General features: G+C 42.8%; 1 protein-coding gene and 1 long non-coding RNA gene across 4 annotated transcripts; one reads left to right on the top strand and one right to left on the bottom strand.

The window, feature by feature from the left end:
• Positions 1-63799: 63799 nt before the first annotated feature.
• On the bottom strand, positions 63800-192332 carry HRH2 (histamine receptor H2). 3 transcript variants are annotated; one of them, XR_008892814.1, is made up of 4 exons: positions 192120-192332; positions 102291-103845; positions 80331-80491; positions 65953-66091 (listed from the first exon to the last, which is right to left on the bottom strand). XR_008892814.1 is itself a non-coding variant. In XM_056574970.1 (3 exons), the coding sequence occupies exons 2-3, from the start codon at positions 103406-103408 to the stop codon at positions 65890-65892; spliced, it is 1320 nt and encodes a 439-aa protein (XP_056430945.1). In that variant the 5' UTR covers positions 103409-103845; positions 192120-192332; the 3' UTR covers positions 63800-65889. The 3 variants fall into 3 exon arrangements, 2 of the variants coding, with proteins under 2 accessions (XP_056430945.1, XP_056430946.1); XM_056574970.1 differs by lacking the exon at positions 80331-80491 and having other exon boundaries at positions 63800-66091; XM_056574971.1 differs by lacking the exons at positions 80331-80491; positions 192120-192332 and adding an exon at positions 149875-149961 and having other exon boundaries at positions 63800-66091.
• Positions 75045-80230, top strand: LOC130369569 (uncharacterized). Its single transcript, XR_008892815.1, has 3 exons — positions 75045-75196; positions 77394-77722; positions 79945-80230. It is a non-coding gene; the product is annotated as an uncharacterized LOC130369569 (long non-coding RNA).
• Positions 192333-288358: the final 96026 nt, after the last annotated feature.

Raw genomic sequence — 288358 nt, 5'->3', positions numbered from 1 at the left:
CCAGTCCCCCCTATACACTTTCCCCAGGGGGTGTACTGTCTTTAATGGGGTCACATGTGGGTGTTCCTTTCTTTTATTTTCCGCTGAATGCAGGGCCGGATTGTCATTGGAGCTCAACTCCGCCACTTCTTCTCCCGGTTTTTGCCTATTGCGGGGCAGTGCTTCTAATGCAGGCCGCACGGGATGAGATGACGTCCGGATTGTTATTGGAGGGCCGGATTGTCATTGGAGCTCAACTCCGCCACTTCTTCTCCCGGTTTTTGCCTATTGCGGGGCAGTGCTTCTAATGCAGGCCGCACGGGATGAGATGACGTCACCACACGCAGTCTGCATTAGAAGCACTGCGCCGCAATAGACACAGGAGAGGGAGAAGAAGTGGCAGCAAGAAAATTATTGCAGCCCCTCCCGCTACTGTCAGCATGCCCGGGAGCCATGAAGGGGAGCAAGGAAATAGGAAGTCTGTGCCTCCGATGCTGGTACCCGGGACCTGATCAGCAATAGGCCTCAGCGGTGATCTCCATTCATGGCGGCCACAGGTAAGGAGGAAGAAGGGGGGGATTATGATTGTGTGTGTGTATATGTATGATGTGTGTGGATGTATGATTGTGTGGATGTATAATGTGTGTGCACTCACCGCGGCCCCATGCACAGTGAGCCAGGGCAGGGACATGCTGACATCACCGGCGTATATCTGCCCCAGCTGTGCTCCGTGTAGGAGGGGATCCTCACCACTGCCCATCATAATGAAGTGTTCCGTCTTCCAGGCAGCCTTAATCTGGCCCTGGCTGAATGTATGTAACCGTCAGCTACTGATATGCCATAGGCCTCAAATGCAAACATAGCTCTATGACTCTTCAGCCCTGTAGTGCGCCCGCACAGCATGTTATGTCCACATATGAGTATTTCCATATTCAAGAGCAATGGGGTTGCAACATTTGGGGTGCATTTTCTCCTATTACTCCTTGTGCAAATAAAAAATTTGGGGAGCACCGGCATTTTTGTGAAAAAAAACTATTTTGTCATATTACGGCCCACTGTTCAAAACACCAGTGAAGTGTAAATACTCACTGTACCCCTTCTAATGTTTCTTGAGGGGTGTAGTTCCCAAAATAGTATGCCATGTGTTTTTTTTTTTTTTTTTTTGCTATTCTGGCACCATAGGGTCTTCCTAAATGCGACATGCCCCCCCCCAAAACCATTTCAGCAAAGTTTGCTTTCCAAAAGGCAAATGTGACTCCTTCTCTTCTGAGCATTGTAGTGCGCCCGCAGTGCACCTGATGTCCACACATGGGGTATTTCCATACTCAGAAGAGATGGGGTTATACATTTTTAGGGAGGGGAGGGACATTTTTTTCCTATTACCCCTTGTATAAATGTAAATTTTGGGGAAAAACTGAATTTTTGTGAAAAAAATATTCATTTACACATCCGACTTTAACAAAAAGTCGTCAAACACCTGTGGGATGTTAAGGCTCACTGTACCCCTTGTTACATTCCTTAAGTATTGTGTAGTTTTCAAAATAGTATGCCATGTGTCTTTTTTTTTGTTTTTTGTTTTTTTTTGCTGTTCTGGCACCATAAGGGCTTCCTAAATGTGACATGCCCCCCAAAAACCATTTCAGCAACATTCACTCTCCAAAATCTCGATGTTGTTAATTCCCTTCTGAGCCCTCTACTGAGCCCGCAGAACACTTTACATCCACATATGAGGTATTTCTTTACTCGAGAGAAATTGGGTTACAAATTTTGGGAGAATTTTACCCTTTGTAAAAATTCAAGAGCTGGGTCTACAAGAACATGCGAGTGTAAAGAATTTTCTCCTTCACTTTGCTGCTATACCTGTGAAACACCTAAAGGTTTAGCAAATTTTCTGAATGCCATTTTTAATACTTTGAGTGGTGCAATTTTTATAATGGGGAAATTTAGGGGGTATTTCAAATATGAAGGCCCTTCAAATCCACTTCAAAACTGAACTGGTCCTTGAAAAATTCAGATTTTAAAAATGTGGTGAAAAATTGGAAGCCCTCTGATGTCTTCCAAAAAAAATTTAAAATGATGCAAACGTAAAGTTGACATATTGTTTATGCGAATCAATATATAATTTATTTGTGATGTCCATTTTCCTTATAAGCAGAGAGTTTTAAAGTAAAAAAAAATGCAAAAATGTCAAATTTTTCATCAAATTTTGGAATTTTTCACCAACAAATGATGCAAGTATAGACAAAAATTTACCACTAACTTAAAGTAGAATATGTCACGAAAAAACATTCTAGGAATCAGAATGAATAGTCAAACCATCCCAGAGTTATTAATGAAAACTGACAGTGGTCAGATGTGCAAAAAATGCTCTGGTCTTTAAGGTGAAAATGGGCTTAGTCCTTAAGGGGTTAAAGTCCAGCACACTTGTACCATGAAAGGGTTAAACAATTTTGGAAAAAGTGTCATACAGTAGCCTGTTCCATTATGCATAATGTTGCTGTTGACAGCTGTTGCCTGATTAGCTTTGATTTCTTGCTTAGATGAAAAGCCAAGTAAACATCTCAGAAGAACCTTCTTTATGAAGATGATGTTTAGACCACTCAAATATTAAAGGACAATGCTAATAAAGGATGCAAGTCAGAAAGAAAGCCAGCTGATAAAACAGCATAAGAAATGTTCCATTCACTTCAGTTGGATTCACATTAATCTAATTGATGTAAATGTGAAGCTGTTTGGTAGAGTACACTCTGAAAAATAGTGGAGTTTACTAAGACCAGTAATGTTTTTAAAATCCTACGGCCATGACATTCGGCTGATTCCAGCCATAGGATCAGGCATTGCAGCAGCTTATTCATGCACCATTTATTCAAATCTATGCTATCTCTAAACTAACATAGATTTCAGCTAGAATATATGCTAGATCTCTAACGCCAAAAATAGCTTGTATGTGATATATGCCAGTCTATGTCAATGATAGATTTATATGCTATATAGTGTTTATAATAGGTGTACATGTTCTTTGATGATACACATTAAGGGTAGGTTCACACTGCGGAATCTCCGGGCAGAAAGTTTCCGCCCGTAGATTCCGAGTGCGGCCATGCGGACACTGCAGTCTCTAATAGACTGCAATGTGTTCGGCCAGTATTTCCACCTGAAGAATGAGCAACGCCATTCTTCAGGCGGAAATTTCCAAGTGGATTTTCCATTCACAAATTCTGCTTCACAAATTCCAAGGTGTGAATTTGTGAACGGAAACCCATTCACTACACTATACATTTTAGTAAGCTGAATTTCTGCCTGCAATTTCAAAGCGGAATTGCAGGCAGAAATTCCGCAGTGTGAACCTAGCCTAAAACCTCTCTAAAAAAAACATCTGTGGTATGGGGTGTGAGATGCAGGGCAGATGGAATTACCCTAGGGGCCAATGACATTAACCCCTTGTATTCATGACGCCAGGGCTTGGTTTATCCTCAATACCACCCAAAGGTATACCGCTGGATCCTGGGCTAGGCACGGGGGCAATAATGACTCTGATGCCAAGTTATGGACAATGGTAGCTTTACTGAGTGACAGATGGTAGAGTCTATGCAGTGTAGCCAGGCCCACGGAGGTGACCAGTGACTTCAGAGACCTTAAGGGCTTGCTGGGACTTGCAGTAGATATGGACAATTTAGTTCAGGCCACGTTGACTTGACTATAGATGGCAGTGACAGACTTGACTTGAGGTAGCCTAAGCTGTGACTTTAGCTTACTTGCAGATGTGTAGACTTGTGGCTGCAGACTTGACTTGAGGCCTCCTATGACTCCAGACAGACTCCTAGACTCAAAAGCACTGGACCTCAGCAACAAGAGCAGAGCTCAAAGAGAGTGAAGAAACCCCTCCCAGGCCTTTTATGGGGGAGACTCTGATGGAGTCCCATTGGTCAACCTTAAGTCACCTGGTCACTGATACCTCCTGGGTAACAGTCACATGATAACTCACATGACAACTGAAGATCACATGGGAACACTTATTAAAGGTAAAACACTTCTTTACACACTTTACAGCATAATAAATGGCAAAACATATGTACATGAGGGGACAGGTGTAAGGGGTGCCCAGGGGCCACTGCAGGGCAGCAAGGGTACGGGGTAACAACTCCTGTACTGGGCTACCACACACCTCCTTGAGATGACCATCCCCTTATATAGACCAGATTTCATGTGATAAAGTTTCATTCCACTATACGTTCTACATAGTGTCTATTTTCTTTGAGAATATCTGCTCATGTTTGTGCACAACCTGCATAACAGTGTTTAATGTTGTGTCCCCTTAAAATAACTCAACACACAACCATTAATGTCTAATCCTTTACAACAAAAGTGAGTACAAGTGGAAAAGATCAAATTGGGCCCAATGTGCCCCTTTTCTCCTCTGTGTATGGAAGCAAGGTCGTACATTTGGTGTTATCGCTCTCACTCTCTCTCATATAGGTCACTGGAAGTTCACCATGGCACCTCATGGCAAATAACTCAATGAGGATCTAAAATAAAGAATTGTTGCTCTGCATAAAGATGTCCTAGGCCAGTGATGTCCAAACTGTGGCCCTCCAGATGTTGAAAAACTACAAACCCCAGCATGCCCAGACATTAATCGGCTGTCTAGGCATGCTGGGAGTTATAGTTTTGCAACATCTGGCGGGCAACAGTTTGGACATCACTGGCCTAGGCTATAAGAAATTGCGAAGACCCTGAAACTGAGCTGCAGCATGGTGGCTAAGACCATACAGTGGTTTCACTCCGCACAGACCTCACCATGGTCCATCAAAGAAGTTGAGGGCACATGCTTAGCATCCTTAGCATCATATCCAGAGGTTGACTTTGGGAAACAGACATATTATTGGTGCCAGCATTCCTGCAGAGGTTGAAGAGATTGGGGGTCAACCTGTAAGTGCTCAGACCATATGCCGTACATTGCATCAAATTGATCTGCATGGCTGTCAGCCCAGAAGGAAGCCCCTTCTAAAGTTGATGCACAAAAAAGTCCACAAATAGTTTGCTCAATACAAGCAGACTAATAATATGAATTACTGAAATCATGTCCTGTGGTCTGGTGAGACCAAGATTAACTTATTTGGTTCAGATGGTGTCAAATGAGTGTGGTAGCAACCAAGTTAAGAGTACAAAGACAAGTGTGTTTTGCCTACAGTCAACATTGGTAGTGGGAGTTTCATGGTCTGGGGCTCCATGAGTGCTGCTGGCACTGGGGATCTCTAGTACATTGGGGGAACCATGAATGCCAAAACTGAAATACTGAAGCAGAGCTTGATCCACTCTCTTCAGAGACTGAGCCACAGGGCAGTATTCCAATATAAGAATTCCAAACACATCTTCAAGATGACCATTGCCTTGCTAAAGAAGCTTAGGGTAAAGGTGATGGACTGGTCTAGCATGTCTTTAACCTTAAACCTTATTTAGTATTTGTGGGCCATTCACAAACAGAAGGTGTAGGAGCGCAAGGTCTCTAATATTCACCAGCTCTGTGATGTCATCATGGAGGAGTGGAAGAGGACTCTAGTGACAACCTGTGAAGCTCTGGTGAACTCCATGCCCAAGAGGCTTAAGGCAGTGTTCGGAAATAATGGTATACACACAAAATATTGACACTTTTGGACAAATTTGGACGTTTTCACTTGGGGGTGTACTCACACTTTTTTGCCAAGGTTTAGATATTACCCCTTAACTACTTAGGGACAACGGGCATACAGGTACGCCCTCGTTCCTTGGTACTTAAGGACCAAGGGCGTACCTGTACTCCCATGGGAATTTTGGTCCCCGCCGCGTGGAGACCAGACCGGGATGACTGCTGAAATCTATCAGCAGGCATCCCGTGCCAATGCCCAGGGGAGTCCTGAGACCCCCCCCATGTCAGCGATTGCCGCAAATCGCCGGTGAATTCACAACGGCTATTTGCGGCGATTGCGGGTCATAAGGGGGATCGGGGTTGTCCAAGACACCCAAGATCACCCTGAAGGGAAAGGAGTGAGGTGGCAGGGGTGCCAACCCTCCTATCTCTGTTATTGGTCGGGCAGAAGCGAATGGCCAACAGCAGATCGGGGTGGGGGGGGGGGTTAAAGTTCTGTTCCCCCATACTGCCCACCCACAGTAGTCTGGACAGAACAGGGGAACCAACAATGACCTGCGCTGGAGGACCCCTTACCATCAGCGGCGGGTGGCAGAGGACGGCGATGCGGCTCCCTGGTGCTGCGATCCTACGGAAGCCGATGAGTAGTTGCCTAGCAACATCTGGAAGGCTACAGTTTTGAGACCAATATATAGAGGTCTCTAAACTGTAGCCATCCAGATGTTGCAAAACTACATCTCCCAGCATGCCCAGAGAGCTGTTTGCTGTTTGGGCATGCCGGGATTTGTAGTTTTGCAACAGCTGAAGGGCTACAGTTTGGAGATCACTGTGCAGTGGTCTCTAATCTGAGGCCCTCCAGATCTTGCAAATCTGCAAATCCCAGCATGCCCAAACAGCTGTCTTGGCATGCTGGGAGTTGTAGTTGCATACCTCTAACTGTTGCATAACTACATCTCCCAGCATGCCCTTTGGCGATCAGTACATTCTGGGAGTTGTAGCTTTGCAACAGCTGGAGGCACACTGGTTGGAAAATACTGAGTTAGGTAACAGAACCTAACTGAAGGTTTTCCAACCATTGTGCCTCCAGCTGTTGCAAAACTACAACTTCCAGCATGCACAGTCAGTGCATGTTGGGAGTTGTAGTTTTGCAACAGCTGGAGGTCCCCCCCCCCATGTGAATGTACAGGGTACATTCACACGGGCAGGTTTATAGTGAGTTTCCTGCTTCAAGTTTGAGCTGTGGCAAAAAACTCCAAGCGGGAAACTCACAATAAATCCCCGCCAGTGCGACCGTACCCTAAAAACACTACACTACATTACACTAACACACAATAAAGGGTAAAACATTACATATACACCCCCTTACACTGTCCCCTCCAATAAAAATGAAAACATATCGTACGGCAGTGTTTTCAAAACGAAGCCTCCAGCTGTTGGAAAACAACAACTCCCAGTAAAACACTACTTATACACCCCTTACACTGTGCCCCCCCCCCAATAAAAATGAAAAATGTATTGTTCAGCAGTGTTTCCAAAACGGAGCCTCCATCTGTTGCAAAACAACAACTCTCAGCATTTTCGGACGGCCACTGACTGTTCAGGCATGCTGGGAGTTTAGCAACAGCGGAAGGCACCATGTTTGGAAAACACTGGCGTAGAATACCCCTATGTCCACCCCTATGTAATCCCAAATGTAGTCATCAAATGCGCATGGTGCTCTCTCACTTTGGAGCCCTGTCGTATTCAAAGGAAACAGTTTAGGGCCACAAATGGGGTATTTCTGTACTCGGGAGCAATTGCACCTACATTTTGGGGGGGCTTTTTCCCCTTCTACCCCTTATGAAAAGGAAAAGTTGGGGTCTACACCAGCCTGTTAGTGTAAAAAAATAAACATTTTTACACTAACATGCTAGTGTTGTCTCATAATTTTTATTTTCACAAGAGGTAAAAGGAAAAAAAGACCCCAAAATTTGTAACACAATTTCTCCTGAGTATGGAAATGCCCCATATGTGGGTGTAAAATGCTCTGCGGACGCACAACAAGGCTCAGGGGTAAGAGCACACTATGTACATTTGAGGCCTAAATTGGTGATTTCCAGAGGGGTGGCTGATTTTACAGCGATTCTGACATAAACGCCAAAAAAATTATATCCCAGATTTTTGGAATAGTGGTCCGTGAAAATGAAAAATTTAATTTTTCATTTGCACAGCCCACTGTTCCAAAGATCTGTCAAACGCCAGTGGGGTGTGAATGCTCACTGCACCACTTATTAAATTCTGCGAGGGGTGTAATTTCCAAAATGGGGCCACATGTGGGGGGTCCACTGTTCTGGCACCATGGGGGGCTTTGAAAAACGCACATGGCCCCTGACTTCCATTCCAAACAAATTCTCTCTCCAAAAGCTCAATGGCGCTCCTCCTCTTCTAAACATTGTAGTGCGCCAGCAGAGCACTTGACGTCCACACATGAGGTATTTCCATACTCATAAGAAATGGGGTTACAAATATGGGGGGCATTTTCTCCTATTACCCCTTGTGAAAATGTAAAATTTGGGGAAAAACATGCATTTTTTTTACACATCTGACTTTAACAAAAAGTCGCCAAATATTTGTGGGGTGTTAAGGCTCACTGTACCCCTTGTTACGTTCCTTGAGGGGTGTAGTTTCCATAATAGTATGCCATGTGTTTATTTTTCCTGCTGTTCTGGCACCATAGGGGTTTCTTAAATGTGACATGCCCGGCAAAAACCATTTCAGCAAAATTTGCTTTCCAAAAGCCAAATGTGACTCCTCTTCTGAACATTGTAGTTTGCCCGCAGAGCATTTTACATCCTAACATGGGGTATTTCCATACTTAAAAGAGAGGGGGCTACAAATGTTCTGGGGTATCTCCCATTACCCTTCGTAAAAATGGTTAATTTGGGCAAAAAAACTGCACTTTACTGAGAATTTTTTTTTTCATTTACGCATCCGACTTTAATGAAAAGTCGGCAAACACCTGTGGGGTGTTTAGGCTCACTTGACCCCTTGAAGGGTGTAGTTTCTAAAATAGTATGCCATATGCCACAATAGGGGCTTCCTAAATGCGACATGCCCCCCCCCCAAAACCATTTCAGCAAAATTCACTCTCCAAAATGTCATTGTCGCTACTTCCATTCTGAGCCCTCTACTGCGCCCGCCGAACACTTCACATAAATATATGAGGTATTTCCCTACTCGAGAGAAATTGGGTTACACATTTTGGGGGGCTTTTCCCCCCATTTCCCCTTGTAAAAACTGGGTCTACAAGAACAAGTGAGTGTAAAAAATGAAGATTTTGAATTTCTTTTTCACTTTGCTGCTATTCCAGTGAAACACCTAAAGAGTTAACAAACTTTCTGAATGTCATTTTGAATATTTTGAGGGGTGCAGTTTTTATATTGGGGTTATTTATGGGGTATTTCTAATCTAAAGGCCCTTCAAATCCACTTCAAAACTGAAATGGTCCCTGAAAAATTCTGATTTTGAAAATTTTGTGAAAAATTTGAAAATTGCTGCTGAACTTTGAAGACCTCTGATGTCTTCCAAAAATAAAAACACGTAAACTTTATGAAGCAAACATAAAGTAGACATATTGTATATGTGAATCAATATATAATTTATTTGGAATATTCACACAAGAGTAGTAGAAGTCTGGCACTGCTAATGTAAATGGATATATGAGAGCATAGACATAGTAAATAAAACACAGCTAATAAATGTATCTGTCCGGACAGTGGTTGCTGTGGGTAATGGTGGTGCTCTTATCAAAGAAAGTCCAGAGATGCAGCACATTCATAATATGTAGAAAAGAATGAAGATGAAGCACTCACCACAGCCAATATTGTGACAGTAGAATGTAGATTTATTCCAAAACTTGGATACATGTAGTGAGGTGGAGCAAAAATAGAAAATACATTGCAAAAAAGCTCACACTTTAAAACCATTGCTAATACAGCTTGTAAGTTAATGGAGAAAGGCGCCCATTTCATTTTTATCATTTAGACCTATAGGTCCGAGCGCATTTGTTCGGATAATCCAACGGCTTCCTTCTCCATTAATACTAGGTTACGATCTCCCCCATTAGGGGGTATTTCAACTTTTTCAATCCCTGCAAATTTGATTACAGATAAATTACAGATACAGATTACAGAAGAGTCATGAACATTTTTGATATGTGCAATAAAACGGGACGCTCCCGTCCCTGTTCGAATAGAGTGAAGGTGTTCTTTAATTTGTATTAACAGCTTCCTTTTGGTTTTACCTATGTAGTAATACTGGCATGAACACAGCAGACAGTATACCACATGGGTAGTTTGGCAAGTATTAATTGATCCACTGAAACCATAATTTCACCTAATCTGAAGGTTTTCTTGCTCAGGTTATGACTACAAATGTTGCACTGATGACACTTGTTGTTCCCTATTGGGCTGCTATCCAGTAACCACTTTTTTTCAGTATTTTTTGTAAATTCTTCTGTAAATTTTTTTAAAAAAGGAACCTAAAGTTTTATTTCTTTTTTGAGTAATGATTTTTTGGCAGCTTGGATTGAAGCTCATATCCTCCATTCACTGAATTTGCAAAATTTAATTCTGATACAAAATCGCAAAGAATATGAAATGGTAACTACCGAACTGTGTAAAGCAAAAATTGAACTAAGAACACGCTTGGCGGAGGCGCAGTTTAATACTTTTTTGCTAAATCTTGATTAAAAAAAATTAGCAGCAACAAACTGCCCTAAAAGATGTGAAACGTGAAAAATATATGCGTGACAAGAGAGATTTCGAATCAGGTAATATAATCAAGTGAATGCAACAAGTCAAAACGCTATGGAAAACCACAGAATGTGAACAAGGGCCAAAAATATTTCAACTCCAAAAAATGACGTGCCACCAATGACTTCCTAACTACAGAGTCAGATTCTAGTGAATCCGAATACCAAAATCAACCATCGATTTCCACTGTGCAGACCATCAATAGTAACAGCCAGAATAATTTTTTAGGAGAATGACCAGACATGGAGGACATAAGAGGAATTGGAGATCAAGGACACAAATCTGCACCATGGAGAGGCAAGTGCAAGGAAAGTGTAACATGGAATCAGCAATGAATGACTCTCTAGTGGTGAATTTAATGGACATCACCATTAGCAACCAATGTATGTCAGCCTTGGAGAAGGGTTTAAATTATGGATTAACAGAACCATTTAATTATGAGGACTTTAAAATTGATTTTTCGATCGGAAATTAAACCTTAAAAATTGTTTTGCAAGTAGTAAGAATAAAGATATGTGTGTAGCATCCTATGAATGTGAATCTCCATGTGCAATAGGAAAGTTGGGGTTTTCTATCACCAAATAATTTAGATAATATGAGGTTTATTGCACCAAAATTCTTGCTGAACTGTCCGGGGCTATTTTTCCCTCTTTTGAGGATTGTGAAAGTGGGGATTCTAACTCTCCCTTTGTAGGTGACAATAAATCTCTTTTTAACCCCCAAATCGTTCCAGGCAGCCCCTTGGACATTTTTTAGCAAGAATGTACTTAAAGAAATTAAAGCCCAAATTTACCCCATGCAATCACCCAACCTTACTAAAGATGAATACACTGCCCTTAAAGATTTGATGAGGAATAATTATATCTCCAAGGCAGATAAAAGCGGGGCTGCAGTGATTTGGAAACAAGCAGATTACACCACTGAGGCAGAAAAACAACTTCAAAATACAGTAGTATATGCCCAATTACCTTAAAATCCTACTACCAAAATTAAAGAAAAATTGCACACCCTTCTGCGCAAACGTGAGCAAGGGTGTCATTTCTGAAAAAATGGCCGAAAGGCTTATCCCCAGAATGCCTAAATTCCCTTACTGGTACATTTTGCCCAAGATCCATAAGTCGCTGAGGCAGCCCCCAGGCCGCTCCATTGTGGCCGGGGTTGGCTCAGTGACTGAGGCTATTTCCAGCTTCCTTGATTGGTTAATGTCCCCCATTCTTAAAGAAACTCCATCCTACTTGAGAGACACTGGAGATATAATCAAATGCTTGGAAGAGCTTGAATGAAGACCTGATTTCTCCCTGGCTTCCATTGATGTAGAAAGCCTGTATACTCCAATGCACAGATAAATCTGAGGACTTCATTGCTTTCTATTGTGAAGCACTTGAATTTGTACTCACTAATAATGCTTTTCGTTTTGATGGAGTTTGGTGCATCCAAAAGCAGAGGACCGCGATGGGGACCTCTGTCTCTTGTGTTTATGCAAACATTTTCTTGGTAATGTTTGAACGGAAATTAATGTTCTCCTCCCTTACCCCTTTCGTCAGTCATAGCAAGTTATTTTTAAGATTTGTCGGCAATATTTTTGTTGTTTGGAAGGGAGGAGAAGATGAATTTGCTGCCTTCGTCGATTATTTAAATGTGACTAATGATGTTAATATGTTGATCACGGACCTGTTTGGTGGCAATAAATTAGAATTTTTGGATGTCCAGATTTTGGCAGAAAATGACACCCTTTTCACCACATCTTTCAGGAAAGCCACATCACTAAATGCACTGCTCCATTTCAATAGTTCTCATCCTCCACACATATTCTTTCGGTTAAAACTAATAAATAATGACAGGGAGAAATTCTTGGAGGAAGCTAAAGATTTATCCAGTCGCCTCTTGGCTCGAGGTTATCCTAACACAGTTGCATCTCAAGCTTTTGAGAAAGTAGAGAAGAAAACTCGTAGTGAATTATTAAAGGAACCTAGAAAAGAAACTAACTGAATAACCAGGAAAGATTTATGTTTGCGTTTCAGAATTCCCCCATGAACAAAACAATTAATAATATCATCAGGAAAAAATGGTTTATTCTCAAGGAACATAATGATCTTAAACCTTTAAAGGGGTTCTCAGGTGCTTAAACATCTTATCCCCTATTATGCCCCCTCCCGTAGGCTTGCATTGAGGGGCGGAGCGTGACATCACACGCCGGCGCAGGTGTGACGCCGGGGCAGGGTCACACGCCGCCCGCCCTGTAGTTGCCGGTAATCAGTCCCGGAGCAAACACGCTCCGGGGACTGATTACAAACGGGGTGCCGCATGCATGATCCTGGGGGTCCCCAGCGGCGGGACTCCCGCGATCAGGCATCTTATCCCCTATCCTTTGGATAGGGGATAAGATGTTTAAGCACCGGAGAACCCCTTTAACTGAGAACCTATCATTACTGAAAAAAGAAATAAAACTTTAGGTTCCATTTTAAAAAAATTCACAGAAGAAGGAGAAAACAAAAAATACTGAAAAAATTGGTTATTGGCTAGCAGCCCAATAGGGAACTACAAGTGTCATCAGTGCAACATTTGTAGTCTAGTGTTGGGCGCGAATATTCGCATTTCAAATTTTTAGCGTGAATATTGCAAATTCACGAATATTGCAAATATATTCGCTATATATATTCGAAATTGGAAATATTCACTTTTTTTCTGCATATGCGCATATTTGAATATGGGAATATTGGCATATTCCTTTTCACTTGTGGGCCAACGAAAATGATGCAAATAGTAAATAGTAAAGTTACCCACCCCCTCACCGTTTTCTTCCTCAAATATGCGAATATTCGCATATGCGAATATTCGGAATAGGTGAAATTCGCGAATATAGAACGAATATTTGTCTATATATACGCGAAATATTGCAAATTCAAATATGGGCAATGCCGCTCATCACTATTGTAGTCATAACCTGAGCAAGAAAACCTTCAGGTCAGGTGAAATTATGGTTTCAGTGGATCAATTAATACTTGCCAAACTACCCATGTGGAATACTATCTGCTGTCTTCATGCCAGTATTACTAAATAGGTAAAACCAAAAGGAAGCTGTTAATACGAATTTAAGAACACCTTTGTTCTATTTGTGCGGGGACGAGAGCGTCCAGTTTTATTGCACATTTTAGAAATGTTCATGACAGTAACTTATCTGTAACCAAATTTGCAGGGATTGAGAAAGTTGAAATACCCCCTAATGGGGGAGATCGTAACCTAGTATTAATGGAGAAGGAAGCCCGTTGAATTATCCGAACAAACGCACTCGGACCTCTAGGACTAAATGAGAAAAATGAAATGGGCGCCTTTCTCCATTAACTTACTGGTTGCCACCCCTTCGTTCCTCCCCGCCTCACCTGTTCCATCCATTGCTCCCTGTGTGTCTGTCTGCCTCACTACATGTATCCAAGTTTTGGAATAAATCTACATTCTGCTGTCACAATTTTGGCTGCGGTGAGTGCTTTATCTTAATTCTTTTCTACATTTATTTGGAATGTCCATCTTCCTTACAAGCAGAGAGCTTCAAAGTTAGAAAAATGCAAAATTTTCTATTTTTTCCATAAAATTTTGTAATTTTTCACCAAGAAATGATGCAAATATCGACAAAAATGTATTTATTTTAAATTAGAATATGTCACGAAAAAAATATCTCGGAATCAGAATGAAAAGTAAAAGCATCCAAGAGTTATTAATGGCTGCGTGTTGAGTTATTTTGAGTAGACAGCTCCATTAACCCCTTCATGACCCAGCCCATTTTCACCTTCATGACCTGGGCATTTTTTGAAAATCTGACCACTGTCACTTTAAACATTAATAACTTTGGAATGCTTTTACTTATCATTCTGATTCCGAGATTGTTTTTTCGTGACATATTCTACTTTATTTTATCGGTAAAATTTCACTGATATTTGTATCCTTTCTTGGTAAAAAATCTAAAAATTTCATGAAAATTTTGAAAATTTAGCATTTTTCTAACTTTGAAAGTCTCTGCTTGAAAGGAAAATGGATATTCCAAATAAATTACATATTGATTCACATATACAATATGTCTACTTTGTGTTTGCATTAAAAAATTGACAAGTTTTTACTTTTGGAAGACATCAGAGGGCTTCAAAGTTCCGCAGCAATTTTCCAATTTTTCTCAAGATTTTCAAAATCTTAATTTTTCAGGGCCCAGTTCAGGTTGGAAGTGGATTTTAAGGATCTTCATATTAGAAATACCCCATAAATGACCCCATTATAAAAACTGCACCCCCCAAAGTATTCAAAATGACATTCAGTAAGTGTTTTAACCCTTTAGGTGTTTCACAGGAATAGCAGCAAAGTGAAGGAGAAAATTCTAAATCTTCATTTTTTACACTCGCATTTTCTTGTAGACCCAATTTTTGAATTTTTACAAGGGGTAAAAGGAGAGAAATCACCCTAAAATTTGTAACCCAATTTCTCTCGAGTAAGGAAATACCTCATATGCGTATGTAAAATGTTCGGTGGGCGCAGTAGAGGGCTCAGAAGGGAAGGAGCGACAATGGGATTTTGGAGAGTGAGTTTTTCTGAAAGGGTTTTTGGGGGGCATGTCCCATTTAGGAAGCCCCTATGGTGCCAGAACATTGGACCCCCCCACATGTGACCCCATTTTGGAAACTATACCCCTCATGGAATGTAATAAGGGGTGCAGTGAGCATTTACACCCCACTGGCGTTTGACAGATATTTGAAACGGTGGACTGTGCAAATCAAAAATTTTATTTTTCATTTTCACAGACCACTGTTCCAAAAATCTGTCATACACCAGTGGGGTGTAAATGCTCACTGCACCCCTTATTACATTCCGTGAGGGGTGTAGTTTCCAAAATGGGGTCACATATGGATATTTATTGTTTTGCGTTTGTCAGAACTGCTGTAACAATCAGCCACCCCTGTGCAAATCGCCTCAAATGTACATGGTGCACTCTCCCTTCTGGGCCTTGTTGTGCGCCCCCAGAGCACTTTGCGCCCACATATGGGGTATCTCCGTACTCAGGAGAAATTGCGTTACAAATTTAGAGGGTCTTTTTTCCCTTTTACCTCTTGTGAAAATGAAAAGTATAGGGCAACACCAGCATGTCAGTGTAAAAAATTTATTTTTTTACACTAACATGCTGGTGTAGACCCCAACTTCACCTTTTCATAAGGGGTTAAAGAAGAAAAAGCCCCCCAAAATTTGTAAGGCAATTTCTCCCGAGTACGGCGATACCCCATATGTGTCCCAAAACTGTTGCCCTGAAATACGACAGGGCTCCAAAGTGAGAGAGCGCCATGCGCATTTGAGGCCTGAATTAGGGATTTGCATAGGGGTGGACATAGGGGTATTCTACGCCAGTGATTCTCAAACAGGGTGCCTCCAGCTGTTACAAAACTCCCAGCATGCCTGGACAGTCAATGGCTGTCCGGCAATACTGGGAGTTATTATTTTGCAACAGCTGGAGGCTCCGTTTTGGAAACAGTAGCGTACCAGACGTTTTTCATTTTTTGGGGGGAGGGGGGCTGTGTAGGGGTATGTGTATATGTAGTGTTTTTTACTTTTTATTTTAGGTTAGTGTCAGTGTAGTGTAGTGTTTTTAGGGTACAGTCACATGGGCAGAGGTTCACAGCAAGTTTGCCGCTGGAAGTTTGAGCTGCAGCGCAAAATTTGCGCCATCTCAAACTTGCAGCACTCACTGTAAACCTCCGCCCATGTGAGTGTACCCTGTACATTCACATTGGGGGGAGGGGGCAAACATCCAGCTGTTGCAAACTCCGAGCATGCCCTTTGGCTGTCCGTGCATGCTGGGAGTTGTAGTTTTGCAACAGCTGGAGGAACACTGGTTTGGAAACACTAAGTTAAGTAATAAACTTTCAAGTGTTTTGCAACCAAACTTAGTGTTTCCAAACCAGTGTGCCTCCAGCTGTTGCAAAACTACAACTCCCAGCATGCATGGTCTGTCAGTGCATGCTGGGAGTTATAGTTTTGCAACAGCTGGAGGCACTGAGGTAGGAAACGGACAATGTTTCCCAACTAGTGTGCCTCCAGATGTTGCAAAACTACAACTCCCAGCATGCCCAGACTGCCAAGGCATGCTGGAAGTTGTAGTTTGGCAATATCTGAAGGATCAGATGTTGCTGAACTACAACTTCCAGCATGCCTGGGCAGTCTGGGCATGCTGGGAGTTGTAGTTTTGCAACATCTGGAGGTCCACAGTTTGGAGACCACTGTATAATGGTCTCCAATCTGTGCTCTTCCAGATGTTAGAGAACTACAACTCCCAGCATGCCTGGACAGACTGAGCATGCTGAGATTTGTAGTTTTGCAACATCTGGAAGAGCACAGATTGGAGACCATTATACAGTGGTCTCCAAACTGTGGACCTCCAGATGTTGCAAAACTACAACTCCCAGCATGCCCAGAAAGCCAAAGGCTGTCTGGGCATGCTGGGAGTTGCAGTTTTGAAACTCTCAGAGGCAGCAGTGAGATCGCTTTACGGCGATCTCACTGCTGCCAATGAAGATGCCGCCCTGCTGCCGGAAACTCACCTCCAGGACGCAGCGCAGCCGGGACCCCATGGAGGACGCCGGGACCGCCGGGACCGCTCGGGACACCGCTCCGACGGGTAAGTGACGCCGGGGGACGGGACAGGGACACTTAGCAGAGCGGTGTGTGTCCCGATCACCGTGATCGGGACTTACACACCGCGCTGCTAAGTATTTTCATAGCGAAACGCTGCTATCAGCTAGTCAGATTTGACCAGCTGATAGCAGCGATCGCTGGGGGGGGGTGGGGGACGAAACCCCCCGTGGTCGCACGGTAAGATGGCTGGCTATCAGTGATAGCCACCATCTTTCCGGGCGCTGCGGGATGCCGCGAGTAGCGGCAGTAATGTCCATGACGTACCTGTATGTCATGGGTCGGGAACACCTTGCCACCCATGACGTACAGGTATGTCATAGGTCGGGAAGGGGTTAAACACTGTTAGGCTAGGTTTTGGCAAAAAAAAAAAAAAACTTCTGAAAAATAAAGAAGTAACAATGCCAGAAAAAATGCCAATGCAAAACCCACAATGTCGTACCAGTACGTCCTGATACCTTTCCCTTTCTATAACGCGTCATAGCGGGTCGGGCCCGGCCTCTAACAACGTCCGGGACCCGTGGCTAATAGCTCACGGCAGTGATCGCTGTGCCGTGCGCTATTAACCCTTTAGACGCGGTGTTCAAAGTTGAACGCTGCGTCTAAAGTGAAAGTGAAACCATGTCGGTTAGCTCAGGGAGCTGTTCGGGATCGCCGTGGCTAAATTGCGGCATCCCGAACAGCTGTAGGACACGAGGAGGGTTTACTACCTTGCCTCCTGGTGTCCGTTCACCGAATGACTGCTCAGTGCCTTAGATCCAGGCATGAGCAGTCAAGCGGCAGAATCATCAATCACTGGTTTGCTATGGGAAACCAGTGATCAATGTTAAAGATCAGTGTGTGCAGTGTTATAGGTCCCTATGGGAGCTATAACACTGCAAAAAAAAAGTGAAAAAAAAGTGAATAAAGATCATTTAACCCCTCCCCTATTAAAAGTTGAATCACCCCCCTTTTCCCATTTAAAAAAAAACCCAGTGTAAATAAAAATAAACATATGTGGTATCACCGCATGCGGAAATGTCCGAATTATAAAAATATATCATTAATTAAACCGCACGGTCAATGGCATGCGCGCAAAAAAATTCCAAAGTCCAAAATAGTGTATTTTTGGTCACTTTTTTATCATGAAAAAAATGAATAAGTCCAATCAATACAAAAAGGTACCGCTAAAAACGTCAGATCACGGCGCAAAACATGAGCCCTCATACCGACCCATATGTGGTAAAATAAAAAAGTTATAGGGGTCAGAAGATGACAATTTTAAACGTATAAATTTTCCTGCATGTAGTTATGATTTTTTTCAGAAGTATGACAAAATCAAACCGATATAAGTAGGTATCATTTTAACCGTATGGACCTACAGAATAAAGATAAGGTGTCATTTTTACAGAAATATGCACTGCGAAGAAACAGAAGCCCCCAAAATTTACAAAATGGCATTTTTTTTTTCAATTTGGTCTCACAATGATTTTTTTTTTCCGTTTTGCCGTAGATTTTTGGGTAAAATGACTGATGTTATTACAAAGTAGAATTGGTGGTGCAAAAAATAAGCCATCATATGGATTTTTAGGTGGAAAATTGAAAGGGTTATGATTTTAAAGGTAAGGAGGAAAAAACGAAAGTGCAAAAACGGAAACCCCCCTGGTCCTTAAGGGGTTAAGGACCAAGCCCATTTTGACCTTAAACAATTGGGCCAGGCCAATTTTATTTATGTTTTTTCCTTCTTGTCTTCTAAAAATCGTAACGCTTTAATATTTTCATCCACAGATGAGTATGAGGGCTTGTTTTTTTGCGCGATCAATTGTCCTGCATAATAACATCACTCATTTTACTATAAAATGTATGGCACAAGCAAAAAATACTATTTGTGTGGGGAAATTAAAAAGGAAGCTGCAATTTTGCTAATGTTGGAAGGTTTCGTTTTCACGCCGTACAATTTACGGTAAAAATGACATGTGTTCTTTATTCTGTTGGTCAGTACGATTTAAATGATACCCATGATTATATACTTTATTATTATATACTTTTTTTATTATTGTTGTGCTTACATTTTTTTTTAAATAACTTTTTTTTACTTTCCTTTTTACACTTTAATAGTCCCCATAGAGGACTACCTATAGCAATCCTTTGGTTGCTAATACTGTTCAGTGCTATGCATAGGGCATAGCACTGATCAGTGTTATCGGTATTCTTCTACTCTGGTCTGCTCGAACCCCTGGAGATGGCCGGCGCCAGGTGAGGGGACGATGATCGGATGCAGCACTGCAGGTGATCCGATCATCCATTTAAAGTACAGCACTGCCGCAGATGCAGTGATCTTTATTGATCACGGCATCTGAGGGTTAATGGCAAACATCAGCCCGATCATTGATGTCTGCCATTACCGGCGGGTCCCTGGCTGCTGATAGCAGCTGGGACCTGCTGCGCATGACGCAAGCACCGGACCGGTGCTTGCTGTCATGGCGGAGCGTAAATGTACGCCATGGTGCGGTAAGTACCACGGCACCATGATGTACATTTATGTCCATTGTCGTGAAGGGGTTAAAGGTGTTATCCACCATAAGGTGATTTTAGTGCTTACCTGCCAGACAGTAATAGACATGCTTAGGAAGGATCTATGCTTGTCTTGAAACTAAAGGGCTGTGTTCTGAGTCAACTATAAGGTTGCTGATTTGTTTTTGTGAAATGGCTATTTTCTGTTGAAGTTCCCACGATTCCTTGATTGTAAGTGTAAAGTCACTTTTTCCCCCTCCACACATTAGCCACCCCACCCACTGAAGCACAGCTGAACTCCTATGCTATGCTGTAAACAATAGACCAGTGTTTTATAACCAGGGTGCCTCCAGCTGTTGCAAAACTGCAATTCACTGCATAATGATCTCCTTCGCCCAGTGGGCGCTCCACCCATTGAAGCAAGCAGGCTCCTTTGAACACTTGACTAGTGATGTAATATCTTGGGCTGCACTGCAATCTGGGAAAACCAGAGACAACACTCATTTTGTATTCTATTAAAAATAAACATCGGGGCAAAGATCACACAAGAATTGCGCAACCATTGGAATACAAAAAAAAAACACAAAAAAAGAGTTGTGAGACCAGCCATCAAACACACACACTATATTATGAACTTTACTAGCTTTACAGCCCCTGTAGCATAGTCAAATAAAAAAAAATTATAAAAATCATGGAATTCCCTTTTAATGGCATTTGTCCTCTCCCATAGACTTTTTTGGGAAAGAAATGCCAAGATTTCAATGAAAGAAATGTCATAGTCTCAACATACTAAGATTTAAAAAAAAAAAAAACTGCCACTGAGTTCAAAAATGCAAAAAAAAAAACAAAAAAAAAAACAAATAAAAAAAGACACTAAGTGGGTATGGCTCTTCATAAGTCACTTTGACTTGCAGCTAATATCTGACCCCGCAGTTCTTTTTTTTATTTTTATTTTTTAAAACTGTGGGCTGTTATTGTCTGCATTTTTGCTAAAAAAAAAAAAAAGACTTAGGCTTAGCCTTCTGCAGGCTGTGCACTCACTACTTTACATTGCAGCAGAGGGTCATTTCTTCAGTCTTGTCACATGAAAAGATATCATAAAATATTTGCACTTATGGAAGATGCTGTATAAGAAATGTATTGCCAATAAAAGAAAAGTTACTTACATGCTCTGTATATTAGACACTATTTCAGCCAGATAGCAGCACTTATGTGCCCATTTAATGCTTCTTTATTGATGTTAGATTATTATAGAGAATTACTATTACGGTTATTGTGTGGGCACATCTGCATGACTGTTATGGACAGTAAAGCATCACTGATTCATTACAAAATGACAGCAATGCCAAATTGGAGGGGCTAAATAGATGCTAATACCCATATTAATATGCTAGGCCGTGCCAGGTAGCTGGCCTAAACAGTTGTTTGTTTGTTTTTTTTTTTGTTTTTTTTTCGTGAGCTGTACAAAAAAGGTTCTTGATCTTGAATACAAAGATGTCCCAATAATTCCACAAGTGATGTTTTTTACACATTGCATTATTAGTTTTGTGTTAGTATAGATTGGAGTCGAAATTTTATAGCATAAAATAATAAAAAATAAATACAACTAAGTATACTTCGGATGGGTCTGCAGACAGAATATAATTTATTAGGAACAAAGAAGGAGGGAAAGATTGGTTAATATGAGGTCCTGCACACCAAAATAAGGTAAGGACAATTCTTTAATTTTCCTTCCACCAAAGTTTTTTGATTCACAATGCATCTTAAGATAAATGTCATTTAAAAGTACAATTGATCATACAACAAACAAGCCCTCCATCTACAGAAAAAAAAAACAACAAACAAGCCCTCTATCATTTTTTTTGTTTTATAATGTAAGTCAACGGGAAATAGAGTTTGCTGTATGGCATGAAGCAGTAACTGTTTTCAGAGTCTGTTAAAAATAAATAAATAAATATATATGTACACACACACACACACACACACACACAGTCATGGCCGTAAATGTTGACACCCCTGAAATGTTTCAAGAAAATGAAGGATTTCTCACAGAAAAGGATTGCAGTAACACATGTTTTGCTATACAAATGTTTATTCCCTTTGTGTGTATTGGAACTAAACCAAAAAAGGGAGGAAAAAAAGCAAATTGGACATAATGTCACACCAAACTCCAAAAATGGGCTGGACAAAATTATTGGCACCCTTTCAAAATTGTGGAAAAATAAGATTGCTTCAAGCATGTGATGCTTGATTAAACTCCCCTGGAGCAAGTAACAGGTGTGGGCAATATAAAAATCACACCTGAAAGCAGATAAAAAGGAGAGAAGTCCACTTAGTATTTGCATTGTGTGTCTGTTTGCGCCACACTAAGCATGGACAACAGAAAGAGCAGAAGATAATAGTCAGAGGACATGAGAACCAAAATTGTAGAAAAATGTCAACAATCTCAAGGTTAAAAGTCCCTCTCCAGAGATCTAGATTTGCCTTTGTCCACAGTGCACTACATTATCAAGAAGTTTGCAACCCAGTTCACTGTAGCTAATATCCCTGGGCATGGACAGAAGAGAAAAATGTATGAAATGTGTCAATGCAGGATAGTCCGGATGGTGGATAAGCAGCCCCAAACAAGTTCCAAAGATACTCAAGCTGTCCTGCAGGCTCAGCGAGCATCAGTGTCAGCGTGAACTATCCGTCGACATTTAAATGAAATGAAACGCTATGGCAGGAGACCCAGGAGGATCCCACTGCTGACACAGAGACATAAAAAAGCAAGACTACATTTTACCAAAATGAACTTGAGTAAGCCAAAATCCTACTGGGAAAACATCTTGTGGACAGATGAGACCAAGATAGAGCTTTTTGGTACTGTTAACCAAAAATGGCATGAGGCCTAAAAAAGAAAAGAAGACAGTATCTACAGTGAAATATGGGGGAGGTTCAATGATGTTTTGGGGTCTGCATCTGGAACTGGGTGCCTTTAATGTGTGCAAGGCATCATGAAATCTGAGGACTCCCTTTTTTGGTTTAGTTTCAATACACACAAAGGGAATAAACATGTGTATAGCAAAATATGTGTTACTGCAATCCTTCTCTGTGAGAAATACTTCATTTTCTTGAAAAAATTTAGGGATGCCAACATTTACGGCCATGGCACGACTGTATATTCGAAATGAGCGAACTTTTTAAAAATTCAATTCGGCCGATTCGCCAAATTTTTCGAAAAAATTTGGTTCGATCCGAATTTATTCCCAGCAAATCTATATTAAAAATGGCTATTTATGGCCTACAGAGATCCTCAATAGGGGTGTAGAACACTTTGTTGTGTTCTAACATGCATATGGAGTATGCTTGGCTAGTGAAATAATACTGTTATTCAGTGTAGCATGCAGATTACAGGCATCGCTGTCACGATTCGGCTGGGTGGAGGTGGACCTCTGTGCCAGAGAGGGATTGGCGTGGACCGTGTCGGTGGACCGGTTCTAAGTTGCTACTGGTTTTCTCCAGAGCCCGCCGCAAAGCGGGATGGTCTTGCAGCAGCGGTAGCAACCAGGTCGTATCCACCGGCAACGGCTCAACCTCTCTGACTGCTGAGATAAGCGCGGTACAAGGGAGTAGACAAGAGCAAGGTCGGACGTAGCAGAAGGTCAGGGCAGGCAGCAAGGATCGTAGTCAGGGGCAACGGCAGGAGGTCTGGAACACAGGCTAGGAACACACAAGGAAACGCTTTCACTGGCACAATGGCAACAAGATCCGGCAAGGAAGTGCAGGGGAAGTGAGGTATAAATAGGGAAGTGCACAGGTGAAGATACTGATTAAAACCCATGCGCCAATCAGTGGCGCACCGGCCCTTTAAATCGCAAAGACCCGGCGGGGAGGAGCGGGGACCCGGAGCGCTCGGCGTAACAGTACCCCCCCCTTGGGTCTCCCCCTCTTTTTAGAACCGAGAATTTGTGGATAAGGTCCTTGTCAAGGATGTTGTCCTCGGGTTCCCATGACCTCTCCTCTGGGCCGCAATTCTCCCAATCTACAAGAAATTTTTTTTTACCTCTGACCGTCTTGGATGCCAGAATTTCTTTAACCGAGAAGATGTCAGAGGACCCGGAAACAGGAGTAAGAGCAACAACCTGGGGAGAGAAGCGGTTAAGGATGAGTGGTTTAAGGAGAGAGACATGAAAAGCATTAGGAATACGGAGAGAAGGAGGAAGGAGTTTGTAGGAGATAGGGTTGATTTGGCATTTGATTTTAAAAGGACCAAGATAACGTGGTCCCAGTTTATAACTGGGGACATGAAAGCGGACATACTTGGCGGAGAGCCATACTTTGTCTCCGGGAGAAAAAAAAGGGGGAGGTCTTCTTTTTTTGTCGGCATGTTCCTTCATCCGGGATGAGGCCTGTAGGAGAGATTTTTGAGTCTCTTTCCAGATGGTGCAGAAGTCCCGAGTCACCTCATCAACAGCGGGCAAACCAGAAGGCATGGGAGTGGGAAGGGGGGGAAGAGGGTGACGGCCGTACACCACAAAAAATGGGGATTTAGCGCAAGACTCAGAGACTCTGAAATTGTACGAGAATTCGGCCCATGGTAGAAGATCGGCCCAGTCATCCTGCCGGGAGGAAACAAAATGTCACAAATAGTCATCAAGAACCAGATTAATTCTTTCCACTTGCCCATTGGATTGGGGATGATAAGAAGACGAGAAGTTTAATTTGATTTTAAGTTGATTACAGAGGGCCCTCCAGAATTTCTACACAAATTGAACACCTCTATCCGAGACGATATGCGTAGGAAGCCCGTGAAGGCGAAAAATGTGCACAAAAAATTATTTCGCCAACTGAGGCACAGAAGGAAGACCTGGAAGAGGGATAAAATGTGCCATCTTGGAGAACCGATCAACAACCACCCAAATAACTGTGTTGCCATGGGATAAAGGTAAATCAGTAATAAATCATACCAATCTGAGACCATGGTCGCTCAGGAACAGGCAGAGGATGGAGGAGACCGGCAGGCTTCTGGCGAGGGGTCTTGTCCCGGGCACAGACTGTACAAGCCCGAACAAAATCAGCAACATCAGCTTCCATGGTAGGCCACCAATAAAAACGAGAGATGAGCTGGACAGATTTTTTGATGCCAGCATGGCCTGCGAGGTGTGAGGAGTGTCCCCACCTGAGAATCCTGAGGCGCTGGCGTGGAGAGACGAAGGTCTTCCCTGGAGGAGTTTGTCTGATGGAAGCTGGAGAAGTGGAGATCAGACAGTCCGAAGGAATAATGTGTTGCGTGGAAGCTTCCATTTCAGAGGCATCCAATGAACGAGAGAGAGCGTCAGCCCTAATGTTCTTGTCAGCGGGGCGAAAATGAATTTTAAAGTTAAAATGGGCAAAGAACAAAGACCACCTAGCCTGGGGGGGGTTCAGCCGTTGGGCAGACTGAAGATAAGAGAGATTCTTGTGATCAGTGTATATAATAATTGGGTATTTGGATCCCTCCAGCAGGTGCCTCCATTCCTCAACCGCCAATTTTATGGCCAGTAGTTCTCTATCACCAATGGAGTAGTTTTTCTCCGCCGGAGAGAAGGTCCTAGAAAAGAAACCACAAGTAACAGCATGTCCGGAAGAATTTCTCTGTCGGAGTACCGCTCCAGCTCCCACCGAGGAGGCGTCTACCTCCAGTGAGAAGGGCTTAGATGGATCAGGTCTGGAGAGTACGGGAGCAGAAGAAAAGGCAGTTTTGAGATGGTTGAAGGCCTCTTCTGCTTGAGGAGGCCAGGACTTAGGGTTGGCGTTTTTCTTGGTTAGGGTCACAATTGGGACCACAATAGTGGAAAAATGTGGAATAAATTGTCTGTAATAATTGGCAATCCCCAAGAAACGTTGGATAGCACGGAGTCCGGAGGGGCGTGGCCAATCCAATACGGCTGATAGTTTGTCCAGGTCCATTTGGAGTCCCTGGCCAGAGACTAAGTATCCTAGGAAGGGAAGAGATTGACATTCAAAGAGACATTTTTTCTATTTTGGCATATAATTGATTGTCCCGAAGTCTCTGAAGAACCATGCGGACATGCCGGCGGTGTTCTTCAAGGTTAGAAGAAAAAATCAAAATATCGTCCAGGTAGACCACAACACAGGTATATAGAAGATCACAAAAAATTTAATTTACAAAGTCTTGGAAGACGGCAGGGGCGTTGCAAAGCCCAAAAGGCATAACCAGATATTCAAAGTGTCCATCCCTGGTGTTAAACGCGGTCTTCCAATCGTCCCCTTCCCTGATGCGGATGAGATTATATGCACCTCTTAAGTCCAATTTGGTAAAGACGTTGGCGCCACATAGGCGGTCAAAGGGTTCCGAGATAAGAGGTAGGAGATAGCGTTTTTTTATAGTGATTTTATTAAGGCCGCGGTAATCAATGCAAGGTCGTAAGGAGCCGTCTTTTTTGGAGACGAAGAAAAATCCAGCTCCGGCAGGGGAGGAGGACTTGCGGATAAATCCCCTTTTTAAATTCTCTTGGATGTACTCCGACATGGCTTGTGTTTCCGGAGCGGACAGAGGATAGATTCTGCCCCGGGGTGGAGTAGTACCAGGGAGGAGGTCAATAGGGCAGTCATAAGGCCTGTGAGGAGGCAAAGTCTCTGCTTGTTTTTTGCAAAAAACATCAACATAGTCCAGATAGGCCTTGGGGAGACCTGGTATCGGAGGAGCTATAGGGTTTTGACTGACAGTACTGGGAGCAGACATAAGACAGTTCTTGTGGCAAGTAGTACCCCAGGTCTTGATCTCCCCGGTGGTCCAATCGAGGGTTGGGGAATGGCGTTGAAGCCAAGGTAGTCCAAGAAGAATTTCCGAAGTGCAGTTAGAGAGGACCAGAAATTCAATCTTTTTGTGATGGGGTCCAATGCACATTAAGAGGGGTTCCTTGCGGTAACGCACAGTACAGTCCAATCTTTCATCATTAACAGAGGCGATGTAGAGGGGTCTGGCGAGACTGGTCACTGGGATGTTGAACCTGTTAACGAAAGAGGCCAAAATAACATTTCCTGCAGATCCGGAATCCAAGAAGGCCACAGCTGAGAAGGAGAAGGTAGAAGAAGAAATCCGCACAGGCACAGTAAGACGTGGAGAAGCAGAGTTCACACCTAGAGCTGTCTCACCTTTGTGCGGAGTCGGAGTGCGTCTTTCCTGAGGTGGAGGTCGGATAGGACAGTCCTTCAAGAAGTGTTCGGTACTGGCACAGTACAGGCAAAGGCTCTTAATGCGGCGGCGTGTCCTCTCTTGAGGTGTCAAGCGAGACCGGTCAACTTGCATAGCCTCCACGGCGGTAGGCACAGGAACGGATTGCAGCGGACCAGAGGAGAGAGGAGCCAGGGAGAGAAACCGCCTCGTGCAAACAAAGTCCATATCCTGGCGGAGTTTCTGACGCCTTTCGGAAAAATGCATGTCAATGCGGGTGGCCAGATGAATACGTTCATGCAGGTTAGCAGGGATTTCTCGTGCGGCCAGCACATCTTTGATGTTACTGGATAGGCCTTTTTTGAAGGTCGCGCAGAGGGCCTCGTTATTCCAGGACAATTTGGAGGCGAGAGTACGGAATTGGATGGCGTACTCGCCAACAGAAGAATTACCCTGGACCAGGTTCAGCAGGGCAGTCTCGGCAGAAGAGGCTCGGGCTGGTTCCTCGAAGACACTTCTAATCTCCGTGAAGAAAGAGTGTACAGAGGCAGTGACAGGATCATTGCGGTCCCAGAGCGGTGTGGCCCATGACAGGGCTTTCCCAGACAGAAGGCTGACCACGAAAGCCACCTTTGACCTTTCAGTAGGAAATTGGTCCGACATCATCTCCAAGTGCAGGGAACATTGTGAGAGAAAACCACGGCAAAATTTAGAATCCCCATCAAATTTGTCCGGCAATGACAAACGGACGTTGGATGCGGCCACTCGCTGCGGAGGAAGTGCAGGAGCTGGCGGAGGAGATGGTTGCTGAAGCTGTGGTAGAAGCTGCTGTAGCATCACGGTCAGTTGAGACAGCTGGTGGCCTTGTTGCGCTATCTGTTGCGACTGCTGGGCGACCACCGTGGTGAGGTCAGCGATAACTGGCAGCGGGACCTCAGCGGGATCCATGGCCGGATCTACTGTCACGATTTGGCTGGCTGGAGGTGGATCCTCTGTGCCAGAGAGGGATTGGCGTGGACCGTGTCGTGGACCGGTTCTAAGTTGCTACTGGTTTTCACCAGAGCCCGCCGCAAAGCGGGATGGTCTTGCAGCGGCGGTAGCAACCAGGTCGTATCCACCGGCAACGGCTCAACCTCTCTGACTGCTGAGATAAGCGCGGTACACGGGAGTACACAAGAGCAAGGTCGGACGTAGCAGAAGGTCAGGGCAAGCAGCAAGGATCGTAGTCAGGGGCAACGGCAGGAGGTCTGGAACACAGGCTAGGAACACACAAGGAAACGCTTTCACTGGCACAATGACAACAAGATCCGGCAAGGAAGTGCAGGGGAAGTGAGGTATAAATAGGGAAGTGCACAGGTGAAGATACTGATTAAAATCCATGCGCCAATCAGTGGCGCACCGTCCCTTTAAATCGCAAAGACCCGGCGTGCGCGGGCCCTAGGGAGCGGGGCCGCGCGCGCCGGAACAGCACACACGGGGAACGAGTCTGGTAAGCGGGTCGGGATGCGCATCGCGGGCGGGCGCATCCCGCATCGCGAATCGTATCACGGCTGGGGACATTATCGCAGCGCATCTGGTCAGCAGGTCTGACCGGGGCGCTGCGAACAGAAGAATGCTGCGAGCGCTCCGGGGAGGAGCGGGGACCCGGAGCGCTCGGCGTAACAATCGCTTTTTGAATCACTGCTGCAGAGTGGCACAATTGTCATGTCCATAACTTCGGTCCTCGACCAATTTCAGGAATATGTTGAACAAGATCTATTTCGTCTATCTCAACAGCAGCATTACCTTTGGTAATATGACACGCTCCGAGTATAATGCTCTCAAAGAGTTAGAACGCACTAATAACATCGTAATAAGATTTGCTGACAAAGGTGGGGGCATCGTTGTGTTAGATAGTGGTCTATATTGTAAATTAAATTAGGAAATTCTATTGGACAATAGACAGCTACCGAAAAATCTTTCAGACTCAATTTTAGTGTATTGTGGATTCGGGAGTGAGGGCTTCCTTATTAAAAAGGTGACGGATTATATATTTGTTAAGAATCCCATCATTCCTACTTTCCAATCACTCCCAAAAATTCACAAGAACCAATTTCCCCCCAAAATGAGACCTATAGTTGCTGGAATTGGGTCGTTAAATGAACAACTGTGTGAATGGGTTGATGCATATCTCCAACCCCTCATACCACTCAGGAGTGTTATAGAAGCTACGCAGGGGTTGCAGAAATGTATGATCTTAGCAAATTTTTACTCTTCGTGTTTAATGGGAAGTTTTTCCTGCAAGTCACTGGGGCATTGATTGGTGCAAAATATTCATGTGTTGATGGGAGAGGGAGTATCTGTTCTCCTCTAAGGACATTTTTGCAGACAAAATCTGCTGGTACGGCCGGTCCATAGATGATCTCCTATTCATTTGGGGGTCTAATGTGCCAGCCGTACTTAATTTTGGAGATTTTTCTTAACCAGAACCACTGTAATTTGGTTTTTACATTACATCAAGAATCAATTTCTATACATTTTAGCATTTGACATTAACTGGTGATCTCAGCACAGGCAATATATATACCAACACTTGCAGAAAAGAGATGGCCATTAATTCAATTCTAGAAGCCATGTCATGTCATCCACCATATGTAGTTAAAAATCACCAGGAGGCGAGACAAATTGGACTTAGACTGAAAAAACAGGGCTACCAGCAATGGTCCATAGCTAAAATAATTAGTGAAAAAAGGGATCAAAATACTCATTTATTTATGGTAAACATGACACTACACCAGATGAACAAAAAGTCAAGCCTATTACATTTTCTACCCCCTACAGTCAGGAGGTCAAACATATTTGTAACACCATACATTAATTTTTCCTATGGTTATACAGTACATGACCCTGCCTATAGAGGAGTGTTTGAAGGATGTTACAAATGTGTACCTAGAAGAGCCAGGACAATAGGACAGAGGATTTCACCAAGTTTATACGTGTGTTTCTGGAGGAACATTCGCAGTGAAATAGTTCATTAACTAACACCGCAAATGTTCTCTACTAATCACCTGCTAAGAGTGTCACATACAATATGATGGATGTACTTAAAATAATCTTGAAACAAGAATAACACTTTTGTTCCCATCATTTTGTATGGCAACAAGACATTGTGCAGCGAAGCCTGACGGGAAATAATCAACACTCCATGTTCAAGATATTGAGAACGTTTTTCCGCCTATTAGAGGAAAGGGCTTAAAACAAAAATTATTGGACTGGGAGGTTTTTGGATACTCAAATTGCAAACTAGGTTTCCCGGAAGGACATTATTTACAGGCAGGACATTATTTAGCAATATTCATATAGTATTTTTCTTTTCTGGGTGCACAGGATTACAACTTAAGAGGCTTTTATTAGGGTTATTAAGTTTAAAACAAAGAAGGCTTCGGGGAGACCTAATAACTATGTATTAATGTATCATGGGACCTTACAGAGATCTCTCCCATGATCTATTTGTACCCTGGACTGTATCTATAACAAGGGGGCATCCTCTACATTTAGAGGAAAGAAGCTTTCTACACAAGCACAGACGGGGATTCTTTACTGTAAGAGCAGTGAGACTGTGGAATTCTCTGCCTGAGGAGGTGGTCATGGTGAACTCTGTAAAATAATTTAAAAGGGGTCTGGATGCATTTTTGGAGAATAATAACATTACAGGTTATTTATTCAAGATCTATAGGGACAGAAGGTTGATCCAGGGATTTATTCTGACTGCCATATTTGGAGTCGGGAAGGAATTTTTACCTCTAGTATGAGGGTTTTTTGCCTTCCTCTGGATCAACTCAGTGGAGACTCATCAGGGTTATAGGTTCAACTTAATGGATGCTGGTCTTTTTTCAACCTTATGAACTATGTTAGTATGTTACAGATAGTAGGGCAGTGGTAGAGGTAGTCTGTCCATTTCAGGTGTGATGTGTTACTTGACTATTGACTCCTCCTCTTCCTTCCCTATTTAAGAAACTTCGGTGTGTTTTAATCTTTTTATGACTAAGGCTGTGAACTAGCAGCTGAAACATGTCACCGTGATTGTACCTGTATTTGTTAAATAAAATCCTCGCTATTTCACCGAACCTGCGCTGGACCATTTTGTTTGTTCTACGAAAACTCAAAAGTGGTATCAATAAAAACAACAGATCAGAGCAAAAAAGATGAGTCCTCATACAGCTCTGCATACAAAAAAAAAAAGAAAAAAAGAAAGTTATAGGGGCCAGAATAGGGCACTTATAAGCATATTTATTTTAAAGTTTTACCTATTTAAAAAAAAGCCATACAATAATAGAAAAGAACGTAAACATAGGTATCATTTAAACCATATGACTCTCAAATTAAAGATAACGGGAGAGATTTATCAAAACCCAAACAGAGGAAAAGTTGCTGAGTTGCCCATAGCAACCAATCAGATAGTTTCTTTCATTTTTAAAAGGCCTCTGAAAAATCCCCCCCTTAATGATATATATTTTTTGTTTGTTGTGTTGTACCTGTTACGCCGAGCGCTCCGGGTCCCCGCTCCTCCCCGGAGCGCTCGCTACACTCCTCTCACTGCAGCGCTCCGGTCGGTTCCACGGACCCGGGGCGCTGCGATACCGCCTCTGGCCGGGATGCGATTCGCGATGCGGGTAGCGCCCGCTCGCGATGCGCACCCCGGCTCCCGTACCTGACTCGCTCTCCGTCAGTTCTGTCCCGGCGCGCGCGGCCCCGCTCCCTAGGGCGCGCGCGCGCCGGGTCTTTGCGATTTAAAGGGCCACTGCGCCGCTGATTGGCGCAGTGGTTCCAATTAGTGTTTACACCTGTGCACTTCCCTATATCACCTCACTTCCCCTTCACTCCCTCGCCGGATCTTGTTGCCTTAGTGCCAGTGAAAGCGTTTCCTTGTGTGTTCCTAGCCTGTGTTCCAGACCTCCTGCCGTTGCCCCTGACTACGATCCTTGCTGCCTGCCCCGACCTTCTGCTACGTCCGACCTTGCTTCTGTCTACTCCCTTGTACCGCGCCTATCTTCAGCAGCCAGAGAGGTTGAGCCGTTGCTAGGGGATACGACCTGGTCACTACCGCCGCAGCAAGACCATCCCGCTTTGCGGCGGGCTCTGGTGAAAACCAGTAGTGACTTAGAACCGATCCTCTAGCACGGTCCACGCCAATCCCTCTCTGGCACAGAGGATCCACTACCTGCCAGCCGGCATCGTGACAGTAGATCCGGCCATGGATCCCGCTGAAGTTCCTCTGCCAGTTGTCGCTGACCTCACCACGGTGGTCGCCCAGCAGTCACAACAGATTGCGCAACAAGGCCAACAGCTGTCTCAACTGACTGTTATGCTACAACAGTTACTACCACAGCTCCAGCAACCATCTCCTCCGCCAGCTCCTGTACCTCCTCCGCAGCGAGTGGCCGCTTCTGGACTACGACTATCCTTGCCGGATAAATTTGATGGGGACTCTAAGCTTTGCCGTGGCTTCCTTTCCCAATGTTCATTACACTTGGAGATGATGTCGGACCAGTTCCCCACTGAAAGGTCTAAGGTGGCTTTCGTAGTCAGCCTGCTGTCTGGAAAAGCCCTAGCTTGGGCCACACCGCTCTGGGACCGCAATGACCCCGTCACTGCCTCTGTACACTCCTTCTTCTCGGAAATTCGAAGTGTCTTTGAGGAACCTGCCCGAGCCTCTTCTGCTGAGACTGCCCTGTTGAACCTGGTCCAGGGTAATTCTTCCGTTGGCGAGTATGCCGTACAATTCCGTACTCTTGCTTCTGAATTATCCTGGAACAATGAGGCCCTCTGCGCGACCTTTAAAAAAGGCCTATCCAGCAACATTAAAGATGTTCTGGCCGCACGAGAAATGCCTGCTAATCTTCATGAACTTATTCACCTAGCCACTCGCATTGACATGCGTTTTTCCGAAAGGCGTCAGGAGCTCCGCCAAGATATGGACTCTGTTCGCACGAGGCGTTTCTTCTCCTCGGCTCCTCTCTCCTCTGGTTCCCTGCAATCTGTTCCTGTGCCTCCCGCCGTGGAGGCTATGCAGGTCGACCGGTCTCGCCTGACATCTCAAGAGAGGACACGACGCCGCATGGAGAACCTCTGCCTGTACTGTGCTAGTACCGAACACTTCCTGAGGGATTGTCCTATCCGCCCTCCCCGCCTGGAAAGACGTACCCTGACTCCGCACAAAGGTGAGACAATCCTTGATGTCCACTCTGCTTCTCCACGTCTTACTGTGCCTGTGCGGATGTCTGCCTCTGCCTTCTCCTTCTCTTCTGTGGCCTTCTTAGACTCTGGATCTGCAGGAAATTTTATTTTGGCCTCTCTCGTCAACAGGTTCAACATCCCAGTGACCAGTCTCACCAGACCCCTTTACATCAATTGTATAAACAATGAAAGATTGGACTGTTCCATACGTTTCCGCACGGAGCCCCTTCTAATGAGCATCGGATCTCATCACGAGAGGATTGAACTTTTGGTCCTCCCCAATTGCACCTCGGAAATTCTCCTTGGACTTCCCTGGCTTCAACTTCATTCCCCAACCCTGGATTGGTCCACTGGGGAGATCAAGAGTTGGGGGCCCTCTTGTTCCAAGGACTGTCTAAAACCGGTTCCCAGTAACCCTTGCCGTAACTCTGTGCTTCCTCCAGTAACCGGTCTCCCTAAGGCCTATATGGACTTCGCGGATGTTTTCTGCAAAAAACAAGCGGAGACTCTACCTCCTCACAGGCCTTATGATTGTCCTATCGACCTCCTCCCGGGCACTACTCCACCCCGGGGCAGAATTTATCCTCTCTCTGCCCCAGAGACTCTTGCCATGTCTGAATACGTCCAGGAGAATCTAAAAAAGGGCTTTATCCGTAAATCCTCCTCTCCTGCCGGAGCCGGATTTTTCTTTGTGTCCAAAAAAGATGGCTCTCTACGTCCTTGCATTGACTACCGCGGACTTAATAAAATCACGGTTAAGAACCGCTACCCCTTACCCCTCATCTCTGAACTCTTTGATCGCCTCCAAGGTGCCCACATCTTTACTAAATTGGACTTAAGAGGCGCCTATAACCTCATCCGCATCAGAGAGGGGGATGAGTGGAAAACAGCATTTAACACCAGAGATGGACACTTTGAGTATCTGGTCATGCCCTTTGGCCTGTGCAACGCCCCTGCTGTCTTCCAAGACTTTGTTAATGAAATTTTTCGTGATCTGTTATACTCCTGTGTTGTTGTATATCTTGATGATATCCTAATTTTTTCGGCCAATCTAGAAGAACACCGCCAGCATGTCCGTATGGTTCTTCAGAGACTTCGTGACAATCAACTCTATGCTAAAATTGAGAAATGTCTGTTTGAATGCCAATCTCTTCCTTTTCTAGGATACTTGGTCTCTGGCCAGGGACTACAAATGGATCCAGATAAACTCTCTGCCGTCTTAGATTGGCCACGCCCCTCCGGACTCCGTGCCATCCAACGTTTTTTGGGGTTCGCCAATTATTACAGGCAATTTATTCCACATTTTTCTACCATTGTGGCTCCTATTGTGGCTTTAACCAAAAAAAATGCCGATCCCAAGTCTTGGCCTCCTCAAGCGGAAGACGCCTTTAAACGACTCAAGTCCGCCTTCTCTTCGGCTCCCGTGCTCTCCAGACCTGACCCATCTAAACCCTTCCTATTGGAGGTTGATGCCTCCTCAGTGGGAGCTGGAGCTGTCCTTCTACAAAAAAACTCTTCCGGGCATGCTGTTACTTGTGGGTTTTTTTCTAGGACCTTCTCTCCGGCGGAGAGGAACTACTCCATCGGGGATCGAGAGCTTCTAGCCATTAAATTAGCACTTGAGGAATGGAGGCATCTGCTGGAGGGATCAAGATTTCCAGTTATTATTTACACCGATCACAAGAACCTCTCATACCTCGAGTCTGCCCAACGGCTGAATCCTCGTCAGGCCAGGTGGTCTCTGTTCTTTGCCCGATTTAATTTTGAAATTCACTTTCGGCCTGCTGATAAGAACATTAGGGCCGATGCTCTCTCTCGTTCCTCAGATGCTTCTGAAATTGAACTCTCTCCTCAACACATCATTCCTCCTGACTGCCTGATTTCCACTTCTCCAGCCTCCATCAGGCAAACTCCACCAGGAAAGACCTTTGTTTCTCCACGCCAACGCCTCGGAATCCTCAAATGGGGTCACTCCTCCCATCTCGCAGGTCATGCGGGCATCAAGAAATCTGTGCAACTCATCTCTCGCTTCTATTGGTGGCCGACTCTAGAGACTGATGTGGTGGACTTTGTGCGAGCCTGCACTATCTGTGCCCGGGATAAGACTCCTCGCCAGAAGCCCGCTGGTTTTCTTCTTCCTCTGCCTGTTCCCGAACAACCTTGGTCTCTGATTGGTATGGATTTTATTACTGACTTACCCCCATCCCATGGCAACACTGTTATTTGGGTGGTCGTTGATCGATTCTCCAAAATGGCACATTTCATCCCTCTTCCTGGTCTTCCTTCAGCGCCTCAGTTGGCTAAACAATTTTTTGTACACATTTTTCGTCTTCACGGGTTGCCTACGCAGATCGTCTCGGATAGAGGCGTCCAATTTGTGTCTAAATTCTGGAGGGCTCTCTGTAAACAACTCAAGATTAAATTAAATTTTTCTTCTGCATACCATCCTCAATCCAATGGACAAGTAGAAAGAATTAACCAGATCTTGGGTGACTATTTACGACATTTTGTTTCCTCCCGCCAGGATGACTGGGCAGATCTTCTACCTTGGGCCGAATTCTCGTATAATTTCAGAATCTCTGAATCTTCCTCCAAATCCCCGTTTTTCGTGGTGTACGGCCGTCACCCTCTTCCCCCCCTCCCTACCCCCTTGCCCTCTGGTCTGCCCGCTGTGGATGAAATTTCTCGTGATCTCTCCATCATATGGAGAGAGACCCAAAGTTCTCTCTTACAGGCTTCTTCACGCATGAAGAGATTCGCGGATAAGAAAAGAAGAGCTCCTCCCATTTTTTCCCCTGGAGACAAGGTATGGCTCTCCGCCAAATATGTCCGCTTCCGTGTCCCTAGCTATAAGTTGGGACCACGCTATCTTGGTCCTTTCAAGATTTTGCGCCAGATTAATCCTGTCTCTTACAAACTTCTTCTTCCTCCTTCTCTTCGTATTCCTAATGCCTTTCATGTTTCTCTTCTTAAACCACTTATCATTAACCGTTTCTCTCCCAAATCTGTTCCCCCCACTCCTGTCTCCGGCTCCTCGGACATCTTCTCCGTCAAAGAAATTTTAGCATCTAAAAAGGTCAGAGGGAAAACCTTCTTTTTAGTGGATTGGGAGGGTTGTGGTCCAGAAGAGAGGTCCTGGGAACCTGAGGACAATATCCTGGACAAAAGTCTGGTCCTCAGGTTCTCAGGCTCCAAGAAGAGGGGGAGACCCAAGGGGGGGGGTACTGTTACGCCGAGCGCTCCGGGTCCCCGCTCCTCCCCGGAGCGCTCGCTACACTCCTCTCACTGCAGCGCTCCGGTCGGTTCCACGGACCCGGGGCGCTGCGATACCGCCTCTGGCCGGGATGCGATTCGCGATGCGGGTAGCGCCCGCTCGCGATGCGCACCCCGGCTCCCGTACCTGACTCGCTCTCCGTCAGTTCTGTCCCGGCGCGCGCGGCCCCGCTCCCTAGGGCGCGCGCGCGCCGGGTCTTTGCGATTTAAAGGGCCACTGCGCCGCTGATTGGCGCAGTGGTTCCAATTAGTGTTTACACCTGTGCACTTCCCTATATCACCTCACTTCCCCTTCACTCCCTCGCCGGATCTTGTTGCCTTAGTGCCAGTGAAAGCGTTTCCTTGTGTGTTCCTAGCCTGTGTTCCAGACCTCCTGCCGTTGCCCCTGACTACGATCCTTGCTGCCTGCCCCGACCTTCTGCTACGTCCGACCTTGCTTCTGTCTACTCCCTTGTACCGCGCCTATCTTCAGCAGCCAGAGAGGTTGAGCCGTTGCTAGGGGATACGACCTGGTCACTACCGCCGCAGCAAGACCATCCCGCTTTGCGGCGGGCTCTGGTGAAAACCAGTAGTGACTTAGAACCGATCCTCTAGCACGGTCCACGCCAATCCCTCTCTGGCACAGAGGATCCACTACCTGCCAGCCGGCATCGTGACAGTACCTTTTATGGAAAAGTAAAATTTGTTGCGCAAAAAATGAGCCCTCATATGTCTCTGTGAATGAAAAAACAAAAGCTCTTAAACGGCAAGGAGGGAAAAGAGAAACTGCCAAAGTTAAAGGAGTAGTGTAGCGGGAATTGTTATGATCCTATTGTGCCTGGGCTGCAAAAAGTAAAAAAACTAACTGTAACTCACCTTTTGCCGTTCTCCTGTTGTGCTGCTATCATCTTTATTCCTCCAATCCCAGTCTCCTTCTGGCTTCCATGTGCAAGGATTGTCATACTGCGATTAGCGTATTGCCAAGCAATATCCCGCCTCGGCAAGTGATAGGCTGAGCGCAGTGTCAGGTAACAGGCATGGGCAGCAGGCCAAAGGCGTGGTCCAGGCTCCTTACATGACACTGCGCTCAGCCTATCACTGGCCAAGGCAGGATATTACTGCAGCCGGCAATACCTTGATCGCAGTGTGACGATCTGTGCACACGGAAGCAGGAAGGAGACCGGAGAATTAAAGACTGATAGTGGCACAACAGGGGAATGGCGGAAGGTGAGATGCAGTTAGTTTTTTCACTTTTTGCAGCCCGGGCACAATAGAATTACAACAATTCCCACTACACCACTCCATTAAAATTGGCTGTGTCCTTGGTTGCTTCATTTTGCCAGCATCCCACTGTGCTGAACCAAAACTGATCTTCCTCTCTGCTGGCCATTTAACCACTTAAATCCCATTATCAATGGCAATTGCAGGATGTAAGTAATTAACCGAGGAAGGGGGGCCTACTGTCTCCCATTGGCACCCCATAAAGTGATCATGGTGTACCGATGGTAGCAATGGCAGCTGGAGGCCAGAGAGTGACCTCTGGTCTGCTGACAATTGAAACCAATCTGAGTTTAATTTGCATGACTGTCATGTAACGCTGATGCATATTATGCTGCAAAATGATACCACTAAAAACATGAATTCACCCCCCTTGGACTTTTTCCCATTTTGCTGCTTTCACTGATGTGCCTTACTACACAATGGCTTGCAAAAATAGATTAATGGATTCTTTGGCACATGTGTGTGTTTTTTTTGCACTAGAATGTCATGAATGGGCAGGGAAGAGTGAAGCCCTAAACTCACACGCTCCCACTTGCCCAGCCTGCTTGCTCTGCCTACCCGCCCTAGGCGATGGGTCGACGACTACGGTGACAGTCCCTGCCTGAATGCGTGAAGGGAGTCAAATGTCAACAAAAAAACTATAATACAGATGGAGGTCGGGACACTGCATGGAATGACACACACTAACAGAAATAATAACTAAACATACACACACAATAAGTCACAGTCCACAAATCGAGTCAATACCAAGAGATTACAGAAATGCCGAATCGCAGAAACAGGAGACGAGTCAGAGAGCGGAGCAAATAAGTCAAATATGCCAGAAATTTAAGATTCAATACAAACGTTAACTAGGTGTAGGAGATCTTTCGCAGGTGAGGCATGAGAGCAGACTGCCAGTTTAACCCCTTAAGGACTGAGCCCTTTTTCCCCTTAAGGACTCGGTCATTTTTTGCAATTCTGTCCACTGTCACTTTAAACATTAATAACTCTGGAATGCTTTTAGTTATCATTCTGATTCCGAGATTTTTTTTTCATGACATATTCTACTTTAACATAGTGGTAATATTTTGTGGTAACTTGCATCCTTTCTTGGTGAAAAATCCCAAAATTTGATGAAAAATTTGAAAATTTTGCATTTTTCTAACTTTGAAGCTCTCTGCTTGTAAGGAAAATGGATATTCCAAACAATTTTTTTTTATTCACATATACAATATGTCTACTTTATGTTTGCATCATAAAATTTACGTGTTTTTGCTTTTGGAAGACACCAGAGGGCTTCAAAGTTCAGCAGCAATTTTCAATTTTTCACAAAATTTTGAAACTCGCTTTTTTTCAGGGACCAGTTCAGGTTTGAAGTGGATTTGAAGGGTCTTCATATTAGAAATACCCCAAAAATTACCCCATTATAAAAACTGCACCCCCCAAAGTATTCAAAATGACATTCATTCAGCGTTTTAACCCTTTAGGGGTTTCACAGGAATAGCAGCAAAGTGAAGGAGAAAATTCACAATCTTCATTTTTTACACTCGCATGTTCTTGTAGACCCAATTTTTGAATTTTTGCAAGGGGTAAAAAGGAGAAAAATTTTCCTTGTATTTGAAACCAAATTTTTCTCGAGTAACCTTATATGTCTATGTTAATTGTTCGGCGGGTGCAGTAGAGGGCTCAGAAGGGAAGGAGCGACAAATGGTTTTTGGGGGGCATGTCACCTTTAGGAAGCCCCAAATGCTTGGTTTCCCAAAAGTTTTACATTTTTAAAAAGGGTAATAGCAGAAAATACCACCCAAAATTTGAAGCCCAATTGCTCCAGATTCAGAAAACACCCCATATGGGGGTGAAAAGTGCTCTGCTGGCGCACTACAGGTCTCAGAAGAGAGGGAGTCACATTTGGCTTTTTTGAAGGAAATTTTGCTCTGGGGGCATGCTGCATTTAGGAATCCCCTATGGTGCCAGGACAGCAAAAAAAAAAACACATGGCATACCATTTTGGAAACTAGACCCCTTGGGGAACGTAACAAGGGGTAAAGTGAACCTTAATACACCACAGGGGTTTCATAACTTTTGCATATGTAAAAAATTTTTTTTTTTACCTAAAATGCTTCTTTTCCCAAAAATTTTAAATTTTTAAAAAGGGTAAAAGCATAAAATACCCCCCAAAATTTGTAACACAATTTCTACCGAGTATGGCGATACCCCAGCTGTTGTAAAACTCCCAGCCTGCCTGGACAGTCAGTGGCTGTCTGGTAATACTGGGGGTAGTTGTTTTGCAACAGCTGGAGGCTCCGTTTTGGAAACCTTGGCGTACCAGACGTTTTTCACTTTTATTGGGGAGGGGGGCTGTGTAGGGGTATGTGTATATGTAGTGTTTTTTACTTTTTATTTTATTTTTTTTTAGTGTAGTGTAGTGTTCTTAGGGTACAGTCGCACGGGCGGGGGTTCACAGTAGTTTCTCGCTGGCAGTTTGAGCTGCGGCAGAAAATTTGCCGCAGGTCAAACTTGCAGCCGGATACTTACTGTAAACCTCCGCCCATGTGAGTGTACCCTGTACATTCACATTGGGGGGGGGGGGGACATCCAGCTGCTGCAAAACTACAACTCCCAGCATGTACGGGCTATCAGTGCATGATGGGAGTTGTAGTTTTCCAACAGCTGGAGGCACACTGGTTGTGAAACACCGAGTTTTGTAACAAACTCAGTGTTTTGCAACCAGTGTGGCTTCAGCTGTTGCAAAAGCTTCAACCGCCAGCATGTACGGACAGCGGAAGGGCATGCTGGGTCTTGTAGTGATGGAACAGCTGGAGGCATACTACTTTGGCTGGGGATGCTGGGGATTGTAGTTATGCAACAGCTGGAGACACACTGGTTTACTACTTAACTCAGTGTGCCTTCAGCTGTTGCAAAACTACAACTCTCAGCAGTCACCGACAGCCAACGGGCATGCTGGGAGTTGTAGTTATGCAACCAGCAGATGCAACACTACAACCCCCAGCATGCACTTTAGCTGTTTGTGCAAGCTGGGAGTTGTAGTTATACAACAGCTGAAGGTACACTTTTTCATAGAAAAAATGTGCCTCCAGCTGTTGCAAAACTATAAGTCCCAGCATGCCCATAAGGGCATGCTGGGAGTTGTGGTGGTCTGCCTGCTGCTGTTGCATAACTACAGCTCCCAGCATGCCCTTTTTGCATGCTGGGAGCTGTTGCTAAGCAACAGCAGGAGGCTGTCACTCACCTCCAACGATCCACGCTGCAGGTCAGTCCCTTGTCGTCGCCGCCGCCGCTCCTGGGGCCCCGATCCCAACATTGACGCCGGGGATCGGGGTCCCCAGCTCCCGGGGTGCACGTCCTGCACCCGCTCACGTCCTCCGGAAAAGGGTCGGAGCGGGTTGCGGGAGTGACACCCGCAGCAAGCGGCCTGATTGGTCACTAGTGCCGCCTCACCCCTGCTGGCTATGGCTGTTTGGGGCCATCAGAAACGGCCCCGAACAGCCTGTAATTCTGGGTCACCGGGTCACTGGAGACCCGATTGACCCGGAATCTGCCGCAGATCGCTGGACTGAATTGTCCAGCGATCTGCGGCCATCGCCGACATGGGGGGTCATCATGACCCCCCCCCCCTGGGCAATATGCCGCGATGCCTGCTGAACAATTTCAGCAGGCATCGGGCTCCGGCTCCCCTCCAGCTAGAGGCGGGGGGCCGGGATTTGACAGGACGTACTCAAACGTCCTGAGTCCTTAAGGACTCAGAAAAGGGGCCGTTTGAGTACGTCCTGCGTCCTTAAGGGGTTAAATAGGCCCAGACCAGGTGCTCTCATCAATGTCAGCTGACCAGACCAGGCAGCTGGGTGTAGCCAAAATCTTTTAACCAAGGTGGAAGCATGAATAGAAGAGGCTGGAACCCACGACCTCTCCTACGGCCCATACCCTTTCCAGTGAACCAAATATCGGACAGAATTTTGAATATTCAACACCCAACTGTTTACTAAAAGCTTGCCAAAATTAAGTAACAAATTGTACCCCTCGGCCAGATACAATATTTTCCGGAACCCCATGGTACCTAACAACATGTCTTAAAAATAAATCAGCAAGGACTTTGGCCGAAGAGAGATTTTTCAGAGGGACGAGATGACACTGTTTACTGAACCTGTCCATCCCCAGCCATAGAACGGATTTTCCATCAGATCGAGGTAGATCAGTCAAAATATCCATAGAAATATGAGTCCAGGCATCTTGGGAATAGACAATGGACACAACTCTCCTGCTGGATGTGTCTGAGGAGCTTTTGCTCTAGCACAAATTTTACAAGAAGCAACAAAAGCCTCCACATTCCTCCACTCCCTGTTGAGAGTTGGCCACCAGAATTTCTTTTGAAGCAATTTCTTTGTACCCCAAATTCCAGGATAAGCTGCAAACAGGGAACAATGACACTCTACAATGATTCGGAGGTGAAACTGACTAGGTACAAAGATCTTGCTTCTAGGAATCTCTGGAGGAAACAAGCCTTGATTGTTCAATATATCAGAAGTTAAATCTGAGGACACTGCAGAAATAACCCCACCCTCTGGGAGGATTGTCTCTGGATAAGCATCAATAAGCTGAAAAGCACTTAAACTCTGATATAAGGCATCAGCCTTGACATTCTTAGTACCAGGACGGTAAGTAATAACAAAATTAAACTGAGTAAAGATCAAGGCCCAACAGGCTTTACAAAGATTGAGACATTTGGCAAATTAAAGGAAGGTAAAATTTTTGTGGTCAGTGATTACTGTGCCTGATGAAGTGCCCCCTCAAGAAAATTTATCCACCCCTCAAAAGCCCACTCGATTACCTACATCATAGTATTGTTCAGCTGCAGAAAATTTTCAAAAGAAATAGGCACAAGGATGTAACTTAGTCGAAGAAGCAGTTCCCTGTGACAAAGCTGCTTCAGCACCAACTACAGAAGCATCAACTTCAACAAAAAAGGGCTTGGTCTGATCTGGTTGGACTAATATCGGAGCAGAGATGAAATATCCCTTGAGATGTTCAAAAGCTGCCTCCGCCTCCATAGACCAGTTACCAGATCTGCCCCTTTGCAAGTTAAAGCAGTCAATGGTTTTGTGACGATAGAAAATTTTAAAATACATTTTTTGTAGTAGTTCACAAATCCCAGAAACCGTTGTAATGCCTTCAAAGAAGTAGGCCGCACCCAGTCAGAAACAGCCTTAACCTTCTCAGGATCCATTTTGAAATATCCTGGAGTTAAGATATACCCAAAAAATGTACCTCTTTCACACCAAAGACACACTTCTCCTGTTTAACAAATAATTTGTTTTGACGAAGTGCCTGGAGGACAGAACATAGACGATTAACATGAGATGATCAATCACAAGATAAAAATAGAATGTCATCTAGATAAACCATTAGAAATTTTCCCAAAAATTCTCGAAAAATGTAATTTATCAAATGCTGAAATATTGCTGGTGCATGACTGAGACCAAAGGGCATTACCAAAGATTCAAAATTACCTTTGGGAGTGTTAAATGCAGTTTTCCATTCATCACCCTCTTTTATTCTGATTAATTTATAAGCCCCTCGAAGGTTAAGCTGTGAAAAACAACATGCTCCCTGTATTTGATTATATAAATCTGGAATAAGAGGCAATGGATAACCCCTTGGGGACGGAGCCCATTTTGACCCTAAGGATGAGAGCATTTTTTGCAAATCTCACCATGTCACTTTAAGCATTAATAATTCTGGCGTGCTTTTATTTATTTAAGTTTGATTCTGAGATTGTTTTTTTCGTGACATAATCTACTTTATGTTAGTGTAAAATTTCCATTAATACTTGCATCATTTCTTGGTGAAAAATTCAAAAATGTCATAAAAAATTTGAAAATTTTGCATTTTATTTAAATTTGTAGCTCTCTGCTGGTAAAGAAAATGAACATACCAAATAAAATATATATTGATTCATATATACAATATGTCTACATTATGTTCGCATCATAAAGTTGACATGTTTTTACTTTTTGAAGACATTAGAGGGCTTCAAAATATAGCAGCAATTTTCCAATTTTCCATGAACATTTCAATATCGAAATTTTTCAGAGACCAGCTCGGTTTTAAAGTGAGTTCTAAGATCTTTATGTTAGATTTCCCCCATAATAGACCCCATTATGAAAACTGCATCCCTTAAAGTATTCAAAATGACATTCAGGAAGTTTGGGTTTCACAGGAATTGCAGCAAAGTGGAGGAGAAAATTTTAAATCTTCATTTTTTACAGTAACATATTCTTGTAGACCCATTTTTTTCATTTTTACAAAGGGTAAAAGGAGAAAAAAAACTAAATTTGTAACCCAATTTCTCTTGAGTAAGGAAATACCTCATATGTGGACATAAAGTGCTTTGCACGCGCACTACGGGGTTCAGAAGGGAGGGAGCGCCAATGGGATTTTGGAGAGCGAATTTTGCTGAAATGGTTTTTGGGGGCATGTAACAATTAGGAAGCCCCCATGGTGTCAGAACAGCAAAGAAACCTCACATGGCCCGCTATTTGGGAAACTACCCCCCTCATGGAGCATAACAAGCGGTACAGTAAGCTTTAACACCCCACAGGTGTTTGATAACTTTTCGTTAAAGTGGGATGTGTAATAAAAAAAAAGAATAATAATTTCCACTAAAATGCAGTTTTCCCCCCAAATATTTCATTTTTACAAGGGGTAATAGGGGAAAATCCCCCCCAAAATTTGTAACACCATTTCTTCTGAGTATGGAAATATCAAATATGTGGATGTAAAGTGCTCTGTGGGTGCACTAGAGGGCTCAGAAGGGAAGGAGCGACAATGGGCTTTTGAAGAAGCGCATTAAAGAAGCCCCCATGATGCCAGAACAGAAAAAAAAAACATGGGACACTATTTGGGAAACTACACCCCTCAAGGAACGTAACAAGGGGTACAGTGAGCCTTTACACCCCACAGGTGTTTGATGAATTTTCGCTAAAGTTGTACTTGAAAATAAAAAAATAGATTTTTTTCACTGAAATGCTTGTGTTACCCCACATTTTTCATTTACAAAGGGGTAATAGGAGGAAAAGCCCCCCAAAACTTCTTAGTACCATTATGGAAATACCCCATATGTGGATGTAAAGTGCTCTGTGGGGGCAATATAGGGCCCAGAAGGAAAAGAGCACCACTGGGCTTGGAGAGAGAATTTGGTTGGAATATAAGTCGGGGGCCATGTGCCTTCACAAAGCCCCCATGCTGACATAACAGTGGCCCCCTTGGTGCTAGAACAGTGGACCCCTCACCCACGTGACCCCATTTTGGAAACCACCCCTCACAGAATGTAATAAGCGGTGCAGTGAGCATTTGCACTCCACAGGTATCTGACAGATTTTTTGAGCAGTTGTCCGTGTGAAAAATGAAAAACAGCCAGTGGGGTTAAAATGCTCACTGAACCCCTTATTACATTTTGTAAGCTGTGTAGTTTCTGAAATGGGGTCACGTGTGTGTGTGGGGAGGGGGGCTTTAACATGCTGGTGTAGACACCAATTTTTCCTTTTCATAAGGGGTAAAAGTATAAAAAGACCCCCAAAAATGTTATTCAATTTCTCGCGAGTACGGAAATACCCCATTTGAGGCCCTAAACTGTTGACTTGAAATACACAGGGCTCCACAGTGAGAAAGCGCCATGCGCATTTGAGGCCTAAATTAGGGATTTGCATAGGGGCGGACCTGGATTCCCCAAAAATTCCCTATGACAGTTTTTCCCAAACAGGGTGCCTCCAGCTGTTGCAAAGCTCCCAGTATGCCTGGACAGTGAGTGGCTGTTCAGCAATGCTGGGAGTTGTTTTGCAACAGCTGGAAGCTCAGTTTTGGAATCGTTGTCGTATGTGACATTTTCAATTTTTATGGTGGGGGGGGGGGGGGGGGAATGTGTAAGGGTGTGTATATATGTAGTGCTTTACTTTTTATTTTGTGCAGTGTAGTGTTTTTAGGTACAGTCACACGAGTCACATTGAGTTTCCCGATGGGAGTTTGAGCTATGACAGGAAATTTGCCGTAGCTCAAACTTTCAAAGGCAAACTCACTGTAAACCCTCACCCGTGTGAATCTACCCTGTAAAACTACAACTCCCAGGATGAACTGACAACCGAAGGGCATGCTGAGAGTTGTAGTTATGCAACAGCTGGAAGGGCACAGTTTGGAAAGCACACTGTAGTAGTGTCCAAACTGTGCCCCTTCGTATGTTGCAAAACTGCAATTCCCAGCAGGCCCAGGTTGTCCAAGCACGCTGGCAGTTGTAGTCCAGCAATATCTGAAGGGCCAGATGTTGCAGAACTACAACGCCGCAAATTCCTGACTGTCTGAGCATGCTGGGAATTGTAGTTTTGCAACATCTGGAGGGAACAGTTTGGAGACCACTGCATAGTGGTCTCTAAACTGTTGCCCTCCAGATGTTACAAAACTACAACTCCCAATATGCACTGACAGCTGAAGGGTATTTTGAGAGTTGTAGTTATGCAACAGCTGGAAAGGCACAGTTTGGAAACCACTGTGTAGTGGTCTCCAAACTGTGTCCCTCCATATGTTGCAATACTACATCTCCCAGCATGTTCAGACTATCCAGGCATGTCTGGACTGTCTGGCATGATTGGAATTGTAGTTTTGCAAGATCTGGAGGGCCACAGTTTGGGAATGACTGCACAGTGGCATTCAAACTGTGCACCTCCAGATGTTGCAAAACAACAACTCCTAGCATGCCCAGACTGCCCAGGCATGCTGGGAGTTGTAGTTCTGCAACATCTAAAGGAGCAGATGTTGAAGAACTACGACTTCCAACATGCCTGGGCATGCTGGGAATTGTAGTTTTGCAACATCGGAAGGGCAAAGTTTTAGAACCACTGCACAGTAGTCTCCAAACTGTGGCCCTCCAAATGTTGCAAAACTACAACTCAGAGCATGCCCAGACAGCCTTTGGTTGTAGTTTTGCATCCTCTTTGAAGATCACTTACCGATCTTCACTGCTGCATCTTTACCGGGCACTGCCTGGTCACAATGCCACAGCCTGCCTCCAGTGACATCGCGGCAGCCCACTAATGCCACCACCGGTAAGGCCGCGTGTTCCCCCGGCAGACATGTCCCCTCCCCCTCGCCGGTCAGTCCTGATTGCCCAATCACAGGGGATAGGAGGAGGTGGCACGCCTGCCCCCTCACTTCTATCCTTTATGGTGATTGGCACTGTCTCAGACACCGCCAATCACCCTGATTTTCCAGGTCATTGGGTCACCAGAGACCCGATTGGCCCAGAATTGCAGTAAATGGGGGGTTGTCTCAGGACACCCTAGGCATTGCCATGGGATGCCTGCTGATAGATATCAGTGTAACACTCACGTTTCAGAAGACAGGAACCCCGGTGGATGTGGATCCGCTGAACCTGTGTGGCAGATGACTAGGACCATACCAGGGAGCGGAGTCTAAGGTGCCGTTGGTTTTCACCAGAGCCCGCCACAAAGCGGGATGGACTGCGGCAGGCGGCACCCAGGTCGCTACCCCTGGCACGGCGCGACCACACAGGTGGCTGAGGAGATGCGAGACACATGAGGGATAAGACAGCTCATAGTCAGGATAGCAGAAGGTCAGGGCAGGCGGCACAGTAGCATAGTCAGGAATGTAGCAAATGGTCAGTAGGCAGGCAGCAAGGAGCAAGGTCAGGACATGGAGCAAAGGATCAAGACAATAACAGGAATGCTTTCTCTCAGGCTCAAGGCAACAAAGATCTGGCAGGGAAGTAAGGAGGGTGGAGGAATTTATCAAAGAGCCACAGGTGAATTACACTGATGAGCGCACTGGCCCTTTAAATCTTAAAGCTCCGGCATGTGCCCCCTAGGGGACGAGGACACGGAGCAGAGAGGCAGAGGCAGGAGAAGCGCCAGGTGAGTGACGGACTGGGGCTCGCATTCCGCCAGCAGCAGGTAACAGCCAGCATGTGCGGCAGGAGCGCATAACATAACAGCAGTCTTCCCGCTCCAATCACCGGCGGCGTACAGGTATGCCCACCGTCCTTTAGTACAGGGATGCGAGGGTATACCTGTATGCCCTACATCTCCAACAGGTTAACAATAATCTTATTCAGATTCCAATAATCAATACAAGGCCTTAACCATCTGTCCTTCTTTGCCACATTCATCCATCTGTGCTCCCATTGGAGACACAGATGGATGAATATGACCATTTTGCAAACTTGGCTGAATATAATCCTTCATAGCTCCTCTTTCATGGTCAGACAAATTATAAATTCACCCTTTAGGATACTTGGCATCAGGTACAAGTTCAATAGCACAGTAATAATGTCGGTGTGGGGGCAAAGCAGAGGAGGCCTCCTCAGAAAAAAATGTCATAAAAATCAGAAATAAATTTGGGTAAATTACTTTGGGCCACACCAAGCAATGCAACACAAATGGAAATGCATTTGTTTATACATTCAGACCCCCACTTGATGAGTTCCCTGGAAGATCAATCAAAGACAGGATTTTTTTTTCTTAACCAGGGTAACCCCAAAATCACATTTACCGACAAATTTTCCTGAACCAAATTTTTATTTTTTTCAAAATGCAGAGAACCCACCAGTAATCCCACCTCTGGAGAGAAAGAATCCGCACAACCCCCTGACAAGTGTGTGCAATCCACTACAGCAATGGGAATAGGGTTCTCCAACAATTTTAAGGGTAGATTCAAAGACTTAATAAAATTCAGATCAACAAAATTAGCAGCAGAACCTGAATCAACAAACACTTTACCAAATATAATTTTTTCAAGAAAAAATAATTGGACTGGCAACAAGAGTTTAGAAGACAATTTCAGAGATACCTGTGCGCCTAAATGATTTCACTGACGTTTGACGTTGTCATTTAGGCGCTGGCGTTTCCCGGCCGCTGGCATTTGGGGCAATTCTGTATCTGATGTCCCATCTCTCCACAAAAGAAACATGAGTTGTTTTTCTTCCGGATAGATTTTCTCTCCTGGGATGACAATTTCCCTATCTGCATGGGTTCCTCAAAAGAGACGCAACAGAAAGGTAAAGAAGACAACATGGAGGAAGGAGAGTGGAAAACAGAAGAAACGGACCGTTCACATCTTCTCTCTCTAAAATGTCTGTCAAGTCGTACTGCTAAAGTCATGGCCTGTTCTAAGGATAATCCTTAAAGGGGCTGTGCGCTTCCCTGCAGTTCGGAGCTCCGCTGACAGCATCCGGAAGTTCATTGCTCCGAACACTGTGTGCGGGCTTCCGTGTTCACAGCCGCCAGGCATGACGTCACGCCGGGCCCTTCGTGACATCTCGCCCGCCCCCTCGTGACATCTCGCCCGCCCCCTCAACGAAAGTCTATGGGAAGGGGGCGCGATTGCTGTCACGCCCCCTTCCCATAGACTTTGGTAGAGGGGGCGGGCGTGACGTCACGAGGGGGCGGGCGTGACGTCACGAGGGGGCGGGCGAGACGTCACGAAGGGGTCGGGCGTGATGTCACAAGGAAGCCCGCACACAGCGTTCGGAGTAATGAACTTCCGGACGCTGTAAGCGGAGCTCCGAACTGCAGGGCAGCGCACAACCATTTTAATAGCATCAGATAATCCTAGTCTGAACTGACATCTAAGGGCTGGATCATTCCAACCAGATACAGATATCATTTTCAAAAATCTGCACAATACTCCTCAGCCGTTCTTCGCCCCTGCTTAAGATTAACCAATTGAGACTCTGCAAAGGCTGCACTGTCAGGTTCATCATAAAGAAGACCCATAGCAGAAAATAAAGCATCTACAGAACTTAATCCAGGAGCAGAGGGAGACAAAGAGAATACCCATTCCTGGGGATCCCCTTGCAGCAAAGACATGACAATTTCTACTCTCTGAACGTCCGTGCTAGCTGACTGGGGTCTTAGATGGAAATATAGCTTACAGCTCTTCTTGAACACCACAAATTTCTTTCGTCACCAGAAAAGCGGTCAGGAAGAATTATTTTCGGTTAACCCGAAATAGCTGGAGGACTGACCAGTACCTAAACATTAGCTGTTTCCTGAGCTTTAACCCTTTCGGCAAGTGACTGAACTAAATGTGTTAAACCCTGCATTTTCTCTACTAGATTGGGGTATTTGGACCTGAGAAAATGTTACGTATGGGCAGGGAAGCGTGAAGCCCTAAACTCACCTGCTTCCACTTGCCCTGCCTACTTGCGTACCCGCCCTAGGCGACGGGTCCACAGCCAAGGTGACAGTCCCTGCCTGAATATATGCAGGGAGTCAACAAAATAAACTATAATACAGACGGAGGTCGGGACACTGTATAGAATCACACACACTAACAGAAATAATAACTAAATATGCTCACACAATAAGTTAAATCCACAAGCCAAGTCAATACCAAGAGATTACAGAAAAGGCCAAATCGCAGAAACAAGAGACGAGTCAGAGAGCAGAGCCAATATGCCAGAAATTCAAGATACAATATAAGCTAGCTAGGAGTAGGAGCTCTTTCGCAGGCGAGGCATAAGAGCAGACTGCCAGCTTAAATTGGCCCAGACCAGGTCTCTCATGAAGGTCAGCTGACCAGACCAGGCAGCTGGGTGTAGCCCAGAACCAAAACAAATGGTGAGAACTGTCAGAACCGTTTAACCCCACTGGTTCTGACATAGAAGACACATAAATGTATGGCAAAAATGTAAGAATATGTATAAAAAAAATGCTCATGTGTAAATATTATTGAAACAATAATAGAATATGTTTTAAATGGGATCCAGTATCTCACATAAGTGAATCCATCCTTGAAGATATTTGTAGATATTTTATTATATCTCTTCATGTGAAAACATTAAAGAGATGACACTCTCTGCCCCCTTAAAATAACTCAACACACAGACATTAATGTCTAAACCTTGGCAAGAAAAGTGATTACATATCCTTTTGGCCATGGAATTCACCAGAGCTTTATAGATTGTCACTGGAGTCCTCTTCTAATTCCATGACCAAACCTTAGTGCATAGTGTCCCCATACCGTAGTTAGATACATTATATACAGTAGTTTTTCCCCTCCCATAAAGCAGTTAGGCCATCCATATAGTATGTAAGTTGCCCATATAGTAGTTAGCTCCCAATGTAGTATTTATGAACCCCATGTAGTAGTTGATCCCCATATAGTAGCTCAACCATATGTTGTAAATCGCCCCCCATGTACAGTGGGGCAAAATAGTATTTAGTCAGCCACCAATTAAGCAAGTTATACAACTTAAAAAAATTAGAGAGGCCTGTAATTTTCATCATAGGTGTACCTCCACTATGAGAGACATAATGAGAAAAAAAAATCATGAAATCCCATTGTATGATTTTTAAAGAATTTATTTGCAAATTATGGAGGGAAATAAGTAGGAGTTTGGAGTGTGACTGAGGTTGTGGACAGGTGTCTTTTATACTGATAAGTGAATGATAAGTTCATACAGGTCAAGAGTGGAGGGCAGAGGAGACTCTTAACCCCTTAAGGACTGAGCCCTTTTTCACCTTAAGGACTCGGCCATTTTTTGCAAATCTGACCACTGTCACTTTAAACATTAATAACTCTGGAATGCTTTTAGTTATCATTCTGATTCCGAGACTGTTTTTTCGTGACATATTCTAATTTAACATAGTGGTAAAATTTTGTGGTAACTTGCATCCTTTCTTGGTGAAAAATCCCAAAATTTGATGAAAAATTTGAAAATTTTGCATTTTTCTAACTTTGAAGCTCTCTGCTTATAAGGAAAATGGATATTCCAAATAAAAAAAAAATTTATTCACATATACAATATGTCTACTTTATGTTTGCATCATAAAATTGGCGTGTTTTTACTTTTGGAAGACACCAGAGGGCTTCAAAGTTCAGCAGCAATTTTTCAATTTTTCACAAAATTTTGAAACTCGCTTTTTTTCAGGGACCAGTTCAGGTTTGAAGTGGATTTGAAGGGTCTTCATATTAGAAATACCCCATAAATTACCCCATTTTAAAAACTGCACCCCCCAAAGTATTCAAAATGACATTCAGTAAGCGTTTTAATCCTTTAGGGGTTTCACAGGAATAGCAGCAAAGTGAAGGAGAAAATTCACAATCTTCATTTTTTACACTCGCATGTTCTTGTAGACCCAATTTTTGAATTTTTGCAAGGGGTAAAAAGGAGAAAATTTTTACTTGTATTTGAAACCCAATTTTTCTCGAGTAAGCACATACCTCATATGTCTATGTTAATTGTTCTGCGGGCACAGTAGAGGGCTCAGAAGGGAAGAAGTGACAAATGGTTTTTGGGGGGCATGTCACCTTTAGGAAGCACCTATGGTGCCAGAACAGCAAAAAAAAACATGTGGCATACCATTTTGGAAACTAGACCCCTCGGGGAACATAACAAGGGGTAAAGTAAACCTTAATACCCCACAGGTGATTCACAACTTTTGCATATGTAAAAAAAAAAAATAATGTTTACCTAAATTGCTTGGTTTCCCAAAAGTTTTACATTTTAAAAAAGGGTAATAGCAGAAAATACCCCCCAAAATTTGAAGCCCAATTTCTCCCAATTCAGAAAACACCCCATATGGGGGTGAAAAGTGCTCTGCTGGCAGGTCTCAGAAGAGAAGGAGTCACATTTGGCTTTTTTGAAGGAAATTTTGCTCTGGGAGCATGCCGCATTTAGGAAGCCCTCATGGTGCCAGGACAGCAAAGAAAACCCACATGGAATACCATTTTGGAAACTAGACCCCTTGGGGAATGTAACAAGGGGTAACGTGAACCTTAATACCCCACAGGGGTTTCACAACTTTTGCATATGTAAAGAAAAAAAAAAATGTACCTAAAATGCTTGGTTTCCCAAAAAATTTACATTTTTACAAAATGTTAAAGCAGAAAATACCCCCCAAAATTTGAAGCCCAATTTCTTCCGATTCAGAAAACACCCCATATGGGGGTGAAAAGTGCTCTTCTGACGCACTACAGGTCTCCGAAGAGAAGGAGTCACACTTGGCTTTTTGAAAGCAAATTTTGCTCTGGGGGCATGCCGCATTTAGGAAGACCCTATGGTGCCAGAACAGCAAAAAAAAAAAAACACATGGCATACTATTTTGGAAACTAGACCCCTTGGGGAACGTAACAAGGGGTTAAGTGAACCTTAATACCCCACAGGCGTTTCACGACTTTTTTTTTACCTAAAATGCTTATTTTCCCAAAAATTTTACATTTTTAAAAAGGGTAAAAGCAGAAAATACCCCCCAAAATGTGTAACGCAATTTCTCCCGAGTATGGCGATACCCCATATGTGACCCTAAACTGTTGCCTTGAAATAAGACAGGGCTCCAAAGTGAGAGCGCCATTCGCATTTGAGGCCTAAATTAGGGATTGCATAGGGGTGGACATAGGGGTATTCTACGCCAGTGATTCCCAAAAAGGGGGCCTCCAGCTGTTGTAAAACTCCCAGCATGCTTGGACAGTCAGTGGCTGTCTGGTAATACTGGGAGTAGTTGTTTTGCAACAGCTGGAGGCTCCATTTTGGAAACCGTGGCGTACCAGACGTTTTTCATTTTTATTGGGGAGGGGAGGGGGGACTGTGTAAAGGTATGTGTATATGTAGTGTTTTTTTACTTTTTATTTTATTTTGTGTTAGTGTAGTGTAGTGTTTTTAGGGTACAGTCGCACGGACGGGGGTTCACAGTAGTTTCTCGCTGGCAGTTTGAGCTGCAGCAGAAAATTTGCCGCAGCTCAAACTTGCAGCCGGATACTTACTGTAAACCTCCGCCCATGTGAGTGTACCCTGTACATTCACATGGGGGGGGGGGGGACATCCAGCTGTTGCAAAACTACAACTCCCAGCATGCGCTGACAGACTGGACATGATGAGAGTTTTAGTTTTGCAACAGCTGTAGGCACACTGGTTATTTATCACTGAGTTTGTGACATTACTCAGTGTTTCAAAACCAGTGTGCCTCCAGCTGTTGCAAAACTACAACTCCCAGCATGTACGGTGCATGGTGTAAGGTGACTGCTGGGAGTTGTAGTTTGCAACAGCTGGAGGCACACTGGTCGTGAAACACTGAGTTAGGTAAAAAAAAAATCTGAGTTTCACAACCAGTGTGCCTTCAGCTGTTGCAAAACTACAACTCTCAGCAGTCACCGACAGCCAACGGGCATGCTGGAAGTTGTAGTTATGCAACCAGCAGATGCACCACTACAACTCCCAGCATGCACTTTAGCTGTTTGTGCAAGCTGGGAGTTGTAGTTATACAACAGCTGAAGGTACACTTTTACATAGAAAAAATGTGCCTCCAGCTGTTGCAAAACCATAAGTCCCAGCATGCCCATAAGGGAATGCTGGGAGTTGTGGTGGTCTGCCTCCTGCTGTTGCATAACTACAGCTCCCAGCATGCCCTTTTTGCATGCTGGGAGCTGTTGCTAAGCAACAGCAGGAGGCTGTCACTCACCTCCTGCTGCTGCTCCGTCGCAGGACAGTCCCTCGCCGCAGCCTTCGCTCCTGGGGCCCCGATCCCAACAGGGACGCCGGGGATCGGGGTCCCCAGCACTCGGGGTCTTCTTCCCGCACCCGCTCACGTCCTCCGGAAGAGGGGCGGAGCGGGTGCGGGAGTGACACCCGCAGCAGGCGCCCTGATTGGACGGCCGGTAAACTGGCCGACGAATCAGGGCGATCGTGAGGTGGCACCAGTGCCACCTCACCCCAGCTGGCTCTGACTGTTCGGGGCCGTCAGAGATGGGTCAGCCAGTAATTCCGAGACCCGATTGACCCGGAATCGCCGCAGATCGCTGGACTGAATTATCCAGCGATCTGCGGCCATCGCCGACATGGGGGGGCATAATGACCCCCCTGGGCGATATGCCGGGATGCCTGCTGAATGATTTCAGCAGGCATCCGGCACCGGTCCCCAACCGGCTAGCGGTGCGGACCGGAATTCCTATGGGCCTATGGATACGCCCTGCGTCCTTAACCCCTTAAGGACCAGGCCATTTTATACCTTAAGGACCGGAGCATTTTTTGCAATTCTGACCACTGTCACTTTAAAAATTAATAACTCTGGAATGCTTTTAGTTATCATTCTGATTCCGAGATTGTTTTTTCATGACATATTCTACTTTAACTTAATGGTAAAATTTTATGGTAACTTGCATCCTTTCTTGGTGAAAAATCCCCAAATTTGATGAAAAAAATGAAAATTTTGCATTTTTCTAACTTTGAAGCTCTCTGCTTGTAAGGAAAATGGATATTCAAAATATATATTTTTTGGGTTCACATATACAATATGTCTACTTTATGTTTGCATCATAAAATTTATGAGTTTTTACTTTTGGAAGACACCATAGGGCTTCAAAGTTCAGTAGCAATTTTGAAATTTTTCACAAAATTTTCAAACTCACTATTTTTCAGGGACCAGTTCAGTTTTGAAGTGGATTTGAAGGGTCTTCATATTAGAAATACCCCATAAAAGACCCCATTATAAAAACTACACCCCCTAAAGTATTCAAAAAAACATTCAGTAAGTGTATTAACCCTTTAGGTGTTTCACAGGAATAGCAGCAAAGTGAAGGAGAAAATTCAAAATCTTCATTTTTTACACTCGCATGTTCTTGTAGACCCAATTTTTGAATTTTTGCAAGGGATGAAAAGGAGAAAATTTTTACTTGTATTTGAAACCCAATTTCTCTCGAGTAAGCACATACCTCATATGTCTATGTTAATTGTTCAGCGGGCGCAGTAGAGGGCTCAGAAGGGAAGGAGCAACAAATGGTTTTTGGGGGGCATGCCGCATTTAGGAAGCCCCTATGGTGCCAGGACAGCAAAAAAAAACACATGGCATATCATTTTGGAAACTAGACCCCTCAGGAAACGTAACAAGGGGTAAAGTGAACCTTAATACCCTACAGGTGATTCACGACTTTTGCATATGTAAAAAAAATATATATATTTTTTACCTAAAATGCATGGTTTCCCAAAAATTTTACATTTTTAAAAAGGGTAATAGCAGAAAATACCCCCCAAAATTTGAAGCCCAATTTCTCCCGATACAGAAAACACCTCGCATGGGGGTGAAAAGTGCTCTGCTGGTGCACTACAGGTCTCAGAAGAGAAGGAGTCACATTTGGCTTTTTGAAAGCAAATTTTGCTCTGGGGGCATGCCGCATTTAGGAAGCCCCTATGGTGCCAGAACAGCAAAAAAAAACACATGGCATACCATTTTGGAAACTAGACCCCTCGGGGAACGTAACAAGGGGTAACGTGAACCTTAATGCCCTACAGGTGTTTCACGACTTTTGCATATGTAAAAAAAAAAAATGTTTTTTACCTAAAATGCTTGTTTTCCCAAAATGTTTACATTTTTAAAAAGGGTAATAGCGGAAAATACCCCCCAAAATTTGAAGCCCAATTTCTCCCGATTCAGAAAACACCCCATATGGGGGTGAAAAGTGCTCTGCTGGCGCACTACAGGTCTCAGAAGAGAAGGAGTACCATTTGGCTTTTTGAAAGCAAATTTTGCTCTGGGGCATGCCGCATTTAGGAAGCCCCTATGGTGCCAGAACAGCAAAAAAAAACACATGGCATACCATTTTGGAAACTAGACCCCTCGGGGAACGTAACAAGGGGTAATGTGAACCTTAATACCCTACAGGGGTTTCACGACTTTTGCATATGTAAAAAAATATATATTTTTTTTACCTAAAATGCTTGGTTTCCCAAAATTTTTACAATTTTAAAAAGGGTAATAGCAGAAAATACCCCCCAAAATTTGAAGCCCAATTTCTCCCGATTCAGAAAACACCTCGCATGGGTGTGAAAAGTGCTGTGCTGGCGCACTACAGGTCTCAGAAGAGAAGGAGTCACATTTGGCTTTTTTAAAGCGAATTTTGCTCTGGGGGCATGCCGCATTTAGGAAGCCCCTATGGTGCCAGAACAGCAAAAAAAAACACATGGCATACCATTTTGGAAACTAGACCCCTCGGGGAACGTAACAAGGGGTAATGTGAACCTTAATACCCTACAGGGGTTTCACGACTTTTGCATATGTAAAAAAATATATTTTTTTTTACCTAAAATGCTTGTTTTCCCAAAAATTTTACATTTTTTAAAAGGGTAATAGCAGAAAATACCCCCCAAAATTTGAAGCCCAATTTCTCCCGAGTACGGCGATACCCCATATGTGGCCCTAAACTGTTGCCTTGAAATACGACAGGGCTCCAAAGTGAGAGCGCCATGCGCATTTGAGGCCTAAATTAGGGACTTGCATAGGGGTGGAGATAGGGGTATTCTACGCCAGTGATTCCCAAACAGGGTGCCTCCAGCTATTGTAAAACTCCCAGCATGCCTGGACAGTCAACGGCTATCTGGCAATACTGGGAGTAGTTGTTTTGCAACAGCTGGAGGCTCCGTTTTGGAAACAGTGGCGTACCAGACGTTTTTCATTTTTATTGGGGAGGGGGGTTGTATAGGGGTATGTGTATATGTAGTGTTTTTTACTTTTTATTTTATTTTGTGTTAGTGTAGTGTAGTGTTTTTAGGGTACAGTCGCACGGGCGGAGGGTTCACAGTAGTTTCTCGCTGGCAGTTTGAGCTACGGCAGAAAATTTGACGCAGCTCAAACTTGCAGCCGGATACTTACTGTAATCCTCCGCCCATGTGAGTGTACCCTGTACGTTCACATTGGGGGGGGGGGGAAATCCAGCTGTTGCAAAACTACAACTCCCAGCATGTACGGTCTATCAGTGCATGCTGGGAGTTGTAGTTTTGCAACCGCTGGAGGCTCCGTTTTGGAAACAGTGGCGTACCAGACGTTTTTCATTTTTATTGGGGAGGGGAGGGGGGCTGTGTAGGGGTATGTGTATATGTAGTGTTTTTTACTTTTTATTTTATTGTGTGTTAGTGTAGTGTAGTGTTTTTAGGGTACAGTCACACGGGCGGGGGGTTCACAGTAGTTTCTCGCTGGCAGTTTGAGCTGCGGCAGAAATTTTGCCGCACCTCAAACTTGCAGCCGGATACTTACTGTAATCCTCCGCCCATGTGAGTGTACCCTGTACGTTCACATTGGGGGGGACATCCAGCTGTTGCAAAACTACAACTCCCAGCATGTACGGTCTATCAGTTGTCGTTTTGCAACAGCTGGAGGCACACTGGTTGTGAAACACCGAGTTTGGTAACAAACTCAGTGTTTTGCAACCAGTGTGCCTTCAGCTGTTGCAAAAGCTACAACCCCCAGCATGTACGGACAGCGGAAGGGCATGCTGGGTGTTGTAGTTATGCAACAGCTGGAGGCATACTACTTTGGCTGGGGATGCTGGGGATTGTAGTTATGCAACAGCTGGAGACACACTGGTTTGCTACTTAACTCAGTGTGCCTTCAGCTGTTGCAAAACTACAACTCTCAGCAGTCACCGACAGCCAACGGGCATGCTGGGAGTTGTAGTTATGCAACCACCAGATGCACCACTACAACTCCCAGCATGCACTTTAGCTGATTGTGCAAGCTGGGAGTTGTAGTTACACAACAGCTGAAGGTACACTTTTCCATAGAAAGAATGTGCCTCCAGCTGTTGCAAAACTACAAGTCCCAGCATGCCCATAAGGGCATGCTGGGAGTTGTGGTGGTCTGCCTCCTGCTGTTGCATAACTACAGCTCCCAGCATGCTCTTTTTGCATGCTGGGAGCTGTTGCTAAGCAACAGCAGGAGGCTGTCACTCACCTCCAACGATCCTCGCCGCACAGGTCAGTCCCTCGTCGTCTCCGCCGCCGCCGCTGCTCCTGGGGCCCCGATCCCAACAGGGGCGCCGGGGATCGGGTCCCCAGCACCCGGGGTGCACGTCCCGCACCCGCTCACGTCCTCCGGAAGAGGGGCGGAGCGGGTTGCGGGAGTGCTGGCTCTGGCTGTTCGGGGCCGTGTCTGAAGGCCCCGATCAGCCAATAATTCCGGGTCACCGGGTCACTGGAGACCCGATTGACCCGGAATCCGACGCAGATCGCTGGACTGAATTGTCCAGCGATCTGCGGCCATCGCCGACATGGGGGGTCATAATGACCCCCCTGGGCGATATGCCCCGATGCCTGCTGAACGATTTCAACAGGCATCGGGGACCGGCTCCGCTCCAGATGGTTGCGGGGGGCCGGTAAAACACATGACGTTCTCATACGTCATGTGTCCTTAAGGACTCGGAAATGGAGACGTATGAGAACGTCATGTGTCCTTAAGGGGTTAAGGACTCGGAATGCAGGGCGTATCCATACGCCCTGCGTCCTGAAGAGGTTAAAGATGAAGTTACAGATCTGTGAGAGCCAGAAATATTTGCTTGTTTGTAGGTGACCAAATACTTATTTTACAGAGGAATTTACCAATTAATTCATTAGAAATCCTGCAATGTGATTTACTGTATTCTTCCCCCCCCCCCATTCTTTCTCATAGTTGAGGTATACCTATGATGAAAATGACAGGCCTCTCTCATCTATTTAAGTGGGAGAACTTGCACAATTGGTGGCTGGCTAAATACTTTATTGCCTTACTGTATTAAGCCACCCTAAAAATAATCTTAATCCTTCCAGTACTTATTAGTGGCTGTATACTACAGAGGAAATTCTTTTCTTTTAGGATTTATTTTCTGTCATGACCACAGTGCTCTCTGCTGCCAACTCTGTCCATGTCAAAAACTGTCCAGAGCAGGAGAAATCCCCATAGCAAATATATGCTGCTCTGGGCAGTTCCTAAAATGGACTGAGGTGTCAGCAGAGAGCACCGTGGTTGTGATAGAAAATAAATCCCAAAAGAAAAGAATTTCCTCTGTAGCATACAGCTGCTAATAAGTACTGGAAGGATTAAGAATTTGTAATAGAAGTAATCACCAGTTGATTTAAAAAAATAAATAAAATAGAGTACCCCTTTAAGGCCTCTCAACAAACTTGACTGATTTACTGGTCGGTTATAAATTGCATTTTGTGTGTTTATTTGGAAAATAAACAATTATTACAACTTTAACTCTACGTTGCACAACTCTACATTACTTGTCAATGTTCTGATGAGTAACAATGTGATACAGTTTAGAATTTTATGTGCCTTCACCATAGTCTAGCTCTTAAGAGTAGATGCCATGAGACAAGTTAAATGTTTAATCTCATAAGTGATGATTTGCCATGGGGATCATTGCTTTGACCTATTTGATGAAATGCACAAAAGACTTAGAAAATGAAATTCTGCTTTTTGCAGAGAATACAATAGAAATACTTACAATGATACTGAATGTATTAAACTGTGCTCAATGATGTGGCAAGTAAAATTCAAAGGAGGAAAAAGTATCCATTTTAGGAATTGAAACCTCATCATGGAGTATATAAAAACCTATAACTTTTCCTGATATTTTAGTTTTAAAGACATATCTTTATCCTTAAGACATGTTTTATTTATTTTAACTTCTTTGTGTATAATTAATACAATATCAAAAAAATTTACAATGGTCAAAAAAAACTAATACAAATTTAAAATACATTAAACCCCTTAAAGGGGTGCTCCGGCCCTGAGACATCTTATCCCCTATCCAAAGGATAGGGGATAAGATATCTGACTGCAGGGGTCCCGCCCCCTCCCATAGACTTGCATAGCAGGGGCGTGGCGTGACGTCACACGGGGGCTGAGTCGTGACGTCACGATACTCTGGCCCCGTGGTCGGCACCCAGCATTTTGTGAGCTGGCAGCGCGGCATGCAGCTCAAAGATGTGGGTGCCGAATGCAAGATTGCGGGGGTCCCCAGTGGCGGGGATCTTTTTGCGCTATGATCTAAAGTTTTTCTTGCTACCATTTTTGTTTTGATGGGACTTTTTGATCGCTTTTTATACATATTTTTATGATAGACAAAGTGACCAAAAACATGTAATTTTGGACTTTGGAATTTTTTTTACGTGTACGCCATTGACCGAGTGATTTAATTAAGATTATATTTTTATAGTTCGGACATTTACGCAGGCGGTGGTACCACATATGTTTATTTTTTAAATGGGAAAAGGGGGGGGGGTTATTCAAAATTTTATTAAGGAAGGGGTTAAATCATACATTTTTAACACTATTTTTAAGTCCCCATAGGGGACTATAACATTCAATCTTCTGATTGCATACACTGATCATGCTATGCCATAACATAGCATTGATCAGGGTTATCAGCGCTTCGCTGCCCCTGCCTACTGAGTAGGCATGGAGCAGCAGATCAATGATCAGACAGCAAGGAGGCAAAAGAGTACCCTCCCGCTGTCCTCTCAGCTGTTTGGGACATCACAGTGGTCCGGAACAGCCCGCTGAGCTAACTCGCAGGTGTTTTCTCCTGTTTTATACATCGCAATCAACTTTGATCATGGTATCTAAAGGGTTAATACCAGGCATAAGCCCGACGATGTCCGGTATTAGCAGCGGTTCCTGGTTGCTGATAACAGCCGGGACCCACCGTGCTCAGCGTCCTCAGCTCCTGAGTGTGCTTCATGTAACAGGACTCGGCAATGTATGTAAATATATGTCCATTGTCATTAAGGGGTTGAGCTTCTTTGAACCAACCACCCCAAATTGCAAGTTAGTTTTCCCAAAGTAAATGGTCACTGTGAATAATGTATGGTGGACTAAAAATCCAACACATGAAATTTGGTCTGAGTAAGAGGGTGGTCTCCTCAAAGAGGTTGTCTTTTTGAGAGATTTCACCATATGTAGACCAAGACTGTACCTACAAGTAGAGAGCCAAAAGAACAAAAAAGAAAAAGCTAATAAAGAAAAGATGGAAAGAACTGATTAATTTGATCCAAAGATTGGACAATACTCACCTTAATCGTTAGTTTTGTTCTATGTACTACACACAATAATGTAATTTAGCCATACGACTTCTTCTGATAAATTTTGTGTAGAATCTGCTTCAACCAATTTGGAAATATTTATATGGGCCACCAAAAGAATAGCAGGGTAGATCTGCTGTTAGTGTTTAATTCTTAGACAGTGTAAACATAGACTGGATAGTCTAAGAATGGACATGGTTTTTGGTATGCAGTGTTGCATATTAATCCATGCCCTTGTGGTGACCCAGTACAGGAGTTGCTCTCCTGTACCTTTTCTGTCCTGTGTGGCGGACTCTATTTCAGAGCCCCCTGAGTCCACCTTCATTATATGTGCCCTAAATGGTTATCAAAACCGAATGACCAGGGAGTCAGGAGCTTGTCTGGCGCAGAGAGGAACCATCAGGCAGCCAAGTAAAATCAATGGATTTATTAGATGCAACGCGTTTCGCTGCACATGCGCAGCTTCATCAGGCTGTGCATGCGCAGCGAAACGCGTTGCATCTAATAAATCCATTGATTTTACTTGGCTGCCTGATGGTTCCTCTCTGCGCCAGACAAGCTCCTGACTCCCTGGTCATTCGGTTTTGATTTTTCTCTTACCCAGGAGGGCTGCAGTGGACCTTCTTCTATATCTCTTCTGCACTTTACCTTGTTGTGTGTGGGCGCACAACCAACTTTGGTAAGCGGCTTGGGAATTACCGTCCCCTACCCCCACCAACAAGATCTACTGATCCCGCACATGAGGCGCCTTCCTCCCTCTCTCTAGATTACCCTAAATGGTTATGTGACCTATGTTATTTATTCATTTGTATGTATAATGTTCCTATGCCTTTAAATGTTGTAACCAAGTCCTGTGTAACCAGGGACGGTGTCAGTGCCCAGGTGACTTGTGTGGTGACCTACGGGACCCCTCCAAATTGCTCCCTTATAAACCAAGGGAGGAGCTAGCTAGCTAAGTCAGTCTAGAGTTTGCTGAGGTGCTGTCAAGACCTGAGAGTGTCTGGTGTCCTAAAGAGACCCAAGGCCTAACCACACAGCCACGCTTCAATCACCAAGGGCCCCTTCAGGTGAGCGTCAAAGCCTGGTAAGCAATCACAAGGGTGAAGCCTAGTCAGTCATAATCAAGTCAGTCTAGTCTGCTAAAGTCACCGTGGGTCTGCATAATTCAGCCCAAGTCCACATCAAGTCCCAGCGAGCCCGCAAGTCTCCTAAGTCACTGGTCATCTCCTTAGGCCTAACTGAGCTGTAAAGACTATTCCATCTGTCTGCCTCAGTAAAGCTGCCATTGTTCCATAACTTTGCATCGGAGTGATTATTAACCCCGCCTCTAGCCCAGGAACCAGCGGCCATACTTTGTGTGGTGTAGAGGATAACCATGCCCTGGCATCACAAACACAAGGGGTTAATGCCATCTGCCCCTAGGGTAATAATATCTGCCCTCCATCGCACCCTCACCCTCACCACACCCTATTACGCACACCTTATTTTCATAAGTGGTGGACAAATTGTCTACAACACATAAAATGTGATGCACAGCATGTATGCCAGTTTTGTTTTTTTGTAGTAAATTATGCAATAAGTATAGCTGATTTTGCATAATTAATTGTATGCCCTTGTATGTCTGAACCCCTACAGAATTATTTTACTCCTTATAGAAAATTTAATCTATAAGGAATTCAATAATTCCATAGGGGTTCAGCTATACAGGGGCATACAATTAATTATGTGAAATCTTCTATACTTATTGCATACGCTGTAGTGTAGGGGTGGGAGAGTCAATCCTGTTACTTGTTATAGAAGATCAAATACTGGTTGCTAAAACTCAATAATTTAGCACATTCCCAGCATATTTGAAAAAAAAAATATATATACTATAAAGTACTAGAAGAAATTTTTGTGAATGTTCCATTTTATTGATACATGGGAAGATCTTATTATAGCTTTTTCCTATTCCTTTAATGAAAATTAATCACTTTTCCAGTTCTTTATGTCAAAAGAAGTTTTTTTTTTTTTTTTTTTTTATATATTGAATTGTGGTTATTTAGCTTAGATGGTGTCTATAGAGGTGCTAGACATTTTTAATATTTCTAATTAAAGAGAACTTATGGACAACCCTAAAAAAAATTAGATTTCCCTGTATTAAATGGCTTAAAGGGATGGATTATATAGCTAGGGGGTATGAATGTTGTAGATTGAGAGGCATGTATGCCTGATATACACCACTTGACTGTATAATCCCAGCCATCACCTAATAGTCACTTCCATTATTTAACTTACATTTTTGTCAATCTGGCTGAATCACAGAATTTTCGGACAAATTATGAACCCAGATATCTTGGAAATGGAAAGGTGCACCGAGAAACTGTAAAAAAAATGGTGTTATCAAGGTACCCTAAGCTATTAATGATAATGCATTTAATTTATTGGTGGGTGGGGGGGTCTTCTCTTTAACAGCTATTTTTATTGACTTTTCAGTATAAAAAATGCTAGACAGACTGTTTAGTTAAAATTGATTTTTATTTCTACATTCAACCATTCAGAAAATATTTGAAGAAGTGGTCGAAACACACGTGCCAGTTCCACTTTCTGTGCTTAGTTTCCCGTTCTGTGTAGGTGTCAGTTCTGCGGCCCACATTGTTTCTCTTAATACAGTATGTGGATGACAGATTTAAACTTTTTTTCTACTGCAGCCAATGTTTATGGTTTGTTATATGCACATTTATCTATATTAGTACAGTACTTGATTTTATGAAGAACAACTTTGTGCCTTTTATATGAACTAGTAGAATGTATTATCTAAAGATGCTTTCCCTTGTCTTGGGTACCACAGCACATTGGAGAAAGCAAATTTCAAAAATGAAGGGTGTTCACTTTAGGTAAGCTTTTCCATAGACACTTGTATCCTCCCCCTCCCTCCCCACGGTACTGTTTGTCCCCAGATATCATCCCTTCTTCCTCTACCACTCTATTCCGAAGCAGAATCTGCATGTATTTTGTGCCTAAATCCACAAGAATTAAACTCCAAAAACCGTATGTAATTGTTTTCAATAAGAATTAGCAGCTTATGCTATATGTCTCCTACTGATTATGTTCTATCCATGTTCCACACAGAAACCACGTTGGGTTGCTATGGTGCAAAGTAGACCCATGGTACTAATCCACATTTAAAGAGGTACTCCACCGGAAAACATCTTATCCTCTATCCAAAGAATAGGGGATAAGATGTCCAATCATGGGGGTCCCGCCACTGGGGAGCCCGGCAATCTCCACTGCGGCATCCCAGTGATCTGGCGCATTGAAAAAACTCTGCTCCGTGCCTGATGACTGGCGGCTACATATGCCACGCCCCCTCCATTCATGTCTATGGGAGGAGGCGTGACAGCTACATACTAGCTGTCAGGCCCCCTTTCATGGATATGAATGGAGGGGGCATGGCGTGAAATCACAAACATGAAAGCTATAAGCTGCCATCTTCCGGATGCCGCTTTTGCTGGCCAGGAGATTGTAGGGGTCCCCAGCGGTGGAACCCCAGTGATCAGACATTTTATCCTCTATCCTTTGTATAGGGAATAAGACTTTTTCCAGTGGAGTACCCCTTTAAAACTCCTAAGAAATCTATAATATTTCGGTAAAACTCCACATCAAAGTGTATGAAGTTAAGCAATTGATTTTTGTTCTGCATGCTGTGTTTTGTAATCCATTGTCCATGAGGGCCTTCAAAACCAAAGGCAGGAGTTGCTTCGGAAGTGAGAATATGACAAGAGAGGACGTAGCTATTATTATTTTTTTTCAAGATTTAGGGGGAAATGTATCATTCCTTGCACCAGCATAGAGTAGCATGTTGTTTGAACTCCCACTTGGCACAAAAAAATGACCACAAAACGGAGCCTGCACACAAAAAATTGTACAACTTTGCCACTCTGAACTAGCACAGGGATTGATAAATTTCCCCTACTCTGTTAGTTTAAGAGAATGCCTCCTGAGCCAATGCCAGTTTATGGTATGCTATACATGACTAATATATATAGAAAGTTTTAATGCAAATACAAATTTAGTAAAAGTGCTCATGTGTGAGAGAAACTATAGCCTTTAATGTTACCTGAACAATTCAAACCATTGTATGAATGTCATGTTGTAAGATGTAAAATATTTAATAGGAAAACCAGAAGTCACACATATAAATATACTGGAACTGTATTTATAATGGAAACTTTGGCCAGAATTCAAAGTGCTGACTGCTTGTATCATACCCACACTTCTGAAATATGACATCCAAGTCATTGACAGTCGCTGTAGAGGCTTCACAATGAAGACATTTATATTAGCGTATAGATGGCGGGTGATGAGTTTCATTCACAGTGTTGAATAGTATGTCACAGTACAAATCATCTCTCCAAGCAGTTTATATAGACGTATGTATTTTCTTTATTTTCCATGAATTTTATTTCTAAATATTTCTTTCAGGAGTCTGCATTTCATTGACACAACCATCCTTCAATTTCTAATGTGAGATTGCTTATCCTCAAAGAATTTGTGACCTAGATTTAGGTCAGTAAGGTCTCCATTGCCCTGTATAAGAAAACATCAAAGATTTTTACTTCATTACTGTGTTCGGATGGAGTGATGGCAATGATGTAACGGACTGCAGAACGTGCTCCTCGCTTGGAGCTTCAGCCTCAGTTTCCTTTAACATCGAAGTCCATATGATTTGTTTTGGGAGGTATTTAAGAAGCCACAGCCGTGCTCTGCAGGTCATGTAATCCAAACATATGGTACACCATCTGGGATAAGTCTTGCTAAATTTAAAAAAGAAAGAAAATTAGTATACAGGTTTACAGCGGGCGAAATAAGTATTGAACACGTCATCATTTCCTCACTAAATATATTTCCAAAGGTGTTAATGTCATGAAATTGTCACCAGATGTTGGTTACAGCATCTGATTCATATATACAGTATAACCCTTCTTTGAGGGGTTCTTAACCAGACCAACCTTTCTTTGACCACGTTCTTAACCAGACCCTATTTATGTGTGACATTATGGCATTATGCATACTTGGAGAAGACCTTCCCTATTGAAAACCAATTTTTTTAAATACAATTTTGGGTGGTCGTCTAAAAGTGGTTTCACTGTTTGTCTATATTGTGGTACTATGGCTGCTGTAATGGCATGTTTATCCAAAGGATAGGGGATAAGATGTATGATTGCAGGGGTCCCGCTGCTACTACCCCCGCGATCTCAGTGCAGCCCCTACCATTCTGTGCCGGGCACTGCCTCCGAGACGTGACATCACTCCACACCCCCTCCATTCATGTCTATGGGAGGAGGCATGGTGGCCATCATGCCTTCTCCCATAGACATGAATGAAGGGGGCATGTCATCACAAAGGGGTGTGGCCGTGATGTCACGTCTTGGAGGCAGTGCGTCTTGCAGAATGCTGGGGGCTGCACCGACTTTGCGGGGGTCCCAGCGACAGGACCCCTGCAATCATACATCTTATGTATAAAGCCAGAATACCCCTTTAACAATCAGAGCATGTCAAAAGTAGGAGAGTAAAAGAGGAGAAGTATATTTCTCTTACTTGGGTTAACTCTAAGGCTATGTTCACACAACAATGTCCACACAAAAAATTTCCATGCAGACATTACCCCTGAAACCTAACATGCCGGCACTTGGACCACTCAGGAATGCGCCGTCTCGGAGTTAGCAGAAAGAATAGACATGTTTATTCTTTCTGTGGACACCGGAATTTCAATTCCCATGCCAGATGTTTCCAGCACAGAAATTTTGCTATGTGAACAGTGCAGCAGAATCCCATTGCAATCAATGATATGCACACTTGCCTGATGAAGTGCCCGCTACGGGAAGGAAACGCGTTGCTTTTATGTGCTTTAAATAAATAATTAATGTGAATTTGAGGACTTTTTCTACCTAATTTATTGCCGTTTATGCGCCTGTGAAGATCCATGTTTTGCAATACCTTTGGCTTCTATTGAAATCAATGGGACTCTGCTGCTGCGGAATCTCTGTACGGAATTCCAGTGTGGAATTCCGCACAGAAATTCTGCTGTGTGAACATAGCCCTAAACCTTAAGCGTCTATTCGCACGGCATGAGAGGAGGAAAATGGAAGGGGTCCAGCTCCTGGGTAGGTAATCCAATAAAACTTAACCTTTAATGGCAACAAATAAAAACATGGAAAGTCGCCACAGAGGTGACGAGTGACATGTCACTTAAAAACAAGGGGGGGGGTGAAACGCCGACGCGTTTCGAGCAGTTGCTCTTAGTCATGGCGTTGGTACCTAGTCACACGGGGGTTTAAATACCCTCTGGCATATGGTCGGGTCCCACCGTGGAAAAAACTCCCCGCCTCCGTCCAGCAGGATGTGACGTGGCATAGGGAAGGTAGTCAGGAAAAAAGAAAGAAGGTGCGGCCAGGTAAGAACTGACTAGATGAAAAAAGATGGCCGATTAACCCATGCATAGCCCGCATGTCAATACATATTACGTGTAAAGGCATGCGGTACATGCGAACAATGCAGTGTAATAGTGCAGCGGCCGCTAGTGGGATATTAACCTGTCGGGTAATTGGCCTATCATATGACAAAAAGCGCATGTTGTGAATTAGCCTGTCACATAGAAAAAAGCGCATGTTGTGAATTACCACCTAAAATCCAGACTAGCAAGTAAATATATTCGTACACATGAAAGTTTAGCCCGTAACTAAATGTAACATGATAATAGGCATGTTTAGCAGTTAAGCAAGTTAGGTGCTTGAATGCGATATATAAAGGATACATATAAAGACATATAATATAACTGTCTGGAAAACATGAGAATTCATAAATATGTTTTAGTATACGGACACATGGGGACCTGTGGATAGGTATATATAGTAACAAAGGACAGGAATCACAACTTGAAATAAAACTCCAAAGATAAGTGAGTTTTACCATGGCCACAATAAGGTGGTGTATAAAAAAAAAACAAATAAGGCCGGAAGAAAAAGAAAAATGTATAAACTTTTTTGTGTGTACTGATTTAATAAAAATACATGAGATCATTTCTATAATTGAGACCCTTAGGAGCACGTGTTTCCATCCTTAGAATCCAAAAAGCCTCTCTTGTATGAAGGGCATGTAACCAATCACCCCCCCGTTTAGGACGGGGTACTTTTTCAATTCCTTGGATGGAAACAGTGTTACTTTTCCCTTCATGGTGCTCCACTAAATGCCTGGTCAAACCAGACATAGATCTGGAGGAAAAATTCGGACGAATAGCAAGATGTTCATATATCCTTCTTTTTAGTTTTCGTCCTGTGCACCCAATGTATTGCATACTGCATGCAACACATGTTGCACAGTATACAACATATTCACTATCGCAGTTAATAAAATTTTTTATAGTATAGCTAATGCCTGTTACTACTGACACAACCTGATGCGTGGAGGGCATTAAAGCGCATATATTACACCGTGACCTCCCACATTTATGGCTCCCATTGGAGTGGAGCCATGTATTGGCGGGTTTGTCGCCCGGTAGATCACTGGGTGACAAAATAGACCCCAGAGATCTAGATCTTTTGGCTACACATCTAACCCCTCCAGATAACAGTTTCGCCATGTCGTCATTTTGTAGCAGTACCGGGATATGCTTAGTGATAATATTTTTGATTTGATCAAAGTTTTGACTATAAGGAGTGGTGAAAGTAGGAATAAAGCACCCATCCTTATTTTCTTCATGTGACGGAAGCAAGTATTCATCTCTGGATTTGGAATCGGCAATGGCTTTTGCCCTGGCGAGTGTGGCACCACTGTATCCCCTCTGTTTCAGGCGTCCTGTGATGCCAGCACTTGCTAACTGATAGGATGTGTCATTCGAGGATGCCCTTTTTGCCCTTATGTATTCTCCTATAGGGAGATTCTTAGTGGTATGTGCAGGATGTCCACTTTGGGCATGCAAGATGCTGTTGCCCGCTGTGGTTTTGCGGAACATACTAGTATCAATTTTTAGAGTACGTTTATTCCCCACCAGAGTGACATCAAGGAAATGAATCGCTTCTTTTTCTCTGACCATAGTGAAGCGTAAATTCAAATCATTATCATTGAGGCCAGACAAAAAACCATCACTTTCATGTTCCCCCAAACCTTGGCATATTAGGAGGAGATCGTCTATATATCTGCCGTACCAGTAGATGTTGCTCTGGTACGGATTACAGGTGGCATACAGACGATGCTCCTCCCAAAACGCCATATAAAGATTAGCGAGGGAGGGGGAGAATTTTGCCCCCATAGGACAACCAGTAACCTGAAGAAAAAACAGACCATTGAAGGTAAAATAATTGTGTTGTAACAGAAAAGCCAGAACTTCAACTATATACTGTCTTAAACAGGGACTGTACTCAGTGTATTTGTTAAGATGATATGTTAACGCTATTTCAGCCTTGTCATGTGGTATGCAGCTATATAGTGATACCACATCACATGAGACCCACTCAAACCCACTTTTCCACTCAATTTGAGACATGGCGTTTAGGAGAGACTTAGTATCCCTAATATAGCCCATCGTTCTCTGGACCAGGGGCTGTAACATATGATCAAGCCAATTGCCCAAACGCTCAAGGAGCGAATCAATACCCGCAACTATAGGGCGGAAAGGGGGTGGGAAGACATTTTTGTGGGTCTTCGGAAGAGCATGAAAAACCGGTATTTTTGGATATTTGGGATTAAGGAATTCTTTTTGTTTTAGAGTGATTATATCAAGCATAACCCCATCCTCCAATATACGATCCAGTTTTGCTCTCACCACATTCGTGGGATCAGATGGAATTCTCTTATATGTTGTTACATCACCTAACATATTCATGATCTCTCTTTCATACAGGCTTTTGTCCAAAATAACCACAGATCCCCCCTTATCTGCTTGTCTGATGTATATGTGTGGATTATTCTTTAGATCCTGTAAGGCTTTGTTTTCCTTTTTATTGAAATTAGTAGGTGATGTTGATGTTTGTCTCTCTAGATTGCGCAAGTCCATTTCCACTCTGCGTTGATATATATCCATGGCCTCGACTCTAGAGTTGATAGGGTAGAAGCTGGGGTTTGTTGTGGAAAAAATGTCCTTCGTGGAAGTAATATCATTGTTTGTACTATTAGATGGAACTTGCAAATCCATGAGGTTTAAACATGTGATCTGATCTGAAAAGCTCGTATGGAGCGGTAAATTGGCTTTTCCTATTTGGTTCAATATAGAAGGTTTTGATCCATTTGGTTGTATTTCCACCATATCTGTATCACAGAAATGTTTCTTTACAGTAAGGGCTCGAATGAATTTATTGACATCCCTGATGGTCTGGTATAGATCAAAGGAATATAGTGGCACAAATCCTAGGCCTTTTTCCAAGACCTTCGTCTGTTGCTGGGTAATGGTGCATGCAGACAAATTAATAACAGTGTATTCATGAGATAGATTCTCAGGTGTATGCCCCATTATTGTCTCCTGTTTCTGGTCCGCATGCCGTCGGTGTTTGCGTCCCGCTCTGTGTTTCCTTGATCGTGTCTTTTTGGTTTGTATTTTCTCCTCTTTCTGGTATCCGGACCTACGTCGTTTTTTGAAGCCGTGTTATAAGATGAATTGTGTTGATTTTGACCAGCATGATTTTGATATCGGCCATTGTCTTTTTGCTGATGTCTAGTTTGACTCCGATCATCATCTGATCCCTCTGTACAGTAATCTGTAGTATCGTTATCTGATGACGTGAAACTCACATTTTTTGCGGCATGAGTGTCCGATTGATTATGATGTTTCAGTATTGATCTGGGTTTATACTCTTTACGTTGCCATGTATAAACTGTGTCATTTTGATAGTCATTTGTGTCCCTGGTAAATTTGATTTTTTTAACATCTGCAATAGCATCCTCCAATTTTGATAAATGTTCATTCATTTTGTCCTGTAATGTGACAAGCTCCTGAGATCCAGTATATTTTTCCAAGAGAATAGTGGTTTGATTTATGTTGTCCTCCAGTTCAGTCATGCGTTGCTGTTCACACTCTATGATCAGTTGCATGAGATCAAAGGAACATTTATCAAGTATCTTGTTCCACTTGGTAGTGAATGCCTCACTAAATACTGTAGTAGAGCGTTTGCGGATTCTTAGACCCCTTGGAATCATGTTTTTATTGCAATACTGCGTGAGTGTGGTGGCGTCCCACCACACCCGCAATTGTTGTGTTTTATATTGTTGTAATTCCTTCATAAGGGATTTAAGATCAGATGTTACATCCTGTTCTTGATTGCCAGAGAAAATGTTGGTTACACGTGTGCGTCTGTTTGGGTCATTAGACAGAGCTACCGTTTGGGAGTTGGTAAGACTAGCGGTACCAATCATGTCATCCATAATGAAGATGTAGTGAATAAGAATAGGTAAAAAGTTCCAGAAAAAATAGAATAGTGGAAGTATTAATTCATTCAGATGCTCAACATAATACAATACGATGGTCTTGAATGTTCAAAAAAATCATTGGAAGCACGATCTTACAGACGGCAATGTAGTAGAGAAACAAAAAAAGGGGGTAGATCAGCTCACCAAATCCATATGTGTCAAGCATCAGGCAATAGTCCCGGAGCACGGACGCAGGGAGCCGCCACTCCCCGTGAGACTGAGAGGAGGAAAATGGAAGGGGTCCAGCTCCTGGGTAGGTAATCCAATAAAACTTAACCTTTAATGGCAACAAATAAAAACATGGAAAGTCGCCACAGAGGTGACGAGTGACATGTCACTTAAAAACAAGGGGGGGGTGAAACGCCGACGCGTTTCGAGCAGTTGCTCTTAGTCATGGCGTTGGTACCTAGTCACACGGGGGTTTAAATACCCTCTGGCATATGGTCGGGTCCCACCGTGGAAAAAACTCCCCGCCTCCGTCCAGCAGGATGTGACGTGGCATAGGGAAGGTAGTCAGGAAAAAAGAAAGAAGGTGCGGCCAGGTAAGAACTGACTAGATGAAAAAAGATGGCCGATTAACCCATGCATAGCCCGCATGTCAATACATATTACGTGTAAAGGCATGCGGTACATGCGAACAATGCAGTGTATTACCCCTGAAACCTAACATGCCGGCACTTGGACCACTCAGGAATGCGCCGTCTCGGAGTTAGCAGAAAGAATAGACATGTTTATTCTTTCTGTGGACACCGGAATTTCAATTCCCATGCCAGATGTTTCCAGCACAGAAATTTTGCTATGTGAACAGTGCAGCAGAATCCCATTGCAATCAATGATATGCACACTTGCCTGATGAAGTGCCCGCTACGGGAAGGAAACGCGTTGCTTTTATGTGCTTTAAATAAATAATTAATGTGAATTTGAGGACTTTTTCTACCTAATTTATTGCCGTTTATGCGCCTGTGAAGATCCATGTTTTGCAATACCTTTGGCTTCTATTGAAATCAATGGGACTCTGCTGCTGCGGAATCTCTGTACGGAATTCCAGTGTGGAATTCCGCACAGAAATTCTGCTGTGTGAACATAGCCCTAAACCTTAAGCGTCTATTCGCACGGCATACTTTCATTCACATGGCGGAATTTCCACCTCAAATTAAAGCCCATAGACTTCTAATGGATTACGCACTCCCACTCACACTTCTGAATTTCTTCTTGCGGAATTCCACAAGCGGAAATTCAAAAGTGTTAATGGGGGTGCAGAATCCCATAGAAGTCTATGGGCTTTAATTTGAGGTGGAAATTCCGCCATGTGAATAGACCCTGAATAGGGCCTAAATGTTGGAGTTTGGTATGAGAAGGGTAAGTACCCTCTCTATCTTATCCACTGCATGTTGAGTTAATTAGGCACAGTAGTAGCTACATGGGAGAGTTCTTTAGGAGAAGGCTAAACCTTTCAGGTAGGGTTCCCAACCTGGGAAGTGACATGCAGTAAATGCTAAGCCATAAGGGCACAGCATGAAGAATTTGAAATTATATATATTTATTAGTGAACTATATATGCCATCATTACCGTGTCAGATCTTTATTATGCACTAGAAAAAAATGAGTTCAGTGTATATATTTCTATTTACATGTGAAGCCTATTTTTGCTATAGTCATCATTTTATAGTCAGTTTGGGAGACAATATGATATGCACTACATTCAGATATAAAAGTTAATGGAGTACTCCAGGATAAGAAAACTTATCCCCTATCCTAAGGATAGGGGATGAGTTCCAGATCGCGTGGGGTCCGACCGCTGGGCCCCCCTGTGATCTCCTGTACGGGGCTCTCGGCTCATTTCGACCACCGCATGATGCGGCGTCCGACATGCCCCCTCAATGCATTTCTATGGCAGAGGCGGAGGCTGCTGATTGCAGCGCTCCGGCTCTCCCATAGAGATGTATTGAGGGGGCGTGTCGGCTGCCGCGTCATGCAGTGGTCGGACACAGCCCCTGGCCGCTGACTGTCGGGGCCCCGTACGGGAGATCGCGGGGGGGCCCCAGCGGTCGGACCCCCTGCGATCTGAAACTTATCCCCTATCCTTAAGATAGGGGATAAGTTTTCTTATCCTGGAGTACTCCTTTAATGTTGCAGTGATGTGACAGCCAAAATGAATAAGCTACAAGAATAATGTGAACTGTTTAAACAATGCTGTAGAGTATAATATTTTCTCGTAACAATCTTTTGTATCATGAGAAGTCACTTTGTACTCTTCACCAGATCACTTCACAGAAAGAGGTTCTGACAGGTATCAAAGAGTGAGATTGTGATTCTGTCACCAGTAAACACCAACACTTGTGACTAGAATGACAGTCTTTATATAACCGAAGAGACTACGGTGACAAATAAAATGGAATAATTTCCTCTTGGAAAGCTCCATTTTTGTATTTCTTCTTTAAACCTGTATTTCAGGGTAATATGTCTCATCCAGGGGTCAAGTCCTGGGAAAAAAAGTGTGGGAACTCGCCCAAGATATCTACTCAAGGGCTCGTCCTGCAGGACTCCAGCTAATGGGAACGGTGTTCCTGCTGTGGAAAAAGTGCAGAAACTCGGTTCCCACACATTCCTGCAGGCCTTGAGCCCTGGTCTCATCCCTCTAGTTGATCTACAATAAGAACTTAGCAGTTACAGTTTTCATTTAATTTAGGTGAAAAGTAGAGATGAGTAAGCCAAAACAGTAGAACTTGGTTTAGCTCAGAGCTTTGCCTAAAATAATGTTTGGTGAACATTAGAACTTCCAGGTTCAATTCACGCGAGCCAGCAAGGGCGTTATTACAGGAGTAGGGATGACGAACACATGGTATTTTGGCGTCTGAATGCATAGGTTGAGGAAGTAGGAATACTGCAGGAATGTGGGCCCCTATAAACTATAAGTTCACAATACCCCAGGATACCATTGCTTGCATAAACCTCCCAGGCTCCTCAGGAGAAAGCATAGGGTTGGGTCTAAAAGGAGTGATTAAACCCTATGCAATGCGTTGCAGCCGCCTCCTTGGACAGACAAGCTGAGCAGTGAGCATGCAACAATTTACTGTGGGACTACAGAGCCCAGCAATAGAAAGCTTACACACAAAGCATGTTGAACAAAGCATTGTGCAGTGGTCTAGGCTGGTCTGCGTTGCTGTGTCCAGTGATTCTGCCGCACTACATATCCCAGCAGTGTGACTGCACAATGAGCTCATAGAAAGATTTTACACTGCAACACAAAGCACTATGAGAAAGACATTGTGCAGTAGCCTTCGCGGACCTGCAGTACTGTGTCTATTAATATTGCTGCACTTCATATCTCAGCAGTGTGACTGCACAACAAGCCCATAGAACGATTTCATAGCCTAACAAAAGCAATTCGAGCAAAACAGTGAGCCAACCTGTATTCTGAATTTAACAAAATATTGCATTTCTAGCTGTGAGAGTGAAACGTGAGTAGGCTTTTTATGCCGTTACCTGCATTTTTAGAAACTGTATATTTAGTAACTGACTATTCACTTGCTGCCTAATACAATGAATTTGGTAAGTTTTCAGACTCTTTTACTTTTTTTACACGTTATGTTGTGGCATTGAGCTAAAATTAAAAAAAATTACAAAAAATAAAAAATTCCAATCATTCTGCACTCTATAACCCATAAAGAGAATGTGAAAACAGAATTTTAGAAACATTTCCACATCTATTAGAGATGAAAAACAAATTTTGCATGGACAAAAATATTCAGACCCTTAGCCTTTACACTCTGGCTGGCCTCATGTTTCTTTTGGTCATCTCTGAGATGTTTCTAAACCTTGATCAGAGTCACCTGTTGTAAATTCAGTTTATTGGACAGGATTAATTAAAAAACATTATAGGGGGAAGTTCATCAAAACCTGTGCAGAGGAAAAGTGGTACAGTTTCCCATGGCAACCAATCAGACCTGTAAAAAATTAAGGAAGTTATCTGATTGGTTGCTATGGGAAACTGCCCCACTCTTCTTCTACACAGGTTTTGATAAATCTCCCCCTGACTATTTCCAAATCTTGTCCAATCAACTGAATTTATCACAGGTGACTCCGATCAAGGTGTAGAAACATCACAGAGATGATCAAGAAAAATGTGAGGCCCCTATAGCTAAATTTCAAGTGTAATAGCAAAGGGTCTCACAACTGACAGGGCATTTTAGAGCAAAAAATAAGTCATGAGGCAGAAAGAGCTGCCTGTAGTCTGGGACAGGATTGTGTGGAGCCACAGATTTAGACAAGGGTACAAAAAAATCTCCACTGCACTGAAAGTTTACATGACCACAAATGGAAGGTGTTTGGAGCAATCAGGACTCTTCCTGGAGTTGGATTTCCCACAAACGTAAGTAATCCAGGGGTAAAGACCTTGGTAAAAGAGATGAACAAGAACCCGATGGTAACTCTGACTGAGCTCCAAAGATTCAGTGTGCAGATGGGAGAAATTTCCAGAAGGTTAACCATTATTGCAGCTGTAAGAGCACTGTTTTCTTTAAGTTTCTATGGTTACACCCTGACCTATCTTGGTTCTGTCTCGTCCCCCTATCAGATACCTAGTGTTACCACACCTGTTCCGCTGGCTTTTTACGCCTTCACTGGCTATGCACCTTTGCCAGTGAAAGAAGATTATTTCTGTAGCTGGCATTCTGTATGGTATTCTGCTTTCTGGTATCTGACTTTGGTATCTGTATCTGTTTTACTGGATAACCGATTGCTTTACGATTCAACATCTCTCTGGTTCTCTCAGTTCTGACTTCGACTTGCTGACATTGATTTATCTGTTAGTCTCCCTGTATCTTGTATTTTAAAGTGTGCATTTCCCATTTGGTATTCCTGACAATCCCCTGACCTGTGAACGAGTATTTTTGTAGTTTGTTATTATGACTCTGAAGTCCCAGCATGTAGATATGCAGGTACCGCCTTCGTAGTTGTGGATCCATCAGTTAGGGTGGATATGCAATACGAAGGGAGAGAGGTAGTGGGCAAGTGCAGGACTTTTTCCTGCCTGTACATGACAGCAGCTCTGCACAATCTCGGCTTGATGGCCAGAAAGAAGTCTTTTCTCAGAAATTGAAGTTTCTGGCCTCAATTCTAAGTGTTGTGCCTGGAAGAAATCAGATACTACTCCTCACCTGCCCAATACCAGTGAAGCATGGTGTTAGCTGCATTAAGACTGGTCAGGGTTGAGGAAAAGTAGAATGGTGGAAATTATAGAGATATTCTTAATTAAAACCTAATCCAGAGTCCTGGACCTCAGACTGGGCCAAAGGTTCACCTTCTAACAAGACAATGACCCCAAGTACACAGCCCAGACAACACAGTAGTGGCTAACTTTATAAATGTCCTTGAATTTCCCAGTCATTGTGTGTATTAGGCTTTGTTGGCCATCCATTTTGGATGGATTTCTTGTGATTGTTGAGTCAAGGCCACAACAGCCACTTGTAGGTTGCAATAAAACCCTATTCAGTTACCTTAGCCTCAGTAAGGCAGATCCTTGCAGAACTTCATTGCTAATTTTGGTTGCGTGGCTGCTGTGTAGCCCTAGGCTAAAGGTGATTTCCGCAGAGATTCCGGTAATGTTGGCGTCTCTTTGGGATGTCACTCAACTTATAAAATGTTTTTTATTTACAGTCAGTTATTGGATAGCATCAGGGGCATGCTAAGGGAATGGCAAAATGTGCTGAGGCTGGAAAAGTGCCGACAATTCAGCTAACAAGTTCCCTTATAAATATAAAACATAACTAGAGATTGTGAATTCTGCTTATACAACACATTGGAAATGAAGTATTTACAGTGACCCCAACTGAAAGAAGAAAAGAAAAGATATCTCTGCGTATAAACAGGACAGTGGAAAAAAGTAGCTAAGTAAGCAGAGAGCTATGGCTCCAGTCTGAGTGACTCTAATCCAAGACACAGCAGAGCCTGGCGACTTCTTATCAGTTATTCAAGTGTACGGCAAAGTAAGGGTGACTTTGAGTCTATCAATGTAGGACATTGAATACAATCAATGTATAATATATAGCTATACATACATTTATTTTTTTCTTATCATGTTTATCTAGAAACTTAGGTGAAATATATATACTGTCTACCTACTACCTTTAGCCCCTTTGGGATACAGTGGGCATTGTAATGGTGAGAGCATTGCACTTGGAGTTTAGTGTCTTGTGGACTCGTTGAACCACAATTGTTTACATTCATGGTGATAGCAAAAACTATTCTATTGCGCTGCTAACAGTGGAAACTCCCAGGGGGCCAGTGAGCAATTGGCTCGGCATGATAAAATACTTGTTATCCAATGCTATAATAGGTTGTGAATTGTCTTTCTTCTGGGATTTATGAGAAAATAAACAGTTTGTTGCGCTTGAACATTGTGAAATGTGAAACAACTAACTTTCAGCCGCACTATTTGCACCATTCTTTAACAGGGATCTTAGCTTCTTGTTTCCCTTCTTATTGAATCTTGGCAAGTAAATAAAGTAAGCCCTTGGATATTAAATTGCATATTTCTGAATAGTTTAATAAAAACAAGCATATGCACTTGCTGTTTTATTACTACTGCATGCTGCGTCAGGCTTCTTTTTTTCTTTAGTAAGTGGAAATGATCAAGCATTGATATTAAATAATTGAAAAAGCCCTGATGATAGCCTTACTGGCTTAATATTCCAAAGCTAATAAATAACACAAACATATACTTTACATCTTAAGCACATTCATTTTCAAATGTATAACACATATATTTCTTAACTCTGAGAAATTGTGTTTGAAAGAAAACTTCAATTTGGCTCTGAACATAGAAGAGTAAAAGTAAAGGCATTGTATTGTCTTGTTTGTATTACTTGCTTCTGTAGATTTTATGTAAAGGGAGACTTAAAGGGGTACTCCGTTGGAAAACTTTTTTTTTTTTTTTAAATCTGGTGTCAGAAATTTAAACATATTTGTAAATTACTTCTATTTAAAAATCTTAATCGTTATCAGCTGCTGTATACTACAGAGGAAGTTGAGTAGTTATTTTCTGTCTGACCACAGTTCTCTCTGCTGACACCTCTGTCCATGTCAGGAACTGTCCAGAGCAGGAGAGGCTTGCTAGGGGGATTTGCTCCTACACTGAACAGTTCATTACATGGACAGAGGAGTCAGCACTGTGGTCAAACAGAAAAGAACAACTCAACTTCCTGTGGAGCATATAGCAGCTGATAAGTCCTGGAAGGTTTAATATTTTTTAATAGAAGTAATTTACAAATCTATCGATGCCCAGAAAAGTGGGAACAGAGCGCTCACCCGGTAGATATCCTTAGTGATAAATAACATCCCGAACGGGGTCTTCGACAGGGAGGCGGTAGATGGAACGGGGGGAGCTCAGACACCGGCCACGGTAGGTATCATGCCAATGGGCGCTTCCTCAGGCAGTACCAGGTACCAGGGTATGGCCTGACGAAGCACCCATTGGTGTGATATGGACCATGGCCGGTGTCTGAGCTCCCCCCGTTCAATCTACCGCCTCCCTGCCGAAAACCCCGTTCGGGGTGTTACTTATCTCTGAGGATATCTACCGGATGAGTGCTCCATTCCCACTTTTCTTGGCATCGATAGATTTGTAAATTACTTCTATTAAAAAATATTAAACCTTCCAGGATATCGATATATTTGATTCATTTTTTTAATTCATTGAATCATTTCTTGATTCATTTCCGTGAAGCACCCCCTTGGATCCACAATCGGGACAGCCACACTCCATATCCTGCTATGCTTATTTCACAGTGTCGGCAATTATAGCAGTGACATATGTCAGTGCCAATTCATCTTCATTTCTTCTTTTGTTTCTGGTTGTCACATTAATTTACAAATCTGTTTAACTTTCTGGAGGCAGTTAGTGGTTTTCCACTGGAGTACCACGTTAAAGGAATGTTTTAGAGATTCATCTTACAGCAGCCACATGGAAACATCAACCAAAAAGGGACTCATTGACTTGTTTTAATTGTAACTATGATATTTACAGTATTTGCTGTGCAGGGAGAGGGAGGAGGGTGGAGGAGTTGTGGTGTTCCCGTTAAATACTGTAAATGGTGTAATTCTGCTTTCATTCTTATAAAAAAAAAATGACTATTGGAAGTGATATCCATAAAACATTTGCCTAGTTTACAGATGACAATTTTTGATTGTTTTGTTGTTGTTTTTTTAGGGTGGAATATATTTTTTATATAAATTATGGCATCAAAAAGCAAGCATAATCGTATGGTATTAGCTACTTCCAGGAATCCAGTGGCTGCATACTGTATTACTGTGGAGGTTATGCAAGAAAACTGGAGGATGGGTAACATAACATGACCCCCAATCTGTAGCTAATTTCTGGATGGGAAAGGTGGTGCTGCCACAGAAGAAGACTTTGCTTACCATTCTTTATGGCATCCTTCCCCCTTTCCTGCACATTTCTCAGGATTATAAATAAAGTGGCTAACCCTTTTACTTAAAACTTAAATAAGTAATTTTATGGTCATTTAAGCATGCAGATTTAACCCTTTCCAGACTCAATGATAATTCAGAAGGAATTTTAAGATCCAAACTCACCCAACGTGCTCTCGTCTCTATTTTACTTGTCTCCTGGAATATCCGACTTGGTCCACTGATCCAGCTGGACTCTGCATAGAGCACTCTGCAGTTTAAAGTTATTGTGGCAGGCCTTGTACAGGGTTACAAATCAAGGACGCTGAGTAACTTATGGTCCTGAGCTGGAAAGGGTTAAATTGTAAAACAATAAATAGGCATTAGTAGAATGATGTACATTGAGATACTAAATATTACTGCTACAAAGTGCTACTTTTACTACAAACAAGATTTGTAGTTGGTCAGGGGTTTTATTGCGTAGAAAAATGAATCACTAGGCCTAATGATCAAAACCGAAATATTATTAAATTGTGTTTTATCAGGCAATGAGGTATTGTGTATCATGTAACATTATAATACTTTCCAGAACAGCGTATTAAATGCATCAACAATGTACTTTCCATTCTTTCCATTGTCATTGTTGTATGCATTGACTATAAAACTGTCTATTTACTATCTGTCTATTATCTGTAGTATTTTTGTTTATTAAATACACAAGCATAGCAATGATGTTTTATCACCATTTTATAGGATTGCAACTGTTAACTATTCTATTTTCTCTTGAGAATTCTTTATATTCTAATCTACCGGGATTATCCTATTTAAAAAAGCATACGGGGTGGAGTATGTAGAGTTAATCTGATGTCCAGTTACATTCTTTGTTGCTCAGTAGTGGTCATTTATGGTCAGTTTTGTAGGCCAGTAGGCTGTCGGCATATGGAGCTGGTTGTTAAATAATGTATTCAAAGGGGACTTATTTTAGCGTAACCCAGCACTGACTACAATCATTACATTTGTGAAAATCCCCTTGTTATAATAAAACAATTAGGTTGGTGTTGTGAAAAAGCTGCTTAGTGCAATAAGCATTGAAGGAACACAACAAGCTCCAACAAGTTAAGTGAACTGACAATCGCAATGTTATTTTAATTCAATTTATGCCAAGCAAGTTGAAGACATAAAGGCAACAATAATAAGGTAAAAGAAAGTAACATGCCTATTAACCCCTTAAGGACCTGGATCTTGAAGGCTTAAAGCTTACCTATCATTTCAGTTGACTTTTCAGGATAAGCTATCATGTGCATGTATATGAGGAGCAGCACTATTTCTGACCATCACATAACTTGAAATGCTTCATCTCTGAATTTTAGTTGCTCCCCATATCCTTATACTACATCCACCTCTCCATCTTCCCCTTCCCCACTCCATAGTCTTCTGTATGTAGCATATAACCTGATCTCTCAGTTAGCTAATAGTCTTTTTCTCTCTCAAGATAGACAAGCTGTTGTTCAGAATGAATAAGGAGTTTAGTAGCAAGAAAGCAGCTTGATAAGGGGCAAAAGAGGTATTACTAAGATTAGGTTAAGTTTCTTATATTGATTTGTACTAGTACTTGATTTAGGCAACACATTGCTTATCCCTTTACAGACCAGAAAAATGATGCAAAGATATAGATAAACAATTGGCCTGATTAGGTCCAGGGGATGATTAGATGAAAAATTACTCATATCTCAGCCCTTTGTGGAAAAAAAAGTCCCCTTACATGTGACTGATAACACATACATTTTTTGGCAGGCAATAGTGTGATACATCACACCCCTAAGGCTACTAGAAGGTTATCTGGGAAAGAAGTTATACAAAGGAATAAAGGAAAGTAATGAACAAAAATATCAGCATTATCACAAACTGGTAAAAATGTTATAAGAATTCTAATAAACTTTCTGTAACATGTCAATTGCATTATAGAGTGAGCTCAATCCATGGAAATAGATGCCTTTTGCTTTCAATACATGAAAGCACCTGATATAGACATGGAATGAAGTGAGTGTATGTTTAGTGGAGTGACATAGGGTGATACATGACAATAACAGGTTATTGCATCTAACCTCACTCCCACCTCAAATGCATAATGCTCCAATGAATATTGAATATTGCTTTTTTCATTACAGTGTGTCCCATAAAATATAATACAAGATCTCTTGGGTGCATGGTCATTTTGTTTAATTTTGGACAAATAAAAATAAATTGATTTGGTAAATATCAAATTTGATGAAATTTGAAACTCTTGAGATTTTTTTGGGACGATACTTTCAAAATGGTAGCCACTGCTACAAGTTCTACACAACCACATCTCCTACCTTGTCCATCATGTTCCATACTGTACTGCTACTGCTCCTGAGAACTCTACCCTGCACTGGATAAATATAAGGAAACTGTAAATAACTTTCAGCCAGTTGAGCATCTAGACTGGACCTAGGTAAGGATGTAGATGCTGTGTATCCGTACATAATGTAACGCCTTGACAGGTGTGGATACACTGGGGGGGGGGGGGGGGGGGTTATCAAGACATTTAGTAAGCTTTTTAAAGCTTTTTCCTCTATGTTTGTCGCACAATGGGTCCACTTTTTGTGCGACAAATGCTTTAGAAACGTTTCCATGATTTTACTCATTTAGAGCACTTTGTGCCGTGGTCAGTGTTTTACCAAGTGTGACTTTTTGTGGAATGTTGCAAAATTGTAACAAAGTTGTCACACAATCCCAGAAATAGGCAGTTTATCCGGTCAATTCAGCCCTGTCCTTTTCTGTGCTATTGTATATGCGACTTTTCATACAAAAGTTGCACATCCACACAAAATCTGTGACTTTTTTTTGAAGTTGCATCAGCAAAATATATCAAAGTCTGTGTGTCATTTGATAAATCTGGCGCAAGTCTCCAACTATCACCACAACTTTTGTGCTCTAAAACAGTTAAGAATTCATACCACTCTTTGTAAATGACCCCCACTATGCCTACTGGTCTGGCTTGGGTAACTGGTGACTAACTGGTCTGGCCAAACACAGAGGATACAGACACAGCAGAGCAGACTTGGTGTTTATAGCAGAGTTTGTGCTGTGAGAACAGCCAAGTTGAGTAGGCTACAGGTGCAGGCTGGATGGAGAAGCTGCTAACACACAGAGGCATGGTCAACAGTCCAAGTTCATACACAGGAGTAGCAAAACAAGAACCAGGGGATGAGACAAAGGCAAAGTCCAGTAGTCAGGCAGTAGTCAGGAAACACTTGATCAGAAGACATCTCAGAGACCATAGCTGTGCAGGAACCACACTCTTGCTGTGGCATCAGGTAACAGGTGTGTATATAGGTAGTGCCTGGCAGGGATTGGGGGGGATCCATTAAGGAGTGCCCTCTGTCTCCATAAGTTTCAGCCAGTGCTTGAGTGGGTCCCCTTAGAGGGCAGATAGGAAACTGCAGCAAAGGCTGAGGCAGCAGAAGAGAGTCCAGATGAGAAAGACCAGGATGCCAAGCAGACACAATGCACAGAGGATGTGGCCTGACACTGGTAAGAACTAGGACAACCACTCCGGTGGATGTCGTCCAGTGGCTTTACACTAACTTTCAAAAACTCCTATTGCTCCTTTACATTCAAAACTACATGAGCTCTGTCTCTTTGTGGTCCAGTTTACTCAACAGTATTAGGAAAGTTGGACTCTAAGGATATATAGATTCAGTTCTATTTTAACCTAGCAGCTGCATATAGATCTACAACAAAGGTGCTTTAGAGCAAGCTTCTAGATACATTATTTTTAAATGAAATATTTCACAAGCCATCCCTTTATTTCTATTATTATAACTGACCTTTTAATGTTTAATATAAATCATTTAATCTGCATCGGTCCTCTATGTTGTAAAATCAACGGTAATGCTCTACTACTTGAATAAGAGTTTAAAAGATGTTTTAGAGCAAGTCTTCCACTTAAGAGAATGTTGGCAAGTGACAAGTACATTAAACTTGAATAAAGAACAGTGATTTTGTAGAGCGCAAGCTTATAAAGTATATGACCTGCTGAGTCAAAAGCTAACAAAAACCTTGCCTTTAATGTATACTGCTTTCCTACCTGATTCTACATAGCTGTGTGCAACCTCAACAAAGCGTTGAAAAGTGTGTGATGGTCATCTGTCAAGGCGATAAGCCTGCAGAAAGGCTAATTGTATGCTGCTTGTACCCTCTGTGGGTGTCAAAACAAATGAACATTGTGGAAAGAACACAAACATGTGTATACGGCATGATATCACTTCAGTGGTAGTCGAAAAGGTTTGGAAATACAAATTAGGGATTTTTCTGACAAATGAAATTAACTCTGGCCTTTATCACGATCAAAGACACTATTTTATTTCCTGACTGTCCTCCTGGGTAACCACATACTATTTTATGAACGTGCACTAACAGGTTAGCATTTTAATGATTTAAAAAAAGCATTCCAGGATTTGGAGCACGGCATAGGCTATTTGTAAATAATAAACTAGAACCTCTTGTGTATACCTATTTTTAATGTATGACTAGAGTAAAGGAAACGGGGTGCTACTCAGTGATAAAGAAGACAATTCAAAATTTAGAAAAAAGACCTCACTGACATATAGTAGCACACCAAAGGATAATCAAGTCCAAATTTCATTAAAGACAAAAAATTGTTTACAAAAAACAACCACAAATTGCACACATAGTAGTTCATCAATTAATGACATAAAGCGCATTAAAAACATTTCAAAGGTCTGGCGCACAAGAGCCATTGCACAACCTAGGGGAGGGGCCATGAACACCCTTCTGATATGGGATATTAGGATATGCAAGTATTGATAGCTTATCTTTAGCTGCACCTTCTCATGATTGGGATTTGATATTACTGTGTTATTTTATTATTTCATAGGTATCAAGAACTTTATATGATATATTGCACATTATTTTGAACTTTATAAGCTACATTCTTTGTTATATTGCATTTCTGTACTGAGACTGGATCATTGATTAGTGTATTTATTACTACATTTATTTGTGATATATGAGGACGGGTATCAGTGTAGGTGGTGCCATGGCTAGGTTGTGCAATGGCTCTTGTGAGCCAGACTTTTTAACCCCTTAAGGACCCTGGGTTTCTCCGTTTTTTGCATTTTCGTTTTTTCCTCCTTACCTTTAAAAAATCATAACTCTTTCAATTTTTCACCTAAAAATCCATATGATGGCTTATTTTTTGCGCCACCAATTCTACTTTGTAATGACGTCAGTCATTTTACCCAAAATTTACGGCGAAATGGAAAAAAAATCAATGTGAGACAAAATTAAATTTAAAAAAACGCCATTTTGTAACTTTTGGGGATTCCGTTTCTATGTAGTACATTTTTCGGTAAAAATTACACCTTCTCTTTGTTCTGTAGGTCCATACGGTTAAAATGATACTCTACTTATGTAGGTTTGATTTTGTCGTACTTTTGGGAAAAATCAAAACCACATGCAGGAAAATTTATACGTTTAAAATTGTCATCTTCTGACCCCTATAACTTTTTTCTTTTTCCGCGTATGGGGCAGTTTTTTTGCCCCATGATCTGAAGTTTTTAGCGGTACAATTTTTGCACTGATAGGACTTATTGATCACTTTTTATTAATTTTTTTATGATATAAAAAGTGACCAAAAATGCACTATTTTGGACTTTTGAATTTTTTTGCACCTACGCCATTGACCGTGCGGTTTAATTAACAATATATTTCCGCACACGACGATACCACATATGTATATTTGTATTTTTATTTACACAGTTTTTTTTTTTTTTGTTATGGGAAAAGGGGGGTGATTCAAACTTTTAATAGGGGAGGGGTTAAATGATCTTTATTCACTTTTTTTTGCAGTGTTATAGCTCCCATAGGGACCTATAACACTGCACACACTGATCTTTTACATTGATCACTGGTTTCTCATAAGAAACCAGTGATCGATGATTCTGCCGCTTGACTGCTCATGCCTGGATCTCAGGCATTGAGCAGTCATTCAGCGATTGGACAGCGAGGAGGCAGGTAGGGATCCTCAGGCTGTCATGAAAGCTGTTCGGGATGCCGTGATTTCACCGCGGCTGTCCCGAACAGCTCCCTGAGCTAACCGGCATGGTTTCACTTTCATTTAGACACGGCGTTCAACTTTGAATGCCGCGTCTAAAGGGTTAATAGCACGCTGCACTGCGATCAATGCCGCGCGCTATTAGCCACGGGTCCCGGTCATTGTTAGAGGCCGGGCCCGATCCGCTATGACGCGGGGCCACGCCGTGGCCCAGTGTTATAGATCGGGAGCGGACTCAGGACTTACAGGAACACCCTGGCTCCTTAACAGGTTAAATGTTTTTAATGTGGTCTATGTCATTAATTGATGAACTACTATGTGTGTAATTTGTGGTTGTTTTTTGTAAACTATTTTTTGTCTTTAATAAAATTTGGACTTGATTATCCTTTGGTGTGCTACTATATGTCAGTGAGGTCTTTTTTCAAAATTTTGAAATATTTTTTATGTATGTGACATGCATGCATTGTCTGCCATCTTAATTCCTATTTCCTCTCTGATGTAGTTCCCTTAAAGGGGTACTCTGGGGAACTAACCCCTAGCCCATCCTTTCCCATTCTTGAACCTATCTATTTGTCTAAATATCATTCATTGGCTATATAGAGCAGTTTCCCTCTTTCAGTTGTCACTTACATGCAGGAGTGAGAGAAAGATGTCATCCTCAGATTCTCCTTGTCTTTGTGTAAACCCCTCAATGAGACTAGCCCCCACCCACTCAAGACAAACACCACATGATTTCTGTCTTCACAGCCACCCCCCCCCCCCCCTCCCTGTGTGAGGATCTTGGTGGCAGCACAGTCTCCTCAGCACATAATGCTACTTTTTTCCTGCTGTAGATCTTATCACTGACTGCTGCCATTCAGAGCATAGAAGGATTTATTGCTGGGGGGAAGGATAGTTTGAAAGAAAAGACATGTACAGTGTGTGCTGCTGACAACAACACAGCATGCACACAGATAGAAAAAGCAATTGGCTGGCAGCCATTAAACAGAGATGCACTGACTGCTGGGGGTTGTAGTCTGGGCTGCAAGCAAGAAAAAATAATATTCAGTAGACAACAGGGGCCACAGGAGATGAAAACTTACATGGATAACTACAGGGGACATAGAATAGGTATTGTGGTGGCTTTGGGACATTTTTATTTTCTTAACTTCCCCGGAGCACCCCGTAGAGGAAGGCAGTGCTTGTCAGACAAGTTGTATTACTCTGCAGCTTACCAGTTTATGGATTACCCTACCCAACCTACCATATCACTTCTCTCCTGGCCTATTAAAAAGGCAGATAAAATCTGTTCAGCTGCACTCTGTGCATGGAGAAACAGAAAAAGCGAAGGATGATGGAGCTGGAAGGGGAGGGTCTGAGAGGAGCCAGGAGGGAAGTGATGTTTCAATCCTATAGTTTATGGGAAGTTAGTCACTTCCTATTTAGCAATTCCTTCTGTACAGTCATCTTTCAATTTCTTCCTTAATTTTCTGAGGGAGAGGCAGCACAGGAGCAGCGGTAAAATTGTGATTTTAAATGACTTCTGTTGTTCCACATGGGAGGAAAAGTTCATTGCAAAAAGCATACAAATACAGCAAAATGTTTGTGATAGTCTTACGGTTGCATAATCGTTGCATTTCTTCCTTCCTTTTTTCTATTCACAAATATATAAGATGCCACCTCAGTCATGTTGTGGTATTCCTGTATAAGAGTCTGTTCACACGGTCAGATTACCTGCGGAATTTCCGCAGCGTATTTGCTGCGGAAAATCCGCTGTGGATTTTGCTACCATTGACTTCAATAGGTCAGCAAAAAATCCGCAGTAGAGGCAGATTTGTAGATTTTCCTTCTGACCTATTTAAGTCAACAGCAGCAAAATCTGCTGCAGATTTTCCGCAGCAAATATGCTGCAGAAATTCTGCAGGTAATCTGCCTGTGTGAACAGACCCTTAATTTGGCTATAAAACTCTTCTGTAAACCCAGCCTTGTATTATTAAAAATAATATTATACGTTTTAATGTATTGTATATTAGATATGAAGTGAAAAGTCCCAAGCAGAGTGCTTAGTCCAAAAAAAAAAAAATGTTTTTAAATGTATCAAACATTGTGTAAACCCAAATCTGTTGACATTGGTAGATTAAATAAGTTAAAAGGGTTATCCAGGAATAGAAAAACAGAGCTAATTTTGTTTAAAAAAAACAAAAAAACGACTCCCCGTCTGTCTCCAGGTTGGGTGTGGTTCTGAAGCTCAGTTCCATTGAAGTAAATGGAGATAAGTTGTAAAACCACACCCAACCTGTGGACAGACGTCAAGCAGTTTTTGAAAGAAATTAGCTCAGTTTTTCTATTCCTGCATTAACCCTTTAAAGACATCATTTTCAAATAACTCTAGGAACTAGTCTGTAGATGAGAATTTAATTTAGAGGAAGAATATTAAAATTAGATAATGGGATAGAGAAACTTTTTTTGTCTCATAACTGGAGATATATATAGACATTTTCATTCCACGAATTGCAGCAAAGAATATTCTCTGCAATATGTAAATCAGAATTAAATAGTTGCAGAGTTCAGCCAGTAAGTGTAATACATAATTAGAGAAACCTCTATACTCATCTTCTGAAAACCCCAGAACATTTATTCATTATGTCCTACTGTTCTCCTGTCATCATTTTATCTGCTATGCAGTGGATTTTGACTGCGGTTTAGTTATTAAAACAATACAAATCACAGACAATGATCTAAAAAAATGAAAGGGTATGGACAGCTCTGACAAGGTAAAATAAATAAAAAGTATATATATGCATATGTATATATATATATATATATATATATATATATATATATATATATATCTACATAGGTTTTAACTTGAGGTAGAAAGATACACTTCTAGTATCCTGCGCATAGTTAATGTGCAGGATTTAAAGCTGCAGGTTTGAAGTCATTTAGCGGTCATTTAGTTTACATTGAACTGTACAGCATAAAATCTGCAGCTTAAATCATGCACATCAAATACAGTATGTGTAGGATACTATACATGTGGATATACCCTAAAAGTTAAACTTTTTTGGTAGCAGATGCCTACCTAGTATCTATATACACAAAGTGAAAAAGTATGTGAAAAAGCAATTACTTTTTCTAAATGGTCAAAAATGTTTTTTTTTTTTGGGAGTAGTAACAGGTTTTGTAGAAACCTAGAAAGAGAAGATGCAATGGCCCTTTTACAATCTATCAAATGAAAACAGTAGCAATAGGATCGGTGTCCTAGAAATTGAACAAAAGGTACATAAAACTCACTTTACGTTGTCTTTTCACAATACCGTAACTGGAATACCACAAAAAACTAGCACAAATTAATTTGTGATTAAATAGTCTGTGAGCAAAAGTGACACAAAACCCACAACTCACTGCTTTTTCACACCAATTAGTGTAGTCAAAAAAAATCTGTCACACTTGCTATGAAGCTGACAGAACAGATGAAAAACATACTCTGCAGTGCTATTTTCAGAACAATTATTGTGTATGTGAAAACAGTAGTGGAGTGGTCCTACTCCCATCTGTGTTGTTCATTGCTCACTATCCCTCACAGAGATCTTCTTCCAATATCAGCCAGCATGGACTGCCCAAGGCTCAAATTTGTGCTGAACCGAACTTTTAGCAAAGTTCAGACCGAACCTTGGTTCAACATGTTCAGTTCGCTCATCTCTATTTATTTATATTTACTACTTTAAATTAAATCTGGCTCTCAACCAAGGCTTAAAGGGAACCTGTCACTAGGTTGTACCCTATATAACTTTTGGCAACACTGTAAAACTGTAGCCTAAACTGTAGCCTATAAGAAACTTATGCTAAAGAATGTCTTATTCCCTCATCTACCAGCATACTCTGTAATGGGTGCTCTCATTTTTGTTTCATTTTGCAGGCATTGCAGGATTTCAGTTAGGCTAAGTTTCTACTTTTTTTTTTTTTTTGTGACCCCAAAAAATGCCAGAAAAAAATGGCAGAAAAAACACCACAGCATTTTCCTGTGTTTGGTGTTTTTTTCTGGCGTTTTTTTGCCTTTGAGTGGAAATTGCATTTTTGGCCCACTTTTTCTAATTTTGTTGGGTACCAAAAGAGAAAAAAAAAAAAAAGGATGCAGTAGTGATGGAAAAAAATTGATTTAATGAAATTTATATATTTTTTAACAAAAATGTTATACATTTTTTATAAAGTGTGTGTGTGTGTGTTTCACTTTTTTTCTCTCTTTTTATAATTTTTAGGTAATACTACTACTCCCAGCATGGAAGAGAATGTTCCATGATGGCAGTAGTAGTACCTGTACTAATAGACATATCACCCCGGGTGTCACTCCTGACACCTGATGAGATCGTCCTATCTATTGCAGAGATGCGGTGCAGCATGGTAGCAGCCAATCCCTGCTCTCAGAGGTAAACATGAATGAGTGAGGTTCTATTCACAGAGTATAGTGCAGAGATGTGAGCGCAGGAGAAATCCGCTCCGCATCTTTGCAATAGAGAGGACGATCGCATCGGGTGTCAGGCGTGACACCTGGGGCGATATGTCTATTAGTACAGGTACTACTACTCCCAACATGGAGCACACTTTGCTCCATGTTGGGAGCTGTAGTACCTGCATTAATAGACAGATCACAGCGAGTGTAGATTCTGACATCTTTTGCGGTCTGTCTATTAATGCAGGCACTACAGCTCTCAGCATGGAGCAGAGTGTGCTCTATGTTGGGAGCTTTAGTACCTGCAGTTAAGGAAAGATCATAGCGGATGTCACTCCTGATACCCACTGTAATCCTCCTGTATAATGTATAGATCTGGGTGGCCGCTCTTCTATGGTCCCCTGCACAGACGTATACATATACACATATTCATATTTCCCTCAGAGAGTTGTGATTGACTGGAACCATCTGGCCAATCACAGCTATCTACAGAAAATATGAATAGGTGTATATATACGGCAGTGCAGGGGACCATAGAAGAGCGGCTGGCCGCATCTATACATTATACAGGAGGATTGCAACGGACCCGGGGCGATCTGTCAATTAGTACAGGTACTACTACTCCCATCATGGAACAGTGTGTTCCATGCTGGGAGTAGAAGTACTACCTAAAAAATTTAAAAAGTAAAGAAAAAAAAGTGAAAAGCACACACACTACATTTTTATTACTGTTGGCTAAATTTTTTGTGCCCTGCCCGCCCACATAAATTGATCCCTGTTTTAAAAATGACAAAAAATGTCATTATAAAAAAAGATACATTTCATTAGATACAATTTTTTCCATCTCTACTGTATCTTTTTACATTTTTTTTAATGGTATCCTACAAAATTTTATTAAAAAAGGTATCTCCATCACTTTTTTTCGAACGCTGAAGTCCCCCCCCTCAAAAAAGCGCCTTGCAAAAAAAATGCCAAAGTTAAAACCCATATGTTGTTTTTCTTGGCTTTTTTTTTTTTTTTTTTTACTCCCATAGGCTTCTATGGGAGAAAAATGCCACGATTTCAGGGAAAAAAACGCCATAGGCTCAACATGCTGCGACTTTGCAAAACCGCCAAGGAGCTGAAAAACAGCAACATTTTTTTTTTAAAAAACGCCAAAAGGATTAAAAAAGAAAACGCCAAACTGAAAAACAAAAAGTAGAAATTTTGTGAGTTCTCACTGATTTACAGCTAACATCTGGCCGCAGCGTTTTTCTATGAAAAAATGCCATGGGGGCCATTTTGTATTTTTAATTTTTTTTCTTAAAGGCACACAAAAAAGCAAGTAGAAACTTAGAGATCATTGACAAGATCCTACTATGTAGTACTAGGCTGATTCTTCACTGATCTTATGATAATTGAAACTCCTGCTCCAGGGACATTGACTTGACTTGAGTTATTTTGTGCTTCTTCTATTTGCGAACAGTCTCATCAACTGTTGTAAACTTCTCATGAAGCTGCATGGCGATGGTCTTGTAGCCCCTCCCAGCCTTGTGTAGCTCTTTTATCTTGTCTCTGACAAGATTGGAGAGATCTTTGGTTTTGGCAATGATGGAGAGTTTGGAATACAGGTGCCTGAATACAGGTAACAAGCTGAGATTAGGAGCACTCCCTTTAAGAGAGTGCTCCAATATTACTTGGGTACCTGTATAAAAGGCATCTAGGAGCCAGAAATCTTGCTGATTGATAGGGGACCAAATACTTAGTAAAAGGCATTTCACTAAGTAAAATGCTAATTAACCCCTTAAGGACCAGGGGGTTTTCCGTTTTTGCCCTTTCGTTTTTTCCTCCTTACCTTTAAAAAATCATAACCCTTTCAATTTTGCACCTAAAAATCCATATGATGGCTTATTTTTTGCGCCACCAATTCTACTTTGTAATGACATCAGTCATTTTACCCAAAAATCTACGGCAAAATGGAAAAAAAATCATTGTGAGACAAAATTAAAAAAAAAAATGCAATTTTGTAACTTTTGGGGGCTTCTGTTTCTGCACAGTAAATTTTTCGGTAAAAATGACACATTCTCTTTATTCTATAGGTCCATACGATTAAAATGATACCCTACTTATATCAGTTTGGTTTTGTCGTACTTCTGAAAAAAATCATAACTACATGCTGGAAAATGTATATGTTTAAAATTGTCATCTTCTGACCCCTATAACTTTTTTATTTTACCACGTATGGGTCGCCGTGATCTGAAGTTTTTAGCGGTACCATTTTTGGATTGATTGGACTTGTTGATCACTTTTTATTCATTTTTTCATGATATAAAAAGTGACCAAAAATACACTATTTTGGACTTTGGAATTTTTTTGCGTACGCCATTGACAGTGCGGTTTAATTAACGATATATTTTTATAATTCGGACATTTCCACATGTGGCGATACCACATATGTTTATCTTTATTTACACAGTTTTTTTTTTAATGGGAAAAGGGGGGTGATTCAAACTTTTAATTGGCGCATCTAAAGACTTAATAGCGCGCGGCACCGCGATCACTGCCGCGCGCTATTAGCCATGGGTCCCAACCGTTGTGGCCCCACGTTATAGAAAGGGAAAGGACTCAGGACGTACCGGTACGTCCTTGGTCCTTAAGGGGTCAATTCATACATTTTTATAAATGTGTTTCCTGGATTTTTGTTGATGTTATTTTCTCTCTCATTGTTTAAGTAAATCAATCATTAAAATTATAGACTGATCATTTATTTGTCAGTGGGCAGACATGCAATATCAGTAGGGGATCAAATATTTATTTCCTTCACTGTATGTGCTCTGCTCCTTACAAGAAGGCTCTCTGGATAATAGTGTTCAAGCTGTGTTCTTTATTTATTTCCCATACGCATGTGTATGAAACATAAATAAAGAACACAGCTTGAACACTATTCTGAGTCTTCTTGAGTGCTGTGACCTTGAATGTACTTGCTGTTGGATCTGGACTGGCTCTCTGGATGGTCACCCGCACAGTGGAGAGGGTTTGGTGCTGTTTTTCTTTTTTTTTTTACTTCCATGCTCCCCACCCTATACACACTTTAAAGGGGCCCATATTTGAAATTAGATGAAAGATTATGAAAACTGATACTTCCAACTAAAACAAACAATCATCAGGTAAAATGTAACAACAATTTATTTAAAGCCCTATACACATTAGATGGGGTCACAAAACCACTTATTTTTATGCAATTTTTAACCAATTTTTTATGTATTTCATACAGATCCAACAGAAATAATAGTGGCATGCACAGCTGGACTCTATTTGCTTCCAGGGAAGAACATGTCCATGTGCATAGATTGTGATGGAGCCTTTACAGGTCTGTGCTTAAAGGGGTACTCTGCTGCTAGACATTTTATCCCCTATCCAAAGGACAAGAGATAAGATGTCTGATCGCGGGGGTCCCCCGAGATCTCCTGTAGCAGACGGCGTTCTAAACAAACACCGAGTTCCTGCGGCATTGGTTGTCGCGTCTTTGTGACATCACAACACGACCCCTCCATTCATGTCTATGGGAGGGGGCGTGTCGAGCAACACGCCCTCTCCCATAGACATTAATGGAAGGGGTATGGTGTGATGGCACGAAGGGGACATTGCCGTTACATCACGATCACGGCCTCTGGCTCAGAGCGTTCTGAATGAAATGTTCAGAATGCTGGAGCACCGGAGTACCCCTTTAACCTCTAGAGGACCCATGAGGTAAATGTACTGCACGGTGCCCAGGCACTTAGTGCACCATGATCAACATTTATATGATGAGCAGGAGCAGCACTTGATTCATGCACGGCAGGTCCAAGCTGCTATCAGCTGACGTTCACCATTCACCCTTTAAATTCCATGATTAATGTTAATCACAGCATCTAAAGCTGTTACGGGCTTTGGTTACACTCTTCAGACCACCAACAGCGCAATTGTGAGTGTCCAATGAGGTAAGATGACGATTGGAGGTCTCCTTACCTGCTCCATTCCACTCTTTGGGGTTCTACTTGTATTGATAAAAACTACAGATCACAGTGCAAAAAATTAGCCATCATACAGCCCCATATAAGAAAAAATTACAAATATGGCAATTTTAAGCATACTCATTTTCTTACAAAAAGTATGATTTTTTTTTTAAAGTAGTACAATAATAGAAAAACATGTAAAGATGGGTATTGTCTTAATGCTAATTACTCACAAAATAAATAGAACATGTAAGTGCTGCCATAAAGTGCAAAAAACAAGCCCTCATGTGGGTCTGTGGATGGAAAAATAAAAGAGTTATGTCTCTTAAAAGACAAGAAGAAGAAAAAAAGAAATTGCAAAAATTTTAACTGGCTGTGTCCTTAAGGGGTTTAACCGAATGTATCATCCAAAAATTGCTATTGTTAAAATCAAGGTTTTATGTTAAAGCTAGTTTTTTACGAATTTGCGCAATTTTTTAAATTATTATTTATATTTTACATCTTTCTGAAATATTGTAGTGTTCATTCTTATTACTAGCTGCTAGCTATGATATTGTACAGTCCTGTGAGACCTTTGCGTCTAATCGTATTACTAGGCCTAACGGTAAGTACAGTCACACAATTTGAGAGAAAAGACTATAGGAGCTCAGCCTCCCCTCCCTCTGTAGCAGAACATGCTTACAAACCTGCCTTATACAAAGAATAGAGAATAGATTTTTGTGCCACTTACTGAAAAGCATATTACTAAATACTGTAAAAACAGATCAAGAAAGATGTCTGCTCTCATAATAATGTCAAATAAAATAAAATATACAATCAGAAAATAGAAACATATTAGAAAATGAATACATGTTACAGTATTTGAGTTTTAATAGAAAACTTTTTAAATCCTTATGGTAGTTACTGATATACAGTTAAAATGGACTAGGTAAAAAAGAATTCTATATCAGAAAGTGAAGCTTTGTAATGACCATTTCCATTTTCCTCGAACAGCCACCTGGAGGCCGTGATAACATAAATCATTCTGACATAAGATGCCCCTACATTGCATGAGGAAATATTTCTGAATTCTAGTTTTGAACTTTCAGAAGGGCATGTTATCATATGGAAAGTATGACTGGCCATTATCGGACATGCCTTGTTGAGATCACATTCCATAGGACACACTTAATTCCTATATTGCCACTATTGATTCCTTGCTTCTAAATGATAGTTTGTTAAATGGGTCCAGTGTCTTCAGTGGCCATAGTTCAACTAAATGACACCTCACGTACAGCTCCTGAGAGATTCATTTGTTTTTAGCTTGCTAAGTAAACTTTTGTTTTACACTTAGCGCTTGTACGCGTGTCTGCTTTGTCCTCTAGAACTTCACCTTCTCCCACTTCTTATCACGGTCCTATCTTAGGAATGCTTTCTCATTGTATATACAGTCCCTACATTAAGTAAACAGGCTTTGTGAACAGAGCGGCAAAGTGATCTTTGTTAATTTGCAAAGAAATCAAGAAAAATATTAATCATGCAAGAGACTTAAAGGGGTATTCCGGTGGAAAACTATTTTTATTAACTGGTGCCAGAAAATTAAACAGATTTGTAAAAACTTGTATTTTACTCAGCGCGCACTCCTGCTCATTTTTATTGTACAATTCATTTATAGTACTACTTACAGGGAAGCGTACTGGAGTGTCCCAGCAGAGTCCACTTTCCACAGTACCCTCCAGTGCTTGTGATATAACAGTATTAGGGCTGGGTTCACATCACGTTTTCTCCCATATGGGAGCGCATACGGCAGGGGAGAGCTAAAACCTCGCGCTCCCATATGCTTTCGTATGCGCTCCCGTATGTCATTCATTTCAATGAGCCGGCCGGAGTGAAACATTCGGTCCCGTCGGCTCATTTTTGCGTCATATGCGCTTTTACAACCGGACCTAAAACCGTGGTTGACCGCATTTTTAGGTCCGGGGAAAAAGCGCATACAGCGCAAAAATGAGCCGACCGGACCGAACGTTTCACTCCGGCTGGCTCATTGAAATGAATTACATATGGGAGCGCATACGAAAGCATACGGGAGCGCAAGGTTTTAGCTCTCCCCTGCCGTATGCGCTCCCGTATGGGAGAAAACGTGATGTGAACCCAGCCTTATTTTTTGATTTGTAAATGACTTCTATTTAAAAAATCTTAATCTTTCCAGTACTTATCAGCTGCTGCATGCTTCCCAGGAAGTTCTTTTCTTTTTTAATTTAATTTCTGTCTGACCACAGTACTCTCTGTTGACACCTCTGTCTGTCCCAGGAACTGTCCAGTGTAGGAGCAATTCCCCATAGCAAATCTCTCCTGCTCTGGACAGTTCCTGACATGGACAGAGGTGTCAGCAGAGAGCACTGTGGTCAGACAGAAAATAAATTCTAAAAGAAAATAACTTCCTGTGGAGCATACAGCAGCTGATAAGTACTGGAAGGATTAAGTTTTTTTTTTTAATAGAAGTAATTTACAAATCTGTTTAACTTTCTGGCACCAGTTGATTTAAAAAAAAATCTGCTGGAGTACCCCTTTAAGGTGACCATAAACCTTTGATTAGTGTTGGGCGTGAATATTCCCATTTCAAATTTTTATCGCGAATATCACAAATTTGCGAATATTGCGAATATATTCGCTATATATTTGAAATTGCGAATATTCGCATAATAACTTTGTTAGGGTAGCACTAGCTACCCCAAATCTTCGGTTTAAATTTCAGAATTCATCTTGTAATCTTAGGGATTGTGAAGGCCTAGTGCCTACTCATGCTGCTGCCAACTCCTGGATGTGCCATTCAGCCACTATATGGTCTCCTGACACTGATGCCACATCCAGGCTCTGTCATTGTGCTGCTGTGCGGCAGTGATTCTAAAAGTGATGCCGGTAATCTGCATGTTATTCTGAATAATAGTATTATTTCACTACCCCAGCATACTCCATATGCATGTTAGAACACAGCAAAGTGTTCTATACCCTTATTGAGGCTCTCTGTAGGCCAGAAATAGCCGTTTTTAATATAGATTTGCCGGAAATAAATTTGGATCGAAACAAATTTTTTTTTTTAATTTGGCGAATCGGCCAAATCAAATTTTTCAAAAGTTCGCTCATCTCTAACCCTGGCCAATCAAAACTTTTGTCATGTCTACAGTTAATGACAGTAATGCCATACAAGCTTCGTGTGCTGTCTAGTTGTGATATTCTTTTTCCATAAATAATCAAATCATGGTAAGACAAATATCAAATGCAGCTGTGACTAATTAGGAATTCAGGATTCAGCTGTGCAAACCTCACAACCTAAGTGATCTCCGAATTTAACTTTAAAAATAAACTCTAAAGTGTTACAAAACATCCATTGAAAATTAAATACACAATTATCTGCTAATAATAGTCTACAAAAGGAGGTTGATAAAAAAAAAAGATTAGATTAGAAAAATAATGATTACTTAAACATTTATGGACAACTGCATCCTTCTGTCTTACAAAATACAACTAAAAAATGTTTATTTTAAACTTTGGATCTTATGTATCAAAACAATTGCAGCCAATGAGAATTCTTGTTCAATCCTTGTTTTCTATTAGACACTACCATTCTGATCATAGGTTGGTCTTCTGACTTCCTTTTTTTTTTATATTGTACTTGTATTTAATTCTCCTACGGATAATGAATAATTGCACAGTATTTCTAAAGGTTAAGTGATTACAAGCACAACTTCAAGGGAAAATTTTGCCAAATGAGTTATTGCACACTGTGATAACTCTGAGATAAGCCACATTCACACAGCGTTATTTTGTTGAATATTTCACATTGGTATTTGTAAGCCAAAACTAAGAGTGAGACCTTAACCCATTAATCCCATATACTCTTGCACTATTTTATATTGTGCTGGTTTTGCTATAAAAAAAAAAAAAAATACATACTTACCTACCTTGCTCCCTTGGGACTCCCCTCCTTTTTCTCCCGCTCACTACTCTCCTTTTTTATTTTTTCAGAGACCATCAGAAGTAGGAAGAAGAGTGGCAAGTGGGAAACATGGAGGAGTCAAAGGGTAATCCCTGATGGAGCGCAGTAGAAGATTATGTTTTCCTTTTTTCACAGTGGGCCCAGCACATTATAAAAAAAAGTGCAAGAATACCCCTTTGAAGGGGTACTCCGGTGTTCCAGCATTCTGAATATTTTGTTAAGAACGCTTGGAGCCGGAGGCTGTGCTCATGATGCCCCTTGAGATGTCACACCATGCCCCCTCAATTCATGTCTATGGGAGGGGGCATGTTGGGTGCTGCAGGAGATCGTGGGAGGTCCTCAGTAGCAGGACCCCTGCGATCAGACATCTTATCCCTTATCCTCTGGATGGGGATAAGGTGTCTAGCAGCAGAGTACCCCTTTAAAGCACCAAGAAATAATATTATTTCATGTCAGTGTTAACCATCAAAGAGTCATACAAAAGTTGGGTTAATCCTCCTGCAAGTGACGTCTAGTGTTGGTTTTAGATTTACAGTATGTCCAAAGTAAACCTAGTTGGTGCATTACTTATGTGCATTAAGTATTTCTTAATCCCTTAGTGACAAAAATAATTTTAGCTATAAAGATCGGTAAAAAGGGCGTGACTAGCAACCATCATCCTTAGATGCAGCTGTTACTATTGACTTTGGAACTTAAAGGAGTTATCCGAGGGCCTAAAAAAAGTACTCCACATAGTATAGAATGTACTTAAACAGTCCCCCCTGGCTTGTTTTTGGCACTTTTCACTACTCCTTCTCTGCCCCATTTTCTCTCTGCTCATTCCTACTGCACACCTTTCCCAGCAGTCCTTACTGCTTCATCCAGTAGAAAGGGGGTTTGACTTAACAACCTATGATAGAGAGGGGGGTGGCTTGGTTAGATGATAGTAAGGGGGTGGAGGCTTGGTGTTAGGATATCATAAAGGAGTGTCTCTTACAGGGCAAGGAAACTGAAAGCCAGTACAAGTGTGTCACATGGGGGGAGATTTATCAAAACCTGTCTAGAGAAAAAGTTGCTGATTTGCCCATAGCAACCAATCAGATTGCTTCTTTCATTTTGCAGAGGCCTTGTTAAAAATGAAAGAAGTGATCTGATTGGTTGCTATGGGCAACTCAGCAACTTTTCCTCAGGACAGGTTTTGATAAATCTCCCCCATGGTCTCTATCTCCATTGCAGGGGAGGGGGGGTATGAGTGGTGTTGGGCATTTGAGTAAATGAGGGGTGAGAGGCGACAAAGTGGACAGAGGCTGGCAAGTAGTAAGTGTATTACAATACAGTTGGTTTGGCCATGAGGGGACAAAATAGGAATAATTTCTTCTATCCGAAGTACCCCTTTACCCCTTCAAGGGATTAGACTGCTAGATTTGGACTTTTATCTAACTGTGGCAGTTGGAACAGGGACGCAACAGTGTATTGCAGTGAAACCCTGCTGCCTGCTGCTTCCTCCTTCTGTAAAATCCCATACATGTGGTTGTTAATTACATTTTAAGTTTAAACTACCAACCTGCCAGTTGCAGAATGGGCACAATAGCAGTGCACTCGTTGGCAACCTCGAGTTCTGCTCAGGCTAAACTGTTATATCCTTGGCTGAGCATAGCTTACAGTAAACTATAAAGAGGCTAAGGATGTATGGTCATTATAAACAATATTGGTGTCACCACATGCGCAAATTTCACAACTATTAAATAAATAATAAAATCCTAGTTTATTCCAATAGTGTGCATTACAATAAACAAAAATAAAAATTACAAAAACATAGAAACACTGACTCATTTTGGGAAGAATCCTTTATCAAGGCATGTTATGCCTTGATAAAGGGTTCTTCCCGAAAAGCATCCACATTTCCATGTTTTTATTTTCTCCCCCCCCCCTTTTTTTTGTGATGATTTCAACAAGATGAAAATAAAGCTTGCAATTTTTACTACATCCTGACTGGAATCAGTTTCCTCCCCTCGGGAGTTACTTCCTGCAGCATACACCGTGATTGTGGCTATCACGCCCTATGCACCTGGCCAGCCTGGGACTATTGGACTCATCGTGGAAAGGGTGAGCCGATCCTCTCCTTCTTTGTTTGTATATAACTATACCATTTTGTTAATAATTCCAATGTCATAAGAATTAATATAATATGTGAAAGAACTAAGTCATGAGTGGGTTAAGTTATACACATCACGTAAAGGCATTTTTTGATGGTAAAATAATATTTCCTACCCTATTACTTTAGTGGTTCCACTACTGATAAAACATCAAAATGGTGATAGAATTTAGACTTGGATTTCTGAAGTTCATAGTGTTGTGGCCGCAGAAAGGAGAGAAATATTTCCAGACTGACATCTTAAGAAAAATAATTATTCTGATACCAGGGTGCAAAGCTGTACCATGTGAGCAAGATAAGAAGGGTATGATAAGACTGACTGTTAAAGTCCAGAAACATTATTTATTTTTCACTTGTCAAAAATTCCCACAAGTTAGAAAACAGAATCTAGAATTTACCATCCTGCGTATGTTCTAATCATATAGAATATAAAGTGGTTTTCAAACATATCAAATGGAAATCCAAATCTTAATAATAAAACAAAATAAATGATAAAAATAATTAAAATATTCACCATAGTTTGTATCCTGAGGTGTAACTTCAATCTCCTGGTCCCCATTGCAAAATATAAGGTTCCTTCACCTACCCTGTACTATTTGTAATACTGTTGTCTTCTTGACATAGGGAAATTTGGACCCATCTGAAATATTAGGGCTCGGTGCAACCACTACCTCTATGACCCCTGTCTTAGCATTTTCTGGGATTTTTTTTTTTAATTCATGGCCTATCCACAGGAATCTTCCACTGTGCCAAGTTGTACAAGGTTGCTGAAGCTCAGCTGCCACTGAAGTGAATAAGAGTTGAGCTGCAGTAAACCAGCACAGCCAGCCACCATAAATGTAGCCAAAGCTTTCCAAAGCCATAACCTTTAAGATTTTTCATTGACATAAACTAATATTATAATGTCATCATTTTCAGGGGACACATGTATTATTATTTTTTGGGTGGGGGGTGATGATAGACATGAATGGAGGGGGCGTGGAGGCTGGCATCGCTAGTCATCGGGCATGGAGTAGAGTTCGCTCCGTGCACCGAATGACAGGGGTGCCGCAGCGAAGATCGTGGGAGTCCCCAGCAGCGGGATCCCCGCGATCCAACATCTTATCCCCTATCCTTTGGATAGGGGATAAGATGTTTTCAGCGGAGAACCCCTTTAACTGTACACAAGGGCTCTAGTCACTAACCCTATTGAAGTAAATTGGGCTGGCTGCAGTTCTGGGAGATTGAGGTGGCTGGGAGAACTACTGTACAAGGAAAACCTAGAAGGGGTATAACACTAAATCAGTGCTGTATCTCATTCACTCTCAGGATCAGTGAGGGTCCCAGAACATGGACCCTCCACCATTTGTAAAATGATAGCATAGCCTAGGGGTATTGGAATAATCCTTTGAGTTAAATCATTCCCCCCCCCCCAAAAAAAGTGAATGTACTGTATGTAAAGAAACATATATGAGATTAACAGCATAAGGAACTATATAATTTGCAATTCATATTTTGATTGGTCTAGATTTTAATAAAAAGTATTACCTTTCTGTAACATTTTTGATAAAAGGACTACATTCTTTTCCATTTGTTTCTTGCTGGTCATGTGGCTTGTGGTCATGCAGGTTTTGCATATCTTGAAGCATTCGTTCTTCTGGATGTCGAATGTGAAGGAGAGTAAGAGGGGTTTCATTGCTAAGTGGACCCACACGTCGACAATGCAGGAGGCGTTGATAGGCTGTACGGAAGTCCCTATTCAGAGCAGCATACAAAATTGGGTTGAGGGCAGAGTTGGCATAACCTAACCACAGGACTATTAAGAAGGCTGTTTCATCAACTTCAATGTCATTCACTCCTTCATATGTAAATACAGTGAAATAAGGAAACCAACAGATGATGAAGGCCCCCATGACAGCTGCCAAAGTAACAGTAGCTTTGTGTTCTCGAACAGTGGGTAGTGTAGGACTCACAGCATTACAGCAATTGGCATGATTTATTCGCTTGGCTTGTTCTCTGGCAATCTTGAAGATTTTGTAATACATGAGACACATTATTACTAAAGGAAGATAAAAAGTTAGCAAGCCATCTACTAAAACATATTCCTTGTTCACCTCCAACTTACATTCTTTGTTTCCATCTCCTCTGAGGTTTTGGATAGATTTATCTTTTGTATTCCAGCCAAGATGGATTGGAAGGAAGGAGACCATAAGAGATACAACCCATATTACCCCCATAGCTATGGCTACACGGCAAGGAGTCACAAGCATGGAGTAGCGCAGAGGAGCTGTAACTCCATAGTAGCGGTCCAAGCTGATCATGAAAAGATTTAGAATAGAGGCTGTGCACAGCATAACATCCAAGCTGGTATAAATATTGCAGAATGTAGATCCGAAAGGCCATTCTTCATGTAACAAGTTCAAGGCTGAAAAGGGTAGCACCAGAATACCCAACAGAAGGTCTGTGATAGCCAAAGAGACAATAAAACAGTTTGTCATGCTTCGGAGCCGCCTGTCAAATCCAACCGCCAGGCATACCACCACATTACCACATATTGTAATGATTATGATGAGAACCAACACCACTCCAATGAGGACATTATATAGGATTGTCTTCCAGCATGTAACAACTGAATCCTCAAGGTTGTCATCCATGACAGAACACATTGCTTTGAATTTAGATTTAGTCTTTTAAGTATTTTTTCCCCCTGTTAGCTTAAGTTCAGAGTTAAATTGGATTTCATATAGGATCCTTATCAGCCATTTCTGATCATGTGAAGGGGTCCAGCAATGCAAATTGAACTATGCATTGCTGGACCCCAATGTATACCAAGCAATTTCTTCGCCTGATAGTATCCACTTAAGTATGGTTGCAAATCTGTTTATCCTTGTGCTTTTGTTCTCTAAGGTCAAGTCAATTTGTAAAGCGATTTTGTTCACTCTGCTCCTTTAGTGTTGACCATTTGTATTGCTATCCGGCAGCTTTTAGTGTAATAGATCATTCATAGCTGGCAGCAGTAACTTTGTTTTTGCACTTGTAGAAGTCTAGAGGTTGCAGCATATTTCTCAATTAGCAGGAGATGTGTTGAAAGCCGCTCAAAAACCTGAAAAAAAAAAAGTATACAGTAAGTGAAATAGAAAATAACAAGTCTTGATCAATATCTATACACATATTCTGTCAGTTCACATCTATCTTGTATACGCCAGTTAAATAAATTAGATTTGTTTTTGAAGCATTTATTGTCTTTTGTAAATACACAGGATTTTTTATAAAAATTTAGATTCTGTCTTAACACTATATAGGGTCAAGGAGAAAAACCGCTTCTAAGAGTTACCCCTCTCCCTTTTATCAAAAACCTCTAACATTCCCTTACTGAATTTTCTGCACATTTCTCCTCAGTCATTTGTACTTATCTGAATGTATCCATTCCCATTGAGATCATTTCTGTAGATTCTCTTAAATGTACCCAATACTATAAAGAAACACAGAACCAAAAAGTGAACAAATCTATTTTTGCTGCTTTGCACAGGGTTTAGAAGACACATGCTGGAATTATTCGACTATGTTGTACCAGCCATCTCTGATACTAGGCATTAATGCCTATTTTCAGCTGAGAGGAACACCCTACTGACCAGCAATGGTGAGTTCACAGCCAAACAGCCTGATTGAGGCATACAGGAAGATTAAATACTGTTTTGCTGGAGGTCCACTCCCCGGGTGCGGGCACAGCCCCTGGGTTATTTATTTATTTTTTCTTTACTGTGGCCCATGTTCCTACTTGTTCCAATATATTTTTGCAAGTTGAGCATGGCTCTGCCCATAGGGTGCATGCACTTTCCCACTGGTCATCTGTTAGAAGAAGCAGCTCCATCTTGCTGTTCAGATATTGTCGGCTGACACCTATCTCTCCCGATCTCCCCATACACATGAACTTTGTCATGGCTGAACGCTCATTTGTTCTCAACGGAGAGAGGAGGGGTAAGTCACTGCCAGACAACACTGGGAGTATCTTAACTCTCTGAGAACAAAAAGGGTGGGTCTGTTGAAATCCAACACGCCAGATCGTCCTCTCCTATGACATCATCTGTCAGGGGAGGGTCAGGAGGCCCCCATACACATATAAGACAGTCAGCCAGTTTTAATGAAGTTGGTGGGATTGGCTGACTTTTGATAAAAGTTTATAGGCAAATAAACATAACATTTATTTTTATAGATTTTCTGGAATTCTACTTCTTCCATCGGAGTGGATATTTAGCATCGAGCTTGTTCAGCCTCCTGGAAGCTTTGCACCCTTCAATTACTGAATTTGCTTTAACAGAGCTTGTCCATTTGTGTATGGTACAAGTGTTACCAAGTAGTCATACATGACCAAATCTACTGTGAAAAGAAACAAAATGGGGGGATTTATCAACGTTTTGATTTTGATTATGGAAAAATAATTTTGAGCAACTGCTTATTTCTTCAAATTCTATAAAAAGTAAAATGAAGTTACTGTACTGAAACAGTATCTCCATAAAAAACTTAGACTAGAACTGGAAGCCAGGAGGTAACTCTTTGAAAGATAGCAGTCATCCAGCCATTGTGTTTCCTTTGTGTTTGGGGAGAACTAATATAAAGCTACAATATTTGTTAAACATGAGATTCCAGCAGAGTGCCACCCTCTTACAAACTATTCAAGAATGACTTATAGAACACATGAAGAATACTGATACGGAATGAGGCCCCACAGGATACAGAGGGATTGTACTCTCCCTATCCTGATGCATAATACAATATGCAATACTCTTTTTGATTCTTATTTGTTGTCTTTATGATTAGTCCTCTTTTGAGGTTTATCTACTGTTATTTGCTGTAATCTAATGTTAATCTGATTCCAAGCATTTAATCTCTATTTCTGTAGTTGGTATCTTGAGTTGACATAATAAACCTCTGACACTATGGTTCACTTTGTTTCTCTTTTGTCATATGGGCAAAAGCAACAACTGTGGATTACTGATAGCATGACAGACAGGTTCTGCAATGTCAGAAAGACAGATTCTAATTAATTTGTATTTAATGTAATGTATACTAAATCCATCATAGCGTGACCAAAAAAAGTTTTATTTATATAGTTTTTAGTGCTGTATAAAAATTATATAAAGAAATTTAAATATGGTTTACAAGTCTCTTCGAACATGGTACAAAACTAGGAGGAAATCTGCTATGGGCGGCACCTGGCAAAGAATGGCCAAAAGTCATAACATTTGGCTGATCTACGCATCACTCGCCAAGTGGATGGGGCAGGGTGCGGCTTCAGGCAAAGCTCGCCAAGTTTACAAGATTTACAACGATTAGCATACTAAAAGTCTGCTACTGTTGCCGATTCCGTGTAGGAACGGTGGGGAGACTTCAAAACATGTTTACTTAGGAGTTTTGGCAGAAACCCCCTGAGAAAAACCCGGCTTCTCGCTGTGCTCACTGGTGTCTGGATGGATTGCATAATTTGAGTGTGATGTTAGAATTAAACTGTTTTATTAACAGTAGAAATAAGGCAAACTGATTAAATGGACTACGGATTTCTGGGGTAAACTCTCCTCTTTGTCAAGGACCTGACATAGGGGGAAGTTTTCCCTAGAAGTGCATGGTCCATATAATCAATTGTTTGCCCCTTTACTACTGTGAATAAAACAGTTTGATTCAAAAATCACACTCAGATAGCGCAATCCTTCCAGACACCATTGAGCACAGCAAGAAACTGGATTTATTTAGGGGGGGATTTTGCCAAAACTCCAGAGTTAACACATTCAAAAGTCTGAAATGCTAAGAGTCACATTGGTCATTGCATCAGCATCACATTGAGCATTGCCCTGCAATGAAATTCAGTGCCTCCTGCAAGCGGAAAGCCAAAAAAAAAAAAAAAAAAATGCCATATTTTCTGGTGCCAACAATTCTAGCAAAATCTCGCAGTACATATTTGTGCATAGGGCAACATATACTTACAAAAATAGGGCAAAACAGCAGGAAGATTACAACACAATTTACTATAAGGGATAGGGGATAAAATGAGAATTACCAATAATGTGCCAAATGTGTAAATTTGGTATTGTTTCAGCCTTATCTAGTTATATACAGGCAGAATTTAGAACTACGTTAATAAACCTTACCATTGGAGTTTTGTTTACCGCGGTAAACTCTTTTATTTCATATTGAGGAAAGAGAATCAATTGTGGTAAGTAAAGAAGGGAAGAAGATGCTGAAATAAACTTATTTTCAGGCTTTTCACGGATTAAATTGAACTATTTAATCATGTGTGTCTGGAACACAATGTCATGATTAGAAACAATCAGGTAAATTGTAATAATGCCAAATGCCTTCATTTACGCAACTTTAGGTATCTCATTTGGCTAAGATACAATTCCCGGAGTCCTCTAACAAACATGCTACTTCAACTATAAGAGAGGTATCGTGGCAGAAAGTTAGGTGTTATATTTATGTATGGTACATGATATCTAGACTTAATTAATTAATGAATATATTTATTTATTTGTTTGATTGTTTATGTATTTATTTATGTTTAGTAAAAAGAGCAATCTTGTTATGCTTTTGTATAATGATTTGTTGTTACTATAAATCTTCACTTGTAAGATCATTTGACTAACGCTATAATGACACACCGTAAGTGGCCTTCCCTCTCTTATTGGTTTTAAACATGATGTAAATAAGATAAATTTTACTAAAAATCCCTGCTAAGTAGAAAAAGTGGGTGAAATAAATTCCCACACAAAAGAACAAAGTATTTTTTTTTTTGTAAGGCTTTGGACACTTTTTAATGCCTTTCTCATTATTTAGTGTACATATTATCATGTAAAAACATTTTGGCCAATATATACTGTATCTATTAAAATTGTGTTCTATATTTCTTCTGTAGCATGCATGTTATCATATAGTTTTTTTCATATAGATATATAGTTTTCAGATGATACAGTACATAGGGGGTCAGAAGGAAGCAGAGTCAGGAGATCAGGCATAGGTCAAACACAGGAATCAGAATCAGAAAGCTTCTTAGCACATCTTCACTATGGAAAACCACTATGTTTCCCATGGACACAGGCGAGTGGGTGGAGCAGCTATAAATAGTGCATGACCAGGAGAAGTGGAGGATAGATTTGGAGTGCTCATGGTGGCTTTCTGAGTTGCATAGACAGTACACACACACACCCTATAGGCCAGACTAGTAACATGGTAGGTGGTTGAGCCAAGAGAGCAGGGCATGGACTGGTAAGTAGAAGTAAGTGTCAGTACATTACAGATGGCATTGTCCTGTATTGTCCAATATCATATTTTATTTATGGTCCCCTTAAGGACCACAGGTTTTTTTGTTTTTACACTTTCGTATTTTCCACCTCACCTTCTAAAAATCAGAACACTTATAATTTTGCACCTACAGACTCATATGAATGCTTGTTTTTTGTGCCACCAATTGTACTTTGTAATGACATCAATCATTTCACCCACAAATTTATGGTGAAAACAGAAAAAAATTATTTGTGGGGCAAAATTGAAAAAAAAATGCTATTTTGTAACTTTTGGGGGCTTCCGATTCTACGAAGTGCCCTTTTTGGTACAAATGACACTGTATATTTATTCTATAGGTCCATACGGTTTCAATGATAAATTATATATATATTTTTTTTTTATTCTACTACTTAAAAATTATAACTACATGCACCAAAATTAGTATGTTTAAAATTGTCATCTTCTGACCCCTACAACTTTTTTATTTTTCATATACAAGACGGTATGAAGACTCATTTTCTGTGCCGTGATCTGAAGTTTTTATTGGTACCATGATTGTTTTGATGGGACTTTTTAATAGCTTTTTATACATTTTTTGGGGTATACAATGTGACCAAAAATACGCAATTGAGGGCTTGGGAATTTCTTTTACGTGTACGTCATTGACCGTGCAGTTTAATTAACGTTAGAATTTTATAGTTTGGACATTTACACACGTGGTGATACCACATATGTTTATTTTTAGCTATTGTTTACATATATATATTTATTTATCCATTTTTTTTAATTGGGAAAGGGGGAGTTTCAAACTTTTATTCAGGAATGGGTTGAATCGCATTTATTTTTTTTTAAACTTTTTTGCCTCCTGCTGTCCTCTCAGCTAATCGGGATGCCGTGAGTTCACTGCAACAGCCCCGAACAGCTTCTGCTGAGCTAACCGGCAGTATATTCTCCCGTTTATCTAAAGGGTTATTACCAGACATCAGCCCGATTGTCAATGTCTGGTATTGGCCCCGGGTGCTGGTTGCTGACAGCAGGTATGACGTGCGCTCAGCTCCTGAGCCCGCTTTACATAACGGGAGCCAGCAACGGACATAAAGATAAGTTTGTGGTCATTAAGGGGTAAAAAATATATATTTAATTGGTTAAGCATTTCATTTGTGACAGGTGAATAAAGAGGCAGTGCCAGAAAAAATGCTGTTCTGTGACAATTCAGCCACTTCCACAGTGGACAATACTTGTTTCCCTGTCCACCCTGCCCTGAGTGATCAGTGAACAGATTTATGTTATGGGCCAAAAAAATGGCTAAAAAATGCCTGCACCACAAAAAAAAAAAAAAAAAAAATTCTCTGACATATTTACAGACCCCAGTGACTTTAATGGTGACTACTAAAAACAACATGATGAAATCTGCTCTGAAAAAGAAGAGAAATGTTTTTATTTTATTTTTTTTCAATGGATCCACTTTAAAGCTCACATTGAAATCAGTCAACACTTGAAAAAAGCAGAATTGAAAAATGACTGTACTTTAAAAACCATGTAAAAAACCATGCTTTGCGAGTTTTTCTGGTGGCTGTTTTACGTTTATTTTTTTTTTTTATTAACCATGTGAACATAGCCTAAGACATACAGCAGGTTGTGGGGAGAGCTACTGTCACTCTCACTATTCACTCAAAGCAAAGTCATGTTATTGGAATGAATTAATGAAACGCACGTAAAATATGCTGCAAGTTTTAGTCAATAGAAATGAAGATCACGTGGTCCAGGCAGGATCGGAACAGAGCCGATGAAAGACTAACTATACAACATTGTACACACGGCCGAGATGGGTAACATGCCACAGAATAACATTTTGCTGTAAGAAAAACAAAACCCTTTTTTTTTTTTAAAGAAAATAAATAAAGATAACTCTCTGTATAACCAGACACATTTCTTCTTTTAATTAAAATGCCAGTTTTGTGCTTCTTATCAAGTTTAAATCAAGGAAAGCTTCAAAATCAGGATCAAGTGATTTGCTCATTTGTAATAGTAAAGTATAATATATTAGCATACTTTTTATGGAAACTGCATTGAATCAAGGTGTCATGTAGGTCATCCTATCCAAATATTCAGACAGCGGAGACCACATTCCTTTGTAACTAAAACACTGAGCACACAGAGATAGCTTTTACTGTAATAGCTACACACGCAAATTCCATTATCTTAACTCAAATCAGACAAAAAAACGGATTTATAGATTTTGAACACCAAAACCTGTAAGCTCCACACGTTAGTTAAAATTCAAAGATTCTATAAATCCCCCTGAGCTTAGTTGGCCACATATTTCTATATCAAAAGGATTGTAAGGACTAGTTACAAATCCAGATCAAAGATTAGTGGTAGGGCAGATAAGGAATATACACTTTTATTCCTTTGGTTCCTAAGCCTCATATACTTTAGCCATGAGATATGCAAATAGAACATACAGACAATTATTCAGCTATATATGTGATTTTAACCTCACCCCTAAATAGCAGACATACATAAAAGTCATTATGCTATGATTAGTATATCATTCTAATCATAGTATGGTAGGAATTCAGTTTATTTGTTTTTATTGTAAGGATGCTTTCACATCACATTTTTGCAATTTGGCTGCTGGATCCGGCAAGAGAATTTAAAGGGGTACTCTGCTGCTCAGCATTTGGAACAAACTTTTCTGAATGCTGGAGCCGGCACCGGGAACTCGTGAGGTCATAGCCCTGCCCCCTCATGACATCCCGCCCCAACCCCTCAATGCAAGTCTATGGGAGGGGGCATGACGGCTCTCATGCCCCCTCCCATAGACTTGCATTGAGTGGGCTTGGTGTAACATCATGAGGAGGAGGGTTGGGGCGTGACATGATGAGCTCCCGTCGCCAGCTCCAACGTTCGGAACAGTTTGCTCCAAACGCTGAGCAGTGGAGTACCCCTTTAAAAACCACCCGCTGTTGTATCCCTGCCGAGTCGCATCCCATTTTTTTGAATGAGCCAGACGGAGCCAGATAGTGACTCCGATTGGCTCATTTTTGGCAGTATCCGGAGTGAAAATCGTGGTCTGATATGTTAAAAAATTATCGAATCAGAGTGACTATCTGACTTCATCTGGCTCATTCAAATAAATGGGATATAGCAGCGGGCCAGTTTTTCAATTCCCCCGCTGGATCCGGCAGCCGAATTGCAAAAATGTGGTGTGGATGCATCCTTATGGTATAACATTTTTTTAATTGGAGTTAAATGTGTAAAAAATACAAAAAAATAATAAAATTAAAGCTCGAAACTTCAGATTTATAGCTGTTTGGCAGATTATGTGGAGATGACTTATGATTAGAAGAAGCCTTAATGGTGGCCTTTGCCTTATGAAGAAAAGGAAAGTGAAGATGTTCCTATGAGTCACTGGATGCACTTTAATCACTTTTGCAGAGCCCCTGTGTAGGGTTAGGATCTACTTTATTATCTACACAGACAACTGTTTCTTTCCCATCTGATTGTAATAGTATGTGCTTGATTATCAGGCTGTAGGCTGTCATGGTGGTCTACATGTAAGCATGTGTACCGGTATAAAAATATGTGGCCACCCCCTCATTGTGTGAGGGGTTGTGTAAATATTTAGCAATAGTGCAACCTCTCTCACAACACTGTGACTTGTCTGCATTCTATTTCAAATGTATTTTTGAATCTGCCCTTGTATTATTAAATTTGATCTTTGTCATTTCAAGTTAATTTGATCCCATTTTTTGTGATTTGTTTTTGACTCCTTAAAAAAATTACTATACCAAAACTTTTGCATTTGCAAAAAATAAAAATAAAATTGAATAAAAGGCTTTGTTATGAAAAAACTGTGTGTTACATCAGTCTTACATCTTTTCAGTATGCTCTTATGGTAATAAGACTTTGATGAATGGTCCTATGACCCCCTGAGCCTTCAGGCTTGAGGACTGTTGTGTCTTGATACGTGCTGTGGTTAAGAGGGACAGGGATCTTGAAGCAAGTCTTATGTTAAGTACGTTGACACTTCAATTGAACACAGACTGATTGTCGGTTAAGCTCTAACTATGTGTTACAATACCGCTCATTAATCTATGCTCCTATTATTAGGCTCATTGTATTCCAGTAGCATCTTTCACAATGTTCAAACACAGAGAGAAAACATTGGTTCAGACAGTGCATACTTAGATGGACACACTTAAGATAAGACAGATTTATAACAGTGCTTCAGGCTGAATGATAAATCTGGTGCCTCTGAAGACTGTCTTGTTTTTGTCCAGACTAAATACACTGTATTAGTTTGTGTAAATGCGAGCCAGACTTTGCGTCACAATTTGACACAATTTTTGAAGCCCCCTTAACAGGTCCATTTTTTCCAAAACTATGCCCACTTTCTACTGAAGTCATGTCCACTTTTCGGACTTGGGGAGGAAAAATGTTAAAGAGTTAACAAAAGTTTCAAAAATGTACATAAGATATAGAGCTGCAACTAACAATTATTTTCATTATCGATAAGTTGGACAATCATTTTTTCGAATAATTAGATAACAAAAAAGGGATCAGGGGTCCAGTTAATGGAAGGACTGGAGGGAAGTCTGGACTGCACTGTGACTGTGGACAGTTTACAGGGGGGGGGGGGAGCGAACACATCATCTGAAGGGCTAACAGGGTAGAAAGGGAGGGGACAGCACCTGAAGGGTTAATAGGGGGAAGGAGGACGCAGCACCTTAAGGGTTAATGGGGGGGGGGGGAAGAGGAGACAGCACATAAAGCGTTAACATGGGGGACCTCCCTGTTGATTACCCCAAGTAAGATATTTGTGATATTAAAATGGGCCAATTTCTCACACAAAGAGGGAAACATATTCTAGAGCAGACATAGGCAACCTTCAGGAGTCCAGATGTTTTGGACTACATCTCCCATGATGCTTTGGCAACATTTTGACTGTAAGAGCATCATGGGAGATGTAGTCCAAAACCTCTGCAGTGCCGAAGGTTGCCTATGCCTGTTCTAGAGTAATATTAGCTGCAAACAACAGGCAGTCAAGGGAAAACATGAGTCAATGGGGCATATCTATTAGGGTAAAGGGAGATCGGGGCAAGCAGGGTAGACAGAAGTCACCAGGGACCACCTCAATATATGCGAGGCTGTGTGGGATTCCTATTTAAATGTTACTGAGTTCAATACCTGCTCATAGTCTATGAGAGCAAGAGGTGATGTCTCAGACTACTAAAAAACACGTTACAATGGGTAGTCTGAAGAGAAGGCAGCTATTTTACCTATATAAAGAGAAGACATGGAATCAGAAACTGTGTCATAATATGTACAATAAAAGCACCAGGTATTAACCCCTACAGGACTCATGACATAACGTTACGTCCCGACACCCTGGGTCTTAAGGACCAAGGACGTACAGTTACGTCATGGGCAGTTCTGGTCCCCACCGCGCACCGGGCGGGGATCGAACCGGGATGCCTGCTGAAATCATTCAGCAGGCATCCCGTGCAAATGCCCAGGGGGGTCATGAGACCCCCCCATGTCGGCGATCGCTGCAAATCGCAAGTGAATTCACACTTGCGATTTGCGTGATTCCGGGTCATTACGGGTCTATAGTGACCCCGTGACCCAGAATGTAAGGGGGATCGCGGGTGTCTAAGACACCCAGGATCCCCCTGTAGCGATAGGAGTGAGGTGGCAGGGGTGCCACCCCTCCTATCCCTGCTATTGGTGGTCTAGACGTGACCACCAATAGCAGATCGGGGGTGGGGGAGTTAACTTTCGTTTTCCCCGTCCTGCCCACCCACAATAGGCGGGGCAGGATGGGGAAACGACGGGGATCGGCGTCGAAGATCCACTTACCGATCCAGGCGGGCGACGAAGGCTGCGGGTGACGAAGATCGGCGGGCGGCGATGACGTGAGGCTGGATCTGACGGAAGCCGGTGAGTTGCCTAGCAACATCTGCAGGGTACAGTTTGAGACCATTATACAGTGGTCTCTAACTGTGGTCCTCCAGATGTTGCAAAACTACAACTCCCAGCATGCCCAGACAGCTATTTGGGCATGCTGGAATATGTAGTTTTGCAACAGCTGGAGGGCTACAGTTTGAGACCACTATATAGTGGTCCCTAAACTGTAGCCCTCCAGATCTTGCAAGACTACAACTCCTAGCATGCCCAAACAACTGTTTGCTGTCTGGGTATGCTGGGAATTGTAATTTTGCAACAGCTGGAGGACCACAGTTTGGAGATCACTTTGCAGTGATGGGGAGAAATTGCACTACAAATTTTGGGGGGCTTTTCAAAATTTTTCAAAATTTTGTGAAAAATTGGAAAATTGCTGCTGAACTTTGAAGCCCTCTGGTTTCTTCCAAAAGTAAAAACACATCAATTTCATGATGCAAACATAAAGTAGACATATTATATATGTGAATAAAAAAAGAATTATTTGGAATATCTATTTTCCTTACAAGCAGAGAGCTTCAAAGTTAGAAAAATGCAACATTTTCAAATTTTTCATAAAATTTTGGGATTTTTCACCAAGAAAGGATGCAAGTTACCATAAAATTTTACAACTATGTTAAAGTAGAATATGTCACGAAAAAACAGTCTCGGAATCAGAATGGTAACTAAAAGCATTCCAGAGTTATTAATGTTTAAAGTGACAGTGGTCAGATGTGCAAAAAACGCTCTGGTCCTAAGGTGTAAAATGGCCTGGTCCTTAAGGTTACGCAATTACTGTTAAATTACTAGAGGATCCTTTATATGTAAAATACTGTATGCAATTGTAAGTGCAGACAGATATTATGCCATATTTCATTCTCTTAAACTAAATGTAGCATCTCATTTTCCCAAAGTACTTCACTTTAGCCCAATCTAGGATATAAATAGCTCTGGCAGTAAACGCATGTCCTATTTTCAAAGTAAGAGTTTACACAAAACTGCAAAATGTCACAAATGGCTGGTTACCGTCATCCGATTGTGGTAGTATTGCTAGTCCATGTGTTTAATGTCAGAATGTCATTTACCTATTTACTTATCAATGATATATATTTTTTGGGTGACTTGGTTCTGGAATTTGGAATGTGGAAGTTAGGTTAACTGTCAGTATAAAAAGACTTTATATATTATGAAGTAGAATAGAAAAAGGGCTGTCATTTTTACAAGTACATTTCTGAACATCATTTCATCAGGAAGTGATATAAGAATCAGCCAAGACTTTCTGGGAGTATTTTTTATGATTAGGATAAAACATTCATTCTATTAAACTTTTAAGAACAAGCACTGCCATCAGTTCATTTCATGAACATTATAGTAATTCAATTGTAGTTACAGTTGCATAAAGTGTCAAGGCATCTTGGCATAGCTTAATTATGCACATTGTGGTATTCTGGTTCCCTATCAGCTCTAAAGTTGTAAAGGGGTCATAAAAAGGCAGATATAGACTTATTGGGGCCTTTTACCTCTGTATTCCTAAAAATTGCATATGAGGTCATTCCACAATCTTTTCTGTTGTGTTCTATGACTGTCATATTCTAACAGATAGTATAATTTGGATGCACTCTTCTATCCATGCTACAGTACCAGAGAGGTCCGTTGTCAGGAGTTAGCCCAACACTGTGTTGAATTGGAAAGAACTTACACAACATCCTTCAGGACATACAGCACCAAAATAACTATATTTTTTCCCTCTGGAATATCCCTTTATGGTATGTAGCATTACACAGCAAGTACTTTTTTTTTTTTCCAATAACAGAAACATACATATAAAGAGACAGTTTTCTAACATATTTATTCTGCCATTTACATGTACTGTTGTATAAAAATATTGATCAGTAATGGCAGTTTTTACAGTATATGACCCAGCAGCAGAGAAAAGAATCAGTAATCCAGACTGGCCCGACTGGTTTACATTAGGAACAAAATAAAGGGAGAAATTATTATTATTCTATAGAACCCTGATATTGACATTCATACTTAGTCTATCAGTTAAATAGAAATTTGTCTATCAGACACTAGGGATGAGCGAATTGAATCTGATGAATCCAAATTCGTTACGAATTTCAGGAAAAATTAGATTTGCAATTAATATGAATATCGCCGCGAATCGATTGTGCAAATCGCTTTATTAAACTCCATTTAGTACAGGCTCCAGGGCATCTAAAATGGCGGATCCACATGTGAGGACAGGAGGCAAAGGAATCCGGGGAAGGAGGGAACAAGGGTAGGTGGGATGACCCTTAATCACATGTAGCATGCAGCCTATCAGCAGCCAGTCACCCCTGTGATGTCACAGTCCTATACAGTATAATCGGCAGCCATCTTGCGGCCAGTCACATCAGCGTCCTATTCTACAGAGAGAGAGAGGGACAGACAGCAGTGTGTGTATCACAGAAAAGCATTTTCACAACAATGATTCACCTTCCAGTCACATCAGCGTTCTATTGCAGAGAGAGAGAGAGAGAGAGAGAGAGAGAAGTGTATTGCACAGAAAGCTTTTTTACAGCTTTCATCTCAAGCCCAAATCCAGCCTAGAAGCATTGATAGGGAAGGGAGTGAGATTAAGAGAGAGAGTGCAATTTTGGGTGAAGTACACAGCGACTGTGTTCTACAGCACTGGTGTGTAGAACAACTGAAAAGCTAACAGTAGCCAGCCAGTTAGGGTGAGCAGATCACTGAAAGTGTATTGTCCTGTATTAAGTGTAATCTGTGCGTACATCTAAGTGGTGTACCATTTTGTTCCTGTTAAAGTCTTAAGGGCCTAGATACTGTAAAAGGCAGGGCAAATGTACACACCTGCTGGTGTTGTAGACAAATACTGTTTTAAGTGTACTAGAGCGAATTGTCCTCCCCTCATATGTGCATACCATATATGTACATCTAAGTGGTGTACCACTTTGTTCCTGTTAAAGTCTTAAGGGCCTAGATACTGTGAATGGCCAGCCCAAAGTACACACCTGCTGGTGCTGTAGACAAATACTGTTTTAAGCGTAGTGGAGCGTATTGTATTCCCCTTATATACGCACAAAGTATGTCACAAAGTAGTGGCAGAGGCCTAAATTCATCAGGCAGACATGACAGCAGACTACGGGTGAGTGGCAGCAGGAGTTGATGCGAGAGACCTGAGCTCCCGGTATCAGCTAGTGGTCGTGTCTCGACCAGCAACCCATCTGCCATCACCGATCGGTTAACACAGTCATCCGCTTCATCATGAGTGACATCTGATACCCCCAGTCAACAGTCGGTGGGTTACTCAGACACAACCCTCATTTGGCATGGCTCGGGAGCAGTCCCTGTCCTCCCATTACCTCTGTCCTATGCTGTTCCCTCCCCCACAGAAGTATCTTATGCTGTGGGTTCAGCTCCACTATTTAGTGAGGACGATCTAGAGGACAGTCAGCAGCTACTGCCCAGCCAAGAAGTGGAGGAGACATCCTCCGCTTCCTCCACTAGGCAGACAAGTAGTGATGTGGAGAGTGGCGTTGGAGGTAGTGTTGCAAGCATTCAGACTCCTGAAGCAGACACTGTTGAGGAACCTGAGAAGGACATTAGTGACGTGCAGACACAACTCAATGATGATGATGAAGCCAATCGCACGTGGGTGCCGGGTGCAGAAGGGGCTTCATCATCATCAGGAGAAGAGGGCTGCAGGTTGCACGTGAGGCAGCAGCTGAGCCAGCAAGGTGGCAGCATGGTTGGCAGTCAGCATGGTGGCAGAAGTGGAAAGTCTGGAGCCAAACGTGCCCAGGGTAGACCACCTGCTTTGCGGCAGCCTACCTTCCTGGGATGTAGTGGAACAGGGGTTCCTGTAGTTGGCAGCAGTAGGACTCAATCGGTGCAGATTGTTGGTGGGAAAATCAGGACTCCTGATGCTGCTGATGCCACCACCAGGCTGTCTCATACTGCCATCATATGTTCACCTCATGCCTATGCCAGCTCCAGGCTTTCTCAGTCTGCCACCATATGTTCTCCTCATGCTGCTGCCACCTCCAGACTGTCTCGTTCTGCAACTATATGGTCTCCTCATGCTTCTGCCACCTCCAGGCTGTGTCACTGTACCGCCATGTGGTTTCATTATGCTGCTGGCACATTAAATAAAACATTTTAGGTTGATCTATTTGAAATCTTCAATTTAAATGTTAAAAAAATATCTTTAATCTTTTCAATTGTAAGGCCCTATGGTCTCGTCAGGCTGTTGTCACCACCAGGCTGGGTCATTCAGCCACTACATGGTCTCCTCATGCTGGCGCCACCTCCACACTGTGTCATTCAGCCACTATATGGTCTCCTCATGCTGCCAACACCTCCACACTGTGTAATTCAGTCACTCTATGGTCCCCTCATGCTGCCGCCACCTCCACGCTGTGTCATTCAGCTACTATATGGTCTCCTCATACTAATGCCACCTCCAGGCTCTGTCATTGTGCTGCTCTGCGACAGTGATTCTAATAGCGACGCCACTAATCTGCATGTCATACTGAATAACAGTATTATTTCACTAACCTAGCACACACTCTATGCATGTTACAGCAAGGCAACGTGTTCTATACCCCTGTAGGCGAGAAATTGTAATTTTTAATACAGATTCGCCGTGAATAAATTCGGACCAAACCAAATTTTTGCAGAAAATTTCAGCGAATCTGCTGAATCCAATTTTTTTTTAATTTGCTCTATTCATCTCTATCAAACACTTTGGACAGTGACATGTTTAAGAAGATATTCCCCAGAAGACTGGTGGTTTAGCTGTTACAATTCTAGTGTCAGGTTCACTTTAGATGTATCTTCCTTTCTTAGCTTTGGAAGTACCCTCTATAAAAGTTGCTTTCAATAGGTCACATTTACAGCTTCAAAGGACTAAAGGCTTCTTTATCAACAGCAACAAAAGTGACTGAGAAAAAAATGAGGGTTTCCAGGTGATGGCAGATGTGTAAGCAAGAGGTTAACTTGACTAAGTTAAAGTAGACATGTTCTAGTCACCTTGTCTAACCTCTGTACTTGTCAGAGGTCTCTTGCCAAATAAAAAAAAAACATCATCAATATAATGATATTATGCATCTACATTATTCAGAAACAGTTCATTGTATTTGTAGATTTCTTCTAAAATGTTTATAAACATGAACGCAGAGAATTAAGCCACTTTGCAACACATGACGGTTATTTATAATTCTTAGGAAAACTGAAATGTAACCAAATAATTGTTGTCAATACCAAAAATAACAGATAAGTGCTAAAAGAAGTCTCAAGGATTTTTTACTTAAAAATGGCTCGAGTTATGTTCATGAGTTTTCGCTATAAATAAGCCATGGACTGATATGGATGTAAATATATTTAGATGATCTCTAGATATAGGTGTGTGACTTCCCAACTGACTCTGGTCTCCATCTAGTTACAGTAAACAGGCTCCATTATAAGTCTATGGGGTCATCTCTAGTGTTGCTCGCGAATATTCGCAATTCGAATTTTATTCGCGAATATCGCATATTCGCGAATTCGCGAATATTCGCGAATATAGCGATATATATTCGTAATTACGAATATTCGTTTTTTTTTATTTTTTTTTAATTTTTATTTTTTTCTCAGTACACATCACAGTGATCATCCCTCTCTGCTTCCATCTTATGTGGTGTAAGAAGGCTCTAATACTACTGTGTGAGACCGGTGTGCGAATTTTCGCATATATGAAAATTTAACACATGCTACTTTTCGCATATGCGAATTTTCGCTTATGTTAATTTTCGCACACGCGAATATTCGCATATGCGAAAATAAAACGCGAATATTACAAATATGCGAATATTCGCGAATATGACGAATATTCGTCCATATATTCGCGAATATTCGCGAATTCGAATATGGCCTATGCCGCTCAACACTAGTCATCTCCTGCCTGGACAGAGATTGCGGCCAGCCAGGGAGTGAAGCATGCCGTCCGCTTCACCCAACAACTGTATATCTAGAGATTAGTAGGGGTGAGAACACCAAGACCCAAATGCGATCAAATTGTTTGACAAGTCCCTGCGACACATCAAAAGTTTTGTATAATGTCAGGGATATTATAAGGTTTTAAGTGTTAAATATTGTATACCTGAAGTGCTGTTCTTTTTTCACACCTGCACCCCTCAACATTATAACCATTGCTTACTTGTCTATCTCCAGGGTGCTACTGTATTATACTTAAAAAGTTATCCATTGGATAGGGGATAGGTATCAGATCTCCTGCATTGCGTCTAAAAAAAAGTATCCCCTATCAGCAGGATAGGGCATAAGTGTCAGTTTGCGGGGGTCCAACAACTAGGACTCCATGCTATTTCTTGCCTGGTGTCCTGGCTCACTGCGTGAATGAAGTGTGTCGTCCACGGCACGATGCGGTGGCTGACATGCTCCTCTCCCATGTATCTCTCTGGGAGAGCTAAAGATACAGCATAGACACACATGGAGGGGGCATGTTGGCCACCACTTCATGCCATGGATGACACACTTCATTTATGCAGTGAGCCAGGTCACTGGACAAGAAATAGCATGGGGGTCCCAGTTGTCTGACCCCTCGCGATCTGACACTTCTGCCCTATCCCGCTGATAGGGGATACTTTTTTTAATGAATGAATTTTTTTTTTTTTGCAGGAAAAATACTGAAGGATTTAAATTCCATTTGAAAGCCCTATTTAAAATGAGTGCATGGTTGAAAACATATAGATGTCTTTGCACTAATGATTAGTGCTAATTATTCTGATTAATTCAAAACATGAAACACATTCGTATTACATAGAAGAAAAAAACACTAGTTTCTACATGTATTTTTCAAGAATAGTTTAAATGCATTTTAGACCTGTTATTTTATTTTATTTTATTATTTTACTATAAATAACAGTAAATTGTAAAAGCACCTCCAGTGTATTAGTTTATGTTGCACAGATGAGAAGGGATGAAAATGTTGTTAAACTGGTATTTTATCCCAGTGCAACAATGGTAATTTAAACTGCTAATGTAGAGTGATAAGGTGGAAAAAGAACAAATCGTGTAAGATTTTTATGGAAAAAGAACTCTAAAGTGAATTCATAGTTTATGTTTCAAGAATTACAGTTCATACCTGGATTGATGAGAAATGAGAAATGAGAAAGTAACAGCAGCACAACTCCACAGCTAAACCTTTTTTCAAGGTGCCATTAGCCAATAACGTGTGAAATAATTTAGGGCAGTTTTAGGATGCTGAATCCAAAAATTATATCAGTTTAGCAGAATTTTTAGTTTGTAAGATACTGGATACCTCTGAAATCATGATTTTACCTCAATACGACCTGTAGCAGAATTTCCAATGGAAATTCTGCTGAAATGTACTGCCCATTGAGTTCAATAGGATTCCGCTATCCTATACACACATCGGAATTTCGGTGGTGGAAATTCTGCAACATTTTTAAGACCTGTCTTTAACCCCTAAAGGACCCAGCCATTTTACACCTTAGGACCCGGCTATTTTTTGCACATCTGACCACTGTCACTTTAAATATTAATAACTCTGGAATGCTTTTAGTTATCATTCTGATTCCGAGATTGTTTTTTCGTGACATATTCTACTTTAACATAGTGGTAACATTTTGTGGTAACTTGCATCCTTTCTTGGTGAAAAATATCCAAATTTTATGAAAAATTTGAAAATTTAGCATTTTTCTAACTTTGAAGCTCTCTGCTTGTAAGGAAAATGGATATTCCAAATAATTTTTTTTTATTCACATATACAATATGTCTACTTTATGTTTGCATCATAAAATTGACCTGTTTTTACTTTTGTAAGACACCAGAGGGCTTCAAAGTTCAGCAGCAATTTTCTAATTTTTCAAAAAATTTCCAAAATCACAATTTTTCAGGGACCAGTTCAGGTTTGAAGTGGATTTGAAGGGTCTTCATCTTAGAAATACCCCACAAATGACCCCATTATAAAAACTGAACCCCCAAAGTATTCAAAATGACATTCAGTCAGCGTTTTAACCCTTTAGGTGTTTCACAGGAATAGCAGCAAAGTGAAGGAGAAAATTCACAAACTTCATTTTTTACACTCGCATATTCTTGTAGACCAAATTTTAGAATTTTTACAAGGGGTAAAAGGAGAAAATGTATAGTTATATTTGTAGCAAAATTTTTCTCGAGTAAGCACATACCTCATATGTCTATGTAAAGTGTTCGGCGGGCTCAGTAGCCTGCAGCCGGATACTCACTGTAAGCCCCCTGCCCATGTACATTCACAGGGGGGGGGGGGGAACCTTCAGCTGTTGCAAAACTACAACTCCCAGCATGCACAGTCTATCAGTGCATGCTGGTAGTTGTAGTTTTGCAATAGCTGGAGGCACACGGGTTGGGAAACACTGAGTTAGGAAACATACAATGTTTCCCAACCAGTGTGCCTCCAGTTGTTGCAAGACCACTACTCCCAAACATTCTCAGGCATGCTGGAAGTAGTAGTTCGGCAGCATCTTTAGCATGCTTGGAGTTGTAGTTTTGCTACATCTGGAGGACTACAGTTTGCAGACCACTAATACAGTGGTTCCCAATCTTTGCCCTTCCAGATGTTGCAAAACTACAACTCCCAGTATGCCAAAACTGTCCAGGCATGCTGGGAGTCTTTGTTCTGCAACATCTGAAGGGCCAGATGTTGCAGAACTACAACTCCCAGCATGCCTGGACAGTAAGGGCATGCTGAGGATGTGTATTTTTGCAACATCTAGAAGGGCACAGTGGTCTCCAAACTGTGGACCTCCAGATGTTGCAAAACTGCAACTCCCAGCATGCTCAGACACCAAGGGCTGTCTGGGCATGCTGGGAGTTGTAGTATACAGGGTCCCATTACAACAATGCATGTCACTTTACGGCGATGTGCATTGCTGTAAAGGGCCCGACCACAGCTGAAGAGGAACTCACCTGTCGCCGCCGCCGTCTTCATTGCCGGGATCCGGGTCTTCAGGGACGAGGTAAGTACCGGGGCCGATCCCCAGCACTCCCCCGTCCCCCGCCGCGTCCTCCGGTCTTCCTCCCGTCCTCTCCGGACTTTCAGGGGCCGGGCAGGGCGGGAGGAAGTAACCGCCCCTCCCCCTGCGATTGGTCGGTTAACTAGCCTGCAGCATGGTCCTGGCTGTCTGTGACAACCGGGATCATGCAAAATTACCGGGCGGTCGGGTCCCAGAGACCCGATCAGCCCAGTATCGCCGCAGATCGCAGGGGCGATTTCCCTCGTGATTTTCATGCCCCCCCCCGGCATTTGCCCTGGATGCCTGCTGAAGGATTTCAGCAGCCATCCGCTTCCGAACTCTGCCCGACGCGCGGCAGGGACCGGAAAAGTCTAGGGCATAAGTTTACGCCCGGGTCCCTAAGTACCAGGGCGCCGGGGCGTAAAATTACACCCTGGGTCCTGAACAGGTTAATTTTGCTGAATTCAATGTTGGAATCCTTTTGAAGAAAATGGGGTTTTGAGATTTAGGAGAATTTAGTTTTGTGTTCAGTTATGCTAAATGGAATTTGTGCAGAATTGACAGATTCTGTAGTGTGAATATAGCCAGCTATACTTGGCTGGGTTTCTTCAACCATTCACTACAGGCTGCTTTTTAACCCCTTCTCTCTTTTTCATGCTGCAGTCTGATAGGACAGAAGTGAGAACAGAAGAGTGCTAGTCCTGCCCTTACATACTGAACTTTGTCCCTGCCAGGGCTTCAGGTTGGACAAAGATGATGCTGCATCTGGACTAGATTATGTTCTGGATGATCTAAAGACCCCTAGTGGTGTTTCTTTTATAAGCCATGATTTCATAAAAAAAAAAGTATATACATATTTTTTGCTTGTCAATGAGGCTGTTGAAAGAAAAGGAGCCTTCTTCCACTGTTCTGTCTGCAGTAGAACACAAAGATTATAAGAACCCTGCATTATAGGGGTGCTCCGCTGCTCAGTGTTTGGAAAAAACTGTACCAAATGCTGGAGCCGGCGCAGGGAGCTTGTGATGTCATAGCCCCCTCATGAGCAGCTGAGTACCCCTTTAAGTCCCATCCTCTACAGGCAAAATGGAAGAAATCATACGTAAATTAGCCACAGTATTCTAATGATTTCTACCAAACTGTTTCAGGAACATCCAGAAAATACTTCAAAATAGCAAACACTAAAGGCAAGTTTTATTAACTCTCCAATGCACCAAGAGGACTATATCCCTCATGGGAACATAAAAAGGCAAACTGACAGCTGGTTCACCAAAACTCAATACACATTATAGTTATAGTGTAAAACGATGTATTAATTACCCGTACTGGCGTTGTCGTTCCGGAGATTAATGCTGTATTAGCCCATGTTGCTAATATGTAAATGACCTGCTTTGAGCAATGGAGGCGGGAGCCAGAAAACCCAGCTTCCCAGGCTTTGCTCTGATATGCCCACACACCTCATAAATATTCACAGACCCTTCGCCCATGTGAGCGTAAGGTGAGCGAGCATATCAGAGCAAAGGGAATAGATGCAGAGTATATTGGTCTCACCTCTATTGCCAAAAGCTGATTATTAACATACTGTATAAGTAACAAACCCTAATACTGTGTGTATCTCCATCACGGCAACACTGATCCCTTTAAAAAAAAAAAAATCACCTAAATGTAATGTAGAAACTAAAAAAAAAAAAAGAGAGGGAATATCCAGTGCCAGAATTGACATTTTTGGTCACCTCACATCTCATATCACATGGAATAATAAAAAAAAAATGTCTACCCAAAATGCTAACAATAAAGACTACAGCTCACTGTGGAAAAAACAAATGCCCTTACAAAGATGCATTTGAGGGACAGTACAAAAGTTATGTCAGAATATGGGAAAGCAAAGCAGGTCATTCATTGTTTAAAAGTAATAAAGCATTTAAAAAAATGTGTTGCAAAATAATGTTTTTTTTTTCTACGTTCTTCTTTGTATGGTAAAATAAAGGGTGCTATTGAAAACTACAATTAATCCCACAGAAATTAGAGATCAGTACATAAGAAAAATATGGCTCTTAGAAGATGAGGGGAACAAAAATAAACAGGCAAAAAGTAAATTAGCTACCTCCTGAAAAGGTTAATGTTTACTTTAATAGAACCTTGCTGAGGGCAGTATAACGTAGGGACAGTTCCCAGCTTTTTGTCTCCTATAAAAATATACCCCTTTAACTCCTTAGAGACATGTGCCTTCAAGGACTTAGCTGAGCCTGCACTCTTGGCATTTGAGTATCAGCTCTATATTGCACCTGGCATTCTCAGGTCAAAATCTTAAGTTCTGACAATTTAACCCCTTAGATGTCACAGTAAAAGGCAACCATGACATCTAAATAAAAAGACAGAGAGTAGGGCCCTCTTATTACAACCACAAAAACAACCCCTGGGTGGGTTAGGGATCCCACTAATATATATCACACAAACCCAGGGCCTAAGCCCAGAGCACAAATCCCTTTAGGGTGAACCCCTCAAAATAAAATATAACTTTTATTGTATTATCATATAAAATGATGACAAGTGATTAAAACCCCAAATTTCACAGTTTCAGATAAGTAACGAATTCTGGGATTAACCCAGTAGTTTCCTGTCTTATGGGTCTGCAGTACCCAAACAAATGGAATCTGTGAAATTGATTAAAATCTGAAATTTGCCTCCTCTACTAGTTTCGGCGCACCTGCGCCGTCCTCAGGAGGAATATGCGGCAAACACCCGTCCACGTGTCTCACTCTGTCTTTTATATCCTAGGTTAATTACCTCATCATTCCCCGACACTCTACCGGGCCAATCCCTGATTCTTTTCCTTATATCCAATGGGTGCTTTCCACCTCACTTACCTGTGTGGAATGTGGCCAACCAGGTTGATGTTTACCTGTTCGTATCTGATGACGTGACATACTATCATCACGATGCGCCATTGTTATGATGTTCCGATCATGTGTGTAGTCACATGATCGGTTGATCGCTTGTCCTGTTGCCGCGCATGCGCCCGGACTTAAACATCGCTTCCCATTTGGTGCGCAGGCGCGGGGACTTAGAAAATATTCTGCTCGCTTCCAGTGTGTAACTCAATGACAGATACAGCGCATGCGCTGGGACTTAGAAATCTAGAGTCCATTCATTTTCTATGTATGTTACTGTTCCGGAGCATAGATATACAGTTACTCTGACTCATATGTATCAAATATACCCGGAGGATATTTGTCCCACAGGATGAGACCACCACTGACCTCCCACAATGGGATTTTTGGGTTTTCATAAATTACCCCCTCCCCCCATGGAAGGTCTCCTGGTCTGTTATCTTAGAATGTCTAAGACAGTGCCTAATAGGATGCTATCAGTGTTACACTGTCAGGCATAATACACTAGGGTAGCCTACCTTAGTTTCATTGCAATCATGCTGACCCAAAGAATAAAGCTAACATGTCATCTATTTAGTACAGTGAACACTGTTTATATGGAAAGCAATTGCATTTATAGTGTATGTACCCAGAATAGTGGAATAAAAAATATACAGTAGATGCAAAGATGCTGTATACACAGCTGGAAAAACAACGTCCTCATGCGCTCTCTTGCAGTGGAGTTAATAAATTTAACTGAGAGGGACCAATAAAATATTGAAGCTTATTTGGCAGTACAAATGGACAATGCGTAGCAAGGGGCGGGACCCCCTTTTCATCAGGTCCAAATTAATTGGACCTGATAAAGAGAGGGTCCCGCCCCTTGAAATGTGCTGTCCATTTGTACTGCCAAATAGACGATTATTATTCTATTGGTCCGTCTAGTTTAAATTTATTAACCCAACTGCAAGAGAGCGCCTGAGGACATTCTTTTTCTAGCTGTGTATACAGCATCTTTGCATCTACAGTTTCAGACCATCAGGAGGACGGGATCGATGCGGCTGCACTCTTCATACCAGAACCACAAAGTTGGTTATGCGTGCATGATGGTGTTGTGCTCATAGTACAACACTGAAAGGTGAGCGTACTCTGGTTTTCTACAGACCACACTCCCCCTTAGGATTAACGGCACATAGTTGCGCTTGTCTTTCTGTTTCTTTTTTTACATAATGTATCTATAAAAAATATACAGCTACATTAAAGGATAAATAAAACAAGGTATCACATTTGGAAGTGAGATGATAAAAAAATCAAATAAGAACTAAAAGAAAACCCAACACAACTCGCAGGTCAAAGTAGGTGGAATCCTTAAGGCGTTAATGGTCTTTAAAATGTCAATAAATCTTGTCCTTTTCAAGGTTAAATTATTTCCATGTTCACTTGATTTAATTTATTGGCTTTTACATGCTATGCTACAGCTAAATGCATTTTCCTTCTTCCAATGATCGGGTAAAATCAGTTGTTTATTTTCTGCTTTGCATACAGCTGTGTCTTAATGGGTCATGTTGTCCTAACCTAGAGCAGCAAAAATAACACATTAGTTTCATCATCAATCCTAAACCATGGGTAAAATGTCTTATAGTCTGCTGTTTGTCACCTATGTTTGCTTACCTTATATTCTTATACAGTTATAAATTGAAGGATACTTAGTGATAGTTGTAAAAACCTGAGATATTGTTGAAAACATGAAGTGGAGAGAAAGAAGAAAATACCCTGATAATAATATACATACACAAAGGGTCATATCAGGCAGAGAATAAGCAAGTAAACATATTACTTAACTGCCATTTTAGTTGATATTCTCTATATAGGTACTGTAATGTAAATTGCTAGGACTATTATATTAATGAAACATTTTCCAAATCCTGCTTTTTTAAACCTTTCATAAATCAGTTTTTAAAAAGAAATAACAATGTAAATAATGTATAGTGTTCTGCAATTATTCCCTCCAGCACAATACTGCTATCACACTTTGAAATTGCCTCAGTAATGCAAAGCTCTTCCCCTGAGGGCAGCATATAAAAATTCCTAATTGTTGCTATATTCCAAGAGGCCTCATTTTAATTATTTTTTTTCATCAATGTAATTGTACATTGGAGTTTTTTTTTTTCATAATTTTTTTTTAAAATAGAACTATTCTGAAGTACATAGAGTAATAGATTAACTCCTATTATATTTGAGGTGGAGGAAAGTTAAAAAAAAAAACACAACAATTTTGACCTTCTCTTTTGTCATTATTATTATTATTATTAGAGATGAGCAAATTTTTTTTGAAAACCTAACAAATTAATCTAACCAAAAGAAACCAGGTGCCACCTACACCATCAAGTATTGATGTGATGCAAAGACCTCTAAAAGGTGGAACTGAACAACATATGGTCCATTGTAGCTGGTGTGGGTAAAAACTTCCCCTGTAAGGCCCTACTCTCGCACTATTAATTCCCTTCTTCGCAAGTGTTACTCGACCTAAAAGGGGTGGCCCACACAGGAACCTCTCCCTATTTCCACCTAAAAACACTGCCATTTCCCAGGGTTTTCAGTTGGAAATAGGGAGAGGTTCCTGTGTGAGGCGGCCCTTTTTAGGACAACAAAAAGATGGAAAGGAACAATGTATTGTCCATTGTAGCAGGTGGGGGTAAAAACTTCCCCTTTAAGGCAATACTCTCTCCCTATTAATTCCCTTCTTGGCAAGTGTTACTCGCCCTTAAAAAGGCAGCCCCACACAGGAATCTCTCCCTATCTCCACCTAAAAACCGTGGGTAATGGAAGTGTTTTTAAGTGAAATTAGGGAGAGGTTCCTGTGGGAAGACACCCTTTTTAGGGCGAGTAACACTGTGCCTTACAGTGAAGTTTTTCCTCCCACCTGTTACAATGGACCATTCGTTGTTCACTTTCACCTTTTAGAGGTCTTTGCATAGCATTAATACTTTGTGGTGTAGGTGGCACATGGTGTTTTTCGTACACCGTTCGTTTTCTTAGATATAAACATTTTTTGGGGTCCATATATTTTATCCTAAGAAAAACTAAGTTTTAGCTAATGCATATCCTCAATACTTACTTGTGGTCTGATGCAGATAAATATGTTTTGAACTATCCATATTTGTGAAGTGTTGGTGTGGCACCATGGTCAATCTACTCTGATGCATCAGGCATTGGTGGGTGGAAATTCTGGCTGATCCCTGCCTGATTCATCTTGACAAAGGTCAGTCTCTCCACATCTTACATGGACAGACAAATTCTCCTTGGGGTTATTATGGCCTCTGCTACACTAAACACCTGCTCTGATGGCTCATTACTGGCTTGGCATGACCGCTTTTCCAGGGCAAACTCTGCTAGTTGCGGTCACAAATCAAGTATGGCTACCCAGAAGTCCAGCGGATCTTCAAAGTGTGTTGGCAGGGTCATGTCAAGGTATGCCACCACCTTCTGCTTCAGGTCCTGCTCCAGGTCTACCTGCTGCTGATGAGTTGCTTCACTATGCGGGTGAAGAACGCTACTCATCAGCGGCTGTAAACTCTGGCTGCCGCTGATGGAGCTGGTACCGCTCTTGCCATTGCACCCCTCCACAGCAGCCATGGCAGTGGAACGTGAGTGCATAGGCCCCCTAGAGTAAGACCTGCGAGAGGATGGACGATGACACAGATAGGCATAGGCCAACTAACTACATAGGATGTCTCTGCAGTAGGTCAATATGTCCTTCCTCTCAGTGGGTGTAATAAAGGCCCCCCGTTTTGTGCAAGTAGCGAGGGTCCAACAAAGTGGAGAGCCAGAAGTCATCCTGCTGTTAAATGTTGACAATTCGGTGGTTACTACGCAAGCAAGTGAGCATGCATCGTGCCATTTGTGCAAGTCAAAGGGAGGGACTACCTGCCTCCATCTCCACTGCATAGTACCATGGTGTGTCTTCCTCATCAACCTGTAGCTCCACAGCCTTCTCCTGCTCCTCCTCTCCTGTCAGATGACTATAAAAACCGCCCATGTCACCAAACCTTGCCTGTGCTCCACTGTCCCCCTCCAACTCCTCGTCCAGTTCAGCCCCCACAGGGCTCATGTGGCCATGAGCTGAAGGTGCCACGTCTCCAGTGCCCTGACCAGCCATTGTTTCCAACACATATTGTAGAGATAAAGCAGTGGAATTACATTGTTTATCTTGTCATCCTGGCTACTGACTAATAATGTGGCTTCCTCAAAGGGCCTTAGCAAAAGGGAGGTGTCACGTATGAGCTGCCACAGGTTGACACTGAAGTTACACAGGGGAGTCTCCCTATCCACTTAGATCATCAAGAAATCGGTGATTGCTTTTCTCTGTTCGTATAGTTGGTCGAACATGTGGAGGGTGGAATTCCAATGGGTGGAAACGTCACAAATCAGACTATGTTGGGGGATACCATTCTGATGCTGCAGTTCAAGGAGGGTGTGCTTTGCAGTGTATGAGTGGCGGAAGTATATGCAAAGTTTCCTTCACATTGTTAGGATTTCTTGCAGATGGGGGTGAAAACTTCAGGAACCACTTGACAAGCAGATTGAACACATGTGCCATGCAGGGTGCATGGCTCAGGCTTCCTTGACGCAGCGCAGACAAGATATTCTTCCCATTGTCGGTCACCATGGTTCCCATTTCCAGTTTTCATGATTCGATTTCTTGATGAATGACTTTCAGCAGTTCCTCCCCTGTGTGACTCCGTTTGCCAAGGCAAACGATGTGAAGAACAGTGTGACACCTCAATGACAACGCATTGAGTTGTGTCTGCACGTCACTGATGTCCTCCTCAGGTTCCTCAACAGGGACTGCTCCCGGGACATGCCAACTGAGGGTTGTGTCTGAGGAACCCACCGACTGGGGTTGTCAGATGTCACTTGTGAGGAAGTGAATGACCGAGTTAACCAATCAATGAAGGCAGATGGGTAGCTGATATCGGGAGCTCAGGCCTCTCGCTGCGACTCTTACTGCCATTCAATCCTAGTCTGCTGTGACCTCTGCCTGCGCTTTATGAATTTAGGCCTCTGCCACTCCTCTATGCACGTCCTGGCACCTTATACACCAGCTGAGCTCATATATGTTACACTTATGAGAGCAGGACAACATGCTCCACTACGCTTAAAACTGTATTTGACTACAAAAGCAGGTGTGTAGTTTTCGCTGGCCTTTCACAGTTACTAGGTCCAAATTAGTTTAACTGGAAAACTTGCAAGTGACACCACATGGATGTACGTTCAGTTTACACTTATAAGAGGAGGACTATACACTCCGTTACAAATTGTATAAGGATACAAAAACAAGTGTGTAGCTTTGGCTGGCCTTTTGCAGTAACTAGGCCCAAATTAGTTTAACCCCTTAACGATGCAGGACGTAAATGTATGTCCTGGTGAGGTGGTACTTAACACACCAGGATATTCATTTATGTCCTGTGCATAACCGCGAGCATCGGAGCGATGCTCGCGTCATGCGCGGCAGGTCCCGGCTGCTGATTCGCATTAACCCCTCAGATGCCGCGATCAATGCAGAACACGGCATCTGCAGCATCGCGCTCACCTGGCTCTGCTGCCTTCTCAGCGTCTTCTGCTCTGATCTGCCTTCCTGCAGACCATAGCAGAAGATGACCGATAATGCTGATCAGTGCTATGTCCTATTAAATTACACTATTAAAGTGTAAAAATAAAAGTAAAACAAGTAAAAAAATAAAGTAAGAAAAAATGTGAAAAACACCCTCCCCCAATAAAAATGTAAATGGTCCCATTTTCCCTATTTCCCCCCCCCCCAAAAGTGTTAAAAAAAGTATTTTATATACATATGTGGTATCTCCGCGTGCATAAATATCTGAACTTTTAAAATAAAATGTTAATGATACCGTACGGTGAACGGCATGAACGTAAAAATAAAAAATTTCCAAAATAGATGCTTTTTTATAACATTTTATTCCCCAAAAAATTTATAAAAAATGGATTAAAAGTTCCATATAAGCAAATATGGTATCAATAAAAAGTACACGGCGCAAAAATGAGCCCTCATACCGCCGCTTATACGGAAAAATGAATAAGTTATAGGTCTTCAAAATAGGGGGATTTTAAACGTACTAATTTGGTTTAAAAGTTAGCGATTTTTTTTAAGTGCAACAGTAATAGAAAAGTATGTTATCATGGTTATCATTTTAATTGTATTGACCCAAAGAATAAAGAACACATGTCATTTTTTCCGTAAATTGTATGGCGTGAAAACAAAACCTTCCAAAATTAGCAAAAATGTGGTTTTCTTTTTAATTTCACCACACAAATAGTATTGTTTTGGTTGCACCATACATTTTATGGTAAAGTGAGTGATGGCATTACAATGGACAACTGTTTGCGCAAAGAACAAGCCCTCATACTAGTCTGTGGGTGAAAATATAAAAGAGTTATGATTTTTTGAAGGCGAAGAGGAAAAAACAAAAATGTTAAAATTAAATTGTCTGCGTCCTTATGGTCCAAATGGGCTGCGTCCTTAAGGGGTTAACAGGAAAATATATAAATGACACCACGTAGGTGTACGTACAGTTTACACTTATGAGAGGAGTACTATATGCTCCGCTAAAAACTGTATAAGGCTATAAAAACGTGTGTATCTTTGGCTGGCCTTTCACAGTAACTAGGCCCAAATTATGTACTCACGTCACGGGAGCTGCACAGTTCCTATGGGGATATTCTCCCATCATGCACAGCTCACGGGACGTGACATCATCATTGAGCAGTTAGACAGAAAATTTCAGTAGCTAATAACTATTGGAAGGATTAAGATTTTTTAATAGAAGTAATTTACAAATCTGTTTAACTTTCCGGAGCCAGTTGATTTATATATATATATATATATATATATATATATATATATATATATATATATATATATATATAAAAGTTTTTGCCTGTAATACCCCTTTAAGCTAGACCCAATGAGGAGGGGTATCAGTAGTATTGCTCCCTGAGGCGGCGTAGGGCCATTGTTACTTTGGGACAGGTATACAGCAACAAGGGAAAGTAGTATTCAGATAAGGTGTTAAATGTTGTATAAACACAGATATGTATGGAATATTATAAATAGATATGGTACCTAAGGTAAATAGGGAAATAGTAATCAGGGGCCTTGGTTACCTACACTGCCACTAATCTAACTCATGCTCCTACACCTAGGTAAGGTTAACGCCCTAAAAAGGGTGGCCCCGCTCTTGTGCCTCCTACTTTGCCTATCTCATCCTATTCTAATGGTGATACTGACTTTAGACCCACTAGGACCTCCTCTATCTACCTATGAATCACCGTAAGGGAGAGGGGATCACATTTCCTAGAGGAAGCAAGTGAAATTCAGTTGATCATTGAGGCCCTCGGGGGCTGTTGTCCCTCAATTCGTAAATCCACCTGCACTCCTTTTGGAGGAATGTCGTATCTATATTTCCCTGTCTTGCAGGTGGATTGACCTTTTCAATCCCAAAGAATTGTAGATCTCTTACAGATCCCCCATGACATTGGTTCATATGTCAAGCTACAGATGTATCCTGTTCATGCCTAACATCACCTAGGTGTTCTAATATACGTTTTTTCAATTCCCTATAGATCTTGCCTATATACTTTTTTGGACAGGGGCACACCACCATATATATGACCCCTCGGGTATTACAATTGATAAAATCACGTATCTTGTAATTCCTACCTGTGGAATCACGTGCAAAGTCTTTGATCTATAAAACATGCGGGCATGATTTACAATGACCACAGGGGTACTTCCCCGTTAGCAGTAGGACCCTGTCCAACCATGTTTTTTTTTCTAGTGTCATGTGGGATAAGTAACTATGGGTTACCATATCTCCAATATGTTGTCCTCTACGGAATGTGATCTGTCGATATTCCATAACCACGTCCCTTATATCAGGATCCATACAGAGGATCCCCCAGTACCGATTGAGGACCTCCCGCATGGCCGACACCCTGTTATCAAATGTAGCAATCACTCGCATCAGATTATTTTCAATGTTCCAGGGTTTAGGTGTCAGGAGGGATTCTCTTGGTCTCTTAAGGGAATGTTGACATGCTGACCATAACACGTATTGTGGATATCCCCCATTGCTAAATTGCTTCCTCAATTCTTGGGCCTCTTTGATAAAATCCTGCCTCTCGGAGCAATTCCTCCTGAGGTGGAGATACTGCCCCCTGGGGATACCCATTATCAGGGGTCCAGGGTGGCCGCTATCCCACTCTAGTAGCAGTTGTTTTCCTGTGTATCTTAGTGCGTAGGCTCCCATCATTCATTTTATGGACTCAGATATCTACGAAGGATAGTGTAGTATTATGATACTCATATGTGAACTATAGGCCTATTATGTTTTCATTAAGCTATTTCAAGAAATGCTCAAATTGCTGCACACTGCCCTGCCAGAGAATGAAGATATCAACTGTGAAATGTGCCCATAATTGGGCACGTTCACTGAGACATTCTCTGAAACCAAAAAAGACATGGGTGGCCTCCCACCAGCCCAGAGTGAGATTAGCATAACTGGGGGCACAAGGGCTCCCGATAACGGTCCGAGCTGGTGAAAGAAAAATGGTCTGAGCTGGTGGAACAATTTCCAATTAAATAAACAAGAAATTATGTGTCATTGTAAATCGCAGCAATCTGAGGACAAATTCATTATGAGGTTTCATCTGAGTTCCCTTGAATGCCAAATAGTATGCAACTGCTCTAAGTCCCACCTTGTTCGGGATTGATGAATAGAGCACTTCTATATCCATACTTGTTAGTAGGGTATCACCCTTAACCACGACCCCCTCGATTTTCTTCAAAAAGTCAGTTGTATCCTTCGTATATGAGTGGAGGGATAGAACAAATTCCCTCAATACTTGATCGATGTAGATTCCAAGGTTTTGTCCCAGACCTCCTATCCCTGCTACTATGGGTCGTCCTTTCAGGGGAGTAACCCCCTTGTGGACTTTGGGCAGGGCATAGAAGGTGGGGACAATAGTAGTTTTAGGTAGCAAAAATTCAAATTCTTGATCACTAATAAGTTTACTCTATTTTGCCTGTGCTAGAATGTCTACCAGCTCTTGTTTATATTTATTTGTAGGATCACTAGAATCTCGTAAGTCGATCTATCATCAAGTAGCCTATTGCACATGTGTACATATTGACAGTCCATAACTACTATGTTACCCCCTTTGCTGCTTTGATGATAAGATGTTCATTAATTTGAAGTTGTTTCATCGCTTTCTTCTCTTCATTGGAAAAATTCATTCTAACCGCAGACAGTAATTGTTCTTATGTTTTTGATCACCAACTCAAGGAATATATCAAGACATGATGCTTCTCCCAAAGGTGCAAAAGACTTGTTCTTCAGTTTACAGGTAGTGAATGGGCCTTCACCTCTATTTCTAGAGTTTTCATCAAGTAAAGAGGACAAGTCAAGTACTGCTGGAAGTTCATTTAAACCAATCCCCAACTCTTGGCACTGTTTTCTATCTTGATTTTATGAAATTAATGCCATTTAAGTTTGCTCACAAACAGATAAAGGTCCTTGGTCCAAGTGAACCATTCAAAGTTCCCTGTTGGGACAAATGAAAAGCCCCGACCAAGGACCCTCACGTGTGAGTCCGTGAGGCGGCACTGAGACAAATTAATTACTTGTAGGGATCCTTGCTGGTATCCCCCTGGTTGTCCCCCCCCCCCCCTAAAAAAATCTGCAGCAATGGCGAATCAGAGGAGCCCTCGCCAGACTGTATTGACCAACAGAATAAAGAGATCATGTCTTTTTTTTACCATGAAGTACACAGCGAATAAACCAAACTACTAGAAATTTGTTTTTGGTAGCAAGGTACATTTTATAAAGCTCCTGGATAAAGCCGCTCCTGGGAAAACGCGTCGGAGTTGTAGGGTGAGTCCTGCTTTTTTTGCATGAGCCTGCCATTTGTATTACCTGCTGCCTACCACAAGAGGACATAGTCTACCACAAGAAGACATAGTTTTAAATTAGAGGGGTAAAGGTTCATGCAGTAATATCAGGAAGTATTACTTTACTGAGAGGGTAGTGGATGCATGGAATAGCCTTCCTGCAGAAGTGGTAGCTGCAAATACAGGGAAGGAGTTTAAGCATGCATGAGATAGACATAAGGCTATCCTTCATATAAGATAGGGATAGGATTCAGATTATTGGGCCGACTAGATGGGCCAAATGGTTCTTATCTGCTGACACATTTTATGCTATTCTCACAGTTATTTCCTGCTATTCTCATGGTCACCTTCTTTCCTTTTTATGTACTTTGATTTATTTCACGTATTACATGAGCATATTTTTCTTATGTATTCATTTAGCACTGGTTGTTGCATCTTTTTCATTTATTTGAAACTGCACTTTGATAGCATTATCACTTTATGCAGCGAAGCCAGGCTTCTGTGCTATATATCTATGTAATATCTATTTATCTATTTGTCTCCTTACTTATACAGGTCATCTTACCCCAGTACTCCCTCTCTTTTAATATATATTTATATATACTATTTTATTGCTTAATTTTGTATGCATACCCTTTATTAAATATTATAAAATATTTTTAACTACTTTATATATTTTAGTAGTTTTTTTTCCTTGAGGTTTCACATGCTGGTGTGTTTTACACACCTTTAGGTGTTATGGTACATTTTATAATAAAATTAAAAGTGACTTACAAAGTACTGGTGTTGCAAAAAACAAACCCTGATATGGATCTATGGATACAAACAAATAAAAATAGTTATGGCTCTTAGAAGGTGAGGAGGAAAAAAATGAAAACTGGCTGTGTCTTCAATGCCAAAATGGGCTGTGTCCTTAAGAGGTTAAATCATGTTCTTTTTATTTAAGTACAATTCATTAGAATTCTTTTAATACCATGTATGCTTATATTTTTTTATTTGTTTTTTTCTTTAATTTCGTTATTTTAGTTTTGCTAGTAATTGTTTGTAAAGAAGATTCATACAAGTCTGCAAATCACATTTTATTACACAATACAAAATTTCAGCTCTTTTGAAAATGTCTTTAGGTATAAAAGGTAGGATTTATTTTCATAGAATGTTCTTACATTCTGTTTACGCCACTGACATTGACTGTGGCATCTAAGGGGAGAAAAGGCTGGAATTGGTGATACCCCTGATTTCAGGCCATTACAGCAGTGCATATTACAGACAGTATGTGCTACAGATGGTACAGGTATACACACTGTGACCCAGATTTGTCAATATGTCTAAGACAAAAATGGTGATAGATCTGGTTTAGACATAACTGTAAGTCCATAGGCAGGAACCAACCATTAACGTGGTGCAGGATAAAAAACGCTGCTTCTTTCTTGCAAAAACAGTCCCACTCTTGTCCATAGATTGTGTGTGTTGGTCTATTGAAGTGAAAACAACTAAGCTGCAGTATTACCCAGAACCTGTGGACAAGTGTGGTGCATTTTTTCTAATCATGATCCTCCTTTTTAACAAAGGACATAGTTACTTCCATTTGTCAAAAAGAGTTAAAGGAGTACAAGCAGACATACTGTATAACTACTAGTCCTATTTAACCCCTTGAGGACTGAGCCCTTTTTTGCAAATCTGACCACTGTCACTTTATGCATTAATAACTCTGGGATGCTTTTACTGTTATTCTGATTCCGAGATTGTTTTATCATGACATATTCTACTTTAACATAGTGGTAAATTTTCATCGTTACTTGCATCCTTTCTTGCATGAAAAATCCCCAAGTTTCATGAAAATTTAGCATTTTTCTAACTTTGAAATTCTCTGCCTGTAAGGAAAATGGATATTCCAAATAAATTATATATGAATTCACATACAAAATATGTTTACTTTATGTTTGCATCATAAAGTTGACATATTTTTACTTTTGGAAGACATCAGAGGGCTTCAAAGTTCAGCAGCAGATTTCCAATTTTTCACGAACATTTCAAAATCTGAATTTTTCAGGGACCAGTTCAGTTTGAAGTGGATTTGAGTGGCTTTCGTGTTAGAAATATCCCATAAATTACCCCCATTATAAAAACTGCACCCCTCAAATTATTCAAAATGACATTCAGAAAGTTTGTTAACACTTTAGGTGTTTCACAGGACCAGCAGCAAGGTGAAGGAGAAAATTCTAAATATTCAATTACAATCGCATGTTCTTGTAGAGCCATTTTTTGAATTTTTACAAGGGGTAAAAGGAGAGGAATCCCCCAAAATGTGTAACCCCATTTCTCTCGAGTACGGAAATACCTCATATGTGAACGTAAAGTGCTCATTGGGTGCACTAGAGGGCTCAGAAGGGAAGGAGCGACATTGGGATTTTCGAGAGTGAATTTTGCTGAAATGGTTTTTCAAGGGCATGCCGCATTTGAAAAGCCCCCATGGTGCCAGAACAGAAAAAAAAAAAAAACACAACAACACATATGGCATACTATTTTGGAAACTACACCCCTCAAGGAACGTAAAAAGGGGTACGGTGAGCCTTAACACCCTACAGGTGTTTGACGACTTTTCGTTAAAGTCAGATGTGTAAATTACTTTTTTTTTTTCACCAAAATGCAGTTTTTTTTCCCCCAAATGTAATTTTTTTTACAAGGGGTAATAGGAGAAAATGCCCCCCAAATTTGTAACCCCACATGGAAATACCCTATGTGTGGACATCAAGTGCTCTGCTGGTGCACTACAATGATCAGGAGAGAAGGAGCCACATTGAGCTTTTGGAGAAAGAATTTGTTTGGAATGGAAGTCGTGGGCCATGAGCATTTACAAAGCTCCCGTATTGCCAGAACAGTGGACCCCCCCCCCCACATGTGACCCCATTTTGGAAACTACACCCTCACAGAATTTAATAAGGGGTGCAGTGAGCATTTACATCCCACTGGCATTTGACAGATCTTTGGAACAGTGAGCTGTGCAAAAGAAACATTTAATTTTTCATTTTCATGGACCACTGTTCCAAAAATATGTCAGACACATGTGGAGTGTAAATGCTCACTGTACCCCTTATTACATTATGTGAGGGGTGTAGTTTCCAAAATGGGGTCACATGTGGTGTGGGTCCATTGTTCTGACAATATGGGGGCTTGGTAAACACACATGGCCTTCAATTCCGGACAAATTTTCTCTCCAAAAGCCCAATGTTGCTCCTTCTCTTCTGAGCATTGTAGTTTGCCCGCAGAGCACTTTACATCCACATATGGGGTATGTTCTTACTCAGATGAAAGGGGGTTACAAATTTTGGGGGGCTTTTTTCCTATTTTTCCTTGGGAAAATGAAAAATCTAGGGTAACACCAGCATTTTAGTTAAAACATTTTTTTTCCCATCCAACATTACCAAAAATTTGTCAAGCACCTATGGGGTGTTAATGCTCACTTTACCCCTTGTTACGTTCCGTGAAGGGTGTAGTTTCCAAAATGGGTGGGTTTATATGTAGTGTTTTACCCTTTATTATGTGTTAGTGTAGTGTAGTGTTTATAGGGTACATTCACACTGGCGGGGGGTTACAGTGAGGTTCCCGCTAGGAGTTTGATCTGCTGCGGAGAATTTGCCGCAGCTCAAACTTGAAGTAGGAAACTGACTGTAAATCCGCCCAAGTGCATGGCGAGACAGCCGTTTGCTGTTCGTGCATGCTGGGAGTTGTAGTTTTGCAAGATTTAGAGGGCCACAGTTTAGAGACTACCGCACAGTGATCTCCAAACTGTGGCCCTCCAGATGTCGCAAAACTATAAATCCCAGCATGCCCAGACAGCAAACAGCTGTCTGGATATGCTGGGAGTTGTAGTTTTGAAACATCTGTAGGGCTACAGTTTAGAGACCACTGTATAGTGATCTCCAAACTGTAGCCCTCCAGATGTTGCTAGGCAACTCACCAACTCACTTAGTCTGCACCAGGGAGCCTGCCACAAGTCATCGCTGCCCGCTGCCGCCGCTGATCGCCACCGCTGATGGTAAGTGACTTCTGGCGCCGGTCACCGGACAGTTCCCCCGTTCTTTCCGGACTACTGTGGGGGGGGGAACGGGGAAACTGAACTTTATCTCCCCACCCCCTATCTGCTATTGGTTGGTCGCTTCTGGCCGACCAATTGCAGGGATAGGAGGGGTGGCACCCCTGCCACCTCACTCCTATCCCTTCAGGGGGATAGTGGGTGTCTTGGACAGCCCCGATCCCCTTTATTTTCTGGGTCACCAGAGACCCGCATGACCCGGAATCGTTGCAGATTGCCGGTCTAAAATGACCGGCGATTTGTGGCGATCGCCAACATGGGTGTCTCAGGATCCCCCATCGGCTATGTGCTGGGATGCCTGCTGAAGGATTTCTGCAGGCATTCCAGTCCCCTGGAATTCCCACGGGCGTACCCACATACCCTCAGTCCTTAAGGACTCTAAAACCAGGGCGTATAAGTACACCCTCAGTCCTTAAGGGGTTAAAACAATGTCCTTTAATCTGAACCTGTTTTTATCTAGATCAATCTCCAATTCAAATGGTAAAAAAAAAGAAATTTTGTCCATATAATCATCCATTTCCCAAAACACATTTATTGTGGGAAAGCTGACTGCTAAAGCAGGACCCTTTGCCACTGCACTTTCTGCGATATTCAAGATCAGGCATTTACTTAAAGGGGTACTCAGCTTAATCCTTCCACTACTTATCAACTGCTGTATGCTCCACATGAAGTTTTTTTTTTCCTTTCTGTCTCACCACAGTGCTCTCTGCGGAGACCTTTGTCCATTTTAGAAACTGTCCAGAGTAGTAGCAAACCACTGACAGAGGTGTCAGCAGAGAGCACTGTGGTCAGACAGAAAAAAATATAAAAATGATACAGCAGCTGATAAGTACTGGAAGGATTAAGATTTATAAATATAAGTAATTTACAAATCTGTTTAACTTTTTGGCATCAGTTGATTAAAAAAAATGTTTTCAAATGGAGTACTCCTACCCAATAACTTCATTGAGAAGGAAAATACGCAGCAGCAAATATGCAGCAAAATATGCCACGTGTGACTCTTAAACCTGATATTTAAGTCTGCATCCACATCTAATAACTATTGTACAGTTTATATGAAATAAGTTCATGATTTATAGTCTGTACTATACTTTTGTGAGCACACAATTCTGCTGGCTTCAAAGCTGATGCATTTTGGTGCAATTGTTTGCATGTAAACTTTTCAAAACACTTTAAAATTACAAGCAAAGACCTGCTTTGGATATTTATCCAGTTCTCTCAAACAGTTAAAAACTCCATAAGGTGCTACATCTATAAAAGTAAATGGGCATAGAAATGCAGCAAAAAATTAAAAGTCTCATTATGCTTTTATGCTAATAAATCTACTTAGAGACTCAAAATGTGGTATCCCAGAGCTATCCAAGTTATCTTTTGCTACTCTGAACAATGTTTGAGTGGATGTGGACTGAAAGGTTTCCTGTTGTGTTCTCAGGTCTATCTCTTTAACCTTTTCACAACCCAGCAAATTTATGTTTCCTTTTCTGGTTAAAAAAAAATAGAAAACGTAAAAAAAATTAAAGGGGAACTCCGATGGAGAAAAAAAAATTCTAATCAACTTGTGCAAGAAAGTTAAACAGATTTGTATATCACTTCTATTTAAAAATCTTAACCCTTCAAGTACTTTTCATTTGCTGTATACTACAGATAGACTTTCCAGCCTTACAACAGTGCTCTCTACTGACACCTCTGTCAGGAACTGTCCAGTGCAGGAAAGGATTTCTATGGGGATTTGCTTGTAATGTGGACAGTTCCTGACACAGACAGAGGTGTCAGCAGAGATCACTGTTGTCAGGCTGGAAAGAAATTCACAAATTTCTCTGCAGTATACAACAGCTGATAAGTACTGGAAGGATTAAGATTTTTTAAAAGAAGTAATTTACAAATCTGTTTCACTTTCTGGCACCAGTTGGTGTGAAAACATTTGTTTTCTACTTCTTTCCACCGGAGTTCCCCTTTAAAATATGTTCATTGTCATGTTATGACCCTTATAACTTTTTTTTTTCACCTACAGAGCTGTGTTAGAGTTTATTTTTTTTTGTGCCAGAGCTTTTTTTTTTTTTTTTTTTGTAGCTATGGCTTTTTAATCACTTTTTATAAAAAAATTTCTGCGACGTGATGTGACCAAAAATCTGAAATTTTTGCTTTTAGAAGTTTTTTTTTTACATTTACACCATTGACCATGTAGGACAGGAATGCAGTGATTTAATAATTTGGACAATTACACACGTGGCAATACCAAATATGATTTTTTTTTTACATTGTTTTAATTTAAAAAAATGTGAAAAGAGAAGTGATTAAAATTTGAATTGGAAGGAAGGATTTTTTAAAAATATAAAAAAAAAAAAGTTTGTACTCTCAGCCCCCCCCCCCCCCCCCCCCCCAAGGGGCCCATTATAAGCCATCTTACATAGATCAATGTAATTCTATTTCAGTACATTGATCTATGCTATATGTACGCAAATGCTAAAGCCTGCCAAAGCCCAACTTTACTAATCCCAGACCCAGGAAAGATTTAGAAGGAGAGGTAAGGCCCTGCGCTTCCCCTGCAACCCATCAGCACCCCATGGTTACAGAGCAGGGTTGCTGATGGGTCCACCAGATGCCTGGGATAACCGGCATTTAATGTTTAAATTAGGGGATCTATTTAGATTGCAGTTTTTAACCATTTAAATGATTGACATCAGAGCAATCTCCGATGTAAGTCATTACCGGCAGATGTCAGCTGCTGATAGCAGTAAGCATCTGCCATCTTGTGAACCCGCACCATTCTCTCCTAATCCAACCCATGATGTACCAGTATGTGAAGGGTTAGGAAGGGAAGTTTTCTATGTCTTTTTATACAGTCTGCATGCACTAAGCCTGATATAAGTGTAAGAGTTTAATTTTCAATACTTAGAACCTTGGTGCTAAGGACTGTCCTGTCTCCACCCCAATCCTCAGGGATAGGGGGTGAATCCTAAAGCACATGTTCAGTCTAGCTTTGGCATCTTATCAGAGGGCACATGGAGATTACATAATCTGCTGCATCTCTCTTACCTTTAGCTCAGAGACAATGGCAAACCTGACAGGCCCTTTTTTCACTGGAAAGACTAGATGCCACTATTACTAGGACCTGGCCTAGTCAAACAACAGACTCACGTCTGGGAACACCTTTCTGGGTACACTCAAAGAGGCCTGTATCACAGTTTGCCTGTGGAAAAGTAGATGAGGGAAGGGATATTTGCACATCTTACCACTGCATACCCCTGAGAAAACCCTTGAAGCATGTACTTATGTATTGGACATTAACTACCTCAGAAGTGTCAGTCTACTTGTACCATGAGGAACAAGCCAGGTACCCACAGAGGTTTCACATAGTTGTAGATCCAGGGAAGCCACAGCACATGTTACAAGGAAGCCACAAGTTTTGTACAATTCTTCAGTTTCAAGTTTGATATGTGGAGAAGAAAGGAAAGGATAATACTATGATAAGATTTATTTCGAAGTTTTTTAGTCTTAACTTTTTTTTACTCACTTAAAGAGTACCTGTAGTTTGCAAAAATACATTGGTTAGAAATTTGTATATTTTTAGATAAACAAAATGCTGCAGGTATTGCCTGTGTGTCTTGGATAGGACAAATTTCTGGAATTGTGCATAATCCTGGCTAGTCAATCAGCCTGCTGTGTGAGCTGAAGATGTGTCACAGAGACTCACTGCACAGAGCCCTGCTTGTCCTCAGTGTACAGAGCCCTGCTTGTCCTCATTGTACAGAGCCCTGCTTGTCCACATTGTACAGAGCCCTGCTTGTCCTGAGTGCACAAAGCCCTGCTTGTCCTCACTGCACAGAGCCCTGCTTGTCCTCAGTGCACAGAGTCCTGCTTGTCCTCAGTGCACAGAGTCCTGCTTGTCCTCAGTACACAGAGCCCTGATTGTCCTCAGTGTACAGAGCCCTGCTTGTCCTGAGTGCATAAAGCCCTGCTTGTCCTCAGTGCACATATCCCTGCTTGTCCTCAGTGTAAAGAGCCCTGCTTGTCCTCACTGCACAAAGCCCTGCATGTCCTCAGTGCACAGAGCCCTGCTTGTCCTCACTGCACAGAGCTCTGCTTGTCCTCAGTGTACAAAGCAATGCTTGTCCTCAGTGCACAGAGCTCTGCTTGTCCTCACTGCACAAAGCCCTGCTTGTCCTCACTGCACAAAGTCCTGCTTGGCCTCAGTGTACAGAGCCCTGCTTGTCCTCACTGCACAGATCCCTGCGTGTCCTCAGTGTACAGAGCCCTGCTTGTCCTCACTGCACAGAGTGCTGATTGTCCTCAGAGCACAGATCTCTGCTTGTCCCCACTGTACAGAGCCCTACTTGTCCTCAGTGTACAGAGCCCTGCTTGTCCTCAGTGCACAGAGCCCTGCTTGTCCTCACTGCACAGAGCTCTGCTTGTCCTCAGTGTGCAGAGCCCTGCTTGTCCTCAGTGCACAGAGCCCTGCTTGTCCTCACTGCACAGAGCCCTGCTTGTCCTCACTGCACAGTTCCCTGCTTGTCCTCAGTGTACAGAGTCCTGCTTGTCCTCACTGCACAGAGACCTGCATGTCCTCACTGCACAGAGCGCTGCTTGTCCTTAGTGCACAGAGCCCTGCTTGTTCTCAGTGTACAGAGCGCTGCTTGTCCTTAGTGCACAGAGCCCTGCTTGACCTCGCTGCACAAAGCCCTGCTAGTAGTCAGTGTACAGAGCCCTGCTTGTCCTCAGTACACAGAGCCCTGCTTGTCCTGCCCTCACTTCCTGTAGTGTGTTTTCCCTTAAAGAGACCCACAAACAATAGCTGCAGGGACAAGACAACATTTTTTCACCAATATATTACAAATATACATATAATATTATTATGTACATTATTTAAAAAGTTTTTACAAATGACGGGTACACTTTAAGAAAAGCTGTACATTGGACTTGTTTTTGTGGCACATCCCACAAATGATTTTAGTGAGCTTTTATGAATTTGAAGACCAAGTCAACACCATGTATTCTATGTCATGTGCCTAAACAATTTTTTTTAGTGTGGCAGTCATATAGACTGCCACATATAATTTTGCCCTTGTCAAAATCCCCCATTTTCTTGCTTCAGCTTCAACAACTGTTTGTTTACTGTCTAATATGTGCCAATTCTTGACAGGTGCCATCATTCTTGTCATTTTACCTGTCATTGGATTTGAGGTAACTGTACATGATCATATCACAGAACAGCAATAGGCTGTGCAGCTGAGAACCGCAAAGCAAAGAAAGAAACCATGTGCTTCTCTTGCATTACATTCTAAAACTACATAAGTTTGTGTTAAACACATGTGGGTTTGCTGTGTGATTCTTGGCTACACTACATGGGTGGGCAGTGGCACCTTTAAAGGGATTGTCTGAACAAGGGGTGTTTTTAATATGTGGCTCGGGCTGCTTTGAAAATTACAAAGCAGTATACTTACCCGGCTGGCTTCCCCTGTCACTGCAGATTTCTCAAGATCCCAGTCCCTGCTCAAATCCTCTTCTTTGCTACTTTCGCTAATGTTAAATGTGGATTGGAAATATCCACCGCATGTATCATCAGCAGAACTAGTGAAGAAGAGGAATGTGGTGGAGACTGGCCTCTGTGTAAACTGTCAACAATAAGGGAGTTAACTGTCTAAGTATACTGTTTTGTAATATTCAATGTAGCCCAGGCCACATATTCAGAAACACCTCCTGCCTAGACAACCCCTTAATGTTATAGCCAATTGGTGTACATTACAGTTAAAGAGACTGTCACGTACAGCCCTCACGACCTGGCGTACGGACACATCCACGCCTCTCAGAGAAGAGTGAGCGGACAAAAGAACCACAAAAACCAGCAGAATATTTACTCTACTATTCTAACTCTAAGCTGCCACCGTGGCACGTTCACTCTCGGCTCCCTTGAGCCAGTGACACAACTCAAATACACACTGTGTTTAGGTCCCCGTGCCTTCCCTGCACACGTGACCTAGGCTGTGACAGTAAAGGAGTACGCTGCTTCCACACTCACTTTCACTCACACCTATCACAATAGGCCCTAAAAATGAGTTACAAACACCCCAAAACCAGTTTACATGCCCACACACCAATACACTGCCACCATCTATCAGTAGACCGATAGAACGCCTCCAATCATGCACAGATTCTCACACTATGCACTCTATGTCACCAAAACTATGGTAACAGCATGAGCCACACATACACTTATACATCTATATAAGGCTATAGGGCTATAGGTTCGTTAGAGCATACAAGGCTACGCATTAACCCCTTAAGGACTCAGTGTTTTTCTGTTTTTGCACTTTCGTTTTTTTCTCCATACCTTTTAAAAATCATAACCCTTTAAATTTTCCACCTAAAAACCAAATTATGGCTTATTTTTTGCATCGCCAATTCTACTTTGCAGTGACATTAGTCATTTTACCCAAAAATCATCAAAAAAAAATCATTGTGCGACAAAATCGAAAAAAAACGCCATTTTGTAAATTTTGGGGGTTTCCGTTTCTACGCAGTGCATATTTCGGTAAAAATTACACCTTATCATTATTTTTTAGGTCCATACGGTTAAAATGATACCCTACTTATATAGGTTTGATTTTGTCGCACTTCTGGAAAACATCATAACTACATGCAGGAAAATTTATACGTTTAAAAATGTCTTCTTCTGAACCCTATAACTTTTTTATTTTTCCACGTACAGGGCGGTATGAGGACTCATTTTTTGCGCCGTGATCTGAAGTTTTTATCGGTATGATTTTTGTTTTGATTGGACTTTTTGATCACTTTTTATTCATTTTTTAATGGTATAAAAAGTGACCAAAATACGCTTTTTTGGACTTTGGAATTTTTTTGCGCGTACGCCATTGACCGTGCGGTTTAATTAATGATATATTTTTATAGTTCGGACATTTACGCATGCGGCAATACCACATATGTTTATTTATTTATTTTTTTACACTGTTTTATTTTTTTTATGGGAAAAGGGGGTGATTCAAACTTTTATTAGGGAAGGGGTTAAATGACCTTTATTAACACTTTTCTTTTACATTTTTTTGCAGTGTTATAGGTCCCATAGGGACCTATAACACTGCACACACTGATCTCCTATGCTGATCACTGGCGTGTATTAACACGCCTGTGATCAGCATTATCGGCGCTTGACTGCTCCTGCCTGGATCTCAGGCACGGAGAAGTCATTCGTCGATCGGACACCGAGGAGGCAGGTAAGGGCCCTCCCGGTGTCCGATCAGCTGTTCGGGACGCCGCGATTTCACCGCGGTGGTCCCGAACAGCCCGACTGAGCAGCCGGGATACTTTCAGTTTCACTTTAGAACCGCCGCTTCTAAAGGGTTAATACCGCACATCGCCGCGATCGGCGATGTGTGGCATTAGCCGCGGGTCCCGGCCATTGATGAGCGCCGGGACGGAAGCGATATGATGCAGGATCGCGGCGCGATCCCGCTTCATATCGCGGGAGCCGGCGCAGGACGTAAATATACGTCCTGCATCGTTAAGGGGTTAAAGTTATGGCTTTAATGTAAATAAAAGGTACAATACTTAATTACAAAAATTGTTAAAGAAATATACATACAAAATGTGCAAAACAGTTATATAAAATAAAAGGGGATAAAAATCAGAAAAGTTCCATACTTAACGTTGTGGAGTAAAGTCCTAATCCGTCCTGGGCCAAGGAAGAAAATAAAGGCACAAGTCCATTCAGAATGGGACCCAAACTTGTAACAACTAGATGGGGTGGGCCCACCACTTTTATGGGTGCAGCAGGGGGTTGGGTTAGAAAGGAGGTTTCCAGCTTCTTCTTAGATCAGCCCACATCATCCCACCTCCCAACCTCCTCTCAAACACAGATTGATACTTCATAAATCATAACTCCCATCATACACAACCAATGTGACATAGATGGCAGTACCCTTATTGATATGGTGACATTATAATGCACATTTTGATAGGATCCATGAAGGGGTTATACATAGTTATAGGATACATACTGCTTAGGGATACATACAGCTTAATCTATGGGTACAATGGGGTCATGTTTGGGTTCTAAGTAAAGCCTAATATTCGGGGATCATGATTCTGGGGGATATATAACTATGGCTACTAAGGGGAGCCCTGAAAACATATTTCTAAAACTGGGACATATTTCACTATATGTAAGATGTAAACTGTTTGTTCACGTTGGCACCAACTGGCAGGATATGCGCGATTACCCCAATCAGCAAACAAGCTGTCTTGAGGCTCCTCACAGCTAGGGGCCAAGGGATATGTAAAGTAACCACCAACAGAATACAAAACAGTATAGGGGGTATACAGACAAAGGAAAATAATCAGAGGACCAGAGGATATATCCATTCCAAACAGGGTCCCAGACAGCCTGGAGACAGAGATATCCACCATGTTTTTCCTAAAAATGATATCCTCAGCCTATATTCACTACAGAGACCTACCGGTATTAAATGCTGTCAAACATCAGTAGACCTGACTGATGGCTGACCTTATAGACCATGGCTGAGAAGGGCATAAGAAGGGCAAGTAGCTAAAAAGTTGAACTCTATTCATTGACCTCAATCCATCTAGATTTCCTCTTACAAAGATGCATCTTTTATTTATGTGTTAGCAGTAAATTACAGAGCTATCAGTCTTCCTTTTACAAAAACATCTGACATACAGCCTAAGGAAAAGGTCTAGACTGCTGTTTCTGCTTCTGTTTTCTTTTATCACTACACAATATAATTTGTAGCTTGGGGTAACACTCTTAGAGCCTTTAGATGATAAACTCATCTTAACCTTATAGCTATTCATGATGATATTTGATTGAATCAATATGTAAAAATGATCAGAAATAAGTATGTAATGATAACTTACATGTTGTACAGTTGTTTTATGGAAAGTCAATTGTTTCTTTATTTTGAACATTAAAAAAAATATTTTGTTGTCCATAATAGACTAAGGGTCAGTTTACACAATCATATAGCTGCCCAATACAAGCACCATTTAACCATTTACAAGCTGCTCAGCCCTCATTAAAAGGACCCTTTAGATGGGCCATGTTTTTCCAGAGAATGGCTGCCAGATTTATTGCTGCTTTGCTGTTCACTTCACTTCGATTATTGTCAACAGCACATCCTCCTCTTGTAGATCAGTCTGCCCCTTTTTCCCTCTGTATCAGTCTGCAATTTACTCTGTGTCACATACACTGTACCTGAGCCGGTGCCATGTATTTTAACCCCTATCAAATGCAAAGTGCCCTGGAACCAAGAGTGCTTTGTTAATAAATAATAGCAATAATATTATGGACGTACACATACGTCCTGCTGATATCTTATTCTGTGTAATGCTCACAAAATAAATGCCCTCATACAATGGGGTGGGGTGAAAAATAAACTGCTATGGCTCTTGGAACAAGGCAACACAAAAAAAAAAGGCGGAACAAAGGATTTTGTTATGAAAAGGAAAAGAACATAAAAAGCTATATAAATTGGGTATCACTATAATCATACTGACCCACAGAATAAATATAACCACAATGGGGCCCAGTCATTAAGGTAAAAACAGGCAGTGTTCTCAATGGGTTAAATCCCAGCAGTACAATGGGCCACAACACTATACAAAGAAAATGTTCAAGAAAAAATGAATATAAAAGACCCGGCAGATGTTGCACTCTCCCAAAACATGTTAGTCTTCATACTCATTCACAGAGTTGTTTTTCCTGTCTTGTGGTTTTAACTAATGACAGTTCAGCATTAGCTTTACTAACAGCATAATGTGCATATGTGGTCTGGTACCTTCTGTCCAGTGACATAACCCCTACTGACCATGGAAACTATGATAAATACTGATATGAAACTATAGTAAAGACACGTAGACATCCAAGTAGACATAAATACAATGTTACGTTATGCGCTCCAGCCGCATAACGTAATGGTCCCCTTCATGGTCCCTGTACCTGCTGCAGCTGACGGGGCTGGGACTGGCATCGCTGGATGAGCCCACATTCGAGCCCCAGTTCGTCACTCTCCGGGTGTTTTTCCTGCCTCCGCCTCTGCCTCTCTGGTCCGGCGCGCGTGTCCCCGTCACCGCCGGAGCTTTAAGATTTAAAGGGCCAGTAAGCTCATTAGTGTAATTCACCTGTGGCTCATTTATACATTTCTCCACCCTCCTCACTCCCCTGCCAGATCTTTGTTGCCTTGTGCCTTAGAGAAAGCGTTCCTCAGTATTGCCTTGCCATGTATCTGATCCCTTGCTTTGTGACTTTGACCTTGCTCCTCTGCCGCCTGCCTACTGAACTCCTGCTACATCTTGACTACGCTACTGTGCCACCTTCCCTGACCTTCTGCTATCCAGACTACGAGCTGCCTTATCCCTCCTGTGCCTCGCATCTTCTCAGCAGCCTGTGTGGTCAAGCCATGCCAGGGGTAGCGACCTGGATGCCGCCTGCCGCAGCAAGTCCGTCCTGCTTTGCGGTGTGCTCTGGTGAAAACCAGCAGCACCTTATATTCCACTCCCTCGTACAGTCCAAGTCATCTGCCACACAGGTCCAGTGGATCCACATCTACCGGAGTTCCTGTCTTCTGAAACGTGAGTGTTACATACAATAACATTCAATAGATTACATACCTCTGAATGTTTGACGTAGTTACAGCCACATAAGGTGACACACAGGTTAAAATTGCAATAAAAGGTTATTTCTTGCTCGTTTTTTTTTTTTTTTTATAACGAGTGCATAAATAGTCAATGAGTTGGTTAGTTCACATATGATTGCAATAAGCAGGTGAAATGGGGAGCCATAGGGAACAGAAAAGAATTGTCAAAAGACATGCGTAACAAGGTAATGGAACTTTATAAAGATAGAAGAGGTTATAAAAACATAACCAAAGCCTTCAAAATTAGTCCCAACCATAACCACTATATTTTGAGAGAGGTCAACAAGGCTTGTAACAAAAAGTATACTATTCCCTCTGTGAAGTATGCAGACTTTTGAACAGAATTTCTTTTTTGTTTATTCTTTTATGTTTTTGTCATTCAACCTACAGTGGAATATGAATCCCATACCAAACAAAGCAAATGTCTTTTGCCGGCTCACTCATGCTTTCTTTAAAACTGTTACATATATTACCAATTCTCCAAGGGTATGCAAACTTTTGAGCAGTGCTGTACTCCAAGGCTAATAAAAACCCATTGTGCACGTTTCCTTTTCATTAAAGCCATATCCTTAAAGTAGTCCTCTTACCTTTGTAAGCCACATAAATGTCAGCTGTGCCGTTTCATACATTGTACATTGAAAACATTCTTGAGTTCTCTGCTGGAGTTGAGAAATAAAATAACTCTGCAGACTCATTTCTTTCTGATTTTCTGATGCTAGTCTCAATGAGATTAGTATTAGCATCTCAAAGGCATGGCTGAATTCTCAGAGATTAAAAAAAAAAAAAAAACAGAACTAGCAATAAAGCAGAGTCTAGTCTAACGCTGTTTAATGGAACTGACATCATATGCCAGTGTCAGGTCACTGGTATTCCTATTTTGAAGCAAATGAGGCAACCATTTCTGTATGGGAGTAGGTGTAGCTTGTCACTTTACAGGCCATATGATACTATAGCAGGTAAACTCACCCCATCATATTCATGTTTTAACCCATGCTTGCCATGCTGGTCCCTAATAGGGTCAGTTTTTATCTAAGCAGAGATGTCATTTTCCTAGCAGACATGCTGATGGAGCTAACTAATTAAAAATGGTAGTAAATCAGCTTAGTGGTTAACCCCTTGGGGACCGAGCCCATTTTGACCTTAAGGACTAGAGCATTTTTTGAACATCTGACCACTGTCACTTTAAGCATTAATAACTCTGGGATGCTTTTACTTATGAATTTGATTCTGAGGTTGTCTTTTCATGACATGTTCTACTTTAACATAATGGTAAATTTTTGTTGATACTTGCATCATTTCTTGGTGAAAAATTTGAAAATTTCATGAAAAATTTGAAAATTTTGCTTTGTTATAACTTTTAAGCTCTCTGCTTGTAAGGGAAATAGACATAATAAATACATTATATATTGATTCGCATATGCAATATGTCTACTTTATGTTTGCATCATAAAGTTGACATGTTTTTACTTTTGGACGACATCAGAGGGCTTCAAAGTTCAGCAACAACTTTCAAATTTTTCACAAAATTTTCAAAATCTGAATTTTTCAGGGACCAGTTCAGTTTTGACGTCGATTTGAGGGGCCTTCATATTAAAAATACCCCACAAATGACCCCATTATTAAAACTGCACCCCTCAAAGTATTCAAAATGTCATTCAGAAAGTTTGTTAACCCTTTAGGTGTTTCACAGGAGTAGCAGCAAAATGAAGGAGAAAATTCAAAATCTAAATTTTTAACATTAACAAGTTCTTGTAGTTTTTGAATTTTTAAAGGTGTAAAAGGAGAAAAAAAATGTGTAACCCAATTTCTCTGGAGTAAGGAAATTGAAGGTGTCCCGAAGGAGCAGGCAAAGGATTCCTCGTAATGGCGCTCACACGGCGGACTTCGATGCGGACGGGCAAAGTAATAAAACGAGATACGCTTTATTAAATTAAAAATGATGGACTCCTCATTGCGAGGGGCTAGACCCCCTCTTCCTCAGGTCCAAATAAGTAAGGAAATACATCATACGTTAACGTAAAGGCCTCTGTGGGTGCACTAGAGGGCTCCGAAGGGAAGGAGCGGCAGTGGGATTTTGGAGACTGAAATGGTTTTTGGGGGGCATGTTGCATTTAGGAAACCCCTATGGTGCCATAACAGCATAAAAAAATTTTTATAATAATAATAATAAACCCACGTGGCATACCATTTTGGAAACTACACCCCTCATGGCACGTAACAAGGGGTCCAGTGAGCCATAACACCTCACAAGTGTTTGCCGACTTTTTGGTAAAGTGGGACGTGTAAATGAAAAAAAAAATGTTTTCACTAAAATGCAGTTTTATCACCAAATGAACCATTTTTACAAGAGGTAATAGGACAAAAAATACCCACCAAAAGTATGGAAATACCCCATGTGTGGACGTCAAGTGCACTGCGGGCAAACTACAATGCTCAGAAGAGAAGGAGCCACATTTGGCTTTTGGAAAGCAAATTTTGCTGAAATGGTTTTTTGGGGGGCATGTCACATTTAGGAAGCCCCTATAGTGCCTGAACATTAAAAAAAAGCCCCACATGGCAAACTATTTGGGAAACAACACGCCTCAAGGCACGTAACATGGGCTACAGTGAGCCTTAACACCCTACAGTTATTTGACAAATTTTCGCTAAATTTGGATGTGAAAATGATTTTTTTTAATTTTTTTTACTATAATGCTGGTGTTACCCCAAATTTTTCATTTTCACAAGGGGTATTAAGAGAAAAATCCTCCCAAAAATGTAACCCCGTTTCTGTATGGAAATACCATGCTTTTTGGCTGTCCGTCCATGCTGGGGGTTGTAGTTTTGCAACAGCTGGAGGCACACTGGTTGCAAAACACAGAGTTTGTTACTTAACTCAGTGTTTTGCAACCAATGTGTCTCCAGTTGTTGCAAAACTGCAACTCCCAGCATGTATGGTCTATCAGTGCATGCTGAAAGTTGTAGTTTGCAACAGCTGGAGGCACACTTGTTGCGAACCACTGAGTTAGGTAACACACTCTGTGTTTCACAACCAGTGTGCCTTCAGCTGTTGCAAAAACTACAACTCTTAGCATGCAGCTGAAGGGCATGCTGGGACTTGTAGTTATGCAACAGCTGGAGGCATACTACTAACACTCCCAGCATGCCCTTTGGCTGGGGGTTGTAGTTATGCAACAGTTGGAGGCACAATAGTTGCAAAACACTGAGTTTGTTACTTAACTCAGTGTTTCCCAACCAGTGTGCCTCCAGTTGTTTCAAAACTACAACTCCCAGCATGCCCAGAGAGCCAAGGACATGTTGGGAGTTGTAGTTATGCAACAACTGTAGGAGAGCTGTTTGTAGACCACTGTGCAGTGGTGTCCAAACTGTAGCCCTCCAGATGTTGTAAAACTTCAACTCCAAGCATTCTCAGACTGTCCAGGCATGCTGGGAGTTGTAGTTCTGCAACATCTGAAGGGCCACATGTTACAGAACTACAACTCCCAGCATGCCTGGACTGTCTGGGCATGCTGGGAGTTGTAGTTTTGCAACATCTGGAAGGGCTACAGTTCCAAACTGTGGCCCCCCGATATTGAAAAACTACAACTCCCAGCAAGCCCAGACAGCCTTTTACTGCCTGAGCATGCTGGGAGTTGTAGTTTGGCAACTCCTAGAAGGCAGCAGTGAAGATCACTTACCACTGATCTTCACTGCTGCCTCCGCCTCCTTACTGCAGCTGGACCCGCCGCTGCCTGACGCCGGTCCCACCACTGCCTGTCGCTGGTCCCTAGCCGCTGCCTATCCCTTTCCGCTGTCTGTCGCGGGTCCTTCGCTGGTCCGGCACCCGCAGCCATCCCCTCCCCCACTCTGCCCGGACATCCAGGGCCGGGCAGAGCGTGGATTTCAACTTTTAAGCGCAACTGTCATGAAATTTTAGTGTAATAACCTGCACACAGCCTTTGTACTGTGTGCAGGTGTTGTGTACAGCAATTATTTTACCTCATATTTGCAGGCTTTTGTGACGCTAAAAAGTGCATTTAATCAAAGCCACTGACTGTCGGATAGGCGTGGTGTGAGGTACGCGATGCCCCGCCGCTGCCACGCCCACCCACATGCCCACTTTGTATCTCAGTGCTGGGACCTCTGTGTGATTGACACACAGGTCCCAGTGCATGTGCCCTTCAACTAATGTAACATGCGCGCCGCTGCATGTCATCCAGCAAGTGCTCGCTCCTCCAGCGAGCGTTCGCTCGCGCAGCTGTCATCCTCCTCAGTGTGCCTGCGCAGGGCTAGGTGCAGAGAGCGTGTGAGCGAGCACTCGCTGGAGGAGCGAGCTCTTGCTGGATGACATGCAGCAGAGCGCACATTACATTGAAGGGCGCATGCGCTGGGACCTGTATGTCAATCACACAGCTGTTCCAGCACTGAGATACAAAGTGGGCGGGCGTGGCGGCAGGGCATCGCATACCTTGCACCATGCCTAGCCGACCGTCAGTGACTTTGATTAAAAGCACTTTTTAGCGATACGAAAGCCTGCAAATATGAGGTAAAATAATTGCTGTACACAACACCTGCACACAGTACAAAGGCTGTGTGCAGGTTATTACACTAAAATTTCATGACAGTTGCGCTTTAACCCCCCACCCCCCACCCCCAACTGCCATTGGTCCTAACCGACCAATGGCAGGGGATAGGAGGAGGTTGCACCCCTGCCACCTCGCTCATATCAACTATCGGGTTGTCAGAGATCCGATCAGCCTGGAATCGCCGTAAACCGCCGCTGAATTGATTACCGACATGGGGGGGTTCCCCCCCATGGCATTGTCACTGGATGCCTGCTGAATAATTTCAGCAGGCATCCCGGTCCGGTAACCGCCTGGCGTGTCACGGTGACCGAAATTCCCACGGGCGTACAGGTATGCCCTTGGTCCTTAAGCACCAGGGCGCAATGGGCATAGCTGTACACCCTTGGTCTTCAAGAGGTTAAAGGGGTACTCTGCCCCTAGACATCTTATTCTCTATCCAAAGGATAGGGGATAAGATGTCTGATCGCAGTGGTCCCGCAGCTGGGGACCCCTGCGATCTCGGCTGCGGAATTCCAGACATTCGTGCATGGAGCGAACTTCGCTCCGTGCCAGATGACTGGCGATATGGGGCAGAGGCTTGTGACATCACGGCCACACTCTGCTCATGACGTCATGGCCATGCCTCCTCAATGCAAGTCTATAGGAGGAGGCGTGATGTCAATCACGCCTCCTCCCATAGACTTGCATTGAGGGGGCATGGTCGCTACATCACTGGCGTGGGGTGGCCGTGATGTCACAAGCCTCTGGCTCTGCACCCAATGCTCTAAATGAACCCCGGGAGCAGCGGGATCCCCGGGATAAGATGTCTAGGGGCGGAGAACCCCCTTTAATACTAGGACTTTCAGCACTGGAATCCTGCACTAGAATTTGACCAAGGACAACATCTGCATGAAGCTTATATATGAGTGTGTTTCCTCCATCGCTCCAGTAATGTAAATGCATAACATTTCTGTAAATTGCTGTGAAATATCTTTTTTTTGTAGTAAATTATAAAACCACCAAGATATTTGCATTGTTGTTTCTCCTGGAGCAATGGGCATCTATTCTGGTCAAAGTAATATATTTTATTTTACCTGCGCACAGTATGTCCCCTAATATGGTTAAAAGTGGTCCCCATTGTTAATAATACCAATGATACATTTAATTACAATATTGATAAGGCAGCACTGTACAAATGGACCGACGTCTTGTTTATAACGTTGTCGTGTGGTTCAAAATCAGCTAGATAGATGTATCTATATAATAAATTATTTTCAATGTTTTCTTGTATTGCACTATATTTATTTTTAATATTTTTATAAATGTGGATGTTTTAATGTCAACCTTCTGATCCAGTAGACTAGATAATGATGCTTATGCAACAAATCTGTTTTTAGTTGAAGAACAGAGCACGTCTAGCTATCTAAGGACATTCCATAAGGGATGGAGAAGATTAAAATAGTGCTAGACTTTATGATGTGACTCAAGCAAAGGATCTATTTAACCCCTTAAGGACCGAGCCCTTTTTCACCTTAAGGACCAGAGCATTTTTTGCAATTCTGACCACTGTCCCTTTAAACAATAATAACTCTGGAATGCTTTTCGTTATCAATCTGATTCCGAGATTGTTTTTTCGTGACATATTCTACTTTAACTTAGTGGTAAAATTTTATGGTAACTTGCATCCTTTCTTGGTGAAAAATCCCCAAATTTGATGAAAAAAATGAAAATTTTGCATTTTTCTAACTTTGAAGCTCTCTGCTTGTAAGGAAAATGGATATTCAAAATAATTTTTTTTGGGTTCACATATACAATATGTTTGCATCATAAAATTTATGAGTTTTTACTTTTGGAAGACACCAGAGGGCTTCAAAGTTCAGCAGCAATTTTGAAATTTTTCACAAAATTTTCAAACTCGCTATTTTTCATGGACCAGTTCAGGTTTGAAGTGGATTTGAAGGGTCTTCATATTAGAAATACCCCATAAAAGACCCCATTATAAAAACTACACCCCCCGAAGTATTCAAAATTACATTCAGTAAGTGTATTAACCCTTTAGGTGTTTCACAGGAATAGCAGCAAAGTGAAGGAGAAAATTCATAATCTTCATTTTTTACATTCGCATGTTCTCGTAGACCCAATTTTTTCATTTTTGCAAGGGGTAAAAAGGAGAAAATTTTTACTTGTATTTGAAACCCAATTTCTCTCGAGTAAGCACATACCTCATATGTCTATGTTAATTGTTCAGCGGGCGCAGTAGAGGGCTCAGAAGGGAAGGAGCGACAAATGGTTTTTGGGGGGCATGTCACCTTTAGGAAGCCAATGGTGTGCCTATGGTGCCAGGACAGCAAAAAACAAACAAACATGGCATACCATTTTGGAAACTAGACCCCTCAGGGAACGTAACAAGGGGTAAAGTGAACCTTAATACCCTACAGGTGTTTCACGACTTTTGCATATGTAAAAGAATATTTTTTTTTACCTAAAATGCTTGGTTTCCCAAAAATTTTACATTTTTAAAAAGGGTAATAGCAGAATATACCCCCCAAAATTTTAAACCCAATTTCTCCCGATTCAGAAAACACCCCATATGGGGGTGAAAATTGCTTTGCTGGCGCACTACAGGTCTCAGAAGAGAAGAGTCACATTTGGCTTTTTGAAAGCAAATTTTGCTCTGGGGGCATGCCGCATTTAGGAAGCCCCTATGGTGCCAGAACAGCAAAAAAAATACGACATGTCATACCATTTTGGAAACTAGACCCCTCGGGGAACGTAACAAGGGGTAATGTAAACCTTAATACCCTACAGGTGTTTCACGACTTTTGCATATGTAAAAAAAAAAAAAAAAAATTTTTACCTAAAATACTTGGTTTCCCAAAAATGTTACATTTTTAAAAAGGGTAATAGCAGAAAATACCCCCCAAAATTTGAAACACAATTTCTCCCGATTCAGAAAACACCCCATATGGGGGTGAAAAGTGCTCTGCTGGCGCACTACAGGTCTCAGAGGAGAAGGAGTCACATTTGGCTTTTTGAAAGCAAATTTTGCTCTGGGGGCATGCCGCATTTAGGAAGCCCCTATGGTGCCAGGACAGCAAAAAAAAAACACATGGCATACCATTTTGGAAACTAAACCCCTCGGGGAACGTAACAAGGGGTTAAGTGAACCTTTATACCCCACAGGTGTTTCATGGCTTTTGTATATGTAAAAAAAATTTTTTTTTTTACCTAAAATGCTTGTTTTCCCAAAAATTTTACATTTTTAAAAAGGGTAATAGCAGAAAATACCCCCCAAAATTTGAAGCCCAATTTCTCTCGAGTACGGCGATACCCCATATGTGGCCCTAAACTGTTGCCTTGAAATACGACAGGGCTCCAAAGTGAGAGCGCCATGCTCATTTGAGGCCTAAATTAGGGACTTGCATAGGGGTGGACATAGGGGTATTCTACGCCAGTGATTCCCAAACAGGGGGCCTCCAGCTGTTGTAAAACTCCCAGCATGCCTAGACAGTCAGTGGCTATCTGGCAATACTGGGAGTAGTTGTTTTGCAACAGCTGGAGGCTCCGTTCTGGAAACAGTGGCGTACCAGACGTTTGTCATTTTTATTGGGTAGGGGGGCTGTGTAGGGGTATGTGTATATGAAGTGTTTTTTACTTTTTATTTTATTGTGTGTTAGTGTAGTGTAGTGTTTTTAGGGTACAGTCGCACGGACGGGGGTTCACAGTAGTTTCTCGCTGGCAGCTTGAGCTGCAGCAGAAAATTTGCCGCAGCTCAAACTTGCAGCCGGATACTTACTGTAATCCTCCGCCCATGTGAGTGTACCCTGTATGTTCACATTGGGGGGGGGGACATCCAGCTGTTGCAAAACTACAACTCCCAGCATGTATGGTCTATCAGTGCATGCTGGGAGTTGTAGTTTTGCAACAGCTGGAGACACACAGGTTGTTAAACACCGAGTTTGGTAACAAACTCAGTGTTTTGCAACCAGTGTACCTTCAGCTTTTGCAAAAGCTATCAGTGCATGCTGGGAGTTTTAGTTTTGCAACCGCTGGAGGCTCCGTTTTGGAAACAGTGACGTACCAGACGTTTTTCATTTTTATTGGGGAGGGGCGCTGTGTAGGGGTATGTGTATATGTAGTGGTTTTTACTTTTTATTTTGTGTTAGTGTAGTGTAGTGTTTTTAGGGTACAGTCACACTGGCGGGGGTTCACAGTAGTTTCTCGCTGGCAGTTTGAGCAGCGGCAGAAAATTTGCCGCAGCTCAAACTTGCAGCCGGATACTTACTGTAATCCTCCGCCCATGTGAGTGTACCCTGTACGTTCACATTAGGGGGGGGGGGAGAGAGAAACATCCAGCTGTTGCAAAACTACAACTCCCAGCATGTATGGTCTATCAGTGCATGCTGGGAGTTGTAGTTTTGCAACAGCTGGAGACACACAGTGTTTTGCAACCAGTGTACCTTCAGCTTTTGCAAAAGCTACAACCCCCAGCATGTACGGACAGCGGAAGGGCATGCTGGGTCTTGTAGTTATGCAACAGCCGGAGGCATAATAAATTGGCTGGAGATGCTGGGGATTGTAGTTATGCAACAGCTGGAGACACACTGGTTTGCTACTTAACTCAGTGTGCCTTCAGCTGTTGCAAAACTACAACTCTCAGCAGTCACCGACAGCCAACGGGCATGCTGGAAGTTGTAGTTATGCAACCACCAGATGCATCACTACAACTCCCAGCATGCACTTTAGCTGATTGTGCAAGCTGGGAGTTGTAGTTATACAACAGCTGAAGGTACACTTTTCTATAGAAAGAATGTGCCTCCAGCTGTTGCAAAACTACAAGTCCCAGCATGCCCATAAGGGCATGCTGGGAGTTGTGGTGGTCTGCCTCCTGCTGTTGCATAACTACAGCTCCCAGCATGCCCTTTTTGCATGCTGGGAGCTGTTGCTAAGCAACAGCAGGAGGCTGTCACTCACCTCCTGCTGCTGCTGCTGCTCAGGGAACAGGTCAGTCCCGCCGCCGCCGTCGCTCCTGGGGCCCCGATCCCAACAGGGATGCCGGGGATCGGGGTCCCCAGCACCCGGGGTCTCCTGCCCGCACCCGCTCACGTCCTCCGGAAGTGGGGCGGAGCGGGTTGCGGGAGTGACACCCGCAGCAGGCGCCCTGATTGGTTGGCCGGGAATCCGGCCAACGAATCAGGGCGATCGTGAGGTGGCACCAGTGCCACCTCACCCCTGCTGGCTCTGGCTGTTCGGGGCCATCTCTGACGGCCCCGATCAGCCAGTAATTCCGGGTCATCGGGTCACTGGAGACCCGATTGACCCGGAATCCGCTGCAGATCGCTGGACTGAATTGTCCAGCGATCTGCGGCAATCGCCGACATGGGGGGACATAATGACCCCCCTGGGCGATATGCCGGGATGCCTGCTGAACGATTTCAACAGGCATCCGGCCCCGGCTCCCCTCCGGCTAGCGGTGGGGGCCGGAAATGTTCAGGGCGTATCCATACGCCCTCGGTCCTTAAGGACTTGGAAACGGGGGTGTATGGATATGCCCTATGTCCTTAAGGGGTAAAAGACAAAGTGGAACTTTTTTTTTTTTTTTTATAAAATCTAATAAAAGGAACCTGTCAGTCAAGTGAGGGCAGTATAACATAGGGACAAATCAGTGGCTTGCCAGCAGGGGCAGCAGCAACTTTTTACAGGCTGCTGTTAACCCCTTGCACCTACAAATCTGTATTATGGCTTATTTTTTGCACCACCAATTCTACTTTGTAATGATATCAGTCATTTTACCCAAAAATCTACGGCGAAACGGGGAAAAAAATCATTGTGCGACAAAATTAAAAAAATACTGCAATTTTGTAACTTTTGGGGGCTTCCGTTTCTATGTAGTACATTTTTTTTAAATAAAATTTAATAAAAGGAACCTGTCAGTCAAGTGAGGGCAGTATAACATAGGGACAAATCAGTGGCTTGCCAGCAGGGGCAGCAGCAACTTTTTACAGGCTGCTGTTAACCCCTTAAGGACCGGGCATTTTTCGGTTTTTGCTCTTTCGTTTTTTCCTCCTTACCTTGAAAAAATCATAACTGTTTAAATTTTGCGCCTACAAATCTGTATTATGGCTTATTTTTTGCGCCACCAATTCTAATTTGCAATGATATCAGTCATTTTACCCAAAAATTTACGGCGAAATGGGAAAAAAATCATTGTGGAACAAAATTGAAAAAAAAACAGCCATTTTGTAACTTTTGGGGCTTCCGTTTCTACGTAGTACATTTTTCGGTAAAAATGACACCTTATCTTTATTTTCTAGGTCCATAGAGTTAAAATGATACCCTACATGTATAGGTTTGATTTTGTATTACTTCAGAAAAAAATCATAACTACATGCAGGAAAATTTATACGTTTAAAATTGTCATCTTCTGACCCCTATAACTTTTTTATTTTTCCGTGTTCAGGGTGCTATGAGGCTTCATTTTTTGTGCCGGGATCTGAAGTTTTTGTCGGTACCATTTTTGTATTGATCTGACTTTTTGATCGCTTTTTATTTATCTTTTCATGATATAAAAAGTGACCAAAAATACGCTATTTTGGACTTTGGAATTTTTTTGCGCGTACGCCATTGACCGTGCGGTTTAATTAGCGGCATATTTTTTTTCATTCTGACATTTCCACACGTGGCGATACCACATATGTTTATTTTTGTTTTTATTTACACTGTTTTTTTTTATTTTTTATTATTGGAAATGCCGGGTGAACTTTTATTAGGAGAAGGGATAATTCAAAGGGATAATGATTTTTTTACACTTTTCTTTTGCAATATTATAGCCCCCATAGGGGGCTATAACATTGCATTTACTGGTCTTTAACAGTGTTCAATGGATCTCCATAGGGATGCATTGATCAGGGTTTTCGGCGATTGATTGCTCAAGCCTGGATCTCAGGCGATCGGACTGCAGGAAAGAAGGTAAGATACCTTCCTCCTGTAGTACAGCTGTTCGGGATGCAGCGGCCGCGGCGATCCCGAACAGCTCCCTGAGCTAACTGGCACTTTCACTTTTAGCCTCGTGGCTCAGCTTTGAGCGTGCGGCTAAAGGGTTAATAGCGCGGCACCGCGATCAGTGCCGCGCGCTATTAGCGGCAGGTCCTGGCTTCACTATGATGCCAGGCATGCCGAGATATGATGCAGGGTCACCGTGGGACCCCGCGTTATATCACAGGAGCGGGACCAAGGACGTACTCATACGTACTTTGTCCTTAAGGGGTTAAAAGGGTGTGTCGGCCAAAGACATCTTATCCTCTATCCAAAGGATAGGGGATAAGATGTCTGATTGTTGGCCCCCCCTGGGACCCCACAATCTCTGTGCAGCACCCGCATTCTATGCAGAACTTCTCCTCCAGTCTTGGAAACCTCTGTGTTTCCGGGACTGGAGACGTGACGTCACGCCATGCCCCCTCCATTTATGTCTATGGGAGGGGCATGACCCCCATCACGCCCCCTCCCATAAACATAAATGGAGGGGGCGTGGCATGACATCACGTCTTCAGTCTCGGTACACAGATGTTTCTGAGACTTCAGCAGAAACTCCGCATAGAATGATCGTGGGGGTCCATCTGGTTTCTGTTTGGTGTCCATTTGTTGGCAGGAGTTAAACAGAAAATAATCTGCAGTATTTTTTTCTCTGCTTATGTCCTATCATTTACATGGAGCTTCAATGCAGATGTAAGCCCAGCTTTACTATTTTTTTTTTATTTTTTTTATGTAGACTCTCTGAACCTAAACTACATCCCAGCATAAGGAACTTTGAAAACAGCATTTCTGTCCCTATATTATAAAGCCCTTAGTGGGTGCAGCATAACTTGACTGATAGGTTCTTATGAAATAGTAATGCATCATCTGCTTTCTAAGCACTTTATAAAGGAGACCAGGCTAAGAAGGACAATGTTTTCAATGTCTATTTTCTGGAGAGCGATGTATTTCGAAAGTGTATTTTTTTTTCTCTTGTAGAACTGATACTAATCGGTGACATGCAAATAATACAGGATTCAAGGCAATTTGTTGAATAACTGTACTTGCCTTCAATGTGTTTTCATGGGTCATGTAGTTATCTACAATACTTAAAAAACATACTAATAGGTTAATTGGCTTCCTATTGCTTATGATTAGTGTTGCTAACGAATATTCGCAATTCGGATTTTTTTCACGAATATCGCATATTCGCAAATTCACGATTATTTGCGAATATTGATCCCTCCCGTCTGCAGCTTCTATCAAGTTACACTGGTATACTTGCTATAAAGTTCATAAATTTTCACATATGCAAATTTTCGCATATGTGAAAAAAACGCGAATATTACGAATATGCGAATTTAGCGAATATATGACGAATATTCGTCCATATATTTGCAAAATTTTGCGAATTCGAATATAGCCTATGCCGCTCAACACTACTCCTGAGGGTGGATGTGTTTGTCTTTACCTCCGTATAGCATGGAAGAATATGGGGGAGATATAAAAGAAGTGGAAATAAAAGTTTGTAAGGCATCACTTTTGGAAAAATTGCTGAATACAATAACAGTAAAACTGGTAAAATCATACAGCATATGTATCATAGAATGTACAGAAATGAAAACAATTGAAGATAATTACCATAGAATATAAAGCTTTTGGATTGCTTCTGTGAATTGTTGAAACATTGATGAAGAAAAAAAGATTTTCCACTTTTGTCTCAGTCTATATTGGGTACAGTTATCATGGCTGGGTGGTAAATCCACATTGTTTCCATCTAAAAGTCACAACCTCCAGTGTAAAAGACAAACTGACATCATATTTAGAATTTTTTTTGGATGACCATTTGACATTTAGTACTGGTTTCCAAGACATTTTTTTTTCTTTTTTTACTGTCTGTGAACTTTTTTAGGGGATAGGGTTTTCCTTTTACTATTTTTTACCCTAGTATACAAATGTATATCTTAAAAGGAATCTGTCGACTGAATAACATACTCATAGCTTATAAAATGATAATACAAATTATGGCTGATGACTGGTTGAAAAGTTATAAAATCGCATTATCCTTTCAAGTTCAAGTGTCATTTAGGGCAATGATCATTTCTATGAGGATTGCCAGGAGAGGAAGGTAGGGTAAACACATATATGGCTGTATGTATTAATTTAAGTTGTGTCTCCCTCTACCTTTCATTACATGTTTGTAAGCCCAGCACAATGTGATCTTGGGCCTTGGCATCTTGGAGTATAGTAACCCATCATTTACCCACAGTGTGAAGGGCAGGTAAGAGAAATCATTTCTGCAATTTACCATACAGAGATGTAATAGACCTATCATCAGTGGAGGTGAGGAGAGTCACACTCATTAGGATTCCTTTGTCACATCGACCAGTTCGGACATACAGTATGATCTAAGCTGTCCATATTGCAGAAAATGAGGGAGGAATGAATCTCAGCAACACCTTTTTGACATTTAAGCGCTAAGAAGATACAGAGTTGAAAAATTATCTTTAAAAATATTTTCAGCCAATGTCATAGACTACTTGGATTTGCAACTTACTCTATTAATCCTCCTCAATAGTGTATGTCTCATATGTGCAATGCCATTTTGAGAAGTGTGACTGTGTTAGCACCAAGAAAACAGACAGATATCAGAACCCTCCATGACCTGTGTAAACATTCTCTACATGTCCCAAGCAAGGGAAAAGAGGTCAACAGTTATTCAAGGGTCTATATGTGTGTGCATTTAAAACCCCTGTGCCTATCATTTTCTGGGATTTCATAAAGCAAAATAGATATATCAGGATGGGGGGTTGGCTTTTGCATGGCTATTGGTCTCACTGTAAGAAGTACGTCTATTATAGAGATGGTTTTTACTCTATATATAGAAACATAAAATATATCTGCAGATAAGAACCATTTGGCCCATCTCGTCTGTCAATTATTCTGAATACTATGAATAGTACCTGGGCCTATCTTATATGAAGGATAGGCTTCTGCCTATCCCATGCATGCCTAAACGCCTTCACTGTATTTTCAACTACCACTTCTGCAGGAAAGATTATTCCATGCATCCACTTCTCTCTCAGTAAAGTAATCCATTCTGATATTACTGTATAAACCTTTACACCTCTAATATAAAACTATGTCCTTGTGGTAGTTTTTCCTCTTTTATATATGCTCTCCTCCCTTACTGTGCTGATTCCCTTTATGTATTTAAAAGAATATATATATATATATATATATATATATATATATATATATTGTTGTTTGTTTAAATTTTATACTTGGAGGTGTGTAAACTCCAAAATTAATGCGCCTTGAATATCTTCAAGGCAGCATTAAGGTAGCACCTGTGAGGCCAGGCACCCATATTAGCTAACTCAGGTGGGGCTTGCAGCTTGCCTCCCTCCTCCCATTGCATGTGTGCTCAGTCACGCTGGAGGGTATCTGTGAGGAAGTTGTGAGTCGACCGAATGCTGCCGTAATTGCCCACTGGCCCCTGTTTTGCTTATCAAGCACAGGTAGGATTAGCGTAGGTCTCGCACCATCTTGAGAAACCTTGGCGTTGGTGTGCGGGCTCTGGTGTGTCCTTCATATAAGGATACACTGGCGAATGTCTCAATTTTAACATCAGTGTTGAGGGATAGCCAATGTCATTGTATACATCTACCACAGTAGTGCACCCATATTCCTGTATTGTATTCTAATTGTTACACATCCACACCGTTTATCTGGTGTAGGACTCTATTGTGGCACTTGTAGTCTGCTGCAGGCATCCTCCATTGTATGCATTTTTATGCTAGGGATCGCCCTTAGCAACGGACTACAAGGGCAGGATCTGCTCCCCCAGTATAAATGCACAACCGCATTTGGGGTTTGAGCACCTCCAGCCATTTGAGACCACGTTTTTTGTTGTTTGTTTAAATTTTATACTTGGAGGTGTGTAAACTCCAAAATTAATGCGCCTTGAATATCTTCAAGGCAGCATTAAGGGAGCACCTGTGAGGCCAGGCACCCATATTAGCTAACTCAGGTGGGGCTTGCAGCTTGCCTCCCTCCTCCAATTGCATGTGTGCTCAGTCACGCTGGAGGGTATCTGGGAGGAAGTTGTGAGTCGACCGAATGCTGCCGTAATTGCCCACTGGCCCCTGTTTTGCTTATCAAGCACAGGTAGGATTAGCGTAGGTCTCGCACCATCTTGAGAAATCTTGGCGTTGGTGTGCGGGCTCTGGTGTGTTCTTCATATAAGGATACACTGGCGAATGTCTCAATTTTAACATCAGTGTTGAGGGATAGCCAATGTCATTGTATACATCTACCACAGTAGTGCACCCATATTCCTGTATTGTATTCTAATTGTTACACATCCACACCGTTTATCTGGTGTAGGATTCTATTGTGGCACTTGTAGTCTGCTGCAGGCATCCTCCATTGTATGCATTTTTATGCTGGGGATCGCCCTTAGCAACGGACTACAAGGGCAGGATCTGCTCCCCCAGTATAAATGCACAACCGCATTTGGGGTTTGAGCACCTCCAGCCATTTGAGACCACGTTTTTTGTTGTTTGTTTAAATTTTATACTTGGAGGTGTGTAAACTCCAAAATTAATGTGCCTTGAATATCTTCAAGGCAGCATTAAGGTAGCACCTGTGAGGCCAGGCACCCATATTAGCTAACTCAGGTGGGGCTTGCAGCTTGCCTCCCTCCTCCCATTGCATGTGTGCTCAGTCACGCTGGAGGGTATCTGGGAGGAAGTTGTGAGTCGACCGAATGCTGCCGTAATTGCCCACTGGCCCCTGTTTTGCTTATCAAGCACAGGTAGGATTAGCGTAGGTCTCGCACCATCTTGAGAAACCTTGGCGTTGGTGTGCGGGCTCTGGTGTGTCCTTCATATAAGGATACACTGGCGAATGTCTCAATTTTAACATCAGTGTTGAGGGACAGCCAATGTCATTGTATACATCTACCACAGTAGTGCACCCATATTCCTGTATTGTATTCTAATTGTTACACATCCACACCGTTTATCTGGTGTAGGACTCTATTGTGGCACTTGTAGTCTGTTGCAGGCATCCTCCATTGTATGCATTTTTATGCTGGGGATCGCCCTTAGCAACGGACTACAAGGGCAGGATCTGCTCCCCCAGTATAAATGCACAACCGCATTTGGGGTTTGAGCACCTCCAGCCATTTGAGACCACGTTTTTTGTTGTTTGTTTAAATTTTATACTTGGAGGTGTGTAAACTCCAAAATTAATGCGCCTTGAATATCTTCAAGGCAGCATTAAGGTAGCACCTGTGAGGCCAGGCATCCATATTAGCTAACTCAGGTGGGGCTTGCAGCTTGCCTCCCTCCTCCCATTGCATGTGTGCTCAGTCACGCTGGAGGGTATCTGGGAGGAAGTTGTGAGTCGACCGAATGCTGCCGTAATTGCCCACTGGCCCCTGTTTTGCTTATCAAGCACAGGTAGGATTAGCGTAGGTCTCGCACCATCTTGAGAAACCTTGGCGTTGGTGTGCGGGCTCTGGTGTGTCCTCCATATAAGGATACACTGGCGAATGTCTCAATTTTAACATCAGTGTTGAGGGATAGCCAATGTCATTGTATACATCTACCACAGTAGTGCACCCATATTCCTGTATTATATATATATATATATATATATATATATTCCCTCTGTCTTGTCTTTAATCTTTCCTGGTAAATAACATTTATTGACATTGAAACCAAGAATCAAAAACTATTCTCACCCACTCCCCCTTTCCCTGCCTACTTGCCTATCTGCCTTAGGCAGCGGATCGACAACCATGTTGACGGACCCTTCCTGAAATAGTGAGGGAAGTTAGTGTCAAAACAACAAACTACAACACAGTCAAAGTCAAGATACTGTAAGGGAGCACACAGACTAACAGAAATGATATCTAAACACACACACACACACACACAAAAAGTCACAGTCCACAAGCAGAGTCAGGTCCAAGAGGTCACAGAAGTGCCAAGCCACAGAAACAGGAGAAGGGCCAGAGTACGGAGCCAATAGGTCAGATATACAAAAAATACAGGATACAATATACATGCTAGCTAGGAGATTATGCTCTTTCGCAGGCAGGGTGTGAGAGCAGACTGCCAGCTTATATAGGAGCCAGGACAGATGCTGCAATCAAGGTCAGCTGATCAGTCCAGAAAGCCGGGCGTTACCCAGCAACAAAATGTAAACAAAAGAAACTGTCAGAACTGATTAACCCTATGGCTTCTGACAGTGCCCCCTCCCCCCTTTTAGGAGGGACCCTTACATTTTGGTTTGGGTTTGTCCAGATGAGAGTTGTGGAATTTCTTGACCAAGGTGGAAGCATGAATGGAAGAAGCTGGAACCCACAATCTCTCCTCCGGACCATACCCTTTCCAATGAACCACATATTCGACCGAGTTTTGTACCTGACAACTGTCCAATATTTTGGAGACCTCATAATCCAGTTCTCCATTGATTTTAACAGGAGAAGGAGGCACAGGAACACGGGATTGTGAAGGAATATACAATTTCAGTAAAGAACAATGAAAAACATTATGGACCTTAAATGAAGTAGGCAATTTTAATCTGTAACGGATTCGATTAATAACTTCAATAACCTCAAAAGGCCCAATAAACCGAGAAGCCAACTTTTTAGACGGCACCTTGAGACGCAAATTTTTGTAGACAGCCATACTTTATCACCTACTTTAAATTTAATCCCACAAGTACGTCTCTTGTTGGCGTATTTACTTTGTACATCTTAGGCTTTTTATCAGGTTCTTTTGAACCTTGGCCCAAACTGTGCACAGTTTACTCCTCAAAAAAGTTTCAACTTCAGGATTATCAGTAATATTATTAGTACAGGATGAAAACCATGGATGAAATCCATATACAGTGGGGATCAAAAGTTTGGGCACCCCAGGTAAAAATTTGTATTCATGTGCACAAAGAAGCCAAGGGAAGATGGAAAAATCTGCAAAAGGCATCACATTAGACATTCTACAGATTAGACTTTCTTATAATATGTCAACAAAAGTTAGATTTTATTTCCATCATCTACACTTTCAAAATAACAGAAAACAAAAAAATGGTGTCTGCAAAAGTTTGGGCACCCTGCAGAATTTATAGCATGCACGGCCCCCTTTGCAAAGCTGAGACCTGCCAGGGTCATGGATTGTTCTCAGTCATCATCTGGGAAGACCAAGTGATGTCAATCTCAAAGATTTTAAATGCCCAGACTCATCTGACCTTGCCCCAACAATCAGCACCATGAGTTCTTCTAAGCAGTTGTCTAGAAATCTGAAACTGAAAATAGTTGACGCTCATAAAGCTAGAGAAGGCTATAAGAATATAGCAGAACATTTTCAGATGTCAATATCCTCTGTTTGGAATGCAATTAAGAAATGGCAGTCATCAGGAACAGTGGAAGTTAAAGCAAGATCTGGAAGACCAAGAAAAATATCAGACAGAACAGCTTGCAGGATTGTGAGAAAAACAATTCAAAACCCATGTTTGACTGCACAATCCCTCCAGAAAGATCTGGCAGACACTGGAGTTGTGGTACACTATTCCACTATAAAGAGATAATTGTACAAATATGGTCTTCATGGAAGAGTCATCATAAGAAAACCTCTTCTACGTCCTCACCACAAAAAACAGTGTTTGAACTTTGCAAATGAATATATAGACAAGCCTGATGCATTTTGGAAACACGTTCTGTGGACCGATGAGGCTAAAATTTTACTTTTTGGCCAGAATGAGCAAAGGTACATTTGTAGAAGAAGGGTAACAGAGTTTAATGAAAATAACCTCTGTCCAACTGTTAAGCATGGGGGTGGATCAATCATGCTTTGGGGTTGTATTGCAGCCAGTGGCACAGGGAACATCTCACGAGTAGAAAGAAAAATGGATTCAATAAAATTTCAGCAAACTTTGGAAGCTAACTTGATGCCATCTGTGAAAAAAGCTGATGTTAAAGAGAGGTTGGCTTCTACAAATGGATAATGATCCTAAACACATCTCGAAATCCACAGGGGATTACATCAAGAGGCGTAAACTGAAGGTTTTGCCATGGCCTTCACAATCTCCTGACCTCAACATAATTGAAAATCTATGGATAGACCTTAAAAGAGCAGTACTTGACAGACAGCCGATAAATCTCAAAGAACTGGAAGACTTTTGTAAGGAAGAATGGGCAAAGATACCTCAAACAAGAATTGAAAGACTCTTGGCTGGCTACAAAAAGCATTTACAAGCTGTGATATTTGCCAAAGGGATCCGTAAAAGATATTAACTCTGCAGGGTGCAGACGCAAAGTGTAAATAATGGAAATAAAATCTAACTTTTGTTGACATATTATAAGAATGTCTAATCTGTAATTTGATGCCTTTTGGAGATTTTTCCATCTTTCCTTGGCTTCTTTATGCACATTAATACAAATTTTTACCTGGGGTGCCCAAACTTTTGATCCCCACTGTACACAGAAGAATGGTGACATACCAGTAGAATAATTCTCTTGATTATTCAAAGCAAACTCAGCAAGAGACAGAAAAGAAACCCATACATCCTGTCTATCTGACCTATAACATCTAAGGTATTGTTCAACATTCTGATTCATTCTTTCTGTTTGACCATTAGATTGTGGATAAAAAGAAGATGAAAAAGACAATTCAACTCCCAACTGTTTATAAAAAGCTTGCCAAAATTTAGAAACAAACTGTACACCTCGATTCTACACATTATTTTGTGGAACCCCATGGTATCTAACAACATGTCTTAAAAAAAGATTAGCAAGAATTTGGGCCGAAGGGAGATTTTTCAGAGGATCGAGATGAAATTGTTTACTGAATCTGCATATCACCACCCATAGAACAGTCTTTCCCTCAGATGGAGGCAGATCATTCATAAAATCCATAGAAATATGAGTCTAGGGCCTATTGGGAATAGACAACGGACACGACTCTCCCGTGCGACATGTCCGAGGAGGCTTTGCTCGTGCACACATTTCACAAGCAGCAAAAAAAAGCCTCACCATCCCTGTTGAGAGTTGGCCTCCAGAATTTCCTTTGAAGCAATTTCCTTGTACCCTGAATACGAGGATGATCTGCCAATGGGGAGCAATGACATTCTTCATTAGTTTGGAGACAAAACTGGGTACAAACATTTTGCCTCTAGGAGTCTCTGGAAGAACCAAGCCTTGATTGTTCAATATCTCAGATGTTAAATCTGAGGACACTGATGAAATAACCACACCCTCTGGGAGAATGTCTCTGGATTAGAATCAATAGGCTGAGAAGCATTGAAACTCCGAAATAAGGCATCAGCCTTAACATTCTTAGTACCCTGATGATAAGCGATGACAAAATTAAACCGTGTAAAAAACAAGGCCCAGCAGGCTTGACGAGGATTGAGATGTTTGGCAGACTCAAGGAAGGTTACATTTTTGCGATCAGTAATTACTGTAACCTGATGAACTGACCCTTCGAGAAAATGTCTCCATTCCTCAAAAGCCCACTTAATTGCAAAAAAGCTCTCAATTACCAACATCATAGTCCTGTAGCAGAAATTTTCGAGAGAAAAGTCACAAGGCTGTAACTTAGTCAAAGGAGCAATTTCCTGTGACAATACTGCTCCAGCACCAACTTCAGAAGCATCAACTTCAACAATAAATGGCTTGGTCTGATCTGGTTGGACTAATATCGGAGTGAAGATGAATCATCCCTTGAGATGTTCAAAAGCTGCCTCCGCCTCCGTATACCAGTTGACCAGATCTGCCTCTTTGCAAGTTAAATCAGTCAATGGTTTTGTGACAATATGAAAACATTTTCTAATAAATTTTCTGTAGTAGTTTGCAAAGCCCAGAAACTGTTTTGATGCCTTTTAAATGTGTACTTTGGTGGCTAATTTTGTTAGTGAAGTAGCTCCCTTTTGTTATTGTGAAGGTTTTATTGATTGATATGTGTTATTTTTTTCTGCAGGATGTTTGTGTTTTTATTACCTGTATCTGGGGCCAGATATGCTGTATATTTTTAAATGTATCCGTGACTTTCGTCCACACTGACAGCCATGTTCACTTCATGCTGTGGACAACGCGTAGCTGTTTTTTTTCTTTGCCCGCATCAGAGAGTGGGCGTTCTTTCACATGCCCTCCTACATGAATGTGTATGTTGTTTGTTCACCGGGGTTGCCTTGATTGGTGTTCCGTTTTGCTCAGCCGGTTAACCCAAAATGTATGCCCCGTTCATATTTATAATAAATTACTGGCTCCAATGTGCAAAGTTTATTCCCCCATTTCCTTATCCCCCCCACCCCCCATCCTTATCTGTGAGAGCTTACAACCAGGACCAGAGCACACCGTGTCCATATCAATATCCTTATCCCCCGTTGCCTGATGCTTCTCATATTTTTGGAGCAGGGCAGCAGCGGGGACATGTCGTGAACCGGTGGCGGCTGCCTCAAATGATGCCAACATGTCCTGCATGTAAGCTCATTCATTCATTAATTTGCCGTCACCACCGCCCTTGTCCCCGCTACTGCCGTGCTCCTAGCAATCAGAGCGCACTTCCAGGACCTTTCTATTCCTCGCTGCTCATCTCCGATGGAGATGAACAGTGAAGAATGGAAAGGTCCCAGCAGTATGCTCTGATTGCTAGGAGCACGGCAGCAGTGGGGACATGGGCGGCAGAGGTGAATGAATGGAGCCTACATGCAGGACATGTGGGCTTCATTCGCTGCCGCCGCCACCGGTTCCCGGATAATGATATGGACACGCACTCTGGTCCCGGCGGTGAGCTTTCAAAGATAAGAACGGGGGGATAAGGAAACAGGAGCATAAGGACACTGGGGGGGGGGGGGAACAAACTTATTTTGCACATTGGGGCCAGTAATTTATTATAAATATGCACGGGGGCTTAAATTTGGGGTTAATACAGTAGTAGTTTAAAAACCCCACTGGGAGCCCTGAATGGCTCCTCGGTGCCGGCCATTCAGGGCTCCCGGCGGGGGATTTAAAAATGAAAGTATACACTGTGCAGATATCGCAGGGGAGAGCAGCATGCCGCCCGCTCTCCTGCTTTATAACTGCTGATTGCATCAGGTCTCAGAAATTAGACCCGGTGCGATCAATCCCTTATCCCCTGTTCTACTACCCTCACCCTGGAACAGACTCTGTTCCATAATGGGGGTAGTAGTACAAACACTAATCTAGCCTCCCAGCAACCTGCAGACTTCCACAGCCAGGGAACTACTACTTCCATCATGGAAAGGAGTCTGTTCCATGATGGGAGTAATAGTAGTCCCGGCTGCGGGACTCTGCAGACGGCTGATACTAATGGATGAAAAACCGATGTGTGCATATGTGTGTGTGATTGTGTGTGTGTGTCAAGTGCGACAGACAATCCTGATTGGCCAATACCGCACAAACATAAGCAAACACTGACAGGGCAACATAGCAACAAAACACCTAGCCACGTGAGGGACAGAATGCTAAACAGAAGGGCAGGAACTAGGCTTCACAAAAAAACAAAGGGGAAGTACTGGGGTGGACAAACAATAAGCCGGGCGGAACCCAAACTAAAGCAAAGTACAAACCCCAAATGGAAAAAACAGGCCATGTGGCCTGCTGGAATTTGTAGTTTGGAGCCGAGCAACAAAAAAGAAACAGCAAAAGCTAAAAACATCAACTTGCAGACAAAAAAAAAAAAAAAAAAACAGAGAACCGATAATAGCAACCAAGACACAAAGGAAACAAAGGACAAACAGCAACAAGGGTAAGTTAAGATGACAAAATATATTGACCACCTTTAACCCCTTAAGGACCAACACAAGTAAACCTGTACACTCCTGAAAGACCAGGCCTGTTTTTTCAAATCGCGGATGTCCGTTTTATTAGAGAATAACTCTGGTAAAGTTTTGCCAATCACGATAATTCTGACATTGTTTTTTTGTCATAAGTTGTCCTTCATGTACATAGTAAAAGTAAGCCGATATCATTTGTAGTTTTTATTTTACAATGCAAAAAATCATGACATTTTAAGAAAAATTAAGATTTTTTGCTATTTTAACACTAATAGGTTGCATATATTTATACTTACTGACTAAATAGTTTATGAAACTTATACTTTCAGATGTCTACTTTATTTTGACAGCATTTTTTTTATTATTTCACATTTTTAATTAATTAGAAGCCTAACAATTTTGAAAATTTGAAAAGTACATCTTTTTTATGTGCTATGCGAGGTTTGCAGAAATTTGAAGGTGGTAAAACATAGGAACACCCCCCAAATGACCCCATTTTAAAAACTAGACCCTTCAAGGTATTCGCTAGGGGGTACAGTGAGTATTTTAACACTATCGTTTTTTGGCAAGAATTATTACAAAGTCAGTGTTAAAAATTCGAAATTTGCATTTTTTCACAAATGCATCATTTGTGGGACATATTTTTTGTACATCACTTCTGATATTGCAAGAAATGCACCCTATATTTTATTAAGCTGCTCGGCCTGTGTTTGGAATTATACCCACTTAGGCCATATTTGGTTCCTTGGCCACATGGTAGGACCCAGAAGGAGAGGAGCGCCATTTGGCTTTCAGGGCATCATTCTAGACCAATTGGATTGTAGGCTGCACTTCATGCCTGCAAAGGGTTTTAGCTGCCAGAACCATACAGAACCCCCACAAGTGACCCCATTTTGGAAACTACACCCCCTAAAGTATTCATCTAGACCAAAAGGGAGTACTTTGAGTCCTTTTTGTGTGGCTGGAATGGATACAAAGTCAGTGGAAAAATAAAAATTTTCTTTTTTTTTCACAATTGCATAATTTGTGGGACATATTTTTTGTACATTTCATCTGAAAAGTAGAAAATGCACCCCATATTTTATTACGCTGTTTGTCCCGTGTTCGGTAATACCCCCGCTTAGACCATATTTGGTTGCATAGCCACATGGTGGGACCCAAAAGGAGAGGAGCCCCATTTGGCTTTCAGGATATCATTATACAAATTATGGGCCGCACTTCGACTTGCAAAGCATTCTAGCTTTCAGAACAATACCACACCCCCAGAAGTGACCCCATTTTCAAAACTACGCCCCCTAAAGTATTCACCTAGGGCAAAAGTGAGTACATTGAGCCCTTATAGTGTGCCTAGAATTATTTCAAAGTCAGTGGAAAAAATAGAAATGAGCTTTTTTTCCCACAAATTCTTTATTTGTGGGACATCATTTTGGTAAGTCGCTTTGAAATGGAGGAAATACACCCCATATTTTATCACCTTGTTCGTCCCGGGCTGGGCAGTACCCCTACTTAGGCTATATCTGGTTGCTTGACCGCCTGGTAGGACCAAGAAGGAGAGGAGCCCCCTTTGGCTTTCAGGGCATCATTATATGAATAGTCCCCATTCATACTGTATTTCTGCAGTATAGGTGTCCATTGTCATGTCAAAAAAGGGATGCCAATGTATACTGTAGCAGTCTCATTCAGAAATGAATGGAGCTGCTACAGTATACGTCAGCATCACTCTTTTTGACGTGATGCTGACAGATACCTCTAACACTGCACAAACGCAGTATGAACGGGACGCAGTGTAGGGGCACAGAGCACATTCGCGGCTTATTTCACACTGCGGATGCCCACGGCAGCAGTCATAAGGGGCGAGATCACTGCTGCGGCTGGGTAACTCAGTGTGTCCGCTCATGACTGCTGGCGGGAAATCCGACGCTATGAGTGGACACACAAAGCTACCTAGCCACAGCAGGGAGCTCATTATCGTTACTGCTGGTGGGCATCCGCAGCATGTAATATGCTGCGGATATGCGCCGTGTGATCCTACACATTATGCATTTTATTTTTGATTATATTTATTTGATAAATGTATTTTTAGTATAATTTTTTACACTTTTTTTTTTACATTTATTGTCTTTACACTTTCTTTTTTACACTTTTATTTATTTTATATTTTTTTACACTTTTTTTTAATGCTTTGGAATACTTAGTATTCCAAAGAATTGCAGTTATATGCTGCCTGCCAGCAGGCAGCATATGAGGACTTGTAACGCCGAGCGTTCCGGGTCCCTGCTCCTCCCCGGAGCGCTCGCGGCGTTCCTCTCTCTGCAGCTGACCCGCTGACCAGGAGCGTTGCACTGACACTGCCGGCGGGGATGCGATTCGCATAGCGGGACGCGCCCGCTCGCGAATCGCATCCCAAGTCACTAACCTGTCCCGGTCCCCGGCTGTCACGTCCTGGCGCGCGCGGCTCCGCTCCTTAGGGCGCGCGCGCGCCAGCTCTCTAAGATTTAAAGGGCCAGTGCACCAATGATTGGTGGCTGGCCCAATCAGTCTATTAGCTTCCACCTGTGCACTTCCCTATATAACCTCACTTCCCCTTCCCTTCCTGGCCGGATCTTGTTGCCCTTGTGCCTAGAGAAAGCATTTACAGTGTTTGCCTTACCAGTGTTCCTGACCTCTTGCTATCTCCATTGACTACGAACCTTGCCGCCTGCCCCGACCTTCTGCTACGTCTGACCTCGCCTCTGTCTAGTCCTTCTGTCCCACGCCTTCTCAGCAGTCAGCGAGGTTGAGCCGTTGCCGGTGGATACTACCTGGTTGCTACCGCCGCAGCAAGTCCATCCCGCTTTGCGGCGGGCTCTGGTGAATACCAGTAGCAACCTAGAACCGGTCCACCGACACGGTCCACGCCAATCCCTCGCTGACACAGAGGATCCACATCCAGCCTGCCGAATCCTAACAGGACTTGCCTCACGCACATCCTATCAGGCAATATACCGGGGCAGACCTGGGGGTCCTAGTAAAGACCCCCGGATGCCCAGGTAAGCAGCAGCACCCCGCGATAGTTGTGGGGTGCTTCAGGAGAGAAACAGAGGGAGCCCCCTCCCTCTGTCAAAACTCATTACAGCTCGCGGTCGCTTCCGACCGCAGCTGTAAGGGTTAATCTGCCGGGACCGAAGTTTTCTTCTGTCCCGGAAGTAACGCAGGTCCCCGCCCGCCGGGGATTACACACAGCACCCCGCGATCGCGCTGTGGGGTGCTGCAGGGAAGACAGAGGGAGCTCCCTCTGTCATAACACTTACAGCCAGCGGTCACTTCCTACCGTGGCTGTAAGGGTTAAAATTCCGGGACTGAAGTTTACTTCAGTCCCGGCATTGCGGCAGGGTCCTGGTTGTGTGTTACAGCTGAGTCCCTGCTGCGATCTCGTGGGCACACTGGGCAGCACCCACGAGAGCCGTGGACGAGTATACACGTCCTAATGGCTGAACGTGCATTTAGCCTGGACGTGTATACATGTCCATGGTCCTTAAGGTGTTAAAGAAGAAGACCGCTCCCAGTCTTAACCCCTTCCCGCTATTGGACGTATGCATACGTCCAGGCGAATTACACGTTCGCGCAAATGGACGTATGCATACGTCCAAGCGATCTCCTGCTCTGCCGCGGGCAGCGCAGGAGATCGCGGGTGGGACTCAGCTGTCAATCACAGCCGGAGTCCCACCGCAGCGATCGCACCGGTCCCGGCAGCATTAACCCCATAGATGCCGTGATCAGTTCTGATCATGGCATCTACGGTGTTTGCAGGGGGAGCGCTCTCCCCCTGCCCATCAATCGCGGCGCTGTGATAAAATAAGGGGGATCGGGGGTGTCCAAGACACCCTCGATCCCCCTTGAAGAGATAGGAGTGAGGTGGCAGGGTTTCCACCCCTCCTATCCCTGCTATTGATCGGCGGAGCGGCCGACCAATAGCAGACTGGGGGCGGGGGGGTTAAAGTTCGGTTCCCCCCGCTATGCCCACCCATCGGTGTCCGGGCACAGCGGGGGGAACCGTGTAACAGCGGCGGCGGCAGCGGCGGTCACTTACCCAGCGGCGGCTGTGATTATGGCGGCGGTGGAGGTAAGTATGACGCCGCGTGTCCAGGAGTCTGTTGCCTAGCAACATCTGCAGGGCGACAGTTTAGAGAGTGGTCTCTAAACTGTCGCCCTCCAGATGTTGCAAAACTACAACTCCCACCATGCCTTGACAGCTGTTTGCTGTGTTGGCATGCTGGGAGTTGTAGTTTTGCAAGATTTAGAGGGGTTCAGGCTGGAGATCACTGATAGTGGTCTCTAAACTGTAGCCCTCCAGATATTACAAAACTACAACTCCCAGCATGCCCAGACAGCAGTTTGCTGTCTTAGCATGCTGAGATTTGTAGTTTTGCAACATCTGGAGGGCCACAGTTTAGAGACCACTGTCAGTGATCTCCAGCCTGAACCCCTCTAAATCTTGCAAAACTACAACTCCCAGCATTCAGGAACAGCAAATGGCTGTCTCGGCATGCTGGGAGTTGTACTTGCGTGCCTCCAGCTGTTGCATAACTACATCTCCCAGCATTCCCTTTGGCAATCAGTACATGCTGAGAGTTGTAGTTCTGCAACAGCTGGAGGCACACTGGTTGGGAAATACCGAGTTAGGTAATAGGTTCTATTACCTAACTCAGTATTTTCCAACAAGTGTGCCTCCAGCTGTTGCAAAACTACAACTCCCAGCATGCACATTCTGTCAGTGCATGCTGGGAGTTGTAGTTCCCCCCCCCCCCCTCCCATGTGAATGTACAGGTTACATTCACACTGGCGACGGATTACAGTGAGTTCCCTGCTTCAAGTTTGAGCTGCAGCCGCAGCTCAAACTCCTAGCGGGAGACTCAGTGTAATCCGCCGTCAGTGTGAATGTAACCTAAAAACACTACACTAACATAAAATGAAGAGTAAAACACTACATATACACACGTACAAAAAAAGCCTCCAAAATTTGTAACGCAATTTCTCCTGAGGACGGAGATACCCCATATGTGGGCGCAAAGTGTTCTGGGGGCGCACAACAAGGCTCAGAAGGGAGAGTGCACCATGTAAATTTGAGGTCTAAATTGGTGATTTGCACAGGGGTTGCTGATTTTACAGCGGTTCTGACATAAGTGCAAAACAATAAATACCCACATGTGACCCCATTTTGGAAACTACACCCCTCACGGAATGTAACAAGGGGTACAGTGAGCATTTACACCCCACAGGTGTCTGACAGATCTTTGAAACAGGGGTCTGTGAAAATGAAAAAAAAAAAATTTTATTTGCCAGCCCACTGTTCCAAAGATCCGTCAAATGCCAGTGGGGTGTAAATTCTCCCTGCACCCCTTATTACCTTCCGTGAGGGGTGTAGTTTTAAAAATGGGGTCACATGTGGGGAAGTCCACTGTTCTGGCACCACGGGGGGGCTTTGGAAATGCACATGGCCAAATTCTTTCTCCAAAAGCTCAATGATGCTCCTTCTCTTCTGAGCATTGTAGTTCGCCCCCAGTGCACTTCACGTCCACTTATTGGGTATTTCCATACTCAGAAGAGATGGGGTTACAAATTTTGGGGGGTATTTTCTGCTATTATCCCTTGTAAAAATGTAAAATTTGGGGGAAAACAAGCATTTTAGTGTAAAAAAATTATTTTTTTTTTTACATATGCAAAAGTCGTGAAACACCTGTGGGGTATTAAGGTTCACTTTACCCCTTGTTACGTTCCCCAAGGGGTCTAGTTTCCAAAATGGTATGCCATGTGGGTTTTTTTTTCTGTCCTGGCACCATAGGTGCTTCCTAAATGCGGCATGCCCCCAGAGCAAAATTTGCTTCCAAAAAGCCAAATGTGATTCCTTCTCTTCTGAGACCTGTAGTGCGCCAGCAGAGCACTTTTCATCCCCATATTGGGTGTTTTCTGAATCGGGAGAAATTGGGCTTCAAATTTTGGGGGGTATTTTCTGCTATTACCTTTTTTAAAAATGTAAAATTTTTGCTAAACCAAGCATTTTTGGTAAAAAAAAAATTTTTTTTTTTACATATGCAAAAGTCGTGAAACACCTGTGGGGTATTAAGGTTCACTTTATCCCTTGTTACGTTCCTCAAGGAGTCTAGTTTCCAAAATGGTATGCCATGTCGTTTTTTTTTGCTGTCCTGGCACCATAGGGGCTTCCTAAATGCGACATGCCCCCCGAGCAAAATTTGCTCTCAAAAAGCCAAATATGACTCCTTCTCTTCTGAGCATTGTAGTTCGCCCGAAATGCACTTCAGGTCAACTTATGGGGTACCTCCATACTCAGAAGAGATGGGGTTACAAATTTCGGGGGGCATTTTCTGCTATTATCCCTTGCAAAAATGTGAAATTTGGGGGGAAACACACATTTTTGTGAATTTTTTTTTATTTTTTTTTACATATGCAAAAGTCATGAAACACCTGTGGGGTATTAAGGCTCACTTAATTCCTTGTTACGTTCCTCAAGGGGTCTAGTTTCCAAAATGGTATGCCATGTTTTTTTTTTTTGCTGTTTTGGCACCATAGGGGCTTCCTAAATGCAACATGCCCCCAAAAAACCATTTCAGAAAAACGTACTCTCCAAAATCCCCTTGTCGCTCCTTCGCTTCTGAGCCCTCTACTGCGCCCGCTGAACAATTTACATAGACATATGAGGTATGTGCTTACTCGAGAGAAATTGGGCTACAAATTCAAGTATAAATTTTATCCTTTTACCCCTTGTAAAAATTCAAAAATTGGGTCTACAAGAACATGCAAGTGTAAAAAATGAAGATTTTGAATTTTCTCCTTCACTTTGCTGCTTTTCCTGTGAAACACCTAAAGGGTTAAAACGCTTACTGAATGTCATTTTGAATACTTTGGGGGGTGTAGTTTTTATAATGGGGTATTTTATGGGGTATTTCTAATATGAAGACCCTTCAAATCCACTTCAAACCTGAACTGGTCCATGAAAAATAGCGAGTTTGAAAATTTTGTGAAAAATTGTAAAATTGCTGCTGAACTTTGAAGCCCTCTGGTGTCTTCCAAAAGTAAAAACTCATAAATTTTATGATGAAAATATAAAGTAGACATATTGTATATGTGAATCCAAAAAAATAATATTTGGAATATCCATTTTCCTTACAAACAGAGAGCTTCAAAGTTAGAAAAATGCTAAATTTTCTATTTTTTCATCAAATTATGGGATTTTTCACCAAGAAAGGATGCAAGTTATCACAAAAATTTACCACTATGTTAAAGTAGAATATGTCACGAAAAAACATTCTCGGAATCAGATTGATAAGTAAAAGCATTCCAGAGTTATTAATGTTTAAAGTGACAGTGGTCAGAATTGCAAAAAAAGGCTGTGTCCTAGAGGTGAAAATGGGCTGTGTCCTTAAGGGGTTAAACAGCCTTAACCTTCTCAGGATCCATTTTGAAATGTCCTGGATTTGAGATGTAACCCAAAAATGTTACCTCTTTGACACCAAAGACACACTTTTCTTCTTTAATGAATAATTTGTTTTAAGGAAGTACCAGGAGCACATGATTTACATGAGATGACACATCAATTTCAGAGAAAATTAGAATGTCATCTAGATAAACCACTAGGAATTTTCCCAAAAATTCATGAAAAATATCGTTGACCAAATTCTGAAAAACTGATGGTGCATTACTAAGACCAAAAGGCATTAACAGATATTCAAAATGACCTTTGGGAGTGTTAAATGCAGTTTTCCATTCATCAACCTCTTTTATTCTGATTAAGTTATAAGCCCCTCAAAGGTCTAGTTTAGAAAACCAACATTGTTTATTTGATTAAACAAATCTGGAATGAGAGGCAATGGATATTGATTTTTACAGTAATCTTTTTCAGACCCTGATAATCAATACAAGGCCTTAACCCTCCGTCCTTCTTTGCCACAAAGAAGAAACCTGCTCCCATAGGAGATACAGAAGAACAAATATGACACTTTTGCAAACTTGACTGAATATAATCCTTCATAGCACCTCTTTCAGCACCAGACAAATTATAAATTCACCCTTTAGGATACTTGGCATCAGGTACAAGTTAAATAGCACAGTCATAATCTCGGTGTGGGGGCAAAGCAGAGTAGGCCTCCTCAGAAAAAAACATCACAAAAATCAGAAATAAATTTGGGTAGATTATCTTGAGCCACACCGAGAGTTGCAAGACAAGTGGAAATACATTTGTTAATACAATCAGAATACAATCAGAACCCCAAAATCACATTTACAGACACATTTTCCAAAACCAAAATTGTGATTTTTTTTCTAAATGCAATGACCCCACAAGTGATCCCACCTCTGGAGTGGAAGAATAAGCACAACCCCCTGACAAGCAATGGGGAAAGAATTTTCCAACAATTTAAAGGAAAGATAAAAAGACAATGAAATTCAGATAGACAAAATTTGCAGCATTCAGCAACCTGAATCTACAAATGCATTAACAGAAATAATTGTTTAACGAAAAAAATATTTGAACTGGTAACAAGAGTTTAGAAGACAATTTCAGAGATACCTGTGTGCCTAAATGATTACCCCCAATTGTCATTTAGGTGCTGACGTTTTCCCGGCTGCTGACGTTTGGCACAATTCTGTATCCGATGTTCCAACTCTCCACAAAAGAAGCATAAGTTGTTCTTATTCCAGATAGATTTTCTTACCTGGGATGACAATTTCCCTACCTGCATTGGTTCCTCAGAAGAGAAAGGAGAGATACAGTGGGGCAAAAAAGTATTTAGACAGCCACCAATTGTGCAAGTTCTCCTACGTAACCTCTTGGGGATGCAGGGACGCCCGTGGGAATTTGGGTTCTGTAGTTTTGAAACATCTGGAGGGCCACAGTTTGGAGATCACTGTGCGGGGGTCTCTAAATTGTGGTCCTCCAAATGCTGCATAACTACAACTCCCAGCATGCACAAACAGCAAATGGCTGTCTTGACATGCTGGGAGTTGAGGTTGTGTGCCTCCAGCTGTTGCATAACTACAACTCCCAGCATGCCCTTCAGTGATCAGTACATGCTGGGAGTTGTAGTTTTGCAACAGCTGGAGGCACACTGGTTGGAAAATACAGTTAGGTAACAGAACCTAACTCAAGGTTTTCCAACCAGTGTGCCTCCAGCTGTTGCAAAACTACAACTCCCAGCATGCACGGCTCTGGCAGTGCATGCTGGGAGTTGTAGTTTTGTAACACACGGGCGAAGGTTTATAGTGCTTCCTGCTTCACGTTTGAGCTGCAGCAAATTTTCCACCGCAGCTCAAACTCCTAGTGGGAAACTTACCATAAACCCCCGTCCGTGTGAATGTACCCTAAAAACACTACGCTACACTACACAAAATAAAGGGTAAAATACTACAAATACACATGTACAGTGTCCCCCCTTCCCCCCAATAAAAATGAAAAACGTATCGTACAGCATTGTTTCCAAAACGGAGCCTCCAGCTGTTGCAAAATAACAACTCCTAGCATTAGCCACTGACTGTGCAGGCATGCTGGGAGTTTAGCAACAGCCGGAGGCACCCTGTTTGGGAATCACTGCCATAGAATATTTTTGGTAGTGGAGGCAATTGTAACGCTTGCATCTGAGTACGTCCCTATGCAAATCCCTAATTTATGCCGCAAATGCTCATGGCGCTCTCTCACGTATTTCAAGGCAACAGCTTAGGGCCACATATGGGGTATTTCCGTACTCAGAAGAGGCTTTTTCTTCTTTTACCCCGTATAAAAAGGAAAAGTTGGGGGCTACACGAGCCTGTTAGTGTAAAAAAATAAAACATTTTACATTAGAATGTTCATGCTCACTAACATTTATAACGCAATTTCTCCTGAGTACGGAAATACCCCATATGTGGATGTTAAATGCTCTGCGGACGCACAACATTCGGAGAAAGTCATATGGTCAGATGAAACCAAAGTAGAACTAATTAGTAAAAACTCAACTTGTCTTGTTTGGAGGAGAAAGAATGCTGAGTTGCATCCAAAGAACACCATACCTTCTGTGAAGCATGGGGGTGGAAACATCATGCATTGGATACAATATACACACTAGCTAGGAGATTAATCTCTTTCGCAGAGTGTGAGAGCAGACTGCCAGCTTATATAGGAGCCAGAACAGGTGCTCCAATCAAGGTGAGCTGACCAGTCCGGTGTAACCCAGCAACAAAAAGAAACTGTCAGAAACATTTAAATCTATGGGTTCTAACAACTACATCTTGTAATAAACTTATTTACTAGTAATAATAAACTTTTCAACTTTGGAATAAAGTGTGTCCCTCAGAGTCCAATAAAAGTATTACATAACGTCTCCTCTATCTTAACATTCACACTTGGCCTTACTATAAAATTCTGTTTCTATCTTCTTGTCGCTGACTGGTATGTAATAGAGCCTGCCTAGTTTTAATATATTCCATAAGCCTCACCTAGTGTTTTTTGTGCCTGACCTAAAGATTCTACTGGGCATATTAAGAAAAAAAAACTATGATTATTACTGTATGGTTATTACTGTACATTAAAGAATAAGGCGATGAATTTATCAAAACCTGGGAAGATGGAAAGTTAACCAGGTCACTTCTTTCATTTTTAAAAGAAGCAATCTGATTGGTTCATATGGGCAACTGGTCAACTTTTCCTCTGCACAGGTATTGATCTCCTCCATGGTGTCTCCTTAAAGGAAAACGGTCACCGGCTCACCCACACTAAACCCAATACACTGGGTTATAGTGGGGGTGAACAGGAGACTGATGTGGGGTCTCTGACTAACATACATACCTGAAGTCCAGAGAGGTGTCCCTCTGAAGGTCTGCTTCTTTCTTTGGCAAATTGCGCACTGGAGGCGGGCCTGCCGGTCGCTCACGTGACCAGCAACAATAAATATTGAAATCCAGCCAGCCGGCCCGTCTCCAGCACATAATTCAGAGAAGAGGATCTTCAGAGGGCCATACTGCAGGTATGTATATTAGTCAGAGAGCCCGCATTGGTCTCCTGTTCACCCGTACTTTAACCCGGTGTATTGGGTTTAGTGTGGGTGAAAGGATGAAATAGCAGAAAATAGTGGAATGCAAACAGTTGGGTCACAGTAATCTAAAATGTGTTGCCCGGTGCATACATAGTATATTTTGTGACTGTAATAATTCTTTAATAAACAATACGAATAGAAAGGTGCTGCAGTGTATGAACTTGGAAGAAAGCAAGAGAAAGAGGAATGAATGAAATATATGTCCATAAAACAGGTGAAAGCGGTATATTCCAAATTACATAATACCCCCGTTTAAATTGCAACAGAAACTGTGAAAAATACTCGAAGAGTAATTCCATGTGGTCCCAGAAGATCAGGCAAGTCTTCCCTCTTCCCTTAAAGGGGAATTACTGTAAATCATTTGTTATCTTCGCCACAAAAATTATCTTCTGCCATGTCCATATCAGAACATAGACAGAGGTAAACTGTTACGTTAAATACATTATGACCCACCCAAAGAAGTTTTGTTTCATTTAGTACAGGCAAAAGAGATTAGACTAGGCACTGCAAGGGTTAATGCACTTGGTGTGGTAGCATAATGAGCCACTACAAGCTGAAGCCGTCTAGTAATGCAGGTCAAAGGGGGTGCTCAGTGTCAAAGGTAGAATCAATATATGTCCATCAAAGCAAAGAAGAAAAAGACACGGCAACTCACCCATACGACTTCTGTAACTGGTATGATTTATTCCGGCATCGGAGCAAAATCAAAAGTAGATAGACACGCTACAGCATGGAACAGGGGGAGAGTGGGGCAGGTGAAGGAACTGGCAATGTTTCACGTCAATTGACGCTTCTTCCGTCCGGAAGAAGCGTCAAATGACGTGAAACGATTGCCTTGACGAGTCAAACAGGGGAGAAACTGCTAAAAGTCATTCATGAAGAAATTGAATCAAGGCTTACTCCACAAAAACTGGAACTGGGAACCATGTTGACCGACAATGCACTGCGACAAGGAAGCTTGAGACATGCGCCCGGCAAGCGCGCGTGTTCAATCTGGTTGTCAAGTGGTTCTTGAAGTGTTCCACCCATCTGCAAGATATCCTAACAATGGGAAGGAAACTTTGCATGCACTTCAGCCACTTGTACACTGCAAAGCACACCCTCCTTGAGCTGCAGCGTCAGAACGGTATCCCCCAATATAGTCTGATTTGCGACGTTTCCAGACGTTGGAATTCCACCCTCCATATATTGGACCGACTATACGAACAGAGAAAAGCCATCACCGATTTCTTGATGATCCAAGCGGCTAGGGGGACTCCCTGTGTAGCTTCAATGTCAACCAGTTCATACATGACACCTGCCGTTTGCTCAGGCCCTTTGAGGAAGCCACATTATTAGTCAGTTGCCAGGATTACGGGATGAACAACGTCATTCCACTGCTTCATCTACACAGCACCTGTTGGAAACAGTGGCTGGTCAAGGCACTGGAGACATGGTGCCTACATCTCACGGCAACATGAGCCCTGTGGGAGCTGGACTGCGGGAGGAGGGGAGGGGCACAGTGGAGCACAGTTTAGGTTTTTTGAAATGGGCGTTTTTTCTAGTCATCTGACAGGAGAGGAGCAGGAGCAGCTAGAGGAGCTAGAGGGTTGTGAGGAAGGCGAGACAGTGGACCCAGATACACCGTGGCAGTATGCAGTGGAGATGAAGGCAGGAAGTCCTCCGAGTCACTTGCACAAATGGCACGATGCATGCTTACTTGCTTGCATAGTGATTGTCACCATTCGGCTGCGGGATGACTTCTGGCTCTCCACCTTATTGGACCCTCCGTGCCGGCACAAAATGGCGGCCTTTTTTACAGCCACTGAGAGGGAAGACAAACTGACCTACTACAGAGACATCCTACGTAGTCAGTTGGCCGGTGCCTATCTGCGCCATCATCCATCCTCTCGCAGGTCTGACTCAGGGGGCCCTCTGCACTCACCTTCCACTGCCATGGCTGCTGGAGAGGGCTGGGGTGGCAGGAGCAGTACCAGCTCCATCAGCAGCAGCCTGAGTCTACAGTTGCTGATAAGTAGCTATCTTCACCCACATAGTGAAGCAACTGATCAGCAGCAGGTAGACCTGGAGAAGGACCTGAACCAGCAGGTAGTGGCTTACCTTGACATGACCATGCCAACACACCTTGAAGATCCGCCGGACTTCTGGACAGCCAAACTTGATTTGTGACTGCATATAGCAGAGTTTGCCCGGGAAAAGATCTCCTGCCCGGCCAGTAGTGTGCCATCAGAGTGTGTGTTTAGTGCGGTGGGGGCCATAGTAACCCCAAGGAAAACTCGTCTGTCCATGAAAAATGTGGAGAGACTGACCTTTGTGAAGATGAATCAGGCATGGATCAGCCAGGATTTCCACCCACCAATGCCTGATGCATCATAGTAGATTGACCATGGTGCCACACCAACATTTTACAAATATGGACAGTGCAAAAAATATTTAAGGTGCTGCTACCCAGTTACAGACATTCCTCCGCATCAGACCACAAGTAAGTATTGAGGATATGCATTAGCTAAAACTTAACTTTTCTTAGGATAAAATATTGTACCCGAAATTTTTGGGAAAGGTGTGCAAAAAACACCATATGAAACCTACACCACCAAGGATTGATGTGATGACAAGACCTCTAAAAGGTGGAAGGGAACAAAGTATGGTCCATTGTCACAGGTGGGGTAAAAACTTCCCCTGTAAATCCCTACTCTCGCATTCTTAATTCCCTTCTTGGCAAGTATTACTCGCCCTAAACAGGGTGGCCCCACACAGGAACCTCACCCTATTCTCCCCTACAAATACTTGGTGTTGGGCGCGAATATTCGCATTTCAAATTTTTATCGCGAATATCACAAATTCATGAATATTGCGAATATATTCGCTATATATGCAAAATTTCGAATATTCACTATTTTTCCGCATATGCGCATATTCACATATGTGAATATTCGCATATGTGAATATTTGCGTATTCTTTCTTTTCACTTGTGGGCCAGTTAAGAATGATGCAAATGCACTTGTCAGAGGTTATCAACAACATCCCTAGCAACCAATAGTAAAGTTGCCCACCCCCTCATAGTTTTCTTCCTCGAATATGTGAATACACGAATATGTGAATATAACGAATAAGGGAAATTCGCGAATATAGTACCAGTATTTGTCTATGTATTCGCGAAATATACGTTTCCTTTGTGGGGCCGCCCTTTTTAGGGAGAGTAACAGTTGCCAAGAAGGAAATTAATAGAGCGAGAGTACGGCCTTATAGGGGAAGTTTTTACCCCCACCTGTTACAATGGACCATATGTTGTTCCCTTCCACCTTTTAGAGGTCTTTGCAACACATCAATACTTGGTGGTGTTGGTGGCTCATGGTGTTTTTTGCACACCTTTCCTTTTGTTTGATTTACAAAAAAAAATAAAAAAATTGGGTCCATATATTTTATCCTAAGCATTTTATTAAAAGTGACATTTTACGCAATGCATAACATCAATACTTACTTGTGCACACTAACACTTTTACAAGTGACCGTTTTCTTCTGCCTACCTGCCTCACCTTCTATGCTGATCGTCATTTATGTACCATAGATTTTATTGGTGAGGAAAGCCTTTTAGGCCAGTTTCACATTAAGGCTTTACTATCTGAAATTCCATTTCAGTCGGAAATTCCAGTTCAGCAGAATCCCATTGCTTGCATTCCCATTGTGGATTTTCTGCCACTGAAATTCCGCTGCCAAGAGAATGAGCTTGTTCATTCATTAGGTGGAATTCAGGCCAAAGACATTGCTGTCTATGAGGATTAATTCAGTTGGCACTTGGCACACTCAGAATCTCCAGATGGAATGTCTCTCTCTGGAAATTCCATAGTGTGAACCCAGCCTTAAAGGGGTACTCCTGTGGAAAACTTTTTTTTTTCTTCAAATCAAATGGTGCCAGAAAGTTAAACAGATTTGTAAATTACTTCTATAAAAAAAAAATCTTAATCCTTCCAGTACTTATTAGCTACTGGATACTACAGAGGAAATGATTTTCTTTTTGGAACACAGTGCTCTCTGATGACATCATGACCACAGTGCTCTCAGCTTACACCTCTGTCCATTTTAGGAACTGTTCAGAGCAGCATATGTTTTCTATGGGGATTTTCTCCTACTCTGGACAGTTCTTAAAATAGACAGAGGTGTCCGCAGATAGCACTGTGGTCATGATGTCAGCAGAGAGCTCTGTGTTCCAAAAAGAAAATAATTTCCTCTGTAGTATTCAGCAGCTAATAAGTATGGGAAGGATTGAGATTTTTTAATAGAAGTAATTTACAAATCTGTTTAATTTTATGGCACCAGTTGATTAAAAAAAAAGTTTTCCACTGGAGTACCCCTTTAAAGTATTTCAAACATGGCAAGTTTGCTCAATGCAATCAACATTAAAGGGTAACAATAATTTAATTACTGTGTGTGGCTCAAAGCTCTGTGTCCCTTCACTTTCATTCTTCTTAGCTTAAGTGGGCAGAATGCAAAATTGTCGCATAAACTTGATTTGCAACAACAGTCTATGGAACTCTTTCGTATACTGCTCTCTTTAACTCAGAAGGGCTCAAGTCAAAAGACAGCACATGGAGCTGTTCGCCATTTTGAAATTATAGTCACCCTTTATTAGTTTATTAACTATTAACTATTAACTTCCAGGACAACCATTGTATGTTGTGACCATAACACTAAGGAAACCTGGTAATTGGTTCTGAAGCCACCAAAATGACATCCAAAAACTGGAAAAAGTGAGGATTAAACAAAAATAAGTAGATGACTAATATAGATAAAAACAAGTCCTTACATATAAAAGTAAGAAAGAGCTGCTGGGAGCTGTAAATCACTGTCTATGTAGAGGACAGGAGCTTCTTCAGGGTCCTGTACAGTACACGAAGTGCCCTAAAAAAGTTAAATGGAACAGCCCTTACTAGGTGTCCAAAGGAGCAGCTAACTGTGGCATAGGTTAAGAGTAGTACAGGACACCCTGTATTGTAGGGGGCGCTACCAGACAGGAATTTAGTGCATACTCTTCAGTAATACAAGTGTTTTACAAGTGAATTCCCATTTTGATTGGTCAGATCTTCCAGCCATTGACACGTTTTGCAGATCTGGACTGTCCATAGCATTGTTTGTTGAGTCTGGTTTCAAGTTACAATGATCCAGAAAAGACCACTGTATGCTGAAACTATTGTATGTTGAGGCCATTGTACGTTGAGGGATCACTGTATCCATATTAAACAAAGCTTTTCATATTTTGTTTATTGTTTATGTGTACTGTTATTCTTTTTTTAAACCTCTCCTAGACCACAGCACAGGTTACTACACTAAGGGTCTGCAATAGCTTTTCACGTATAGAACAGTTTGTTTTTCTTCAGAAAATGTTTCTGTGGTTATTGGTGGACCTTGTTATTGGTCTAACCTTGGCATTTTTACTCTTGGTGCCCATTTAACATACTCATTATTTTATATGGAAAGGATGTGTCACTAATAGGTCCTATTTTATTGTGTACTAAAAGGGTTGTTTCACAAAGCAGCCCCTCTCCATATGTGATATGACGGCATATGGACATCATGGTCTTCTGCTTCAGATCCTCTCAAATTGCAACGCTTGCTCCTGCAGATGATTCAGGGGTAAGGAATAGCCTAAGGAAACTTCCCCATACAAAATTAACTACACTGAGGCACCATACTTCCTTTTATATGTATATTACAGTTTCTTCTTTTTCTTCCTAAAATATTTTTGTGGTTACCGGCGAGCCTGGTTATTGGTCAAACCTTGTCCTATTTTATGATCTACTTGAAGGGATGTGTCCATACAAAGGCATATTAATATCATGGAAAGTGGTCTTCTGCTTGAGATCCTCTCTATGCGCTAGGACAGTGCCAACAGAACCGCAGCTCTTACTTTGGCAGACTCTAGCTCCTGCAGATGCTTCTGAATAAATTGTTAGCCAACAGCAGCTCCCCAAGCTAAATTCTCTGTTCCAGGGTTGTGAGAAGTTGAACCTACAAATTCAATCTAAAAAAAACATAAAATGCAGCCCCAGTATTCCTTAAAAACTTTTTTTCTTTTTTAATTTGGTCTTATCATAATACCCTACCAGGTTTAAGCAGTGTTTTCTGGACACCCTGCCTGATACCCCGGATTGCTTTTACATTCGGGTCAACTTAAGGGGAGAAACATCTGCTACTATAGATGCCAAGATCTCCAGGGAAGTCTAACTTTTGGTAATGACAAATTCTACCTGCTCATGTAATTTTCCACTATTCTTTTTACTGACAGATAGAAATCCTTACAGACAACCTGTCTTCTACTAGTTTACCAAATGATATCACTGCCTGGTATAGAAAACATCCCTTTTTTCTTGGAGATCCATGAACAAAAAACAGCTTGAGGCAAGTGCAGATCATATTCTGTACATATTTAATATGCTTAATGTACGAAAGCTATATGAAATCTTGCTTGTGATCTCTGCACAGGTGGCTTCAGTGGAACAATGCAACACCTGACCGACATCCAATGATAAAACCACATTAAGGGCTTGATGTTTGGAAACGTCACTGTACCAGAATGATTAGCCTGTTTGCTCTTCTAAACTGTTGTTGGTGTCACAATCCATTAAACACAATTGAACAAACACTACAGTCACTTTTACACTTCTGTTTAATGGAATGAAATAGATAGGCTATAGTATTTTCCCCGGCTGTAAACCAAGGTGCTTTTTTTGGGCTCATTTAGCCTCTAGCGGAGCTATACAGATAACTCCGTAGGTATTAAATCTGTTGTTAATGATTTAGAAAAATATATATTTTTGTTTAAAAAGCCTCCTAGATGTTTTATATTTAGAGTCTATAGACAGGAAATAACGATTTTTTTGGTTTAGTATAAATAGATACAATTGCATAAACGAATCTAATAAATAATAGGAAACACCTATATAATCTATCAGACATGTTTTAATGAAGTCTACAGGTTGAGGAATTATTCTCAGCGGGGAATTATTACACAACTTATGTCTTGGTAGAATAGTATGTATTAGTATGGCTTGCTGACATTGCAGGTAACTCCTGAAAACAATAATAAAAATGTTTCCCCGATGTAAATAAAATAAACTATTTCTTACCAGCGGATAGAAATATCTTATGAGGGAATCATATGTGAGGCTTGATGAGCACAGAAAAAGGAAAGTTCCTATCCGTAAGTGTGCGGTGGGCAGATACTGTAGCTTGGATGTTCCAGGTATTGAAATTCCCGAGAATATCCTTGAACAGAACGACACATCCATACGAAAGTCTTGTCACTTTGCCCAGAAGGAGCGCATGGCTCTCACACTGCTCACTGCAGCTCCTGCTCTTACAGACATGCAAGCACTGCTCTGAATATAGAGTGACTCACACAGGCAGAACAGAGAGGTGGGAGGGATTTTTGTGCTCTGTAATCTCACAGGCAAACTCTATTATTCGGCAATGGCAACCCTCCCCACAAGTGCATAGCTGCAGTCTCGGAATCTGGTCAACCGTTGCTCCACCATATATGGAATTAAAAAATTGAGAGCAAAGTCAAGACTTTGGGGTCACAGGCTTCAAGCTAAATAAAACTACTTAAGAAAAAAAAAAGAAATATTTTAGAAATGGTGAAGACATAATGGACATCCTTAAAGACCACTTACTTGGAGAAATTATTGGTCCAAGTGAAAGAAGTGTTGGTAATGCCAATGCAAAAAACATTAGCAAAAAGTGTGTTTGCTAAGTAGAGCATACACATTTAGCAAGTTATGTGTGATAAAAAAAAACATACAATGTAGTAATACATAAAAATAAGTATGATCCTAATACCCAGGGCCACCAATAGGAATTCCTTGATACAGCCAGAGTCTGGGGTCCTGGGCTCTGCTCATCACCAGCCATTTAAGGGGGAGACATGAGTTAGCACTGGCTTTGTAAGTGGGTGGTGGAGACAGGAACTCTGATGGGAGGATAGGGACATCACAAGGTGATGGGGAACAGAAGGTGGAGAAGCTTGGGAGTAGAGGGAGGTGGGGGAAGAAGAGCTGCTGCTACAGAGATTATAGATTTGTGAGCAAATGTTTTTTTTTAAATATATGCAAATTAAGATTAAGTTACCACTGGATGGGGTCGGTCAGCTCCAAGTGTCCAGCATTTCCTTTCTCCTGGTGCTACTTATGTTTACCTGCACTTGATTAACAGCTCCTCTGCTGTGTGTAGTATGGAGGGACAGGGAGGTACTTCTAAACTTATGGAGGGGGTCTAAAACTTCTAAACTTTTGAAATGTCTCTAACATGTTGAAAGTTTATTAAAAAGACAGTAACCTTTTATGTCAAACTGCCACATTTTTCTGCTAATTGCATGTTTTAAAAACTGTAAGTGGATTTAAATTTTAAAGTGTATATGCCAATTAATCTCCACTGGAAAACATTTTTTCTTAAATCAACTGGTGCCAGAAAGTTAAATAGATTTGTAAATTACTTCTAAAATCACTTCTACTAAAAAATCTTAATCCTTTCAGTACTTTTCAGCTGTTGTTATTATCCACAGGAAGTTCTTTTCTTTTTGAAGTTCCTTTCTGCCTGACCCCAGTGCTCTCTGCTGACACCTGACAAATGCTGCTGACAAATGAATAAAAAGCAATCGAAAAGTTCGATCAATACAAAAATTGTACCGCTGAAAACTTCAGATCATGGTGCAAAAATGAGCCCTCATACTGGCCTGTACGTGGAAAAATAAAAAAGTTATAGGGGTCAGAAAATGACAATTTTATACGTATACATTTTCCTGCATGTAGTTATGATTTTTTCCAGAAGTGCGACAAAATCAAACCTATATAAGTAGGTATCATTTTAGAATAAAGAGAATGTGTAATTTTTAACAAAAAATATAATGCGTAGAAACGGAAGCCCCCAAAAGTTACAAAATTACGTTTTTTCTTAAATTTTGTCGCACAATGGTTTTTTTTCCATTTTGCCGTAGATGACTGATGTCATTGCAAAGTAGAATTTGTGAGGCAAAAATTAAGCTATCATATGGATTTTTTGGTGCAAAATTGAAAGGGTTATAATTTTTAAAAGGTAGGGAGGAAAAAACGAAAGTGCAAAAATGTAAAAGCCCTCCGTCCCCAAGGGGTTAAGGACCAGAGCATTTTATACACAACTGACCACTGTCACTTTAAGCATTAATAACTCTGGGATGCTTTTACTTATGAATTTGATTCCGAGATAGTTTTTTCGGGACATATTCTACTTTTCATAAATACTTGCATCATGTCTTGGTGACAAATTCAAAAATTTTATGAAAAATTTGAATTTTTTTTTTTTTTTACTTTGAAGCTCTCTGCTTGTAATGAAAATAGACATATCAAATAAATTAAATTTTGATTCACATATACAATATGTCTACTTTATGTTGCCATCAGAGGACTTCAAAGTTCTGCAGCAATTTTTCAATTTTCCCCAAAATTTTCAAAATCGGAATTTTTCAGGGGCTTGTTAAGTTTTGAAGTGGATTTGAAGGGCCTTAATATTAGAAATACCCCATTATAAAAACTGTGCCCCTCAAAGTAATCAAAATGACATTCAGAAAGTGTGTTAACCCTTTTGGTATTTCACAGGAATAGCAGCAAAGTGAAGGAGAAAATTAAAAATCTTCATTTTTTACACTCGCATGTTGTTGTAGACCCAGTTTTTGGATTTTTACAAGGGGTACATGGAGAGAAATCCCCCCAAATTTGTTACCCAATTTCTCTCGATTAAGGAAATACCAAATATGCGTATGAAAAGTGTTCTGTGGGCGCAGTAGAGGGCTCAGAAGGGAAGGAGAAACAATGGGATTTTGGAGAGTGAGTTTTTCTGAAATGGTTTTTGGGGGGCATGTCACATTTAGGAAGCCCCTATGGTGCCAGAACAGCAAAAAAACAACAACATGGCATTCTATTTTGGAAACTACACCCCTCAGGGAATGTACCAATGGGTAAAGTGAGCCTAAACACTGCACAGGTGTTTGACAACTTTTCGTTAATCTTTTTCACTAAAATAGTGGTTTTCCCAAAAATTTTACATTTTTACAAGGGGTAATAGGAGAAAATGCTCCCAAAATTTGTAACCCCATCTCTTCTGAGTATGGAAATACCCCATGTGTGGACGTCAAGTGCACTGCGGGCACACTACAATGCTCAGAAGAGAAGGAGTCACATTTAGCTTTTGGAAAGCAAATTTTGCTGAAATGGTTTTTGGGGGCATGTCGCATTTAGGAAGCCCCTATGGTGCCAGAACAGCAAGAAAACCCACATGGCATACTATTTTAGAAACTACACCCCTCAAGAAACGTAACAAGGGGTACAGTGAGCCTTAACACCCCACAGGTGTTTGACGACTTTTTGTTAAAGTTTGTTGTGTAAATGAATTGTTTTTCCACTAAAATGCTGATTGTTCCCCAAATTTTAAATTTTTTCAAGGGGTAATAGGAGAATATGCATCTCAAAATTTGTAGCCCCATTTGAAATACCCCATGTGTGGATGTAAAGAGCTCTGCAGGCGCACTACAATGCTCAGAAGAGAAGGAGCGCCATTGAGCTTTTTGAAAACAAATTTTGGTGAAATATTTTTCTTTTGGGGGGGGAGGGGGGTATGTCACATTTTGGAAGCCCCTATGGTGCCATAACAGCAAAAAATACACCACATGGCAAACTAGTACAGTGAGCCTTTACATCCCACAGGTGTTTTAAAAATTTTAGCTAAAATTGGACGTGAAAATGAAAAATTTGATTTTTTTCACTAAAATGCTGGTGTTTCCCAATTTTTTTTTTCACAAGGGCTAATAGGATAAAAAGCCTCCCTCCATTTATAACACCATTTCTTCTGTGTAAGGAAATACCCCATATGGGGATGTAAAGTGCTCTGCGGGCAAACTACAATGCTCAGAAGAAAAAGAGTGCCATTGAGCTTTTGCAGAGAGAATTTGGTTGGAATAGAAGTCAGGGCCATGTGCGTTTACAAAGCCCCCATGGTGCCAGAACAGTGGAGCCCCCCACATGTGACCCCATTTTGGAAACTACACCCCTCACAGAATTTAATAAGGGATGCAGTGAGCCCAAACACTGCACAGGTGTTTGACAACTTTTCGTAAATTTTTTTCACTAAAATAGTGGTTTTCCCAAAAATTTTACATTTTTACAAGGGCTAATAGGAGAAAATGCTCCCAAAATTTGTAACCCCCTCTCTTCTGAGTATGGAAATACCCCATGTGTGGACGTCAGGTGCACTGCGGGCACACTACAATGCTCAGAAGAGCAGGAGTCACATTTAGCTTTTGGAAAGCAAATTTTGCTGAAATGGTTTTTGGGGGCATGTCACATTTAGGAAGCCCCTATGGTGCCAGAACAGCAAGAAAACCCACATGGCATACTATTTTAGAAACTACACCCCTCAAGAAATGTAACAAGGGGTACAGTGAGCCTTAACACCCCACAGGTGTTTGACGACTTTTTGTTAAAGTTTGTTGTGTAAATGAATTGTTTTTCCACTAAAATGCTGATTGTTCCCCAAATTTTAAATTTTTTCAAGGGGTAATAGGAGAATATGCATCTCAAAATTTGTAGCCCCATTTCTTGTATGGAAATACCCCATGTGTGGATGTAAAGAGCTCTGCAGGCGCACTACAATGCTCAGAAGAGAAGGAGCGCCATTGAGCTTTTTGAAAACAAATTTTGGTGAAATGTTTTTCTTTTGGGGGGGGGGGCATGTCACATTTTGGAAGCCCCTATGGTGCCATAACAGCAAAAAATACACCACATGGCAAACTAGTACAGTGAGCCTTTACATCCCACAGGTGTTTTAAAAATTTTAGCTAAAATTGGACGTGAAAATGAAAAATTTGATTTTTTTCACTAAAATGCTGGTGTTACCCCAATTTTTTTTTCACAAGGGCTAATAGGATAAAAAGCCTCCCTCCATTTGTAACACCATTTCTTCTGTGTAAGCAAATACCCCATATGAGGATGTAAAGTGCTCTGCGGGCAAACTACAATGCTCAGAAGAAAAAGAGTGCCATTGAGCTTTTGCAGAGAGAATTTGGTTGGAATAGAAGTCAGGGCCATGTGCGTTTACAAAGCCCCCATGGTGCCAGAACAGTGGAGCCCCCCACATGTGACCCCATTTTGGAAACTACACCCCTCACAGAATTTAATAAGGGATGCAGTGAGCCCAAACACTGCCCAGGTGTTTGACAACTTTTCGTTAATTTTTTTCACTAAAATAGTGGTTTTCCCAAAAATTTTACATTTTTACAAGGGCTAATAGGAGAAAATGCTCCCAAAATTTGTAACCCCCTCTCTTCTGAGTATGGAAATACCCCATGTGTGGACGTCAGGTGCACTGCGGGCACACTACAATGCTCAGAAGAGAAGGAGTCACATTTAGCTTTTGGAAAGCAAATTTTGCTGAAATGGTTTTTGGGGGCATGTCGCATTTAGGAAGCCCCTATGGTGCCAGAACAGCAAGAAAACCCACATGGCATACTATTTTAGAAACTACACCCCTCAAGAAACGTAACAAGGGGTACAGTGAGCCTTAACACCCCACAGGTGTTTGACGACTTTTTGTTAAAGTTGGTTGTGTAAATGAATTGTTTTTCCACTAAAATGCTGATTGTTCCCCAAATTTACATTTTTTTCAAGGGGTAATAGGAGAATATGCATCTCAAAATTTGTAGCCCCATTTCTTGTATTGAAATACCCCATGTGTGGATGTAAAGAGCTCTGCAGGCGCACTACAATGCTCAGAAGAGAAGGAGCGCCATTGAGCTTTTTGAAATTTTTTTTGCTGAAATGTTTTTCTTTCTTTTGGGGGGGGGGGGGGTGTCACATTTTGAAAGCCCCTATGGTGCCATAACAGCAAAAAATACACCACATGGCAAACTAGTACAGTGAGCCTTTACATCCCACAGGTGTTTTAAAAATTTTCGCTAAAATTGGACGTGAAAATGAAAATTTTGATTTTTTTCACTAAAATGCTGGTGTTACCCCAATTTTTTTTTCACAAGGGCTAATAGGATAAAAAGCCTCCCACCATTTGTAACACCATTTCTTCTGGGCAAGGAAATACCCCATATGGGGATGTAAAGTGCTTTGCGGGCAAACTACAATGCTCAGAAGAGAAAGAGCGCCATTGAGCTTTTGGAGAGAGAATTTGGTTGAAATAGAAGTCGGGGCCATGTGCGTTTACAAAGCCCCCATGGTGCCAGAACAGTGGAGCCCCCCACATGTGACCCCATTTTGGAAACTACACCCCTCACAGAATTTAATAAGGGATGCAGTGAGCATTTACACCGCACTGGCGTTTGACAGATATTTGGAACAGTGGGCTGTGCAAATGAAAAATTACATTTATCATTTTTACTAACCACTGCTCCAAAAATCTGTCAGACACCTGTGAGGTGTAAATGCTCACTGCACCCCTTATTCAATTCCGTGAGGCATGTAGTTTCCAAAATAGGGCCACATGTGTGATTTTTTTTTTTGAGGGGGGGGCACCACTGTCTGGTACCATAGGGGCTTTGTACACACACATGGCCTTCCATTTCAGACACATTGTCTCTCCAAAAGCTCAATAGAGCTCCATCTCTTCTGAGAATTGTAGTTCGCCCCCAGAGCCCTTGACATCCAGGTATGGGGTATGTTCTTACTCAGAAGAAATGGGGATACAAATTTTGGGGGGCTTTTTTTCCCTATTTTCCCTTGTGAAAATGAAAAATGTAGGGTAACACCAGCATTTTTGTGAAATTTTCATATTCACATCCATTCGTCAAACACGTGTGGGGTGTTAAGGATCCCCTTGTTACCCCTTGTTACATTTTGTGAGGGGTGTAGTTTCCAAAATGGGGTCACATGTGGGTATTTATTGTTTTGTGTTTATGTCAAAACCACTGTAAAATCAGCCACCCCCTTGCAAATCACCAATTTAGACCTCAAATGTACATGATTCGCTCTCACTTCCGAGCCATGTTGTGCATCCACATATGGGGTATTTCCATACATTTCCATCACAAACCTCATGTGAAAATTAAAAGTATGCGGCAACACCAGCTTATTAGTGTAAAAAATTTAATTTTCTAACACTAACATGCTGGTGTAGACCCCTACTTTACCTTTTTATAAGGGGTAAAGGAGAAAAAGCCCCCCAAAATTTGTAACACAATTTCTCCGAGTATTGAAATACCCCATATGTTGCCTTGAAACATATGCGCTCCGAAGTGAGAGAGCGCCATGCACATTTGAGGCCTAAATTGGCCTCACCTCCTGTTGTATCCTGCCGCCTGTGCCATCGCAGCTGCTCCTAGCGCTGCCACCGCCCCTAACCGCTCCTGTCTGCCACCGCCGCTCCTGAGGGGACCCCTGCCGGGCCGGGCAAAGGTAGGAGACCCCCGCCAGCCCCGATCATTGCCCCGATCACTGCCCAGCAGGTTAGTGATTGGTATGTCGTTCCGCCTGAACAATCACGTGATCGTGAGGTGGCAGCAATGCCACCTCACTCCATCTGCGTAAGAGTGAATGGGGCTGTCTTGGACAGCCCCATTCACCCTTTTTTTCAGATCACTGGGTCACCGGAGACTCAATTGACCCGGAATAGCTGAAAATTGCTGGTCTGAATCGCCGGTCAGGACCCCCCATGGGTTTGCATGGGGTGCCTGCTAAATGATTTCAGCAGGCACCCCGGTCCGGTCCCCGCCCGGCGAGCGGTGGGGACTGGAATTCCCATGGGCATACAGGTACGCCCTTGGTCTTTAAGTGGTTAAATAAACACTTTTGACATGTCACAGAAGCATGTGAAAAGTTTTGATGGGTCGGAGTCTCAGTTCTGAGACCCTCACTGGTCAGGGGAATGACCAGGGAAAATTGTGCAACAGTGACCTCTCTCCTGCTGCCCTATTATAAGTCTATGTGGCTGTCCAGAAAAACTAGACAGAGATCTCTACGACCCGGGAGTAAAGTGCACCACCATGTGATCCTCCGCCTGTTCTGATCAGTGAGAGTCTTGGCACTGAAATGTCCAAATATATATTTTTTTAAATTACAGTTATACGTTAAGCATTATATTTACAGTTGGAGCTAAAACAAAAAGAAAGGCTGGAATTATGTTAATGTCTGCACTGATGATAGTAATAAACCTGAGCTGTTAATATTCTCTAAATAAGTTATAGACCATAGCACACACTGTCACCATGCATGTCTTTTACTGATCACATTAAGTAAACATCTACAGAATGGTGAAAAAATGTGTTGAATTTAATAACCTGCAGATCCCCCTTCAGCAGCAATCACCTCCACTGAACATTTCTTGTACATGCAAATAATACGTTCAGTTCAATCAGCTGCTATAGCAATATTCTGGGTTGATTTTTATGCACAACCCTCTCCTTGTTATGCCACAGAAATACACATAGGGGGAGATTTATCAAAATCTGTGTAGAGAATGAGTGGTGCAGTTACCCATAGTAAACAATCAGATTACTTTTTTTTCATTTTTAAAGAGGCCTCTAAAAAAATGAACCCCTTAAGGACAAAGCCCATTTTGACCTTAAAGGGGTACTCCGGTGCTTACACATCTTATCCCCTATCCAAAGGATAGGGGATCAGATGCCTGATCGCGGGAGTCCCTCAGCTGGGGACGCCCGCGATCATGCACGTGGCACCCCGTTTGTAATCAGTGCCCGGAGCGTGTTCGCTCAGGGTCTGATTACGCTCAACCGCAGAGCCAGCGGCATGTGACGTCACGCCCCCGCCCCCGTGTGATGTCACGCTCCGCCCCTCAATGCAAGCCTACGGGAGGCCCTTTAAGGACGGAGCCGTTTTTTGCAAATCTGACCACTGTCACTTTAAGCATTAACTCTGGGATGCTTTAACTTATAAATTTGATTCTAAGAATGTTTTTTCGTGACATATTCTACTTTCTGTTTGTGGAAAAATTTTGTTGATACTTGCATCATTTCTTGGTGAAAAAAATCTAAAATTTCATGAAAAATTAGAAAATGTTGCATTTTTTAAATTTAGAAGCTCTCTGCTTGTAAGAAAAGTGGACATTTCAAATAAATTATATGCTGATTCCCATATAAAATATGTCTAGTTTGTGTTTGCATCATAAAGTTGACATGTTTTTTCTTTTTGAAGACATTATAGACCTTTTTAGTTTAGAAGCAATTTTTCATGAAAATTTCAAAATCTGATTTTTCAAAGACCAGTTCAGTTTCAAAGTGAATTTTAAGGGTCTTTATGCTAGAAATACCCTATAATGGACCCCATTATGAAAACTGCACCCCTTAAAATATTCAAAAATGACATAGAGAAAGTTTTTAAACCCTTTAGGTGTTTTACAGGAATAGCAGCAAAGTGGAGGAGAAAATTCAAACTCTTTTTTTTTTACTAACATGTTCTTGTAAACCCATTTTTCTTCATTTTTACAAGAGGTAATAGGTAAAAATGTCCCCAAAATATGTAACCCTATTTCTCTCGAGTAAGGAACTACCTCATATGAAGATATAAAGTGTTCTGTGGGTGCACTAGAGGGCTCAGAAGGGAAGGAGCGACATTGGGATTTTGGAGAGCGAATTTTGCTGAAATGTTTTTTGCGGGGAATGTCACATTTAGGAAGCCCCCATGGTGCCTTAACAGCAAAAAGCTAAAGTTGGACGTGAGAATGAAAAATTTTATTTTTTTTACTAAAATGCTGATGTTATCCCAAATTTTTCATTTTTACAAGAGGTAATAGGAGCATGGAAATACCCCATATGTGGATGTAAAGTGCTCTGCGGGCGAACTACAATGCTCAGAATAGAAGGAGCGCCATTGGGCTTTTGGAAAGAGAATTGGGTTGGAATAGAAGTCGGGGGCCTTCTGCGTTTACAAAGCCCCCCGTGCTACCAGAACATTGAAACCCCCCCCCACATATGACCCCATGGAAACTACACCCCTCACAGTATTTAATAAGGGGTGCAGTTAGCATTTACACCCCACTGGCATTTGGGGTCGCATGTGGGGGGGAGGTCCATTGTTCTTGCACCATGGGGGCTTTGTAAACACACATGGCATACACTTCCAGCCAAATACTCTCTCAAAAAGCCCAATGGTGCTCCTTCTCCTCTGAGGCCTGTAGTTTGCCCGCAAAGCACTTTACATCCACATATGGGGTATTTCCATACTCAGAAGAAATGGTGTTTCAAATTTTCGGGGGCTTCTTCTCCTATTTCTCCTTGTAAAAATAAAAACTTTGGGGTAACACTAGTATTTTAGTGAAAAAAAATCAGATATTTCATTTTCACATCCAACTTTAACAAAAATTTGTCAAACACCTGTGGGGTGTTTACGCTCATTATACCCCTTGTTACATTCCGTGAGGGGTGTAGTTTCCAAAATGGGGTCACATGTGGGTGATTTTTTTTTTGCGTTTATGTCAGAACTGCTGTAAAATCAGCCTCCCCTGTCCAAATCACCAATTTAGACCTCAAATGTACATAGTGCAGTCTCACTCATGAGCCTTGTTGTGCATCCGCAGAGCATTTTATGTTCCACATCTGGGGTATTTCCGTACTCAGGAGAAATTACGCTACAAATTTTTGGGTTCTTTCTTTCCTTTTACCTCTTGTAAAAATGAAAAGTTTGGGGCAACACCAGCATATTATTGTAAAATTTTTTATTTTTTTACACTAACATGCTGGTGTAGACCCCAACTTTACCTTTTCATAAGAGGTAAAAGGAGAAAAAGCCCCACAAAATTTTAAGTGCAATTTCTCCAGAGTACGGAAATACCCCATATGTGTCCCTAAACTGTTGCCCTGAAATACGACAGGGCTCGGAAATGAGAAAGCACCATGCGCATTCCAGGCCTAAATTAGGGATTTGCATAGGGACGGACACAATAGTGTTCCCCAAACAGGGTGCCTCCAGCTGTTGCAAAACTTCCAGCATGCCTGAACAGTCAGTGGCTGTCCGGTAATACTGGGAGTTATTTAGCAACAGCTGGAGGCTTCTTTTTTGAAACACTGCCATATGAGACGTTTTAAATTTGTATATGGGGTGGGGGGGGTGTGGTCAGTGTAAGGGGTGTATATGTGCACCTGCGAGTCGAGATGGAAGACCTGGACGAAGCACTATGCACTGGCCTAGGTGTTGCTGTTCTTGGATCCTTTCCATTAAATTATGTTCATCCTATATTATTAAATGGTACATGATTACTGTGTGTCACACTTTGCACATATTTCCGGTGAATCTTCCTGTGAAGAGAGAGGGGAGGACTACGGGATCTAGTCATGAAAAATCCTATTCTTTGCTGCAGAGTTATAGGTATGACTATAAAATACTTTAAAACTGCTTATGTGACGTTTTTATTTTTCAAGATGACCTATAATGATCTATCGGATATGTCTATAATATCCGCAACATCCAAAGACATGATTCAGCAAATTAATATTTCTACATACAGCTGAGTGATTGCTGTATAACTGTGTTATATTTGTTATGTATTGTTCCTTGGCCACGTTGTTTTCTTTGGCCAATCTTTCCTTTGTTGTAAATTTCTCAAAAAAAATTATTTAAACCAGAAAGACATTGCATTATGCCAAAAATGTACTAACCCATTTTTATCTCTGATCTGTGTAACCTGAGGATTACCTTAGACAGTATTCTGACTTTGCTTGTCCGGGCATGCTGGGAATTGTAGTTTAGCAACAGCTAGAGTCTCCCTGTCTGGGAAGACACTGCCAGAAAGATCTGTTCTCATTATACAAAATGTACACTGTGAACAGAGCCTTACACTTACCACCCCTGGATCACGGCTGTGATGACATTATCACTGGGGGCGGGGCTACATAGACCTTCAGGATGAGGTAAGTGGACATCACCTTCTGAATAGAGTATATACAGCCATCTATAGATAGCTAATATACTGCATAGCTCCCAAAGGGGCTACAGGAGCAGGGAGTCCCGTCAGTATAGTGACAGGATTCCTGGCTCCTGTTTAGTATACATATGTGGACTATGCAACCCTGTATACTATACGGCTGGCGAGGTGAGGAACGATGCTATGCATCACTCCTTACACTCTGTGGACCGGCGCTCTGCAAACGACCCACAGAGTGGTACCCTGAAGGCAGTGAGAAAACTGTCACAGGGAACAAAAATCCACACACCAGCAAAAACACCAGAAAAACTGCCAAAACACATGAAAAAGCTGTGGCAAACATAGCCTTTAGGATCTGAATATTTATGTCAATGTGATATTTCAGTTTTTCCTTATTCAATACTAGGTCCTTCTAGGACTGTATCCACCTTTTCCAGCCCACCGGAGCACCAGAAAGCTGAACTCATTTATGCAGGCTGAAGTCAGCAATCGCCGAGCCACGAGGTTGGTGAAGAATCGAATCACTGTAACTTCGCTCATATCTATTCAATACATAAGCAAAAAAATGTATATTCTGTTAGGCTAGGTTTCCACTTGTTTTTTTTCGACAAAAACGCCAATAAAAATGCCCATTCTGCCGCATGGCGTTTTTTTTGTGAAAAAATGCTACGGCCAGATGTTAGCTGCAAGTCAATAGTGAACTGCAAAATGCCAAATCCACTTGGCGTTTTTCATTTATTTATTTTTTTTAATCCTTTTGCCATTTTTGGGCTCCTTGGCATTTTTTAAAAAACGACCTCTTGTCGAGACTTTGGTGTTTTTTCGGGAAAATCTTGGCGTTTTTCTCCCATAGAAGTCTAAGGGAGTGAAAAAACACCAAAAAAAAACGCCATGTGGGTTTTAAATTTGGCGTTTTTCAGTTGGTTTTTATTCTCTTTTGGACTTTAGCGATCCAAAAAAGTGTTGGAGATACCTTTTTTTTAATTAAAATTTAGTAGGGTACCATTAAAAAATAATAGTAAAAAAGATACAGTAGTGATGCAAAAAATTGTATTTAACAAAATGAATCTTTTTTATAACAAAATTTTAATTAATTTTTAAACAGGGATCAATTTATGTGCGCGGGTAGGGCACTAAAAATGTAGCCGACAATAATAAAAATGTAGTGTGTGTGTTTCACTTTTTTTTTTTTTACCATATATACTCGAGTATAAGCCGAGTTTTTCAGCACGATTTTTCGTGCTGAAAACACCCCCCTCGGCTTATACTCGAGTGAACTCCCCCACCCGCAGTGGTCTTCAACCTGCGGACCTCCAGAGGTTTCAAAACTACAACTTCCAGCAAGCCCGGGCAGCCATCGGCTGTCCTGGCTTGCTGGGAGTTGTAGTTTTGAAACCTCCGGAGGTCCGCAGGTTGAAGACCACTGCGGCCTTCGACACCATCCAGCCCCCTCTCACCCCCCTTTAGTTCTGTACAGTACTCACCTCCGCTCGGCGCTGGTCCGGTGCTGCAGGACTGTCCGGTGAAGAGGTGGTCCGGTGGGATAGTGGTTCCAGGCTGCTATCTTCACCGGGGAGGCCTCTTCTAAGCGCTTCGGGCCCGGCCTCAGAATAGTCACATTGCCTTGACAACGACGCAGAGGTGCGTTCATTGCCAACGTACTTCTGCGTCGTTGTCAAGGCAACGCCTCTATTCCGGGCCGGAAGCGCGGAGAAGAGGCGCCCCCGGTGAAGATAGCAGCCCGGAACCACTATCCCACTGGACCACCTCCTCACCGGACAGCCCTGCAGGACCGGACCAGGGCCGAGCGGAGGTGAGTACTCAGAACTAAAGGGGGTGAGAGGGGGCTGGATGATGTCGAAGGCCGCAGTGGTCTTCAACCTGCGGACCTCCGGAGGTTTCAAAACTACAACTCCCAGCAAGCCCGAACAGCCGATGGCTGCCCGGGCTTGCTGGGAGTTGTAGTTTTGAAACCACTGGAGGTCCGCAGGTTGAAGACCACTGAGGGCGAATGATGAGAAGAGGATGATGAAGGGGGGGGGGGGTGTGTGGGATGATGACAAGAGGATGATGAAGGGGGGGGGGGTGGGATGATGAAGGGGGGATGTGTGGGATGATGACAAGGGGATGATGAAGGGGGGATGTGTGGGATGATGACAAGGGGATGATGAAGGGGGGATGTGTGGGATGATAAGGGGATGATGAAGGGGGGATGTGCGGGATGATAAGGGGATGATGAAGGGGGGATGTGTGGGATGATGACAAGGGGATGATGAAGGGGGGATGTGTGGGATGATAAGGGGATGATGAAGGGGGGGATGTGTGGGATGATAAGGGGATGATGAAGGGGGGATGTGTGGCATGATGACAAGGGGATGATGATGAGGATGTTAATGATGGGTCTGGATGATGACAGGGGGGGATGATGTATTTCCCACCCTAGGCTTATACTCGAGTCAATAACTTTTCCTGGGATTTTGGGTTGAAATTAGGGGTCTCGGCTTATACTCGGGTCGGCTTATACTATATACGGTACATTTTTTAGGTAGTACTACTACTCCCAGCATGGAACACACTGTTCCATGATAGGAGTAGTAGTTACCTGTACTAATTGACAGATCACCGGGGTCCTTTTCGATCCTGTGTAATGTATAGATGCGGCCGCTCTTCTATGGTCCCCAGCACTGACGTATATATACACCTATTCATATTTCCTGCAGAGAGCTGTGACTGGTCAGATGGTTCCAGCCAATCACAGCTCTGCGGGAAATAAGAATATGTGTATATATACGTCAGTGCAGGGGACCGTAGAAGAGCGGCCGCTGCATACATACATTATACCAAAGGATCACCAAGGGTGTCAGGAGGAGTGACACTCGCTGCGATCTGTCTAGTAATGCAGATACTACAGCTCCCAGCAGAGTGTGCTCCATGTTGGGAGTATTAGTACCTGCAGTAAGGGACAGATCCTAGCGGATGTCACTCCTCCTGACACCCGCTGCGATCGTCCTTATGTGAATGTCGGGATCAGCTGTTCTCAGGGCTACAGAGCCGGGAGAACAGCTGACGCTGAGCCGTAGGTATGCGTCGTATATCTACTGCCCAGCAAGAACTTACAGTGAGCCTGCAATGTGTATACAGTATTTACATTGGTGGCTCACTAAACCCCTTGCTGAGCTGTGCGCTATGCGCAAGCCCAGCAAGGAAAGAGTTAACTTACACTGCTGGACAGTGTAGTTTAACCCTTTGGGCGGTATACACTACATACAGCTATCTATAGATAGCTGTATATAGTGTATACAGAAGATGGAGAAGTCCCCTTACCTCCGTCCAGTCCCCGCAGGTCCGTAGTAAGTCTGAAACTCTGTTCACATTGTCCGTTTTGAATAATGGGAACAGACCCTTCTGCCAGTGTCTACCCAGGCAGGGAGACTCCAGCTGTTGCTAAACTACAACTCCCAGCATGCCCAGACAGCCAAAGGCTGTCTGGGCATGCTAGGAGTTGAAGTTTTGCACCAATTGGAGGCTCACTGTTTAGTTAGATATTGCATTATGGGCGCTCTCCCCTGCAGAGAGTGCAAAAAATGTCCTAACTCATTTTTTTGTGTTTTTTCTTCTCGTTTCAGATCCGTGTATGCAGAGGATTACGACAGATTCGATGGATTACTACGGATGAATTAGATTTTTTTAATTTTAATAAAATGGTTAACGAGGGCTGTGGGGAGTGTTTTTTAACCCCTTAATGACCAAGCCCATTTTCACCTCAAGGACCAGGCCAATTTTATTTTTTGCGTTTTTGTTTTTTCCTCCTCGCCTAAAATCCATAACTCCTTTATATTTCCATGTACAGACCCATATAAGGGCTTGTTTTTTGCGTGACCAATTGTACTTTGTAATAATACCTCTCATTTTACCATAAATTGTATGGGGAACCCCCCAAAAAATAATTTTTAGGGAGGAAATTTAAATGAAAACCAAAATTTTGCACATTTTGGAGGGTTTTGTTTTCACACAGTACTTTTTACGGTAAAAAGGATAGGTGTTCTTTATTCTGTGGGTCAATACGATTAAAATGATACCCATGGCTAGATACTTTTATATTTTTGTACCGCTTAAAAAAAATCTAAACTTTTTGTACAAAATCAGTAATCTAAAATCGCCCTATTTTGACCACCTATAACTTTTTCATTTTTCAGTATATAGGGCGGTATGGGGGCTCATTTTTTGCGCCATCATCTGTACTTTTTTTTTAGATAACCCATTTGCATATATAAAACTTTTAGATAATTTTTATTAATTTTTTACAAAAAAGCAGGATTTGTGGACTTTTTAAATTTTTTATGTTTACGCCATTCACCGTATGGGATCATTAACATATTTAGATAGTTCGGACATTTACGTACGCGGCGATACCAAATATATTTATTAAAAACTTTTTTTTTACGCTTTTTGGCGGTAAAATGGGAAAAACGGCCAATTTTCATTTTTATTGGGGGAGGGGATTTAAAAAATGTTTTTTTTTCCTTTTTATTTTTACATTTTTCTACTTTAAAAAAAAAACTTTTTATGTCCCCATAGAAGACTACCTATAGCAATCGTTTGATTGCTAATACTGTGCAGTGCTATGCATAGGACACAGCACTGCTCAGTATTATCGGTGATCTTCTGCTCTGGTCTGCTCGATCACAGACCAGAGCAGAAGACCCCGGGAGATGGCCGGAGCTAGGTAAGGGGACCTCCGGCTGTCATGCTGGATGATTGGCCATGTCGGCTGGATGTCGGCCATAACCGGCGGGTCCCCGGCTGCTGCTAGCAGCCGGAACCTGCCGTGTATGACGCGAGCACCCTTCCGATGCTCGCGGTCATACACAGGACATAAATGTACGTCCTGGTGCGGGAAGTCCCGCCAAACCAGGACTTACATTTACGTTCGTGGTCGTTAAGGGGTTAAAATAAAATAATTTTTCCAATGTGTTGTGTTTTTTTTATTGAATATTCTAGCTTAGTAATGGAGGCTGTCTAATAGAAGGAATCCATTAGTAAGTCAGGGCTTAGCGTTAGTCCCAAAAACAGCTGGCGCTAACCCCAATTATTACCCCGATACCCACCGACACGGGGGCTGGGAACAGCCGGTACCAACAGGCCCAGAGCGTCAAAAATGGCGCTCTTGGGCCTAGGCGGCAACAGGCTGGTGTTATTTAGTCTGGGGAGGGCCAGTAACAATGGTTCTCGCCCACCCTGGTAACGTCAGGCTGTTGCTGCTTGGTTGGTATCTGGCTGATACTGAAAATAGGGGGAACCCTATGCTTTTTTTTTAAATTTATTTATGAAAAAAAAAACGCATAGGGTTCCCTGTATATTCAGTATCAGCCAGATACCAACAAAGCACCAACAGCCTGACGTTACCAGGATGGGCGAGGACCATTGTTACTGGCCCTCCCCAGCCTAAATAACGCCAGCCTAGGCCCAGGAGCGCCATTTTTGACACTACCGGCTTTTCCCGGCACCTCTGTGGCGGTGGGTACCAGGGTAATAATTGGGGGTTAGCGCCAGCTGTTTTTGGGGCTAACGCTAAGCCCCGGCTTAGTAATGGAGTCCGTCTATTCCATCTATTACTAAGCCTGAATATTCAATAAAAAAAATACACACAAAATTATTTTATTTTTAAAAACGCTCCCCCACAGCCCTCAAGTTTTTCCTTCGTAATCCATCGAATCAGTCGTAATCCTCTGCATACACGGATCTGAAACGAGAAGAGAAAAAAAACACAAAAAATGGTTTGGGACATTTTTTGCGCTCTCTGCAGGGGAGAGCGCCCATAATGCAATGTCTACCTAAACAGGGAGCAACCAATTGGTGCAAAACTACAACTCCAAGCATGCCCAGACAGCCTTTGGCTGTCTGGGCATGCTGGGAGTTGTAGTTTAGCAACAGGTGGAGTCTCCCTGTCTGGGTAGACACTGGCGGAAGGGTCTTTTCCCATTATCCAAAACGGACAATGTGAACAGAGCTTCAGACTAGCCTGAATCCCGTCTGTAGCTACGCCCCCTAATGATGTCATCACTAGGGGGCGGAGCTACACGGATCGGCGGTGACAGAAACGAGGGAGGTAAGTGGACCTCCTGTTCTGTATACAGTTTATACAGCTATCTATAGATAGCTGTATATTCTGTATACCGCCCAAAGGAGCTATAGGAGCAGGGAGTCCTGTCAGTCTGGTGACAGGATTCTGGGCTCTTGTATAGCATACACGGGTACACTATGCCCCCTATACGGCCAGAGGAGGTAAGTAGTGATGCTGTACATCGCTCCGCATCTTCTTACACTCTGTGGACTGGGCACTCAGCATCCGACCCACAGAGTTGTACACTGAAGGCATATTTTTAGGTGCACAAAAAAAAAAACAAGCCTTATTATTATGTCATTTTTGATTATTTTTTTTCACAAGGCACAACAGTACAAAATGAAAAAAGTTAAATGTCTAGAAAAAATTCTGAATGCACTGCATATATTAAGAAATTACTAGGTGTGAATGTTTTAACATATTATTTCATAGTAAAGTTTAACTCTTCCTAACACACCTGCCATCACCAGTGGCACCTTTATTTTTCTCAGTTACGTAGGTGTGTGTGTAGCTGTTTCCTTGATCAACACTTAAGGAGGAGATATTCAAAAACGACTGTAATTTCTGTTCCAGCAATATTAATCACAGCTTTTGTTTTTCTCCTCACAAAAAAAAAAAAAAAACAATCCTACACAAAGAATTATAAATATACAAAGAGAAACAGCGTATAATAGATTCTGAAAAGTTTATTGATTACAGATTAAAAAACACAATACAATAAAATAAATTGTAGACAGAAAAACTGCAGACAGATTTTTCTCTGGTCCTATTGCCAGTCTATGTATCTTTATGTAAGCAGTTTTTTCTGTCTACAGTTTATTTTATTAGAAGAAGCAGGTGTGTCCAGCTCACCACCATACACCGCCGTGTCCCGCCGTTTTTTGAGATATTGTTCTCTTTGTATAATGTTTAAATGTGAACTTGGTCTTAGCTGAGTTTCCGTTTTTCTTGTGCTCACACAGGTAACACCCACCAGCTGAACTTTGATTCACCTGGAGGGGGTGTGGCCCTGGAGCGGGCACATAAACATGGAGTCAGTCACTTGTTTCTTTGTATGACTAAGGTGGACATGTTCAGCTGAAACGCGTCACTGTTGTCCTTATCGCAGCATTGTGTGTCTAAACTGTAAAGAATAAAGCTATCATTTTTATCTTTGCCAAGTGCTGGACGCCTCCTTCTTTCCCTATTGACGAGTTTATTTTATTGTATTGTGTTTTTAAATCTGTAATCAATAAACTTTTCATAATCTATTATACGCTGTTTCTCTTTGTATAGTTAAAAAAAAAAAAATACAATTCCACCATCTTAAATATTTTTGCACCATAATTGCACATTTTGGTGCCAAACTCTGCAATTTTGATGCAAAAATTTTGAATCGCAGAAAATTCTGTTGGAAGCATATCATATAATATTCCATGATTACAAGTGCGATAACTGTATAAATAAAACATGTTCATGGGTTAAATGTGAGTGCAGGTGCAGTGACCATGATAAAAAAAATAAAAAATAAATAAAATTTAAGTAAAATGGACTCTCACCCCTTTTAAAATATCATGTAATTTACATAACCATGCCCATTTTGGCAAAACTGGTGTGACTAGTGTAAACCTTGGATCATTCTCATCTAAAACTTTTCTGCGTAAATTTTTTTGCATACAATGCAAAAATTTTGACTTGAAGAGTTTTAAATATGACCCCCAATATGTAAATAAAAGCAAAACAGCTGCAGGCAGAATTATATGTGATCAAAAGTCAAAGTTGGACTTTTAAGGAAACTGTAGACCTTGGCGCTGAAATCAACTAAACAACTAAAGTCCTACTAACCCCCTACGAGGCTCACACCCCTAAACAAATAAATTGCGGCAAAACTTGGCATGCATATGTAAATAAGGCATAAAAGTTCTTTCCCTGCTGCCCTATAAAAAAATATCTCAGGTGCTACTTTTTGGTAGTGTACCCGATGGTGAGACTGTTGACTGCTAGTCATGCCTCTACCATTCTCTTGAAGACGTTTTGCACAGTTGACAAACTTTCAGAGCGGATTCAGCTTAGAAGAATAGCAATTTTGACAATGTTTCTGCTATCTAGGCCATTCTGACCAAGCTGTTAGGAAGTTTTTGGAGCAGTGGTTATGTGAAGGACACAAACAGTAGACACACAACAGACTCTGGACTGCCCCCCCCCCCCCCCCCCCGCAAAAAAAAAAAAAAAAAAAAAAAAAGAATGAATTGTTTAATCTGCCAACATGCAGGAACAGATTCCAAATTTTCTTTGTCCACCATCCACACCAATATTACTCTAAGCATAGGAAATGTGATGTCACAGTGTCTATTACATGACCTTTCATTGACAAATAGTCACTCTAGCTTTCAATTGCAGTGTTGTAACGAATGAGAAACCCAGATTTCTAGGAACTAGTACTGTATCATCGTTAAATCCAGGTTCTATTCGAGGCAGCCAGTGAATGGCTGAGCAGCAGTATAAAACACTGGGCCCCAATGTAATTTAAGGCCCAAGTGTCACGCTGCAGAGTGACACTTGGGAACCAAAGCAGGACACCGGAGGCACTGCAGGAATTCTGGAGGTAAGGACAGGTTTATTTTTTTATATACTGATGTATGGGCATTGTTCTGAAAAAATAAAAATAAAACTCCTGCCAGATAACCTTTCTTGACACTTGATCCTGGGGAGAAAATCACAATTTTGTAGATTGTGCCCTCTCCTACGTCAACCTCTTTTTGGGGTGGTGGGAGGGGGCACACGTCTACCCATCCCCGGCCTATCAACAGTTTATCCACAGCTGATATCGTTTTATTGACAACGTTTTTTTCATCTGGACAGGTACACGTGAGCAATGCCAGGATTTAATTGATGAATTAAACAGGAACAACTTATAGATACATATTACATCACAAATTTATAATATAAGGGTGGATTTCTTGGACTTGAAGCTGATGCGTAATGGCAGTCACATTACGAACTCTCTGCATCGGAAGGAAACGGCCACAAATAATATTTTGCACTTTGGAAGCTTTCATCCAGGACATACACGTAGACGAATTCCTACAGGGCAGTTTCTGAGATTGAGGCAAAACTGCACACAGACAGAAGATTTCAAGAGACATGCACAAGATTTGACTGATCGCCTCAAAAGCAGGGGTTACCCTAAAAGGGTGATCTCTGGGGCATTCCAAAGGGCACTTTAAGCTGATCGAAACAAATTGTTGCAACCTAGAAGGAGAAGGGTGGACACAGCTATGTGCTTAACCACAGCTTTCAATAATCAATTGGACCAGATTAAAGAACTACTGCAGCAGCATTGGAGCATTCTAAAATCTAATTCAAGGATCGAACCCCCGATACCCCCCACTCCTTTGCTTACAGCACAACGGGCTCGTAATCTCAAAGACATTTCCCAAGACATGGTGACAAACAGAGGAGGAAAAGGGACTATGCCGTCTCTTTTCCATGTGGTCTTTTCTATTTGCCAATACATGAAACCCACATGAGAATGCATACATCCCAGGGGGGTACGGGGCATCATTTGCACATTACATCAACTGTAAATCAAAGAATGTAATATATGCTATTTTGTGTCCTTGTGAGCAGGTGTATATCGGCCACACAATACAAGAATTAAGGAAACGGATCCAGAAACACTTCTCTGTTCCTAGCGGAGAGGAACTTCAACACTCTGATGTCTGTGGCAGCCCATTACAGAAAACATTATGCAGGTAAAATTAAGGGAACAAGGATAGTGGGTCTTGACAGAATTGTGTGTGGGATACGGGGAGGGGATGTTTCAGGACAACTACTCAGACAAGAGTCTAAGTGGATTTTTGAGATGGATACGGTGGTGCCCCAGGGCCTAAACGAAGAGCTTACCTTCACTGGTTTTTTGAGTATATAAAAAAGCTCCCCCCTTTATTATTATTTATATAAAAAAATTTTACATATATTTTTCTCATACACTCTACACCATTCACATTTATAGCAGTACAAATATCACTCACATCTGTACACAATCATTTACAGTTTTTCATTTATTTACATGATTCATTTATTACACATGCACATTTTTTATACACATTACTTATTTCGCACATTTTTCATCCACTTACCTCCCCTTTTTTTCACATTATTTGTGTTTTTTTGTTTTCTCACCTTGTGTGTCTTGTTTTTTTTTCACCTTGCGTGTGTGTGTGTTTTTTTTTTATTTTCATAATTGTTTAATGGAATATGTTATTATAGGTTGGACACCTTATTTCTCCTCAAAGTGGTAGCCCTTTTGGAAAGCTTGGGAGATATCTATGTGGACCCCGCTGGGAGAGATGGGATATTATGTCCATGGAACACAGGATGATGAGAATATCGACATGGGAGAACACAATTTGGACCCTGCTATTAATTACAATTTATATCAATTTTATTTTCGTGCACAGGGGATTGTATTATTATTATTAGATATTAGTATGTGAAGGAGTATCAGTAGGGTACGATTATGTCTTTTTGACATTTTCTGGAGATACTTCATTGTATATAGGATTGAATGTTCATTTATGTGATGTACACTATATAAGAGGATTATATAGGGTTATGGTAATGTGGCATATCACGTGAAATGTTATGCTTATGACTGTGTTGCACAACATTATATATTTTTACTTTATTTTTCATAGTTTTGCACTTCCTATTTCTAAAGGGAAATATATATATTTTTAGGTTTGGGTCCATTTTCTTATCCCATAACACATGATTAGTGTGATCAAGAGTGATACCCAATAACCAGGTGGGTGGGACATATATATATATATATATATATATATATATATATATTTTTTTTTTTTTTTTCATCATTGTGCTCTATATATAAATTCATTCTGGGTGAGTCAAGCCCTTTTCAGATACAAACTAAGTCCTAATTCAATGTAGCACTTATAGTACTGCGTTTAAATCTAAGCCTCTGTTTTAATGCAGCGCTTATAGCACTATTCAGTGAGCCTCGTACTTGGATATCCGCATCATGTGCACCATGCGTCATTGCACTCTGCGCATGATGCGCATGATGAAGTAGCCAAGCCTCATTTTGGCCTTAGCAGGGAAAGTCAAGCCTCGTTTTCGCTACTGCGCCGAGCCTTATGTTCGGATATTCGCGTCATGCGCACTGTGCGCTTATCACTGTGCACATGACGAATTGTTCAAGCCTCTTTTTAGCCACAGCTTGAGGAACCAAGCCTTGTTTTCATGACGGCGCTTATCGCGCTGTATGGAGAGCCTCATTTTTAAGTATTATAACATGCGCATTATGCGCAAACACGCTACACATGCCACTTCCGGTTACCGGGTGGGCGGCTGAAAGCACGCCATACAGATACTATTCACAGGTGGATTGTAATTTATTGGAGGATGTAAGGAAGGGGGGAAGGGGTACAGATCACTCCTGAGTAAGCCGCCGTTGCTGGAGGCGGAACGCGTGGGGTCTCCTGCCCCCTGTGTTTGGATGAGGACAACCCCACCACTGCACATTGACTAGCCTGGGATAGCCACACTCTTCATGCCACATGCACTTTTTATGGACTGGTACTAACTGTGACTTGCTATTTGCACACGGTATTTATATGTCAGTACGTGTGTATGTGTTTGTTATTTTTAAAGAAGAAGGGGAGGTCTTAGTTGATAAAAGCCTGTATGGGAATGTCAGTCAGTTTATACTTGGTAGTGTAAAGCCTCGCTTATTGTGATGTTATGCCATGTTATTTTAGTGTGATTGTGGAGTTAAATACTTCTATACATTGCCTTGATTATATTATTAGTGCAGCATTGAGGTCTGTGTTATCATTTATTCATTATCTTACATTTTTGTGGCTGGGTTTTCCTCCTCCCTTTTAGTGGGTTATTTACCCAGCACGGGGTTGATGTAGTAGGATTATATTCCTCCATCTGGAATTCATGGGATTTTAATTGATTTGAAATGTCTGTATAGCTTTTTCTTCTTTATATGTTGCAATAAAGATTTCCTTTTGTATGGTACATGTGACTTATAATTTTTTTTTTATTTTGTATTTTTTGTGTGCCATATAGTTGCTAGTCTTTTCTTTCCTTTGGTATAGTATGTGTATTTTAGCAGCTTGCTTACACCCAATGGTGTGTTATTAAGGTGGTGCCCATTGTTTCTCACATGATTCATTTTGTAGGTTGTGGTAAACCTATTACCACTAACAAAGCTATGTTTGATACCACTGTCCTGTCTCCTGTCTGATAATATCTACAGCTTTTACAATAAATATGAGTAGACAGACTCCCTTTAAGGACCTCAGTTTTGTAGGATGTTAACTTCTGCAATGTATGTATGTATATATACATATATATATATATATATATATATATATGTGTGTGTATGTGTGTGTGTGTGTGTGTGTATGTGTTTGTTATTTTTAAAGAAGAAGGGGAGGTCTTAGTTGATAAAAGCCTGTATGGGAAAATTTATTTGCCCGTGTTCTTTTTATTTTTATTTTTTTTAATCAAAGAAGGTACTTTGACCAATAAATTTCACTCATGGTGTTGTATCTTTATTTGTCAAACATGTGCAAGTTAAGGAGTATAATACAGTGGAGCAATAATATAATAATATGTGTCACGTCTGTATTGTATGTGACATGTAGAACTATCATGTATCATGCTTTTATTATGTCAATATTTTAATTTAATACAGTATTTCTATAAGGACATGCAGAGAGGAAGAAATAGTCATTTTTCATCTGACCTCCTTAACTGGCTTGCCTTGTCATTGATTCTGTCTATTATGGACATTTATTGTGACACAGAACTGTGGTGTCTGTTTCTCCATTATCCATAAGTGAAAGTTTAGCATTATGGTACAAAATCAATGGGGAATTATCATGTAGCAAGGTGATTTTCTGCTGCTTTACATTCAGTAAATATGGATCTTTCATGCCTTACCAGCAAGAATGTGAAGTGTTACAGAACTCCTCTAAATTGGTTTGCTAAAAATAGACGCACAGGCTTCTCCCAGACAGATCAGAGCGCTGCACATTTTAAGTCAAATTTCATACAGGATTAGTTTGCCTAGGAGCATGATTTTTTAAATTATAAAACAATTTTTTTCCCATTTTTGGGATTAATTCTATACATTTTTAAACAAAGTTTGGGACAACCTTTTTTTTTTTAAATGCCCCAATGGCATTCCCTCTAATTGCTGTTCATGTCATTCCAATTGATCACCCTGACACCATTCTGTTGCCAGCTTATGTTACATCTTGTTAACTAGAGAATGTTGTCATTACCATTGAGCAGTTTACCGCAGACTTGTTTGTTTAAGTTTGTTGGTACTGGCAGCCAACGTGTTAACATTGGATGCTTACAATACAGTAAACATATGAAATTGTAAATGCCATCACCATTCATGACCATTTCACTGTAAAGATATGGGAAACTAGCATTTTTCGAGCATGGTAACACATATACATTTGGGAAGTGGATAGAACCTAGTAACTATTAAACTGGAGACTATTAGTTAAAAATGTGATGTGAATGCAGCCTTACCTTGGTCCCAAATACAAATCAGCAAGTCAATTTGGAATGAATGAATTTATTCATAATTTCCCCCAAAACATGGTTTAACCCTAATCTGAATCTTTTGGAAATCATTCAGGATAAAACAGTAAATGTCCCTAGTGCCATACTTTTATAAGTTATATTGCCATGAGAAGTATATACAGGAGCATGGACTTAAATGGGCACTCTCATTAAAACCAAATTTTGCTATTTCACTCCTTATGGTAAATAAAAAATATTTCTAATGTACTTTGTTAAAAAAAAAGTTTTCTATGTTTTATTTGTGTTTAAAAAAAGCTGCCTTCCTACTTGTCCAGAGCACATTTTCCCCTATATTTTGCCCAGACTTTGGACTCCTGCTAGCCTGGCAGAAGTCCAAAACCAGGAAATTCTGAGGGTGTGTGTGCAGCCTTATCCAATCAGAGCTCATCTCAATCTGAACTGCTCTTGGCTGTGTGTAGCATAGTGAGGGGGGAAGTTCTCCCCTGATGGCCTCAGATTATGTAACACTCCTCCCCAGTCTGTGAATCTGACTGAGACTGAGCAGAAAATACAGAGCAATATCAAGATAGGCAGGGGGTGGTTTATCATGATGGGGGCAGTGAACTGGGAAAATTATAACATTTAACAAGATCATGAGAGGTACGCTTTAAATGCAGGAGTCCCTGCTCCTGTCTTTTAAGTGGCCCAGGCCTCTTATATTTGCTGTTCTGTGTGCTCTTCAACTGACCCAGAAAATGTGAATGGCTTTGACAGAAGTCCCTACAGGGCACTACAGAAAGTACAAATAGGAGCACTTACTAAATTTGATGTGCCAGATGTCCTTTGACAGGTGTCTCTGCTACTGTACATAGTTTATGTGGGGCCCAGCACTTTCTGCGTGAGGCACCACAGAAACTTTATACAGGAGGAGGGACTCTTGTCAAAGAGAAGAGTCCTTGCTCCTGATCAGTGAGACATTCACTGTATGAAAGGAACACTCAGCCCAGTTGCCTGGAGGTAAACGACAATGCTCTGCACCTGGCCTAGTGAATGTTTACTGAACAGCTAGTAACACAGTGTATGCTCCATTGCTAAGTAAGTATAGGAGCAGGGAGTCCCTGCACTCCACTAGAAGTGAATCAAAAATTTACCAGATTCAGACAAGGCAATTTTTTTTGTAAAATATGGAAGCAATGTGATTTATTCCAAATCAATTTGCTATATCAGAAATATACAGAAATTTGAAGCCTTACACATGAAATAAGTTACATTTCAAACACCAATAAAATTGTACAGGTGCTTGTGGGGGAAACAATTTAACATCTTCCGCAAAAAAGATAACTGTAACCCCTTTAGTAGAGCCATGACTACATCAACACCTTTTAAAATACCACATTCTCAAGATAGCTAACATTAGTAGCTAAAATCCTTGATGTAACTGTATGCCCAGGGCGTATGTCTAGGAGGTGCTATGTGACAAAGCGATTGCACTACAGGCAACGAAAGTGGAAAAAGTATTCTTACCACGTTTATCTTGCTGCTCACATATCTTGAGTCAACATGGAAAATTTAAGAAAGTACAATAGAGAACAGATTAACCAGCAACTTTGTCGGAAATGAACAAGGAAAAAAAACTAAGGAAATTGTGCTTGGTTTTTTTTTCTTTCTCCTCTCACAAGCTTTTGCTGAATGTAACCAGATGTCATTAAGCTCAATAACCTCAGCAAGGATATCGTAGCTTAATTTTGTCATAATATTTGTTTTTGGACATGACTTTTTGACTTTGCTTCACTTTTTGGTCTACTGCACTGAATTAGGAACACATTATAGTTAAAAAGGTTGTGCTTAGTTATAAAAGCTGAAACATAGAGTGCAAATAAAATTTTTTATTCATTATATCATGTCAAGACTAATATTCTGCTGGGGGGGGGGGGGAGCCATACTTATGTAGCCCCATTCCCCCAATGGTCCCCTGCACTAGTCCAACTCTGACTGATCCCCGATTTTTTGTCTTCCTCCTACTGTGAAGAGAGGACCTGCTAACCCTTGTCTCGGAAGCAGGGAGAAGACAATTGTGGGGAGATTAGGGGAACAAGCAGAGAACGGGGGCTAGGTAAGTATGGCTTTTTTTTCTATTGTATCTATTCCCCAGCAGCATATTATATATATATATATATATATATATATATATATATATATATATATATATATGTATATATTATTATTATTATTATTTTTTTTTATAAAACTGTCGAATACCCCTTTAGGACATATCTTAGGGGATTTATTGATTATATTTAGAGTCAAGATTGCTAGTTAGGGCCTCTATAGAATTAATTATAAAAAGGGTGAAATCAAGCCCCACAACCTTATATTTGAAATCAGGCAGATTTTCTGTTAATTCCCACCCCTTTTATTAATTGAAGTAAAAATATGTCTAAAAGATATGTCTAAGACAGTTTTTTGGCACATAGTTTTACTTATCTCTCCTATTGTTTTGCTGATTACTTTTATTGATTCTTCTTTTTAAAGAGGTACTCCTCTGGATAGGGGATTAAATGTCTTATCGCAGGGGGTCCGGCCACTGGGACCCCTCAGTGATCTCCGGTATGGCACCCCAGTAATCCGCTACATGTAGAGAACTCCGCTCTGTGCTGGGATATGGGCGACAACAGCCATCACGCCCCCTCGATTCATGTCTATGGGAGGTTGTTCAGAACACTTGGGTGAAGGCAAGGAGATGGCAGGGTGTCCCAGTGGCTGGATCCCACTTTATATTAGTTAAATATGAGAAAGATGAGGTAGGTGTGTTTATCAAGCTCATACAGCTCAATGTACAGTATAGATGGAGAATTATTCAATGAAATGAGAATTTAAATTAACATAAAAAAAAAAAGATGGGAGAAGCCCAAGCGGCTTATCTGCTACTTTAATAATGCTAAGGAAAAATTACAAGATTGAAGGTTTAAATTTTATTGCGCATTGGTAATTTTTAATTTGTGAAGTTCAATCTCTATTGAGAATGATATGTAATATGGAAAGCTTTAAAGGGTTTTTCCAGTGGTCTATTGTTCAAGTTGATAGTGAGGTTTAAAACTTTTATTAATTCGGTTTTGCACGTTCACCAATTTTTTTTCTAAAAGTTTGGCTCTGAGCGAAAAGGTTCTAACTAAACCCAGAATCCAACAATAACCCTAAAACTCATGTACTGTATAACACTGCCCAAGAGACTGAAATGTACAATTTGTACATTTCCACTTAGGGATGTATTCACTTTTGTTGCCAAGGTTTAAACATTAATGGCTGTGTGTTGATGTATTTTGAGGGGGACACTACATTAACCCCTTAAGGACATATGGTGTACGGGTAGGTCCTAGCTCCCTGGTAGTTAAGGACCCATAGCGTACCTGTACGCCCCTGGGAATTCTGGTCCCCGCCGCGCACCAGGTGGGAATCGGACGGGGATGCCTGCTGAAATCGTTCAGCAGGCACCCTGTGCAAACCCCTAGGGGGGGTCCTGAGACTCCCCCCATGTCGGCGATTGGCGGGGCATCGGTGGTGGAGGGAGGGGGTGATCGGCAGTGGGTGTGGGGGTGGGGAGGCTTACTTGGGGTCCGGTGTGGCGGCAGTCCCGAGTGTCGTCGGTCACCAGCGGCGGTCCTGGCGATCTTTGACTAGGGGTCTAACAGCAGGAGGTAAGCGCTGTTTGCCTCCTGCTTTTGCCTAGCAACAAATCCCAGCATGCACAGCCAAAGGGCATTGTGGGAGTTGTAGTTTCGTAACATCTGGAGGCACAACTGCAACTCCCAGCATGCCCTTTAGCTGTCTGGGCATGCTGGAAGTTGTAGTTATGTAGTTATGAAAAAATGTGCCTCCAGCTGTTGTATAACTACAACTCCCACCATGCATAAACAGCCAAAGGCATGCTGGGAGCTGTAGTAGTGTTCCTCCAGCTGTTGCAAAACTACAAAGCTCAGAATGCCCTTCGGCTGTCAGTGCATGCTGAGAGTTGTAGTTTTGCAACAGCTGAAGGCACACTGGTTGTGAAACACAGAGTTTGTTACCTAACACAGTGTTTAACAACCAGTGTGCCTCCAGCTGTAGCAAAACTACAACCCCCAGCAAGCATTGACAGACTGTACATGCTGGGAGTTGTAGTTTTGCAACAGCTGGAGGCACACTGGTTGCTAAATACTGAGTTAAGTAACAAACTCTCAGTGTTTTGTAACCAGTGTGCCTCCAGCTGTTGCATTACTACAGTACAACCCCCAGCATGCACGGACAGCCAAAGGGCATGCTGAAAGTTGAAGTAGTATGTCTCCAGCTGTTGTACAACTACAAGTCCCAGCATGCCCTTTCTCTGTCACTGCATTCTAAAAGTTGTAGTTTTTGCAACAGCTGAAGGCACATTGGTTACGAAACACTGAGTTAAGTAACAAACTCTCAGTGTTTTGCAACAAGTGTGCCTCCAGCTGTTGCAAAACTACAACCCCCAGTATGCACGGACAGCCAAAGGGCATGCTGGGAGTTGTAGCAGTGTACCTCCAGCTGTTGCAAAACTACAACTCTCAGCATGCCCTTTGGCTGTCAATGCACATACCTCTACACAGTCCCCTACCGCCACAACACCCCCCCCCTTCCCAATAAAAACGAAACGTCTGGTACGGCGGTGTTTTCAAAGCGGAGCCTCCAGCTGATGCAAAACAACAACTCCCAGTATTGCCGGACAGCCATTGACTGTCCAGGCATGTTGTGAGTTTTGCAACAGCTGGAGGCGCCCTGTTTGGGAATCACTGGCGTAGAATACCCCTATGTCCACCCCTATGCAAATCCCTAATTAAGGCCTCAAATGCGCATGGCGCTCTCTCATTTCGGAGCCCTGTCATATTTCAAGGCAACTGTTTAGGGTCACATATGGGATATTTCCGTACTCGAGAGAAATTGCCTAACAAATTTTGGAAGGTTTTTTCTCCTTTCACGCCTTATGAGAATCTAAAGTAAAGGGGTCCAGCATGTTATTGTAAAAAAAAAATATTTTTTACACTAACATGCTGGTGTTGCCCCATACTTTTCATTTTCACAAGAGGTAAAAGGAAAAAAGGACCCCCAAAATTTGTAACGCAATTTCTCCTGAGGACGGAAATACCCCATATTTGGACATAAAATGCTCTGCGTGTGCACAACAAAGCTCAGGAGTGAGAGAGCCATGGACATTTGAGGTGATTTGCACAGGGGTGGCTGATCTTTACAGTGGTTCTGACATAAACACAAAAAAAAAACACCCACATGTGACCCCATTTTGAAAATCACACCCCTCATGGAACGTAACAAGGGGTATAGTGAGCCTTAACACCCCACAGGTGTTTGAAGAATTTTTGTTAAAGTTGGATGCTGGTGTTATCCCAATTTTTACAAGCGGTAATAGGAAAAAAGCCCCCCAAAATGTGTAATCTCATTTCTTCTGAGTATACAAATACCCCATTTGTGGACATAAAGTGCTCTGCTTGTGCACTAAATGGCTCAGAAGAGAAGTAACGCCATTGGGCTTTTGGAGAAAGAATTTGGCTGGAATTGATGGCCATGTGCGGTTACAAAGCCTCCATGGTGCCAGAACAGCGGAACTCCCCCACATGTGACTCCATTTTGGAAGCTACACCCCTCACATAATGTAATAAAGGGTGCAGTGAGCATTTATGCCCCACTGGTGTCTGACAGATTTTTGGAACAGTGGTCCATGAAAATGAAAAATAAAATTTTTCATTTGCACAGCCCACTGTTCCAAAAATCTTTCAAATGCCAGTGGGGTAAACATGCTCACCGCACTCCTTATTAAATTCTGTGAGGGGTGTAGTTTCCGTAATAGGGTCACATGTGGGGGGTCCACAGTTCTGGCACCAAGGGGGCTTTGCAAAAAAAACTTAAGTAGGTGCCTTAAAATATAACTTTTAATTAGATAATATTAAAATACACCAAAATAATAAGGGTAGTGTATTAAATGTGGTACCAACCCAAATCAAAAATACATGGAAGGGGGGGGGGACACAAAATGGAACTCCCCTATCTCACATAAAGGTCCTTATTTCTGTACATCAAAATAATACTGATATCACCCCATTATTTGATTATATATATATATATATATATATATATATATATATATATATATATATATATTAACAGCAACAGGAGAATACAGCAGCACACTTCTAGCACAAAGATATAGATGAAACATGAGTATATAGATAAAACATGAGTATATAGATAGAACATGAAAAGCTATACAGCTGTAGTGCAATAAATGAAAATATGAAATTATGAAATTATGAGGTACTAAGCTTGCAAATTTGGCACCAAATAGCGTGGACCGTCCCACCACGGTAAGGTGACCTCATTCTGGGACGGACCATACACTATGAATATGCCTCTGTGTGAACAGTACAGCAGGCATTGCAAGGTCTGAAACATCCAAGGCACCTTATATACACCTAATAGAGGTGGGTGGGGTGCAAGAGCCAACATGGAAGTAGCCACTCCCCCATATGTGTAATACAACCAAAGAATAAGTTGGCCAGCACTATTGATTCCAAACTATTGTAAAGGCCTGGCTTACAGGTGCAGGCTGCTGGGCTAAATATACAGCAACAGGAGAATACAGCAGCACACTGCTAGCACAAAGATATAGATGAAACATGAGTATATAGATAAAACATGAGTAAATAGATAGAACATGAAAAGCTATACAGCTGTAGTGCAATAAATGAAAATATGAAACTATGAATTATGAGGCACTTAGCTTGCAAATTTGGTGCCAAATAGCATGGACCGTCCCACCACGATAAGGTGACCTCATTCTGGGATGGACCCTACACTATGAATATGCCTCTGTGTGAACAGTACAGCAGGCATTGCAAGGTCTGAAACATCCAAGGCACCTAATATACACCTAATAGATATAGATATACTCATGTTTTATCTATAGACTCATGTTTCATCTATATCTTTGTGCTAGCAGAGTGCTGCTATATTCTCCTGTTGCTGTATATTTAGCCCAGCAGCCTGCACCTGTAAGCCAGGCCTTTACAATAGTTTGGAATCAATAGTGCTGGTCAACTTATTCTTTGGTTGTATTACACATACGGGGGAGTGGCTACCTCCATGTTGACTCTTGCACCCCACCCACCTCTATTAGGTGTATGTAAGGTGCCTTGGATGTTTCAGACCTTGCAATGCCTGCTGTACTGTTCACACAGAGGCATATTCATACTGTAGGGTCCGTCCCAGAATGAGGTCACCTTACCATGGTGGGACGGTCCACGCTATTTGGCGCCAAATTTGCAAGCTAAGTACCTCATAATTTCCTAGTTTCATATTTTCATTTATTGCACTACAGCTGTATAGCTTTTCATGTTCTATCTATATACTCATGTTTTATCTATATACTCATGTTTCATGCTGTATATTTAGCCCAGCAGCCTTCACCTGTAAGCCAGGCCTTTACAATAGTTTGGAATCAATAGTGCTGGCCAACTTATTCTTTAGTTGTATATATATATATATATATATATATATATATATATATATACACCCAACGCGTTTCCGGTGTCAGATAAATAGATAGAGAAACCCCACTACAGACAGCAGCAGGCCCAATTGCTCAGAAATAATAATAGAAATTACATTGTTAGAACTTAGAGTTGTAAAAATTAAGTGAATAAATAGACCCTAGCAGGCATGATAGCCTGTAAATGGACGATACCAATATACCAGGGGAAACCAAAGAGCTCTTCATACACCATATGGATCATGGAGATGAGCTCAGGTATTACAAAGGGGCCATCTAGCGGCTGCTGAATCAACGGCAGGGTACCAGGTAGACTCTGCAGTAGCAGAGTGCCCGTACAACTGCAACTCACCAGCAGCAGGTAGAGCTGGAACACCTGAACCAGCAGGTGGTGGCATACATTGACATGACCCTTCCAACATACTTTGAAGATCCACTGGACTTCTGGGCAGCAAAACTTGATTTGTGGCCTCAACTGGCAGAGTTTACCCTGGAAAAGCTGTCCTGCCCCGCCAGTAGTGTGCCATCAGAGCAGGTGTTAAGTCCGGCGGGGGCCATAGTAACCCCAAGGAAAACTTGTCTGTATACGAAAAATGTGGAGAGACTGACCTTTCTGAAGATGAATCAGGCATGGATCAGCCAGGATTTCCACCCACCAATGCCTGATGCATGAGAGTAGATTGACCATGGTTCCACACCAACACTTCACAAATTTGGATAGTGCCAAACAGATTTAAAGTGCTGCTTCCCAGTTACAGACATTCCTCCACATCAGACCACCTAGTATTGAGGATATGCATTAGCTAAAATTGTACTTTTCTTAAGATAAAATATATGTACCCAATTTTTTTTTAATCAAACAAAAAGAAAGGTGTGCAAAAAACACCAAGTATTGATGTGATGCAACGACCTCTAAAAGGTAAAAGGGAACAATGTATGATCCATTGTAACCGGTGGGGGTAAAAACTAGAGATGAGCGAACTTTTCAAAAATTCGATTCGGCCGATTTGCCGAATTTTCCGGAAAAGTTAGTTTTGATCCGAATTGTTTCACTGCAAATCTATATTAAAAAATGATATTTCTAGCCTACATACAGCCTCTATAGGGGTATAGAACACTTTGCTGTGTTCTAAAACGCATATGGAGTGTGCTGGGTTAGTGAAATAATACTGTTATTCAGAATAACATGCAGATTACCGGCATCGCTTTTAGAATCACTGCCGCACAGCAGCACAATGACAGAGCCTGGTGGTGGCATCAGTGTCAGGAGACCATATAGTGACTGAATGACAGTGTGGAGGTGTTGGCAGCATGAGGAGACCATTTAGTGGCTGAATGGCACAGCGTTGAGGTGTTGGCAGCATGAGGACACCATATAGTGGCTGAATGACTCAGCTTGGATGAGGCTGAAGCATGAGGACACCATATAGTGGCTCAATGACACAGAATGTAGGTGTTGGCAGCATGAGGACACCATATAGTGGCTGAATGACACAGCTTGGATGAAGCTGAAGCATGAGGACACCATATAGTGGCAGAATGACACAGCATGGAGGTGTTATCAGCATGAGGAGACCATATAGTGGCTTAATGACACAGCATGGACATGTTGTCAGCATGAGGACACCATATAGAGGCTGAATGACACAGCATGGACATGTTGTCAGCATGAGGACACCATATAGTGGCTGAATGACACAGCTTGGATGAGGCTGAAGCATGAGGACACCATATAGTGGCTGAATGACACAGCATGGAGGTGTTGGCAGCATGAGGACACCATATAGTGGCTGAATGGCACAGTGTGGAGGTGTTGGCAGCCTGAGGACACCATATAGTGGCTGAATGACACAGCTTGGATGAAGCTGAAGCATGAGGACACCATATAGTGGCTGAATGACACAGCATGGAGGTGTTGTCAGCATGAGGAGACCATATAGTGGCTTAATAACACAGCATTGACATGTTGGCAGCATGAGGACACAATATAGTGGCTGAATGACACAGGAGGGACATGTTGTCAGCATGAGGACACCATATAGTGGCTGAATGACACAGCTTGGATGAGGCTGAAGCATGAGGACACCATATAGTGGCTCAATGACACAGCATGGAGGTGTTGGCAACATGAGGACACCATATAGTGGCTGAATGGCCCAGTGTGGAGGTGTTGGCAGCATGAGGTCACCATATAGTGGCTGAATGACACAGCTTGGATGAAGCTGAAGCATGAGGACACCATATAGTGGCTGAATGACACAGCATGGAGGTGTCAGCATGAGGAGACCATGTAGTGGCTTAATGACACAGCATGGACATGTTAGCAGCATGAGGACACCATATAGTGGCTGAATGACACAGCATGGACATGTTGTCAGCATTAGGACACCATATAGAGGCTGAATGACACAGCTTGGATGAGGCTGAAGCATGAGGACACCATATAGTGGCTGAATGACACAGCATGGAGGTGTTGGCAGCATGAGGACACTATATATTGGCTGAATGGCACAGTGTGGAGGTGTTGGCAGCATGATGACACCATATAGTGGCTGAATGACACAGCTTGGATGAAGCTGAAGCATGAGGACACCATATAGTGGCTGAATGACACAGCATGGACATGTTGGCAGCATGAGGACACCATATAGTGGCTGAATGACACAGCATGGACATGTTGTCAGCATGAGGACACCACATAGTGGCTGAATGACACAGCTTGGATGAGGCTGAAGCATGAGGACACCATATAGTGGCTGAATGACACAGCATGGACATGTTGTCAGCATGAGGACACCACATAGTGGCTGAATGACACAGCTTGGATGAGGCTGAAGCATGAGGACACCATATAGTGGCTGAATGACACAGCATGGAGGTGTTGGCAGCATGAGGATACCATATAGTGGCTGAATGACACAGCTTGGATGAGGCTGAAGCATGAGGACACCATATAGTGGCTCAATGACACAGAATGGAGGTGTTGGCAGCATGGGGACTATATCCTCACATTATATATACAGTATCTCCCATAAGGGAGTCCACCCCTCACATTATATATACAGTATATCCCATAAGTGAGTCCACTCCTCACATTATATATACAGTATTTCCCATAAGTGAGTCCACCCCTCACATTATATATAGTATCTCCCATAAGTGAGTCCACCCCTCACATTATATACAGTATCTCCCATAAGTGACTCCACCCCTCACATTATATACACTATCTCCCATGGGGATATAGTGGCTGAATGACACAGCTTGGATGAGGCTGAAGCATGAGGACACCATATAGTGGCTCAATGACACAGAATGGAGGTGTTGGCAGCATGAGGACACCATATAGTGGCTGAATGACACAGCTTGGATGAAGCTGAAGCATGAGGACACCATATAGTGGCTGAATGACACAGCATGGAGGTGTTGTCAGCATGAGGAGACCATATAGTGGCTTAATGACACAGCATGGACATGTTGGCAGCATGAGGACACCATATAGTGGCTGAATGACACAGCATGGACATGTTGTCAGCATGAGGACACCATATAGTGGCTGAATGACACAGCTTGGATGAGGCTGAAGCATGAGGACACCATATAGTGGCTGAATGACACAGCATGAAGGTGTTGGCAGCATGAGGAGACCATATAGTGGATGAATGGCACAGCCCGGAGTTGCCAGCAGCATGAGTAGGCACTAGGCCTTCACAATCCCTAAGATTAAAAGATGAATTAAGAAATTTAAACCGAAGATTTTGGATAGCGGGTGCTACCTATGAGAAAATTTGAAATTACCAGACCCAGGCCCCACAGCGGCATCAGCAACCCATATATTGCCTGAATGACACAGCCTGGAGTTGGCTGATGCACGAGTACACATCAGTGCTTCACAATCCCTCCAAAAAAACACCACAATTTTTGAAATTTTTTAAAAAGATTTTGGATAGCGGGTGCTACCCATGAGAAAATTTGAAATTACCAGACCCAGGCCCCACAGCGGCATCAGCAACCCATATATTGCCTGAATGACACAGCCTGGAGTTGGCTGATGCATGAGTACACACCAGGGCTTCACAATCCCTCAAAAAAAACACCACAATTTTAGAAATTTTTGAATAAGATTTTGGATAGCGGGTGCTACCTATGAGAAAATTTGAAATTAACAGACCCAGGCCCCACAGCGGCATCAGCAACCCATATATTGCCTGAATGACACAGCCTGGAGTGGGCTGATGCATGAGTTCACACCAGGGATTCACAATCCCCGCCAAAAAACACCACAATTTTAGAAATTTTTGAAAAAGATTTTGGATTGCGTGTGCTACTTATGAGGAAATTTGAAATTAACAGACCCAGGCCCAGCAGGGCCATCATTTTTTTATTTGAAATTTATAACAACCTTTGCGTGTCCCGGACACCAACGTGTGGGTACGAAGGACCAAATCCAACAAGCCCCCACAGGGCTCATGTAGCCGTGAGATTTAGGCAAAATGTCTCCATTGCCCTGACCGGCCATTGTTTCCAAGACTTCTCGCCAAGGCAAACCATGTGAAGAACAGCGTGACACCACCGTGACCTGCACACATGGAAGGGCCACTGAGACTTGTCTGGGCAGTGGAGGCTTAAGACACAGAGGAGCATAAGCGTATATCCAAGAGTCCAGAAGACTCTATAATGCAGGACGGTGGACCACCAAAAGACATTCTTCTATAAAATAATTTTTTATGAAATAAAGAAGCAGAGTTCATCCCTCTGCGTATTTTTTTTGAAAATTTTACTTAAAAAATCACACGCAACAATCGTTCAATGGTGTAATGGTTATTATTGTGGAAAATTCAAGTTTATTACTGTGATAATTATCAGAAAATTTGAAAAAAACACTACCCAAGAGTGTTTAATAACCCCATACATTGCCCCATAAATGTTGAAATTTTAATTAAGCATGTATGTATGTATTTCAAAAATTCTAAAATTAAAGGCCCAAGCCCAGAAGCATCAGGAAGTCAAGTACTTCCTGAAAGACACAAGAGCAGTCAGGAGTAGGCATCAGCAGTACCCAAGAGGCTTTAATAACCCCTTATATTGCACGATCACTCTCAAGATCGAGCAATAACAGGTTTGTTATGCCCTCAGATGTCCAGGGCTGCACGCGCGCTACATTGAACGGACCAGAGTGTGTCTATCTTTCACCGACAGGTGCGGGAAACCCGCTGAACCCCCTTCGCGATAGGGATCAGGGATTGCAATTATTTGGCAGGAAAGAAGAATCACAACTAATCATAAGCTTGGGTTCATTAAGTTCCTGCCCTTTGTACACACCGCATGTCTCTACTACCGATTGGATGGTTTAGTGAGGTCCTCGGATCGGCCCCGGCGGGGTAGGAGAAGGCCCTAGCAGAGCGCCGAGAATTTAAAGATCATTGTTGAAGTTAGCATTAAGCAGGTATTAGCTACTGCTAAACTTCCAAAAATTTAAGGCCCAAGGCCTGAGGCATCAGGGAGGCGATTATTTCCGGAAAGACACAGAATGATTCAGGAGCAGTCATTCGCAGTACCCAAGAGGGTTTCATAACCAACCCCTTACATTTAAAAGTCAATGTTGAAATTTGCATTAAGCATGTAGTTAGCTACTGCTAAAAATCCAAAAATTGAAGGCCCAAGGCCTGAGGGCAGGGAGGCAAGAAGTTCCTGAAAGACACAGAAGGAGTATGGAGCAGGCATTTGCAGTACCCAAGAGGGTTTAATAACCCCTTACATTTAACCTCTTAAGGACCCATGACGTATGCATACGTCATGGGTCCCGGTCCTGCGATATAACGCGGGGTCACACGGTGACCCCGCATCATATCGCGGCGGGCCCGGCGTCATAGTGAAGCCGGGACCCGCCTCTAATAGCGCGCGGCACTATTAACCCTTTAGCCGCGCGCTCAAAGCTGAGCCGCGCGGCTAAAAACGAAAGTAAAAGTGCCCGGCTAGCTCAGGGAGCTGTTCGGGATCGCCGCGGTATAATCGCGGCATCCCGAACAGCTGTAGCACAGGAGGAGGTCTTCTTACCTTCTCCTGTGCTGTCAGATCGCCGAATGAATGCTTCAAGCCTGAGATCCAGGCTTGAGCATTCAATCGCCAAAAACACTGATTGATCCATTCCTATGGAGATGGATCAATCAGTGTAAAAGATCAGTAAATGCAATGTTATAGCCCCTTATGGGAGCTATAATGTTGCATAAGAAAAGTGTAAAAAAATCATTAACCCTTTCAATTATCCCTTCCCCTAATAAAAGTTTAAATCACCCGGCATTTCCAAAAATAAAAAAAACATTATGTAAATAATAATAAAAATAAACATATGTGGTATCGCCGCGTGCGGAAATGTCCGATTTATAAAAATATACCGCTTTTTAAACCGCTCGTTCAATTGTGTACGTGCAAAAAAATTCCAAAGTCCAAAATAGCGCATTTTTGATCACTTTTTATACCACAAAAAAGTGAATAAAAAGTGATCAAAAAGTCTGATCAGAACAAAAATGGTACCGCTAAAAACTTCAGATGACGGCGCAAAAAATGAGTCCTCAAAGCGCCCTGAACACAGAAAAATAAAAAGTTATAGGGGTCAAAAGATGACCATTTTAAACGTATAAATTTTCCTGCATGTATTCATGATTTTTTTCGGAAGTGATACAAATTCAAACCTATACAAGTAGGGTATCATTTTAACCGTATGGACCTACAGAATAAAGATAAGTTATCATTTTTGACAAAAAAATGTACTGCGTAAAAATTGAAGCCCCCAAAACTTACAAAATAGTGTTTTTTCATCAATTTTGTCACACATTGATTTTTTTTCCCGTTTCACCGTAGATTTTTGGGTAAAATGACTAATGTCATTACAAAGTAGAATTAGTGACGCAAAAATTAAGCCATTATATATCATTTTAGGTGAAAATTTTAAAGAGTTATGATTTTTTAAAGTTAAGGAGGAAAAATTGAAAATGAAAAAACGGAAAAAGCCCGGGTCCTTAAGGGGTTAAAGATCAATGTTGACATTTGCATTAAGCATATATTTAGCTACTGCTAAACATCCAAAAATTAAAGGCCCAAGGACAGAAGCATCAGGGAGGCAAGTAGTTCCTGAAAGACATAGGATGAGCCAGGAGCAGGAAATCACAGTACCCAAGAGGGTTTCCTAACCAACCCCTTACATTTAAAGATGAATGTTGAAATTTGCATTAAGCATGTATTTAGCTACTGCTAAACATCCAAAAATTAAAGGCCCAAGGCCAGAAGCATCAGTGAGGCAAGTAGTTCCTGAAAGACACAAGATGAGCCAGGAGCAGGCAATGGCAGTACCAAAGAGGGTTCCATAACCCTAATTGATAACCCAAGAGGGTTTCATAACCAACCATAATTGGGAAATGTTGGTGTAGCAGCTTGGTCAATCTACTCTGAGGCATCTGGCATTGGTGGCTGCAAATCCTTGCTCCATCCCTGATTCATCTTGAGAAACGTCAGTCTCTCCACATTTTTGGTGCAGAGACAATTTCGCCTTGGGGTGACTATGGCCCCGCTGCACTAAACACCAGCTCTGATGGCACACTACTGGCCGGGCAGGACAGCTTTTCCAGGACAAACTCTGCTAGTTGTGGCCAAACTCTGCCAGTTGGTTCAGGTCCTGCTCCATGTCTACCTGCTGCTGATGAGTTGCTTCACTATGCGGGTGAAGAAAGCTACTCATCAGCGACTGTAGACTCAGGCTGCTGCTGATTGAGCTGGTACTGCTCCTCCCACCCCTCCCCTCCCCAGCAGCCATGGCAGTGGAAGGTGAGCGCAGAGGGCCCCCCGAGTCAGACCTGCGAGTGGATGGACCATGTGGCCGATAGGCATCAGCCAACTGACTACGTAGAATCTCTCTGTAGTAGGTCAGTTTGCCCTCCCTCTCAGTGGGTGTAAAAAAGGCTCCCATTTTGGGACAGTAGCGAGGGTCTAATAAGGTGGAGATCCAGAAGTCATCGCGCTGACAATTTTTGACAATTCGGGGGTCACTATGCAAGCAACTGAGCATGCATCGTGCCATTTGCGCCAGTGACTCGGAGGGACTACCTGCCTCCATCTCCACTGCATACTGCAACGGTGTGTCTGGGTCCTCTGTCTCAACTTCCTCATAACCCTCCAGCTCCTCTGGCTGCTCCTGCTCCTCCTCTCCTGTCCGAAGACTAGAAACACCGGCCATCTCATCCAACCTAAACTGTGCTCTGCTCTGCCCCTCATCCTCCTCCTCCTCCAGTTCAGCCCCCACAGGGCTCATGTAGCCTTGAGATGTAGGCGCAACGTCTCCATTGCCGTGACCAGCCATGGTTTCAATAATTTGTTGTAGGAAATGTAGGAGTGGAATTACGTCGTTCATGGCGTAATCCAGGCGACTCACAAATAATGTGGCTTCCTCAAAGGGCCTCAGCAAACGGCAGGTGTCACGTATGAGCTGCCACTGTTCACATTGAAGTTACACAGGGGAGTACTCCTATCTGCTTGAATCATCAAGAAATCGGTGATGGCTTTTCTTTGTTCGTATAGTCTGTCCAGCATATGGAGGGTGGAATTCCAACGTGTGGCAATGTCACAAATAAGACTATGTTGTGGGATACCGTTCTGACGCTGCAGCTCAAGGAAGGTGTACTTGGCGGTGTACGAGTGGCTGAAGTGCATGCACAGTTTCCTTGCCATTTTCAGGATGTTTTGCAAATGGGGAGAAGACTTGAGGATGTGCTTGACAACCAGATTCAACACTTGTGCCATGCAGGGCGCATGTTTCACACTTCCTTGTAGCAGCGCGGACACAATGTTCTTCCCGTTGTCTGTCACCATGGTTCCCATTTCCAGATTTCGTGGAGTAAGCCATACTCGGATTTCTTTATGAATGAACTTTAGCAGTTCCTCCCCTGTGTGACTCCGTTCGCCAAGGGAAACCATGTGAAGAACAGCTTGACACCGCCGTGCCCTCACCACATGGTACAATGAATGGCCACCGAGATTTGGACGTGCAGTGGAGGCCGAGGACACGGTGGAGGATGAGGAGGCGGCGTCGCACACTGTAACAGGACCAACTGCCTGGGAGCGAGAGCGTGGAGGAGGAAGCGGTGTGACCTGTCCAAGTTGCTGTTGTGGCTGTGCAGGAACCACATTTATCAAGTGTGCCGTAAAAGACAAGTATTGTCCCTGCCCGTAGTTATAGCTCCACACGTCGGGACGTGCACTTTTAAACACACCGACAGGCTCAAGGACTGGCCCACCTTCTCTTGTACAAACTTATGTAGGGCTGATACTGCCTTCTTCGCAAAGAAATGACGGCTTGGGACTCTCCACTTCGGCTCGGTACAAGCCATCAATTCTCTGAAAGGTGCAGAGTCCACCACTTGAAAAGGGAGGGACTGCAACATCAGCAACTTGGACAGGAGCACATTCAACTTCTGCGCCATTGGATGAGTGGGCGCATACTGTTGTCTCTTGGACATGGCTTCGCCGATGGATTGTTGGCGGAATGGCTGAATAAAAGCGGGAGAAGCAGGAGCGACAGAAGGAGGGTTTGACACACAGCTCCCTTCGGCTGAGGTGGTGGAGCCTTGGCTGGAAGAAGGAGGGAGCGGATGGCCACTGGGTGATGCAGAAGGTTGGACCACTACATCGGAGCCACGGTTCTCCAAGGCCGCTTTATGGTGGCGAAGTATAAGTTGATGCAGGGCTGTGGTGCCAACATTGGGACCCTGGCCACGCTTCACCTTCTCCCGACAGATCTTGCATGTGGCTATGTGAACCTCGTCCGGATGCCTTATGAAAAACTTCCACACCGCCGAGCAGCTGATTTTCCCATCGGCAGTCCGCACTAATTGACTGCTACTGGTGCCGTCTCCAGGAACCCCTGTTCCACTCCTCCCGGATAGGTAGGCTGTCGCGAAGCAGGTGGTCTCCCCCGGGCACGTTTGGCTCCTGAATTTCCACTACTGCCACCACGCTGACTGCCAACCGTGCTACCGCCTTGCTGCCTCAAGGGCAACCTGCAACTCTCTTCTCCTTATGATGATGAAGCCCCTTCTGCACCCGGCTCCCAATTGCGATCGGCTTCATCATCATCAACAGTTATGTGCACGTCACTGATGTCCTCCTCAGGTTCCCCAACAGTGTCTGCTTCAGGACCCTGAACACTTGCAACACCGCCTCCTACGTCACTCTCCGCATCACTACTTGGCCACCTAGTGGAGCAAGCGGCGCATGTCTCCTCCCCTTCTGTCCAGTAGATGCTGACTGTCCTTAACTATTGGATCATCCTCAGTAAATAGTGGAGCTGAACCCACAGCATAAGATACTTCTTTAGGAGAGGGAACAGCATAGGACAAAGGCAATGGGAGGACACGGACTGCTCCTGGGCCATGCCAACTGAGGGTTGTGTCTGAGGAACCCACCGACTGTTGACTGGGGTTGTCAGATGTCACTTGTGATGATGTGGATGAGCGTGTTAACCAATCGACGACGGCAGATGGGTTGCTGGTGGAGACACGACCGCTGACTGATAACGGGAGCTCAGGCCTCTCGCTGCGACTCCTGCTGCCACTCGCCCCAAGTCTGCTGACAACTCTGCCTGAAGTATTTAGGCCTCTGCCACTCCTCTGTGCACGTCCTGGCACTTCTCTGCCTGACATACTTAGTGCGTTTATGAGGGTATTACAATACGCTACACTACTCTTTAAACAGTATTTGTCTAGAGCAGCAGAAGGTGATTACTTACGGCTGTCCTTGAACAGTATGTAGGCCCTTGACAGATTAACAGGTACTAAATGGTACAATACTTGGATGTACCTATGCGGTATGCCCTGATGAGGGCAGTAATATGCCTAACTATTAACAGAAAGAACTCTGTATTTTTGTAAAACACCAGCCGGTGGTTACTATTGTTTGGACTTTGACGGTTTGGAGCACCTTGACAGCTACTAAATGGTACAATACTTGGATGTACCTATGCGGTATGCACTGATGAGGGCACTGATATGCTTAACTATTAGCAGAAAAAAATGTATTTTTGTAAAACACCAGCCGGTGGATACTATTGTTTGGACTTTGACAGTATGGAGCACCTTGACAGCTTAACAGGTACTAAATGGTACAATACTTGGATGTACATATGCGGTATACACTGATGAGGGCAGTAATATGCCTATTAGCAGAAAAAACTCTGTATTTTTGTAAAACACCAGCCAGTGGATACTATTGTTTGGACTTTGACGGTTTGGAGCACCTTGACAGCTACTAAATCGTACAATACTTGGATGTACCTATGCGGTATGCACTGATGAGGGCAGTAATATGCCTAACTATTAGCAGAAAAAACTCTGTATTTTTGTAATACACCAGCCTGTGGATACTATTGTTTGGACTTTGACAGTATGGAGCACCTTGACAGCTTAACAGGTACTAAATGGTACAATATTATGCGATATACACTGATGAGGGCACTAATATGCCTATTAGCAGAAAAAACTCTGTATTTTTGTATAACACCAGTCGGTGGATACTATTGTTTGGACTTTGACGGTTTGGAGCACCTTGACAGCTACTAAATGGTACAATACTTGGATGTACGTATGCGGTATGCACTGATGATGGAAGTAATATGCCTAACTATTAGCAGAAAAAACTCTGTATTTTTGTAAAAAAAACAGCCGGTGGATACTATTGTTTGGACTTTGACGGTATGGAGCACCTTGACAGCTTAACAGGTACTAAATGGTACAATACTTGCATGTACCTATGCGGTATGCACTGATGAGGGCAGTTATATAAGCGTAACTATACGCAGAAAAAAAAAACAGCCTGTGAATAGTATTGTTTGGACTTGCACAGTATGTAGCCAGCCCCTTGACAGATTAACAGGTACAAAATGGTGCAAATGCACTACAGTCCACTGAAAAATCACGTATTTCTGAAAAAATCTGAAAAAATCCAGGGATTAAACCCTAAATTGCACTCTGTCACACAATTCTGAGCAGCAGAAGTTTTGTGGAGCAAATAAAAATAAACTCAATTGGGCTGAACAATGAGGAGATAAGATGCTTCAGAAAGTTCAGGCAGCGTGGAGATCTGTATGAGGCATCTGACAGCTATTTGACCCTCTCTGATGCAATGCTCAGTAACGTGAATAGAAGGTTTAGCTATCAATGATCCTTCTCAGCGTAACAGCACAGCACTCTGCACTCCTGCCTTTCCCTAATGCTGATGTGAGTAGCAGTTGCAGCGTAGCGCTGTGGTATGAGCTATTCACACACACGCAGTCCCGTCCTCTCCATCTGAGTGCATAGATTAAATGAAGAGAGGCAAGATGGCCGCCAATTATATAGGGGCTGTGACATCACTGGGGTCAGTGAACACTGATAGGCTGCATCTCACATGTGATTCAGGGTCAGCCCGCCTACCTTCATTCCCACCGCTGTTTCCTGCCCTCCCATAATCCCCTGCCCCATGTACTCACACGTGGATCCGCCATCTTAGGTCCCCAATAGCCTGGAAAGCTGTAAAATGGAGTTTAATGAAGCGATTCTCGCAATAGAATCGCGGCAATATTCGTATTCATTGTGAATCGAATTTTTCATGAAATTTGTAACAAATTCGGGTTTGTCATCTTCGATTCGCTCATCTCTAGTAAAAACTTCCCCTGTAAGGCCCTACTCTCTCATTATTAATTCCCTTCTTGGGTGTCCACACACACGAACCTCTCCCTATTTTCACCCACAAACACTGCCATTTCACAGGGTTTTTAGGTGCAAATAGGGAGAGTTTCCTGTGTGGGGCCACTCTTTTTAGGACGAATAACACTTGCCAAGAAGGCAATTAATGTTACGCCGAGCGCTCCGGGTCCCCGCTCCTCCCCGGAGCGCTTGCTTCACTCTCGCTACCGCAGCGCTCCGGGCAGCTCCACTGACCCGGTGCGCTGCGATACCGTCTCCAGCCGGGATGCGATTCGCGATGCGGGTGGCGCCCGCTCGCGATGCGCATCCCGGCTCCCGTACCTGACTCGCTCCCCGTCTGTCCTGTCCCGGCGCGCGCGGCCCCGCTCCCTAGGGCGCGCGCGCGCCGGGTCTCTGCGATTTAAAGGGCCACTGCGCCGCTGATTGGCGCAGTGGTTCCAATTAGTGTGTTCACCTGTGCACTCCCTATTTATACCTCACTTCCCCTTCACTCCCTCGCCGGATCTTGTTGCCATTGTGCCAGTGAAAGCGTTTCCTTGTGTGTTCCTAGCCTGTGTTCCAGACCTCCTGCCGTTGCCCCTGACTACGATCCTTGCTGCCTGCCCCGACCTTCTGCTACGTCCGACCTTGCTTCTGTCTACTCCCTTGTACCGCGCCTATCTTCAGCAGCCAGAGAGGTTGAGCCGTTGCTAGTGGATACGACCTGGTCACTACCGCCGCAGCAAGACCATCCCGCTTTGCGGCGGGCTCTGGTGAAAACCAGTAGTGACTTAGAACCGGTCCACTAGCACGGTCCACGCCAATCCCTCTCTGGCACAGAGGATCCACCTCCTGCCAGCCGGCATCGTGACAGTAGATCCGGCCATGGATCCCGCTGAAGTTCCTCTGCCAGTTGTCGCCGACCTCACCACGGTGGTCGCCCAGCAGTCACAACAGATAGCGCAACAAGGCCACCAGCTGTCTCAACTGACCGTGATGCTACAGCAGCTACTACCACAGCTTCAGCAATCATCTCCTCCGCCAGCTCCTGCACCTCCTCCGCAGCGAGTGGCCGCTTCAGGCCTACGACTATCCTTGCCGGATAAATTTGATGGGGACTCTAAATTTTGCCGTGGCTTCCTTTCTCAATGTTCCCTGCACTTGGAGATGATGTCGGACCAGTTTCCCACTGAAAGGTCTAAGGTGGCTTTCGTAGTCAGCCTTCTGTCTGGAAAAGCTCTGTCGTGGGCTACACCGCTCTGGGACCGCAATGACCCCGTCACTGCCTCTGTACACTCCTTCTTCTCGGAAATTCGAAGTGTCTTTGAGGAACCTGCCCGAGCCTCTTCTGCTGAGACTGCCCTGTTGAACCTGGTCCAGGGTAATTCTTCCGTTGGCGAGTACGCCGTACAATTCCATACTCTTGCTTCAGAACTATCCTGGAATAATGAGGCCCTCTGCGCGACCTTTAAAAAAGGCCTATCCAGCAACATTAAAGATGTTCTGGCCGCACGAGAAATCCCTGCTAACCTACATGAACTCATTCATCTAGCCACTCGCATTGACATGCGTTTTTCCGAAAGGCGTCAGGAGCTCCGCCAGGATATGGACTTTGTTCGCACAAGGCGTTTTTTCTCCCCGGCTCCTCTCTCCTCTGGTCCCCTGCAATCCGTTCCTGTGCCTCCCGCCGTGGAGGCTATGCAGGTTGACCGGTCTCGCCTGACACCTCAAGAGAGGACACGACACCGCATGGAGAATCTCTGCCTGTACTGTGCCGGTACCGAACACTTCCTGAAGGATTGTCCTATCCGTCCTCCCCGCCTGGAAAGACGTACGCTGACCCCGCACAAAGGTGAGACAGTCCTTGATGTCAACTCTGCTTCTCCGCGTCTTACTGTGCCTGTGCGGGTATCCGCCTCTACCTTCTCCTTCTCTACTATGGCCTTCTTGGATTCCGGATCTGCAGGAAATTTTATTTTGGCCTCTCTCACCAACAGGTTCAACATCCCGCTGACCAGTCTCGCCAGACCTCTCTACATCAATTGTGTTAACAATGAAAGATTGGACTGTACCATACGCTTCCGCACGGAGCCCCTCCTAATGTGCATCGGATCTCACCATGAAAAAATTTAGTTTTTGGTCCTCCCCAATTGCACTTCCGAAATTCTCCTTGGACTACCCTGGCTTCAACACCACTCCCCTACCCTGGATTGGTCCACTGGGGAGATCAAGAGTTGGGGCCCCTCTTGTTCCAAGGACTGTCTTAAACCGGTTCCCAGTACTCCCTGCCGTGACCCTGTGGTGCCTCCTGTAACCGGTCTCCCTAAGGCCTATATGGACTTTGCGGATGTTTTTTGCAAAAAACAAGCTGAGACTTTACCTCCTCACAGGCCTTATGACTGTCCCATTGACCTCCTCCCGGGTACTACTCCACCCCGGGGCAGAATTTATCCTCTCTCTGTCCCAGAGACTCTTGCTATGTCTGAGTATATCCAGGAAAATTTAAAGAAGGGCTTTATCCGCAAATCTTCCTCTCCTGCCGGAGCCGGATTTTTCTTTGTGTCCAAAAAAGATGGCTCTCTACGTCCTTGCATTGACTACCGCGGTCTTAATAAAATCACTGTAAAAAACCGCTACCCCCTACCTCTCATCTCTGAACTCTTTGATCGCCTCCAAGGTGCCCACATCTTTACCAAACTGGACTTAAGAGGTGCCTATAATCTCATTCGCATCAGAGAGGGGGATGAATGGAAAACGGCATTTAACACTAGAGATGGACACTTTGAGTATCTGGTCATGCCCTTTGGCCTGTGCAACGCCCCTGCCGTCTTCCAAGACTTTGTTAATGAAATCTTTCGTGATCTCTTATATTCCTGTGTTGTTGTATATCTGGACGATATCCTGATTTTTTCTGCCAACCTAGAAGAACACCGCCAGCATGTCCGCATGGTTCTTCAGAGACTTCGTGACAATCAACTGTATGCCAAAATGGAGAAATGTCTGTTTGAATGTCAATCTCTTCCTTTCCTAGGATACTTGGTCTCTGGCCAGGGACTACAAATGGATCCAGACAAACTCTCTGCCGTCTTAGATTGGCCACGCCCCTCCGGACTTCGTGCTATCCAACGTTTTTTGGGGTTCGCCAATTATTACAGACAATTCATTCCACATTTTTCCACCATTGTGGCTCCTATCGTGGCTTTAACCAAAAAGAATGCCAATCCTAAGTCATGGCCTCCTCAAGCGGAAGACGCCTTTAAACAGCTCAAGTCTGCCTTTTCTTCGGCTCCCGTGCTCTCCAGACCTGACCCATCTAAACCCTTCCTATTGGAGGTTGATGCCTCCTCTGTAGGAGCTGGAGCGGTCCTTCTACAGAAAAATTCTTCCGGGCATGCTGTTACTTGTGGTTTTTTTTCTAGGACCTTCTCTCCAGCTGAGAGGAACTACTCCATCGGGGACCGAGAGCTTCTAGCCATTAAATTAGCTCTTGAGGAATGGAGGCATCTGTTGGAGGGATCAAGATTTCCAGTTATTATTTACACCGATCACAAGAACCTCTCCTATCTCCAGTCTGCCCAACGGCTAAATCCTCGCCAGGCCAGGTGGTCTCTGTTCTTTGCCCGATTTAATTTTGAAATTCACTTTCGGCCTGCCGATAAGAACATTAGGGCCGATGCTCTCTCTCGTTCCTCGGATGCCTCGGAAGTAGAGCTCTCTCCGCAACACATCATCCCCCCTGACTGCCTGATCTCCACTTCTCCAGCCTCCATCAGGCAAACTCCTCCAGGGAAGACCTTCGTTTCTCCACGCCAACGCCTCGGAATCCTCAAATGGGGTCACTCCTCCCATCTCGCAGGTCATGCGGGTATCAAGAAATCCGTGCAACTCATCTCTCGTTTCTATTGGTGGCCGACTCTGGAGACGGATGTTGTGGATTTTGTACGAGCCTGCACTGTTTGTGCCCGGGATAAGACTCCTCGCCCGAAGCCCGCTGGTCTTCTTCATCCTCTGCATGTCCCCGAACAGTCTTGGTCTCTGATTGGTATGGACTTTATTACGGACTTACCCCCATCCCGTGGCAACACTGTTGTTTGGGTGGTCGTTGATCGATTCTCCAAGATGGCACATTTCATCCCTCTTCCTGGTCTTCCTTCAGCGCCTCAGTTGGCAAAACAATTTTTTGTACACATTTTTCGTCTTCACGGGTTGCCCACGCAGATCGTCTCGGATAGAGGCGTCCAATTCGTGTCAAAATTCTGGAGGGCTCTCTGTAAACAACTCAAGATTAAATTAAACTTTTCCTCTGCATATCATCCTCAATCCAATGGGCAAGTAGAAAGAATTAACCAGGTCCTGGGTGATTATTTACGCCATTTTGTTTCCTCCCGCCAGGATGACTGGGCAGATCTTCTACCATGGGCCGAATTTTCGTATAACTTCAGAGTCTCTGAATCCTCCTCCAAATCCCCATTTTTTGTGGTGTACGGCCGTCACCCTCTTCCCCCCCTCCCTACTCCCTTGCCCTCTGGTTTGCCCGCTGTGGATGAAATATCTCGTGATCTTTCCACCATATGGAAAGAGACCCAAAATTCTCTTTTACAGGCCTCATCACGCATGAAGAAGTTTGCTGATAGAAAAAGAAGAGCTCCCCCCATTTTTTCTCCTGGAGACAAGGTATGGCTCTCTGCTAAATATGTCCGCTTCCGTGTCCCTAGCTACAAATTGGGACCACGCTATCTTGGTCCTTTCAAAATCTTGTGCCAGATTAATCCTGTCTCTTACAAACTTCTTCTTCCTCCTTCTCTTCGAATTCCTAATGCCTTTCACGTTTCTCTTCTTAAACCACTTATCATCAACCGTTTCTCTCCTAAGTTTGTTTCTCCCACTCCTGTTTCCGGCTCCTCTGACATCTTCTCCGTTAAAGAGATACTGGCCTCCAAGAAGGTCAGAGGGAAAACCTTTTTCCTGGTCGATTGGGAGGGTTGTGGTCCTGAAGAGAGATCCTGGGAACCTGAGGACAATATCCTAGACAAAAGTCTGCTCCTCAGGTTCTCAGGTTCTAAGAAGAGGGGGAGACCCAAGGGGGGGGTACTGTTACGCCGAGCGCTCCGGGTCCCCGCTCCTCCCCGGAGCGCTCGCTTCACTCTCGCTACCGCAGCGCTCCGGGCAGCTCCACTGACCCGGTGCGCTGCGATACCGTCTCCAGCCGGGATGCGATTCGCGATGCGGGTGGCGCCCGCTCGCGATGCGCATCCCGGCTCCCGTACCTGACTCGCTCCCCGTCTGTCCTGTCCCGGCGCGCGCGGCCCCGCTCCCTAGGGCGCGCGCGCGCCGGGTCTCTGCGATTTAAAGGGCCACTGCGCCGCTGATTGGCGCAGTGGTTCCAATTAGTGTGTTCACCTGTGCACTCCCTATTTATACCTCACTTCCCCTTCACTCCCTCGCCGGATCTTGTTGCCATTGTGCCAGTGAAAGCGTTTCCTTGTGTGTTCCTAGCCTGTGTTCCAGACCTCCTGCCGTTGCCCCTGACTACGATCCTTGCTGCCTGCCCCGACCTTCTGCTACGTCCGACCTTGCTTCTGTCTACTCCCTTGTACCGCGCCTATCTTCAGCAGCCAGGGAGGTTGAGCCGTTGCTAGTGGATACGACCTGGTCACTACCGCCGCAGCAAGACCATCCCGCTTTGCGGCGGGCTCTGGTGAAAACCAGTAGTGACTTAGAACCGGTCCACTAGCACGGTCCACGCCAATCCCTCTCTGGCACAGAGGATCCACCTCCTGCCAGCCGGCATCGTGACAATTAATAATGGGAATGTAGGGCCTTACAGAGGAAGTTTTTACCCCCACCAGTTACAATGAACCATACGTTGTTCCTTTCCACCTTTTAGAGGTCTTTGCATCACATCAATACTTGGTGGTGTAGGTGGCACATGGTGTTTTTTGCACACCTTTCCATTTGTTTGATTTTAAAAAAAAATTGGGTTCATACATTTTATCCTAAGAATATTATTAAAAGTTAAGTTTTACATAATGCATGTCCTCAATACTTACTTATACACACTAGCACTTTTACAAAAGAGACAGTTTTCTTCTGCCTACCTGCCTCAGCCACTATTCTGATCATGCCACCTGCCTGATGCCACACATCTGATGCCAAGTTCTCCTTTTTTCACCCACCTTCATCACCGGGTACTGGTATTGCCACCCACTACCCCACTATGTCACCGGGTCAGTTTCAGGACTCCTGATGCTCCTGATCCCACCTCCAGGCTGTCTCATACTGCCACCATATGTTCTACTTATGCTGATGCCACCTCCAGGCTGTCTCCTTCTGCCACCATATCTTCTCCTTATGCTGCTGCTACCTCCAGGTTGTCTCATTCTGCAACTATATGGTCTTCTCATGCTGCCGCCAACTCCACGCTGTGTCATTCAGCCACTATATCATCTCCTCATGCTTCCGCCACCTCCAGGCTGTGACACTGTACCGACATGTGGTCTCCTCATGCTGCTGGCACATTAAACTTTTTAGGTTCATCTATTTGAAATCTTTAATTTAAATGTTAAAAAAATATCTTTAATATTTTCAATTGTGAGGCCCTATGGTCTCAACCACTATATAGTCTCGTCATGCTGCCGCCACCTCCAAGCTGTGTCATTCTGCCACTATATGGTCTCCTCATGCTGCTGTCACCACCACGCTGTGTCATTCAGGCACTATATGGTCTCCTCAGTCTGCCAACACCTCCACGCTGTGTCATTGAGGCACTATATGGTCTCCTTATGCGTCTGTCACCTCCACACTGTGTCATTCAGCCATTATATGGTCTACTCATACTGATGCCACCTCCAGGTTCTGTCATTGTGCTGCTCTGCAGCATTGATTCTAATAGAGATTCCTCTAATCTGCATGTTATACTGAATAACAGTATTATTTCCAAAACCCAGCACACCCTATGCATGTTACAGCAAGGAAAAGTGTTCTACACCCCTATTTAGGCTCTCTGTAGGCCAGAAATAGCCATTTTTAATACAGATTCGGAATTTGGCGAAATTTGGCGAATCGGCCGAATAGAATTTTTCAAAAATTCGCTCATCTCTATGTATAATATAAACATAAAAAGCCTACCCTAGTCTACAGGTTCACTATAGTACAGTAGAACACCTGTACAGAAGGGAGCAGGAAGAGAGCTATAGAGCTTGCAGTGACTATTTGGACTGATTTCAGTTAAAGAAGGTGATAGAGTTGTGAGAAATAGCAATACTATTTAAGAACAATACAATATAGGAGACACTTAAAAGGTCACAGATGAGGTGCAGAGATCCGACAAATGATATTTAAGTAAACATACAGAAAATAATAGGATTTCTTGGGTTAAACATCAAGAAAGTTTGAGGTCTGTATATTTTATAACAGTCTAAACAATCTATACAATTTAATAAATATAGATCCACTGTTGCTGGGGATGCTTCTCCAAGGCTTTTAACCAGATTGATTGCATCACAACAACATAACTTGATAAATGCAACTAGAAGTAGGGCTAATAGTATTATCATGGATTGTAATAGAAATGAAGAGTTGGTGATGTACTTTAAAAATCTCTATACTGTACTTCTGAGTTGGAATTCACATATAAAGACATATCGGGATATTTAAAGAAAATTCTGTTATTTAGTTTAACAAATGATCAAGCAGCTCAGGTAAAAGTGTCTCTGACTATTCAGGGACTTAAATTTGGAGTGAAATCACTGCTGGGAAATAAAATTATTAGATGGTGTACCCACTAGAATATGTATATTTTATGGGGATGATTGTTTGGCATAAAGGAAAAGGATCTCATGTCATGGCTTCTGTTTTAGCTGGATATTAACACAACCTAGTTCAGAGAAAAGTTGCATTCCATGGACACATTTTTGTTTTTAACCATGTAATGGAGAAAAGTCTTATGTAAAAAAAATAAATATACATAAGAATAATCCTTTACTAACCTCCAGCACTCCAGTAGTGCCTCCGATGTCCGGCTACAGCCACTGCTGCGATCCTCTTCCTGTTAGAAATCTTGACGCTTGGGTAACGTAAGGGCCCAGAGTGTCGGACTGCCCCTCAGCCAAATACTGGCCACAGCGATGTCCCACCTTGGCCAGTAATTGGCTGAGGGGCAGTGTGACACTCTGGGACCCAATATCACTGCAGGCCCAGGCGTTGAATTTTCTGACAAGAAGAGGATTGCAGCCATGGACCGAAGCCGGACACTGGAGGCACTGCTGCAACGTTGTAGGCATGTAAAGATTTGTTGTTGTTTTCTTAAATGCTGTTAAGTGGGCAAAGTTCTAAATCCTCACCCCTACTGCTGCATTACCTCTTTAATTATATGTAACTTTAACAACTATCTCTCCATATTTCAGGACTGGTCTTCCTTCCTTTTAATGTAAAAACAGGCCATTTACTTAATTTTAATCTGGTAGTAAATAAGGTAAATAACTGATACTTAATGAAGCAAATCATGGGATAAAGTTCACTAAAGATAGTAAAAAATAAATTAGCGTCTGAAGGCAGAGAAACCTATCCACAACATACTGTGATAAAACAGGCAGAAAGAAACAAACTCTCTACTAAAGCAACATGCCAATACTGTGTCTTTTATTGTTGTTACACTGATGGGGTTGACTTCTGAAGGTGATCATTAACACTTGACAATAAAGTCTAAACACATTAAGGATCACCAGTGGGCTAAAATTTGCTCCAACTATAAAAAAAGGTAATAATGAAATCAAGGCGTGTGAAGGAACGGCTTCTATAAATAGTAAAAAGAACACAATGGACTTCAGGCAGGGCCGAACTGCCTGCCGGGATACCGGGAAAATTCCCAGTAGGTTGGCAGCCCCTGAATCAGGCTGTCAGGAGTCTCAGGACCTGTGTGCACCGCAGCTGCAGCATCACACATAGGTCATGAGACTCCTGACAGGCTGATACAGTGAGCAGAGGTCCGTGGGCTACAGAGTCTGTACTACATACTGTACAAACAGGTCACTCACCTCTAGTGTCTGCCTCTTTACTGCTCCTGGCTCCTCCTCCTGCCAGCACACAGGAGCTGCTCGGGGGAAGATGTACTGCACTGGGTGAGAGGAGAGGGAACCTAATGCTACTACTGTGTGAGGGAGGAGGCTGGGAGTCCTGTTATGTGGGGGGCTGGGGAGTATGTAGGGTCTGTTATGTGAGGGGTGCTGGGGAGTATCTAGGGCCCTGTTGTGTGGTGGGGGGGGGGGGGCTGGGGAGTATGTAGGGTTCTGTTATGTGAGGGGGGCTGGGGAATATGTAAGGTCCTGTTATGTGAGGAGGTGCTGGGGAGTATGTAAGGTCCTGTTATGTGGGGGGGGGCTGGGGAGTAAGTGGAGTAAAGTTATGTGAGGGGGGCACAGTCTGTCCTGTCATTGTGAGTATAAAAACTTGTTCTTCTTCCCCAGTGTAAATATAGAGACTTGGGTCAGCTACAGAGCTAGTTAGTTAAAAGTTGGCTGCAACTCCTAGCATGCCTTGAAACAGCCCAATGCTCTGCAGCTGGCCCAAAACTAGTAGTTTTGAGTCAGCTGCAGAGCATTTTTTAAGTAATCTGCCCAGTATGTTTAACCTGTTAAGGATGCAGGGCGTATCCATACGCCCTGCATCCCAAGTCCTTAAGGACGCAGGGCGTATGGATACGCCCGTGGGAATTCCGGTTCTCGCCGCTAGCCGGTTGGGGACCAGATCGGGATGCCTGCTGAAATAATTCAGCAGGCACTCCGGCACATCGCCCAGGGGGGTCCTGAGACCCCCCCATGTCGGTGATCGGAGAAAGTCGCATGTCAATTCAGACATGCGATTTTCTCCAATTCCGGGCTGATCGGGTCTCTGGTGACCCGATCACCCGGAAAATAGGGATGATCGGAGTTGTCAGTGACAGCCCCGATCAGCCTAAAGGATAGGAGTGAGATTGCAGTGCAGCGATCTCCTCCTATCCCCTGCCATTAGTCAGAACTGAGTTCTGACCAATGGCAGCGCAGGACAGGGGGTTGCCATGGAAACCCCCCGTCCTGCCCACCTCTGGATGTCGGGCAGAACGGGGGGGGGGGGGGGGAGAAGATGGAGGCCTTCACCTGAGGACCAGATGCGTGGGGCCCGGCGATCATCTCAGACACATCATCTCACGGCTCAGGTAGGGAATCGACGGTGGGGGGATGAAAGTGAAAGTAAAGTGATCTTTACTGTGGCAACCACTAGGAAGGCCGGACTGCAACTCCGAGCATGCCCAGACAGCCAAAGGCTGTCTGGGCATGCTGGGAGTTGTAGTTTTGCAACATCTGGGGGGTCACAGTTTGGTGACCACTGGTACAGTGGTGCCCAAACAGTAGCCCTCCAGATGTTGCCAAACTACAACTCTCAGCATGCCTAGACCGCCCAGGCATGCTGGGAGTTGTAGTTCTGTAACATCTGTCCCTTCAGATTTTGCAATTTTGATGACATTTTTGAAAATTGCTGCTCTACTTTGAAGCCCTCTAATTTTTTCAAAAAGTAAAAATATGTCCATTTTATGATGCCAACATAAAGTGGACATATTGTATTTGTGAATAAAAATAACATTTATTTGGAATATCTATTTTCCTTACAAGTAGAGAGCTTCAAAGTTTGAAAAATGCAAAATTTTCGAAATTTTCATGACATTTTGGGATTTTTCACCAAGAAAGGATGCAAGTAATGCCGAAAATTTACCACCAAAATAAATAAGAATATGTCACGAAAAAACAATCTCAGAATCAGACTAATCGGTAAAAGCGTTTTAGAGTTATTAACGTTTAAAGTGACGGTGGTCAAAATTGCGAAAAAGGGCTCAGTCCTTAAGGTGAAAAAGGGCTCAGTCCTTAAGAGGTTAATAAAATCCTCTACAAAAATTTTTTTTTTTAAAGTGGATGGGGCAATGTATTTTTGGCCAATTTTTAGGTTCTGCTCCAAAATTTTCCTTATGGTGCACCATTTATTAATATTAAATCTGTCGTGTTGCACACTTATTGCTGTGCCCTTCGACTCAAAGTTTGAGTTACAGCATCAAGACCATAACATGATGGAACGGAAACCTGAGAAATTAAAGTCCAGGCTTCCCTCATGGGCTAAAGTATTTAGAGCCTGTGTAGTGGAAGCCTAGTATTTGATTTACCAGGTTTCCGTCTTGTATGTTGCGGCTGCATACTTTGACTTTAGGGCACAGTCACAACATAATTCTTGCAAATTAAATGCCAGGCATTCTGCAGGCTGTGCTGTCGCTGCACCCTTTCACCTTGTGTGACATCATGGCACAGCTGGCACAGAATCCTCCTTCAGAACCCTTGCAAATCAAATGCCAGGCTTCTCTGCCTATTACGCTTCTGCGGCAGGCAGCGGCCACAATGAGGCAATGTTGTGGGGCTGGGTATGTAAATATTTCCAGGACTGGTTTATGTCCCAAGTCCATATTTGTTTTATGCATAAACACAAACTTCTAATCAATATTTTTTTGTAAAAACTATTAAAAATAAATATAGTATATCATGCTCAAAAGCATAGTCTACGGTTTAAAAAACATATATTAAAAAAAATAAGGTTAAATGGGTTGTCTGATGTACAAAAAAGTAATTGTCAAATACCCAGTTAGGGAATTCTAAGTTTTTTGAGAAATGTCCTCCACTAAGACCAACATTTATTACCAGAGTAGAGAATGGCCACACTGCCATATCAATGGGAACTATGCTTTGTATTATTTCCAATTGTATTATTTGTGTTTCAAAGGAAGACTGAACACTTGGCGCAATGTTCTACTATAAACGTTTAAAAAATGCCCTTTATTATTATTTATAGAGATGAACAAATTATTGAAAAATCTGATTCGACCAATTTGCTATTAAAAATGGCTATTTCTAGCCTACAGAGAGCCTCAATAGGGGTGTAAAACACTTTGCCTTGCTGTAACACGCATAGGGTGTGCTGGGTTAGTGAAATAATACTGTTATTCAGTATGACATGCAGATTAGAGTTGTCGCTATTAGAATCACTGTCACAGAGCAGCACAATGACAGAGCCTGGAGGTGGCATCAGTATGAGGAGACCTTATAGTGGCTGAATGACCAAGCCTAGAGGTGGCAACAGCCTGACAAGACCATAGGGCCTCGCAATAAAAAAAAATGTAAGATATTTTTTAACATTTAAATTGAAGATTTCAAATAGATGAACCTAAAACATTTTATTTAATGTGACAGAAGCATTAAGAGACCACATGGCGGTACAGTGATACAGCCTGGAGGTGGCAGCAGCAAGAGGAGACCATATAGTTGCTGAATGACACAGACTGGAGTTGGCACTAGAAAGAGGAAACCAAGTAGTGGCTGAATGACACAGCCTGGAGGTGGTTGTAGCAAGAGGAGACCATATAGTGGCTGAATGACACAGCCTGGAGGTGGCGGCAGCATGAAGAGACCATATAGTGGCAGAATGACCCAGCCTGGAGGTGGAAACAGCCTGACGAGACCATAAGGCCTCACAATTGAAAAGATTAAAGATATTTTTTCACATTTAACCCCTTAAGGACGCAGGGTTTTTCGGTGTTTGCACTTTCGTTTTTTTCCTCCTCACCTTTTAAAAATCATAACCCTTTCAATTTTGCACCTAACAATCCATATGATGGCTTATTTCTTGCGCCACCAATTCTACTTTGCAGTGACATCAGTCATTTTACCCAAAAATCTACAGTGAAACGGAAAAAAAAACATTATGTGACGAAATTGAAAAAAAAACACCATTTTGTAATTTTTGGGGGGTTCTGTTTCTACGCAGTACATTTTTCAGTACAAATGACACCTGCTCTTTATTCTGTAGGTCCATACAATTAAAATGATACCCTACTTATATCGGTTTGATTTTGTCGTACTTCTGGAAAAAATCATAACTACCAACACGGAAATTTATAAGTTTAAAATTGTCATCTTCTGACCCCTATAACTTTTTTATTTTTCTGCATAAGGGGTGGTAAGAGGGCTCATTTTTTTTGCACCGTGATCTGAAGTTTTTAGCAGAATAATTTTTGTATTGATTTGACATTTTGATTGCTTTTTATTCATTTTTTCATGATATAAAAAGCGACCAAAAATACGTTATTTTGGACTTTTGAATTTTTTTGCGCACACGCCATTGACCGCGCCGTTTAATTAATTATATATTTTTATAGTTCGGACATTTATGCACGCGGGGATACCACATATTGGACAGGAGCACATTCAGCTTCTGCGCCGTTGGTTGAGTGGGCGCATGCTGTTGTCTCTTGGACATGGCTTCGCCGATGGATTGCTGGTAGAGTAACTGACTTGAAGTAGGAGGAGCAGGAGCATCTGGAGCGACAGAAGATGTGTATGACATACAGCTCCCTTCGGCTGAGGTGGTGGAGCCTTGGCTGACTGAAACAGGTAGCAGTGTGCCACTGGGTGAGGCAGCCGGCTGGACCACCACATCGGTGCCACGTTTCTCCCAGGCCGCTTTATGGTGATGCTGCGTATGTTGGTACATAAAAATTGCCCATGCTTCACCTTCTGCCGACACATCTTGCATGTGGCCAGGATATTAATATCCTCCGGATGCTTAATGAAAACCTGCCACACCGCCGAGTATCTGATTTTCCCACCAACAGTCCGCACTGATTGACAGCTACTGCTGACTACAGGAACCCCTGTTCCACTCCCTTCCGGGAAGTTAGGTTGCCACGAAGCAGGTGGTCTACCCCGTGCACGTTTGGCTCCAGACTTTCCACTTCTGCCACAATGCTGACTGCCAACCATGCTACCACCTTGCTGGCTCAAATGCTGCCTCACGGGCAACCTGCAAGCCTCTTCTCCTGATGATGATGAAGCCCTTCTGCACCCGGCTCCCAAGTGAAATCTGCTTTATCATCATCGAGTTGGGTCTGCACATCATTGATGTCTTCCTCATGTTCCTCAACAGTGTCTGCTTTAGGAGTCTGAACGCTCACAACACAACCTCCCATGCCACTCTCCTCCCATAACCACCTCCCATAACTACTTGCCCACCTAGTGGAGGAAGCGGCATATGTCTCCTTCACTTCGTGGCTGGGCAGTAGCTGTTACGCCTAGCGCTCCGGGTCCCCGCTCCTCCCCGGAGCGCTCACGGCGTCTTTCTCCCTGCAGCGCCCCGGTCAGTCCCGCTGACCGGGAGCGCTGCACTGTCATGGCCGTTGGGGATGCGATTCGCACAGCGGGACGCGCCCGCTCGCGAATCGCATCCCAGGTCACTTACCCGTCCCGGTCCCCTGCTGTCATGTGCTGGCGCGCGCGGCTCCGCTCTCTAGGGCGCGCGCGCGCCAGCTCTCTGAGACTTAAAGGGCCAGTGCACCATTGATTGGTGCCTGGCCCAATTAGCTTAATTGGCTTCCACCTGCTCCAGACTATATCTGACCTCCTCCCATGCACTCCCTGGCCGGATCTTGTTGCCTTGTGCCAGTGAAAGCGTTTAGTGTGTCCAAAGCCTGTGTACCAGAACTTCTGCTATCCATCCTGACTACGAACCTTGCCGCCTGCCCCCGACCTTCTGCTACGTCTGACCTTGCCTCTGCCTAGTCCTTCTGTCCCACGCCTTCTCAGCAGTCAGTGAGGTTGAGCCGTTGCTAGTGGATACGACCTGGTTGCTACTGCCGCAGCAAGACCATCCCGCTTTGCGGCGGGCTCTGGTGAAAACCAGTAGCCTCTTAGAACCGGTCCACTAGCACGGTCCACGCCAATCCCTCGCTGACACAGCGGATCCACTACCCGTAAGCCGAATCGTGACAGTAGCTGCTGGCTGTCCTCTAGTAGATTGAGGGTTGTGTCTGAGGAACCCGACGACTGTTGACTGGGGGTATCAGATGTCACTTGCGATGAAGTGGATGAACGAGTTAACCAATCGATGACGGCAGATGGGTTGCTGGTCGAGACACGACCGCTAGCTGATATTGTGAGCTCAGGCCTCTCGCTGCAACTCCTGCTGCCACTCTCCTCTAGTCTGCGGCGACCTCTGCCTACACCTGATGAATTTAGGCCTCTGCCATTCCTCTGTGCACGTCCTGGCACTTCTCTGCCTGACATACTTAGTGCATATATGAGGGGAGGACAACAAGCTCCACTAATGGAGGGTTTTGGTTTTTTTGGTTGCAAATTGTGTCGCAAGGGACGTGCAACACAATTTGGGCGCAAAACCCAACAAAAAAGAGTCGAAATCACGTTATTAAATAAAACACAGTGTGTGGGTGTGTGTGTAGCATAAAACCAGAGAGGAAAGTGTTACCGCTCCCAGAGCAGTGAGGGAGCAGCGCCCCTCTGCTGTAAATGAAAAGTATTTTTACTATGCAATCACTCCAAGTAAATAAAGTGAATTCTCAGAGAAATATTGTTCATAGACAAATAAAGATTACATGTACATGATAAGGATGAGATACTGAGCAACATATGACAGTTTTTTTTTTGGGGGGGGTGATCTGACAGGTACGCTTTAAAATAGTATTTGTCAACAACACCAGCAAGTGTAGTACGTACTTTTGGCTGGCCTTTCACAGTATCTAGGCCCTTAGGACTATAACAGGAACAAAATTGTACACCATGTAGATGTACGTATGTGGTATGCACTTATGAGGGGAGTACAATACGCTCCACTACTCTTAAAACAGTATTTGTCAAGAACAGCAGCAGGTGTGTACTTTCGTCTGGCCTTCACTGTAACTATGCCCTTAAGACTTTAACAGGAACAAAATGGTACACCACCTATGTTCGCACAGGTTACACTTAATAGAGGACAATGCGCCCTGCTACGCAACCTGTATAAGGCACTAACAGCAGGTGATTATGGCTGTTAGTTCTCTGCTCACCCTAACTGGCTGGCTACTATTAGCTTTTCAGTTTTTGTACACACTAGTGCTGCAGCACACAGTCGCTGTGTACTTCACCCAAAATTGCTCTCTCTCTCAATCTCTCTCCCTTCCCTATCAGTGCTTTTAGGGTGGATTTGGGCTTGAGGTGAATCGCTGCTGTAATAGGCCCAAAATTGCACTTTCTCTCTCAATCTCTCTCCCTTCCCTATCAGTGCTTCTAGGCTGGATTTGGCTTGAGGTGAATCACTGCTGTAAAAATGCTTTTCCGTGCAACACACACTGCTCTCTGTCCCTCTCTCTCTCTGTAATAAAACACTGAATTGACTGGCCGCAAGATGGCTGTCAATATATAGGGCTGTGACATCACAGGGGTAACTGGCGGCTGATAGGCTGCATGCTGCATGTGATTCAGGGTCATCCCACCTACCCGTGTTCCCACCTTCCCAGAATTCCTGCCCCATGTTCTGACATGTGGAGCCTCCATCTTAGATGCCCTGGAGCCTGGACCGCACTAAATGGAGTTTAATGAAACGATTCATGCGATCGAACCTCGGCGATATTCGTATTAGACACCATTCATTTTACCATAAAATGTACTGTGAAACATGAAAACATTATTTGTGAGCTGATATGCAATGCAATGCAATTCTGCAATTTTGAAATGTTTTATTTTTTGTATTGTTCACTTTGCAGTAAAACTGATTTGTTATCCGTATTCTGAAAATCAGTAAGATGAAAATAATATACAATTTATATAATTTACTATATATATATATATAATTTACTATATATATATATATATATATATATATATATATATATATATATATATATATATATATATATATATATAGTAGTAAATAGGCAGCAGCAACTCCATAAAGGGCAAAAAAGTGAATTTTATTCACACAACGTGAGGCGACGTTTCGGTCGGTTTGCTCACCAAACCATTTTGAAAATGGTTTGGTGGGCAAACCGAAACGTCGCCTCACGTTGTGTGAATAAAATTAACTTTTTTGCACTTTATGGAGTTGCTGCTGCCTATTTTCTACTATTCTATGGATCCCTGAACCTGGGCTCTACGCTGATGGCACCCGTGCACATTATACTGGGGATGTGCTGCTCTCCTTTTGCTTATATATATGCCATACATTGCAGCTTGCAGCCATGATGGGGCCATATTGTAGCAAATATAAAAAGGTAGGTTGCTCTCACCCAATGGCAGACATAGATTGTTCAACTTTTTTGATTTATTTAAAATGTGTCCAGGATTTGGTAAAGAGAGTGTGGGATCATCCTAAGCCTCTACTATATAATTGTATCGGTCTGTGGTAGAGTAGCTATAGAATGTAGGAATTGTGTTCTACTGTTATGACATGTGTAAAATGAAATATGTTTGTATTTGAATATAAATGGTATGGGATACCATTGTGGTAAATATGTTTCATCTTTTTGGATATCCGAAAGGTATGGTCAGGTTTACATCTTTATATATATAAAGATACACGGGTGCACACTGCCATGGTAGATACAGAGTGTACAAAAAAAGAGGATTGCAGCAGCACACATTGGTCAAAAAATTGAGGCTCTTAGCACACTTTTTGATCAAAACGTGTCCCCCATCCACCACGGGGAGGTGGCCTCATTTAGGATGGGACCCTAGCACAAATTCTGAGCCTAACGCTCAACTATCCACTCACCTCTGCTGGGCATATAGCCTCTGACTGGGTGACATGCTGGATCCATTTAAAACTCCACCTGTGCACCCCTCCCCCTTTTTCACAGGTGGAGTTTTAAATGGATACAGCATGTCACCCAGTCAGAGGCTATATGCCCAGCAGTGGTGAGTGGATAGTTGAGCGTTAGGCTTAGAATTTGTGCTAGGGTCCCATCCTAAATGAGGCCACCTCCCCGTGGTGGATGGGGGACATGTTTTGATCAAAAAGTGCGCTAAGAGCCTCAATTTTTTGACCAATGTGTGCTGCTGCAATCCTCTTTTTTTGTATACTCTGTATCTGCCATGGCAGTGTGCACCCGTGTATTAGGCTGTTGTGCTGGCTATCTTTCTTTTTTCTTGTATGTACAATTCAGGGGGAAATGGCACCCTCTTTAGCTGTGCACCCCTCCCCCTTTTTCACAGGTGGAGTTTTAAATGGATCCAGCATGTCATCCAGTCAGAGGCTATATGCCCAGCAGAGGTGAGTGGATAGTTGAGCGTTAGGCTAAGAATTTGTGCTAGGGTCCCATCCTAAATGAGGCCACCTCCCCGTGGTGGATGGGGGACACGTTTTGATCAAAAAGTGCTCTAATAGCCTACATTTTTTGACCAATGTGTGCTGCTGCAATCCTCTTTTTTTTCTGTCTCTCTCTCTCTCTGTATATATAAATATATATATATATATATATATATATATATACATACATACTGTATGTATATAGTCATGCACTGTGCAATACTCATGTATTACAGTATATTATTGTAATATACACAGATCACTACCTACCATGACTAATTTTTACAGTACACTAGCGACAACTTTTACAGTAGTGGACTATGTACAACATCATTCCTTTTATACTGTTAATAGCAGACCTGGAAAGATCAGTGTTCTAACATGTCCCTCGGAGTGAAGAATGCATTGGGAACTGTATTTCCTCATTTATAAGTGTTTAACTGCAGCTGTCCTTTGCCTCCCCTTTTTCCTACATACCGAAAGCTCTGCCAAACTACATAGAATGTAATTCCTTGAACATGTTCAGCTTACTTTAAAAAAATACATATTAAGGACATATTAATGTTAACATTAAGTATAGGTATTGCGGCTTACCATGTCACGTAGAGTGTTTCATTGATCCGTTTTTTATGGCCAATGGAGACACTTGTTCCCTTCACTCTGAAAAACTGTACTTCTAGATTCAGTAGTGCCGTTTTCTGCCCTATGACTACACACCCCATAGTCCATAGTGCTTCCTCTCTCACTTTGCACTGTCCTATTAGAGCTAACACATACCCCTCCTTAGATCATCTCTGCCACACTTGCCGAGTGGGTGAAGCTTGCAGCTGAGGGGTATTGTTACGATTCGGCAGGCTGGATGTGGATCCTCTGTGTCAGCGAGGGATTGGCGTGGACTGTGTCGGTGGACCGGTTCTAGGGTTGCTACTGGTTTTCACCAGAGCCCGCCGCAAAGCGGGATGGTCTTGCTGCGGCGGTAGCAACCAGGTCGTATCCACCGGCAACGGCTCAACCTCGCTGACTGCTGAGAAGGCGTGGGACAGAAGGACTAGGCAGAGGCAAGGTCAGACGTAGCAGAAGGTCGGGAAGATCTGGAACACAGGCTTTGGACAACACTAAACGCTTTCACTGGCACAAGGCAACAAGATCCGGCAAGGGAGTGCAGGGGAAGTGAGGTAATATGGACAGGGAGCAGGTGGAAGCTAATTAGGCTGATTGGGCCAGGCACCAATTACTGGTGCACTAGCCCTTTAAATCTTAGAGAGTTGGCGCGCGCGCCCTAAGGATCGGAGCCGCGCGCGCCAGGACGTGACAGCCGGGGACCGGGACAGGTGAGTGACTTGGGATGCGATGCGTCCCGCTATGCGAATCGCATCCCCGCAGGCAATGTCAGTGCAGCGCTCCCGGTCAGCGGGTCTGACCGGGGCGCTGCAGAGAGAGGGACGCCGCGAGCGCTCCGGGGAGGAGCAGGGACCCGGAGCGCTCGGCGTAACAGTACCCCCCCCCTTAGGTCTGCCCCTCTTTTTGTCGGGATGTTTCTTCATCCGGGATGAGGCCTGTATGAGGGATTTTTGAGTCTCTTTCCAGATGGTGGAGAAGTCCCGGGAACCTCATCAACAGCGGGCAAACCAGAAGGCGTGGGAGTGGGGAGGGGGGGGAAGAGGGTGAAGCTGGGCACGGGGCAAAGTGTTACCAGGACGGGGGCTATGAGGAGGAGACACAGCATAGTCCAGATAGGCCTTGGGGAGACCAGGTAAAAGAGGAGACACTGAGGTTTGACTGACGGTACTAGGAGCAGACGTGAGGCATTTTTTATGGCAAGAAGCCCCCCAGCTCTTGATCTCCCCGGTGGTCCAATCAAGAGTAGGAGAGTGGTGTTGGAGCCATGGCAGACCAAAGAGGACTTCAGAGGTGCAATTGGGCAAAACAAAAAGTTAAATTTTTTCGTGATGCCGTCCAATACTCATGAGCAGGGGTTCTGTGCGGTAACGCACGGTGCAGTCCAATTTAACTCCGTTGACCGAGGAAATGTAGAGCAGCTTGACGAGATGGGTCACCGGGAGGCAGAACTTATTCACCAAAGAGGCCAGAATAAAATTTCCAGAAGAACCAGAGTCCAAGAAGGCCGCGGCTGAGAAGGAGGAGTTGGCAGAAGGAGAAATCCGCACGGGCACAGTGAGACGTGGAGAAGCAGACTTCGTACCAAGAGACGCCACACCCACGTGAGCTGGGTGCGTGCGTGCATTTCCCAGACGTGGAGGGCGAATAGGGCAATCCACCAAGAAGTGTTCGGTACTAGCGCAGTACAGACATAAATTGTTATCCCTACGGCGAGTCCTCTCTTCATGGGTAAGGCGAGACCGATCCACTTGCATAGCCTCCTTAGCGGGAGGCACAGGGGTAGATTGCAAAGGATACTGTGAGAGAGGTGCCCAGAGATCAAGGTCTTTTTCCTGGCCGAGCTCCTGGTGTTTCTCAGAAAAACGCATGTCAATGCGGGTGGCCAAATGGATAAGTTCTTGCAGGTTGGCAGGAAACTTTGTGCGGCCAGCACATCCTTGATGTTACTGGATAGGCCTTTTTTAAAGGTCGCGCAGAGAGCCTCGTTATTCCAAGATAATTCGGAAGCGAGAGTACGAAATTGGATGGCGTACTCGCCTACTGAAGAATTACCCTGGACCAGGTTCAGCAGGGCAGTCTCGGCAGAAGAAGCTCGGGCTGGTTCCTCGAAGACACTACGGAATTCAGCGAAGAAGGACTTGACAGTGGCTGTGGCAGGATCATTGCGGTCCCAGAGCGGTGTGGTCCAAGACAAAGCCTTTCCAGATAGAAGACTCACTACGAACGCCACCTTAGACCGTTCTGTAGGAAATTGGTCCGACAACATCTCCATATGCAGGGAACATTGAGACAAGAAGCCATGGCAGAGTCGGGAGTCCCCATCAAATTTGTCCGGCAGGGACAAGCGGAGGCTAGGAGCGGCCACTCACTGCAGAGGAGGTGCAGGAGCTGACGGAGGAGATGGTTGCTGCTGTAGCAGTGGCAGAAGTTGCTGTAACGTGGCGGTCAACTGCGACAGCTGCTGTCCTTGTTGGGCAATTTGCTGCGATTTCTGGGCGACCACCGCGGGTAGGTCAGCGAGACTTGGCAGCGTCACCTCAGCGGGATCCATGGCCGGATCTACTGTTACGATTCAGCAGGCTGGATGTGGATCCTCTGTGTCAACGAGGGATTGGCGTAGACCGTGTCGGTGGACCGGTTCTAGGGTTGCTACTGGTTTTCACCAGAGCCCGCCGCAAAGTGGGATGGTCTTGCTGCGGCAGTAGCAACCAGGTCGTATCCACCGGCAACGGCTCAACCTCGCTGACTGCTGAGAATGCGTGGGACAGAAGGACTAGGAAGAGGCAAGGTCAGACGTAGCAGAAGGTCGGGGCAGGCGGCAAGGTTCGTAGTCAATAAGGATAGCAGGAGATCTGGAACACAGGCTTTGGACAACACTAAACGCTTTCACTGGCACAAGGCAACAAGATCTGGCAAGGGAGTGCAGGGGAAGTGAGGTAATATGGACAGGGAGCAGGTGGAAGCTAATTAGGCTGATTGGGCCAGGCACCAATCACTGGTGCACTGGCCCTTTAAATCTTAGAGAGCTGGCGCGCGCGCGCCCTAAGGAGCGGAGCCGTGCGCGCCAGGACGTGACAGCCGGGGACCGGGACAGGTGCGAATTGCATCCCCGCCGGCAATGTCAGTGCAGCGCTCCCGGTCAGCGGGTCTGACCGGGGCGCTGCAGAGAGAGGGACGCCGCGAGCGCTCCGGGGAGGAGCAGGGACCCGGAGCGCTCGGCGTAACAGGTATGGCATTGCACAAAGGGGGCTGGTAAGCCACACCTTGCCAGCAAGCATAAACTGTGCTGAAATCTATGCTGGTGGGGTTATTTTTCAGACTGTCTGGTATCTTGATAAATGCCCCCTTATCTTATCCCTTATCCAAAGGGGAGTGCCGCAGCACAGATCGCGGGGGTCCCCAGAGGCAGGACCTTTGCGATCTCAGCTGTGGCTGTCATGACCTGAGGGGGTTGGACAACCACGGTGCCGGACTCATCCTGCGCAGTAGGCATAAAAATAATAATAATGTACATAATCGTTCACAGTACAGAAACATAACAGTAAAATCACCAAATAGGCAGATTTACCAGGCAGAATATAAACACAACAAAAAGGGCAGAATATAGTGTACTAGCAAACAGTACAGAAACTGGAATTCAGATAAACAGCAGACATGAATAAATTAACTAGACAAGGTATAGAATGAGTATACAGCAGAAACCAGAATATGCAGGGGATGAACAGATGAACTGAACAGATCAGGAAACATTGAACATTGTTCACACTGGACTCATAACTAACATAAGCATATAATAGATCAGAGGACACAGATCAGTGATGAAGTACACAGGACTCCATAGACCAAAGGTAAAGCACAGAGGAAACATTAGATGAGTGATCTTTTACTCTATGATCAGTGCATGTACTATAAACTCTAAAGATCAGCAATCAAGAACTATATAAAAGCAGATACAAGAAAAGCAAACTCCACAACGTGAAGTGACAGGATATTTTTGAAGATACAAGACAGGATATATTCAAACTCAAACTCACAGTGTGAACACAGACTAAGATACAAGGTACAAGCAGAACGCACATACCATAATCCTAAAAACAGACAATTGTACTTCAGTCTAAAATAGACAATAAACAAGACTATTAACCATGGTTAAAAGCTAATAAATATCACAAGATGAATACAAGGAGCATGATTAAGCAGACATGGACAGAGTAACACTATATCTGAGGTCAAAGTACTTCAATCACCAGCAACTAGAGTACTGCAGAGCTAGGGTTTTAAATGCATACCTAAACTGCAATAGGATGAGAACCTTAACTCTTCAAAGCACAGGAAGAATAAGAACAAAACCTGTTCACACATAAAAACAGTCTGAACAGGGCCTAAAACGGAAAAACACAAAGACACAAAAACGGACATTACAACAGATATTATGGTCATGCCCCCTAAATGCAAGTCTATGGGAGGGGGCGTGAAAGCACAAGTGGGGCATGGCCGTGACATCACGTGCCTCTGGCTCTGCACCCGACACTGGTGAAGCAGGGAGATCACGGGGGTCCCCAGTGGCGGGACCCCCATGATCAGACATCTCCTTTGGATAGGGGGTGTTAGGATTCGGCAGGCTGGATGTGGATCCTCTGTGTCAACGAGGGATTGGCGTGGACCGTGTCGGTGGACCGGTTCTAGGTTGCTACTGGTATTCACCAGAGCCCGCCGCAAAGCGGGATGGTCTTGCTGCGGCGGTAGCAACCAGGTCGTATCCACCGGCAACGGCTCAACCTCGCTGACTGCTGAGAAGGCGTGGGACAGTAGGACTAGACAGAGGCAGGGTCAGACGTAGCAGAAGGTCGGGGCAGGCGGCAAGGTTCGTAGTCAATGGATATAGCAAGAGGTCAGGAACACAGTTATGGCAAACACAATAAACGCTTTCTCCAGGCACAAAGTCAACAAGATCTGGCAAGGAAGTGAAGGGGAAGTGAGGTTAAATAGACAGGGAGCAGGTGAAGGCTAATTAGACCGATTGGACCAGGCACCAATCATTGGTGCACTGGCCCTTTAAATCTTAGAGAGCTGGCGCGCGCCCTAAGGAGCAGAGCTGCGAGCGCCAGGACGTGACAGCCGGGGACCGGGACAGGTAAGTGACTTGGGATGCGATTCGCGAGCGGGCGCGTCCCGCTATGCGAATCGCATCCCCGCCGGCAGTGTCAGTGCAGCTCCCGGTCATAGAGAGGAACACCGCGAGCGCTCCGGGGAGGAGCAGGGACCCGGAGCGCTCGGCGTAACAGGGGGTAAGATGTCTAGGGGCGGAGTACCCCTTTAAGTATTTTCTAAGCTTTTTCTTTGTAACTGTAACTGATTGTCAGTGTTAGCTAATATGTACTGGACTGCTGACCCTCTTTTCTGGTGAAATACAATATTTTACAAAACTTTAGACATGGCTGGAAGACTGTTTTTAGCAATAAATTGATAATTTTAAAACATATAAATCCTGTCATCAAAAGATTTTACAGCACTTTTCCTGGTGAACATAAATCTGTACCTGCATTTTTGCTAAAAGCTTAAAGCATATGTCATTTTATAAAGTAACATTAGAGTAATTGTAGTATCTCACTATTTAGTGGTCTGAAGTTAACTCAGAAAAAGTGGGGAAGCTTTTAAAATGAATTTACATCTGCAACTTTTTCCCCAAAGTTAGATTTAGCTATTCATCTTATCACACACCGTTAAACATAGAAATATGTTATATGGCGTCTTCCTATTGCTTTATGTAGAATCTGTCTCCCCTTCAACAGTGAGATACTAGTACCAAATGTTGACACTGCAGTATATGAGCCTCTTAGAATATTGGGATATTGTTCACACTTATTTCAACACATAGGCCCAGATTTATCAAACTGTGTGAGAGAGAAAAATTGAGGGAATTTCCCCCAGCAACCAATCACAGCTCAGCTAATAAACTGTGGTAAAGTGAAAGCTGAGCTGTGATTGGTCGCTGTGGGAAAATCACTCCACTTTTTCTCTCACACAGTTTAATAAATCTGGGCCATATTCTGTATAATAATACATATCAAAATGCATGTCAGAGATAACCCATTTTCATTGGAAATATATGTGCAGTTCTCACTGGTAAGACAGAAAGTGAAACAGCCTCAGGCTAACCACATGCAAGGATGCAAAAAATCCACAGGAATAGAGTAAGATTTGTGTTAAAAACCTAAGAGTATGATTTGGACACATGTTTCAAAGTGTCCCCCCCCCCCCCCCCCCCCCAAAAAAAAAATACACTACGTTATTATCTCAAGCAGACCTGTCCCTGCTACCGAAGCAGTATTGCACAGTCCAAGCAGGACCCAGTGGGGGTCTCAGACATTTGTTTGTATGATGTTTCACCTTGTGAACATAAGGTGCCCACAGTCTACATGTGTAAAAACTGAAACATAATGCACTATCCTCCTAACCCTGGTCCCCAGAAACAGGCCTCATTCTCTCTTACACCACAGCAAAAAGCTTTCCACCAGCAGAGTATTTTCACCAGGCTGTTTTGTCAGAATCTCATTTAACTATTGCAAACCCGACATGTTTTTTCAGGTTGTGTGCCAGATTCTGTCGAATTGCGCAAGAAATTCTGTCTGCACCAGAATTTGTGCCAGAATAGAGAAAACCTGACTAACTCTCCATTTTACTGAGAAAACCCAAAAAAGGGGCATGGCTGTTAGGGAAAGGGGTCGTGGTCACCGAAAGGGGGCATTTCCTGACATTTTCACAAAAACCCAACGTATTTATTAAGGTTTCCACAGAAAATGTGGTGGATTTGAGCTGAGGAAAACCCAATAGATCAGAGCAGGTGTAAAAAAAAAGCTAAATGTAGTGAAAAGTGCAAAATGTAGGGAAACCTTAGTAAATACCGTGGAAAAAATTGAAGGGAAACAAAACCAATAATGAAACCTACACTCCATTCTTAGTAAATCGGGCCAGTGTCTCACCTCTGGCATGCGCCTTTCCAAATTACATGGAGCTGAACCCTTTTGTAACAGCTAACTGCTTTTCACCAGCAGTGTATTTTCACCAGGCTGTTTCTCCGAATCTCATTTGAGGATACAGGACCTCCAGCAGGGCTCAAGTTCTGTAGGAACGTGTGGGAACTGAGTCCCTGCACTTTTTCCATAGCAGGAACACCATTCCCATTAGCCTGAGAAGCCCTTGAGTGGAAATGTTAGGTGAGTTCCCAAATTTTTTCCCAGGATTTGACCCCTGACCTCAAGACTCTGTACTCTTCTTGTAGATGCCAGGCACTCCACACAATCACCACAGCCTTTTTTTCTCAGGATCACTTTAGACACTAATACATGTACATGCGCATTTTAGCTACACTCTGTCCACCCAGAAAGCCCATGACGTCTCAGGTCACATATCCCCCAAACAGCAAAGGTTAACCCCTTCTACCCTAACAGGGACTGCAATGTGGAGGAAAAGTGACCTGAGACATCCATCCAGGCATGCGCAGCCTATTGCATTAGGGTGTGCACCCTAAAGCACAAACTCACTCTGCGCACGCTTGTGTGTGTGTGTATACATACATATACACACACACACACACTCCTGCTTGCATAGTGTAGGAGGATTGGATCCAGGGCCAGTTTTAGGCTTAGCGTGGCCCTGGGCAAAATCAGAAGTGGGGTCCCAAATGTCGTAATAGTGCACTAATCAGATTAGCACATTTTTGGTCACTTCAAATATCATAAAAAATATCTAAAAAGCAAAAAAAAAAAAAAAATGGTACCGATAAAAACTACAAATCACAGCGCTCAAATTTACCCTCATACATCCCCATATACAGAAAAATAAAGTGCTATAGAGATCAGAATAGTACAATTTTAAATTTTTGTATTCACATTTGGTTGGCAGCATAGTTCCCCCACATTAGGTCGGCAGTATAAATCTCCCACATTAGGATGGAAATATGTTTCCCCCACATTAGGTGCAGTATAGTTCCCCCACATTAGGTTAGTAGTACAGTTCCTCCACATTAGGTGCAGTACAGTTCCCCCACATTAGGTTGGCAGTATAGTTCCCCCACATTAGGTTGGCAGTATAGTTCCCCCAAATTAGGTTGGCAGTATAGTTCTCCCACATTAGGTTGGCAGTATAGTTCCCCCACATTAATTTGGCAGTATAGTTCCCCCATATTAGGTGCGAAGTATAGTTCCCCCACATTAGGTTAGTAGTACAGTTCCTCCACATTAGGTTAGTAGTACAGTTCCTCCACATTAGGTGCAGTACAGTTCCCCCACATTAGGTGCAGTACAGTTCCCCCACATTAGGTGCAGTACAGTTCCCCCACATTAGGTGCAGTACAGTTCCCCCACATTAGGTGCAGTACAGTTCCCCCACATTAGGTGCAGTACAGTTCCCCCACATTAGGTGCAGTATAGTTCCCCCACATTAGGTGCAGTATAGTTCCCCCACATTAGGTGCAGTATAGTTCCCCCACATTAGGTGCAGTATAGTTCCCCCACATTAGGTGCAGTACAGTTCCCCCACATTAGGTGCAGTATAGTTCCCCCACATTAGGTGCAGTATAGTTCCCCCACATTAGGTGCAGTATAGTTCCCCCACATTAGGTGCAGTATAGTTCCCCCACATTAGGTGCAGTATAGTTCCCCCACATTAGGTGCAGTATAGTTCCCCCACATTGGGTGCAGTATAGTTCCCCCACATTAGGTGCAGTATAGTTCCCCCACATTAGGTGCAGTATAGTTCCCCCACATTAGGTACAGTATAGTTCCCCCACATTAGGTTGGCAGTATAGTTCCTCCACATTAGGTTGGCCGTATAGTTCCTCCACATTAGGTTTGCAGTATAGTTCCCCCACATTAGGTACAGTATAGTTCCTCCACATTAGGTGCAGTACAGTTCCCCCACATTAGGTGCAGTACAGTTCCCCCACATTAGGTGCAGTATAGTTCCCCCACATTAGGTGCAGTATAGTTCCCCCACATTAGGTTGGCAGTATAGTTCCTCCACATTAGGTTGGCCGTATAGTTCCTCCACATTAGGTTTGCAGTATAGTTCCCCCACATTAGGTACAGTATAGTTCCTCCACATTAGGTGCAGTACAGTTCCCCCACATTAGGTGCAGTACAGTTCCCCCACATTAGGTGCAGTATAGTTCCCCCACATTAGGTGCAGTATAGTTCCCCCACATTAGGTGCAGTATAGTTATAATTGTAGGGAGGAGGACAAGTCTAGAATTTACCATGAGGCTTACGGAACTAATTCTACCCTGATCTTATATTTGCCAAGGGGTTCAATGGGCGGAGCCAAAGGGTTGTCAAAATTAGGTTTTGCCTAGAGTGTCAAAAATCCATGCACCAGCCCTGACTAGACCTCCCACTTGTGTGTATGTTTGCTGGTGTTTATAGGGAGGCATTTGATGTGGATTTGAAAAAAAAATTGTAAGTTGAATGGTAAAACTCATGTTTGTTCTTTACTTGGCAAACAGAAGAACGCTTTCACAATAAGATGGGGGCACAGAGGGGGAATATTCCAAATAGAATTTTTTCTTGCACCAGATTGGTTGAAAAAGTGATGCGGCACCCAGCAAGCTTGGAGCAGTGTGCACGTTGTAGTTTTGGGTCTGCAGCTGACCCAAAACTAGGACTCCCAGCATGTTGCACCATAATCTAAATTGTACTCCTATATAGTGCAAGATGTGCGGAGTTGTAGTTTTGGTCATCATATATTGTATCAGGGCATGCTGGGAATTGTAGTTGATAACTGCACCTCCCAGCATTGCATTCCTTCAAGGAATGCAATGCTGGGATTTGCAGTTACCAACTACAATTCCCAGCATGCCCTGATACAATGTATGGTGACCAAAATTACAACTCCCATTATGTTGCACTATACTATAATATAGGTTATATGGTGCTACATGCTGGGGGGAGCTGTAGTTTCGGTTCAGCTGCCGAGATATAGGTTGGAATCTGGATCAAGGAAATTTCTTAATCCAGATTCCAGCCTATATCTCTGCAGCTGAACTGAAACTACAGCTCCCCCAGCATGTAGCACCATATAACCTATACTATAGTGCAACATAATGGGAGTTGTAGTTTTGGGTCAGCTGCAAAACATAAGCTGCATCAGGGCATGCTGGGCATTACAAATAGTAACTGCAACTCCCAGCATGCCCTGATACAATCTTGGTCTGCTCTGCAGCTTTCCCAAAAATAATGCATTGCTTCCCCAGGACTCAGGAGTATAGTGCAACATAATGGGAGTTGTAGTTTTGGGTCAGCTACAAAACCATAGACTGTATCAGGCTGATACAGCCTATGGTTTTGCCGCTGACCCAAAACTAATTTTGGGACAGCTGCAGAGCAGACCAAGATTGTATCAGGGCATGCTGGGAGTTGCAGTTAATACTAACTGTAATGCCCAGCATACCCTGATACTATCAGGGCATGCTGGGCGTTACAGTAGTAACTGCAACTCCCAGCATGCAACTCCCAGTATGCCCTGACCACACCACACATGCCCAGGCTCACAGCTCAGGACTACATCCCCATCATGTATGATTGTGACTGTCTATTATATGTAGCCTACATATAATAGACAATCACACATGATGGGGATGTAGTCCTTAGCTGTGAGCCTACATATAATAGACAATCACAATCATACATGATGGGGATGTAGTCCTGAGCTGTGAGCCTACATAATGTAGGCTCACAGTTCAGGACTACATCCCCATCATGTATGGCAGCAGGCCAGCAGCCACTTACCGGCACTTGCTGCTGCAGGCCTCTCTCTCCTTAGCTGCCCTCTCCAGCAGCCCAGACTTCAGAGCTGGGGGCCCGGGCTTCTCCTGTCCTTTCCCTGGCAGCGGGCCTCTTCTGTGCGGGCTCTCCAGAAACAGTGCGCGCGTGCGTCATGACGTCATGTGCAGCCGTGCGCACTGACGCCTGACCCATCAGCCCCCGCGCTCTTAAAGCGGCCCCGGGCGGCATGTAAGGTCAGTCAGTGTAGGGATAATGTGTGTAGTAGTGGTTGCGGCGCCGAGCGGGGGGTGGGAGTGGTGTGTGGGTGGGGGGTCGGGCTGGTGATGTCGGCGAAAAAAAAAAGAGTCCTGCAGCAGCGGGCCGCGGCCGCGGTGATTAGGGTGTGCCTGTGCACACCCGGCACACCCCGTGCGCACGCCTATGGAGACATCACATCAGCAATGTGGCCTTACTAAGCACCTATGTAAAAAACAGCATGAAAGGTCTTATATAGTAGATACAGGCTGTAATGGAGACATGCTCAACACAATACTTGTGTTTTAAAGAGGTAGAGCCCCTCCAATCTATCTCTTATAGCTTACCAGACTGTGAGACTGGGCCCTTTTGGTTGCCTGGAATATACAAAATACACAATAAAGTATAAATAATAGCAAAGTATAACAACAAGGCTATAAAGACACAATCCAAAATTACAGTGGTAAGACACATACACACTTATACCCTGGTGGGCAAGTCCTCTTCATTTGTTACAAAAAAAAACCCTAAGGTCATTTTCACGAGTATTTGGGTCTGTATTTTGTATCAGTATTTGTAAGCCAATATGAGAGGAACAAATATGGAAAAAAGTATAATGGAAAGATTTGTATTTCTATCATGCTTTGGACCTACTCATGGTTTTGGCTTAAAAATACTATGCAAAATACTGACCTTAATACTGCCATGTGAAAGTGGCCTTAATCTCCCATTGCTTATTATTGAGAGTTAAAGGAGTACTCCACTGGAAAACATTTTTTCAAATTAACTGATGACAGAAAGTTAAACAGATTTGTAAATTACTTCTGTTAAATAATCTTAATCCTTCCAGTACTTATAAGCTTCTGTATGTTTCACAGGAAGTTCTTTTATTTTTAAAGGTCTTTTCTGTCTGACCACAGTGCTCTCTGCTGACACCTGTCCAGAGCAGGAGAGGTTTGCTATGGGAATTTGCTCCTACTCTGGACAGTTCCTGACATGGACAGAGGTGTCAGCATAAAGCACTGTGGTCAGACGGAAAGAAAATTCAAAAAGAAAAGAACTTCCTGTGGAACATACAGAAGCTTATAAGTACTGGAAGGATTAATATTTTTTAATAGAAGTAATTTACAAATCTGTTTAACTTTCTGTCCCCAGTTGATAAAAAAAAAAAAAAAAACATGTTTTCCAGCGTTGTACCCTATTTAAAGGGGTATTCCAGGAATTTTTTATATTTGACTATGCTACAGGGACTGTAAAGTTAGTATAGTTCATAATATAGTGTGTGTACCTGTGTGTGACGGTTTTCTCACAATTCTTCTGTGATTATCACCCCATTAATTATTTTAACCAGCAAACAAAATTTCTCATGTAATGGAATTTCCCACGTTGCAGTGCGTCGAGACCTGACATCACTAGTTAGGTGATCATAGGGTGCCATTCCCGCTTCAATTTTGCAACAGCTGTAGACCATCTGGTTAGGAAACACTGTGTTTCAATGGGTGGGGTAGCTGATGTGTGGAAGGGAGGAAAGTGTCCTTATACTTGCAAGCATGGAACAACGAATATGTAGTTTAGAGAACAAAATCCAACAGGAAATACCCAGTTCTGACAGATATGTACTAAAAATCACCTAATGGTGGATTACCCTTTTAACAAAATTCACTGGTGTAATGATCCACCAGCAGTTGTAAGTCATGAAAAGTATTTGCACAGAGCGATAGAAAAGAAGAAAATGTTGCTATGTTTAAAGAAGGTAGTGGGTTCTCATGTCTACAGAGTACAGAGTTTGCCTATGACAAGTGCCTTTCCAGATTTAGATGGGCTTGGGTGTTTTACTGGTTACAGCAATGTATCACTATTTTAATTCTCAACTTCCCATCTCAGACTCATCAAAGAACTGCTGTAACAGGTTCTACCAAACATCTACAGTAATTCCAATACAGAAGATGCAAGTGGGTGGAATATTGATCGCACTTGGCTATGTGCTCTGCCTTCCCTTCTCCTTCCCACTATGAAGATAAATCCTTTCCTGACAGCCTTCCAAACCCTGACCCAGTGACATTACTTGAAGATCCTTGGCCCTGATTCAAAAACTGGTAAAGAGGTCCCAGCTATAATGTTCTCAGCACAGTGGCCCTGATTTACTATTGCAAACCCAACATGTTTTGTCGGGTTTTGCGTCAGATTCTGTCGCATTGCGCAAGAAATTCTGTCTGTGCCAGAATTTGTGCCAGAATTGAAAAAAAAAACCCCACCAACTCTCCATTTTACTGAGAAAACCCGAAAAAGGGGTTTGACTGTTGGGGAAAGGGGGCGTGGTCACCGAAAGGGGGCATGTCCCGACATTTTCACAAAAACCCAACATATTTACTAAGGTTTCCACAGAAAATGTGGCGGATTTGAGCTGAGAAAAATCCGAAAGATCAGAGCAGGTTTAAAAATAAGCAAAATGTAGTGAAAAGTACAAAATGTAGGGAAACCTTAGTAGATACCGTGGGAAAAAAATAAGGGAAATAAAACCAACAAAGAAACCTAGACTCCATTTTTAGTAAATCAGGGCCAGTGTCTCACTTCTGGCATGAGCCTTTCCAACTTACATGGAGCTGAACCTGTCTGTTTGGGCACTGTTACCACTGAAAACAACAAGTCGTGTGAAGTGTAACAATAAAAGGCTGGGCCGCAGAACAATTTTTGGCAAGGTCTATATTATGATCAGATTCAGTCACACAATACATAGCTACATTTGGTGACTTGCAGGTGACATTTCTGCCTTACTTTCTCTTCTTCCCTTTTCTTCTACATTCAGGCCAGACCATCACAATGACTTCTCCCACAGACTATATTAAGACATCTATGGCCCCCCACTTCTGCAGCAATCCCTAACCTCTACAGCAGCCCAACCTCTCCTCTTAAAATATTGGTATCATGCTGCTGCTACCAATACTGTGCTATCTGCTTCCCCATGTGCACCCATTATGGCACCTACAGAGCCACAGAATACCCTCAAAGGACACAGATCATAGCAAATGTGGAACTAGAAAATTATAGGCCCCTACCAAACCACAAAAATAATTCAGCCCCAAAATAAGAGCAAAAGATTTCCCTTCCACATATTGCTCCCCATGCCCCAATCACATTAAATCCAGTCATGGCCCCCCTCTGTCACGCATGGCTGCCGTCTCTCACATAGACTCCACTCATGGCCCCATGTCTTACAGTGACTGCTGCTCATGCCCCCGCTCTCTTACATAGACCCTGCTCATTGCCCCCTCTCACATAGAATGCCACTTCTGTGGGGACTTTCATCAAAACTTGTGCAGAGGAAAAGTTGACCAGTTGGCCATAGCAACCAATCAGATTGCTTCTTTCATTTTGCAGAGGCATTTTTTAAATTGAAAGAAGCAATCTGATTGGTTGCTATGGGCAACTGATCAACATTTCCTCAAGACAGGTTTTGATGAATCTCCCTTATAGTCCTTCTCCTTCATATAGACTATTGCTAGAGATGAGCGAACTTACAGTAAATTTGATTCGTCTCGAACTTCTCGGCTCGGCAGTTAATGACTTATCCTGCATAAATTAGTTCAGCTTTCAGGTGCTCCAGTGGGCTGGAAAAGGTGGATACAGTCCTAGCAAAGTGTCTCCTAGGACTGTATCCACCTTTTCCAGCCCACGGGAGCACCTGAAAGCTAAACTAATGTATGCAGGATAAGTCATCAACTGCTGAGAAGAGAAGTTCGTGACAAATCAATTTTATCGTAAGTTCGCTCATCTCTAACTATTGCTTGTGGACTCCTTTCTAAGACTGATGCTCAGACCCTATCCCCCTTTTCCATAGACTATTTATTCTTTCCTCATTTCCTCCTCCCTTTGCTTAGTTCTATTCTAGCTGCTTGTCAGGATTCGCCAGGCTGGTGGTGGATCCTCTGTGTCAGTGAGGGATTGGCGTGGACCGTACCGGAGGACCGGTTCTAAGTTGCTACTGGTTTTCACCAGAGCCCGCCGCAAAGCGGGATGGTCTTGCTGCGGTGTTAGCAACCAGGTCGTGTCCTCCGGTAGCGGCTCAACCTCACTGATTGCTGAGACAGGCGTAGTACAAAAGGAGAAGGCAGGAGCGTGGTCGGACCTATCAGAGGTCAGGGCAGGCGACAAGGGTTCACAGGCGAGAGGACAATAGCAACAGGTTTGGCAACGGGCAAGGCAAAATACAACAGTAAGGAACGCTTTCAAAATGGCACTAAGCACAAAGATCCGGCAAGGGCAGGAAGGGGATGAACACTTAAATAGGCAGGGACACAGTGGGCAATCAGGAACCAGCACATCAATTATTGGTGCGCTGGCCCTTTAAATTTACCATAGACAGCGTGCGCCCTGGGGAGCTGGGCCACGCGAGCCGGGAAGCCGAGGACGGAGCAGCAGCACGCCGGAGTGCAGGTAAGAAGGAGGAGGGCGCGGCGCGTGAGCGGTGGCCAGCCGCCACGCGAGCCGCGTCCCTGGGACAATAGGACCCGCGCTCCCGGTCAGTGTTTCTGACCGGGAGACACCGGGGACCGTGGACAACAGAAGCAGATGGCGGGCGCTCCGATCCGGAGGCGGGGACCGGAGCGCTCGCTGTAACACTACTGATGGGCTGTTTATCTCTATAGCTAGAGTTCAATGATTTTAAATAACAGCATAACTGCTCTTGGGCTCCATTGTGTTCTAGCTAGAGGTCCGGTAACTCTTATGACATCAATAAAGGTCCTATGGTTAGTGCAGTAAATGGGATCTACAGTCAGGTCCATAAATATTGGGACATCAACACAATTCTAACATTTTTGGCTCTATACATCACCATAATGGATTTGAAATGAATTTAACAAGATATTTGAGGGTATTTACATCCAAATCAGGTGAACGGTGTAGGAATTACAACAGTTTGTATATGTTCCTCCCACGTGTTGAGGGACCAAAAGTAATGGGACAGAATAATAATCATAAATCAAACTTTCACTTTTTAACACTTGGTTGCAAATCTTTTGCAGTCAGTTACAGCCTGAAGTCTGGAATGCATAAACATCACCAGATATTGCTGAGTTTCATCCCTGGTGATTCTGTGCCAGGCCTCTACTGCAACTGTCTTCAGTTCCTGCTTGTTCTTGGGGCATTTTCCCTTCAATTTTGTCTTCAGAAAGTGAATTGCTTTAGGTCAGGTGATTGACTTGGCCATTGCAAACATTCCACTTCTTTTCCTTAAAAATCTCTTTGGTTTCTTTTGCAGTATGCTTTGGGTCTTTGTCCATCTGCACTGTAAAACGCCGTCCAATGGGTTCTGAAACATTTTGCTGAATATGAGCAGATAATATTGCCCGAAACACTTCAGAATTCATCCTGCTGTTTTTGTCAGCAGTCACATCAATAAATACAAGAGAAGCAGTTCCATTGGCAGCCATACATGTCCACTATGCCATGACACTACCACCACCATGTTCACTGATGAGGTAGTATGCTTAGGAACATGTTCCTTTCCTTCTCCATACTCTTCTCTTCCCATCACTCTGGTACAAGTTGATCTTGGTCTCATCTGTCCATAGGATGTTGTTCCATAACTGAGAAGGATTTTTTAGATATCGTTTGGCAAACTTTAATTTGGCCTTCTGGTTTTTGAGGTTCACCAAAGGTTTCCATCTTGTTTTTTCTTGATTGTTGACTTTGACACACATACGCCTACCTCCTGAAGAGTGTTCTTTATCTGGCCAACTGTTGTGAAGGGGGTTTTCTTCACCAGGGAAAGAATTCTTTGGTCATCCACCACAGTTGTTTTCCTTGGTCTTCTGGGTCTTTTGGTGTTGCTGAGCTCACCGGTGTGTTCCTTCTTTTTAAGAATGTTCCAAACAGTGGTTTTGGCCACACCTAATGTTTAGGCTATCTCTCTGATGGGTTTGTTTTTTTGTTTTTTTCAGCCTAATGATGGCTTGCTTCACTGATAGTGGCAGCTCTTTGGATCTCATCTTGGAAGTTGACAGCAACAGATTCCAAATGCAAATAGCACACTTGAAATGAACTCTGGACCTTTAATCTGCTCATTGTAATTGGGATAATGAGGGACTAACACACACCTGGCCATGGAACAGCTGAGAAGCCAATTGTCCCATTACTTTTGATCCCTTAACAAGTGGGAGGCACATATGCAAACTGTTGTAATTTCTACACCGTTCACCTGATTTGGATGTTTATACCCTCAAATTAAAACTGACAATCTGCATTTTAAACATATCTTGATTGTTTCATTTCAAATCCATTGTGGTGGTGTATAGAGCCAAAAATGTTAGAAATCTGTCGATGTCCCACTATTTATGGACCTGACTGTATGTAGTTTTGCCACAATTTGCGCAAAATCATGAAAAAAAAATTCAGAGATTTTGCTGTGATTTTGCACAAATCATGGCAAAATACGAACCTGGTGTGTAGCACTCTTTCTTCTGGTCCAAGTCTGGCTGGAGATGTAGTGTCCAGCTTGTGCCACGAGTGCAGGCATCATTGTGACCGCTATGGCTGCTATGGCGGTAGTTCAATCCCTGACCATGTAGTTCTTCCATGTATTCAATGAAGTGTGACTTTGAATATGAACTTAGGGAGTGCTGCCACAACTAAAGGGGAATAGCCCTTTATAGGGGTATTCCAGGTTTTCATAACTTTTCCCTATCGTGTCTGTGATGCCAAGTTATGCCTTTAGTACTTTTCTTGCCTTAAATGTGTGAGGTGAATTGACCCCATTTTTGTGTTTTCATGGTCCCCTTCCCCCAGGTTCAGCATTACTCTAGACTCTGGATGCCTGTTGTCTTTAGCTTTCCCAAGATCCTGTTTGGCTTGAGAAAACAGGCTTCTTCTTCTCTTCCCTGATAAGCCAGCCCCCTGATGATGTGTGCAGTCAATCTGTACGTGCCCCTCTCCTGTGATCAGCTGTTGTCTCGTGCAGAACAGGATCCTGGGAAAGGCTTGAGACAACAGTCATCCTGAGTCCAGAGGAATGTTGAAACTGGGGGGACCGTGAAATCACAAAAAAAAGGGTCGATCCACCCAACACATGTAAGGCAAGTAAAGCACTAAAGACATAACCTTGCATCATAGACACAATAGTGAAAGTCTAATAAAACCTGGATAACCCCTTTAACCCCTTCCCGCTAAAGGATGTATGCATACGTCCAAGCATCCGAGATCGGGCAGCGCAGGAGATCGGCAATGGGACCCGACTGTTAATCACAGCCGGGGTCCCGCCGCAGCTGCCGGACCCGCGATCGGGCCGGTCCCGTCAACATTAACCCCCTAGATGCCGTGATCAATCCTGATCACGGCATCTATGGTGTTGACAAGGGTAACGCTCTCCCCCTGTTCACCAACAGCAGCGCTGCAATACGATCGCGGGGCGCTGTTGGTTGCTATGGCAGCAGGAGGTCAGATCATGACCTCCTCTCTGCCTGCTACAGAAGCCTGTGAGATTCAGCCAGAGGCTGGATCGCCCAGGCTGTAGTGTGTGCAGCTCATCAGGTTACACTGTGCTGCAGTACAAATGTATTGCAGCATAGTATAACCTGTAAAAAGTGTAAAAAATTAAATAAAAAGTTCTTCAATAAAAGTATGAAGCGTAAAAAAAAAAAAAAAATGCCCCTTTCCCAATAAAAGCCCTGTATTATCACCAAAAAAGATCAAAAACACAAATCATATACATAATAGGTATTGCCACATCCATAATGACAAGTACTATTAAACTATAGTGTAAATTACCCCGCACGGTGAACGCTGTAAAAAATAAATTTAAAAAAAGCGCAAAATTTGCCAATTTTGGTTCAAATAGTGGAATAAAAAAGATCAAAAAGGTAGCACGTAGCACAAAAATGATAACAATAAAAAGTACAGCTTATCCCACAAAAAATAAGCCCTTACTTAATGGCGTTAGACGAAAAATAAAAAAGTTACGTCTGTTGGAAAAGGAATGGACGAAAAAGAATTTTGCTCAGAAAAAGAACATAGAAAGCTATATAAAATGGGTATCACCATAAGAGTACTGACCCACAGAATAAATATAACATCACTTTTACCGCACAGTGTACACCATAAAAAAAACACAATATTTTGGAAGTTTTTCACAAAAAATGCTGCATGTGTCAACAAAAATGCACCACTTACATAAAGTACAATATGTCCCAAAAAAACTATCTCAAAATCACTCTGCTCAGAAAAGCATTCTCAAGTTATTACCATTTAAAGAGATACATGTCAAATTAAAAAAAAAAGAGCCTTGTCATTGAGGTAAAAAATGGGTCTGTCCTTAAGGGGTTAAAGGGAGACTTTGGTGTAAAACATTTTTCTTTTTTTTTCGAATCAATTGGTTCCAGAAAGAAAAAAAGATTTGTAAACTTATATTAGAAAAATCCTAACCCTTCCAGTACTTATCAGCTGCTGTATACACCAGAGGAAGTTGTATAATTATTTTCTGTCTGACTACAGTGCTTTCTGCTACCACCTCTGTCTATGTCACAAACTGTCCAGGAGCAAATCCCCATAGCAAAACTCTTCTGCTCTGGACAGTTCCTGATGTGGATAAAGGTTTCAGCAGAGAGCACAGTGGTCAGACTAATAAAAAAAAAAAAAAAAAAAAAAAAACCTCTACTTCCTCTGGAGCATACAGCAGCTTATAAATCCTGCAAGGATTCAGATTTTTTTTTTTATAGAAGTAATTTACAAATCTGTTTAACCTGTTAAGGATGACGGGCGTATCCTTACATCCCCGTTTTAAAGTCCTTAAAGGGGTAGTCCGGTGGTGAAAAACGTATCCCCTATCCCAAGGATAGGGGATAAGTTTGAGATCGCGGGGGTCCGACCCCTGGGGCCCCCTGCGATCTCTCTGTACAGGGGCCAGGCTCTCCGGCCAGATAGCGGGTGTCGACCACCGCACGAAGCGGCAGCCGACACGCCCCCTCAATACATCTCTATTGCAGAGCCAGAGATTGCCAAAGGCAGCGCTTCGGCTCTGCCATAGAGTTGTATTGAGGGGGCGTGTCGGCCGCCGCTTCGTGCGGAGGTCGACACGCCCCTTCCTGCGGGCTGTCGGGGATCCGTACAGGAGATCGCAGGGGGCCCCAGCGGTCGGACCCCCCGTGATCTCAAACTTATCCCCTATCCTTAGGATAGGGGATAAGTTGTTCACCACTGGGTTCACCACTGGACTACTCCTTTAAGGACTGAGGGCATATGGATACTCCCGTGGGAATTCTGGTCCCCGCTGCTAGCCGGTTGGGGACCGGATCGGGATGCCTGCTGAAATCATTCAGCAGGCATCCCGGCACATCGCCAAGGGGGGTCGCCCATGTCGGCGATCGGAGAAAATCGCATGTCAATTCAGACATGCGATTTTCTGCTATTCTGGGCTGATCGGGTCTCTGGTAACCCGATCACCCAGAAAATAGGGATGATCGGAGCTGTCAGTGACAGCCCCCATTATCCTAAGCGATAGGAGTGAGGTCGCAGTGCTGTGATCTCCTCCTATCCTCTGCCATTAGTCAGAACAATGGCAGTGCAGGACAGGGGATTGCCATGGATTACATGTCGGGCAGAACGGTGGGAGAAGATGGAGGCCTTTACCTGAGAACCAGATGCGTGGGGCCCGGCGATCGTCGCAGACATCAACCGGAGATCACGGCTCAGGTAGGGAATCGACGGTGTGGGGGGGGGTGGCTAATGAAAGTGAAAGTAAAGTGATCTTTACTGTGGCAACCACTAGGAAGCAATTATATTCAATGATGCTAGTAAGAACACAATTACCTAGAAAAAAAAAAATGGATGTTTGCTTGGAGAATAGATACAATGTAATGGAAAAAAATATATGTTTTAATGGAAACCACATCTTTTAAAATATTGACAAGACAGAGAGCTATAGATAATGGAACCTAAATAATAAATAGGGACTGAAAACATAGACTTCTACATTATGCTGCCACAAAGACTATTAGAGTATATAACTTTACAAGAGCTATAATACCCCTGTTCACTTCTACCTTCTTTTTACCAAGATATCAAAACATTAGCAGGTAAGCAGTTTTTTATTTATTTATAACCAACCAGGTAAAGAAAAAGACAGCAAAAAAATTTATAATATTAATGACAATGAAATTTAAAATAATAATATTAAGAAAAATTAATAAAGGAAAAACTTGACAAAAATTAAAAAGAGGGAGATTAAACAATTAATAGTACAATTAGCAGACCTGCAGATTCAACGCTGCCACCTGTGTATTTAGATTAGTCGTCTCCAAACTGTGGCCCCTTCAGATGTTGCAAAATTAAAACTCCCAGCATGCCTGGACAGCCTTTGGTGGTCCGGGCAATCTGGGAGTTGTAGTTTTGAAACATCTGAAGGGGTCACAGTTTGGAGGTCACTGTTTTATAGTAAGGCAATAGAGATGAGCGAATTTACAGTAAATTCGATTTGTCACGAACTTCTCGGCTCGGCAGTTGATGACTTATCCTGCATATATTAGTTCAGCTTTCAGGTGCTCCGGTGAGCTGGAAAAGGTGGATACAGTCCTAGGAAAGAGTCTCCAGCCCACAGGAGCACCTGAAAGCTGAACTAATTTATGCAGGATAAGCTATCAACTGCCGAGCCGAGAAGTTTGTGACGAATCGAATTTACTGTAAATTCGCTCATCTCTATAAGGCGACTAAGGATATAAATGCATTCCTACCTGAATGTAACTAAAAGTACAGCTTGCTACATTGCATGAAATATACCATTAAAAAAATGTGTCATCATAGATACTGTATACTGTGACCTATGCCACGTAAAGTGCCACACGCACAAATGAGCAGTATTCCAATGAAAATGCATCCTAAATATACCAATATATATGTAATATATTTAATGCATAAGCATATCCATATATACCCAGGTATCCATAGACAGTTGTAACGTTAGATGAAGCTACCCTGGTCTTCCACCGCACGACCGCCAATGATTTTTTTTTTCTTTTTGTTTTTAGCTTTGCTACCTTTATCAGTTTTTTTTCATATTTTTTTCCCCTGATTTTAATGATTTTGTATAAGGAGTTATCCAATGTGTTATAAAAAATGTTTTTTCTACAGGTTGTAAATTCCACTTACCAGTGTGCCCATGTGTATTATAGAGTAAAAAGAAAAATGTTTGTTTGTATGTGACCCCGGTATTCTTGGACTAGGTTCACATATGTCCAGTGTTCGGCATAGTTTTCCTTCGGTGTGCACCGTAGGGAAACTGATGCTAGAACTGATTCCATTCATTTGAATGGGACAGTTCATAATCATCCAGCATCTCAGTTTTGACGCCGGATGTTTGGACACGGCGGAAGGCATTGGACAGCTTGCTGCTTTCTCCTGTCCGGCATCCAGAAACAATGGATGCCGGATGTCATACAACTGATGACAAATGATGCACAATGTCATCAGTTATGGTATTAGTTGCATTGAGATCTAGGTTGAGTTCACCAGCCTTATTCCACCAATTGGCAAATGCTGATTACTTCTTGTTCAATTATACACACTAGTTCAAAACACTTTGTCACTAATCATCATATTATAATGTGGTGTCCATGATTCCAAGTAGAATTACCTGAGAGGAAACTCATTGGTAAACTCACAGTTGAGTTCAACACCTCTTTTAGACTTAAAATATATAGTTTAGTAAATATTGATTAAAAAATATGTATCCTTATATCATTATGCGTACATAAGCTGGAATATCCACAAGAAGAGCTAACAAAAATAGCAAACTGGTAACGGCAGTGGAAAGTGGAACAGCTGAACCTGTGTGGATGATGTCATGGACCATACCAGGGAGCGGAGTCTAAGGTCCCACTGGTTTTCACCAGAGCCGGGCGCAAAGCGAGATGGACTTGCTGCGGCAGGCGGCACCCAGGTCGCCACCCATGATACGATTCATCCACACAGGCAGCCGAGATGTAATGTGGCACAGGAAGGATGAGGCAAACACGAAGTCAGGACAGGCAGGAGGTCAGGGTTGGCGGCACTGAAGCAAGGTCTGGTCATGTAGCAAGAGGTTACAGGGCAAGTGGCACATGAGCAAGGTCAGGATACGTAGCAATGGGGTCAGATACATGACAAGGCAAGATACAACAGAACGCTTTCTCTAAGGCTGTAATGGCACAAAGATCCAGCAAAGATCTAAGGAAGTGCTGGGTTAAATAGAGTCAGAACAGACAAGCACCAATCAATGGTGTGCTGGCCCTTTAAATCTTAAAGAGCTGGTGCACACACACCCTAGGAGGTGGGAACACAGACGCCAACAGACACCGACAGTGGAGGGGACAGAAAGGCGAGGAGGTGAGAGATGACCCGGCGCATCGCAAGACACGAACTGCAGTGACGCCGGCAGCACGAACAGGGGCGCGCTTGCGGACAGCAAGTCTGACAGCAGCGCTACCTGTGACAGTACCCCCCTTGGTTCTCCCCCTCTTTTTGGGCCTCAGGAACCAAAGACTAAGACCTTGGTCCAGTATGTTCTCTTCAGGTTCCCAATACCTTTTTTCAGGCACAACGCACTTCCAATCCATTAAGAAGAAACATTTTCCTCTGACGGTTTTGGTGGCCAAAATCTCCTTACCTTCAAAGATGTCAGAGGAACCAGAGACCGGAGTGGGAGAGACATCCCCATGAGAAAAATGATTGAGGATAACAGGCTTGAGAAGAGAAAAGTGAAATGAGTTCTGAATGCGTAGAAATAGAGGCAGGTGAAATTTGTAAGACACAGGATTAATGCGTTGCATGACCTTGAAAGGGCCCAGGAAGCGGGAACCCAATTTGTAGCTGGGTATCTTAAAACAAATATACTTGGCAAATAACCAGACTTTCTCACCAGGTGAAAAGATCGGAGGATATCTTCTCTTCTTGTTAGCCTGCGACTACATGCGGGTGGAAGCAAGAAATAAAGAGCGCTGAGTTTCTTGCCAAATAGACATAAAGTCCCGTAACTGAACATCCACTGAAGGTACTTCAGAAGGAACAGGTAGAGGAAGAGGAGTACAAGGGTGATGGCCATAGACGATGAAGAACGGGAAAGTTATTGTAGTTTCAGAGTCCCGGTGGTCATAAGAAAACTCCACCCAAGGAAGCAGGTTGGCCCAATTGTCTTGCCGAGCTGAAATGAAATGATTAAGATAATCTCAGAGAATTTGAATCACCCTCTCTACCTGACCGTTGGACTGGGGGTGGTATGCAGAAGAAAAGTCAAGCTTGATCTTGAGGCGAGAGCAGAGAGCCCACCAGAATTTGGAGACAAACTGTACCCCACAATCAGAGACAATATGAGACAATAGGCAATGTAGACAAAAGGAAATGAGTAATCTTGGAAAAACTATCTACGAATACCCAAATGACCATGTTGTTACAGGAGGGTGGCAGATCGGTGATAAAGTCCATAGCAATGTGAGACCATGGGCACTCAGGGATAGGCAAAGGAAGCCGAGGAGACTTGTCATGGGCAAAGGTCGTACAGGAAAGTACAAAATCAGTGACATCGCGCTCCAGGCTCGGCCACCTGTAATGTCAGGTGATTAATTGAATGGACTTCCGTACTTCAGTATGCCCTGCTATTAAAGAAGAATGGCCCCAGTATAACACTTTACGTCTAAGTCGAGAAGCACAAAAGACTTCCCTGGAGGAACTTGCTGAAGAATAACAGGTGCTACTGTAATAATCAGGAGGCACAAGATGCCGATGAGTAGAGTCCAGGCCTATCACATCAGAAGCTCTAGAGAGAGCATCAGTTCTGACATTCTTGTCCGCAGGACGAAAATGAATAAAGAAATTAAACCTGGAAAAGAAAAGAGACCATCTTCAGATGTTCAGATGCTGGTTTAGATGTTCAGATGCTGGTTCAGGTTCAGATGCTGTGTAGTCTGAAGATTTAAAAGATTTTTATGGTCCGTGTAGATACTGACTGGATGAGATGATCCTTCTCCTCCAAGCTTAATGGCCAAGAGTTTCCAATCTCCAAAAGAATAGTTTCTCTCAGCAGGCGAGAACATCTTAGAAAAGAAGCCACAAGTCACCGTTTTACCCCTGGAGATATTTTGAGTTAAAATGGCGCTGGTGACCCGGTGACCCAGAAAAAAGGGTGAATGGGGCTGTCCGAGACAGCCACATTCACCCATACCCAGCAGGAGTGAGGTGGCACGGGTGCCGCCTCATGATCACGTGATTGATCGGTCGGAACGACCGATCAATAACGGACCTGCTGGGCGGTGATCAGGATGGCGATCGTAGCGGAGATCGGCGCTGGCGGGGGTCTCCTACCTTGCCCTGGTCCAGCGGGGTCCCCTCAGGATTGGTGACAGCAACAGGAGCAGCAGGATCGGTCTCTCAGCAGGATACAGCCCGCCGATCCCGGGCGGCAGGATACACAGCAGGTGGTGAGTCCTGTTCACTTCCTGCTGTTGCTTAGCAACAACTGGTAGCATGCACAGCCAAAGGGCATGCTGGGAGTTATAGTTTTGCAACAGCTGGAGTTCCAACTACAACTTCCAGCATGCCCTTTGGTAGTCTGTGCATGCTGGGTGTTGTAGTTTTGCAACAGCTGGAGGCACATTTTTTCTATGCAAAAGTATGCATTCAGCTGTTGCATAACTACAACTCCCAGCATGCACAGACTACCAAAGGACATTCTGGGAGTTTTAGCAGTGTGCCTCCAGCTGCTGCAAAACTACAACTCTCAGCATGCCCTTAGACTGTCAATGATTGTTGCAGTTTTGCAACAGCTGAAGACACATTGGTTGTGAAACCTATTTTGTTACCTAACTCAGTGTTTCACAACCAGTGTGCCTCCAGCTGTTGCAAAAATACAACACCCAGCATGCACTGAGACACTGTACATGCTGGGATTTGTAGTTTTGCAACAGCTGGAGGCACACTGGTTGCAAAACACTGAGTTAAGTAACAAACGCTCAGTGTTTCGCAACCAATGTGCCTCCAGCTGTTGCATAACTACAACTCCAAGCATGTAGGGCCTATCAGTGCATGCTGGGAGTTGTAGTTTTGCAACAGCTGGAGGTTTGCCCCCCCCCCAGGGTAAATTCACACGGGCGGATTTACAGCAAGTTTTCTGCTGCAAGTTTGAGATGCGGCAAATTTTCTTCCGCGGCTCAATCTCCCAGCTCAAACTCACTGTACACCTAACCGTGTGAATGCACCCTAAAAACACTACACTACACAAAATAAAAAGTAAAACACTACATATACACATACCCCTAAACAGTCCCCGTCCCCCGCCCCCCCCCCCCCCCATAAAAAAAAAAAAAAAACTTGTACTGCACTGTTTCCAAAACAGAGCCTCCAGCTGTTGAAAAACAACAACTTCCAGTAGTGCTGGACAGCCACTGACTATCCAGGCATGCTGGGAGTTTTGCAACAGCTGGAGACACCCTGTTTGGGAATCACTGCCGTAGGGTATTTTTGTGGTGGATTCAAATCCCCAATTTTGGTCTCAAATGCGCATGGCACTCTCTCACTTTGGAGCCCTATCGTATTTCAAGGAAACAGTTTAGGGCCACATATGGGGTATCTCCGTTCTCTGAAGAAATTGTTTTACAATTTTTTTTTCTCCTTTTAACCCTTATGAAAAGGTAAAGTTGCGGTCTACACCAGCATGTTAGTGTAAAAAAAAATTTTTTTTACACTAACATGCTGGTGTTGCCCCATACTTTAAATTTTCACAAGCGGTAAAAGGAAAAAAAAGACCCCCAACATTGGTGACGCAATTTCTCCTGAATACGGAAATACCATATGTGGATGTAAAGTGATCTGCGGGTGCACAACAAGGCTCAGGAGTTAGTGCGCACTATGTACATTTGAGGTCTAAATTGGTGAATTGCACAGGGGTGGCTGATTTTACAGCGGTTCTGATGTAAACGCAAAACAGTAAATACCCAGATGTGACCCCATTTTGGAAACTACACCCCTCACGGAATGTAATAAGGGGTATAGTGAGCCTTAACACCCCACAGGTGTTTGACAAATTTTCGTTAAAGTTGGATGTGAAAATGAAAAAAAAAAAATCACTAAAATGCTGGTGTTACCCTACATTTTTCATTTTACAAGGGAGAATAGGAAAAAATCCCCCCAAAATTTGTAGCCCCCCTTCTGAGTAAGAACATACCCCATATGTGAATGTAAAGTGCTCTGTGGGCGACCTACAATGCTCAGAAGAGAAGGAGTGCCATTGGGATTTTGGAGAGATAATGTGTCCAAAATTGAAGGCCATGTGTGTTTACAAAGCCCCCATAGTGCCAGAACAGTGGACCCCCCCACATGTGACCCCATTTTGGAAACTACACCCCTCACATAATGTTATTAAGGGTACAGTGAGCATTTACGCCCCACAGGTGTCTGACTTTTGGAACAGTGGTCCGTGAAAATGAAAAATGTAATTTTTCATTTGCACAGCCCACTGTTCCAAAGATCTGTCAAACACCAGTGGGGTGTAAATGTTCACTGCACCCCTTATTAAATTCTGTGAGGGGTGTAGTTTCCAAAATGGCGTCACATGTTGGGGGGTCCATTGTTCTAGCACCACAGGGGGCTTTGTAAACGCACATGGCCCCCGACTTCTATTCCAACTAAATTCTCTCACCAAACGCTCAATGGCACTCCTTCACTTCTGAGCATTGTAGTTCGCCCGCAGAGCACTTTAAATCCACATATGGGGTATTTCCATACTCAGAAGAAATGGGGTTACACATTTTTGGAGGCTTTTTCTCCAATTACCCCTAGTGAAAATGAAACATTTGGGGTAACATCAGCATTTTAGTGAAAAATATTAAATTTTTCATTTTCCTGTCCCACTTTAGCGGGAATTTGTCAAACACCTGTGGGATGTTAAGGATCACTGTACCTCTTGTTACATTCCCTGAGGGGTGCAGTTTCCAAAATAATATGCCGTGTGTTTTCTTTTTTTTTTTTTTTTGCTGTTCTGGCACCATAGGGGCTTCCTAATTGCGACATGCCCCCCAAAAACATTTCAGCAAAATTTGCTTTCCAAAAGCCAAATGTGACTCCTTCTCTTCTGAGCATTGTAGTGCGCCCGCAGTGCACTTGACGTCCACACATGGGGTATTTGCATACTCAGAAGAGATGGGGTTACAAATTTTGGGTGGCATTTTCTCCTATAACCCCTTGCAAAAAATTTTAATTTGGGGGGAAACCAGCATTTTAGTGAAAAAAATAATTTCATTTGCACATCCGATTTTAACGAACAGTCGTCAAACACCTGTGGGGTGTTAAGCCTCACGGGACTCCTTGTTACGTTCCTTGAAAGGTGTAGTTTCCAAAATAGTATGGCACGTTGGACTTTGCAGATGTGTTTTGTGAGAAACAAGCTGAAAGTCTTCCTCCACATCGACCATTTGATTGTCCAATTGAGCTTCTGCCTAGTACCACACCCCCTGGGGAAGAATCTACGCGCCGTCGGTGCCAGAAACGCAAGCCATGTCACAGTATATTAAGGAGAAGTCTTCGTGGAGAAGGACGGCTCTCTTCGCCCTTCTATTTACTATCATGGCCTCAATAAAATTACCATCAAGAATTGGTATCCTTAACCTCTGATTTCTGAGCTGGGGTGACAAGCTCTTCACCAAATTGGATCTGCGAGGAGTGCATAATTTAATCAGAGTTCGGGAAGGAGATGAATGGAAGACGTCTTTTAACGCGTTAAGGACTGAGCCCTTTTTCACCATAATGACGCAGCCCTTTTTTGCAATTCTGACCACTATCACTTTATGCATTAATAACTCTGGGATGCTTTTACCGATTATTCTGATTCCGAGATTGTTTTTTCGTGGCATATTCTACTTTAACACAGAGGTACATTTTTGTTGCTACTTGAATCCTTTCTTGGTGAAAAATCCCAAAATTTCATGAAAATTTTGAAAATGTTGCATTTTTCTAACTTTGAAACTCTCTGCTTACCACATACGTACATCTATGTTTTGTATAATTTTGTGCCTGTTTAAGTCTCTAGCCACCTCCAGGCTGTGTCATTCAGCCACTCTATGGTCTCCTCATGCTTCTGCCAACTATAGGCTTTGTCATTCAGCCACTATATGGTCTAGTCCTCATGTTTCCGCCACCTCCAGGCTTTGTCACTGTACCGCCATGTGGTTTCCTCATGCTGTTGGCACATTAAATAAAACTTTTTAGGTTCATCTTTTTGATATCTTCAATTTAAATGTTAAAAAATATCTTTAATCTTTTCAATTTGGAGGCCATATGGTATCGTCAGGCTGTTTCCACCTCCAGACTGGGTCATTCAGCCACTATATGGTCTCCTCATGCTGCCGCCAACTCCAGGCTGGGTCATTCAGCCAATATATGGTCTTCTCATGCTGCCGACACCTCCACACTGTGTCATTCAGCCACTAAATGGTCTCCTCATGCTGCCGCCAACTCCAGGCTGTGCCAATCAGCCCCTATATGGTCTCCTCATGCTGCCGCCAACTACAGGCTGTGTAATTCAGCCACTATATGGTCTCCTTATGCTTCCGCCACCTCCAGGCTGTGTCACTGCATGGCCATGTGGTCTCCTCATGCTGCTGGTAAATTAAATAAAACTTTTTAGGTTCATCTATTTGAAATCTTCAATTTAAATTGTGTTGCCACCTCCAGGCTGGGTCATTCAGCCACTATATGGTCTCCTCATGCTGCCATTACCTCCATGTTGTGTCATTCAGGCATTATATTGTCTCCTCATGCTGCCACCACCTCCACCCTGTGTCATTCAGCCACTATATGGTCTCCTCATACTGATGCCCCATCCAGGCTCTGTCATTGTGCCGCTCTGTGGCAGTGATTCTAATAGTGATGCCTGTAATCTGCATGTCATACTGAATAACAGTATTATTTCACTACCCCAGCAAACTCCATATGCATGTTACAGCAAGGACAAGTGTTCTACACCCCCATTAAGGCTCTCTGTAGGTCAGAAATAGCCATTTTTAATACAGAGTGGCCGCAAATAAATTCGGACCAAACTGAATTTTTTCGGAAAGTTCAGCGAATCGGCCAATTTAAATTTTTCAAAAATTTGCTCATCTCTAGTCATGAGGAATCTGAGGAAGTGAGATGAACCTGTTCTGGACATGGGGCGTATGCATACGCCCTGCATCCCGAGTCCTCAATGACGTAGGGCGTATGCATACACCCGTGGGAATGCCGGTGCTTGCCGCTAGCCAGTTGGGGACTGGATCGGGATGCCTGCTGGAATCATTCAGCAGGCATCCCAGCACATCGCCGAGGGGGGTCCTGAGATTGCAGAAAATTGCATGTCAAAATAGGGATGATCGGAGTTGTCAGTGACACCCCCGATCATCCTGCAGGATAGGAGCGAGGTCGCAGTGCTGCGATCTCCTCCTATCCCCTGCCATTAGTCAGAACTTAGTTCTGACCAATGGTAGTGCAGGACAGGGGGTTGCCATGGAAATGCCCCGTTTTGCCCACCCCTGGATGTCGGGCAGAACGGGGGGAAGAAGATGGACACCGGTACCTTACCTGAAGATGGCGTGGGGACCGAAGATCATTGTGGAGACTGCAGAGATCTCGGCTAAGGTAGGGAAACGATGGTGGGGGAATGAAAGTGGAAGTAAAGCGATCTTTACTGTGGCAACCACTAGGAAGGCCGAACTGCAACTCCCAGCATGCCAAAGGCTGTCTGGGCATGCTGGGAGTTGTAGTTTTGCAACATCTGGAGGGTCACAGTTTGGAGACCACTGTTACAGTGGTGCCCAAACGGTAGCCCTCCAGATGTTGCCAAACTACAACTCTCAGCATGCCTAGACTGCCCAGGCATGCTGGGAGTTGTAGTTCTGTAACATTTGTCCCTTCAGATTTAGCAATTTTCATGACATTTTTGAAAATTGCTGCTCAACTTTGAAGCCCTCTAATTTAAAAAAAAAGTAAAAATATGTCCATTTTATGATGCCAACATAAAGTGGACATATTGTATTTGTGAAGAAAAATGTTATTTATTTAGGATATCCATTTTCCTTACAAGTAGAGAGCTTCAAAGTTAGAAAAATTAAAAATTTTCACAATTTTCATGACATTTTGTGATTTTTCACCAAGAAAGGATGCAAGTAACGCCGAAAATTTACCACCAAAATAAATTAGAATATGTCGCAAAAAAACTATCTCAGAATCAGAATATTCGGTAAAATCGTTTTAGAGTTATCAATGCGTAAAGTGATGGTGGTCAGAATTGCGAAAAAGGGCTCAGTCCTTAAATTGAAAAAGGGCTGCGTCCTTAAGGGGTTAAGCCCCCAAAAGGCATCATTGTTTTTGTTATTTTATTTTTTTTCAATAAATATATAAATATGATATCGCAAAATGTTGTGGAGGAACAATTTTTTCAGATTTCACAATATGTTAAAATTGACATAAAAACTTTATTCTATGGTGGGTATGATTCCAAGGATTAAAAACTTGGATAATTTATGTTTTGTTTCATGGTTAACAAAATTGAAAACTTGAAAAAAAAAATTTGTGGGCTTTTTTTTATGTGCCATGAGCTGTAATTTTTAATGCTACTCTTTTTTTGTCGTTTTGACTTTTTGATGATTTTTTATAAAAAAAAAATTCTGGAATGTGACCAAAAATTATCAATTTGGCCTTTGGAATTTTTTTTACACCTTCTTTGAGCAGAATCAAAAATCTA

The sequence above is a fragment of the Hyla sarda genome, chromosome 4 (assembly GCF_029499605.1).
Source record: "Hyla sarda isolate aHylSar1 chromosome 4, aHylSar1.hap1, whole genome shotgun sequence".
In the NCBI taxonomy this organism is placed as follows: Eukaryota; Metazoa; Chordata; class Amphibia; order Anura; family Hylidae; genus Hyla; species Hyla sarda.
This window is presented reverse-complemented; position numbering and strand designations above follow the sequence as displayed.

What these genes read in the sequence shown, in the direction of transcription:
- HRH2 (XM_056574970.1), bottom strand. Translation starts at nt 103,408, where the DNA reads ATGTGTTCTGTCATGGATGACAACCTTGAGGATTCAGTTGTTACATGC. An exon ending in ATCAAAAATGTTACAGAAAG is followed by an intron (nt 66,092 to 102,290) that starts GTAATACTTTTT and finishes TTTTAAATTTAG; the next exon opens with CAAGACTTATCCCAGATGGT.